This window comes from Clarias gariepinus, chromosome 15, assembly GCF_024256425.1.
Source record: "Clarias gariepinus isolate MV-2021 ecotype Netherlands chromosome 15, CGAR_prim_01v2, whole genome shotgun sequence".
Classification (NCBI taxonomy): Eukaryota; Metazoa; Chordata; class Actinopteri; order Siluriformes; family Clariidae; genus Clarias; species Clarias gariepinus.
Window position 1 is genome coordinate 8,141,512 of NC_071114.1, and position 287,409 is coordinate 8,428,920.

The 287,409-nt window shown below is 38.4% G+C and overlaps 18 protein-coding genes and 1 long non-coding RNA gene across 30 annotated transcripts; 6 read left to right on the forward strand and 13 right to left on the reverse strand.

Moving 5' to 3' along the window:
- Nucleotides 1-15,871: 15,871 nt before the first annotated feature.
- Nucleotides 15,872-21,036, reverse strand: LOC128543283 (keratin, type I cytoskeletal 14-like). Its single transcript, XM_053513660.1, has 9 exons — nt 20,785-21,036; nt 20,434-20,562; nt 20,177-20,259; nt 19,892-20,048; nt 19,614-19,775; nt 17,694-17,819; nt 17,378-17,577; nt 17,118-17,245; nt 15,872-16,350 (listed from the first exon to the last, which is right to left on the reverse strand). The coding sequence occupies exons 1-9, from the start codon at nt 20,974-20,976 to the stop codon at nt 16,244-16,246; spliced, it is 1,284 nt and encodes a 427-aa protein (XP_053369635.1). The 5' UTR covers nt 20,977-21,036; the 3' UTR covers nt 15,872-16,243.
- A 3,229-nt stretch (nt 21,037-24,265) lies between these two features.
- On the forward strand, nt 24,266-24,865 carry LOC128542530 (uncharacterized). The gene is made up of 3 exons (XM_053512417.1): nt 24,266-24,284; nt 24,475-24,705; nt 24,778-24,865. The coding sequence occupies exons 2-3, from the start codon at nt 24,477-24,479 to the stop codon at nt 24,849-24,851; spliced, it is 303 nt and encodes a 100-aa protein (XP_053368392.1). The 5' UTR covers nt 24,266-24,284; nt 24,475-24,476; the 3' UTR covers nt 24,852-24,865.
- Nucleotides 24,866-28,092: 3,227 nt separating this feature from the next.
- Nucleotides 28,093-39,977, reverse strand: hap1 (huntingtin associated protein 1). Of its 2 annotated transcripts, XM_053513745.1 has the most exons (15): nt 39,704-39,977; nt 37,124-37,200; nt 36,072-36,188; nt 35,681-35,778; nt 35,472-35,580; nt 34,372-34,450; nt 34,150-34,280; nt 33,583-33,657; nt 33,261-33,472; nt 32,961-33,176; nt 32,503-32,813; nt 32,194-32,388; nt 31,536-31,638; nt 30,922-30,980; nt 30,441-30,561 (listed from the first exon to the last, which is right to left on the reverse strand). In XM_053513745.1, the coding sequence occupies exons 1-14, from the start codon at nt 39,819-39,821 to the stop codon at nt 30,941-30,943; spliced, it is 1,881 nt and encodes a 626-aa protein (XP_053369720.1). In that variant the 5' UTR covers nt 39,822-39,977; the 3' UTR covers nt 30,441-30,561; nt 30,922-30,940. The 2 variants fall into 2 exon arrangements, with proteins under 2 accessions (XP_053369719.1, XP_053369720.1); XM_053513744.1 differs by lacking the exon at nt 30,922-30,980 and having other exon boundaries at nt 28,093-30,561; nt 39,704-39,976.
- A 4,699-nt stretch (nt 39,978-44,676) lies between these two features.
- Nucleotides 44,677-56,529, reverse strand: LOC128543349 (uncharacterized). The gene is made up of 3 exons (XR_008365713.1): nt 56,417-56,529; nt 51,466-51,658; nt 44,677-44,959 (listed from the first exon to the last, which is right to left on the reverse strand). It is a non-coding gene; the product is annotated as an uncharacterized LOC128543349 (long non-coding RNA).
- Nucleotides 56,530-62,238: 5,709 nt separating this feature from the next.
- Nucleotides 62,239-86,525, forward strand: jupa (junction plakoglobin a). The gene is made up of 16 exons (XM_053512923.1): nt 62,239-62,391; nt 75,401-75,452; nt 76,047-76,214; nt 77,723-77,976; nt 78,577-78,815; nt 79,082-79,283; nt 79,427-79,571; nt 79,985-80,088; nt 80,442-80,780; nt 81,245-81,397; nt 81,603-81,722; nt 81,835-81,985; nt 83,198-83,319; nt 83,413-83,452; nt 83,657-83,790; nt 85,468-86,525. The coding sequence occupies exons 2-15, from the start codon at nt 75,440-75,442 to the stop codon at nt 83,785-83,787; spliced, it is 2,181 nt and encodes a 726-aa protein (XP_053368898.1). The 5' UTR covers nt 62,239-62,391; nt 75,401-75,439; the 3' UTR covers nt 83,788-83,790; nt 85,468-86,525.
- Nucleotides 86,526-86,583: 58 nt separating this feature from the next.
- cdc6 (cell division cycle 6 homolog (S. cerevisiae)) lies at nt 86,584-90,987 on the reverse strand. Its single transcript, XM_053512924.1, has 12 exons — nt 90,892-90,987; nt 90,012-90,369; nt 89,663-89,917; nt 89,352-89,551; nt 89,092-89,246; nt 88,900-89,006; nt 88,673-88,812; nt 88,447-88,547; nt 88,284-88,357; nt 88,019-88,194; nt 87,180-87,320; nt 86,584-86,879 (listed from the first exon to the last, which is right to left on the reverse strand). Exons 2-12 carry the CDS (start codon nt 90,346-90,348, stop codon nt 86,790-86,792), a joined length of 1,776 nt encoding a protein of 591 aa, XP_053368899.1. The 5' UTR covers nt 90,349-90,369; nt 90,892-90,987; the 3' UTR covers nt 86,584-86,789.
- A 331-nt stretch (nt 90,988-91,318) lies between these two features.
- On the reverse strand, nt 91,319-99,942 carry wipf2a (WAS/WASL interacting protein family, member 2a). 2 transcript variants are annotated; one of them, XM_053513614.1, is made up of 8 exons: nt 99,586-99,942; nt 97,600-97,725; nt 97,250-97,382; nt 96,938-97,075; nt 95,493-96,083; nt 95,186-95,401; nt 93,903-94,004; nt 91,319-92,939 (listed from the first exon to the last, which is right to left on the reverse strand). In XM_053513614.1, exons 2-8 carry the CDS (start codon nt 97,654-97,656, stop codon nt 92,896-92,898), a joined length of 1,281 nt encoding a protein of 426 aa, XP_053369589.1. In that variant the 5' UTR covers nt 97,657-97,725; nt 99,586-99,942; the 3' UTR covers nt 91,319-92,895. The 2 variants fall into 2 exon arrangements, with proteins under 2 accessions (XP_053369589.1, XP_053369590.1); XM_053513615.1 differs by lacking the exon at nt 99,586-99,942 and adding an exon at nt 98,553-99,493.
- Nucleotides 99,943-106,184: 6,242 nt separating this feature from the next.
- Nucleotides 106,185-116,947, reverse strand: si:ch211-69b7.6 (neuroblast differentiation-associated protein AHNAK). 2 transcript variants are annotated; one of them, XM_053512795.1, is made up of 6 exons: nt 116,849-116,947; nt 114,468-114,497; nt 114,199-114,301; nt 113,438-113,592; nt 113,135-113,259; nt 106,185-106,257 (listed from the first exon to the last, which is right to left on the reverse strand). In XM_053512795.1, the coding sequence occupies exons 2-6, from the start codon at nt 114,468-114,470 to the stop codon at nt 106,254-106,256; spliced, it is 390 nt and encodes a 129-aa protein (XP_053368770.1). In that variant the 5' UTR covers nt 114,471-114,497; nt 116,849-116,947; the 3' UTR covers nt 106,185-106,253. The 2 variants fall into 2 exon arrangements, with proteins under 2 accessions (XP_053368770.1, XP_053368769.1); XM_053512794.1 differs by lacking the exon at nt 106,185-106,257 and having other exon boundaries at nt 107,324-113,259.
- A 489-nt stretch (nt 116,948-117,436) lies between these two features.
- On the reverse strand, nt 117,437-135,596 carry abcc10 (ATP-binding cassette, sub-family C (CFTR/MRP), member 10). Of its 2 annotated transcripts, XM_053512798.1 has the most exons (23): nt 135,396-135,596; nt 135,162-135,237; nt 134,489-134,781; nt 132,475-133,813; nt 131,671-131,898; nt 130,145-130,301; nt 129,565-129,713; nt 129,365-129,444; nt 128,890-129,061; nt 127,774-127,872; nt 127,495-127,684; nt 127,015-127,092; nt 126,734-126,919; nt 126,501-126,630; nt 126,190-126,376; nt 124,129-124,472; nt 123,828-123,997; nt 122,282-122,442; nt 121,933-122,186; nt 121,100-121,245; nt 120,893-120,990; nt 120,675-120,787; nt 117,437-118,685 (listed from the first exon to the last, which is right to left on the reverse strand). In XM_053512798.1, exons 3-23 carry the CDS (start codon nt 134,674-134,676, stop codon nt 118,547-118,549), a joined length of 4,608 nt encoding a protein of 1,535 aa, XP_053368773.1. In that variant the 5' UTR covers nt 134,677-134,781; nt 135,162-135,237; nt 135,396-135,596; the 3' UTR covers nt 117,437-118,546. The 2 variants fall into 2 exon arrangements, with proteins under 2 accessions (XP_053368773.1, XP_053368772.1); XM_053512797.1 differs by lacking the exon at nt 135,162-135,237.
- A 2,771-nt stretch (nt 135,597-138,367) lies between these two features.
- sp2 (sp2 transcription factor) lies at nt 138,368-148,307 on the reverse strand. Of its 5 annotated transcripts, none has more exons than XM_053513374.1 (8): nt 148,263-148,307; nt 146,885-146,961; nt 145,460-146,203; nt 144,954-145,169; nt 144,389-144,677; nt 143,844-144,024; nt 143,367-143,560; nt 138,368-140,243 (listed from the first exon to the last, which is right to left on the reverse strand). In XM_053513374.1, exons 1-8 carry the CDS (start codon nt 148,267-148,269, stop codon nt 140,143-140,145), a joined length of 1,809 nt encoding a protein of 602 aa, XP_053369349.1. In that variant the 5' UTR covers nt 148,270-148,307; the 3' UTR covers nt 138,368-140,142. The 5 variants fall into 5 exon arrangements, with proteins under 5 accessions (XP_053369349.1, XP_053369353.1, XP_053369352.1 ...); XM_053513378.1 differs by lacking the exon at nt 148,263-148,307 and adding an exon at nt 148,235-148,250; XM_053513377.1 differs by lacking the exon at nt 148,263-148,307 and adding an exon at nt 147,941-148,228.
- Nucleotides 148,308-150,465: 2,158 nt separating this feature from the next.
- On the reverse strand, nt 150,466-161,033 carry socs7 (suppressor of cytokine signaling 7). 2 transcript variants are annotated; one of them, XM_053513696.1, is made up of 10 exons: nt 159,296-161,033; nt 158,601-158,665; nt 158,292-158,396; nt 155,482-155,613; nt 151,994-152,139; nt 151,735-151,903; nt 151,516-151,644; nt 151,267-151,402; nt 151,040-151,179; nt 150,466-150,941 (listed from the first exon to the last, which is right to left on the reverse strand). In XM_053513696.1, exons 1-9 carry the CDS (start codon nt 160,690-160,692, stop codon nt 151,059-151,061), a joined length of 2,400 nt encoding a protein of 799 aa, XP_053369671.1. In that variant the 5' UTR covers nt 160,693-161,033; the 3' UTR covers nt 150,466-150,941; nt 151,040-151,058. The 2 variants fall into 2 exon arrangements, with proteins under 2 accessions (XP_053369671.1, XP_053369672.1); XM_053513697.1 differs by lacking the exon at nt 155,482-155,613.
- A 4,078-nt stretch (nt 161,034-165,111) lies between these two features.
- gpr179 (G protein-coupled receptor 179) lies at nt 165,112-180,352 on the forward strand. The gene is made up of 11 exons (XM_053513578.1): nt 165,112-166,013; nt 166,456-166,564; nt 169,844-169,940; nt 170,061-170,272; nt 171,295-171,363; nt 173,613-173,722; nt 175,888-176,126; nt 176,394-176,532; nt 176,625-176,727; nt 176,821-176,970; nt 177,836-180,352. The coding sequence occupies exons 1-11, from the start codon at nt 165,112-165,114 to the stop codon at nt 180,350-180,352; spliced, it is 4,647 nt and encodes a 1,548-aa protein (XP_053369553.1).
- Nucleotides 180,353-183,244: 2,892 nt separating this feature from the next.
- mrpl45 (mitochondrial ribosomal protein L45) lies at nt 183,245-189,387 on the reverse strand. Its single transcript, XM_053513456.1, has 8 exons — nt 189,282-189,387; nt 188,064-188,259; nt 187,561-187,678; nt 187,241-187,339; nt 185,947-185,995; nt 185,640-185,789; nt 185,379-185,552; nt 183,245-183,427 (listed from the first exon to the last, which is right to left on the reverse strand). Exons 1-8 carry the CDS (start codon nt 189,342-189,344, stop codon nt 183,329-183,331), a joined length of 948 nt encoding a protein of 315 aa, XP_053369431.1. The 5' UTR covers nt 189,345-189,387; the 3' UTR covers nt 183,245-183,328.
- Nucleotides 189,388-193,620: 4,233 nt separating this feature from the next.
- On the reverse strand, nt 193,621-213,840 carry npepps (aminopeptidase puromycin sensitive). Its single transcript, XM_053513730.1, has 23 exons — nt 213,486-213,840; nt 208,500-208,584; nt 203,857-203,934; nt 203,504-203,625; nt 202,997-203,104; nt 201,996-202,196; nt 201,741-201,837; nt 201,612-201,645; nt 201,317-201,431; nt 200,878-201,042; nt 199,475-199,579; nt 199,278-199,338; nt 198,291-198,400; nt 198,149-198,212; nt 197,772-197,911; nt 197,512-197,646; nt 197,132-197,351; nt 196,887-197,029; nt 196,546-196,602; nt 196,241-196,348; nt 195,669-195,824; nt 194,890-194,937; nt 193,621-194,717 (listed from the first exon to the last, which is right to left on the reverse strand). The coding sequence occupies exons 1-23, from the start codon at nt 213,606-213,608 to the stop codon at nt 194,571-194,573; spliced, it is 2,622 nt and encodes an 873-aa protein (XP_053369705.1). The 5' UTR covers nt 213,609-213,840; the 3' UTR covers nt 193,621-194,570.
- A 14,317-nt stretch (nt 213,841-228,157) lies between these two features.
- On the forward strand, nt 228,158-234,214 carry ap1s2 (adaptor related protein complex 1 subunit sigma 2). The gene is made up of 5 exons (XM_053512501.1): nt 228,158-228,417; nt 231,612-231,790; nt 232,002-232,110; nt 232,196-232,333; nt 233,144-234,214. The coding sequence occupies exons 2-5, from the start codon at nt 231,612-231,614 to the stop codon at nt 233,189-233,191; spliced, it is 474 nt and encodes a 157-aa protein (XP_053368476.1). The 5' UTR covers nt 228,158-228,417; the 3' UTR covers nt 233,192-234,214.
- Nucleotides 234,215-236,058: 1,844 nt separating this feature from the next.
- Nucleotides 236,059-246,236, reverse strand: zrsr2 (zinc finger (CCCH type), RNA-binding motif and serine/arginine rich 2). Its single transcript, XM_053513920.1, has 11 exons — nt 246,051-246,236; nt 245,841-245,920; nt 245,677-245,752; nt 244,813-244,927; nt 244,645-244,731; nt 241,907-241,945; nt 241,694-241,809; nt 241,388-241,601; nt 241,241-241,296; nt 240,986-241,095; nt 236,059-237,005 (listed from the first exon to the last, which is right to left on the reverse strand). Exons 1-11 carry the CDS (start codon nt 246,167-246,169, stop codon nt 236,155-236,157), a joined length of 1,863 nt encoding a protein of 620 aa, XP_053369895.1. The 5' UTR covers nt 246,170-246,236; the 3' UTR covers nt 236,059-236,154.
- A 33-nt stretch (nt 246,237-246,269) lies between these two features.
- On the forward strand, nt 246,270-258,597 carry rbb4l (retinoblastoma binding protein 4, like). 3 transcript variants are annotated; one of them, XM_053513924.1, is made up of 14 exons: nt 246,270-246,451; nt 246,813-246,847; nt 246,970-247,023; nt 250,044-250,188; nt 250,408-250,553; nt 251,815-251,988; nt 253,278-253,393; nt 253,507-253,667; nt 255,198-255,324; nt 255,507-255,584; nt 257,523-257,599; nt 257,738-257,795; nt 257,891-258,001; nt 258,106-258,597. In XM_053513924.1, exons 3-14 carry the CDS (start codon nt 246,996-246,998, stop codon nt 258,172-258,174), a joined length of 1,290 nt encoding a protein of 429 aa, XP_053369899.1. In that variant the 5' UTR covers nt 246,270-246,451; nt 246,813-246,847; nt 246,970-246,995; the 3' UTR covers nt 258,175-258,597. The 3 variants fall into 3 exon arrangements, with proteins under 3 accessions (XP_053369899.1, XP_053369897.1, XP_053369898.1); XM_053513922.1 differs by lacking the exon at nt 246,813-246,847; XM_053513923.1 differs by lacking the exons at nt 246,813-246,847; nt 246,970-247,023.
- Nucleotides 258,598-258,866: 269 nt separating this feature from the next.
- On the reverse strand, nt 258,867-268,787 carry txlng (taxilin gamma). Its single transcript, XM_053513921.1, has 9 exons — nt 268,717-268,787; nt 265,001-265,250; nt 264,632-264,723; nt 264,335-264,505; nt 264,054-264,248; nt 263,172-263,291; nt 262,385-262,552; nt 262,136-262,231; nt 258,867-261,771 (listed from the first exon to the last, which is right to left on the reverse strand). The coding sequence occupies exons 1-9, from the start codon at nt 268,765-268,767 to the stop codon at nt 261,451-261,453; spliced, it is 1,464 nt and encodes a 487-aa protein (XP_053369896.1). The 5' UTR covers nt 268,768-268,787; the 3' UTR covers nt 258,867-261,450.
- A 2,789-nt stretch (nt 268,788-271,576) lies between these two features.
- Nucleotides 271,577-275,972, forward strand: LOC128543281 (uncharacterized). Its single transcript, XM_053513657.1, has 3 exons — nt 271,577-271,582; nt 271,704-272,177; nt 274,986-275,972. The coding sequence occupies exons 2-3, from the start codon at nt 271,731-271,733 to the stop codon at nt 275,715-275,717; spliced, it is 1,179 nt and encodes a 392-aa protein (XP_053369632.1). The 5' UTR covers nt 271,577-271,582; nt 271,704-271,730; the 3' UTR covers nt 275,718-275,972.
- The last annotated feature ends 11,437 nt before the right edge of the window (nt 275,973-287,409 follow it).

Below are 287,409 nucleotides of genomic sequence, written 5' to 3' on the forward strand. Positions count from 1 at the left end.
GAAGCTGTAGTGCGAGCATGAAAGAGCATCAAAAAAGATTCCACAAAGTATTCATACATTTATTGCAAGTAAAGGATGCACAACTAAAACTTGTTCCAATACTTTTGCTGATCTAAACTCAGGTAACCTGCCACTATATGCACTATGTTCTAAGTTGTTTTACATATCTAGTTTTACAGGAAAGTCAGAAACAAAAGCTATCATCCCATATTTATCTTTTAAACTCAAATGAAAATGTTTCCAATATCTTAACAGGAAACTATATATATATGTAATATTTGTAAAATTTGTAAAATAAATCTATTTTTTTGACACACATTGGTTTATGGAATTGAATTTCTAAATAAATGTTAAGGTGAGTTATTTGCCACTTCTATTTTTATTTTTTATTTTTTTTAGAAATGTGAAAAGACAAAAAAAAACGAATTTAACACTGCCTGCCCTGCAAAATCTAATGATTTTAAAATACTCATAGGAAAAGGGCACAAGGGCCGAAAATTAGACACTGCCAAAAACCAGCTGTCTCATCTGATTGCAACACACAGTTGTTCACTGAAAAAGCAGCTGTGTAGACTTGTCAAAAAGGAAAGGATTTAATTAAATAAATACGAAATTATAAAATATGTACTTTTATTTAATTAATTTAATAATGTACATAGGTACATGTTATGTTAGGTCCATAAATATTTGGACAGTGACACAAATTTCATATATTTCCGCCACAATGGACTTGAAAAGAAGCAATCAACATTTGATTAAAATGTAGACTTTCACCTTTATGTGTTTAACAAAAAAAAACTGCAGTTGTCCTTTGTAAATGCCCTCCAGGCATTTTGGTGCTCCTGAGCTTGCCAGTGCATTCCTCCTTTTTATGATTGTACTAGCTTTTTAATTTGGCCACACCTAGTTATAGGTAATAGAAACTCAAATTTTTTATTATCTCTCTGAAATGATTGTTTTTTGTTTTGTTTTGTTTTTCATTCTAACCATGGCCTTTACTTGCATCTGTAACTCTTCTGCCTGCATATGCCATGAAATTCAATATAAAAGTTCCCATAAAATTCAAACTTGAATTCAAATTCTACTGAATGCAAATTTAACATTCGCAATCCTCTCCAGAATTTATATAAATCTGGTGACCAATTACTTTTGAATATTATTATTACTTTTCCTAAACAAATAATGAAATTTTACACTTCATACAAATATGTATATTTTTGTATATTCAGATTGTTCACACGGAATATTTTTGTAAACTAATAAAATTATCAGTTGTATAATACTTTAGCATTTGTCTTGTCTGTCTTCTCGATTTGTTTATTTGGATATAAGGATCCATTTTTTAACCATTGCCTGCAAAACAGAAAACAAAATACATAGTGTTGGTCATGCTTTTACATTTTTGTTTTTTCAGTAATTTTTTTCTTTGGAGGCAATCCCTATGCAGCTTCTACGCTCGATTTAATGCCCCTCTTTTGAACTACCAGGTGCTGTTTCTCACCGCCACTGATGTAAGGAAAACTCTACACAGAGTTAACCCAAGTAAAAGTGGCCGGACCTGACAGCATCCCTGGCAGAGCGCTCAAAAAAGGTGCTGAACTGCTGACAGTTGTTCTTACCCACATCTTCAACATTGTCTGAGCAGCATCCTTACTTCTACATGCAAGACCACCACAATTGTCCACATGCCAAAGAAGTGTTCTGTGTCCTGTCTCTATGACCAGTGTCCTGTTGCACTCACACTCATTATCATAAAGTGCTTCGAACTGCTCGTCATGAAACACATCAATATCCTGCTAAAATCCTCACTGAATCCACTGAAGTTTGCGTATTGTCCTAACCATTCCAAGGACGACGCCATCGCCACAACACTCCATCTGGCCCTCACACAAATAGAAAACAGGACACCTACGTTTGAATGCTGTTCATAGATTTCAGCTCAGCATTCAATACCATCATCTCCCAACATCTGATCATGAAGCTGTGCGTGTTGAGCCTGAGCATCTTCCTCTGTTACTGGATAATGGACTTTCTTCCCAAAAGGCCAATCTGGGACAGCACTACCAGCACCTGGGGCCCCCAGGGCTGTGTGCTCAGCCCACTGCTGTTCATAATTGTGTAGCGACACACATCTCCAATAACGTCATCGAGTTTGCTGATGACACAATTGTGGTGGGTCTCATCAGCAAGAACGACAAGTCAGCATACAAAGAGGAACTGCGGAGGAACATAAAATTGTGTTTTATATCTTCGCTGCTAATTAAAATAAATGTTTACTGTTTTCATCTCACTATACCTCAACTTACCACCTCATTATCACAGTATTGGATTGTCATGTTGTTTGTCATGTTGCTGCTCTTGTTTGCACATTTGCACTGGCACTTCATGCTGTCTTTTTTGTATAGTACAGTACTTGGTTTTTGTAAATTTATAGTGTTAATCTGTTTTATCTCAGCTAGTCAGCTAATTAGGTGTCTTAGTTAGCTAGTTAGCTTTTGTTAATTTATGTTGTTTATTTATGTTGTTTGTATGTAGCACCTTGATCCAGGAGGAATGCTGTTTTGTTTCACTGTGCCCCAGTAAAAAAAAAAACACTTTAGGGTATTACAAATATATTGAAATCTTCGATAGTACATTGCAAATATACTAACAAAAAATTGTACCATCAGTTAATATATAAAATTATATATATACTTTCCAAAAATATATTATATGAAAATATATTTTAAGTGAAAAGTTAATCTAATTTCCAAAATACACTTATTTAAACTTTGTTTTTCAATGTATTTTTGGTAAAAAAAAAAAAATACATAAAAAAATTAATATGCTCGAAATAATCGTTGTAGAAATTTACAGAATACTGTACAATACGATGACAGTATAATACTGAGCTATACTGTACAGTACCTGTATATTCTAATACTAATGTCTTTCTTTGTTCAGACAACTGTTTAAATTTTAGTTTGTGTGTTTGTAATGTTTTGTTGAACACAACTAAACTACAGTACTGTTTTTTTTTTGTAACCTGTTAAACTCATGAAAAAAATCTGTCTCATAATACCTGACGTATTGTATTGTAACCTCACAGTGTACTTTTTTAGTATTTGGAATTGGACAGAAGTATAACAACATGCTTCTGCTGCAACAAGAATATACTCATAGTATATTAATCATGTATTTGTAACACAGTAAGATTTGATGTAATGTACTTATAATACATTAAATATATACAAAAATTTCATTAATTACTGTCAGGTATGTACATTAGTACACACACAGCCATTTACTTTAAGTGTACTAAGTATACTTAAAGTTATCCCACTTTAGCACACAAAAGTATACTTAATACTTAAAAATTGTGCTTTTGTACAATTTAATTACTTAAATACACTTAGTACAAAATTAGTTGTTCCAAATGAGCAAACTTCAAGTATATTAGTCATTAGTCTGGAGCAAGTACACTTAAGTATGCTTTGGCATGCTAGGATTTAGTATACTTAGCTTTATTTTATTTTTTTTACTTGGGTGTACTGTACTGGATATGGTTAAAATGACAATAAAAGCCTACTTGACTTGAACAGGAAGTGGGTGAAGGGAACACATCAGTGGAGTGGTGTGGTAGTTTGGAAGGTTGAAAACATTCTGGATCAGCTTTAAGAGTTGGATGGTGTGCAGGTGCCTGTCAAGTATTAACCCAATGTTGAATTCAGCATCTGATCAGCGTAATCAAAGAATTGCCCAGGCAGATCTTAAGATCAGGACATGCAGATACACCTCTAGGGAAGTACACCTTGATACACTTAACAGACAGGGCCCGAACCAGGACAGACAAAACATCTCTGTTTATTCTCAGCAAAGAGAACCACACCCAAGGACTTGAGATAGTGGGACACCAATGGAAAGTCTGCATGGAGTAGATTCTGTGTGAGTAGTGCCCTCTGTGTCACCTGATATGCCCACAAGTTTGGGGTAAAATAAATCACTACAATGTTGTGCCACAAATTTCCAAAACTCCTCAGTATGAAAATGAGTGTCTTGATAGTGTTAAAGGTTGCTGAATACATAGGATTTAGTTTGTGGAGCAGTGTAACACTGATGTTTACAGCTGGGGCTGGCAGGACATAGCAGCAGATGTGTGGCGGTATAAGGTCCACACATTGCATGCCTATGAATCAATTGTTGTGGGGGCATTTCCTTCCTTTCCTTAAATAGAAGTGTGTATTCTTTGTGTTTGGATTTTTTTTCTATAGCAACGTTTGAATAAGCTGTGTTGTCGAAATATTACTTGGAAATTAAGTGTAGCATGAGCATTAGCGTGTAAAACAGTGTGAGACAGTGCTAGTATTTAGGGGATTGGTTTGAAAATGCCAAATTATAAGAGATTTTTTGATTAAAAAAAAGTTTGTTCCACTTTCTTTAAATCTTCCATACTACTATTTCTTATTGCTGTTTTTCCCACTTCTCCCTCTCCTCTTCCCTCAAGCTAACACTTCCTGGTTCGTCTCTGGACGAACATCTGTACAACTTCCTCTCTTTGTTCTTCAGGAGTTCACCAGGATATGTTAAAATGTTTTATCATCTTTGTAGTAACAGATGTCTATGATACCAGGAATTTGGCAAAACATATAAAAACACTGCCAAAACTCTGATGCCTTAAACTTGTGCCAAAAAGTGGCTCATGACGTCCACATTGCATCTTGAATGAGGGGCCTTTTGGAGGTCTTAGCATGCTCAAAAGCCACAAAAAACACACAACATTTCTACCTCAAAAATGATAATTTCCCATTATCATTTCAGATTTTAATAATGTTTTATTCAGCTAAATTTTATTAGTTGATGCAGGCCAATAATTGGACCCTTCTAAAACAATGTACATTTTTGCAATGACCACAGGATGTGTCTTTTGACAATGTTGTTTAAGAAATTACTCACTGCATCAGTTAGGGTTAAATAACTTGAGGCAAGCTGAAACATATTAATCACTGCAGTAATTATCCAAAGGAAGACTCTTAACGATAAGCTTAGTTAAATCCAGGTGGTGACTTTTTTATGGCAAGGCATGTATTTTTTTTATCTTTAATGTAATGGTTCCAGATCTCATCTTCTCTCATTTAGCCAGTGATTATATGCTTGTCATGAGATGCGCCAGTAATCTAAATGTAGTAGAAGGTAAGATCTTACAATGTAGATGGTAAGATTAGGAGAAAGAGACGTTAGAGAGTAGAGGAGAAAGAGTTGTTAAGAAGACCATAATAGGAAGATATTTAGGAATGTGGTAAAGATGTAACAACCAGAGAAAGTAGAGAAGTCCTTAGGTTTGACTTTTCTGGTGGACCTGTAAAAATTTCCTGATTTTTCTAGAGATGAAATAAAGAGTAGAATAAAAAAAATAGGATACAGGTTGTGCCTAAGACCTCCATATATTTTGCCTTTGACTTGCATGTAGATAGCCTCTTTTAATCCTCTCTCAAACTATCTATGCTCTTTTTCCGAGATTTGTACATTATCATGCTCAAATGTGTGGCCTTTGTCCTTCAGGTAAAGATAAACCACTTATTCTGTTCTTGCGATGTTAATCCTTTGTTTAACTGGGATTACACTCTTTAACCACCAAGAGGTTCTGTATACACAGTCAAAACTACTCAACAGAATGTTGTGTACACACAGTTAATAAATGAGATGCCCAGATCACTGTGTGGGTGCATTTGTCACAGTGCAGAAGCAAAATGCAAAAATGTGACACAATCCAAAAGCATTATGATGATATAATACAACTTAAAAGATGTAGGCATAATGACATAATTACTGAGCATGCTCAAAAGTTAAATGTACAATAATACTAAGCTGATATATAATTTAAGCTTATCTTGACATTATCTACAGTAGGCATGTCATGATAAATGTTTGGTATTATGCAATCTCATAGCAATCTCATGTACATGCAGATTTGTGTAGGAGTACAAAATAGCTGTACACTGTATAATACACTAGATAATAGCTAAACTAATTTGGCTTTATACTACGATGATTGAGACAAATTAATATTCTGTAATAACCTGCTTGGTCTTGAAATTTTACTACTAAAGGCTTTAGATAATTGTTCCATGTGAAAGATGAAATTACTCCATGGTGCCACGTAGTCCTCTGTTTCCTACCTTTATAACAAATTTAACCATTAAAATGTAATTAGTTTTTTTATGTTAAACATATTATAGATACATTATAAATATACCTTAATAGCTATTAAGGAATACGTAATATAAATACCCTTTTACAAGTAAAATTTAAGAAGAAAAAAATCAGTATACAGTGCTTTTCTGTACAGTATTGTAAATGCATTTATTTGTTGTGCCATACTTTTTCCATTTTCGGATGATGAAGTGTGGCATACATTTGTATTCAGCCGCCTTTCCTCTAATACCCCCAACTAACATTCAGTGGAACCAATTGCCTTCAGAAGTCACTTAATTAGTAAATAGAGTCCACCGGTGTTTAATTTAATCTCAGTATAAATACAGCTGTTCTGGGAAGCATTCTGGGAATGTTAAAGAATATTAGTGAGCAAACGGCATCATGAAGCCCAAGGAACACACCAGACAGGTCAGGAATAAAGTTGTGGAGAAGTTTAAACCAGGGTTGGGTACATCTCACAGAATACTTTTATCATACGTCATCCTGAAAATGGAAAGAGTGTGGCACAACTGCAGACCTAACAAGACATGGCTGTCCACCTAAACTGACAGGCCAGGCTAGCAGAGCATTAACCAGAGAAGCAGCCAAGAGGCCCATGGTAACTCTGAAGGAGCTGCAGAGATCCACAGCTCAGATAGGACAATCTGTCTACAGGTAAACTATTTGTCATGCACTCCACAATGCACTCATCAAATTTTTATTTGTAAAAAAAAAAAAATCTAAAAACAATTATAATTTTTTCTTCCTATTCACAATTACAGTATGTGCTGCAAAACACAGTTAGGTTTGTGATTGTAACATGACAAAATGTGGAAAGTTTGCAAGGCACTGTATCTAAACTATAAATCACAGTCAGTGTAGTAAAAGGGGGGGGGGTCAATAAAATGCAGCTGGAATATTTTACATAGGCAGTGTTAAAAATTGGGTAACATGGTGGCAGAATCCTAAGCACTGTCGCCTTGCACCTCCAGAACTTGGTTTAAGTCACACCTCAGATCTGTGTGCATGGAGTTTGCATGATCTCCTCGTGCTTGGTGGTTTTCCTTCAGTTTTCTTCCACACTGCAGAGACGTGAAGATAGCGTTTCCAAATTGCTCATAATGTGTGAATAAGTGTGTGAGTGTGTGTACTGTATGTGATGGATGGATTGGCACCCAGTCCAGGGTGTAGCCCGCCTTGTGCCCTAAGTGTTCAGGCTCCCCACGACACTTTATATAGGATAAAGCGGCAGAGAGTTTGTGAAAAGTAAGAGTTTTAAAGATTCCAAATAAAACACAAAAATAAGAAAATGAAATGATGAATGCTGTTATTGTGTGAGAAAACATGCAGAAGTCCTGCAAGGGAAAAATTGAGTGTATCATTCAGACAAACCCTGGCATGCTTGAATGAATCATAGTTTATACAGAATAACAGGGTTTGATGAATAAAAGTGTGCTATGTGCTTAAAATCACTCAAGCATCTTCAGACCTGCCATAATATTAGATCTATGACTTATCGTTTGACTTTTTTTTGCTTGTCTGTCTTTTAGACAGGTTCTTGTTGATTCTTGTAAAAAACAGAATATGAGCCATGCAAGTACCGTCTGTCTAACTTGTGCATTGCTTATGTGTTTTTACATCTCATGTTCAGTAGGTTAAAATATTTTGTTTTGCTTTTTTTTTATTAGACTGCTAAAAAAAAAAAAAATTCTTTCAATAAAGTGTAAGCTTGTTTTAGTTTCTTTTAAAAATTGTGACTTGACTTTGAATAGCAAATGCTGGTAATGAACCAGTATAAAAAGTGTCATTGGTTTTGCATTTATTTAGAATATACAGCAACAATATAATCTGCAGCTAAGTAAACTGAGCATAATAACTTGTCTGCTCAAACACTACAGCAACATTTCGGTTAAATGCTATTGAATTAACCTTATATTTATTTTAGTTACACCCTCCATTAATGCATGGCTACTCAGATTTACACACATATGCACTCAGATAATCACATACAACTAAATCATACTAATCCTAAACATAACTAATACTTATCCAGACATCATGCCTAACTCACCTCATTGTAATCTGTAAGTGGGCAAATAGTAAAACATTGATTGTTGTTGTTGTTGTTGTTGTTGTTGTTGTCATTGGTGTTACTGTATGTTCATAATGTTTTGTCACTAAAAAAGTGAAAACAAAAATATCAGCAGTCATTTAGTGGTATTTTTCTTATGTACCATGCCCATCAAAAGAATCGTAAAATGTTTAAAACCAGACATCTGATATGACCTCAATACACAAATGGGTGGAATAAAAGTACTCAAGGAATTTGGGTTGGTCTGTTTAATTAAGATTCTGAATAATTCAGAAATTATCTTGCAGTCCTGACTGTAATAACAATGTTATTAAAAAAGAAAAGCAGGTTGGTTCACATGCAGTTTTCTTCACTACCAGGAATAAAATGATTATGTATTAGATTATGATATTTATTGACAAGCACATCTTGAGTTTTAGGTAAAAGGTCTTTTTAGGAAACTGTGTGCTTCCTGTTTTTGAGTTAAATGTAATGTAATGGTTTATTTCCACACAAATAAGGGTAACTGTATTTAGCCATAATTAAATTTAATCGTGTATAATTTATACATTTACCACCTCAAACACTTGCACACCCTAATTTATAGCAACCGTATAAATATTGCAAATTTTTCAGATTAAAGTTATTTATAGTTATGTATAATTTTCTTTTCTTTCATATTCTTATTTTTCTATTTGAATATTTAGTTTTTTTAATTAACTGTACTCTAATGCAATTTATTTCTCGATTTACATTTTGTTGTATAATCATTTCACTGGATATCATACTGTGTATGACTGTTTATGTGACAAATAAAATCTGTATTTGTTTTGTGGTAAACCCTTCTAAGTTTGCATATGACATAACTATAACTTGGTCTATAAAAAATATTGTCTTATGATCCATGGCATTGTTATGTTCAGTAACATCCAGTGAGATGACTGGGCTAAAATCTAATTATTGGCCATCGGGCAAACTCCAGGGGCTTGAAATTGCTTGAACTAAGTTAAAAACTAACCTGAAAGAATAGTTCTTAACTGTCAACTTTGGAGTTTGCATGTTCTCCCTGTGCTTGGTGGGTTTTATCCTGGTACTCCGGTTTTCTCCCACAGTCCAAAGACATGTAGATTAGGCTAATTGGTGTTTCCAGATTTTCCCATAGTTTGTGAAAAAGGGGGGTCAGTGTGTGTATGTGTGTGATGGACTGGCACCCTGTCCAGAGTGTACCCCGCCTTGTGCCCTATGCCTCCTGGGTCAGGCTCCTGGTCCCCCGACCCTGAATACAGGTCAACTTTGTGATAAAAATGTGGTCAGAACAAAATCATTTAAACACTTGGTGAAATTGCGTGGGGGAAAAAAAAAAAAAAAAAAATTGCTATGTTTAATTTCACATTTATTCATTACATAATAAATAAATAAATGTATTTATTTATTTATTAAATAAATAAATGTAGTTCGTTAAAATATGGAAGAGTGTAAGTGCTGTGCCCTGGTTGATGTTGTGTCTAAATACCTATATGTCTGGGTTTCCACCCTCTCTTCAGAGGAAATTTGTGAAAAGAAATAAGCAATTAATGTCTTCATGCCAGTGAACGTTCTACCTGTTTTTCAAGTCAGTCTACATTAAAAAAAGAGCACAAAAGTACACCTATTGTACCTAAACATTACAAACTGTAAATGAGCTGAGTTTTGTTTACGTGCTTAATTGTTAATTGGCAAAGACATAATTGAAGTGAGCAAAACCACACAATGCTGCATTTCCAGAAAGGTCGTTCCCAGGCTTTGAGAAGTGCTAACATTTTTTGTAGATTAGCAATGTTTCTGACGTTCGAACTCTTAACATACAATCATTTGTGTTGACAAAGTGCTTATATAGCTAACAAATGAGTTACAGTTAAAATATTAATTGAATTTAATTAAGGTTTTAAGGAAATTATTGATTGTGTAAACTGTTTATGGTGTCCAAGAACTGCTTACGTGTACCCACAGGGGCTAAAGTGAAGGTATGCTAGTCAGTATTGCTCAGTGAAATTTATAGCACATGTACTGTGTGACTGAAGCCCTGAAAACACACTGAAATGTGACTGGACAAGGACAAATTTTCATCTTGTTTAAGGAATGTGAAATAAATAGTGAACTAAAATTAATATAAATCATAGCAGTGTGAGCAAGCTTAAAAGTTGCATGTGTAAAAAAACAGGAAATTCATAGAGAGAAGTCAATGGTTTGTATCTTTATTCTGATGAACTTTTCACTTGGTTTTTAGAGGAAATCTCTTTGTTACCGAGACACGTTTAAGCCGTTTGGTCACATACACACACACACACACACACACATACACATGGTGCTGTGCAGGAGTTTGGGGCAGAGTTAAAAAAAAATGCTGTAAAGTATGAAAGCTTTTAAAAATAAAAGTGTTCATAGTTTTTTTTTTTCAGCAATTGACAAAATGGAAAGTACGCAAACAAAAAGTCAAATCAGTGTTTGCTGTGACCACCCTTTGACTGCAAAACCAGAATTGCCATCAATTCTTCTATGTACACTTGCTGGGGTCAATCATGCACCTAGATAATTGTACTGCATGATGGATAACTATCTGCCTATATTTCTCAGCATCGAGGACGGCATTACAATTGACCAAATCCAGTCCCAAAACCTCACCACTCACCATGCTTCACTGGCACTGCAGGACATCTTTTGATGTCAAAGGGAAGTACACATGGTGTGTCTTTCATTTGCTGCAGTTTTCTTGGCTGGCCACTGTGTCTATGGACCTCAACATTGCAGTTTATTTGTGCTTTTTCAAAATAGCTTGAACAGCACATCTTGATTCCCCAGTCTGCTTTGAAACCATTGCCGGAGACCTTAGTGTTGGAAAATAACTTCCTAATGTTGCTGTGCTCAGTCTTGGCACGGTGTATGACCCGTGACATGAAACTGTTCCTTACCCAGTTTTAAGCCTCTTACACAACTGTTTCTGGTTAAGTTTTATTTCTGTAAGACTGTATTTTAATGTGCATATGGAATTTAAATGAAAATGATCATTAGCACCTGCTTGGTGGCACAATGGCTTAGTGGTTACCACTGTTGCCTAGCACCTCCAGGTCTTAGGCTTAATTCACGCTTCGGGTCTGTGTGCATGAAGTTTGCACATTCTCCCTGTGCTTGGTGAGCTTCCTCCAGGTTCTTCTGTTTTCTTCCACAGTCCAAAGAAATGCAGATTAGGCTAATTGGCATTGCCAAATTGCCCATTGATGGTCCTCTTGAGAAGGAAATGGCAGCCCACTCCAGTATCCTTGTGAAGAAAACCCTTTGAACAGCAGAGAAGTGCTTGTGTTCTATGGTCCATGAAGTGACGAAGAGTTGCATCTGACTTAACGACTAAACAAAGCACCTGCTTGATATATTTATACACCTGACTTAAAATCCCTGACCAAATATTGATTTAATTTAGATTTCTTTTTTCTTTTTCGCTGTTCTGTTCAATCACTTTGCATTTTGTAAATTGTTAAAATAAACAATTGAAAGATATTTTTGAAAGCATTAAAGCATTCTTAGTTTACAGCATTTTTTTCACACTTACCCAGAACTTGTGCAATATAGTGTGTGTGTGTGTGTGGGTGTCACTGCCTAGGTACAAAAAAGACACCATCTGGATTTAACTAAGCAAATAGTTAAGGGCGTTCCACTGGAGAATTATTGCAGTGATTAATATGGTTTAGCTGGGGTTTTTTTAAACCCTAAATGTATTAAGTAGCTTTTTATTTCTTAAACAACTATGTCAAGGCATGATATGCAAAAACATATTCTAAAGTTTATAAAAGATGTTACTCTGTTCGAGAAGGAGATGCTAAAACTACAACAACTGAGTTAAGAACTCAAAAACACATTATTTATATATGTCCGAAAAATATCAGGAGAAATGATGGGAGATTACTTAAACATTTGGTGAAATCAAACTGTAAAATAAACAACAATTTCCACATGCACAATGAAAAAGCGCAAAGGATTAGGACTAAACAGCTCTGTAGCCTTTAAGAAAAACACTTATCAGTGAGGCTAATTTGGGGGAAAAGCTATTAATTTGCTAGCGAGCATATGGAATGCACTGTGGAGCATTGGAAAAAAGTAATGTAGGCTGATAAGTTCAGATTTACCCTGTTCAAGAGTAATGGGTACATCAGGGTAAGAAAACTGGGTAACATGATCCACCTATCATGGGTTGTGCCTACTGTACAACCGGGGTTGCTTCTGTTGCTCAGATCTAGGTTCCGCATTGTGCCCAAAAAATTAGGTTAACTGACTACTTCAATATATTTAATGACTTTTTTTTCCTCAATGTTTTTTTTTTATTATTCCCTGATGGTATGGACATATTTCAAGATGTTGATGCCAGGATTCATCAGGCTCAAATTATGAAAGAGTTGTTTAGGTAGCATGAGACCTCATTTACACACATAGATTGGCCACCACAGGGTCCTGGCTTAACCCTACTGAGAATCTTTAGGATGTGCTGGAGAAGACTTTACACAGGAGTCAGACTCTCTCTTTATAAATACAAGATCTTGGAGAAAAATGAATGCGACTCTTGATGGAAATAAATGTTGTGACATTGCATAACCTATCGAAATAATGCCATAATGAATATATATATATGCTATAATCGGAGAAAAAGGTGGTCCAACAAAATAAAAGTGTACGACTTTTTTTTTCTTTTACACACTTGCCATTAGTGCAATGATTTACTTGTTTTACACAATGTAGTTTACACTACCTGTGTGTACCTAAAGACTGCAGGACTGCAATGTTGACATTACAGTTGTGCTTCCCTGGCCTTACGTTTCATATGTTTCAATATTCTAGAGAAAAAGGATTATATACATTATTGTAGCATTATGTGCCTCTGTTTAATGAACATACATTTTTCTTAACTGCTTATATTTTACTCAGCCTGTGTATATTTTAGTTAAAATGAAGAGTATTAATGAAATTCAGTACAATACAAGAAAAAACTTGAAAAAGGCAAATATAACACAAAAACAAGAAAACTAAATCAAATGATGAATGCCTTATTTTGCAAGAGTTGCATGAGTATGCAATAGATATCTAGACACACCCTGGCATACTTGAAGTTGGCACAGGCATCATATGAATCACAGTGTGAACAGAACGATGTAGCTTGATGAGTAAACTGTGTTTAAGTGCTTAAAACCACTAAAGTCTTGTATTATCATCCATGTTCAGACCTGCAATAAGTTTATAACATTCATGAACTCACTGTTCCCTGTTTCATTAGCACTTTTTTAGGCAGGTTCTCGCAGATTCTTATAAGAAATGGAATATGAGGCTTGCAAGTATTCTGTGTGTAACTAATCCAAAATTTTTTAATAAAACTGCAAAATGTTTTTATTCTTTAGATTTCAGCTTGCTTTTATAAATATGAGCACATCTTTTCCACACTGCATTGGCTCCCAATAAAAGTTTGTGTTGGTTTTAAAATACAACTCTTGACCTGTAAAGCATGAAATTGTGTCGCGACACAGTACCTGAGTGAACTCCTAGTGTCTTACGATTCACCATGCCTACTTCCTTCAAAAGATGCAGGCTGCTTGTCAGTACCGCTTTAAATGCTTTTTTTAAAAATATTATTATAAAAATTACATAGGGGGCAGAACTTTTTCTTACAAAGCCCAATAGTTATGGAATAGCCTTCCAATAAATGTTCGGGACTCAGACACTGTCTCAGTGTTTAAGTTAAGGCTAAAAACCTGTTTATTAAGCCAAGCATTTTGTGAATATATTTGCCTTAGGTAAAAGAGCAGATTTGGGGAACATATAGATGTAGAGTATTATGGTGAACTGGTATGTTTAGATGCTGTCCTCCCCAATCTTATTGATCACTCAGGTTTTTTGATAGTGGAGTGATCAGTTGCTTTACATTCCAGGGAGCCATCATGTCTGTGTTTTCTTCTGGCTTTTAGTTATACTGTCATAGTTAGTCCTGCCGGAGTCCCTGCTTGCACTAAACATATTTACCCTATAGATCATGTGACTGTGACAATACATAACTGTTATAATTTATTTTCTTTTTTTCTCCCTGTCCCTCTGTCGAGTTCTAAATGCCGCTTTTGAGCTGCCAGTGATCCAGACGCCCTCTCCCCTCTGGATCTGTCTGCCTGGTGCCCTGTTTCTGTTTGGAGATCTCGTCACATGGATAGTCTGCTTGGGATGTGGGTGGTGATTGGAGAATCTTCCACTTTACCTTAAAGCTATTCTCTGAGGACTTATCACTGCAATCACTCAATAGTTCAGGTCTGGAGTTTCCTAAATCTCTACACTTAAGGACATCAAATGTTATATTTACCTTCTAGCTGCCTAACATACAGTATGACTGCATCACAATTCCTGCTACCCATTATTACCCAAATTAGGATGGGTTTCCTGTTGTTTCTGGTTTTACTCAAGGTTTCTTCCCAGGGACAATCTGATCATTTTGATTCATAAACATTTTCTCACATTTCCCTAAAAATTTTCTTTAGATTCTCTAAAGCTTCTTTGCAACAATGACCATTGTTAAAAGCGCTATACAAATTAAATTGAATTGAATTGAATTCAATTGCTTTAGCTCAATGATGTCCCTACAAATATTTTGGAATGGAAGAATTGCCAAAACTACCAGTTTAGACATGCTTAACCCAGTGTAAATATGTATCCAATGATGTAAACTTTAAAGCACTTTTTGTAAGTCACTCTGGATAAGAGCGTCTGCCAAATGCCTAAATTTAAATGTAAATTGGAATTATTGTAATGCTCTGCTTGGTAGGATGTTCCATTAGATGCATAAACAGGCTCTGCTTATTCCAAAATGCAGCAACCAGTATCCTAACTAGAAAAAGTATATATGAACACATTAACCCTATCTTATCCACACTCCCTTGACTCCCAGTTAATTTTAAATAGATTTTAAAGTACCATTATTGTCTCTAGAAAAGCTCTGAATGATGTTACACCATAGTAACAGTATGGTAAGTTAACTGCTGGTATTTTTTAATCTACTTTACCTACTTTATCAAACGCTATTTGTTGGTACTTTATAAAATGACAATGATGATGATGAAGTATAGAATTTTTTGGTGAACAGATACGTTTGGATGCTGTCTCCCCTAATTCAGGTTTCTTAAAAGTGTTTAACCCCTACCTATTTACCTAATTATAATAACACTTTATTATTATAATCTTTCACTTTTATCTCTCTCTCTCTCAAGCTACATCTTAGGAAGGTAATGATACAAACAGTTTTTATATGCTGGCTAATGGCTATGATGGTTTTAAGACTTACATTGCCACGACACTTGTTATATAATGGCACTTTCGGCCATGTAAGACACAGTTATAGAAGGGATTTATTTATGGCTGGACTATCCAGTGTTACACAAATACTGTAAGGATGGGTTCCCTTTTGGGTCTGGTTTCTTCCTTATGACTTCTCAGGGATTTATTCTTGCCACTATCATCTCTGGATTACTCATAGGGATACATTCATCATGTGTGAATTTATATATAGTTTTGTTCTGAGTACCTTGGAGTTGAAAAAAAATAAAATAAATAAATAAATAAATCAGCCCCATATTAGCTTTAAATTAGCAATAATTTTTATTGTTCCAGAATCCTTTGAAGCGAACCATATTCCTGTGAATATATAGACAGCACACTCCACTTGGTATGAATCCCTAATGCACTATAAATCCCTAAAGTTTATTAAAAGTGACACCTAGTGGTTAAACCCTGTATTTGAAATAAAAATACAGTATGTTACCTCAAATCCCAAAGCCAAATGTATCACTCTACACCATTTGCACAGTAAGCACCACCACAAAGACGATAGAAAGTGAACCTGTGCTGTATTTCAAATGGCCCAAAACTTTGCATTATTATTTTAATCACTGAAGCATTTTGTTATAATTATATGTAAGGCAACATTGGACTGTTGTATTTGTCTGTTCAGGTAGACACGTCCTGCACTTTCTCCTCTACATCCACAGACACAACTACTCCATCCACCAGCTCCTCTTTGATAACCTTCACTCGTATCTGGCGGTTATGGTGCTCTACATAAAGAAAAGACACACACACATACACACAGAGTGTTACAATTGCAACTTATAGTGGAAAAATCTAAAATGGCAAATTATTATCCACGTATGTCTATTAAGAATGTCTATGTGTTTGGATTAAACAAATATAATAAATATTGATATGAATAGGATTTCTGAGAAAGGATGGCAGAAAGGGTGACAGAGCATCTGGTTAAGATTAGAAGTTTGTATCAGGACTAAGATCCCAGGAAACACAACAAAAAACATTGCATATGCTGGAAGTTTTTACCAACAGTCATCACCTGTCAGATATAAAGCTATATTTCACAGACTATGTTGACAGTACTGGCATGGGTGTCTTCCAGGGTTTCTAAATGTATTGTGGTAGGGTTTGTAGTTGTTTTCAGATTCAGTGAACATACAGTGAAGTATCATCATAAAACCCCTCTTGTTCTTAACATCTCTTATCAGCTGTTTATTTTAAATGTCCTTGTCTCATGTGCAATTTGTTGTTTAATGTGTCTTATTTGTAGTAGGTCATGAGGGATTGTGGTAAATGACTTTTTTTATGATAATATTCTTTTATGTGTAGTCTTTGTATTATTTCATGTTTCATTTTTATGTACGTTTTGATGGAATTTTGTTTATTAGAAATGTACTATGAAAATAAAGTCACTAGATATAATATTCACTAGATACGGATATTTTGAGTACTAAACAGATACATATCCAATGATATACAAATAGAGTTAAATTAAATGTATAAAATTTTTGTTTACCTTCTTCTTCTTTTGTCATTGTCCTTTCTTCCACAACTTCTTTGGTCACTGTCTCTGACACAGTTGTACTGGATGAAATTGTACTGGATGATGTTGTACTGGACTCACTTTTTAGTTTGATGTTAAATCTGTGAACAATTCATAAAAATGTCTGATCAATCTTTTTCTGCATCCATCAGAGTAAGGATAAATACAAGCAAAGCCCTTGTCCTCTTTAGCTAATACTTCACATTGACAAACAAACAATCCCAAAGCCTCACCCATCCAGTTCTCCCTCCAGCAGCCTCCTGTATTCAGCGATCTCCTGCTCCAGGACCTCCGTCTCCATGACTTTTTTTTGCATTTGCATTTTGATCTGCTGCAGCTCTGTTACTAGTCGTTCTATGCGCACATCTAGCAGTGATACCTGATTAGCGTAGCGTGCTCCCACCTCAACCAGTTTATTCTGCAGGATTTGAATCTGTAATGTATAAAGTGTTGTTCTATAAATATAAAAATCCTTAAGATTTCAAGCACAGGAAGTTAAATGGGGTTTTATGATTGTTTTTTGCAGTGCAAGAAATAGATTAAAAGTACCTGTGAATAAAACCCATTTATTTCTATCTCCAGGGACTGGTAGTTTTTCTTCAGCTCACGTGAGACTGTTTGGGAGCTTGTGGCATCAGTTTGCACTTCATGCACTACAGAATTCAGTTCGCTTACCTAGAAAATACCCAATCTCAGTTAGCTTACAGATAACTATGCATCTCTATTTTCATGGCTATTAAACTTCTATTAGCCAATAATCAATAATGAAAATTACTTGTGAGTTTTACTTGTGAGTTTTGTGAAAGCTGTAATACTCTCTCTCTCTCTCTCTCTCTCTCTCTCTATATATATATATATATATATATATATATATATATATAAAGCAACACTCAGTACAAACAATAAAACAATATAAAAGGGCAAGAAGAATATATATTCTCAAATATTGCTACAAAATTTGGAGAAAAACCAAAAGACAATAATAGGACAAGGCATCAAAACAGCTGTTGGAAAATAGTTCAATAGTTGTGAAAATACATAGTTAAAAAAATATACAAGTTGAGGCAAAAGAACAAAGGGAAAATACGCTTAAGCAAGAGATAGAGAAAAGAGATAAAGACACTTGTTAGTATACCTGAAATAGATAGTCATTGCAAGTCAACATATCCAGGCAAGATCAAGTATGTAACATAAAAATTGTATTTAACAGTAATGAAAGTAATTATAATTAATCGACGTGCATTCTATATTTGGTCGTAGCTCTTTGAGCAGGTGGGACGAATAAATAGTGCATTGGGGCCAGGGGTAGCTCAGTGGTTACGGCATTGGACTACGGTTCGGAAAATCCCAGGTTCAAACCCCACAACCACCAAGTTGCCACTGTTGGGCCCTTTAGCAAGGCCTTTAAACCTCAACTGCTCAGATGTGTAATGAGATAAAAATGTAAGTCGCTCTGGATAAGAGCGTCTGCCAAATGCCAAAATGTAAATGCATTGTTTAATCTTTTTTTATTGTGCACCTGCTCTGGCACCACTTACAGTAAGGCTGTGTGTTTATAAAATGGAGCCAAAAATGTATATTTAAAAATTTAGCTGTCAGATTTTTAAAGATTTAACAATTCAGTATTTGGAAAGACTATGATTAAAATAGATCAAGATGTTGTTGTTGTTGATCTTTCGGCTGCTCCCGGCAAGGGATCGCCACAGCGTAATCAGATCAAGATAAAGGATCTAAATTAATAAGGTGCAAATAAATTAAAGCAGACTGGAAATCTTTTTTTTTATTATTGAAATCAAATTCATCAATACTGTCAGTGAAAAAATAGCAGACATGGAAGAAATGAATGAAGCAATGGTTATAGTCATTATACATTCAGCAGAAGAAACAATCTGAAAAAGGAAAAAGAAAGAGGAAAAAAGGCTCCTTGGTGGAACTGTGAATTTAGAAGAAATATAAAAATACGACATTAAGCGTTTACAGATTTTCTCAGTAAGACTAACTGTAAGTGCATTTCCCAAAACAAGTAGTACAAACAGTACATCTTAAGGGATTACCTGCAAAGCCTTTAACTTGCTTAACAACCTTCCTACTGTAAGTCCTATAATGTCATTTATGTGTCTTTCTTCAAGTTTGTGAGCAGCATTAGATCCCTCACAGCGAGACAAGTAGGTGACAACTTGGCAGACAAAACTTACTCAGATTAAAGCTTATGCTGAGGCTTGCCCACTGGAGTGTGTGGGAGTATGTGTGTGTGATGAAATGTCTATTCAATGTCTCTTAATTTTTATTTTATAATTGCCTTCAACCTCTCTTCTATTATGTTCTATGAGTACTGTACCTCTAACTTTCATTTAGATATGACTCATCTATTATAGCAGTTAGTAATTATTAACTAATTACTTCCGAATCATATTTTTCATCCATCCACTCATGCATCCATTCAACTGATCAACCAAACAACCAGATCACCTTGCTCTTGAACCACTGCTCTGCTGTTTTGCGGTTCTTTAGGATGAGTGCCTCATATCGCTCCCGCATCTCATGCAGCTCTTCGTTTAGGTGTCCAGGTTGACCGAGTGCTAATTGCACATCCACTGAGCCACTCTTTTGGTTGCGAACCATGATTAGTTCCTGTGAAAGCAGACAGATAATGTTTTTTGGCATATGCAGGCAAAGTTCATGAATGGCCACCCACACGCATAAAACAACAAATGCTTGAATCTAAGGAAACAAAAACGAGTTTTCACCTCCTCATGGCTCTTCTTTAGATCTTTAAGTTCGTCAGTTAGTCCTTCAAACTGGAATTTTAGGTCTTTGGTTTCGTCTTCAAAGCGCTTAACCTGATTCCGCAGAGCTTGCAAATCTGCTTCAACAATCAAATGCATGTTCCTCTCGACCTCAAACCTGCATCAACAAACAATGAACAGAAATCAATAAAATCATATTAGACCTAAAAAATGATTTTACATTTGTGCAGTGATAGGCGAATGTTGCATGTTTTGGGAACAACACAGAAAACAGCAGGCACTTACTTATTCCTAAAGTCAGAAGCTGCTAGTTGACCATTGTGCAACATTGTGCGAATCTCTTGATTTTCTTTGGTCTTGGCAATAACCTTCCAGGAGAAAAATATATAACACATCATTAGAAAAAATGAGACATGGGGAGAGATAAGAAATACTCAATTTAACATGAACAGGATAACATAGATATGTAAATGCAATTTAAAAAAATTAAGTATGAAATTACAGCCTAACTGGATTCTTATGAAGCTTAACTGCTGCTTTACCTGTTTCTGGAGGTCTTCAATGATGCTGTAGTAATGGCTCAGATCTTTCCTCTCAGTAATGGTCCTACTTTCAAAATATTCCTTTATTTTCTGCTCAATATTTAGATTGGCTTTTTGCAGAGAGAGCACCTGACAGCACAGAACATTTAGAGAAAATGTCAGTAAATAAAGAACAGTTTTTCTCAGGTCAAGGCATGCAGTTGAGAAAGAATTTGGAGCTTTATTGTCCCAGTAAATACTATGTAAATGGCATTTGTTCCTTGCCTTTTGAAAATGATACCATATAAATTTTTAAACAATATTTAATTTTTTTTTATTATAAAATAAGTGAAAATAATATTTTTACTTTACCTTCTCCAGGTACGCTGCCAGGCGACTGTTAAGATTCTGCATAGTCATCTTTTCATTGCCAAATGCAGCAAACTCGTAAGAGGGTAAACTTGAGGATGAAAAATCAAATTTGGCGCCATATTCACCAAAAGTGGAGACACTTGCCCTAGAAACACTGCTGTAGGAAGCACTACGATGGAGTGTAACAGACATGGCTCGATGCTTCAGGTGCTTGATAAATCTGCAAAGTCCTTCAAAAGTAAAACTCTCAGAAACAGTCTGACCAGTTTATCCTTTTATAGGTGCAAAAGTCACGAAAGTCTTTTGTTTAGAAGGGCTGGTCTGAAATTTCATACCATGTTACACCTTTCCAAAGAATTTACTAATCTTCATCAGTTCTTATAAAAGGGATGGTACTGTACATACCTGTGCATAAGTAAACAAAAAATGCTTTGGGGTAATTCAGTTTTTGAATGCTTATTAAGAACACCTCTAATGATAATGATTTTACAGAATGGCTGCAGGACTGAAAAACCAGCAGGGTTTCATTCATCCATGTTTGGTTACATAGCTGATGTACAGTATGTAATGGGAAAGAGTGATCATTAGAAAATACTTCTTATAATTTTTTTCTTCATAGCTTTTGGTCATAGCTTAGGGTCATGGCTTATGATGCATTCCATTGATATACAGAAAATATTAAGCCTACTAAAGGGGAAAGATCACTTTTAATTTTGCGTCATCGATATTTATCTAACATTAATAAAAATTTTATATTTGATTTATTCTTTATCATTCGCTACAGACTAGAACGTACAACAGACTGATTAGGCACGACCAGACAGACAGATAAAGATTGCTCAAGATATTTTTTTCCCCAGTCATGTGATTTTTATCTTTTCCAGATGACATGATTTGAAAAATGTGCGGGCAAAGGTAAATGCATTTTTACAGTATTTAAAAAACAAACAAACAATTAAGTACAACAGTACAGTATTCATTAAGGGAAAATAAATGAATTGTTTAAAACAGTTGCATGCGGATAAATAATAGCATATGCATATATGTCCCCATAATTAAAATGCATGAAACGTTTGTATGAAGTGTCTAAAAAACATCATATATAAATAAACAATGCTTAACTAAAAGTTGTTTTTGAGCTACGCCCATCCCTTGACACCTGGCATTCATGTTTGAATTGGCAGCTATCAGTTTTGTTTTTAAATAGAACCCCAAATAAAGCAGGTGTTGTTAATCTCATGAAATTTTCAGCTCTATGAAAGTCAGGTTTTCATGCCATGTCTTAGATAAAACAAATGGGTTTTTTTGTTTGTTTGTTTAGTTTTTTTATGCTTTGATAGACAAATATTTTTTAAGGGTGTGTGTGTGTGTGTGTGTGCGTGCGTGCGTGCGTGCGTGCGTGTGTGTGTGTGTGAGCAAGCATGTCAGTCTGACTTTGTGAATGTTTGCATAATGTTTTTTTTGCTCATTGATTTTCTGTAGCAAGCATGTCAATAATAAAAGTATTATATGTTTATTTATAGAAGAAAATAGAGCCCATAACTGGCAGATTATGTTAGATTTATGTGTAGCATTTTAGGTTTGTTCATGAATAAATAAAAACATAAAACAAACAAAAATGCAGTAACCTATTAGTAGTGATACAGTATTTCTCTTAACACTTTCACTGGCATCTATGAAATATATTTTCTTGTATTCAGTGTACATGTTATAACTTTCAGCTTTCCATTGCATGCAATACCAAATAACCTTCTCATATTAAACTGATTTAGACTACTACTACTACTACTACAGCTGTCATCGTTTTCAAATGGAAAATGTGCAGCCTGTATTGAGCTGTTTGCTCTGAGTACACAGTAAGGTTGACAGCATTGCAGAGATTGACAACTTCCGCTTCCTAAAATCTTTAGGTACATAAACCACTCTCTGTCTGTAGGACGGGACACCTAGTCCATTTTTGTATTAAATAGAAGTCTTTGCGTCAGTGAAACCACTTAAGCCTTATTTTACCTTAAGTTAATCAATGTTCTTATCAAAATTGATAATACACTATATGTTCATATCTATGATCACTGATATTTGACCGAAATGTTGTCATAAATTAGAATCAGAATCAGGTGCAGATGTTTTTTTCCCTTGGGCAATACCTAAGAAGTTTAAACCGTCGTTGTAACTTTAGATGTAACTTAATAGCAACAAAAAAAATAATATCTTACAATATGCCAGCACCAACAGAAAAAATATAATAAATGTCTTTCCTTTTTGGTAGGGTTGTACCCAAAAGTATGTGGCATCTTAAACATTACAGCTATATGTTCTTGCAGAACATCTTATTCCAAAATTATTGTTATTAAATGCATCTAATAGGCATTTTCCCCTTTGCTGTTATAATATGGATTTGGTTCCCTAGTCATTTGCTTTCTATAACAGTCTTGTTTTTTAAACCTTGTTTTTATTGTGTGCAGGAGCATTGTCAAACTAGAACATGTTTCACCTAAAGAGCTTTAGGAAAAGAAAAAATGATTTGACATATGTTAATCTTTTTTTATTGTTTTTTACATAAAGTAGGCACAGGGATGTGTGTTTGAATTAAGATTCTGGTCTGTCTGAGAAGCATGTTCTCCCCATGCTTGTTGGATTCCAGTACTCTATTTTTGGGTACTCCTCCCACAGTCCTCATTATATAATTTATTATATTATTTTCATTATAATGACAGTAGTAAAATATATTTACCTTAACATTTACAACATTTGTCAGATGCCCTTACAGAGCGACTTACATTTTATCTCATTACATGTTTAAGCAGTTTACTTGCTCAAGGGCTCAACAGTGTGCCAAGTTGTTGAGAGGATCGGATGTTCCACTGTGGCAAACCCTCCAAGGGAGCAGCCGAAAGACTAACAACAACATCAATTTACGTCCGAGCTACAGGGGTAGCTCAGTGATTAAGGTGTTGGACTACTGAGCAACTTGGTGGTGATGGGGTTTCAACCTGGGACCAGTAGTTCAACGCCTAAATTACTGACATGAATTAATGTTGTTGTTGTTGGTCTTTTTGCTGCTTCCGTCAAGCAGTAGCTATAGTGGACCATCCGATCCTCACAACAACTTGGCAAATATCTTTTTTTTTTTACGTCAGATGTCCTTTCTGATGCAACCCTTTCAATCCATCCATCACAAGGGCTGAAACTTGGGCATTGGGTGAAAATCAAACCTGGGCCTTCCGCATGGCTACCATTGGGCCACCAATGCCCCCTTAGATGTAACAAAAAGCCGACCAGGACTAAATGAATGGATGATGGAGGTGATCGACAGTCATCTGATCAATTGACACTAAGGTGCAATAAGGGTTATTGCTTCCTGATTGGCAAATAATGTATTATTTATTGCTGCAATCCTGGCTGTTAGTGATGAGTTGTCCGTATATATAAAGGACATGCAGAACACATCCGTGACATTCAATTTGGAATATTGGGCGAAACGTCTTTGCACTCTGCAGGTAAATTGGCGGCCATTACAGACTAGAGATTAACTGTAGTGTTATTGTATGAGGTTGTTACTGATACTGCTGTTAAACCTGAATTTGATGCTGTAGGGTATATTCGGTGTAAGTGATACACACATGTATAAGCTGACAGTTTTTTTATGTTTAATGTGTCATAATTAAAGAGCCGCGTTTCTTCCCTCAGGCATGACTAGGACAATCACTCTGATCAGCTTTATAATGATTGCGGTGACGGTGCACACATGCACGGGCTCGCCGCTGTTACCGGCACAGGAGGCGTCTGAAGCGCGCGACATGAGCGTGCCGCACGTGCACAGAGGCGCTCAGAGTCGCGGCGCGAGACCCGAGCGTTTTGCACCTTTACCAGACGACCAGCGCCGGTTTACGTCCAAACAGATATTGCAGGCTCTGTCGGGTAAGTGCCCTTGCTTTGGATGGAGACGATGAGCTTCATGTGTTATCGATATTAATTTTGTTGTTTTGACAGAAATTATCCAGCGGGACGACTGCTTTGCGGACTACCAGGGCTGGGTGGACTTCGGGCGCCGCAGTACAGATTAAAGATAAAAGTGAAATGTAACATTGTTACAACGAGCTCTCTTCTGCATTTCATTAAATGTATGCACTTTAAAGCAAAAAAAAACTTTACTTCTTGTATGTCATTTTTTTTGTTTATTTTATACAAAATCATATGTAAGGAATAACACTACAGGCCGTGCTGGTCCCCGAAGAAAAACACACAAGTGGTGTGTGGTGCGATAACGCCGGCTTTGGCGTGTTTTGGCGTCCAGTGCTCGAATCTCATTGGTCAGAAGGTGTGCATCATTTGAATATAACAGCACAACGTTTAACGTAGTTCCGATGGCACCGTAAGTGAACGATATTTTGCTTGTTTTGGTGCAGACTAGAAATGTGTTTGTAGAAGGTTAAAGCTAAAAAATAAGCTGATCAGCCTAAATGTAATCAGTGATATTATTATTTTAGATTGAAGCCCACGTCTGCAACAAGGATGGACCCTTTAATATTTTTTTTACTGAAATTTCACAGAATTGTGTTTGGTGTGACATTATATGGTATTGGTTTCCAGTGAATCGGTGGCTAAATATTAGGAAATTGTTCAAAATTTAACTAGTTTATGGCAAGATTTTTACTGTTATTTCTTATTACTACGATTAATGTGGAAAAGAGATGTAAAAAAGTTAATGTTTACGCCTTGTTTACGCTAAGTTTGCTTCTTTCGTCTTTAGTTACACTCCCTGTTCAGTAATTAGAGAGTGAATCGCAGAAAAGAAATTAAAAAAGTAGGATGGATGAATATAAAATTTTGTCTTAAAACGACTCTGGAGCATTAAAATTTACTTTTTGCTGCAGACAAATATCTTAGTACTTCAAAAGTGTCATTAAATTCTGCGACAAAAATCTGACCCATAACAGCCCATGACTTCATTTCTAAATCAAACCATTTTGATTTAACTTTTAGTTTAGTTTTAACATTATCAGGCAAAAATCTAAATTCTGCAAAAGTTTCATCAAATTCTGTCCAACTAGTTTTGTATGATGTTGTGACAAAATCTGTCTGGATAGACATACAGTACAGACATAAAATTTTCTCAGAATGTTTGATCCTCCAATGTATGAAATGTAAAGATATCACAGTTCTGTCAGAGTTCTGACCAATATACAGAAAAACATTTTTTTCATTTATATACAGTTGTTTACCATTTATGGAGTCTTGGGAAGCACTATTATTTTCAAAGGTCCCCACTTTTACTCAGGCACATGCCAGGCACAGTATTGACCTGTTACGCCCCAGTAAACTTTTTTATTTAAGTTAAATTAACGCCAGCAGTGTGCTGATTACATTCAGTGAAATGCAGCCGCACACACACCTAGCCATGTTACAGTTTTTCTCAATTGCTAAAACACTAAAACCAATTGGCTGAAGAAATTTCTCAGTTGCCTCACCTCATTTAGCTAATTGTGCAGTCTGTTGTCAATACTTTAAACCATTTCACATGGTAAAACACAATATGCAGATCTTACTTAGACTTTTCAGCAAAACTCTAAACACATCCTCATTCTCAAAATACATTCTACACTCTAATGCACACGTCATCCATACTGGTAAACACAAGTAACAACGCTCAAATACAATTAGAGAAAACATGTCATTGATTAAACACAACCACTCAAAATTGATGTCACCTGTTTCAAATGATGTGACATGACCAATATAAGCCAGTTCAGAGAGCAAACAGGTTGTTGAAGGTAGAAAGGAGAAAGTCTGAGCATGGAAACAATGTGAGAGGACGAGTGCGTATGCGAGGTGGGCGACGAGGAGGAGGAGGATGACAAGAAAGAGGACGAGGAAGAGGAGGAGGGCGGTGTGTTGTCTTGTGATCAATTTGCTTCTTCTCGTCTTGGTGGAAACTGACATTGTCCCACACTATCACATAGGTGGAAATGGGATTGATCACAAGACAACACACACTTCCAGAGAATCAACAGTGTTAGCATTTCCACAATTGACCGTGTTCTTCATCGTAACAGGATGCGAAAAAAAACAAGTATACAAAGTACCCTTTGAGCGCAACTCACCAAGGGTGAAAGAACTGCGAGCTCAGTATGTGCAAGTAAGTGTACATTCAGAAACATTTACTGTAATCCAGATTTTCTACAGTACTAACACATGTGAATGACATTACTCTTCAGTAAATTAAAAGTGCATAGGCTTAATTGTACACTACAGTATAGCACTGTCTCTGTACAGTATGTTTTACAAAATTCTAAATTTTGCAAGAGGAGGTTTTGTAAATAGTGCTTGAGGATATATGGTTTTGCATTTAATGGTTTTAGAAAATGGAGCAAGGTTTCAGAAATTGTATTTTAGCAATTGAGAAAAACTGTAATATGAATCAAATATTATTTGAGGGCCCCATTCCCCAGTAGAGCTAGGAGTCTAGCAAATATCCCTGACCAGTGCTGTTGAGCACATTAAAATGTATATAGCGTTATGTAACATGTTAACTACTGAACGCAAAAAGGCCACAAAACATACTCTTATTTTTGGAATAGCTAAACAAGTAAATGTTGGAATTGAAAGCATGCACTGAAGTTGAGTTGTCATATTCTTTTCTATTAGCTGAGCTTCCTGCACAATGACTTTTCCTCAGAATAGAGAAATATAGACAATTAAAATAATTTGGCTTACTGCTGCGAAATATTCTCGGCCATTCATAAAATTAGTCAAACATTTAAGCTTCTTGTCATAGTTAACTAATGAAGGTAACTTGCCACTGTTAACGCAGAAGCTTAACCATGCAAATGCATCATACAAGTAGTTGCGCTCCAACACTTATACTTATGTACTTTGCATGTACGGTTTAAGGCATTCTGTGCACACAGACTTGTGCATGTTCTCCCTGTGCTTGTTGTGTGTCCTTGTAGGTGCAAAAAGTTCGAGGTCCCTTTAGAACGATGACAGATGGTATGACATTGCAGTCAACCATCACTGAACAGATAAATGTGTAGATGGAGTCTTTTGATTGTAATGCCTTTGTAATAGTCATGGTATTTTGCAAAGTTTTCTGTTATCATGAAAGAGGAATTTGGACTTTCTGCTTTCTTTGTAAGATAAAAATTTGTGTTTTAGGGGGAGAGAGAGAACAAAAGTTCTTGGCTATAACTACTGTAGGTTTGAGCAAGGACTAATTGTAATTCAAAAAACATGGACTCAAAATTACTTAAATGCACAATGTTCTGTACATATACATAAAACATATACATATAATGTTATGTATAAAATAAAAATACAAATGTACATGAGGAAAATGCATGACAGAGAAACTATTATACAAAAATAATGCTAGATGGCCTCCCAATTCCCCACAAGCGTCATTTAAGTGTAGCCCTACAGCATGGTCTAACCTATTATTCCTTACTTGGACTACAATGATTGAGCCCATTCCTTATTTATTAACTGCAAATTATTTTCTAATTACTGAATGTAATACATAAATAACTGTAACCTTTAAAATTAAATAAAAAAAAAATTTTTTTTAAAGATCTACTAATTATTATGCCAAATTCTTGTTTTTATTGGAACACTGCAACACTCATTTACATAATGAGCTGTGCACAGCTATTATTTCAATTACATTTTATAACAGTAATCATGGGTGCAAACTAATGGCATTGTACATACATTTACAAAAGAAATAACACAAAGATACAATCTTTAGGTGCGACACATTCGTAATCAAAAAGTCTACAGTACATTCAGTGATTATGTACATTTTTTGTTATTTATTTACCAAAGTTTCCTATGCTACAAATGAAATGCAAAGTGTAATTATAGTGCAATTACTATTTCTACCATTTCTGCAGTAGTGTAGGGCTCAAGCGTCACTCGCAATTCTTCCATATCAAAGTTACAAACCTAAATCAGATTTTTTTTTTTTTTTGGATGATTGGCTGTGCATAATATATACATATGTACACATGGTACTTATTGCCAAAGGAAATGTTTTTAGGAAGATAAATACAGTAGGTTTCTTACAGTATGTATCAACATGATAGCTATAATGGCCAAAGTTTTATTCAAGTTTAAATGTAATAAAGCTGTCCAGGTCCTCAGCTACATTACTTACAGTTACTTCTACAGAAACTTACATTAAAATGTGTATCTTGATATTGCATCTGAACTGTTGAAAACACATGTTAATGCAAAGTGTAAGGCACAAAGAACAAAACACGATCGTGATGTAATTGATGATAGGTTAAACCACCTTAACAAAGGAGCCTTGCTGATATTGTAATAGTATCTTGGGCAAGTTTAAAATGTGTCCAGTGGTTATGATTCAGAAATATTATTAGATAATTCCAAATAATAAAAAATAAAAAAACAAACAGTTCTTACAACACCTGGCTCACTGTCAGTAACAGCTACAGTAAATATTTTCTGTTGTTCTGATGTTTCCTATGAAATTTTCTACAGAAACATGTCAGAAGCTATTTTAAAAGACCTGCTATAACCGGTTTGGTGTTTCCAAGGAATAATACTGAAAGTAAGACATCTATGGGTGAAAGTAATTAAACTCTCCTTCGATCTCTTATTATCACAAATCTGCACTTGAAAATGTTTAAAAGTTCTAAATAGCCAGTGTGTGTTCATGTGTTCAGAAACGGCACAAGTACAAGTCTCTAAAAAATGCTATATAACAGCTTTAACAGTCGGCCTATGACTATTATACAGCATACAGTATACAGCATCATGCTTGTGGATATTCCCAACTAAGCCCCAGTGCATTTTGGGACATTTAAATATATTCCAAAAGAATTAATCTTAGAATATTGCGTCCAACTAGACATGCTGAACAATATGCTCAGGTCATGTAGTATTTCTAATAGTACAAATGTGCGCATTCATAAAAACAACTAATTACTAACCCATGAAGAGTCACAGGTCATCCAGTACTCAGACAAATGAGAGGTCACTGGTCTTTAAATATATAAATAATATATAGTGCTCGCATATGTCAAGACAAAGGGTGAAGCAGAATTATATGCTGACTGCCATATAATAAAATAAAATAAAACATGACTAGTTCTTAAAGCAAACTGAAAGAACAGTTCATCCGATTAAGATACGTGTTCAGAACACATAAGATAGCAAAATAAATACAGAAGCTACAGTACATTATGTACCTCAGACTGTTATAATGTCTACCATCTTGCTAGCAAGGTATCCTATTTATTTACAACCAATATGAGATCTCACTACTACAAGGACCACTCCACATGTATATGGCTTTTAAATGTTCAATTATAAACGTGACACTTGATAAGAAGTTCAATCTGCTGAATACAAAATGGAAGAACAGTAGCTCTGCTGCAAGCCGGTGTTCAGTATTTTGTTGTTGAAGCATTGTGTGGATTTCCTTGTGTCTTCCCTGAGTCTAGGTATCCTCTGGCTACCACTTTATAAAGACCAAGACTCTGAAGCTTTTCAACCAGGTTGAAGCTAAAAATGTTCCTCCTCAGCTGTTTCGCTCCTCTGTGTCCCTGGTTTGTCTCTGCTGTTAAAGTGCTGGTAGAAGGTCTGATCCTGGGAGGCAAGCTGGGTTGTGTTAAAGCAGAGATACCTCGCTCTTTAAGAAGCTGAAGAAGTCCTAAGGTGTGTGACGTATTCATGGCAGGTCTATGGAAGGCACCATGCTGATGACTTACAGGCTCACTGCTCCCAGTGGTGGACAGGTTATGAGACTGAAAGCTGTAAAAACACAATGCACATATTAAATTCAGACTATTGTAAAAAATTTCAGTAAAAAAATTTACATAGGTTAGTATTTGACCAGGCCAAAGTGAAATCTGGGAAAGAGAAGCTGAGAAGGGAAACATAAACAAATTGAGCAAAATTCCAATCAGATTTCAACATTGCTCAATAATAAGCATTAAATAAATGCTTTTAAAAAAGCCATGCAAAATGAAAAGCGTTACTCAATGACACATGCCAATTAGTTAAGCCTGTTAAAATGAGAGAAAATCCTAGCATAAGAGTGGCACTAAATTAGGGAATTAGTGCATTAGGGCAGCTTTGGGTGGCTATTCAGTCTTGACTTTTGGGTCTCACTTTTTAGAGGTGGAAGAAATTATAGCTGGAGAAAGAGGCTTGACGAATGCTTCCTGTGGCTAAAAGAGAACGTATTTAGAAGAAGAAAAAGAAGAATGAAAAGCTGACATGTTTTCCAATCTATCGAATCCCTGCAACGTACCAGCTACAGTCAACAGTATAGAAACTCAGCTTATATATTCAATTATTACAATTTTATTTCTCATAATTCCTCAAAATTTCTAGAAACGCTATCCTCAAATTCAAATTCAAATTTTATTTGTCACATACACAGTACAATATGCCTTAAAATAAAAGACTAAAGAATAGGGAATAAATATAGAAAAATGAAAACAGAAGGGAAATTTAACTAAGAAAGACCAAAATAAAATATAAAATTAAAACAAAATAACATAACATAACTGTACAGTACAAAATATACAATATAAAAAAAATATGGAAAAAGCTGTAAATGCTATATTTGGGGAATATTCATAATTTAACGAAGTAAACTACAAATGGGAAGGAAGGAGAAACAATGCAGAGCTGAATCTCAGGAATGTAGGACAGGATGCTTATTAATTATCTAAAATATAGAGTAACAAACAAGGCAGTGGGGTAAGTTGGTCTCTTACCTAGTGGAAAAGGAGGAGAGCAGGACAGAGGGATGGAGGATCTGAGTGTTGGTGATGGTGTGGGTGGGACAGGTGTTGGGGAAGTTGGATCCAGATGAAGAGACTAAGATAGACACACATGTAAACTTACTAAAACTCATTATTGGTTTGAACTTAATTGACACAACAAAATTAATGTCAATTCAGATGATAACAAAAAGCTGATGTAGGCTAATTTATATTCCATAATTATGCAAAATGTATGTTTTTTTTGTAACAGCTGACACATGTATATTCTCAAACAGTATTCAAGGTATGTCTTTAGTCTAGGAAGCAAGTCTTATAAGTGAGATCTCGAGCACTGCTAGACAGTCAGGAACATTTTATTATTAAAACATTGCGAAGAAGCCAAGAAGGGAGCAACTAAACTAATACATCAAGCACACCTAAGATTTTTCCAATTTACTTATTAAAAATTACTTAATCACTTTAAGCAAGAACTTTCACCAAGATACATATTTCTTTCACTCTAAATAGCTATTTAAAAGTGTGTTTTCAATTCCCACCTACAACACAGTCACCACAATAAACCAGTCCAACAATGCCCCCTGGTGGAGCTTTTAAGTAACTAACGATTTAGTCTTATATACTCTAATCTGTAAGAATAATAAATCCTTACCAATAGGGATGTGAATAGGGTTAGGGAGTTTGGACCAGTTGGGCTCATCCTCCTCAAGGTCATTGAGGCTATAAACATGCTGAACATCCACATCCAGTTCCCTGAAGTCTTTGGTGAGGATGCCTGGCCGTAGATAAAGAATGCCCCCAAGGTTGGGTTTCGCCAGCTGCTGCCAGTGGTGCAGCGTGACTGAACCTTTTTGGTGATTAAAATACAATACAATCAACATGATTACCATTCTTTCCAAAGCATCTGTGTGTACAGTATTTGTAAGCGTGGATGTGAGTGTGTGGTTATGTGTTTACTCACCCTCCAGTGGTTTGACTATCTGCAAGCGTTCAGGCAGGTAGGAGCGGGAGCTGGATGACCCGGATGAATGCTGTGAGCTTCCTGAATAGTTGGTTCCCGTGGATCCCAAGCTGTCATTGGGTGTAAGGAAACCACTGGAGCCTTCTGCACTGCTGCCTCCAAGGGCCCTGAGCTTCCTCTCACGTTCCACATCAAAGAAGGGACGATCAGAAGAATGGCTCTCCTGGCGTGCAGAGAGGGAACGTAGAGCTTTCTCCAGATCTTGACCACCTGGCATGCCCGGCTGACCCAGACGCTTTGATTCTACGAAGCTGTGGAGGCACACCAAAAAATTTTATGTGATTATTACTAGATATTCATATGATGTCAGAATAAGAAATACAACCAGAAAAGTGCTCACTGTTTAGCACTGACAACTTGTCAGAAGAAAAAGGGACAAAAAGACTTCTCAAACTCACCTCTGTTCCTGTAACGGTGTTGAGGAGTGGGGTTTGTCCTCCAGGTTGAGGCTGATGGAGTCAGACCCGTAGTAGCTAGTGCGTGGTGTGCTGTTTCGACTGGACAGCAAGGAGGCAGGACTAGAACCACTGACCTGCGGTGAGAGACACCGAGAGCGCAGTCGTGCAGCTTGATTGGCCACTTTCACTGTCTCGAACACACGCCATGGATGGGTCCTGTTACAAAGTAAGATAACAATTAAACACTAACGAGAAGAGGATGTCTTTAGTCTTAAAGGATTGTTACAATTTTTTACACACTTGTACTCTGATGGAGCAGGACTGTCCAGGCCCTTGCGGAAGGTTCCTTCAATTTCAGCAGCGATTGAGTCCATGGGGAGCACCGCAGCCAGCGAGCTGTACCGCTGCACCGTGCTGTTGGGCAGACTCTTATTGCGCAGGTTCTTGATGTCCTCTCTGGCTTCCTGGAGCATGTCTTTACACTCTGCGTACCTCTCTTGCAGTTCCTTCAGCTACGCAGATAGAACAGAGTCGAACATCACAGGTCATCAGATTTCTTTAAATGCTTTAATCATGACATTTTGCAAAGCAGTTGCAGAACTGAGAAGTGGCCAGGACAAACCTCTGTTTTAAGCTGTGACTGGCTTTCCCGTGAAGTGTTTAGGTGCTGAGTGAGTTCCTCATTCTCTCTGATGAGCTGCAGTCAAAAAAAATGTATTTTAATGATAAATTAGATGTATAATTAATTCTTCTGATAGATGTATTAAGTCCATAGAGTACATCATTTACTCCACTAAACAACCAGAAAGTTGGTCATTGTAAAAGAAATACTGATGCGCCAGTTATTGCACTATTAATACAATGTGGGTTCAAGTCAAACCAGGACTTTTGATTGTGCAGAATAACAAAACACAGTTATGAAAGTTAAAAATAACTTTATTTCTCTATATAATCCCCTGCTACACTAATGCACTTATCCCAGCGTTTCACTAGTGTTGTGATACCATCAATGTGGAAAAATATATTCAGTACACAGATGCTATGATCACATCTGTAATGCATCTTTATGCATTCATTCACCAGAAATTATCAAAAATCCCAGTTTGACTTGAACACCTCTTGTCATATAACCCAAATGTAAACAACAGGTTAGAAATATTTAGCAGATATGCAGCATTGCCTCTCTCACCACTTTACAGCGCTGCTGCAGGTCGACCACTTGACCCAGCAAAGAGCTAATCTCCTCCTGCTGTCGGAAAGAGTCCTCCACTTTACGAGCCAGCTCCTCTGACAGCGCCACCACCTGCTTATTCGCTGATGCTACATATACCACAAAAGACTATATTTATTCTACGAAATATTAGACAGCATGCAGATCATTTTATGGGAAAACCAGGTGTACAGTACTTACAGAGCTCTTCAACACACACCATCATCAGCTGCTGCTCCTGCTCTTCATAGATGCTGGTTTCTGATGTTAAGTCATCAGCCTGCGAGTAGAAAATACGAACAAACCGGTTCATGATCCAAAAAATGTACATAATATTTGTCCCTTCTCGGGACCAGAAACTGCCATCCCAAGCTGCCGTTATCAGCTAAACAAAGGCATGAGTGTGTCACCCAGCATGAGGTTTGCTCAATCCACGATAAAAGAAATTTCTGCAAAGTGGAGTGACGTCCATGCTTTTGCCTTCATCATTTTGCTTTTGCTACAGATTGCTACACCTTATGAAAGATAACACGGTGTCTTACTTTAGGATAATTGTACAGCGCAGAAAAAAACAAATCTCTCTGGATAGATTTTTTTTTGGTGAAAACAGCTGCCACATATGAACTTAGGGTTATTATGTACGTGTAAAAAATAAAGTGTTCGCTCTCTCCTGTACATTTTTTTATATTTAGTGTTGTATAGTTTTTTTTGTTTTTTTTTTACAAAATTATGCATTTTACATACTTATATTTTTATAAAGTAAAAATAAAGTGTTCACTCTCTCCTGTACAGTTTTCCTATATTTAGTGTTGTATTTTTTTATTATGCATTTTACATGCTTATATTTCATAAAGTAAAGTATTTCATGCTTTTATATTTTGTGATATAAACAAAATAAATCAAAACTTTAATAGTTTATAGTGATGGAGAACGGATTAATTCTTTTTAAATGTATTCCTAGGGAAAAAACTAAATCAGTCTTATTTTTTTACCATATTGTCCATAGCTTCTTCAAGACTATGTCCCAGACTTCAAAATCTATGTCCCAGACACCCTAGTACTCCTGATTTCTAATTCCACATTCATATCCTACAAAATATCCCTGTGATTAGTGATTGAGATGGATTCCACCCTATAAGTACAGCACTATATCTGTTTCTTGCTTCTTGATATTGCCAAATTTGCACCATCTGAGACGTCTGGGTGTTGACCTTTCTGGTGTGGGCCTTTTTATTTTCACCAGTTGACAATTTTACTTGTGATGAAGCTCAATTTCAGCTGTATGTAATGCGTAAACTAACCGTGGCACGCAGTTTGAGGTTTTCTTCCTCCAGGCTCTTGAGCTTCTTCTGCAGGAAATCATAGTGGACGTAGTTGCTAAGAGAAGAGTTCGACTCGTTTCGTCTGATCCTAACATGGAGACGATAACAAAAAAACACAAGAAATCTGTAAACATCTGAAAGGAGGCAAGTAATCAAGTCTAAGAATCAGGTCTGTGTGTTGCACTCACGGTGTGCTTGATTGTGCAGCAACTTCTATCTCCTCGGGACCGGCGTACAGCTGCAGGAGATCATCTCGCATGGAGAGCTCATGACGCAGCTGAGCAATCTACAGTGTTACACACATTCATTTCATTCCACTCTGTGTGCACTAGTATCATAAATTTTTTTTTTCCCCTGAAGTGAAGTAGTAAATACTAAATACTAAAGGCACTAATCAGAATATCAGATTGTGTTACATTAATTATAACTGACATTAAATTAATTCATTTGAATATGCAATAGAAATGTAAACAGCATAAACAACATCTTTTTCATCTTTATATTTGGTATTTTTTTACATTATCCAAGGTCGAGTCTATACAAGGATGTCTCCAAGGCCACTGAACAGGACGTACTGACCTCCTCTTTAGCGACCTCCAGCTGTTCGTCCAGCAGCTCATTACGTTCTGTTAGGGCCTTGTTCTGTTTCAGCAGTGACTGGCCAATTCGAGCTGCTAGCTCCAGATCACGTTCTTTCTGTGACAAAGTGCACATAATTGAACAGCATTTTAATAATGTCATTATTTAATTTCCCAGATCGTATTTTGTAATCTTTAAAAGTGCTTCTAGACCTGTAGGAACCGGGACTTGTGATGAAATTCCGGGTAAATGAAGACATAAAACTGAGCGACATTTACAATAGGATTAAAGCACAGTACGATGATGAGACTCTTGGTCATAGTAAGACCCGAATCTGAGAAGAACGATTCCAGAGACAACTGCAGTCGTTCCCGTTAACAGTCATCGAGTGGAACGTCTGATCCTTAAAAATCAAGGGAAGGGACACACCTGTCGGTGGGAGCTGTACACACCCTCATTCACCAACACCACTAGCACATTACAGAAACTCTGCTGAGAGTTATTGCCACTTTGACCTCCTTCCAAACCATTTCCACATGTTTGGGCCATTAAAGGAGTTCCTGGAAGGCCAGTGTTTCAGACACAAAGCGAGCAGTCTGATTATGGCTCCAGTGTACTATGTAAACTTTATACTTGATGTTATCCAAACACTGGTGAAATGCTGAGTTAAGTGCATTAATGTATCAGGAGATCATATAGAAAAGGCAGTTTTTACTGTTTTTTAGTTTTTAACTGTGTTCTGTTATTCTGTGCAGTTAAATGTCCCGGTTTGACTTGAACGCCTGTCTTAACACTAAATTATGGACAAGATACTAACTTGTGCACACAAGATAAAAAAACACACTTTAGGGGGTCCGTATGTAAAAGATCTGACTAGTTTGTTAATTTTAGGCTTCTTTTGACATAAAATTACTTTTAAGTGCCATTTCAGTAGAAGAATTAGTGCAGAAGAAAAGAGAGACTTGACAGTGTTTTTATTGCAATAACATTTCTCCTCGCAGGCAGGAGACGAAATAAAATCATCTTTTCATGAGTCAGTTATTGTTTCTCACCTCTTCTAGAAGATGTGTGACCGCCTCAATATCATGGTATGTCTTTGTAACCTGGCCAACCCGCTCTGAGCACAGCACTGTAGAGACAGACAGAGGGACACACAGAGTCAAAATAAGGCTGTGCATGGCTTCTTTCTCAAAGAGGTGATGCATTCTTTGTTTCCTGCACAAACACACACTTCCTAGCACAGTTTCTTTAGAATATTTATAATCAGGTTCAAATATGCATGTTACCATAATGAAACCACGGTAGTTGTATAGATGCATGGTATACTTAGAGCGGCGCAGACAAGCTTTACCTACTTTAATCCCTGAGCTTCTTAGTGTGATCCTCTTTAGTTAAAGACTCCCATTATGTGTATGTGTGACAAACATACTGAATCGGTGCTACACGTTAAACATGGAGTCGACAAGCAGACTAAGAATAAAGACACAAGAAGAAGCCCCTCTCACAGAAATAGGCATAAACTCAATGGTTACAGTACACAAGCTTGTTCACACAGTGACACTATGGCACAGATCCATGCGGGAGACACAACGTTAAATATATTGATTAATGACCAATTTAAAAATATATATTTCTTTAAAAAATATTCATGCAAAAAATGGCAAAATGCTCTGGGTTTAAGGGATTAAAGATAAAACTTTTAACATGAAAAAGAAAATTAAGAAAATTTGTCCTTTCTCACACACATTTTGCGAGAGCTAGCAATAAAAGTCCTAATGTCTACATAAATCTCATATAAAAGTGTCAAAAATATCTAGACTGATATTGAGATTAAATAATAAATAAATTGTACAATGGTTGTGCTTTGTGTTTGTGTTAGTAAATCGTGCGATTTACTAACCTTACAAACCTTTGCTAACATCTGCAACAGGTTTTTTGTTGTTTAAAAAAAAATAATAAATAGTACTGTACTGTACACAAATTAATAAAAACAATCAATTTAAAAATCTGATTAACAAATCAGCTAAAAAGTACAAGAAACCGTTTATTTCAAGAGAATAATTTGACTTAAAGCAAGAGAAAATGGTAATTAAGGGGATTTCTTTTTCCGTAAGTGATTTTGAGTTTTAGTTCTCTTTGGCTAACTCATTGGTAAATTAATTGTACAGAGTTTGCTACTACAAATAGATTTTTTTTTTTTTTTGTTTGTTTTGTTTTTTTGACAAAATTCAAATTATTCTTCACTTGTTTTAGATGTTTCTCTTCAGTTTAATTTGTCTGTAGTTTTTATTCCTTAATCTTTGTGCATTGGCTTCTGTGTTTGAAATCCAAGATAGCTGACGAAGGCGTCGGTTTATTTAATGAAGCATGAAAAATGTTAATCTTGAATCTTTGCTCAAAATAAATAGTTTTAAATAAGTGCCATGCAAATAAAACTGAATTGAACTGAACTGAATTTGTCCTTTACTAACGAATTAGTAAGACTACACTATAAGCATTTTTCAGTAGAAGACTGAAAAAGTAGAAGAATTAATTTTCAGTAGAAGAATTAATTTTCTCCTTTTAATGCTGGTAGACCACTGAGTATCTGAAACAAAAAAGTCACATAACTTTCTCACATGGTATATACGAGGGAGCACAATTGACCAGACGTTGTTTACAGTACACAAATTAAGGTGAATTATTAACACACAGACACAGAGAGAGAGAGAGAGAGAGAGATGTGATTGAATTACTGATTAGAAGAAGATGAATGCTTAACTATCTTTGGTAGTAAATATAAGTCTTGCAGGATGTACTCTGAATATGTCAAACATCTGTGTTATTGTGCAGCATTGTGAGCTGTGTCTGCGAAGAAGTGTCTTTGGTTTGTATAGCCTTGTGCACTATGTGCATAGAGCATGCATAAGAATGCAAGTCCCATGGACAAACAGTAATTAATAGTAAATGAATTCATCTTCCTATTGTTGGACAGATTCATTGTGCACCAGTGTGACTGTAGTCCAGCCTGTGCTCTTGCATACTTGAGTTTATGTACCGTAAGTCCAGCCACAAGTCTGCCTCGTAATCTATAATTCACCAGCCACACTGTTTAAATTTACACACTGACTAATGAATAAGTTTCCTCAAGGTTAAACAAACTACATTTGTCCATTTAAAAAAAATCCTGTGCTGAGATTCTTTGAACATGCCAAAATTGCCAATCAAATGACACATTAATAAAAGCTGCGTAGAGACCCTCTAAACAAACACTTTGTGTATCAGTCAGTTTGTATGTTTTTATTTCAAGAGCAAAATACCTTCAAAAACGCATATAACTACTTTTTTCAATTAAATCATTTAGAGACTTTGTGCTTGAGGTTTAATTCCCATGAGGCATAGGTCCTGTAAATTCTGATCTCATTGATTAAGTTCCTGAAACAGCATTAACACAAAACACTTCAGGACTCTTTCGGCCAGCTTTTCGTTTCGCTTCGCTTATTATATTCTGCTGTATGCAGGCTCTTTTGTATTGCTGCCAACTTTCATCAACGGCAACATTCCACCCTCCCTGCATTCCGTGAAGCCCTTCATGTCTCCTCTCTCTTAGTTCCCATCAGGTCATCATCAACCCCGAATCCTTTGGTCATTACCTTTCTCCAGCTCGCTTAAAAGATTTTTGTGCTCCTGTTCCTCCTCATCTTCCTCATCCTGACTGATGGTACTCTCTCTCTCGCTCTCCTCTGTGCCCGAGCTGCTCCAAACCTCCATGTTTATCTCGCTAGTCGCTGCCTTGTGCCTTTTTTCTTCTTCTTATTAATCTTTACCAACTGGCTGGACCTCTGCGCTCTCTGTCTCTCAGTAGCACGTGACAGTCCGGTTGAATTCCTATACTATTTCCTTGCACTAGCCAAACACATTGTCTCACACACCTGTAATCTTTCAGACTATGTGCCTAATGACGCGCATGACAAATCCTCTCAGTGTTTCAACTTCAGTGTGTTTACTGACACTTACCTGGCTGCTCTAAGCCATGGGTAGAGATAAGACGAGAAGTAGAGAGGTGAAGGAAAAGTTCAAACGAATGTGACTATTAAAAAAAGGGGCATGAAAAGTATTTATTTTGTCAATGATTTAATCATCGTTTAAGAGAGAAATAATGATCGGGGGAATTTAGTTTGGTGGAATCGTGTTTTTAAAGGTTTAGAGAGACTTCAGATGGTGAACACCCCCGTGCTAGTGGTATGCTCCATTCTGACACATTTATTATCCATCCGGAGACGCAATGCTGTCGCAGAAGAACAGAGTGTCTGTATGTTTGTGAGGGGGAGTTTAATGGGTCATTGCCCTCAATTTAGAAAAAAAAAATAGACAAAATCCTTTGGTGCATGTTCATTTAAAAAGCTTGATGTGCTCTGAACCACAAAACAACCTTGAATGAATGAATACATTCCCTGAAAATAGTGTCCTTTTGTTCATCAGTCACACTACAGATCTGGCTCATACCCTCCTAAAAGTTCTACCTAACATCAAATATTTAACTCTAGACACATCAATTTTTCAGCTCCAGACAGGTTGAGATTAAGACTCCATGCAATGACCAGGGTGCAAACTCTTCAGTGAGCCCTAAATTCTGACTAGGGAAATATAAAACCTGCTGTAGTTCGTCAAATCAGCTCGTCTGAGAACCGTACTTCGTACTTTTCCATATGTGAAACCAATGGCAGCATGCTTTCTAAGAAAATATAACGACACCCCATTATAACCCATTTTATTCTAATAAACACACACCCCTTTGCAGATGTGCACATATTAAGCTAATTCAAAACCAAAACCAGTGATGAACAAAATACCCAATATTATGTTTGTTAACCCACAAACCCATTTTAGACATTTTTGACAAACAAAATAAGATTTTTTAGTAATTTCATCTATTGTGTATCAATGGAAAAGTATTCATTTGTGTTAACATTGTTAATTATAATCTACTCCACAATTTAGAAGTTAAAACATCACTAGGAGTTTAAAAATGATAGATTAGCTCTTATTGGTTAGGTGGAAACTGCTAATACCTATCAACTGTAGACTTTTAAAAGCAGGGTGCAAAGGCTGTTTGCCCCTTTCTGATTATTAAGCTTATTTGTCATATTAAATTATTTAAATTTCTCCACAGCGACGCAAATGCTTAATTGCAGTGTTTTTAGGTTTAGAGGGAAATTACTTTTTCACACAGAGTCAGACAGGTTTGGACAGCTTTTTGCCCTAAATAAATCATTATTCAAAAACTGCATTTTACATTTACTTAGGTTATGTTTACATAATATTAAAATTAGTTTTAGTTTTTTTTATTTTTATTTAAAGCAACTAAATGGTCTGTTTAGGGATCTCAATTAATCAGGAAGGGGCAAATACTTTTTTACACGTTGTATTTAACTCATATCAATTGTGTTTGAACTTTTATATCATTGAACAGGTCAACACCCATGCTATCCCTCCAAACTAACACTCTTACATTAATACACAATTGATTAATAATGAAATCCTTAATTTTGTCCCCCATCCATTTTCTGACTTGTTACTTGTACACTAGCACCCCTGGTGGAAATCATACTGAACTACATCCAACGTGGCCTCTGACGTGATCATGAATTAAATAGTTGTGAAAATTCTTTTCACATTTGGAGTATATATATATATATATATATATATATATATATATATATATATATATATATATACACACAATATAACACACATGCCAACATCATTCACTTGTAAAGAGTAACCAGACTTCACTTGCAGTTTCTATTCAAATTAGATCTAGGATAAAAACACCCATCCTAACTTTAGGGTTATTTACATCATACTCTATGAGTAATCTTCATTGTCTCACTACTATGAATTTAAAATATATTTAAATAAGAGCAACCGCTATAATGAAAGACCCATCACACCCTGGTCAGCATTTGATTGACCCGCTGCCCACTGGTAGGCACAAGTGCACCATTTTACAGACAAACAAAATTAAGATCAGCTGTTTTCAAATTTATATACCAAACTATCTATCTATCTTGGATCCTTATAATATAAGTGCTTACAATGCTCACAAATCTCAAATACCAAACAAAATTTCAGACCCAGATTAAATCCGGCAAGATCATCTCACATACTGCACTACTATAGCACATTAAATACTTCTTCTTAACACAGAAATACTTCTGTTGAACTCAGAATTCTCAAAGACCTAAAGGGCTGTGACTGCATGTACTGTAGGTGATGTGCTGACCTATCAGGACATCAGCCTTGCCAAAACAAGATCTTGGCAGGATACCAGATGGAAGCCAAAGGAACCTAATTATACTGGCAAAGCAGACAGATAATCAGCCTGATGGTATTTGTGGCTTATGCAGAGGGGATGTGTTCAGGATTATAAAAAGGACCAGGTGCAAATCTAGTTTTTAACAGGGGGTAACAACTTCCAGCATGGTTTTAGGGGCAGAAGATGTCCAAGTTATTTTGCATTAAAGGGGGGGTAGGTTAAATTAAAGATAGAAAATGCAAGGTTATTTAGGTAAAATTAAAGACAAAAAATGTCTCTTCGACTGCAAAATATGAAAATATGAGGGGTGGTTTAAGACTTTTACACAGTACTGTATAATACACATAAAAAATATAACATAATTTCGACCGGGAAAAGCATTTAAAACTAAAAGAAAAAAAGTATAAAGAAAACTAGCTCAGTTAAAAAACAATCATTTTACCAACCTAAAATATATGCTTCCTTGGCAAATTGTAAACATACCTTTATATAACTTTGAGGTAAAAGGAAAAGTATTAAAAATTCAGGATATGCAATACTATCTACAGACTGAAGAATGAATATATAATGAAGAAGCTCAAAAGGTAAAAAGATCATGAAAAAAAGCATTAATCAGCTTTAGCATTTTTTCATATACACAGCCTTCATGTGATGACAATTTAATGTAATGAAATAAAATGAGCTTAAAAAATACTATATAATAAAAAAACAGCTAAAATGTAATTTTTTTTTTAATTTACAATTGATTATTCCTTATCATGTATTTAAAATTAATGCAATATCAGTAATGACCAACCCTCGGTCTGAATATAACACTTTGAGGAAGTCACACGGACCATGAGAACTTGAACAATAATGAAGTAGGAAAGTGCAGACTTACAAAAGTATTTAAAGGTTTCATCGATTTGTTCATAGGTAAGTCCCAGAGCGGCCTCAGGTGGTAGCAGTGGAGTGTGCAGCCAGTCGTCGTGCTCATACCCAAACACATGGTCTGCCCGCAGAGTGTATCTGGGTAACTCTTCTGCCAGTAAACTCAATATCTCCACCTCAGGCAAATCCACACCTGAACACACATCTGTGTGCCACAGACAAGGAGAACAACATCATGCTCATGTCTCATATATGCTCATTCTCAACGTCCACCTCATTAGGAAAAATGATTTTCAGTATGCAGTTATCAGCCGATCTTGTAGCAGCATCAAAATGCATAACAGTATACATCAGGTTTAAAAAAGGTGTAATTCCTGTGGTTTTAATCGTGGCATGACAAGGATGGGTGCAGAATGGGCTGGATTGAGTATTTCAAAGACTGATGATCTCAAAACACAACAGTCTCTAGAGTTTACACAAAATAGTGTGGAATCAAAAACCACTACATGGGTGACAGCTCTGTTGGAAAAACAGGTCAAAGGAAAATGGTCAGGAAATCTACAAGAAGTAAAATAATAACAACCTGGTGAACACAAAAGCACTTAAGCATGCACATTACTTTAAACCTTGAGGAGGAACACATGAACAGGAATGTAAGGCTGTCATGGGCACAGACTGTCATGTGGCACTTCAACTGTCCAGTTTGAGTGAATGTGTACCCATCATAGCCTCGGACTCTTGTTCTTGACCAATATCAATGAGAAATTACTTTTATTCTCCACAGCTGGAAAGTCTGCTTAGTTGAGTTACTATAGACTTCCTGCCGGCTCAGACCAGTCTAGTCATTCTCCTTTGATCTCCCTCATCAGTGCGTTTCAGCCTGCAGATCCTACATTCACAGGATGTTTTTTTTTATTTGGATTTCACACTATTTTAAGTGCACTCCAGGAGATCAGCAATTTCTGAAGGACTTAAACTTTTCTGACACAAACAACCTTGATTAAAGAGATCATATTTTTCTTTATTCTGATTTTTGATTGGAAAATAAAATTACGCAATTGGCCCATATTTGCAAGAATGTATGCAACTTACGTGACATTTTTGGATGATTAGACAATTGCGTAATATAAGTATGCAACTGTAGTGTACTGTTAAGTGGATGGTGAGCACACCTTTTTTTTACGTTAAACATACGTTAAAAAAAAAAATATATATATATATATATATATATATATATATATATATATATATATATACTGTATATATAGTAATTATAATTATTATTAATGAGCATGCAAGTGTTGACCGGAGTCTGGGTCTGTCTCCCTCTCTCTCTCTCTCTCTCTCTCTCACAGCTGCACGAGACTCCTACCTGTGAGAGTGGACACGTCTTTGTGTGCTTTAACCGGGAGAGGGCCATGCCTCAGGTTCCCAGGAGAGAGGTGGAGGTCCTGGGTGAGGGGGCAACATCTCTCCTCCTGCTGCCCGTTCAGGGTGAAGGATGCCCGCGGCTCCAGCAGGGCCTGAAGGCGACCGGACAGAGGAGAGGGATCACAGTTTGGGGAGAGAGAGAATGTCTGCACAGGTCACCAGAGTTCAGTCTATTACCTAATGACTGCTAAATCCCTGCTTAATAGCAGTGCTGCCCTCTAGTGGATCAAACACTCCAGAGACTGAGGTGGAGAGGAGATGGTAATTTGAACACACGTTCTCATGTGACCTAAAAAAACACAAAAGATACAAAAGATTTAAAAAGGCATCAAAACTTAAACGCTCATTTAATGAGTGATATAATAATCTGGTACCACATTCATTTTATATGTCTTTATTGATTAATAATCTCTCTCATTAGTAGGAGTAAATAATTTAAATGAAATTTTTAAAGTGCTTAAATACAACAGTAGTGCTTTTGTAAAAACCCCATATCACTTTCCTAAAAAGCAGGCCACCCTTCCCCATGGCTTTGTTCTGTAACGGGATAGGACTCACGGAATAGAAAACAGGCCTGGGCAGTACAGTATTCGTCTCTGTACGTGCATAAATTATGAACGTTTTCAGATCATATTTCAAATCATTATGATGTTAATAATTCAGGTAATATCACATAATGTTACTGCTTGCATATGTTATCATAGGTAATATTTTCTTCCACAATTTAATATAATGTTTATTTGCCAGAACGTTTCTGTAAGTTTTGCCCTGTAGGAACTGAATGCTACATGGGATTATTTAACAACATTTTAATTAAAATGTAATTATAATTGATGTTAAAATAAAAAATATATAAATTCATGCAAAGCATGCATGAATTGTTCATGTTAACCGCATTACCCGATAAGGTTTTAACAAGGAATAAACTTTTTTTGGCTTTAAGTGCCTCTTACAAAGACAGACTTGTAAGCAATTATGATGCTATATTTTTCCCAATACATAACCGCCCTCTGACTGCAGTCACATGAGGAGCAAAGTTGAAGTGTAGGATAGCTCAAGGCCAGCCGGCACCCACGCAGAGGTGCTCAGTGCCAACCATGCTGGAGTGAGAGGCTGCGTACGTGTGTGCTGTCACATCAGCTATAGCCCAACAAGCAGAAGGGAGGGAGGGAGGGAGGGAGGGAGGGTGGAGTAAACAGAGAGAAACAGTGACAGTACAAAAAGAAGAAACGGGTCAAATAAATGCTTGAGATTATATACAACAAGTACTTTCATTATAGAGGAAGGAGTGTTCAAGAGTCTCTCGTTTGTGGTTGGTTGGAAGCCATATGCACTCTGACTGGTCACCTAGGAGACCAGAGGACTCTGGACTGGATTTATGGTCACAGAAACAGACATTAATCTGAGTGAGAACATTTAAACAGTAGGAAAAAAAAGTAGGATAGTGAGATTTTAACAAAAACGTTTTTACCGCAAAGCTGGAGAAAGTGGTACAAGGACAAGACATCCCAGCAGGTCATGCCGTCTTCATTGTCATTCTTATTACCAGCCATAGTTAATGTAAAGAACAAAAAATAGTTTTACTTCCTCATGAGCTGACCTTGTGTACAGCCTAGAAAAAAAACCCTAGCTATTCCTCTACCGCTTATGCTCTATCTCATCCTCATTTGTTGAGGAAGTGGATTAAAGATGTGTTTAGTATTGTTAGGGTTACACGTGTTTCCTCCCATTGTCCAAAAATCCGCAGGTAGGAGGATATGCTAAACCGGACACAAGATTAAGTAAGAGAGTGTTTATGTTTGTGTACAGTCTGGTGTCCTTTCTGGACTAAAGTCTCCTGCCTTGTGCCCAGTGTTCCTAGGATTAGCTTGGGATCCACCACAACCGCAGTCATATGATACTCTGGCAATGAAATCCCATAGAGGCTTTTTTCAAGATCAGGGACCCTGTAGGGAGAATTTGTGCACTAGATGAATGATTTGAATATTAAAAAATTATTATTATTATTATGCTGTTATGCTGTTTTTTTCCTACAAGCTCTGTTGAGTTATACAATAAAGGTTATGAGATAAATCCATTTAAGCAGCTCAGGATTTCCCCTTTTTTTTTCAAAAGAAGTAAGAAGTATTATAAACTTAGAGTATTTCACAAGAGTGTAAATCAATGCAAGTTTTTTTTTTTTTTTTACAATTTTGCAAAACGCTATAAATCCCCAGTGGATTATAGTGAATAAATCAGACTGCAGTTGCATTTGTGAATATTTAAATATGCAGTTTAGTATCAATAATATTCACTATAGTTTAAGAAAACAACACTGCAAACTCATGCTTTGGTTGTGTTTTTTACTGTGAGTCATACGAGCACCAACCTGAAACAAGAATAAATGTTTTGTTCACTACAAAGCTTTTTTAATTACAAAGAATGCTGAAGAGCTTGAGAAACATAATACATAAGGTTACGTTAACAATGCAACAGAGGCACGATCAACATCATCAGTGCATCACCAACACCTCTATCACTGCTGGAGCTGACGAGAGCACATTCCCAGACATCACAGGTAAGACTGCAGTGAGTCCACAGAAATAGGGACCTATTGGGGACGTCTTCAGGACCCATTAAAGCCCTAGACATCTTCAGGACTAATTTCCTAAAGTTCTCATTGTACGGTTGTCTTAAGGAGTCTTGAGTGTTGAAAGTTGACCTCCAGACAACCTAAGGGCTAGTCTGCATGCATGCTCTTGGTTGCTATAGAAAATGTAACGACAGTAACATGGGGCTAAACCTTTTTTTTTCTTGGCTTTAACATTTCAGAAAAATCCATGCAACACATTTAGTTCATTTACAGCAACCGGTATTTTTGCTCAGTAGGTAGTTTTTTTTTACCGATCATATGACAGAAAGAAGCAATTGGTTGTTTTGTTCATGTTGCATTTTGCTAAAAATAAATAAATAAATAATATCTAAGAGAAGGATATGTTTCACATTTTGCAGTCAAACATTCATCTGGTTATTTATATACCATCTGCAAAGCTCAGTATTTCAGAAACATTTTCAACACTTTGAAATCAAGTAGGGTTAAACTCCTCGGTGATCTCGATAACGATTACATTGTGTGGCCTCAATAATAGGATAAACTGTACCAGCACATTTCCTTCAGAAAAAGAAGTGTATAAATGAAAAGAGCTTAATTCTTAATACCAGGAAATCGCCAGTCTCGTGGTCCATATAACAAACATCCGACAAATGTCCTGTAGGTCTTGGGTTTACAGATTTAGTTCACTTGTTCTCCTCTTTTGCTCCGTCTCTCTTCCTCCAAATTTTCACAGCTTTTGTTCCAGTATCTAGGTCTGTTTCATCATTAGTGTAACTGCTTTAAAGCACTTTTAATGATTACCAATAGCCAAGTGATTAGCAACATTAAACGGTCTTATTGTTCCAGGCTCTTAAATAATGATCACCTGATGATAGACAGTGATAAGCACATTCTGTCTTCATACAAAAAACAGGAAACAGGAAATATTATGCTATAATAAGGAAGACAGTATATGTATATTCTTATTCTTTCCAGCTAGGAGCTGTCTGAAAATCCCTGACATCCTGCACAATGCTATAAAGGTGTGGCACAATGTACTGCAGATAAGGAATTACAGTAAATGTAACTCCGTTTTACAGCCATTACCAAATTTGTTTTTTATTTATAGTGCTATGTTGCAAACTAACGTTCTTATCGTCCATTTTGTCAGGTCTTCATTCACTGTATCACAGTTTAGAGATAAGCCTCCACCTATCACTTATCACATATCATTTTAGCGGTGTTGGCAATAAACACTGCCTACATGCACTCCTGCATGCGCCCTACGGCAATTTATGCCAAAGGCTTGCAAGGACGAATAACAGAGCAAAGGGTCTAAACACAAACACAAACAAACACACGCACAAGCGGAATAGAAGTTAACCTATTTTCATTTAATAGGATTATTCGACCCAAACCGGTTAAAAAGGCTTTTGCTGTATCCACATTAACAATGTCTGAAAAGAAGAGATTAATACCAGATTATTTCCCATAGCGACTAACAGGAGAAACATTCAAACACTCACAATCCTGATCTCTCATAAAGGGAATAAAGTTAGGAGAAGTCACTCCCAAAATGACCTGAAGGTGAATTTTAATTACTGTACATAGTTCAAAAGCAAACAAAGTTTGTCCAACATCCCAAGTAGACAAGTCATGTCTTTATTATTACTTTGGTCAAGTCAAACATCACAGGACTTGTGATGAAATTTCTCATGAGTTGAAGCCATTAAACCACTTCAAACTTACAGACAACTTTAAGCACAGTACGGTTATCTTATACAGTTCACTCAGCCGCAGTAAAACATTTAAACAAGGCAGTTCTTCCAAGAATGACCGTTTGATTCCGGCCGAGGTGGTGCGGAGCCCGTTCCACTCGTTCATGGGAAAGTTTAGGGAGTGGAACGCCTGTTCCTTGAAAACTCATGGATAACTTGTTGCCAACTTGCAGGAGTTACTGCCATGTCTCCAATACAGTCCTGACCTTGCGCCATGCCATTTCCCCATTAAAAGAGTTCCTGGGAGGCCAGCGTTTCAGACGTGAAGCAGGCAGGCCGATCATGGCAGCGCTGTACTGAGATAACTTTCTACCTTGATGGGATCCAAGCAGTAGTGAAATTCTGAGACAGTGAGTGTAACAGAAATATACAGAAATAAACCTAGCTTTTTATAACCTAGCTGTTTATAACTGCGCTCTGTCATTCTCCACAATCAAAAGTCCCCGTTATATCTATATATTCAAAAATATATTCAATCAATAAGTATTTAATTTTTTTTTAAAAAGAACCCAGCCTTAATACTTATTAAATCGCTGTGTATAACAAACTACCTTGGAATTAACAAATGACGAACATGAATCAGCTTGCGTTTCCTGACATGTCCAGGCGTTTGTGGATTTGAATGCAATCAAGCTTGGGCACATACAGGTAATTTCTACAATTGAAAACAATCCCTTTATCCTATTTGCATGCAAGTAAAATGAATAACCTCTTTGGGTTTTAGTAAAAAGCGATTTCTGGTTCTCTTTAATTCACCAATTTTAAATTACAGTTAAAAGATATTACTGCATCCCCAGTTCACTGTTTTATCATAATATGAGTTAATGCATAATAAGAGCATTGAAATTTGGGTTTGCAAAGAATTCAATCCATGAGGATTATATAAAAGAAGTAACTCCGTGCTATGCATGTGCCGGCATAGTGCTGAACAAACATCCTGGGCCTTGACAATCCCAGAACATGACATCATCGCCATCTCAAACACATGTGCTATCGAAGCGGTTGTTACACATTAACCCACTGGGCCTCTCCCATAAACCATTTCAGTTTTCCATTTCACCTGTCACTGCTATACAGTTGCACAGGGTGACAAGCTACTAAGAAAGAGTAGCACGATGGCATGAAAAGTCACGTCTGACAAAAACTTCTCAGAAATCAACCTTCTTGGACTTCCCATCCCAGACTTTTTTTTTTCATATGAGGCTGCGAGAGAAAGAGCAGCCCTGGACTTTTTATATGACTTTATACAAACTATAGTAGGAAGTTATTAGTAATAATGGTATCCGTTTCATATCACAGGTTTCAAGTTAAAAGAAAAACATTCATAATATGATAAGCAAACCAGTCAAGCTGAACTGGATCAGTTAGTGCATGGAGTGAGATTAAAGCAGACAAAAGGAAACAAGAACATAGTTGTAATTGTATTGCATTGTTTTTGAGAAAAATAGAGATGCTTTTTATCATGGCTTCTTTTTTTTTAACCAGTAGCATGAACCGAACACATAACCTAATACACTTGCATTACTGCATTGCTCTACTAGCATATTAATGATCCAAACATTCCATCATGCTCTGATCTGATCTTCAAATAACAAAAGGGTAAGGATGATGATTTAATTATGACTCGTCACCCGGTGGATATGTCGAGTGAAATCAACACAGACGCTCAGATCACCTTTATTGTTATGACTGTACCTTTAAGTATCTTGTGCTATAATAACAAAACAAAATGCTCAGGTGACACAAGTTTATATGTCGAAATGCCCAGGGGGCAAATGTTTTAGAAAAATGCTATGAAATAAAAAACATTAACAATGCTACCGTTCAAAGGTAGCACTTGCTCTAAGAGTTTTACAGACTGCGGTTTCTCTTTCACTACAGCTGCTGCCACAGCCTGGGATTATAATTTTAATTTAGGATTTTTTTCCCCAACATTTACTCATACCTGAGCTTGGACCACAGTGAACACTTGTATACATGTATTAACCAGAACTGTATGAGACATGGGAACTTTAACAACACTACTTCTTTCCATAATACACACACAACAAAGGCAATAAAACCCATGTCCACCTGTATGCAATATTTTATTATTTACAATGAGTCAAATCTTGTGTCACGTTGATTGCTTTTAATATTTACTCCAACTCAGGAGCTGATGAATGCACCACCTGTCCCGAACCGAAAATGATATTTACAGTCAAGCTGATTCAAGGACTGTCTACATGACACATTGAAAAGACATCAAAACTAAAATCGAGCTGTAGATACAGAAAGTCGATTCTAGGTGACCTGGAAGAAGTAATCAATCCTTAAATAAGCCTTTGTTTGCAGACCTTTGCTCTATCAATCAACAATTAACTAATGAACAAACTGCAGCTGGAGTGTCACGCACATCCTGTTGCTGCATTAGTCTGAAATAAAAGTGTCAAAGGGTTTACTTACTGAAGTTGCCGAGTGATTCCTGCACTAAGCTAAACAAGAGGCTGGAAGTCACGTTCAAAAGCTTCTTCGTGTCCGGTGTCCTTGGCACATTCGCTGTGCTACATCGTTCAGTGAAAGGACCTCCTGTTTAGTGAAAGAGAAAGAAGGGAGGAGGAGGAGGAGGAGGAGGAGAAATGGACACAGATAAAAGCAACTGGGTGAAATGGGTGGAGCGGACCAAGTGGGGGAGGGAACAAGATGTGGATATAAAAAGTGGAGAGAGAGAGACCAGGAGTAAATGAAAGAAGAGCACAGCAGAGAGAAATAAAGAGAGAGAAAGAGAGAGAGAGAGAGAGAGAGAGAGAGAGAGAGAGCATGTGAGGCAGATGGATATGAATAAACTTGCAATTGAATCTGAGTGAGAGGGATGGGGGCAGGAGTGTGAGTCAGCACTCGGGTGCTTATGTGCAAGTTCAGCCAGCGCATCGAGTTTCCTTCACTACTAAATCACTCCCTTTATTCAGTCAGGCTTCATTCAGCTCGACTTCTAGAATGCGAATAATCAGAAACACTTCATATCCTTAAACATATCAGATCATAGACAATTTTAGGGGCATAGTGTTTTATAGTTTAATCAACCATGATACAACCTAGATTCCTGATGACATTTCATCAAACAATAGAAACACACACATGCAAATACACAGGGCACTGCGATTTGCATTAGCAAACAGAGGCTCAAATTACATGTTGAAAGACTAACTACAGGGCAGATCTAATTAAAATAAAAACACCTTGTCTTGCTAAAGAAAGCTCAAATCATTTTTAGACTTTAAAATGATCATATGTCATCAGTGCAAGGTGTATTCTCCAGAGTCTCACTGTAGGGTTTTAGACCAGTTACACTAGCCAAACTTTCTAGGTTTTATTCGAGAGTTTACAATTTGTCTTTAATCACGGTCTACTAAAAGGTCATTGGATAAGCACTGCCAATGCCCAACTATGTATACAAACACCAAGTCACAAAGTTTTTTAATAACCTTTAAAAAAAAAAAAACAGCATGCTGTGAACTGATTTTTATTTGTGCACTCAAAGTCCTGCTCTGTGCCAAAGTTTCCTTTTATGATGAAAAATAGTGTACATAAATGCAAAAAGCAAGCATCACCCATAGTTTTATGATAAAATGTAGGGGCAAGGGCAATAAGACTCTGGGTCGATGATCAAAGAGTTGAAAGTTTCAAGCTCCGCCCCTGCCAGGTCACCACTGCCGTGTCCTTGGCCAAGACCCTGAACCCTATGCCTTATACAACCCAGCTACTGTATGCAGTGCGGGTCCCAAGCCCATTTAGAAAAAGGGAGCGTCGCAACAGGAAGTGCATCCTGCATAAAACCAGCACCAGATTTCGCGGAAAAAGTGATCTAATGTGGTGACACCTAGGGAGAAACCCTGAGGGAAAAAACAGGCCTGTCTTCAAGTATGCAAAGAAGTGCAAAATGTTAGATTTTTAAAGAGGCCAGACTGCAATCTGAAGGGCGAGTGACACAGAGTAAAACAGCTAAGAACCTTAAATCATCCCTTTCTATTGTTAAGAGAAATTCAGTTCAGTTTAAAGAAAGGGTGTAAAACATTAACAGAGTCATGACCTCTTCAGCCTGGGCCTTCTGAAAGACATCTTTAAGCATCATCTCTTGAGAACACCCATCTCATTCTATGCCCAGGCAAGTTGTTGCTCTTAAAGCAGCTAAAGAAGGTCAACAAAATATTAATAATGTATTAATAACTAAACCTTACGTGCCCTAAATTTCCACAATTTTTACTGGATTTATTTTCTCATATAATTCTGGGTGTCGATTTACTTCTTACATGACTCTGTAAAAGTGCAAAGAACAGACTGCCACGCAAAAAACGTTGGATACAAAATGTTTCAAACTGTGACTTATGTATCTCTATAAATTAGATTCAAATATTGTAATAATAAAAAAATTAAATAAATTGCGCTTTAATGGTTTTTAATAGATCAGTAGACTGAAAACAGACTTAGGGAAGTACATACTAAATATAAACATTGGTTAAAATACAGAACAGTAAATGCCAGTGGTGAACATTAAACTATTGTTCAGAATGGCTGCTAGTATGTAAAATTAAAGTGTTTAAGGGCATGTAAGTCGATATGTGATAAAAGGAACTGAGAATTATCAGTTTTTTTACATTAAGTTAAAAGGTTTATTGTGAAACTGGTCAAAATAGGTTAGATTTCTCTTTCTGTTTGGTCTGGCAAGAAAATACAAAAGCAACATGCTGAGCATGGAGAAGTCTTAGCTATCCTTTTTATCCTGTTGAGAAGCTGCTCCAGCTCATCTTGGAGGAGCCCAGACATTCCCAAGATATCTGTCAAATATTTCTCCAGTAGGTTCAGGGGCTACCCCAGTATCTCTGTTCAGTGGGACGCGCCTGATACAGCTCTAGCAGGAGTCAGCGGGGGGGCTTGTCTGAGGTTCTAAAAGATTATCGAGTTCCTATGCCTGAGTAAATCCAGCTATGTTACTAGGACTGACTACAGGAGATCAGACAATCAGTGAAAAAGACTCCATTTTGCATGTCTGTCAGGCAACATGCATGTCCAGTAAACATGCTACACAGATTGCTGAAAAAAGTCAGTGCTGGCAACAAAAGAAATGCACATGTGCACATGGTTCAGCAGGCAAAGAGCCTAATGCCCCCGACCCAGCCTCTGATCCCAATCCGATCAAGCACCCATGGGATGGGTTGCGGATCCCAATCCGCAAAGGCCCCACCCCTCAACCCACAGTGCAAACATCCCGGTGCCAGACATCACAGCACACAACCAGAGGCCTTGCAGAGCCATGCCCTGAGGGGCCAGAACCAGGCCAGTGACACAAGGGGAACCAAAAAAAATGGTGTTTTTAATGTTTATGTTTTTAATGTTATGTTTTCATGTTTCTATTTTCAACAGTAAACAATAAAAAGTCTTTTATGGGCTTTTTATCAACAGAGGCATTTAGACAACCATATTTTAACCAACTTGGAAATTTCTTGATGTTTTTGGAAAACGAAAAACATCTGACAAGACATATAATGATGTTTAATTAATATATAATTTCACATTTATGTAATCTCGATAGAAATATGTTTATTCTATTTCATTACAGGAGGCCTGGAGTCTATTGCAGAGGACTCAGGATGGATTCACATGGCGCATCAACAGGTACACAGTCACTAACACACTACAGGCAAACTGAAAACACCAATTAACCTAAACTACATGTCTTTGGGCTGTGGCAGGAAACCGAAAAACATGGGGAGAAAATGCAAACTTCATGTACACAGACCAGAGCCAGGAATTGAACCCCCACCCTGGAGGTTTGAGGCCAAAAGTACACTAGTTAAAGATAATGAATTTATCAGTTTAGTACACAATCTGATATATTTACATTCTCACTTACTCACTTATCATCTATACCACTTTTTCCTCTGTACAGGATCAAGGGGGCCTGAAACGTATCCCAGAAGACAGCACGAGGCAGGGCACACACATATAAACACACACGCATGCTCATTCACATACGAACAAATTAGGAACCTGGACCGTGCAGGTGCAAGCAGTGCTAACCACTAAGTCACGGCGTTGCCATATTTACATTCTTAGAAGTAAAAAATCATTTACTAAAATGGACCTCTTAAGGGTACAGAAATGAACCATGTAGACCATTGGTAATGGTGCAACTTTACATACAGTAGCGTTTTTTCAAAAATTTTAAAAATGGCAATAATACAGGACTGATTGGAAGCAATCAGAAAGGGGATTTATCCGAGAAAATTACTTAACCAAGGTCATTACTTAACTCAGCAGTCCAATCCAAAACCTTCTAAAGAATATCAGTCTGTCCCTAATATTTTTCCTGGGGAGAAGGGGCTTCTTTGCTGCCCTTCTTGAAATGTATTAAGGTCAGTGCTACCATCAGTCCTCTGTCATGCCAACAGAGCCAAGAGAGTGGGCTCACTCACAATTATGGCTAAGAACACAGCCATGAATAAAGAATGATACAAAAACATCTTCTGAAAGCAAATTCTCACTACTACCCAAAACAGTTTGGTGACGAACGCAGCCTTTTCCAAGGACCTTGCCATAAAGCAAAAGCGATACCTAAGTAGCTCGGGGAACAAATCGACAAAATGTTGGGTCCATGGCCAGCAAACTCCCCAGACCTTGATCCCATTGAGAACTTGTGGTCAAACTTCAAGAAGCTGGTGGAGAAAGAAAAAGCCACACACTTCAAGCACTGATTTTGCAGGAATGGGCTGCCATCAGTCAGGATGTAACCCAGAAGTTGATTGAAGAAAAAAAAAGGGGTCTACACTGCAAATATGGGCTCTTTGCATAAACTTAGTGTAATTGTAAATGAAAGCCTTTGACACTTATGAAACGCTTGTAATTATACTTCAGTATACCATAGTAACATCTGAGAAAAATATCTAAAAACACTGAAGCAGCAGACTTTGTGAAAATTAATATTTTTGTCTTTCTCAGAGCCGACAAATGCTTTGTCTAAAATTGTAACTGTAGGTTTAGATGTCATTTTTGCTATTAATATGGTGCAACTTTATTAACCTGACTGACAGCAAACACAACATGCTGTAAATAAAGCATAGTAACAACAACAACAACAACATTAGTCAAAAAATAAGAATATAGTAATAATAAGTCAATTCTCAATGACTCGAAATGAAGAGCTAATATGTTTTTGTTGTTGTTGTCTCGAACATATAACCTTCTAATAGTTTTGGCTGAAAGGGCTGTGATCATGTGATGTGTACAGCTGTCCTGATAGACAAAAAAACACAAGTCCCTCCCTCCCAAGCCAAGCAGAAGTAGCTCGCTTTGTTTAAAGATACATAAACAAACACTCAATCATGTTATTATATTTAAAGTATCATTTTTAAAAACCTACTTTTAACCCCGGTTTTTGGTGTCTCCCGAAGCTTCTCCTTCTGTCGGAACTTTTTCGCTGGAGGGAACTTTTTTTCCACCGCGCCTTTGGGCTGTTAAGGATTTGGCTTCATCTTCCGATACTTCCATACTAAGTAGTGTGTTCGAGCAGAGCTGCAGTACGATTCAGAGATACTGTTTAGTACGAAAGTATGAGCAGAATAAGCAGAACCATTTGTGTGATACCCTACTAATCCGACAGAGGGCGTTCTCTCACTGAGACATGATTAGTATACCTGCTACGTGCAGCCCTACTCAATTCTCAAACTATTTTAATAGTTTTTAATTAAATATTTGGTTACTTTTCTCTCAGTAAATGCTTTGTAACACTTCTCTACTGATACACGCACTCACTCATTCATCATTTATACCACTTTATCCTGGATACAGGGTCACAAGGGGACTGGATCCAATCCCAAGTGAATTAGGGCACAAGGCAGGGTACACCCTGGATGGGTGTAAACACACTACAGGTAATTTAGGAACACTAATTAACCTAATCTACATGTCTTCAGACTTTGAGAGGAAACCGGAGCACCTGGAGGAATCCCACCAAGCATGGGGACTCAATGCACACAGACCCCAGACGGGAATCGAACCCAGATCCTGAAGGTGACGCCCCCTACTGATGCATAACTATACAAAAATCGCTAATTGCCACCGGAACAGCCTTAAAAGGTCTCTAAACTGCGCTGAAGAGATGATCACCATTCTTCCAAAATATATATATTCACTCTGTTACTGTTTGGAGAGCACTGACTGGAACATGTTTAGGGAGGCTGCAACTTACGGTGACTTCACTGACTTGGAGGAGTACACGTCATCAGTGACCAGCTACATTAACAAGTGCACCGATGACGTCACTGTCTCCAAGAACATCATCTCACGACCCAACCAGAAACCCTGGATTACTGCGAAGGTGCGTGCACTTCTGAGGACCCGAGACTGTGCCTTCAGAGCGGGAGACAAGGTGGCCCTCAGAACAGCAAGGGCCAAACTATCTCGGGCCATCAGAGAGGCAAAGCGCGCACACGCCCAGAGAATCCACAATCACTTCAGGGACAGCGGCGGCACACGGCGCATGTGGCAGGGCTTACAAGCCATCACTCACTACAGGACGACATCACCTGCCTGTGACGGTGACGGCTCCCTCCCAGATGCGATGAACAACTTCTACGCTCGGTTCGACAGGCAGAACGACGTGGCGGCGAGGAAGTCCACCCCTCCTCCGAACGACCAGGTGCTGTGTCTCAATACAGCTGAGGTGAGGAAAACTCTAAACAAGACAAAAGAGATGGTTGTTGACTTCAGGAGGACACGAGGCGACCATTCTCCGCTGAGCATCAACGGCTCCTCTGTGGAGATTGTCGAAAACACTAAATTCCTGGGTGTCCACCTGGGGAAGGACCTCAACTGGTCCCTCAACACCAGCTCCCTACACAAGAAAGCCCAACAGCGTCTCTTCTTTCTGAGAAGACTGAGAAAGGCCCAGCTTCCACCACCGATCCTGATCACCTTCTATAGAGGGACTATCGAGAGCATCCTGAGCGGCTGCATTACTGTCTGGTTTGGGATTGTGCCATATCGGACCGCAAAACCCTACAGCGGATAGTGAGGACAGCGGAGAAGATCATTGGGGTCTCTCTTCCCTCCATTGAAGACATCTACACCACACGCTGCATCCGCAAAGCCAACAGCATTGTGGCTGATCGGACACACCCCTCTCACACACACTTCACACTCCTGCCATCTGGAGAAAGGTACCGAAGCATTCGGGCACACACATCCAGACTGTGCAACAGCTTTTTTCCACAAGCCATCCGTCTCCTCAACAAAAAGGGACTAAACTGATAAACACACACACACACACACACACACACACACAAACATTATCACTCAGCTTAACTACTACAACTCAACTACATCAATACATCAAAACACTGTGACTGGACTGACAAATCAACACAAGCGCAGACACACTGACCCACACAAACTATCATACACACATCTGTAAATGCCTCACTGTTTATCTCTTCTGCACAATATTCATTATTTTTTGCACAAATACCAATTCTTGCTGCTATGTTTTTACTACCTCAACACCATATTTTATGTTTTATGTTCTGATATGTCGTTGTCGTCGCACTGTCACTTTGTTGTTGCTCGTTTTGCACATTTGCACGTGCACTTTATGTTGTTGTCTGTTGTCTGGGAAAAAAAAAAAAAAACAACCTGTAGATAGTCTTTTAGTTAGTTAGTCTTTTTAGTTAGTTTTTCTTTTTGTTAATTTATGTTGTAATTTATGTTAGGAATATCTGTCTTGTCTCTGCTAGCCAGCTAACTAGGTCTCCTAGCTAGCTAGTTTAGCTTCTCTGTTAATTTATGTTGTAAGTTTATGTTGCATGTAGCACCTTGGTCCTGGAGGAACGTTGTTTCGTTTCACTGTGTACTAACTGTATATGGTTGAAATGACAATAAAGCCTACTTGAACTTGAACTTGGATCATGGTTTTGAAGTGCACTGTCTAACATCTCAGACTCAGATCATCTAAATTGAGATCTGGTGCCTGCGAGGGACACAGCATATAATTTGCATCATTTTCATATTCATATTCATCTAACCATCCAAGTAAGTCTGTGTGTATTGTGGATGGAAACATTGATATTGTGAAAGAGACCTGGACCATCAGTATGGAAATATTTCATTCCAGGATAAAGCTGATCAGGCAGGATAACCTAGTATTAGATAAATGACTATACTTTAGATTTGTAGGAACTTTTCTCTAGGGAGACAAGTTGACCTAAACCATGCCAGGAAAATTCCTCCGCAGCAACCAATGCTTTGTGGTTTTTCCACAATATTTTCATTACATTAAGTCAATACTTTTTACCTAATATGCCATGTGAGGGAACCCACCAAAGGCAAATGAATTACAGATATATTTTCATGGGGAAATTATTAACCCACTATTATAGTCAGAATATCCCTGTGTCTTTGTTTTCATGTCTTTTTTTTTCTTTTTAGAAAAAAAACAAAAACAAGAATGTGGTCTAGTTTACTAATATCAATGACATGAATGTGTGACCAGATTCCTCTGTCAATGTCATTAAGTAGAATGAACCCAGTCCACTTCGGAGAACAATTGGGGTTCTGTGTACTGTTTCCTGTTGTGTTGAATGTCAGGCTGGTAAGTGTCTGTGCAGCTAAATGTAGCCTCACAGATGCTGAAAAATTCCCAGCTGCAGCACATGGTGTGCTATTGTGGCTCCTTTAGACTACCCTGGAAACCTGGTATGACACCTTCAATGTTTAACTCAACATAATTTAAATATAATAAACTATACATTTTGATTATTATTAGTCACATCTTGTTATTTTTTATGTCTAAATCTGCTTTTAATAGTGACAAACAAATTTATTTTACAGTAGTGTTCAGTGCAACCACATAAGCTGATGTCTGCTATGATTTAGACTTTAGATTCAAAGCCCTACCAATGTACTCAGCACTGTCCACCAGCAAGTCAATAAGAGCCTGGAGCTTGTATTGTATATTGATGTAAGAAATTTTAAAAAGATGTTTGCTGACCCTCAGTGATCATACCTCTAAAATTTCTTTGTAGCATATCATGAGGAAACATAGCTGGCTTCTAAGACTTTTCATAAGATTTCTTGCAGATGCACTTTGTATGCACACAGTTACTGTAGCCATCAATTTAAACCAACAAAGAGACAACAAAAAATGACAGCGTCTGATACTCCACTGTTTTGTTGATGGGCTCAGGATGATCCATCACCCAAATATGTTTAAAAATGTTTTAAAAAATGTAATCAAGATAAATCATACCAGATTTTTTTTATAAAATGAAGAGGAAAACAACTAGAAATGAAATCAGTCTACACAATATGGCACTGTGGTATGTGGTTAGCACTGTGGCCTTACACCTCCAGAGTCGGGGGTTCAATTCCTTCCTTAGGTTTGTGAGCATGGAGTTTTTCATTTTCTCCTTATCCTTGGTGGGCTTCCTCTGGGCACTCTGTTTCCCTTCTACAGTCCATAGACATGCAGATTAGGCTAATTGCCCATAGTGTGTAAATGAGTCTGTGTGGGTGTGCCCTGTAATGAATTGGCACCCCAGCCAGAGTGCACCACGCCTTGTGCCCTGAGTCCCCTGGGATAGGTTCCAGGCCTCGTGCAACTCTGTACACAATATGAAGTATAGAGAATGATTGTTAGAGAGTGAATGTAAACAATTAAAATCTACTGAATGAAATGAATTACATTACCAGGATTTTTTTGATCATGTACTTTCAAAGCCCCGAATGAAATCAAACTCCTTGTTCCTGAAATGAGGATCAAACCCAGGTTGCTGATATTCAGCAACATCCACATAACCCTTGCACAAATCTATTACATATGATTTGATTGTGTCAGTGTATTGTATTATAGATAGTTCCCATCAGTACCAACATTGTTGCGAGATTTCATAATGTAATAGCGGTTAACACTGTCGACTCACACTTACAGTGTTGAGGGATCAAATCTCGCTTCCATTTGTGTGCAAGGAGTTAGAATTTACTTCCTGTGCCTGATTGGCACCACATTCAGGATGTATTCTGCCATATGGCATAAGTTCTGTGGCCAGAAAAAGGAATTGGTATGGATCATGGATGGATGGATGATATTACTTGAATTAATTATGCTCACAATGTATAGGGCCAAAACATGGTATTGGTGCTAAAAAGTGTGGTGCTAAAAGTACTAGATGAAAAAGTGAATTTTCAGATATGATCATATAACATCATTTTCATAATAGTTAATGCTTCTTATCTACCGATCCATACACATTTATATTTTTATCAGATAAAAAGAAACACATTTTCTAAATACAATTTCATTATCTTTTATTTAGTGTCTGTCACTTTTTTTTATTAAAAAATTAGATTTCACATATTATTCAGAAATTTATCTTAAAACATGAACATGACATGGTTACACACACAACAGATTCTTTTGGAGAAAAAATCCTTAATTTTGCACGGAATGCTTTAATTTAAGCAACAATTTTTACAGATCATTTGCTTCTAGAAGCTTACACCAATTTTAGTATCAATACTCATAAAGAGAAATATGAATAATTAGCATTTTAAATTATTATTGTTTGCAGTGAGACAGTATAATGCTGAAAAACTCCCATTTTTGGGGCACATATAAAATCAGCAAAGTTAGCAACTTAAGACTTTTGGGGGCGGCAAGATTGGTCATTTCCATGTTGCATAAACTTCAGAAGTAGCTTCTTTGGCAAAAAGTTTCTGTATTATATGTATAACATAAAAAAACTTATCCGCACCAATACTGTCTTTTGGCCGAAAACAAAAAGGTGGTACCAGAAACCTTAAAAAAATTGTCTCTGGTGTACAGGTAGCAACCCTCCAGCTACTTGTACGTCTGGCTTGCCTGTGACTCATGAGTGTGAGCCTGATAAGGTATGACGTTATTACAGGTGTGGCTGCTAGTGGCGACATGTCCTCACATACCAAATAATCCAGTTTTATGTGTAGCCTGTTCGAGGAAGTGAAATGTGATCCAGTGGCAGGCTATGGGTTTTCACTATGATCTGGGAGATTTATTTCATAATAATAATAATAAGGCGATGTATTTTAATAATAAGCACACAGACATTTGTGTGGCTACTGATTGATTTTTATGAGCTGTATATGGGGAAAAAGTGTGTGTGTGTGTCTGAGTGCGTGTGTTTTGGGTGTGGCACGAGAGCTTTCACTCTCGGGGGGTGGAGCTTTGGCTCGAGCCCTGCCTGTATCTCTTGGTGTGTGTGTGCTCGGAATTCAGGGAGAGAGAGCGCGCGAGCTGGACAGACGGTGGTCGGAAGTTTTCGAGCAGAAGTCTGAATTCTGGGGCTTTAAAACGTCTAGAGAGAGGTAAGCTCAATGACAAAAGTGTAAATGAAGGCGAGATTTGTGCGTTTTCGTTTGTCTGACTGAGATCGTGTAGTAACTCCGAGTATACAGTGTGTATAAAGCAAGGTTTGAGTTTCTTCTATCAGTCTAGTGCTCTTTTTTTTTCTTCCTTTGCTTTTAAACACTGCGAATACTGATTAATCTTCAATTAGGCTTCCTCTGTAGGTTTACAAACACACACACACACACCTGCGGCTGATACTCGCCCCCACTTCCGTGTGTCGGGTTTCGGTGGGGGTTTGTTTTTTGTTGCCAACTTTTTTTCCCCTTGGTTTCACTCACACACACACTCCTCCTCATCATCATCATCATCATCGTCACACTGATAGTATTTAGTCGCGCTTTCGGTGCACGCGCGCGTTTCTTGTTGTTCCGAGCTAATCTTAAAAGGAAGCAACTTGTTTTAATCTCTTTGATGAGTAAGCAAAGCGCAACAATAATGCATTGTGTAGTCGAAATGTCAGCCTTTAATGTCGGATCCTGTTTTGTGTTTCAACTTGGAACCTGTGGCATATTTGTGATATTTTAAGAGCTCCAGTGAACTCCAACTTTATTTCACACCACTATGAGTCAGGACAACTTCTGCTTTCTCTAAGCTGATTGGATACAACAGAAGCTGTTTTTTTCCCCTCTTTAAACATAAGGTTAAACCACACCTTGTTAACCACCTTCAATAGGGAATGGAGCGCGCAATGCATTGTGGGGGTTACCATGAGTGAGAAAGGTTGTCATTAGATCCTATAAACGTGGTGAGATTGTTTAGGAGTCAAATTGGGTTACTTCTGACATTTTATTCCCTGTTGTTATAATAATTATTGTGTGGCTGTGTGTTTTTACCTTTCTACAGTCTAAATGGCTTAAAAAGAAAATGAAGGTATAATAGTTTTGGCATTAATCTTGCTTTGTTTATTTATTTAAATTTATTTTTTTTGTCACGTACACAGTACGATATGCAGTGAAATGCTTATACGATCACCAGTGACCTTAAAAAAAAAAAAAAAACTTATACATGTGGAATAAATATGAATAAAAAGAAATATTAAAGAAAAATCAATTTAACTAGTAAAATAAACTGTACAAATAAGGCCATAATAAAAATATCACAAAATATAGAAGAAGAAAAGTATATTATATATATATATATATATATAAAACATTTAAAAGTGACAGCGGTTGTGCAAATATGCATAAAAAGTGACTTATCAAAGTGAAACTTTATATTTATAGATTTATCACCTTAAAGATTCATTGTAGCCTTTATTTAACAAAGAACAAACAAATTCATGTTTCAAAAGGTATCCATGTTCCCCTTTTTGTTACTGGTTTAAGGTTGGGGTTAGATTAAATTCCAATAAAAATTTTGTCAGATGTGACTCAAAACTGAAAGATGGAATAGAATAGACTAAATGGATTCCACAAAAAAGTTGCACTAGAGAATAAAATTAAACTAAAGATGAAATAATTAAAAGAAATAAATATTAAGTTATAATTTATAAAGTTACAGAATAAAATGTAATTAAAGTAGAACTATATAAAATGTATAAACTACACAGGATTTACAAAATGATAAATCCTGGATGGACGAAGGATTAGGCATATCACTAATTACTATATGGCAAAGGCAGGTCTTCAGAATTATGGCGTGTGTATTTTATAAAAGCACCTGGGTGTAGCCCATTTTTTGCAAGTTTAATTCACACAATAATTAATAGTTTTAGACATAACACATGTCGCCGTTCACCAGTAACCCCCTTTTGCCATTAACCTCAAATGAGGTAATGTCGATATTGTTTCAACGTCCAGTGCACTTTTCATTTCTCAAAGTGTCTGGGGAAGTGGTTTTATTAATACCCCCTAAAGGCTGTCCAGCCCATTAACATCTACCCTGGCTGTATGTTTTTTCTGTTCTGGAGTGGTTATAATTTGCCACAAAAAAAATTCCTCCTCTTTGGTCAAATTAGTCTTGCGGAGTGAAATGGTGTAAATGGTGCATAAGAGTTGTGGGGGAGGTTGGTGTTGATGGGGCATTTGGCTTTTGTGCCGTGGTGTTTAGCAGTGCAGTCAGGACAGACTTCCTGTCTAGCTGTACATTTTAAGCTGAGATTTACTGTATCTGGGCACACAGATACACAATTGCTTGTTAAACCCCCCCAAGCTAAATTAAATCTCTGATCCTGCCCTACATTAGTAAAGAAACCGTGATCACTATATTGGTAAATGCACGCCCAGAGAACAGGGATTGGTGATATATTTTTTTTTCTTATTATTATTATTTTTTTTTTTCAGATTTATTTAGATAGCCATGCAGAATGTGCTTACTATGATCTCACAATTGATTTTGTATATTACACATCTAATATTTATATTATTGAACATATTTAATTAAAAGAAAAAAGTCTATGTATTCTACACACTGGATCACGTGTGCCTTCTTGATGGTCCAAAGCTTCTGTAATTATACTTCATATTTCTCATGACATAAGAGTGTACTAGCTTTCTTAAGTGATTTAAAACCTTTCCCTTTTGTTCTGTTTTTTTTCCGTCTTTAGTCACTGAGAGTTAACAGTGAGCCTAAAGAGAGTAGTTTTTTTTATTCTTATAAATTTCAGCTTAAATCCTATAGATTATATAATAAAGAGGTTAATTTAAGCCAATTTTAGCCTGTCGGCATGTTTCATACCATCTTGTAGATATCCGATTGTCTGTTTTTAAGGAATGGCAAAGGACACCGAGATGCCCAAGTCTTCATAAGGAAAGGAACAGCTCAACTTGAATCATTTTGGACTACATCAAGCACTATTTTAAATTTAGTTAAATAATATTTGTAAAATTTAAAGCACTTTGTTGTTTGAATGATAGAGACAGAGAGAGAGAGAGAGAAAGAGAGAGAGAGAGAGAGTCTGACAAAGAAAGGACTGTCCAAACAATTGTGTTCTCCATATTGTTGTCATCTTATTTAGCCAGTGATGGAAAAGCGGTTAAGCGTGTGTCATCCAGGAAGGAGGCGAGGGTGGGGAAACAAATAATGCTGTTCTGTGATTGTTCCCACACCAGAGACTTGTGTCACGCTAGCGATTAAGCAATTTAAGCAAATCCGCCCAGATTTTATCCCAGGATCACGTCCCTATGGATTTTCTTATCTTTTTGTATTTTTTTTAATGCATGAACTGAATCCATCTATTTCTTTGAGGTAACATGACCAGATCGATCTGGTTGCCTGACAGGTTTTTATCCTTGCAGTGTTGATGAACATGTCCTTGTACTGAGAGGACAGTGAGCACTCATGTTGTCTGCACCACATCAATACACACATCCGACCGGCCATTCCATGCTTCCTCCCTAATGAGAACAAAGTCGATTAAATCCCCAGGGACCAGGCAGAAAGGGTACAGATGGGGTCAGACTTGATTCCATCTTGCAGGGCGGCTTGCTTTGCATCTCTTGGGCATTTTGTTGTTTTTCTAAGAACTTCAGGAAACCTTAAAGATCCCATATTTCACTATTTCTTTAATACATCAACAAGTCTCAGAGGTCCATTGAAGTGTGTGTGTGTGCGCGCGCGCGTTATTGTTCCAGCTGAAATACCCCCTCAGATAATGATTTTTTTTCTTCCATACCTTAAACTTCTTTTGTTTCACTCCTCTTCCGAACATGCTGTATCAGTGTCTATGTAAATGAGCTGCTGGTGAGCCACGTTCCTCCAGAGAGCTGCACAGCTGAGCAACAAGCCAGGAAAGGGCATGCTTTTCTTTGAAGTCACATTGGGGGAATCTAGTTGGCTTCCTTAAGTCCAGACCATATCAAAATCTAAAAACAAAAAAAAACGGGAAATGTTTTTGTTTCCTTTTTTTTTCTTTTTTCTTGTAGACATATAAAAGACTTCTTTAAGGCATTGGTGGCTCAGTGGTTGGTTTCTCGTTTGCCATACGGAAGGCTCGGGTTCAGTTCCCAACCAATGCCCAGACCGAAGCCAATGGTGCAGTGTCGGTCTCAAGCCCCGGTAAAATGGGAAGGTTGTGTAAGGGAGGGCACCATGCGTAAAACCTGTGCTGGGTCAGATGGCCTGCTGGGGTGACCCCTCGATGGGGGCAGCTGAAAGACTAACAACAACAAGAACAACCTAGAAACCCATTTAAATATCTAAAAATGACTAAAAAGTGAATATTTATAATGTATTGGGTCTCCTTTAAATACAACCTTAAATACCCCCAGTGTTGGCCTTCATTCTGCATGTCTGTTTTTTATTAGCTTTTATTGATGATTATTGATGACTTTTGAAACATTAAACACATTCTTCTTTTTCTTTTTCTTTTTACCGAGCTGTGAGACTGTCATACTTCTCATTGTCTCGTCAGCTTTGTGCTGTGCCTGAACAGCTTCCTGTGTTCCCCCTGAAGCCAATGAAATATTCACCAACTGTCACTTTGCCTCACCTGTGACGCATACCTATCCCTGCTAACCCCAAATACGCCAGAACAGTAGGCTTAATAAAAGGCTGACAACCTTTTTACTTTTTTTTGGCCATTTGAACAGACATTTTCAAGCCTCGCATTGCTTAATAAAGGAGATGTAATAGTAAATAAAGATCACGACTGCATCTTGTTCTCTATTCATCGTCTCTAAGGAGGCCCCTTTTTTGTCTGAACAATTTTGGAGTTCTGGTTGATATTCATAAAAATATGCAATATCAAGATCCAAATGGGCATCCTGTTGTGTTTTTTTTTTTTTTTTCCTCTCCTCTGTATAGTGGACAGGAGGCAGTAGGGGTGGTGAGTATAATAATCTGCACGGCTGTTCTGCGCCCAGGCCTGGTCTTGGTAAACTGAACTTGGCCTCATTCTCACATCTCTCTTTTGTCATGTTTCTGTGAAGCGAATCCATCATCCATAACAGGCTCTGATTCACTCCTCTGTCCGTCAAGGCACTTTTCTTGCCTGCACCCCTCCCTGTCTCCAGGAATGCAGGGAGAACATGTTTTTATGCTTTCATGTCGCCTGCATAAAAAATGCAATTCCCAAGTCCAGCATTTAAAAAAATAGATTCTCATCTTCTTTTCTTAGTTCTTTAGAAATGTTTTTGCAACACAAATGTGTTCATGAGAATGGCGTGTATTCACAGATAAGGATTTTTACACAATCATATTGTTCATGGATTTCTCAAGCCCATTTTTGTTCTCTGACCGGTACAACTCGTTTAAGAAGGCTGTATTGAAACCGGGACACTGCGACATGCCCTTACAGATCCAGCGCCTTGGTTTTCTTTGGGTATTTATTTTTATGGTTCCGAAGGCTTTTTCTTTTCCGTTTAAATAATTGTCCTTTATAGGAAAGAACGAGGCAGCTTGTCAAAGCATGCAGAAAATGGGAGTCAGGACCATAATGATAGCTCCTTTTGGCATTCCTCAGTAGTATCACTTGCCACCAGACTGCATTGCCTCCTGACTGCTTTTTAAAGCTCCATAAATTATTTCAATTCCCTCTGGGGGGAAAATGCAGTGCCAACCTGATGAGACTCTGCCATGCGATTAGTATTGGTATGTTTCTCAATTTAAGGATCTGACGAAAACCAACTGCATTTTTAAAAATGTATTATATTTTCTAGAAACACAAGACGTTTGATTTGTGTTTCTGAACACACTGTATTGTTTCCTTATTGGATGAGTGGAAGGATAAAGGGAGCAGTGAACATGGTGGTTACAGTATCATCATAATCTGTGGTTACCATTGCAGCAGATATCATGCGCTTAATTTAGCGCTTTTCTCCATGTATTCGTATCGTTTCGATTGCAGCAACACACAATTTTTTTTTTCCCCCTGGGATCTCCTAATACCAGTTGAATAGACTGAGCTGGCTGATGGAGATGCATCTCAAAATCCTACATGTTTTGCCTGGGGTTAAGTTCACCAGCCTAGCGCCTGCCACCTGCTCATTCGCACATCGCTCCTTTTCCAGCGGAAACGAGGCTACGTCTTGGGAGCACTCCCTGACCACAGGCTCTTAGCAGTATGGACTCAGCTGGTTGCTCTGTCTGCTTGCAGAGCCATTAACTCCTAAATGGGGGGGGGGCCTTGGCGTTTGTGCATTTGAGCTGTACAGAAGGAAAAATTTCTGTCTGTTCGTACCACCGGTGAACATGGCTAATTGATGAGCAGACTCATTTTTGTGGCAATTTTGCTAATAGCACCCAACCAATTGTGGGATTTTTATTTATTTATGAATTATTTCTTGAAGTGCAGATAAGAACCGCAGCTGTGTTTTGCATTCAAAATAATTCTTCGTGAATGATAAAATGTTGTTAAAATCAAGACTACTACATATCTGTCAAAATGGTGGCCTAAACCTCACACTGCGCTGTCACGATGAGTCAAAAGCACACGCACACACCCAAGCCACACCTAAATGTGACGGCCCTCGTCTGCCCTGAGGGAAAGGAGGAGCTTTAGAGAAACAACAAGTGTGCATTAGAATCGCAGCTCTGTCAGCCGTCTGATTTACTTGTTTCATTTTTCTTCCCGCCTTTGGGTGTGGCTGTGAGAGAGAGAGAGAGAGATAGAGAGAGATGTTTTAGGGTGATAATAGGAGACTCAGTCAGTGCCAATGTGGGACAAGCACAGCGAGTGAGCAAGGGAAGGGGCGGAGGGAGGGCGAAAGGGCGGGGAGAGCGTGTGAGAGAATGCTCTGGGTGAGGAATGTCACACCAGGATTACAGGGTTGAAGTGTTGGGCTTGGCCGGGCCTGGTATGACTGCACCGTGTTACACTGTGGCCTGAGCTCAAACTGCTGTCTTTAGCTATTCCACAACAACACACTGGAGAGGTGACCATAAGTGTGTAATATGAAGTGACCTGCCAGAAATACGGTGGAAAACTAAAAGTACAGTGTGTGCAAGTTATTCATTAACTCACTCTTGGATTAAAGTCCAAAGTTTGCAGCAATGTCTTATCTCTTTATGAGCCATATATCAGCGCGTACTGTAGAACCGAGCAGTCTCCAATCCTGCTTTTGGTTAGTGTAGATGCATCAGGAAATCCCGTGTTTTTGACTGTTATCACAGTACACAACTCTGAGGGTTTTGTTAGGTTTAAACTTTAAACAGTTTACTGTTGAGAGCTGATCAATGAATAAGATATGATGAGGATTGTGAGTGACTGGTCTGAAAGAGTGGGAGGATCACGTGGGAAAAGGCGAATTCTTCGAGCTAAGCAGAAATCAAGTCGCAGTGCTGCAGCTGCGGACATAATGAACCCCGGTTATCCAACTGGATCAGAACGATTTACTTATAAAGCATAAATGGCAGCATCGTTTAAACAAGAAATGCAAAATTCTCCAAGAAGGCACGAGTTTGTGAAAAAGCATGGTGGTGGAGATTTCTATATATTGAAGGCATCCAAAAAAATCCAGTAATCTCATTTGAACATTTGATATTGAGATGTGTCTGCTACTTCCGCTTTCCATAACGGCTCTAATCTGAGATGCCGTTTGTTAGTTGGTGGTTTTTGGGGCTGGTTACTCTAAATGAACTTCTCCCAGGTTCATCATGGTGCTTGATGGGTTTTGCAAATGCACTTGACAATATTGTTAACAACCGTTCCAGTAAGGCTGACCTTTGTGTCTTTTAAAATAACATAGTAAAGAATAGTAAAATAATGAGTATAATTACCATACCTGACTGCAATTTTGTATACAGGTTATGAACAAGGTACTTGTTTCAGCTAACACACAATTTGTGACTGGAAAGAATGTGGATCACAACAAATCCATAAATATGAGTGGAGGACGGGTTCACGCTGACTTAACTTGATTTGTATTCTTTTACCTTTTAGTTTCATGCCTCTCTGAGTTTTGCCTGTTATTTACACTTCATGGCCCAAAGTATGTGGACACACAACCATCACACCCATACACTGATTAATTCAACCACTAACACCACCAACAGGTGCACTGAACAACATTGATCACTAAATGTATGCCAAAGTTGTAACAGGCTCATGGCGAACCAAGACTCACCCATAAGCCACAAAAGGCCTGCCTGCCTGGTCCAATGCAGCACAAATCACCCAAAAAGAGTCCCAAGGCCGATGACCTCGCCTTCATACTCCGATCTGACACCCATGTGGCAAACAAGTCTGATCCATGGAGGCCACCCTGCAACTCCCAGTACTCAAAGGATCCCCTGCTAATGTCCGTGTGCCAGACACCAGAACCCTGTGAAGCCACGCCCTAATCGGGAACCTAAAGTCTGGTGGTTTTAATCTTAATGGTTTTAATTTTGTTGCTGATTGGTGAATGTGTGTTGTTAAACACCCCTATCCAGATTTTCCCTCCTTTTCGGTTGTTTCTTGGATTCGTGCTCATTCAGCCACAGGAAGAGCATTATATGGTGGTCAGACACCGACTGGCGTTCCAGTTCATTTCAAGGGTGTTCAATGGGGTTGCGTTGTAGTCTCTGTGCAGAGCGCTCGAGTCCTAAAACTCCATGTTCTTCATAGAGGCACACTGTCACGCTGGAACAGGTCTGGGCCTGTTGGTTTCAGTGAAAGGGAATCTTAATGCTACGAAATATAAAGACATACTTTACAAGAGTGTGCGCAAGTTTGGAGAACACTTATGGGCGTGATGGGCAAGTGTCCGTATACTTTTGGACATTTGAGATTTGATGGATATTGTAAAATGAAAGCCAGCCGAACCTCTTGGTAATGTTGTGGAGTAAGATTGTTAGCATTACGCGACATTGTATAGTGAAAATCAGGTCAGTTGAAGCATTTGTTTTTGGTTTGGTGGTTCCTCTAAAAATATTTAAATGCAACCTAACTAAGTGGCCAATTTATACATAAGGATGAACGTTGGGATTAATTTGCAGCAGCCACGGGTAAGCTGCCTCTGTCATTTTCTTCAGGTGGCATACCGACTAAACGGTGGGAAATCCTTCATAAATAAAGTGACGTATGAAAGCAAGAGAAGTGGTAGTCTCTTTACCTGACTTTAATTTTTGCCTGAACAATGTGAGTTATTCATCGAAAGTGAATCAAATCAAGCAGGCATGACCACTACATTAATCATGCTCAAAAGAAAAATGATTTTCAATTTATTTGACTACTTCAGGGAAAGTAGTCGCGCCCCTCCTTTTAACAGGAAACTTAAGACTGTGTGTAATGGGTTGCTTTATGGGAGGAGTATGCAGGTAATACCTGTTATGTGTTTGTACACGTTCTTATCGTCCCCAGGCAACAGTAAACATGTTGTTTTCTTCGCTCAGGTGCAGGCCAGTTCTTTGGTAAACACCTAAGTGCCGTTTAAGCACAGTTATTCGATTTGCTTATTTGCGCCTTGACATGAATTTCAAACACTTTGATTAGTGACGGCTCCCATGGTGCTTTGTGGCACCCTAATAAAAACCTTCAAATAGATCAAGGATACAGAAGAATGTACCGGAGCACAAAGAGTTAACCCCGTAGTGTACACTGTTCAGTCTTGCTCTTTGGGGGATTTTATGCAGGAAGTATTTTTTCCCCTCTAGTATGACCACTATAGTTGTTTAAAAAAAAAAACCACACACACCTTGTTGTAATGTATTTATAGTGTTTGCGTTTGGACATGTTTGGAATACTTTTGTCATATTTCATATATATCTGTGTAAATATATGACTCGGAGCTGGGGATTCACAATATCACATTGCGCTTATGAGAAACCGCGTATTTAACTATTAAAAGTACCGTTTAATATTTAGGCACATTTATCTGGGCAAACATAATCAAATAACGGCATAATGTTTATTTAGCACCTCAATTATTAATTCATTGACGATTAATGAGTTGTTGACTAATAAAACTATAAATTGTTGACAAACCCTACATAAATTCCCTATGCATATATTACCTAGGGTTTTTTTAGTAATAATGATCATATAGATAATTTCACTGATTCATTTATTTATTTTCTCTTTTTTTTTTCTAGAAAAAATTCATTGTGCCGCTCTCTGAGCATCACAGATCGCGTGACAGAGCTTGTTTATCTTGTTAATCGGTTCTAAAGAATTTTTCTACATGTTCATGTCTCGATCCTTTGTTCCATGGTTGCTCTGTATCAACAGGTAGTCACGGAACATCATTATAAACTAATTCGGCACAATTTTTTTCCCTCGCTGGATTATCAATGGCCCTGTTTTATCACTACACAACCAGTCGGTGTTGAAGCCGTATCGAAGTGTGATTTTTATCCGTGTAGACAGAAACCCCCACCACATCCGTCTCCAACGTCCAGCCATGTTATTAACTCTCTCTCTCTCTCTCTCTCTTCTACACTCCTCTTCTCCTTTTACTTGCGCACCACTTATGTCTTTTGCATTGAGGAGTTGCCAAGTGTCAAATTCCTGCTGCTTAGAGGATTGTTTGTTTCTGTGTGGGAGTCCAGCGCCGGATTGCTTTTGAAGGGCTTGTGTGAAGTCAAAGGATTGAACGAGATGATGAAATGTGTGGGCTGATTAAATTTTCATACAACTATAATTGTGTTATGTTTATAATATACAGTGCATACGCCCTGTATAGGATGTTGTAAGTATTACTTAAATAAAACTGCCTTTGAAAGCATTATCTGGGGAGCATAATCAGTAATGTCCAAAGTTGTGCCATTGAATGGTATGATGTAACCTGTTATAAGGACATGTACTGAAGAGCTGGGCGTGTTGGCTTTTTGTCATGAATACTATTAGAATTTCAATCGCATTGGTGGCTCGGTGCTAGGTTTCTCACCTGCCATTCGGAGGGCCTGGGTTCAGTTCAAGTCTCTGCACATGGTGCCGGTCCCAAGCCTGGATAAAATGGGAGGGCTGGGTCAGGAAGGGCAAAAAAAAACCTAACCTGCCAAGTTGTGTGCGGTTCGGATGGTCCGCTGTGCGACCCCTCGACGGGAGCAGCTAAAAGACCAACGACAACCTTTTTAGTCACATTTTAAATGTTATTTGTTAACCAAACAATGTTATTACGTCCAGAGTTTAGTTTAGCGCTTCAGATATCTGTAAATATCATTAACCATTTGGGAGGCAGCAGCATTTCCTTATGTACTTTCGTATGTGCCAAGCAGACTGCTGATTATGATCACTTTAAACGCTGTTCATGGTCAAGTATCAACGCTTTTTATACTGTCCTGTGTTAATTCTATCCAGTGTGGTTTGTATTTAAATAGGGAACACGTGAACGTTATAAATTAAAAAGAAACAGGTTAAATATCGAACACACCCTTTAGTAAATATGGAGCAACTGTAATATGGAGCTGTTCAAGTGAAGGTGGTGATAAATCGATTAACGTTGACACTCAAGCCTTTATTAAATGGTTTTAAAAGGTTTGTTTTTTCCTCAGACAGGGCTAAATGACTTGCGTTAGTGATTATTGTTTTGTGTTTAAAGTGTGGGTTTTTATGGATTTACAGTCATGCCATACTTTATTTTTAAGATTTACTCCTAGGATTACTCACCCTGTTACTCCTTAAACTCCTACTCCTCCGAGTTGGTCTGAGAATGTTCATGTAGTCATTCCGGATGTGGCTAACATGCTGAATGAGAATCGCCATGTGCTTTGTACTGCACTGCCTGGCCAAAAGTGTTGCGCAATCTACGATTTGGCTTGACCGCTTTTATTTTTGGATTGCATCACTCTGTGTGGTGGCCAGTTCATGTGTCAAAATGATTCCTCATGCGGCCAGAACAACTCTCTTTCACAATTTGAGTCCTGGAATATCCCAGTGCCATGAAACTCCATAGATGTGATAATATGATTATACAGTACGTACAGGTCGTCAGCTGACTTTATTTTATTGCGTTGTACCGACCAACTTGAAGCACCTACAGATCATAACACTGCCCTCTTGTACATGATGTGTTTCCCATCTTACCCTGACACGCCCATCATCAGACCACATGACCGCATCTCCGCATCTGTAGTTTTTCCATTGCTTCAAAATGCAAACTTTATGCTGAAGCCTTTGTTCTGATTAGTCTCACTAACAAGTGGTTTTTCTATGGACACACAGCTGTTTAGTCCCAATCCTGTAAATTTATGTAATCCTTCCAGGTTTTAATCATGTTGGACAGATCTCTGCACAATTCCAGTAATGTTTTGCATCGTTCCATGTTAACAATGTTAATAGGTGTTTGGGGGGGAAATACCATCACGATAGTTTGACTAAAATAGCTTGATGGTGAGAATGGCATCTCTGGTAGGCTTAACCTGACCAGTTTTTTTTTTTTTTTTTTTTTTTTTTTTGAGAATGTATTTATAATACATCTGCACGAAATAATGTTATTGTTCGTGTGTATGCATTGTTTTTTTAATTATAATTATTATACAAAATTCCACCCCCATCATATGTGAGATACGTGCACACCAGCTTCGTCATCGCATAATCAGAGCACCCTTATGAGTGGGTAGGATAGACTGTATCTTTAAGAGAAAGAGGAGGATGGTAAAATTGAATAGAAGAGACAGAACACATAGGGGCAAGTAAAGGATAAAAAAAGAGTTTATCTAATAAGGAAATCCACTTTACCTTCACCTCGATTTCATGAACGACCATGTTTGTTCCTAGTTAGGCCGTAGATGTGCGAGTTGGGGGGAAATTACACCATCGAAATAGACTGAAAGGTGAAATCTAGAAGTAATATGATTGTAGAGAAATCTCAGGGCAGCATTAGGTGTGTATGGGGTGTGTAAGAGGTGAGTCATGCCAAGCCGGTTCTGTGAGTTGTTGTGGTTATTATAGCTTGTTTGAATCCCACACAGACTTTAAGGGTGGAGACTTGGGTCAAAGGTTTCTCACGCCCCGTAGAGAGTGAGATAGATAGATAGATAGATACATGCATGCAAACTTGCATACATACATACTTTGTTAATTTCTGGAAGGAAATTCCAGAATTCCATGTGCCCTTATCTGCCAGCCATTTTTTTTTGACTAATGTTTTCTTCTTTTTTCTTCAGGTTTCACAGTTTGGCTTGGATTGAGCCAAAGAAGCGACAATGGCAATGCAAAGTAAGTCTTGTAAATGAACAATTCTGAAAATTGCTAGACATAGTTTATGTTTTTAATCACAACGATCACATGAAATATCACATAAGCACTACAACAAGAAGAATTAATGACTCTTGTAATTACATTATTTTGGCGTTACAGTATAGAGCATTATTCCTTACCATTAAAGAAACCAGGCCTAATTAAAAAAGCAAGTGTTGCGTCTAGATATAACGTCCTCTGAGATTTAAAACATCTGGATTTTTTTCCATTCCAGGTAAAAGCATTAGACAGATCAGTTACTTTGACAGCTGACACGTCGAAACTTTCAGAGGGGAAAGAAAATGTAAGGTTGAATGGAAAACCAAGTCCTGCAGTGTTTAAGGAGAACAGAATCCATTCGCGCGTTAAATCAAATTTTTAAAAATGTCACGTTTTTTTTTTTTCTTACTTGACATAGTTTACCCTCTAGCAAGCTTTGGGTAGGTGTGACAAAGATGTGTAATGCCAAGATGACCTTCTAAAACTAAACATCTCTAGTGTACGTGTGAACAATGTGCAACAAACACCATGCCTGACATTTAAATGTAATTTTGTGTTTGTGTGTATGTATAGTGGGTGAACGTGAAGGAGTGATGAAGGTTGCAGGTTGGCAGAAAACGTATTATACTACAGATTCAGGCATCCAGTCAGGGGCCAATACAGTGCGATCAGATGACGACGGGATGGATTTCCATAATAAATACAGCTACACCACCACTACAGTCACTGAGAACCCTGCAGGTGAGGTGCACAAAAACATTGAACATCTTAAGTGTTCCGTCTTATACTAAACTAAACGAGGGTCACCTCGGCGTGTAGACCCTGACACCTGTGTGCTACCATTGCGTGTGCGGTCGAATCGCTGCCGCTTCTCACACTGCCCCAATATTACATTTAAGTAATATTCAGTAAGGACGCTGCTATTTTCGGTGGGGAACGCCTGTGATGAGAACTTCCTGTGCAAATACCACCAGTTACAAAATAAATAGAATTTCTGTTTATATATATATATATATATATGCTGATTTGAAACATGATTCAAGCTACCCTAACTCAGTTACACGTGTTGTTACGTTCACAAGGCCTCGTTGGGTACCCCCTTGAAAAATCCTAATGTGAAGCAAGTGCAAGCTGAAGTCTCAGCGTTTCCACTAGGGGCGCTGTAGCACAAAACAACACCAAAAAGCTATCCTAAGAAGTCGTCTTGGGTTAATTACACCCTAACTTCGGAAACAGTCTGACGTTCGGGAAATTATATCGCGAGTGAGTTTGATCACCTTTACAAGTACGTAAAGGTGCACTTTAAGTAAATTTACCAAAGATGCACGTTGGTGCCGGCTGGGCCGAGCCATGGTTGTTTCCGTTCGCGTACTTGCATGAAACATGGTTCAGGCTTCAACTTTGAACAGCTTAAACTTTAACCTTATATCCACGCTAACAGTTAGTAGGTATACGGTTATGATCTGTACCTGTTGATCAGTGCAGTTTGAGCCCCTGTCTGCCCCATACACAGACTGAAAGTGTAGAACTGTAACCAGATATTAACTATGTGGAGGATCTTTCCCAGCACAGCAGTAACACTGGCATTAGTGTGTGTTTCGCTATCTCAAGTGGATCTTTTTTTTAATTTTATTTTTTATATGCATTTTATTGTAAATTTTATTATACACCAAGCCTTTCAGTACACTTAGCTCTCCTAAGCACTTAAGTGTAGTGTAGTTATGACTCATAATCACACTATCCGATGTCACCCAGAAGAACATGACTTCCCTGTTAAGTGTGGATCATTTTCAAAGTTTTTTTTTTTTTGGGGTCCTCTTAGAATTTTATTCTCTCTTCCACCCTTGCCTCGGGCTTAATCTAAATCCAAAATACAAAAGTCCACCTCTGTGGTAGGTAGAGTTGATATTAAGACATGAGAGTGTAGATAGAACATACAGCTACATATTTTGTAAATTAAAATAGAAATGCAGAAAAAATAAGGGAATATAAATAAGGGAACCATCCATGGAAACACTGCAAACTTAGTCACACCCATCATGTCTAAAGTTGGCTTTGCCCATAGTTTGCCATAAAAATTTCATCTCGCTTTAGTTTCCATGCCATTTGCATTCATGCACACAGACAATTAGCCCAGATTGTTGTTCCTGTTTTTCAGGCTTTTGTTCCCATTTTCATTTCGCTAGGCTCAGTATAAATAGGCCTCCATCTCAATGTCTGACCATCTGCACACAAACGTTCTCTTTCAGAACTGGAGTCACAGTTGACCATGACCAGAGCCCAGCGTGTGAGGCAGGCCATGTTCCCCGAGACAATGGTGGAGGGGATGACCGTTGTCTCCACCCAGATGGATTCGTCCCAGCAGACCAACGTGCAGAAGCTGGCTGAGCCTTCTCAAATGCTCAAGGCGGCCATCATCCACCTGATTAACTACCAGGACGATGCCGAGCTGGCAACCCGTGCTGTTCCAGAACTCACAAAACTGCTCAATGATGATGACCAGGTACCCAAGAGAGCTTTCTGCTATTCCATGTAGCCGGTGGTGGGCAAAGTACATAAATCCTAGAGATACTCTGGGTACCGTTTTCAATCTCAAGTAAAATTAGAAGTCCTCCATTTCCATTTGTACTTGGGTGCAAAAGTGCTTACCTTTAACTGTGTATCGCAACAATAATAATAATAATAATAATAGCACAACTATAATGGGAAAGTACAGATTTGTTGTAGAAATGTGTAAAAAAAAAAGTTAAATGTAATTTTCTCTAATCAAGCGACTTATTGAAGTGAGATGCTTAATGAGGCAAATAAATATGTAGCTTTTTTTTTATCCCCAAATACAGGATCATTATTAAATTATTAAGCAACATATGAATTACATCTTTTAAGTTTTAAATGCTAAACAGTTTGGTCCAATATGAACCAGTTTGGTTCATTAATATTTAGCAAAAAAAAATAAAAAATCACATTTTAAAAAATAATTTTAGGCTTGTTTTTGCTTTGAGTAAAATAAAATAAGAGATCTAATCAGAACATCATTTTTTAAAATATTAAATCCATGCACGCTGAGAAATCTGTTCACCTCTGACTCCTTGGATTCGTCCAGGTGGTGGTGAACAAGGCAGCGCAGATTGTGAACCAGCTGACGCGAAAGGAGGCGTCCCGGCGTGCTCTGATGCAGTCTCCTCAGATGGTGGCGGCTGTGGTGAGGGCCATGCAGAACACAAGCGACATGGAGACAGCCCGTGCCACCGCCAGCATCCTGCACAACCTGTCACACCAGCGTGAGGGCTTACTGGCCATCTTCAAGTCAGGGGGCATTCCCGCATTGGTGCGCATGCTCAGGTGAGAACACAGCTCGATTTAAAAAAAAAAAAGTGTTGCGTATTCTAAGGAGTATCCTCGGACCTTAATAAAATATCCATATTTATTTGTATACGGTAGTGCGTGAGTTGTTCTGGAAATGGGGTCAGAAAAGTGTAAGATCAAACAAATTAATTCCAAAGTCAAGAAACTTTCAGGATCAATATATTGATTTTAATTTTTTTTATTGTCCTAATTTAAATTACTTTATTATGCTGTATGTCAAGCAGATAATGTGTGTGTTCCAGCTCTCCTTTGGAGCCAGTGCTTTTCTACGCCATCACCACACTCCACAACCTGCTGCTCCACCAGGAGGGGGCCAAGATGGCGGTGCGTCTAGCCGACGGCCTGCAGAGGATGGTGCCACTCCTGAAAAAGAGCAACCCCAAGTTTCTGGCCATTACCACAGATTGCCTTCAACTTCTCTCCTATGGAAACCAGGAGAGCAAGGTGTGTTTGCGAATGTAAACTAGTGTGTATCATTTTCTTGCGATTGTTTTTAACTGGATCTTTATTTCCATATCTTTTAATCCTCACGCCTGCGCCATATGCAAGTCTAAACAGTTGGAATATCTCCGCTCTCTCTCTTGCAGTTGATCATCCTGGCGAACGGAGGACCCGAGGCCCTGGTGCAGATCATGAGGAACTACAACTACGAGAAGTTGCTATGGACCACCAGCCGCGTATTGAAAGTGCTGTCAGTGTGTCCTAGCAACAAACCGACCATCGTAGAGGCTGGTGAGTGTGAGCCGAGGGACCCACTGCTCTTTTAGCGAGACAATCAATCTCCAGGGAGTCGCGGGCTCTGTGAGAACACTGGATCTTTCTCTTTCACTCTGCTGTTTTGTCCACTTTCTTTCCCCCATTCGTTTTGACACATTCAGAAACTGGAAGTGAAATTTTGCCACGTCTGTTTTTCGCAGCACAGTACTGACATGGCGTTCAGCCAACGATTGCAGTCTTTAACCTCGTCTCTGTATTCTCATATTTTTGTAGTATAAAGACGTATGAATTAGACTTCATGACTGAACTGTAATGTGGTGATTTTAATGGTATGTGTACTAAATACCGTGTGTCTGCCTATTCCTGTCTTTCTCTCTCTCTCTCTCTCTCTCTCTCTCTCTCTCTCTCACATACGCACACTCACACAGGTGGAATGCAGTGTCTGGGGAAGCACGTGAATAGCTCTAGCCAGCGGCTTACACAAAACTGTCTGTGGACTCTGAGGAACTTGTCTGATGCTGCCACCAAACAGGTCTGTGTAATCACATACACACACACACACTCACACACACACACTCTGCCCTAGTAATTTAATATATGGTTAATACCATGATTATGCTGCTTAAGTTAGCCCTACATTCTGTCTACTTATGCAATAGTGATTCAAATGTATTTTGTTTTCTTTACAATCAGTAAAACATTTAATTTTCTTTTATTAATGACAAGTTTGTTGCAGAATGTTGAAATTCCGATTTTTTATATAGATATTCCTTAATATGTATATAAGGGAAAAATACCTTAAGTAAATAAATGGCATGTTTTTTTTTTATCAATATATACACCATCCCTGAACTTAAACCCGTCCGTATGTGCCTCTGCTTGCAGGACGGCCTGGAGGGGCTGCTGCAGGTTTTGATCGGCCTCCTCGCCACAGATGACATGAACATGCTCGCCTGCGTCTCTGGCACCCTGTCGAATCTGACCTGCAATAACGCTCGGAACAAGACGTTTGTAAGCCAGAACAACGGCGTGGAGGCTCTGATCCACGCGCTCCTGCGTGCCGGAGATAAAGAGGACGTAGCCGAGCCTGCCACCTGCGCCCTGCGCCACCTCACCAGCCGCCACCAGGACGCCGAGCTCGCGCAGAACGCAGTGCGCGTCCACTACGGCATCCCGCCCATCATCAAGCTGCTCAACAAGCCACACTACTGGCCTGTTGTTAAGGTGAAACCACACAGCCAGTGGAGAGAGATAGAGGGGTTGGGTGACAGATTTATTAGTCAGATTATTAGACAAAATATCCTGTTGGCTAGGTTAGGGTGGTGGATTTTTATTTAGTTTGTTTATTTATTACTTTTTATTCTTGTCTGGAATTCCGGTCCAGCTATCATGGTTTTATAACCGTGTGTGTGTGTGTGTGTGTTTGTGTGTATATACATGTATAGTAGAGAAAAGTGCAGCTAGCAAATTAATTCCACCAAATGAAACAGCTGGAAGAGATTGTCTCATCATAATCAGAAAATGAGTCTTGTGTTGATGAGATTTGCATCAGAGAATAAATCTCTTGTTCCTTTTTTTTTCACACTTTTGAAACTAAAGTTCTGTTTTTTTTTTTTCTTATAATTAAATAGTTACCTTGGTAACGTTGGTAGAATTAACAGCGAACTGCCTTTGTCTTGTGTTTTTAGGCTGTGGTTGGCCTGGTCCGTAACCTAGCGCTGTGCCCAGCCAATCAGGCGCCTCTCAGGGACGCTGATGCAATTCCCAAACTGATCAATCTGCTAAAAAATGCCCACCAGGATGCTCAGAAGCACGGTTCAGCCAGCCAGCAGACTTACCAGGTTGGTGACAACACATTGAGTCATACACACAGCAGGGTTGTAGATAGGGGGTAGTATGCATGTAACCATAAGCACACAAGCAACCCAGTAACATTACTCTTTTTCTTAGGTCACCCAATGATTTATTCATCAGACTCACAAACGGTGCGGTTCGGGTTTCCAGATCTTATTTCACAACGTCTCATTTCTTCTCATCTTCTCTTAGGACGGCGTGAGGATGGAGGAGATTGTGGAAGGTTGCACAGGAGCTCTGCATATCTTGGCCAGAGATCGCACAAATAGAGCCATCATCATCGACTCGAATGTCATCCCGCTGTTTGTGCAGGTTAACATCACAGAAAAACATTTCTGTATCAAAAATATCTGGCAGTGTAGATACTTTTAGTTCTCTCTCTTACACCCACCATCTTACTCGTTCTCTCTCTCTCTCTCTCCAGCTGCTGTACTCCCCAGGGGACAACATAAAGCGGGTGGCCTCCGGAGTGCTCTGCGAGCTGGCGGTGGATAAAAACGCAGCTGCTATAATTGATAACGAGGGAGCTGCAAGCCCACTCATGGAACTCCTGCACTCCAACAACGAGGGCATTGGTACGTGAAAAGGAAATAAATATCACGTGACGGAGTTCCCTGCTTAGTTAGATTTTTTTTTTTTCTTCTAGGAAACCATCACATTTGTGACTTGATCACACAAAACTTGATCTTGATTGACAAATGCAGATTTCAATAGAATGATATTGCAGTGCTCTTGTGTTATTGCATCTGTTTGACTGGAAGGTAGTGATTTATTTTCTTAACGGTATATAGACTTACTGTATATACTGTATCGCCATATACTATATAACTGTACATCTGACGTAGTACATTCAATTCTAATGCACTCATTGTTTCTATATTCAGGGACTTGTATTACAGCTGAGTGATAAAGTCAAAAATACTGTTTACGTTTGCCCATTTCAAACTGTCAATCGTATAAATCAAATTATATGATCAATCAAATTATACGATTTGATTAGTGTTTTGCTGGTTAAATTCAATTGAGTTGATTGGCTTTTAAATCGGAATCAAATCAGCCTTTATTCATTATTTAGGTAAGCTGAGTAAAATTTAAATACAGTCGGCTAAAACTGATTAATTATTTTACAGGAAATATAAACTTCCATCTTTTGCCTAAAATACTCTCATTTTGCAAGACAGTTGTTGCTTCTTCTTTTGAGTTTTTGGGCAGTTGGTGCAACCCTGCCACCTACTGGACTGGAGTGTAGATCGGAATAAAGTCAGGGGATAAAAAAAAAAGATTCACTTGAACTGTAAACAAAGAACACAAGTTACAGTGTATATTAGATAATATCAGTACTTCAGGTTAATTACTTATTATATACGAATTACTTATAATTACTTTCAAACCTGTAAGAAATACAGCTGCTTGAAACAAATCAGACTTTTTTTTTTTAAATATCAAATCTAATTACCTGAGTCTTCCCATAATCTGCAGCTCTTGTATGTCTTTTATGAATGTTTATGCTAAGTGCTGCATACAATCAAAGCATGTAATATACATTATGTAGTGTGTTTAGGCTGTGTAAGACACTTCTCAGGTTGTATGGAATGTATTATACATTATGGTACAGTATTAATCTAATGACGAATAATCTAATGAAAATATATAAAGAAAGTATGTTAGTCTAGCTTTCAGTAAAGCAGAATAAGACCACAGTGGAGCATCATGGAGAGTGTCGGGTTCCCTCTTAGAGTTGATGGTAATAATTAAATGATTTAATTTCCTCTCTCTCTCTCTTATAGCTACATATTCAGCTGCAGTGCTCTTCCGCATCTCCGAGGACAAAAATGCAGACTACAGGAAGCGCATGTCGGTGGAGCTCACACACTCTCTGTTCAAACACGACCCAGCAGCGTGGGAATCGGTAAGTGTGTCCTGTGATATGATGTTATGGGGTCACATTTAAGAGCATGTATTAATGAAAGTAAACTAACTATTTTTCCCCCCTTTCTTGCAGGCACAGAGTGCAATGATGGACGCTGGATTCGTAGGAGATGGTGTGTAGCGATGGACAGAATTTGAAATATGTGCACTTAACATATTAACAAGCTCCTAGTAACCTCACATCATCACTTCACACAATATTGATGCATACCTAACTAACTTTTCATTTGTTTGCGCATCATTGTTCACCACATCCAGCTGCACTAATACTGAATGAGATGCATCAGTACATGAGCCTAAGTGTGTATGTTTTACAGATATTGACCCGCGCTTTGGCAGCAACGGTGGTGGGTTTGCATATGATCACATGCAAACGGAGATTGACTTGGTTGATGATTACCCACATGGCTATGACCAAATGGGTAGAGGCTACCCTGATGCTTGCTAACAGGTTATTACACAAGTTCAAACAGATATCTTTCTCTTTGACACATGCTTCCTGCACAGACTTGCTTAGCACTGCTTAGCACTGCGGTTTCTCCCGTGAACAGGGCAGAGGGTGGGAACGGGTAGTATTCAGTATTTGTGTTGGTGCTTTCGAATCATTGCATCATAACAGGGGTGTCCAAACTATAGGAATTACAGCACAATAGTTCTCTATTTCAGGAACCGAAATCTAATGAACTGAACTGAAATTAACAAAAGTTTTAAAGGACTCGACAAAAGGTTTTTCCATGCTTGGTGGTTTCCAGTTTTTCTTAAATTGACCCTTTCTTACTGTTAACGTTGGGCTTTTGGTCTGTAGACTTGATATCCATCTGTAAATTCATTTACAGGTGTAGTAAAAGGTGAAAATTGCATTTTGGTTGACTGCGATAGCGCCCTCTGCTGAAAAACATGTATATACACAGAAGGGTCAAATAATCAAGTAGTATCACATCTGATTGGAAAAAAACACATTAAATGAAATGACTGGAATTTGGTTAAGTACTGACCAACGCTTTATTAAAACCTTGAGAGATAGCACCGAACCCTTGACTTCAGAGACACAAATGTAATCAGAAAAAAAAAAGATCACGTAGGCGCTCGGTTGACTAGCAGTAGACCATAGTGAAAATAAGAGCTTTTCTATACGCACAATGTGATGGGAACTCATAGGATCAGAACTAAATAGTTGTTCAGACATAAGAAACCCACTTGTTAATAAGACTAATCAGAGAAAAAAAAAGGCTTCAACTAAAAAATGGATTTTGGAGCAGTGGGAAAAGATCATGTGATCTGATGAGTTCAGATCGGCCCTATTCCAGAGTACTGGTGCGTCAGGGTAAAAAGTGAAGTGCGTCCATTAAGTAGTCGCCATTGTACAAGCCGCTGGGGTTTTTTCAGTTGCTTAGATCTAGGCTCAGCAACGTTATTTTAGGCGCAAAAAATTAAGTGAGCTGGTGAGCTTGTTTTTTTTTTTTGTCCCTAATAGTAAGGTAATATTCCAGTACTCATGCTGTAAGAAAGAGGTTCTGGCTAAATGAAAAATCTATTTTTATTTATTTATTTTTTTTTTTTAAACATGAGTTGGCATCATATTGTGCTATAATAAAAAAGAAATTTGAAATGTGCAACTTTTTTCGGCTAGTCAGTGTAAAAGCATCAGGCCGGTTAGCCTGTTTAAAGGCCAGACTTTGGATACCCCTGCGTTATAATAATGTATATAATATAATTTTATATATATATATATATTTTTTTTTTTTGTATTTGTGAATATCCAGTTTGGGGAAGTGAAAAAAATAATCCTATTTAATACTTACTAATATGATTGAAAGTCTTTAAATTGGCTTTCAATGAATTACTGCAAATTTCCATATGGATGATGATGCTTCTGTTGATTTTATATAACTTGTTTTATTTTATCTTCCTTTATATTAATGTTAATGAACAAATGCATGAGGTAGGACAAATAAAACTTGCAATTCCATAAAGACTGATGAAATGTCAGCGTGTAAAAGTCAGGCGTTAGTAGGATGTGCTCAAACGCATCTTTGAGTCATCGTTTTCTTACACTCCTAATAGCCTAATGTTTTCTATTTCCGATGCATTAGTATTATTAATTAATTACTTTTTTTTTTTTTTTTAGAACAATAAAGTTTCAAAAAGAGCACTAACTGAGGAAACGCTTCAAAAGTGAAGAGCCTTCTGGAGCGGACGACTGGCTCTGCACACACGCTACTGTACCATATGCAACGATCACTGTGCTGCGAGGGGTAGAATCGCATATTACTCAACACTGCCTTGTCATGAAAACACATTGTCTTACCTTTTTCTTTTTTTGTAGAAAAATGTATTTTAGGGCTCTTACTAGGGGTTTCTGTAAACTCATGAGGACTGGTAATCTACCAAAGAGATTTTATCGACTTATGATTATTAATTTTTTTTCTTTTTTCTTAAAATTATGTATTTCATGGTAGAAAAAAAAAAAAAGCTGCCAGCACTGGTACAGAACAGTGCAATCGATTGACCCCCATATTCAGCGTTAATGCTTTATCCAGTGAGGCTTTAGTCAGTTAACAAGCTGAATGGGTTTTAATGGCACATAAATTAAGCCTTTTCTCTCTGTGCAGTCTATTTAAGCCCAAAACTGGGCCGAGTGATGGAGCACATCTTATTGTGATATTACCAGAAACTTAATAGTTTGTGCCATAATGATGGAAACGTAACAGACATTTTTATAAAGTTACTAAAATCATTATCGTCCAGACTAAGCGTAGCATTGACTGGTTTTGCCTTTTTTTTTCTTGCACAGCAACCATAAAATTTATAATAAACTCTACTTTTTAAATATCCTTTAAATGTTATTTGTTTAGAATATTGATAGTAACTGACTGCAGAAATGCAAGAAAGGACTGGACACCCGAGCAATGTTTATACTTTAACAAATTATGCTTGTTTCTCCTGCAGCACACACACTTTAAAATAAACTAACTATTGTCTAAATAGCCTTCTGCCATTTGAGCTGTGGACTGGGTTTAAGAATGATGTTTTTTTTTTTTCCTTGCATAGATTTTAGATAAGAGTTACAGTGATAATTAACTCTAAGCGGGAATGTTGGAAGTGCAAGTTGTCTTTATATAGTGTTTCTACAAATCATACTTTATAACAAAAAAAAAATAAAAATAAAATCAGTTACTAACTGAAGTGTGTGTTTTTTTTCTGTGCTAGGAATAGAGATTTAATGAAAATGTCACCACTGAGGTTGAACTTTAAAATCCTGTACATTTATTTACATATAAACGTAAATGTACACTTAATCTCAATAATAATAAAAAAAAAGCAAAGACCTTCTCCATAAAAAAAAAAAAAAGCATTTAAAAAAAAAGCATTAAAATAAATAGTGAAAAGCGAAGGTCTCAAGGTAACATGATGGCGGATGGAGGAGTATTATAGGTGTGTTAAAGGAGATCACGGCAGACCCGCAGCCAGGATGCTTCCCAGAAACGCACGATCCTTCAACGCGTTCTCTACATCCTTCTCTTCAATCTTCAGAGAGATCTATCAACGAAAACAGACAAGTTTTAATATCGGGCCAGGAACACATTTAATAAACATGCACTTCCTTTCAGAAAGTGAGCAGCAAATGTTCAAAGATAATGGTGTGGTACACACTGAGCCAATAAACTAAAAATTATTTTAAAAATGATACAAGTTCAATAGTAAATGTTTAAACCTTGTCGATGATTTAATTCTTACATGTATTAAACATTCTCTGTGGCCCAACTGCCTACTAGTCCATGATCATTCTCAGTCACTTTTGCATGCAAAGCCTCAAAATGTCTGTGAAAGGGCGTTTACCTTGGTGAGTCGTGCTTCCTTGGCCTTCTTGAGAGAGAAGATGCCTCTGCTCTCTAGTAAACTGCAGAGTGAGAGACACTCGCCTTGGCCCACACCACTGACCTGCCTCTGCTGGCACAGCTTACTGTACGTCTCGCACAGCTGCAAACACAAAAGCACAGGATTCCAGCGGTCAGTTTTCTACACCATCTCCTGCATTGGACTACAGTTCAGAAGATCCTAGGTTCAAAACCCACAACCACCAAGTTGCCACTGTTGGGCCCTTAAGCGCGGCCCTTAACCCTCAACTGCCCAGATGTATAATGAGATAAAAAAAAAAACGTAAGTTGCTCTGGATAAGAGCGTCTGCCAAATGCATGAATGTAAACTTTAATTTTTAAAAGAAATAATTTTGACAAAATCTCATTGCTTTCGTATTCCCGCATTTAAAATAAAGTAAATAAAGTTAGGCTCATTAGGCTGCGAGCCACAAATGCACTGATGAGCACTGTTGATTGTTGAACCTTTTTACTGATACTGTTCCCATACTGGCCCTCAAGAACCACAGGAAATTGTACATATTGCTGAATTTTTCAGCTGATGGGTGACCTTTGAACTTTCTCAATCTGTGATTAAGAAGGTTTCTGTTCCATACTACGTCATTTACGCTCAGGCTCGAAGTGATGAATCCATGTCTCATGGATTCAGTAATGCTTCTATTTAAGAAACTTTCACTTTCCATAGAGTATCGCACTAGGCACACCCTCAGACTGGGGAGACAGTAGCCTCGAACAGAAAGCGCTACTAAAATTAACCCAAAAGACCATTTGATTTATTTGATTCCCCCCGCCGAAGCTCACCTTGCCCAGCTGGATCTCTCGGCTCTTGCCGTTGCGTGTAAGCAGGAGCAAGCAGCAGACCAGCAATTTCTGCTGCAGAGGGAAGCTTTCTCCTTCCTCTCCCCCGCTGGAGGCCATGCGGTCTCCATACACCTCCGACAGCACCCGTGCAACCTGAGGAACACTTACACGTGAAGCTGCAACGAGAGGGGGGGGGAAATATAATGCATTTAACTCACTCGCTTCCTCTTGAGTTCACGTTTTAAGATTGTTTACTCATGCTTACCTTTTGTGTTAGTGTTTGCTGATTCAGGAGACGTTCTGGAACGGGCGTTAGACTCCACCATCTCTACAGCTCGCCTGTTTGTGCGAGGGAGGGAAATACAAATTTGAGAAATCTGGCCTAAACAAACGCTGTATAAACCACTTTAACCAGAGCTCTCGGATACCTGCAGATGTCCAATGCTTTTCTAGCGTCTCCCGAGACTGCGGACACCTTTCTGGCACAAAACTGAACAGCAGCAGCGTCGAGGACCCCTTCTCCCGTCACCTGGAAAAGTAAAAAGTTTTTCAAAAAAAAGGAAAAAGAAAGTCAAAATTTCTAGTAAGAAGTGCAAGAATGATCAATTTCAAAATGCATGACTATATATGATGTGCATGTGAGTGATGGATTACCTGTGTGAGCCGGTCCTGGACGATGGCTGCCAGCTCCTGGCGACTGTACGGTGGAAAGTGAAGCAGCTGCGGTCTGCAGTGGGGCTTCGCCTGCAGTCTGGGCAAAATACGGTCCGTCAGGTCGAGTGCGTTTGCAATACCTGAGAATTGAAAGATTAAACAAACAAAAGGGTTAACTCGAGAAACACCCGTATGTTGCGTATAAGACCACATGGCGTAGACCTTACCAATAAGACACAGCCGCGACTTAGGAAGATAAGGCCATTCAAAGATGGTATAGAGGACGTCTTGGGCTTTGCTGTCCAGCTGATCCATCTCATCCAGAACCAACAGACTGCCAGAAACACACAATCACACTTTAATTATATAAAGCCCATTGCAGATAGATAGACAGTGCCATGTATAAGAATCAGACTTACACAGTGGGGCCCGAACTGGTCAGCAGTTTCTCAAGCTTGCCGTTGCTGTAACCTCTGGACGTTCCCAGTTTTTCAGCCAGAAGGGGGAAGATCGAATGTGAGCTACGCAGGGTCATGCAGTTAATCACCACAGTCTGCACTCCTTTTAGCAAATCCTGAAAAACCAGCAACAGAATTTTTTTTATGTACCTCGCCAGTGTAGCTTTGTATAAGCAAGTATAAATTCCGTAGTCTTCCTGAGATCCGTTCTTAAATCCCACCTTGCGTTCTTGAAGCACACAGTTCAAGCAGGCACTCTTCCCCGTTCCAGGAGCTCCAGAGATGTACAAGCTAGACGGCTTACCCGGTACCACATGTTTCTCCAGGAAGGACACGATAACCCCTCGCTCCGTCTCTCGAGAGAGCAGTCGCTCAGGCACGGCTGTGTGAAGAGCCTGTTTCACACACTGGTACTGCGATTCTGAAAAAAAAGTAGCAAAAAACATTGATATTTTAAAATGTACATATATGTGTATATATACACAAACTTTTCAAACAAAAGTAGTCTATAATATGATAAACAGAACCGTACTTTTGGCAACAGGGGTCGGCGCCCTCTCTGGCGCATCAGACTCTGCTTTGGCAGGTTCTTTCAAGCATTTGGGAGAAGGACAAACTGCGGGTGAAATGGGGACTTTAAAGTCCACCGGGGCAGCCCGTGGAGGAGATGTGAAGACGGGGGTGTTCTCGTTAAAGGACAGCTTGCGAGGAGAGCCTAGTGAGGGGCATCTCTGTTTAGGAGGAGAACCAAGTAAAGACTGTGGCAGGTTGCATCTGTTCTCATCACCTATGGGGAAGATAGAAATAAACAGATCGATCAGTATTTAATACATTTTGTGTATGCACAATAAAAATTAAAAAGTGCTCAAAGTTTGTAATACCTGTACGCTTTCTGGGGCTCAGAGGGAGTCTCTCGGATGGACGCATGCTTTGGAGCGTGTGGTGTTGCGGGGACAGGGGAACGGCCCGGATGTCTGTAACGCTTGGTTTTCTGGGAGAAAGCGAAATGTTTTGGACGCCCGAAACCGGCTTCATGGGGGAAAGAGGGACACTTCTGACCCCCACGTTTGTCTTTCTGGGAGATAAAGGGATGGTCCGGGGATCCAGGGCATGCTCCGGGTCGGGCCGAGATAAACTTTTGGGTTGGGAAGTGATTCTGGAGGACTTGCGCTTGGGGAACTGAAGGGTTGGTTGTCTCTGAGAGCGAGTGCTCGGCATTTTCACCAGACCAGGATGTACCTGAGAAGAAGAATGAAATACAATTTTTCTAAAATGAAGCACACATCTGAAGTAATGCTCGTTTGCTCAATACAGTTTCATAAATTAAAAATAATAACGATAACAATGATAAATCGTGCCAGCTCAGGAGGGTATAACAAAGTCACTGTAGTTTTCTGTAGTAGATTAAAGCAGAAAACATGATTAGCTGTGAAACAGCCTGGCCTGCTCAGTGAGCTCCTCTTGGCGCCTAAACCTCATAAAAGCCAAAGTAACAAACTATTTTAAACATCAAAAAGCTTGCAAGAAACGATTAAGTAAAGTGGAAAATTAATTTGAAGTTCTGTAATTAATTCCTGACTTGTATGTAAGTCTTTGGCGAATTAGTCGACACAACTGGCTTATTCTTGTATTTGGCGCCAAGCAGCACGCCACACATCTACCACTTCCGGGTTTAAACCCCTGCACTTTATGCACAGCTCTACACATTACAGACACACGTCTCAATAAATAAATGTAACTCATGCAGTTCTTGTTTCTTACCTAATGTCAGGAAAAAACGTTGCTGCTTTTTTTTAATTGTCCCTTTCCAGTTACGAAAGCGCTCAGGCAAGCTTCTCGTCTCACACACAAGTGGCGCGCTATTCAGCTCTGAGAAACACTTTACACACCAGCTGGCGCGTTTTCGCACACTCAGCTGAGTCCTGATTGGCTAGATTAACCTCAAGGGGTGTAAACATCCAATAGGAACACCGACCCCGCCCCTTGAAGGGTTGGGCCACGTTTTAGTTGGCGGGTATTTGCTTTGTTGATAAAACTTGTGAGGGGGGAAGAATTCCCGGGAAATGTTTAAAGCCAGTGTGAATTCTCTTTATCTGAGGTGATAATATGCGATAAAATACTCGAACTTTTAGTCTTTATTAAACTTAAACGATGTATATAAGCAACAAGAACAAGCAAAAGCAGATAATATTTTCCCCCATAACCGTTTTATTTAAAATTTAACAAGACAAAGTCATACATACAAACACACACACCCTAAACGTCTCAATGTGAACATTTGGCAAGGCCACTGTAACTTACTTAAAATTACAATCAGCCAAGAAAAATGTGAAAAGGACATATATCATAATATGTCCCCTGGTCAATAAACAAAAAAAGGGTCCTGGTATTAAACCAGGCTTTATCCTTTGCTATTAATATTCTTCTGTCATATGCTCAATTATAGGCTGTTGTTTAATTCTCTATCATACATTATACACAATATTCTTTTATACACATTAAAATTCCTACCTACATATAGTGTTTTATACATTACATTTAGATTTTGCATTAAAAAATGGTATCAGTAAATTAGTGAAAGATTGGAAACAGTCAATTCTGCTTGAGCATTCTACGTATTCCAAAGTAATTCGAGATAAAAACCGGAGAAGACTGTGGTATTTTCAGCAGCACAGTTCGCACCACACGTATACAAGCAGGCCCTTTACACAAACATGGCAGAGCCTACTGTAAATACATAGTGGGCTTAGTGGCACTTAGGGTATGCATTTGGTCAGTTTTACAGAAGTGGTTAAAATCTGCTAAATCAATACCTATAAAAAAAAAAAATCCCTTTTCACAGATAGAAATAATGCATTTGCACGTTTGGCAACCCACTTTAGCTGAAAAATAAAACAAATGGTTGCTTAACTATTCATCCACATCAATTTCATAGATGAAGTGTAGAAGTATTTAGGGTTTGTACAATGAAAAATTGTATAGCCCCCCAAAACATTCATGTTGGCCAAATAATCAACATGATTTTTTTTAATAACAGTTATAAACTTTTTATCTAATAATGACACATTTGATCCCTTATGAGAGAAACAGATGATACAGTAATTCTATTTTTTTTTCATTATTATTCTGTGACAAAAAAAGTCACTATTTACGTGTTATAATGCAACGATTGTCTACTGATTACCTTCTACAATCTCTCCTTGCACTCTAATAGTGTTAATGATGATTAACAAGTGCTACAAAAATGGTACTATGGTATCTGTTACACAAAGAATGTGGAATGCATATATAAGCTTGTGTAGTTTGGGTCCTCTTAACACTTAACAGAATGAACATATGAACTGATCAGGACCATGACACTTTACAGTGTTCTCTGGTCTCGAGGTACATCCGGCTGGAGCTTTTCAGACATCATGTAGTGTGCTTAAAACATTCATTATATTTTAGATGTACGAAAAAGTGTCTTTTTTTCACTTGGAATGCATAGTTACTATTTATTTATAAACGCAACTTCTAAATCTTTTAAACATATGTGCAAAAGTTTGGTCACATTATTATTATTATTATTATTGTTATTATTAACTAATGGCCTAAATCCTCCTCACCTGAGAATATTTCAGTTAGTCAGGTAAAGTTTCATTTTGCATTCTGCTAAAAGACAGCTTCTGGTCTCTTTTGCATACAGCGGTGATAGTGTGTGTACATGTATATGTGTATAATTCGATTCCACAATAAGGTTTAGCCATTTTTCTCTTTGAGTGCACATCATCTCCCAACAGGTGGCGCAGGTGGAGCTCCTCGCGTCATGGCTGTAGTGTGACAGAATGCAGAAAGTTTATCAGGCATGGTGGCAAAGCAGCATGAGAGGAAAAAAACACTCAGGTAAAGTATAGATATACAAAACCATTTATCTCACATACTCACGAGTCTTGGGAGAGTCCAGACCCTCTTTAACAACTGATTGTTTACCGACAAGAACTCTTTTGGCTTGTGTATTTATTCATGTAGAGCCCAAAATTAGCCCTTAAAAAGTGTACATTCTCAATGCAATTTAGACAGAGAGAGACGGAACCACCCTTATACCCTTATTTGCTGTGACCAATAACAACCTGACCTCACATTCTCACATTCATCTGACAAAAATAACAGATGAAAACAGAAAATAAAAGATGATTTCTCTAATCCCACCTCTGCGTTTTGATTCTTTACAAGAATTTTTATGACCGGTTGGATCAAAGGTTCTCAACTCTGTCCCAGGAGGACACCCTGCCTCTCTAATGTTTTCGGAGCTCCGAGCACACCTGGTTTAACAAATCAACTAATTAACAGTCTTTTCTGATTTGAAGTGGGTTTGTAAGAGCAGGGGTTTGTGCAAGACAACGGATACTTTACTGTATGTAAAAGTAAGCCAATCAGTGCTCCTTCTTTTACCATCAGGCCACTTAGGGAAAGCCTGAAAAAAAGACTGATGGGATTAAGCTGTTCTCACTGAGCTGTGTGATCCGGAATAGAATCAAGTTAGCTTATCAAAGGTTCACACCCCTCCGCTCATTCGGATTGTTCTGGATATAGCTTGACTGTTCCAACTGACATCGTTACATGATGCCAGTTTTGGTCTTATATTCTAATTATAAGTGGAATATTACGGCTCATGTAAATGCACTTACTGAAATGCTTTTCTCATTTTGTGGATATATTGCAGAAACTGTTAAATGTTTAATATATATAGCTGGGAGGAATGCTTTGAAAAGAAAAAAAAACCTGATGCTCACCTTTATTGGTTTTACTGGGATAGATTTTTGTGAACTGTCTGTACTCTTCTGGAGGTGGCAGATCCTCAACAGGATGGAAGGAGTACTTGGATTCAAAGTCATCTGGGAAACAAGGATACACAAGAACAGTTTTATACTTACCTATTGAAGAAATATACACTTCTATACTACACAAATGGAATGCTTTATTTGCATTTGAAAAGGTTTTTTATGAAGCAGCTGAGGGAGTTTTTCAAACAATAAATGAGTTTTTCATAAAATGAATTGTTTTTAAAACGTGAACTCATTTTCGAGGAGGTGCTTACTTATTCCCGTAAGTAACTTCTACTTATCGCATGTTATCTGTATATCAGCAACAACAGCACATAAAGTACCCTAGATGATCTAGGCCATAGCCATATTATTACTTTATATACCATTAGTTTCTCTTTCATCATAAATAAAAAAAAATTAAAGAAAAAGAAATACAACTAATTCCCTTTTCTACACTTTCCAAAATGTTTAACCATGAACTTCACCTGTGAGTCAAACAATAAGTACTATAGACATGCTTCTTCCCAAACAATTGAAATTCAGATGATGATCTCTGTATTGGTTTACATGAAGAGGAACTGCAGAGGCTCAATTTGAATTCCTAGGAGATCATTTGACTGTAGTGCTATTTCCTGCCCCTGATAACACCCAAAGTTAAAAAACTATGATTAGACACTAATGTTTGAAGGCAAACATCTAAACTTGACCTCTCGTGTACTCTCAGGCTGCTTTCATAATCTTCAATCCAAAAAAATCTTAAATCTTGTTGTCACACAAAGTCATAAAACCTGGTTTTATAATATTCTGCTGAATACTGTGAAAAAAAATCGCAGCAATGGATCTAGTAGCCTGCAGCGGTCTATGAAACGTTTCGGACTGCACATGGTGCTAAGCTTAGATTATATGTGTAAATCATAGCTTGGAAATAAACACTATATGCTTAGTTTACAGGGACAGATGTAATCATATCAGCAGTTGTGCATGTTAACATAAATGACACCTGAACTTTATGGTTCTCCCAATTTTTTCATTTCATGTTTTTACTGATTAACAGGATTTTCCCCAAACTGCACACAAACACACATATATACTGTAGCATTAGAATGTCCCCTTCACTGAGGCCCAAGACATATTCCAGAATAACAATGCCACTGTGCAATTCAAATGGTTTGGCCCTTTTTTAAATTCAAATACGGAAACAAAATGTGATCTTGTTTGGAAATGTTTTCAATAAGGTAATGCAGACTCACCAGTGAAACTCCTAGGGACAGGCGCATGTCCGTTTCGCATAGGTGGAGGTGGGGGAGGATGTGATGTGGGTTGGCGACCAGAAGAGACAGGTGGCGGGTGCCTCGATCGGCTCTCGTAGGAATTTTGCGAGCTACCACTTTGTACGCGGGCCGGGGGAGGAGGAGGGGGTGCGTCACGAGTCCCATTCCGCGATGCAGCAGGGGGACCTTGAGGGCCTTTAATAATAAAAACAATCATGCTAATTTTTTTTTAAAGAAGCATAGGAATTTTTACAAACATTTCTAACAGAAAATAACTCTGAGTTACCATGTTTGCGTCCTGGAGGGTCTCGAGCTGGCGGTGGTGGTCGGTTGTTTTGCTGGGATGGAGGCGGTGGTGGTGGTGGGGCTTGGCTACGAGCGTGGCCACTGCTCCTCCTATGAAGCGAGTTCCGCCTCTGGGGCAACTCAGGTGGTGGATCACCATTAGCCACTGAAGGGGGCTGTCGGTAAGGAGGAGGGGGTGGTAGAGATGATGCAATTACAGGTGAAGAGCGAGAAGTAGCTTTTGCCAGTGCTTCACGTGCAGGTGATGGAGGAGGAGGTGCTCTGTTTGTACTAGGTGGTGGAAGGGGCTTCTCTACCCCATAAGAACGACCAGAGCTCTGACTGGGAGTGGGAGGGGGAGGGGGGTTATTTCCACGGCGATTGAAAGGCGGGGGAGGAGGAGGGGCAGAGCTGCTGGGTTTCGCAGAGCTGCCGCCGCTGCTCGGTTTCAAAATGTCAGGTAGCGATGGGCGAGGATTCCTAGGTTGCTGAGGGGGTGAGGATCTGTCTTCACTTGGTTGCTGACTCGTAGGACGTGGCATAGCGGGACGCGAACCTGGAGGCCGAAGTGCTGCTCTGCCAGCGGTGCCGTCTGTAAATAATACAACGGCATCAACACCATTTGCTATTTAATCCATATTAAATTGCTGAATTGTTTGGTAAAAAAAAAAAAACTTTTTTAGTCCCTCCAAAATAAAGCCGATTATTAATATACTATAACAATAGTTTCGTTTGACACAAAGACCAAAACATAGCATGGGTTTGCTCCTTGTAATTCAGTTTTTCCTAGTTTGGGAATCGTACATTTTATTTTAAGAGGCATGATAAATAGACTGGCTCAAAACCAGGTACCGATTCAAACCCAAAGTGCAAAATAATACTTCTTGACCTTAAACAAAAAAAAACAACTCTTTTCAGCTATAGGAGGATTTTCACATGTTCCCTTCAGGTTCTTCTCATACCTCCCAAAAACAAACCACTTGATGGATTGATTATGCCAAATTGCCAAATAGGTGTGAAGTAATTTGTTAAAGTCTGCATGCAATGTGCGGTTTATCCTCATACACCCTGGATAAGAGGCACACAGTGCTCCCATGATAGGCTCTGGGTCCACCACAATTCTGACCAGGATAACAAGAAAGTGTAGTAATAAATATTTTTACACAAAACAGTTTTGCAATATTTTTAACGCAATATAAAATATTAAAGTTAAATAGTCTATAGCTTAACTAATATGTATGAGATTTTAAGTTTAAAAAATTCCATCAGATTTATTTAAAGCTTAACCAGGCTTTATGAAAGTGTAATTGTTTTAAAGAATGAGTTAAATTTGTGAAACATCTCATCAAATTTGACAAACTCAGGAATTTATTAAGAGAATAACTCAAGTAACTACTCCTAAAGATGACTAGCAGTCATACTTTGTTAAGGACCTTATAAAACTACCTCCCACTGGACGAAGTTTGGGCACTCCTCCACTAAACAAGCCTCCCATTGGCATTGGTCCAGAGCCACCACCAAAGCCCCCTCCACTTCCTCCTCCTCCTCCACTGCTGCCGCCGCCACCTCCACCCCCTCCAGATTCTAAGAAGACACACGCGCGCGCGCACACACACACACACACACACACACACACACACACACACACACACACACACACAAGATGGATGATTAGCCATAATGAAGGTCTAGTCAAACATTAATGTTTCCTCTTTAATAAGTTCTCTTGATTGTGCTGCTCTTATCTCGGCGACCTACTCTCAAGAGCAGGCGCACTTCTGTCATTGGCGTTTGTGACTTTTTTCAGCCTGGCCCCTTTGCATATGTCTGACAACAGGGCTCCTCTTCCTTTAGCTTCATCACGTGACAGCTTGGGAGGGGTAGTGTTGGCCTGTACACCAAAAAAAAGCAAAAAAGGGATTCATTCTTGACAGAGGTTCAAATCAAGCCACATCTAAATCAGTTAACCTTATTGTATCATTATGTCATACAACACCATTGTAATGCTCAGTGCAACACAATGGAATCTGAATAAATAATAAATGAAATGGCATTAGTGAACATAGAAATTCAGAGACTGTATGGTGAATGCTTTGTACTGCAGCTACCTGGCTGAAAGTAGGGGGAGGTGGAGGTCCAGGAGGAGGTGGTGGAGGAATAGGCATTTTGCCGGTTTTCCAAGTTTGGTTACTACCACCTCAGTCTCAGCAGCTGTGTTTCTGCTCACAAAAGCTCTGCAAATCAAAGACATGAAATTGAAATTAAACATGAAATTGTTTTAAATATTTTTTTCATGCTCATGTGTTTGTTCATTTAATTTAGACAAAAAAAAATTGGCATCCTAAAACAAATATAAAACATTTCACTTGTGCTAGTAATTTTTCTAACCCACCCAATCAGAAAAAAAAAATTAACCGTATTTTTCTCATCACTGACTTCCTATTACATGCACACCTTTTTTACCTTGAATTATTTAATCTAAAATCTAATAATGATTCATTTAATTACCTTAAATTACTTTGGAAGTACACTACATTCATAATTCCAGGTGAAAACAAACTGCATATTAAAAGGTTGCAGCTTTTATGATATCACCCAAACATCAAGAAAAAATATAGAGGACGTTCCAACAGTCTTCACACATATCTGGGAGAAATTACCACCCCCTGATCCAGACATGAGAATGATTTCAATACATTCATCTTTGGCCAAAGTCATTCTTAAAAAACATATCTAATATTAACCAAGTATAAAAACCAAATATTTCCTCACACTTTTTAAACTTTTTTTCAAATATATTTTTTATGATTCTGTAAAGTTAGTTTGCAATAATGACCACTGTTAAAAGTACTAAAAATTCTGATTTAAAAAGTTTCTAATTTGTATTGGGCTTTTTGGAATTCCCTATAGTAGCACATTTAATATATTTTTTTATTGTTGAGGGTGTGTAAATATTTGAACAGAGCTTTGACACTGACTGCACTATAAAGTACCCGATTCTATATTTTACATGCAAATAAAACTAAACATATTCAAAGGAGGGGGAAAAAAACTAACAAACTTGTTTTGTCGTTTCCTCCTTCCTGCTTATCACTAAAGCTCCCCAAACCAGTCCGATAGGATGCTGATTAGGCTTTCCATTCCCCTGTACTTTCCAAACTTTTTTGAACACGGTGTAAACGAACACTCTCCCTCTGTCTTCTATACAAGACATAAACTCAGATATGAACGATACGCTGCTTCGTCAAGTTCCAAGTGGAATGTTGCTTAGCAGGATCACCAGCAACCAAACCAGCAATAGAGGTGTGAGGCTGGAAACAAGAAATGCAGCTCGTGTGATTAAACATGCTCTGTGCATAAAAACGAAATGTATGCATTTATATATCTCAGAAATGATAGAAATTTACAATTAAATTAAAGCAAGCCTGTCCTGGACAGTCTGTCAGAACAATCTTGAGGGGTAGAATTGTTGAACTTGTTGAAAAATTTCTGTATAAGATTAATACTGTCTATAATGACTACATCTTAAAGAGGATGTGCATGTCTGTTGTTAGATCTCATAGAGCAGATGACAGATTTGCAGTCTGAGGTTCTCTGTGGTTTCCTGTTCTCAGGTGAGTCTGACCAACATGGCACGCGCCTGCTGATCCTTCTAAATGATCATCAACGTCATACATTAAACAAAAGGTTTTACAAGCATGTAACACACACACACGTACACACATACATACAGACACAGCTAAACAACCTGACTTGAGCACTGTCTGAAATCAATGCTTCTCGAAAGCATATTCATTCCAGTACACGAACGAGGAAATGGCCCGGCAGGTAAATGGCGATGTTTGTGAAGCAGCAAAACAAGTCAAAGTCACATTAACAGTGCGCTCACACTGGCACAACACACTGACGAGAATCGCTGTTAAATATTTTTGTTTGGTTTTTTTGGGGTGGAAAAAGAGCGAGAACTTTAATAACTTAAGAGCTGTCTTCTGTGCAGTAAACTCCTGCTGTATGCTAGAAACCGAAATGCTTGATAAAACATTAAGAAACCCATAAACATGTTTTTCAGGCGTTTCCCTCGTCTGTGTTCTTACCTGGGGCTAGTCAGCCGTTCTTGTCTCCAGCAGCATTGAAAGAAACCGGGTTATTTTTTTTTAAATATATATATACACACACAACACTGACCAGTTCAAGAAAACAAACCTAAGAACTAAATCACTAACGCTAAGGCTAACGAGTCGGAGAACTGGAGCTTCATGGCTCGTTCGCTTCAGCAGCCCTGTGCCAAAGTATAACACGAAACTAATAAAACTATCACTCTCAACTAAACACGAACAACAACAAAAAAGAATAAAATCCTCAAGCGAGTTTAGTGAAGCGGCTGCTTTTAATGCTCCAGCAGCGAACCCAGCCAGCGCCGAGAAACCCGGAAGTGAGTGAGACAAAATGGAGGCAGAGGGCCGAATACCTCCGACTAGCGCCGAAAGCTCTTTCAGCCAGCTACGTGGACATTCTGACTATTCACTACCAAAAGTCCCCCAGCCCCTAAACACATCTCTAAATCAATAAACTTTTAACAAAGCCAGTCTTCAGTAGTGTAAACATCATCATAATATTATTAGCACATACACTTGTTTCTTCGCAACAGCAAGTGCTAGCAAACAAGTAGAGTACTGAATAATTTTTCAGATATTCTGGCTCATACTGTATCAGTTAAGGGATGATATTAACTCTCATAACTCTTAAAATTAAACTTGACTAATTGTAATTATTTCACGCAAACTTGTGTTTAACAATACAAAATACATTCAGGCAGGTGGTATGTTGGCGTAGTGGTTAGTGCTGTGACCTCGCACCTCTAGGGTCGAGGGTCGATTTGTGTGCGCAGAGTTTGTGTGTTTTCCCCATGCTTGTTGGGGTTCCTCTGGGTACTCTGGTTTCCTCCAACGACATGCAGATTAGGCTTACTGGTGTTCCCAAATTGCCAATTTTTTGTGTGTATTTGCGTGTTACCTTGACACAGTCACAGCATACAGTAAAAGTTACGGATGACGCTTTCTACCGTCACAGTCAAAGCAATGTTTGATAACCCACATCTTACTGTTTAAAAAGTTTATAGAATTAAGATTTTTTTTTCTAATTTAATTTGATTTGGCAGAGGCTTTACACCACATGCTTTTCTTGATATAGAACTCTCCACTTTATCCAGACTCAGGACGGATACTGACAAGCCATGGTTCCCTGGCATGGAAGAAAACCTTGGTCTTCCCTGGAAAATACTCCCAGAGATACTCCCACTGTACTAAGGGATTATTAATGTATGTCATAATATCAATAAAATATAACATTTGAAATAATCTAAAAACTAATAGAGAACTTAATTTCCTTCTCTTTCCTATAATCCTCAGGATGATTTTTATGGATGATGTAATGTCCTGGTGAACTTGCGGAATATTCCAAATGTTTCACATGGGTGAATGTGTTCAGGTAAGAGGGTTAACACTAATGAAGCACTAATAAAATGTAATTTTTTTGCACCTGTAAAATATGTCAAACAGATTTATACAGGACTGCAGAATATAATAAACAGCCGTATATTTTACAGATATGTGTGTAAATATATGAGGATAAATAAAAAACGGAGCCTTTAGAACTAATTTATAAAACACAAATACAGTGAAACCTTGAATTACGAGAGCATAATTCGTTAAAGAAGAGAATTCCAAAACACTCGTAAACCAAATCAAAATTCATTATTTCCCCATAAGAAATAATGGAAACTTAAATTATTCATTCCACAGCCTTAGAAAATAAATACATAAAAATAATTAACACAAAATATAAATTAAATATAAAACAAATTAACCTGAACTTTACCTTTAAAATCCCGACAGATAAGTGTTTCCGTTCTCCGCCTTTCTCGTCTTACATACTTACCATTTCTCCACTCTTTTCACACATGCGCACACAACGGAAAGACTGTTTTATCCTAAAAATAAACAGGAAATCTCTCTAATGACACTTGATTGAGAGACATACTAACAGAATTACTGTTGTAAATTAAAACTAAAACAAATTGACCTGCACTTTACCTTTAAAAAGAATAGCGAAAGAGCAGTGTTTCTCTATAGAGCAGAGAGAAAGCGTGTGTGTGTGAGTCTGTGTGTCTGTGAGGGGAAAACTTGAGGGGTCTGTGTGTGTGTGTGGTGGGGGGGCACGGTGTCCAATGACGCACACGCACACAGACACACGGAGCAGGCTGAGCCTTGAGCAGAGAAAGAAAATGGATCTTTAACCTCTTTAATGAGACTTGCTTTTGCTTCACACACGCACTGTACACACACGCACTGTACACACACGCATACAGACACAAAATAAAAAATGTTTTACGCACACACACGTTGTCACAGTGTTATAGTAAACAGTACATTTATATTGATTATACCAGTGAGAGACACGCACTAAGACCGAGCAGGGGAGAAGTTACCCACAATTCCGCAGCGCAAGAGAGAGAAATGGACATGGACACTCATGAACATTACTCATCTGTGCACACACCCCTACGCACTGTAGATTGGACAATCATGGACATAGCACATTTGCACACACAATGCACATTTGCACACACTTGCACACATATTGCACAATTGACATATTGCACAAACAATGCTCAATTGCACACTTCATTCATTCCACATATTATTTGAATTTAAATTCATTTTTGTTTGTACAGATAGGTTTACAATTCTTAAATCTTGAAAACATGTATATTTTGTTAAACTTTCTTATAGTTAAGATATTTATTTATTTATTGACTCTTTTCTATTTTTATATTTCTCGTTATTATTTCTTTAAATTTCGTTAAATAATTTTTTTTTTAGGTCACGGATGGTTGTGTAAGCATTTCACTGCATATCGTACTGTGTATGACTGTGTACTGTATGTGACAAATAAAATTTTAATTTAAAAACGTTGGCTCAGTTATAATCACGTGGCACTCGCTCGTAAACCAAGACTTGTTTGTTTTCCAGGTCAAAATTTATAAAAAAAAATCTTCACTCGTCTTGCGGAACTCGCAATTCGAGGTTTCACTGTACATCATTTTTCAACATCTACTCTCCTTACTTTTTAATACACTTTGTCCATCTCTCAATAAATTTCCATATTGTCTCATTAACCCTTTAAGACCTGCCATAGATGAGCTCCGCCAGACTGTATCTTAGTATTTGTACATAATGTAGTGTCATTGGGAGCATTATATTGCAATCCTTATACCCTCATTTTTGATGCAATATCATTTTGTTCAATATCAATTGCTTAAGTTCAGTTAATTCCAATAAAAAGAACAAGTTCTACCTACATGTTGTTTTAAAAATACTGAGATCTCACAAATGTCAAACTCAAACTTATCAATGCGAGAAAAAAAATTCAGAAAGGGTCAAATGGCCCTATCTTTTTAGAGTTTTAGAAAAATTTGGAGTTAAAGAAAATTTCATAAAATGGGTTAAAGTCATTTATAACAACTCAAAGGCAGAGATTTAGACTAATAGAAGTATCTCCAAACCAATCAAAATTAGCAAAGGATGTCGACGAGGATGTCCGCTCTCTCCTTTGTTATTCACACTAGCAATTGAACCATTAGCAATTGGAATGCATTCACATCAGCAAATTAGTGACATAATAATAGGACCGACAGAACACAGAATATCTTTATATGCTGATGATGTCATTTTTAAGTAAAATCTATTTTGAGTAAAATTTGAGTAACTCTATTTCGGCTGTTTTACAGCTAATTAAAGTATTTGGGGATATTTCGAGATATAGGGTAAATAAAACAAAATATTCTATATTACTGCTAAATTCAAGTGAAAGAAGGGACCCAATTTCAGAGGCAATCCAATTTAAGGTTGTAGATCAGTTCAAGTATTTGGGAATAAAGATTTTGCCAAAATTGGAAAATATCGCTGATGCTAACTATAAACTATTAATTACAGAAATTAATGAGTCAATTGACAGATGGATGTTATTACCAGTATTTACAATAGAGAGAATTAATATTTTAAAAATGAATGTACTACCTAAATTACTATATTTATTTTAAAATATTCCATTAATGCCACCTTCAGACATGTTTTCAAAAATCAAAACTATGTTTGTCAGATTCATATGGAATAATAGGAGGGCAAGGCTTTGTTTGTCTTTGTTGTACCCTCCATATGATAGAGGAGGTTTAAAATGTCCAAACGTAGAGTGGTATTACTGGGCTGCGCAGCAGAGGTCTATCATGTTTTATTTTTCACCGGGTGAGTCTCCGCATTGGATAGAAATGGAATCTTATGATTTGTACTTGCCTATACTTTCATACATATACTCAGATACAGCAAAAAATAAAAAATAAATAAATAAAAATACAGACACAAACTAAAAACCCAAGGGTAAGACAGATGGTCAAGATATGGTATGAAGTACAAAATTACTTAAAAGAAACACATTTATTGTCTCAATACAGTCCAATTTGGGGAAATCAGTTCTTTGTACCAGGGAGAGAGAATGCAACCTTTAAATTGTGGGAATCAAAGGGACTTTAATAATAATAATTCAAGATTTATATCTGACAGATTCTGACACTATGATGTCATTTGAGGAGTTGAGGATCAAATTTAATCTTGAGAGATTTAATACTTACAGATAAGAAATTTCATAAAATCAAATCAGGAAAATAATCTTGATAAACCCTCACATTTGTCATTAGAAAAAATTATGACAAGAGATAACTTGAGAAAGGGCATCATATCGGGCCAGGGGTAGCTCAGTGGTTAAGGCATTGGACTACGGTTCGGAAGATCCCAGGTTCGAATCCCACAACCACCAAGTTGCCACTGTTGGGCCCTTGAGCAAGGCCCTTAACTCTCAACTGCTCAGATGTGTAATGAGATAAAAATGTAAGTCGCTCTGGATAAGAGCGTCTGCCAAATGCCTAAATGTAAATATCTGAATTTTATGAGTTTTTGACAACTAATTCATCAGAAAGTTCAAAGTATAAGTTAAATGCATGGCAAGAAGACTTGCAATTTGAGTTGTCAGATAAAGATTGGGAAGAAGTTTGTATTAAGGCTCAAACTATGTCCATAAATACGTGTCTCAAATTTATTCAGTATAAATGGATAATGCGGAAATATGTAACACTGGTGGAATTAAATAAATATAACAAAAATATACCAGACATATGCAGAAAGTGTATGGAAGATAGAGGAACTTTTTTTCATCGTATTTGGCAATGTAGAAAAATCCAAATGTTTTGGAAAAAAAAAATAAGACATAATTGAAAAGTTAATTTCAAAAGAAATAGTACTGGATCCAAAGCTTTTTCTGTTGGGTTTATATCCAGAGAAACAATATAGTAAAAAAGAAAGAGCATTTATAGACCTCAGCTTTATGCCAAGAAATGTATAGCTCTGTCGTGGATAAAAACAAATAGACCAAGTACAAACCAATTGTTGAGACAGATGTTAGCAAGCCTTCCATTAGAAAAGATAACTTACATTTTGAAGGCTAAATGCAATATGGAGACCATTTGTAAATTACATCAAACATTAGAATATAACGGATGAAGAAGGGAAAGATTAATCTGGGTGGACAATGCAGCTCTGATTTTGTTTGTAAAAAAAGATTTTAAAAGGAGATTTATTCAGCTTTGAAACAAGTAAGATCAAAAGATTATCATGTGTTAGAACAGGAGGAACATTTTTGTTTGTTGTTGTGTTTTATTTTGTTTTTTTGTTTAAATATTTTGTTAAAATTGTTAGATGACAGCCAGACAGATTATCCTGTGATAATCTTTGTATGATTTTTTTTACACTTAATTTGAGATATGCAAATGGAATCACTGGCAAAGAGCCGCCAAATTCACACAAATTCACCGCCATCTTCATTTCTTCAGCAAGAGAGATCAGGACTTTAGGGACGTCATGCAAGATCATTGCATCATCATGCAAGATCACAACGCACTTATGCTTCAGCTCTTCACTAAGCATCTCACTGTAACAAGCAATGTTGATTGTTGAACCTTTTTTATGATAATGTTTCAATACCCTTGAGATGAGTATCACAGAAAATTGTAAGCATCAATTTTCTAGCTGATAGTTGACTTTCTTGGTCACATTCACACATGCACAGCAGTGACTGGTGAGACAGTAGTCTTGAAAGTGAGAAAGGGCTAATAAGACGTCCAACAGAAGTTTTATCATACCTGAGGTGCAGATCATTTTTATACAACAGCAACTTTGAAATCAGCCATCACTTCATATCATTCACATTAGTTCTTTGTTCAAAAGGTATATTTAACTATTGTTTGTGATTGCAACTTTGTTTTTATTAACAACCTTTTTGAAATGATACATTTATTCAAATTATTAGACTTATCTTAATCGTCTTGGCCCAAATGGCACCCTGTGCCCTTCCTCCAAGTCTGTACACTGATGAGGTTTTTGAGGTGTGAAAGTGATCTATTGTGCAAAGGGATAAAAGTGAGCATTTGGAAATGATACCAAGATTAATTACAAAAAAAGCGTGTAAAAGTTAAACATAAACTCTTTCGACACAGACCTTAATAAGTGACTCAAGTGTGTAAGGTAGGGTTTGCAGGGTTGATTGTAATTACCCAGGAGCATGAATTGTGCAATATTACACCTGCCTTCATTCAGAAATTGTTGGTGAGCCATCCTGATTTCTATCCTATTCCACTGTCAAAAGTGAAGTTTGATCACCTTTTTTACACACGCACACACACGCACGCACGCATGCACGCACACACACACACACACACACACACACACACACACACACAAAATAAATATACAAAACATGCAAATTTGAGTCATCACACAAATGCAAGCAGTAAAAGCAATGTCACAAGACCTCATCAGAATGACATAGCCGGATGGACTATGGAGTGAACAACAGATCAGTTTCTAACTAAACTGTACACAGCATAGTTGCCATGTGTGTGATTTCCATACACATTTATTTTAGGGAATCTTAATAATAATTTAATTACAACATAATTTATTTGTTTATATTATTTGAAATAGTATTATGCTTATTTTGTCATAGACTACTATACATATCACCTTATGCATATACATATCATAAATATGTGTAATATATTAATCATGACACTTTTGCAAACATTTGCCAAATACTTGTTATGTAATTTTTTCCATTCAAAATCAACTTTCAATTTGATTTTTACCACAAGCTTATATACTGTATACGGTTGCAATAGACTTGTCTATTCCCAGTGTACTTAAAAGTACGCTTTTTATTTTCCAGAAGTAAAACACAGTTTTGACTAATATTTTTTTAAATAAATGTTTATTTTACATCCATTATAAAATACAAAAACATGTAACAAAGAAGAAAAATTATAATAAGAATAGTTAAAACTGATTTAATGAAATTAATGTAATATAATGCTTGCAACAATGTAAAATTATGCAAACAGTATAAGACAAACACAATAACTATATAATGTCTGTAAGAAAATGAGGCACAATTAAATAATACATTTAAACTTCATTAAACCATGTTAGTAATATATTACAATGTCTAAAATATTAAAATCCTTTGAAAGGATTTATCCATCTTCATTTTTTAGTGTACTAATGCAAAAAATGTATAAGGTTCTGTTTTAAGTGCTGGTAGTACTAAGCTATTATACAAAATATATACACAAGTTGCAACAAAGATACTATACAATAGTTTTTGTGTGTGTATATATATATATATATATATATATATATATATATATATATAATTTTTTTTGTTAAAATATGTACATGTGACTATTCATATAACCCTAATATATTTTTCATAAAGTGCATTAAAGCAATCATTTCTTTTTCTCATTAAACTTGCGTTCGCAGTTTAAACTTTGAGCTTCCCTTTAAGGGTTGTTTTGGTACCTCAAATTCTATGGATGATACTAAAGCTTCAATGTCATTTGCAAAGTTCAAACTTCCATATGATGCATCTTTATCCCTGTGATATTTTATGTCAGATTTGTCACTGCCATCATGCATGTTTATTTTGCCTGATGGCAAGTCAGTGGCTGGATTTGTAAGATCTGTTTTGAGACCTCTAAGATTAGTTGTAGGTCCATAAATGTCATACTCAGGAATCCCTAACTCAGAATCCATTGTAGATACGTTCAAATGAGGCCCAGGCTCATTAAATCCTTGAATGTCAAATTTTGATGTACTGGATGGTTTATAGTCTTTGATAGTAAAGTCTGCTGAATTATCTCTCTTAATTTTAGGAAGTGATACATCCATCTCTGGGGCTGTTAATTTAGGACTAGAGAGTCCTAATTTGGGCATCTTTAGTTCAGGCATTTTAAAATTGTCAACATTTGGAAATGTAAAGTCTGTTTTGGGACCTTCTAAACTACGATTTCTTGAATCAATGTTAATGTCAGGTGCTTCATATACTGAATTAATTTTTTTGGATGCCAAGTTCAAATCTGGTTCTTCCCAGTCTCCTTGTATATCAAGATCGTGTCCCTTAAAGCCTGAAAGGCCAAAGTTTGGAGTGTTTACTTTGGGTAATTTAATTTTTCCTGTGGGACCATCAATGTCAATATTTGGGGATTTCATGTCCAGATTTGGCCCTTTTATATCTGTTTTAGGGAAAGCCAAATTCATGTCTGGTAAACCCATGTCACCCCTTATGCTGGGGCCTTTGATGTGTGGCATTTGAATTTTTCCAGTTGGAGCATCAATCTCGAACTCAGGTGCATGAATATCTGGTCCTTTAATTTTACCTGTTGGGACATCAAGATCTATACCTGAGGCAGTGAGATTTGGTGAATTGATCTCTCCTTTTATTTTAGGCAAAGAGAGATCCATCTGAGGTGCCTTCGCATTTGAGAGTCCAAAATCAGGCCTTTCTAAGTCTCCTGTTACATCAATGTCAGGGCTTTTAAAACCTGGCAGGTTCAAGTTTGGGGTTTTAATTTTTGGCATTTTGATTTTTCCTGTAGGACCATCAATATCAATATCAGACGATTTCATATCTAGTTTAGGCCCTTCCACATTAGCTTCAGGGAGAGCCAAATTCATGTATGGTGAATCCAATTGTCCTTTAATGTTGGGTCCTTTGATATTTGCCATTTTTGCTGAGGGAGAATTAATATTAAATTCAGGTGCCTTGATATCAGCCTTTGGGCCTTTAAGAGTTGGGACATCAATATCTAAACCTGGCACATTAAGGCTTGGTGAGTTTATCTGACCTTTCATCTTAGGTGGTGAGAGATCCACCTCAGGTGCTTTGACTTTAGGTCCTGAGAATCCAGGCAACTTAACCTTAGGTGTTTTTGGTAAGGACACATTTGGAAGTTTTATGCCATTTACATTAGCATTTGGTTCATCAATGTCAACATTAGGACCATTAATATCTGCATTGAATTTGGGAGAGGACATGCTCAAATCCGGGCCTTTCAGGTCTCCCTTGACATCGAGGTTGGGTCCTTTAAAACCAGGAATGCTAAATTTGGGTGTTTTAATTTTAGGCATGTTGAGTTTTCCTGTAGGACCATCAATGTCAAAATCAGGAGATTCCACATCAAGCCTTGGCCCTTTTAAATTTGCTTCAGGGAAAGCCAAATTCATGTCTGGTGAACTCATTTCACCTTTAATATTGGGGCCTTTAATATCTGGCATTTTAATTTTTCCTGAGGGAGCATCAATGTTAAATTCAGGTGCCTTGATGTCAGCCTTTGGGCCTTTAAGAGTTGGTCCTTTAATTTTACCTGTTGGGAAATTACCATCAAACTCTGGGGTTTTAAGACTTGGTCCTTTCACTTTAGGCAGTGAAAGATCTGCCTCAGGTGCTTTGATTTTAGGTCCTGACAGTCCAAGACTTGGCAGCTTAAATTTGGGTGTTTTTGTTTTACCTGATGATAAGGACACATTTGGAAGTTTCATGCCATTAATGTTAGCTTGGGGTCCATTAATGTAAAAGTCAGGAGCATTAATGTCCCCATCAAACTTAGGCGAGGACATGCTTAAATCCGGCCCTTTCAAATCTCCTTTGACACCGAGGTCAGGTCCTTTAATACCAGGAATGCTAAATTTGGGTGTTTTCATTTTGGGCATTTTAAGTTTTCCAGAAGGACCATCAACGTTAAAATCTGGGGATTCCACATCTAGTTTTGGCCCTTTTAAATCTGCTTCAGGGAAGGCCAAATTCATGTCTGGTGAACCCATACCACCTTTAATGTTGGGACCTTTGACATTTGGCATTTTCAATTTTCCAGAGGGAGCATCAATGTTAAATTCAGGTGCCTTGATGTCAGCCTTTGGGCCTTTAAGATTTGGTCCTTTAATTTTACCTGTTGGGACATCTACATCAAAATCTGGACTTTTAAGATTTGGTCCTTTCACTTTAGGCAGTGAAAGATCTGCCTCAGGTGCTTTGACTTTAGGTCCTGAGAGTCCAAAGCTAGGAAAACTAAACTTGGGTGTTTTTGTTTTACCTGATGGCACGTGTACATTTGGAAGGTTTGCTTTGGGTCCATGAATATCAAGGTCAGGACCATTAATGTCCCCATCAAACTTTGGCGAGGACATGCTTAAATCCGGCCCTTTCAAATCTCCTTTGACACCGAGGTCAGGTCCTTTAAAACCAGGAATGCTAAATTTGGGTGTTTTCATTTTAGGCATTTTAAGTTTCCCAGATGGACCATCAATGTTAAAATCTGGGGATTCCACATCTAGTTTTGGCCCTTTTAAATCTGCTTCAGGGAAGGCCAAATTCATGTCTGGTGAACCCATACCACCTTTAATGTTGGGACCTTTGACATTTGGCATTTTCAATTTTCCAGAGGGATCATCAATGTTAAATTCAGGTGCCTTGATGTCAGCCTTTGGGCCTTTAAGAGTTGGTCCTTTAATTTTACCTGTTGGGACATCTACATCAAAATCTGGACTTTTAAGATTTGGTCCTTTCACTTTAGGCAGTGAAAGATCTGCCTCAGGTGCTTTGACTTTAGGTCCTGAGAGTCCAAAACTAGGAAAACTAAACTTGGGTGTTTTTGTTTTACCTGATGGCAAGTGTACATTTGGAAGGTTTGCTTTGGGTCCATGAATATCAAGGTCAGGACCATTAATATCTGCATTAAAATTAGGAGAGGACATGCTCAAATCTGGCCCTTTCAAATCTCCTTTGACACCAAGGTCAGGTCCTTTAATACCAGGAATGCTAAATTTGGGTGTTTTCATTTTAGGCATTTTAAGTTTTCCAGAAGGACCATCAATGCCAATATCTGGGGTTTCCACATCTAGATTTGGCCCTTTTATATCTGCTTGAGGGAAAGCCAAATTCATGTCTGGTGAACCTATGTCTCCTTTTATGCTGGGGCCGTTGATATTCGGCATTTTAATTTTCCCTGAAGGAGCATTAATGTTAAAATCAGGTGCATTGATATCAGTCTTTGGGCCTTTAAGAGTTGGTCCTTTAATTTTACCTGTTGGGACATTTACATCAAAATCTGGGCTTTTTAGATTTGGTCCTTTCACTTTAGGCAGTGAAAGATCAGCATCTGGTGCTTTAACTTTAGGTCCTGAGAGTCCAAAACTAGGCAACCTAAACTTGGGTGTTTTTGTTTTACCTGATGGCAAGTGTACATTTGGAAGGTCCATGCCATTAACATTAGCTTTGGGTCCATGAATATCAAGGTCAGGACCATTAATACCTGCCTTAAAATTAGGAGAGGACATGCTCAAATCCGGCCCTTTCAAATCTCCTTTGACACCGAGGTCAGTTCCTTTAATACCAGGAATGCTAAATTTAGGTGTTTTCATTTGGGGCATTTTAAGCTTTCCGGAAGGACCATCGATGCCAATATCTGGGGTTTCCACATCTAGTTTTGGCCCTTTTATATCTGCTTGAGGAAAAGCCAAATTCATGTCTGGTGAACCTATGTCTCCCTTTATGCTGGGGCCATTGATATTTGGCATTTTAATTTTCCCTGAAGGAGCATTAATGTCAAATTCAGGTGCCTTAATGTCAGCCTTTGGGCCTTTAAGAGTTGGTCCTTTAATTTTACCTGTTGGGACATCTACATCAAAATCTGGGGTTTTAATATTCGGTCCTTTCACTTTAGGGAGTGAAAGATCAGCTTCAGGTGCTTTGACTTTAGGCCCTGAGAGTCCAAAACCAGGAAACCTAAACTTGGGTGATTTTGTTTTACCTGATGGCAAGTGTACATTTGGAAGGTCCATGCCATTAATGTTAGCTTTGGGTTGATCAATGCCAATATCAGAACCATTAATGTCTGCATTAAATTTAGGAGTGGACATGCTCAAATCCGGGCCTTTCAAATCTCCTTTGACACTGAGGTCAGGTCCTTTAATACCAGGCATGCTAAATTTGGGTGTTTTCATTTTAGGCATTTTAAATTTTCCAGAAGGACCATCAATGCCAATATCTGGGGTTTCAACATCTAGTTTTGGCCCTTTTATATCTGCTTGAGGAAAAGCCAAATTCATGTCTGGTGAACCTATGTCTCCCTTTATGCTGGGGCCGTTGATATTTGGCATTTTAATTTTCCCCGAAGGAGCATTAATGTTAAAATCAGGTGCACTGATATCAGCCTTTGGGCCTTTAATTTTACCTGTTGGGACATCAACATCTAAATCTGGGGCTGTGAGATTTGGTGAATTTATTTGTCCTTTCATTTTAGGCAAAGAGAGATCCATTTCAGGTGCCTTTGCGTTTATTTTTGACTGTCCAAAATCAGGCATCTTAAATTTGGGCATTTTTGATTTCCCAGAAGGTAGATCCATATCTGGAAGTGTCACACCTTTAATGTCTGCAGTAGGTCCATCAATGTCAAGGTCAGGGCCATTAATATTTGCATTAAATTTAGGAGAGGACATGCTCAAATCTGGGCCATTCAAGTCTCCTTTGACATCAAGGTCAGGGCCTTTAAAACCTGGAATGTTAAATTTGGGTGTTTTTATTTTGGGTATTTTGAGATTTCCGGAAGGACCTTCAATGTCAACATCAGGGGATTCCACGTCTAGTTTTGGTCCTTTTAAATCTGAGCCAGGGAAAGCCAAATTCATGTTTTGTGAACCTATGTCTCCTTTTATGTTGGGGCCTTTGATAGTTGGCATTTTTAAATTCCCTGAAGGAGCATCAATGTCAAATTCAGGTGATCTGATATCAGCCTTTGGTCCTTTAATTTTACCAGTTGGGACATTAACATCTAAATCTGGGGTTGTAAGATTTGGTGAATTTATCTGTCCTTTCATTTTAGACAAAGAGAGATCCATCTCGGGTGCCTTGAATTTGGGCATTTTTGATGTCCCATATGGTAGGTCCATATCTGGAAGTGATACACCTTTAAGGTTTGCTTTGGGTCCATCAATGTTCATATAAGTAACATCATAATCTGCATCAAATTTACCAGAAGACCAACTCAAGTCTGGCCTTTCTAAGTGTCCTCTCACATCAATGTCAGGTCCTTCGGACCCCATGAAGCCTCCTGTAACATCAGTATCATGGCTGATTTGGAGGTTAGACTTTTCAGATTTCATGTCTAGTCTTGGGCCTTTCAGGTCAATGTCCGCAGCATCATACCTTCCCAGTCTCAGATGACTAGTTAAAGGGTTGCTCATATCCTCTTGACTTTTTCCTTGTGGTTTTTGTTTTAGAAACCTCCTGACTTTAGCATTGTAAAGCCTGTTGTAAGTGTCGTTGTGTAGCTGCAGAAAAATATGTTAACACATTTTTACATACCTTGTTTTATATTGCAATTTTTATGCAAGTCAAATGCATTACCACAAACTTATTTGGTGCTTTGTGTTTAAACTCTGTATGTTCAATATTGTTTTTGTTAGCATCTACTTTATAAGACAAAAATATAAATCCGTTAAAACACACCTCTTCTGGAGCTTTGATACTGTTATCCAAATTTCCCAGACTTTTACTGGGTCTCATGGCTGACTTAGACAGCCCTTGATTCCTGCCATTGTATGGTTCAATTAGTTTCAGTATGTCGATTGCTGATTTTTTTGTGGAACCGACCATTTCATCTCCTGTGTAGGGAAATTTAAACATTTGTATGCATATTTATTAAATAAAAAAATTATTATAGATATTTCTGCATTTAGTTTACTATCACACTTTCCTTATGACTACATGCTTTATCAGATACATTTACCATAAAGTATAAATGCACCATAGATATGAAATTACTAAGTAGATTCAATCCTTTTCTACAAATGATTTGCTTCCATCGAACATGTCTGTGTTCAGTCTCTAACAGTCTCTAACTGTACACCATGAATATAGGTGTGTCTACATGGTCAGAAGTGTACAAAATGTTTACAGTCACTCACGGTGGTGTTGCACCGGTCACACTTGTACCAGCACCATACACCGAACATATGATTATCATATCAGTGTCATCGCTGATGCTCAGAATGGCCAAATATAAAAAATAAACAGTCAGTGTTGATCCTTAATGGTATATTTCCACTGACAGATGGTATAACGTGACTAACAAACTGTTTATAGCAACACATGGAGGACAATGATAACTTGCAAGTACACAGATATGATAGGTGTATCCGATAAATTGACTTCTCGGTTGTAAAAAATCTTAATCTAAAAGGCTAATTTACTTTCATAACTATATTTACCTCGTTGAATTTCATTAGGGTGGTTTCCAGAGAAATGAACATATCCAGGGTCATTATCCTCAAGCATAATGCCCTCAGACAGGCTCCTTCGATAACTAATATCCTTCAATATTACAAATGCAGATTCACAAGATATGAGACACAAAATGTTTATTGGGATATGTACTGAAATAATGAAAGCTACTCTCTACAATATTGTTCTAAGAAGATTGTTTATCATCCAAATGGTTAAGCATGGGTAAAAACAAAAACAAAAAAAACATACATACCATTTTTTTTCAGCAGAATAAAGCCTAAGTCTGTGAAGTAGAAAGAGGGAAATCAATCAGTCAATTTCAACAGTTTAGTTTTTCTTTATAGACATAATAATTTTAAAAGTATTAGTATATACAGTGTATTTCAATTTGATATGGGAACTCAAAACAAGCAATATAAAAAGAAATAAAAAGGGGAAAAAAGAACATTTTATATAAAACAGTTGAGAAGTCGTGAGAAATTTCATCTGTACATTTAAATTCCTAAATCCACTTGTTTAACCTGTTGTAATATGCCGTGTCAATCAAGGTTATCAAGAAGAAAAAAAAAAAAACATAAATACTATTTATGTGTCTTTACTAGTAAATTATAGGTTTCATCCCGTCCCATATTCTATTATAATTTTATTATTCTATTTTATTCTATAATTTTATTTTTACCTTCTGCCTGACACTACAGAGTCGTCTGATGTAAACTCAACAAGTTTAAAAACTCATTCATGCCAGGATCAATTAAACCTTTCAATAGTATCTTGTTCACTAAATCTGTGCATGTGTTGTTTCTTTCTATAACACACGGTCTAATAGGCTCTGTACAGTATGTCCAAATGTCCAAGTCATACAGTTTTTTTCTGAATGTGTCAATTTTGTTTGAGCTCTTCCACATTCATGTATTGCAACCTGGATCTATGTATCTTATTACTTTAATAAAGTCTGTGTTATCATTTTTAGGAAATGATTGTACATACAGGCATATACATCTATTACATCCATTACATCTATTACGCCCAATATTGTGTAGGTTCCACTTGTGCCACCAAAACAGCTCTGACTCATCAGGTCATGATTCCACAGGAGCTTTAAAGGCGTGCTGTGGTATCTATCACCAGGATGTTAGGAGCAGATCATTTAAGTGCTGTAAACTACAAGGTGGGGCTTCCATGGATCTGACTTGTTTGTCCGCCACATTCCACAGATGTTCGATCGGAGTGTGATCTGGGGAATTTGGAGGCTGGCACAACAACCTTGAACTCTTTGGCTGCTAAGCACCATACGTGGCAGGCTGTGATGTACTGCGTGTTCTGATATATTTCTCTTGTAGACAACATTAATTTCAGAAATTTGTGCTACATTGGCTTTTTTGTGGCATCGGACCAGACAGGCTTGCCTTTGCTTCCCACAAGCATATATGATCCTTGTGTGCCTGTTATCCACTGTTGGGGACTTGAGCAAGGCCCTTAACCTTCAGACGTAACTGCTCAGATGGTTAAGATAAAAATGTAAGTTGCTTTAAATAAGGGGGTCTACAAAATGCCTGCATAAATATAAATGTTATACAATTCACCTGGTGATGGTAATGTTATCGCTGATCAGTGTTTAATGTATATATCATAATTGTTTTCTAGTCATTCTCGTTGTTGTCCAGATTTCTTTGGCTTTGCCTCTATAATTAGGTGCATAAACAACTAAGGATATACGCACTAAATATTGAATTATTTTATTTATATACAGTAAAATTCTTATTGTGCAACTAATATTAATTACATATCATTTCAACATCGAAACTAATTCCCTGCCAGGTAGAACACAGTGAGAAACATGAGGAGTGTATGAACTACAATAGCTCCTCATGGACAATAAAAAAAATAAACAAAGGTAAAAGCACACAATAAAAACTTAAATCAGGTCAAACTTTCTTTCAGTACAAAACTTTTGAAGACCGTGTTCCTATCTTTCTAAGTGAATCTTCTTATAAGCTCCACATTCTTTCATGATCATCACACATGAATGATAGCGAGAGCAGGGACTCTGACCCGAAACCTTAAAGTATTTGTGTTGTGGTTTAGAAAACGGGTTTGACCAGAACAAAGAAGATGTGTACTGAACCACACCCTCTGACTTAAACAACTGCGTGCAGTGGCAAAAGGTGCTGCCGGGGCATTTTGCGTATTGCAATTTTGCAAAATGAGACAGAATTTTACAAAATTTAGTTGTTGTTAAATAAAAACGTGTTTAAGGTATTTTACTGTTTATTTTGGGACTAATAGTTAATTTTAGGTTGATAAGAAAATTAATTGTCAATGCATGCATTAAAAACACAAAAACCAAGTACAGGATTTTGCATCCATTTGCCACCTTCCTGGCGGTTTAATATAATTTTCCATTTTAATGTTCAAATGCTTATGAGCGTAGCCTGAGAAAGATTTTCATGGCTATATTTGATCCAGTGTATTTCATTCCAATTTAAAGGCATCTACAGAAACACACTTAGTTATAACAGATTCATTAGCCATACTTGACTCCTAGTAATGAAACAGAAATAAACTAAAAAAAAAATTCTATTTAGAGCACAAATTTCTGTACACGTTATCAATGAAGAAATTAAGTAGTCTTACCAGACTTTTTGTTAAGACTGTGTCGATCTTCGATTCAGAGCTGGATGTGTCAACTTTCCATGTTGATATGCGACTGTAGACGGAGCAGTACGACTATGTTTACCTGCTCATGTCATTGGCTGTTTAAGAGAGGAAATCTTAAAGGCAGCAAACGCCGTACAGTCAACAAACAGGTTTAACCTCAATTGCACGATTATGGACACCCTGCCAAGCCTGTGAATTTCTATCTCATGACATCTTTCCATCTAGGAAAAAAAACCTACCTTCAATGAATACATTTCCAAAAAAAAAAAGAAAAAGAAAAAAAAGTGCCCACGCCTTTAATCCTCCCATATGACTCAGGTGTTTAACTTTCATAGAAGACACCCACTACTGTTCAATTAAGCACTGTAGGTGGGGATGAATATTTAACAGAACACACCTGGTATGCAGATGATGAGCGTTGACAACACAGAGTAAACACAAACAATGGAGTGTTTGGAATACCAAATAATCTATAGTTTATACATACTGTACAAGAAATGTAGGTTTTGAAGGGAAAAAAGACATGACGAAGGAAGTAAAATACTTTATTGAAAAAAAAATCATTAAAATCAAAGTGTTTTTTTATTTTATTTACAGGACAAATGATATTATATAATTATATAACAGTATACAAGTTCAAGTAATACTACAGTAACAGGCACCTCAGCATTTGTCCCTATTATCTGGTGACAATAATAAAAACAGGCCGAGTGCATTATCCTTAAGCACAGGCCAAGAAAGATAAAGGTTTAATATGGAGGCTTGGTTTTTCTTTTTGTTTCCTTGTTAGTTTTTGTGTAATCTATTTTAACCTGTTTAATATAGCTTTTTATAATTTGTAACAAAATACCTCACTTTTGTATATAAACTTTTTTCTAGATAAATCATAGACATGTACTCCGATTAGCCATAACATTAATACCACCTTCAGGTGGACTGAATAACATTGATTATCAATTACATACAAGTGAACCGTGGTAACAGGTAACAGGATCATGGACACCCAAGACTCATTTATGCCTGCAGGGAGCAAAGGCCAGCCTGTCTGGTCCGATCCCACAGGTAAGCTAATGTAGCTAAAGTTGATAAAAAAAAGTGGATGAAAATGTTAGCTATATCAGAAAGGTATCAGAAGACCTAGTGCATCACAGCTTGCTGTTTATTTGGCTTAGCAGACAAACAGTTGTTGAACCAGTCTATAAAATCTCAATCTGATCATGCATCCATGAGATGTTCTGGATAAACAAGTCTGATCCACAGAGGCCCCACCCTGCAACTAATTTCCTGATGCCAGAAACCACAGCACACCTTCAGAGGCTATGTGCAGTCATGCCCTGAGGGGTCAGACCTGTTTTGGTGGCAAAAGGGGAACCTAAAACCTATGTGATTTTACTGTTAATGTAATTTGATTATTAATGTTATGGCTGATCAGTATAATTTAAAATGCGTGACGAGAGTATAAAACAGGAATAAATTATAATCTAAACTATTATACACCCTTGACACAGTTGTCATACACCAAACACTGGTGTCATCATGTAAACATTATGTAAAGTATTTGCAGCCTGTTTGGGTTTTTACCAAACTAATACAAAATCTGTAAAACTACTAAACTGATTAAGACCAGTGCTAATGTTCAGGCTCATTTAGCCTTGCCATTATTTGCCATTATTATCATTTATTTGTCTCTTCCATATAGAAGTTTCTAAAAAACTGAATCTCTTTCTTGCGCAGAGAAGATGGGCTGTCAAACTCCACCACCTTCCCAGCCTGCATCACCAGAACCCTGTCGGAGTCCATGATTGTATTAAGTCTGTTTAATGTCAAAAAGAGAGCGAGAGAGAGAGAGTGATACACAAGGGTGAAGGAACCGTAATTGTCTTTTAAAAATGAACAAAAAGTAATTCAATATATAACTACACAGAAGATCCAAGGTCACCAGTTCCCAGCTCTTGTCAATAAAAAGACTCAGCTTTGTACCTTCTTCAGTTTTGTGATTGTACTAACTATGAGGAATGCCCGCTAAAAGCTGAGTAGATGTGGGTGACCTGTTTTTGAAGAACTCCAGTTATCACTCGAGATAACACTTGTTATGTCATTGAAATTGTCCTGTAATAAATTGTCCTGTAACTTTACAGATTCAAGTTTTCTTTAGTCTTAAAACTTTCAGGTTCACTGAAACTCAGTTTGGGCTTTGACACACTTATCTTGTAATCATAAAGGGTGGTGAGGATGATACAGTATGACACTACGGGATGAGGGGTATCTCCATGGTTAAGGCACTGGACTACTGATTGGAAAGGTCCAGGTTCAAACCCCAGCACCACCAAGTTGCCACTGTTGGGCCTTGTGGAGGCCTTTAACTCTCAGTTGCTCAGACGTAAAAAATTGGATAAAAATACATAAGCAGTCATTTTGGATAAGTGTGTCTACCTAATGCTCAATGTAAATGTAAACAGGCAAATGACTAGAGCCTAGTTTACAATGCAGTGATGCCCAATTCTGATTTGTTGCCTATATCTGTTTTTTTTTGACCGTCTGTTTACACGTTCTTTCAATTATGACCCATATCCGATTCAAGTGTTTACACTTGCCATACTATCTGAAACATTGCGCATACTTAAAGGGAGGTTCTTGCGCTACACACTTGCCAAGATGGACGAAAGCGTAATATGCTTGATGCTAGCTCTGCGATATACGCAAAGTTCGCGAAACGTCACCATGATTTTGAAACGGAGGACCAAAATTGCAGCCAGTGCATATTCTTCATTCACCAAATACTGATTTCTTAATGTTATTTAGCCTAAATAAACATCAAAACAAGGCGGGGGTGGGCTTTTCCCCTTCCATGTCACCTGCCATGTTATACACGCGCTTCCACAGGAGAATAAAATTACGCTATTAAACCACGAAGTAGTCTCAGTTTTAATGACGTACAGAACACAATGCCTGAAATCCGATCTGTCTGTTTACACGACAATCACATTAGCACACATCTGATTTATATCTGATTTATTTCCACGTATGAAGGAGGCCTGAAACCGATCTCATAATATCAGAATGCATGCGTTTCAGGAAATTTTTCCTGTTTACTTGGACATAAAACATATCCGATATGTGTCACATATGAGCAAAAAATCGGAATTGGGTCACATTTAACTGACAGTGTAAACATAGCTTAGGTTCCTGTGTGTCACCAAAGAAAAGCTTTCACTCAGGACCTTGAGGTTCAAGTTTAAATCCCAACCAAGCAACAAGCCCAAATTTTAGCAAGCATCTTTTTAAGCAGCAGTTGGGAAAATAGACAGCACTTGGCTTCATGCGTCCTAAATGAGGTGCTTGTCAGGCCATGACGCAGAAGTATCAAAACAGGCAGTGCCTCGCATGACCACTAGGAGCTGGCTCCAAAAGTAAGTCAATCTTTATAGACCCCGTGTTAAATTGTCCAACAAAAACAGTTTTGGTCTTAATAGCTAAATTTTCCATTTATTACAACTGTATAGATGAATTCTTATGTAACTCATCAATCTAAATTATATGAAGTAATACAATTATAGTTGGGGTAGACAGTTTTAAATGTCAAATTTTTTTTCTACTACTTAATTTTCGGTAAGATTAACCCACAGAGGGTTTATACAGTCTATGGTTTAGTCCTCACCCTACTGTGCTGGTAGCTGTTTAGAAAGTTAATGGGTAGGACCTGACCAAAATATAGAGAAAATGGTATCAATCTGAAAAAAAGGCCACATAAACGAATAACATAGGAGAGACATATTGTAAATAAAAATATTATGGCACTTACCTATGAGCAATAGTAAGCACTGTCTTGTGCTTAAATCTTTCTCGGATAGTTTTCTGTAGAAGCATGTCAGTCTTGTGATCTACGCTGGCTGTAGCTTCATCAATACATAAAACCTACAAAGAAGGCAACAAAACGGTAAAGTATTGCAGTGTGCATTGCTTTTATTTTGGTCTGCTTAATGGAAAAAAATCTAAGCATTGATCTGAACATGTACATACATTAGCTTCAGTCAGAAGCGCCCGAGCAAGACAAAGCAGCTGCCTTTGGCCAACTGAAAGAGACTTTCCTCTCTCTCCGACTGTAGCATCCAACCCCCCTGAAGAACAGGATAAAAACAAAGAACAAAAAAAAACAGACACAATATAAATTTCTCATGCACACTTAACATAGATACTGTATGACTCGCTGATTGGAACATACTGTACCTATTCTTTGAACTACATCTCCTAGGTGACACTGCTGTAAAGCATCTAGTAGCTCATGCTCTGGATGACGCCCACAGGGGTCAAGGTTCTCCCTTACAGAGCTAGAGAATAAGAAGGGATCCTGGGGGATGATAGCCAGCTTAGACCTACAGTGGACATCATGATTGTGAATAAGACGGTGAACAAAAAAACGTGGTGAAATATTTCTTCATCTTGCTATTGTTTTTGAGAAATTGTTCATTCCTGTGATAAGTAACAACATCCTGGCATTAAAGGTCCCACTTAACATAGCTGGTACTCTAAAGCAGAATAAATGGAAATATAAAGTAAAATGTTAAACAGATTTACAGGATTACCCACAATCTCCATTGTTTATTCTCCTTACCATGCTAGCTACATAATACTGATAAGAATTTAAAACTACCGCTTTTTACACTAACTGTTGGTTGCCAAGTCCACCATTCAAGGTTAGTTAATTCCACCAGGAGCAGCATGTCTGTGATATGGTTGTAGGCATGGGGGCGCAGCCACGACTGGCAGAACTGGCAACTGACAGTAAGTGACTGCAATACTCTGTAGCCAATAGGTGAGAAGAATAAACCATGTGGTGGGTGGTGGATAATCCTGTAAATCTCTTAGCGTTTCTCTTTATATTTCCTTCCACTTCAATATATCAGCTAAGTTAACTTCCAGGGTTATCCCATACTGGAGACCCATCCGAAAGTCTGAAATTAACTAAAACTTGAATAATAGGGCTCGTTTAATGAAGAATTTCCTTTTGAACAAGTTTTATTCATGTACTAAAAGTGTCATCATACAGGCTAATTGCTCACCTTAGCTGAGAAAGCCCCACTTGACTGATGTCCTCTCCGTCCAGCAGTATGCACCCCTGGTTCAGTTCCACCATACGAAACAGTGCTAGGAACAGAGTGGACTTCCCTGAGCCTGTGCGTCCAATGATGCCAACTCTCTCACCTGGCTTTACCATAAAGCTGATGCCATCCAGAGCATTGGGTAGCCCAGGTCGATACGCTAGAACGGCTGCGATAAACTCCACTCGACCATGCTCTGGCCAGGAAGCTGGAACCTAGTCAACAAGGTTTGTGCAAATAATTGCATTATGACTGTAACACATAACTCTCCATTATTACATGTGGATTTGAGCATGGCTGTTTCTTTTACCGCTGCTTTGCCATGCTGGGGTTCCAGGGGAATGCAGGTGGAATACTCCTCAGTACGCTCTACACTCACCAGCTGCATCTCAGTCTGGGCGAAGCTGAAGATCAGTCCTGACAGCAGGTTAGTGATGGATAGAGCATAGGACAGAGCCAGACCCACCATACCTAGCCCAAACAAAAATGCAGAAACTTAAGCATTAGATACTATCTTTAACGCCAGCAATGTGGCATCAACTTAAAGTTTAAACGATTACAGACTTGTTTAAGCTTTGTAAAGTACACTAAAGGTCCCATATTTTCGTAGTTAACACAGATCTCAAAGTGCCCCTATAGTTTGTATTTTAAAGCCCCAGCTGAATTATCCCTCTAGGATAATCTATTTTAAATATTTGTAACTCCTAATGTCTCGCTCCTCTTCTGAACGTTCTGTTTCATTGTCTTATGCAAATTAGGTACTGCTGAGTAACACCCTGGGGAAAGGCTTTTCTCATATGAGGTTACATTAGGAAGAAAATTTGATTGGCTTGTTTAAGCTTCAGCCAATATAAAAATGGAAAAAGAACAAAAGACACACCAGAGACCACCTGAATGTATAAAAATGGCTATAAAGTAAACTCTGCACAGTAGGTCCCCTTTGAATGTCTATTATTATTTCAAAAGCTTTCTAACAATGCGTTCTTTACGATTTCCTGATTGTAGTATAAGCTCAATAAATAATGCTTTCCTGGTTAGGGTTTTAGGCTTTCAGGCTACTTTGTCACAGGGATGATTAGCTGCTAATTCATAACATACGGAATTAGCTACAGTCATACCTTATGGAAACCTTAAATGTAAAGGTTACACAACTGATAAGGAATATGATGTTTCACATTGAGTAGAATCTTTAAAGTGCATTCGTTCTGGAGATTACTAATGTAGACTGTTCACCTCTGAAGCTTGTTTAATGACTAAAATCATTTTAATTAAGTAATTCATCATCATTTATCATCATAAACTAAATGTAAATGTTTCCAGTTCATAATGAATTAAGTATTGGGGCATTCACTGGCTTTCTAAACAACACTAAACACCTTTATCGCATGATTTTTTATATTCTTGTTATGGCCAAAATGTATACGAATTCAGGTTTAAAAGAATATGTTTGTTGTGAGGCTGAGTAAATATTGTGGTGCCTTAAGACATAGGAAACACGTGCAGCTGCCCTGGCCAGTTCTCTCACAGCATCGCTGACATGCTATATTTAGCACTAGGTCTATGACAACATTTAACACTATTGTATTAACTGAAGCACTTGGATAACTGCTGTGCATACATGTTTTAATTGCGCTAATGTTTAAAGCAGGATCAGACAAAAGGACATGGAGTCATTTAGGAGTACAGATGGGTGTGGAGTACGTATGGACTAATTAACAGTGATTTTGTGGTTTATGTGTATGACTTCCATTTCCAACGTCTTATAAGGTTGCCTAACTGTCTAACTAGTTAATGACTAGTTGACGTTAATGAATGCTGCGAATACAAAGAAAGAGTAAAGAAAGCTGAGGACCAACCTGGATCAACCGATCTGATATGGTGCTGGATCACAGCTATTATACTAATCCCGGTCACTACACTGACACCAATCATCTGCAGTCGAATATCTAGCCACTGCATGGCAGAGTTACTGACAAACACACAGCGCTGGTTCTGATCCAACCGCCTCTCATTCTCCTCCTCAAACCTGCATATTTATAAATCAACAGTTAGGTTTAGGGTTATGAAATGAAATGGATGACTTTACAGATGACAAGATGACTTTAAGAGGAAACACAGAGTCTGTGTTGAGAACCATCGCTCCGACAGTCTCTATACCTGGCAGTGTGTCCACTGGCCCGGACTGTTGCCAGGCCACAGAGGGTCTCAGAGAAGTGTGAATAGACTGGAGAAAGTGTGAGGCTGCACAAGCGTTTGAGCTCGCGGGAGGAGTGCCGATAAAACCTCTGAGTTTGGTAGTACAGCACCCCTAGTGGAACAAGAGGGAGAAGCACCCAGGGCAGCCCATAGCACATCACCACCAGCATTCCCAACAAGCCAAAAACATTGGCTAGAAGGATGTTGAGGACGAAGGGTAGCGAGTCATCTATGCTATAGATGTCTGAGGAGAAGCGGTTTAGGATTCGGCCCAGAGGAGTGGTGTCAAAGAACGTCACCGTCGCCTGGAATAAAATATGGAAAATTAGCTGAATAAAAGCTGAACAAAGGACTTAATTTCAAGGCTTTATTTAAGACACTGCAATGTATAAAGCCAATTAGATTATTTCATTTTTATTATTTATTTTATTAGTCATAGATTTAAAATCGCACTGCTAGAGATTTTTTGATAAACTCCATCATGTCATTTCTAGCCAGAATTACTTGAAATCCTGTTTTGTTCAGATTATCAGAGCAGCTATGAACATTATGTGACATTGTAAGTATTTATGGAACTATGAAGTTAGCTCATATACAGTAGCTACTGAGACTAAGGGGAAAAAAGCTAGCTAATGTTACCAGAGAATATATGGATAATTTATGAATATGACTGTCAAAAAGTTTTCCAGGTTGGCTCATATAGCTGCCTAGCTAGTATCTGTAGTAAATATTATAATCATGTACAAATCCCTCGTGAGAAATTTGACAGATTGCCTTATAGAGCTAATCAGCTAGTGTCAAGGAATAAAAATTATAAACAGTTACAAATGTGACTGAAATCTTTTCTCAGAAATCCTGTCAGATTAGCCAGTCTTATTAAACTCAGGAAATAACCTAAAATTCCTGTCATAAATTTGTCTGGGTAACTCATATGACTAGTTAGCTACCTAATGTTTAGCTGTGAACATTTAGAAATACGACCTAAAATTCCTGTCAGACATTTTGCTATTAACTTAGCCCAGACTATGAGCTGTTATGTTTACAAACATTTATGAATGTTATTAGAAATTCTGTCAGGGTCAGCATTTGGCTAATTAAATTTTAATGCTAAATAATGTTTTTTGCCTACTTAAATATCTCCATATAATAGCTCCAAGCCCTTAACTTTAATCATTTTAATCTTTGACTAACAACTTTTCTAATATAATCTATAAATAAATGTAAAAAATACCCTTCAATTTGAATTTCAATTTCCTTCCACAGTGAACCCTCGGCACAGAAATATACCCTCCCTTACGAACTTTCACCTTAAGAAATACAATTTTGCAAGAACTTTTCATCTTCGGCACATGAACGAACAAACTGAACAGACCCGAATGCCGCCTAAGTTACAGTACGTGTACGCCCAGGGGCCATTCAAAACTTGTTTGCGTCAATGGAAAAACTAAGCGAAGTATTTCACAGTATTTCACAAGTAGTTCACAGTATTTACATTTTGTGCAAGACATAGCACCATAAGTCCAGAGAAAGTTACCAAGGAAGGTAGCAAGAAAAAAAAGGGAGTGACTTTCAGAAATTAAGAAAGTAATTATTGCTAAAAAGCAGCCGGTGCCAAAAAGGAATCATAAATTAAGGTTAAGTGAGTTTTAATGTCTATTTATTTCATATATTAGTTCATTTTTGTCTTTTTAAATATTTTGATTGTTTTTATATGCAAAAACATGATTAAAGTGAAAATTGGTAATACTGGTAATATTTTTGGAGGGCTGGAACAAATGATCTGCATTTACATAATTTCTTATGCAGCTACTGTAATTAAATTTGTATGCCAAGGTTTCACTGTATTTTTATTGTTTAATTCAAGGACAGTTTATTAATATACTGTATTTTAAAATAAAGCACTGCTTTTACATATTGTATGACACTGATAACACTCCATAACATCTATCATAATAGTTTACTTAGACATGCATTAATGTTTTATTTCTTCTCTATTATTACAAAAAAATATTTACAGTTTACCTTAAGCACACTACCCAGCAGTCGTCTATGGATGACTGTGGCAGCGTGGATTGCTCCGTAAGCAAACAGAAAGGCACGAGCAGCAGTGAAGATGGTATTGGATGCAGCTAAAGAACCATACACGGTCATGTAGAACCTCATCTCTGAGCTCATATTGCCAAATGAGCCTCTTACTTTTAAAGGAAACCTTAAATAAAATGAATATGTTTCAGACAAACAAAAAAAAAATTTTTTAACAATGGCAGAAATCTAACCGTCTGTTTACAAAATACAGAATAATTCTAATTATATTATTTGTAATCCTAACTTACACAACTGTCTCTGCAGAGAGAAGCACTAGGGCAGAGAGAGGACTTGCTGTCAGAGACACCAGTTCAGAACCATTGGGTTTTATGTTGGAGATCCAGTGAGACAGCCACCAATCAGAAACATTTTTAGACCCTGCAGTGAAGGTAACATCTTCAGTGCATAGTTAGTGATTACAGGAGTAATTACAGCACAGCCTATCTAACTAGAAACTAACACTGTTTTCAGTCATTCATACCTTGCATAAGAAGCAGAGACAAAAGAACAGACACAGCCATGCACCCGCCCACAGCTTTCCAATAGGACTTGTAGACTGTCCAGGCAAGGCTGCCCATCTGCTTCTGTTCCTCCCCTATGGTGCGTAGTTCCTCCTCCAAAACTGGCTCAGTAGTGGTCAGCTCTTCTTCTTCTTCATCAGCACCATCTAATGAAGAAGAAAAATAAAAGAAGCAAAATCTCAGCTCTGTCTGGATTAAAACTTTAATATGAGTATCATGTAAAAGAAAATAGAATAATTACCCTTTTTCTTTACTTCAGTCTCTTTTTTGCTACCCTTAGGTACATCTTTCACCAGAGATAAGACCTCCTGGGGTGTTCCTTTACAAAGCAATTCAGAGCAACAAGAAATGTAACCCAATATTTAAAACATGTATGTCTTTTTCTAGGTTCATGCAAAATATTTGTAAATAACTTCCATAACGTGCAAAAAGCCAACCACGGTTTTTTTATATTTTTGCTTCTAAAGAGTCAGACTTTCTTGCTCTCATTTTCAGTTCAGTCCCTGTAACTGACAAGTTTCAGAGTTTTTTTAAGCCACATCATCACAATCATGGTGACAGTGCTTACCATGCCACCTTTTTTAATTTATTTTAATATGAAAAAAATAGGGGTGGCTCAAAACTTTTGCACAGTACAGTACATCCTCAAGAATTACACTCTCAATACTGTATAAACTATATACACACTGGCAAAACAACTAATATTGTTTGTGGATGATACCTGTTTTTAGAATGGTCCCATTGTCCATCAGGATCACCATATCGGCTTTCTCCACAAACTCTATTCTGTGAGTGCAAAGGATTCTGGTCTTGTTCCTAAGCATTCCCAAAATGCATTTCTCCATAAGATGATGAGCCACATCAGCGTCCACTGCTGCTAAAGGATCATCCAGGAGATAGATGTCTTTGTCCTGTCACCAAACACAACAAGGTGTATTAGCATAAAACCGTAAGTTTTTCTGTACAGTAGTTTTTGATTCGTTTTAGTAAAATCTTTTACCATATAAACAGCTCGAGCTAGAGCGAGGCGACTTTTCTGCCCTCCGCTGAGTGTGACACCGTTCTCTCCCACTTCTGTCTGATCTCCATTTGGCAAAATCTGCAGAACATTCAGCATGCAACAGGTAAAGGAAAAGTCTGGTTCATTATGTGGCTCTGGAGTGAGGGAAAATACAAAGTACCGTTCAAATCAAATAAGGACTTTGATGGAATTTCTCTTGAATTAAAGAGTAAAACTACAGAGCCCTCCCAGGGGTCATGTGGTACAAAAATAAAATGTTGATCACAATCCGTGCACATTATTTACTGAACTGATAAATGGATTGATAAACCAAGGACATGGATTCAGTTTTAATCTGTTACTCACAATGCAAGGTTCCACTGCATGTCACGATGTCACAATACAGTTTAGATCTTTTGAATATACTGTATATACTGAATTTGGAAAATATTAATCTGTCCTCTGAGTTCAGTCATCCGCGTGTTCAGTTTGTCAATCCGTATAGATGGATTCTGCCCGAAAAAAAATTATTTTACCACATGATTACTTGGGAGATCCATATAAAACCAACTGACATTTAGAGAAGACCTTAAGCAAGGTACGGTGATGAGACTCTTTACCACACAAAAAAAATGGTGCAAATGTTTTAAAGAAGGCTGTATATGTATCCTGGGGAAATGGCTCAGAGTCCACTGCAGTCGTTCCTATGGACGTTCAGTGAGTAGAACGCCGGATCTTTGAAAATCAACAGATAACTTGTTGCTAATTTGAGCAAGAGACGCACACTCTTAACTATACACACATTCATCTCCCAACAACACTTGCACATTACAGAAACTTGGCTGGGATTTTATGCCACATCTCCCATACAGTCCTGCCCTCACTCCAATTTCCATATTTTTGGACCATTAACGGAATTCCTGGGAGCCCAGTGTTTCAGACATGAAGTAGGCAGTCCGATCATTGGTCTGGCGTACTGAGAAAACTTCCTACCTTGATGGTATCCAAGTACTACTGAAACACTGGGTAAGTGTATTAGTGTAGCAGGGGAATAAAATAGAGAAAATAAAGAGAGTTTTTATTTGTATTTAAGAGGAAATACTGAAACAAGCTTACATTAAGGTCTGCAGTGAGGGCACACGCCTCAAGCACAGCTTGATATAAGCCACTGTCAAAGTCCTTTCCAAAAAGGATGTTGTCACGCACGGTTGCATGCTGGATCCATGGCTCCTGGGCAACAAAGCCGAAGCCCTCCTCTCTGCCCTGGACATGCACAATGCCACCAAGTCTAAAAAGATATTTTAAATAAATTTACTTTTTTTTTGGATAAGCACATGTTACTTTGCTTAGAGCTCAGTAAAGAATTAAGAATAAACTGCTGTATTATAAGCTTGCAAAAATAAACAATTATTTGACATTTGGAATTTGCAGTGCACTAAGCGTAAAAAAAACAGCTTAGTCCTTCATAAATCCTGTTTAAGCCTGGATTTGGACTGAGTTCGGATGTCTTGCAACATTTGTTAAAAAAGTCTAACCTGGCAGTAAAATTATTAAAATATAATTATTTTTAATACATTACATTACATTTTACCTGTTCAGCTCTCCAGTAATGCCAGCTAACAGTGAGCTTTTCCCACAGCCAACTTTGCCAACCACGACAAACAGAGAGCCCTGAAATTTTCACATGGAATAACTTACAATAGGCCAAATGCTGATAACCGAGGAATGTCAGATAATAATTCTTTGCCTTTGAAGTCTTCTGAGTGCTTTGATTTCTATTGTGCGACATACCTTCTTGACACTTAAGTTGAGATTGCGGAGGTACAGACTTCCTGTTGCGGATGCGTCCTCTATGTCAGAGTTAGAATGTCGATCTATCTTCATCCAGGAGAAATTCGCCTCGGTCAGCTGAATGGCAGTTAGAGGATCCTCAGGATATACTGTTTAATGTTAAGTACACATTAATTTCAACAAAGTAAAAAATATTTTAACTGCAATTAGAATTTTATACAGTTATTACTCACTCTTGTTTTAGTTATTGCACAATAGGCATCTAAAGTTACATCCAGGTTTACCTACAGTAAAATTACTTATACTGCTGTTAAATGTGCCATAGAGGAATTAGAGCTTTTAAAGCTTTTAAATAAAAAAAATTGTTGAATACTAATTAATACAATCCTACAGATGGGTCTTTTACAAACTGCTAGAAATATAACTGAGGAGTATTTATCTCATGATCTATGCGACATTATCTGCTGGAAATCATAGCTTAGATAGCAAACTGTGTGCCTGACCGGCTTGCTCCTAGAGGTTGTACTGAGCTACCTTAGAAATTTTACTACCTTGTACTAATTTTACTACATTGTACTACCTTGGCTGTAGTATGCACTGAAGTCTTGATCGTTCAGACTGAGGAAGAGCTGAATGCGGTCCAGAGATACTTTGGCCTCCAGCGTGCCATTAAGAACCCAGGGGAAGGCATTGAGTGGAAGAATGAGCATGCCCACTAGAGCCAGAGTAGTGAAGACCTACAAGCAGAACGAGTAAGCAGTTTAAATGCGGAAGAAACAGTGAGTTTTAACCAGTGGCGTTTAAGTCTGAAGTCACAAACATCCTCACATTGACACTTACATCAAGAAGGTATGCAAACACTGGTTACAATCTAAACATGAGTAAATGTAAAAAACAAAAAAAAAACCACATGGTTTGCATATTGGTAATAAGTGCAATTAGAATGTACAGTACGATTGCTGTTCATATTAAACCAGGACTTTTAATTGTGTAGAATAAATGAACATAGTTATGAGAGCAAAACACTTATTGTATCTTCTATATAATCCCCTACACTACTGCTGCAGCACTTATACCTTGATTATCATTAAGGGAAAAAGTTTTCTCAGTATGGCAGAGCCACAAAAGGACTCATTCATGTGCTTTATGCCTGAAACGCTGGGCCCCCCAGGAACCCCTTTAATGGTGCAAACATGTGAAAATGGCTTGGAGCGAGGTCAGGACTGTATGGGGGATGTGGTAACTTCTAGCTGAGTTGCTGTAACTGCCAGTGGTGTTGGTGATTGATTGTGTGTACAGTTTCAACAGACAGATCCACACTTATTTGCAAGTGGGTGACAATTTATACGCCAATTTTCATGAATAAGCCGTTCCACTTGCTGAATGTCCACAGGAGCGACTGCAGTGGGCTCCGATCCACCCTGGACGGGATCATCACTCACAGACATGGCCTTTAAAATGCTTGCATCATTCAAATGTTTTACTTTAGCTAAGTACTTCACTGTACTTGAGGTCTTCTATAAATGCCAATCTATGTTATGCCCTTCATTTGTGATAATTTCATCAAAGGTCCTAGTTTAACTTGAACGCCCCTCGTATATATTCTAAAGGTGTTCATGCAGGGGTGGGTTCAGTTTGAGTGTACTGCGGTACTTTTTCCATCTGCTTTTTAACCACTTTTACTGACATAAATGCTTACACCTTTGTCATCAAGTCATCCCTTAAAGGATTACAGATAGCAGAGAATAATACAGGGTATAGAATGTTATGAAACATTCATTAAACAATACAAATCCATCAATCCATTTTTTTTTTTTTTAAAGTCCCCTAATCAGCAATAAATTATTGTCTTTTATGTATAAGACTGATACTGTGCTGACTTGGTGCTCTGGTACTGTTTAGGACCAGGAAAACATTACAGATGGACCCTGTGACATTTTTTTGTAATGAACATGTGTTACATTGACTGCTATAGGAAATATATTCCTCATGACCACCAGGACACATCATGTCTTAAGGTACATCAGATGAGTATCGGAACATACTGAGCTGTTTCATATTAAACACAAAAAAGTAAATGGCTTCTCTTCTCTTTATCCTGCTCACCTTGGCCGCAGTAAGACTGTTTCCAAGCAGCACATACGTGATGAAGGTGAGGATTGAGATGACGACAGGAAGAGCTGCCCAGGTGTACACGCACACCGCGTCCAGGTACTTCAATGCCTTCAGGTGACTCAGCTCTTTTTCACGACTCTGAGTTATCTTCTCTGTAATGTGCTGCTCCCAGTTGTAGAACTTGAGAACTCGGATTCCGAAAAGGACTTCGGTCATTAGCTTTAAAAAGAAGGATCATCTGTTTAACGGTTTTAATATTGTTTGGCTGCATAACTGGTAACTATAGAAATATTGAGATATGGAGCTAATACTGTATTTATTGCGCTGATTATTACACATTAGTAATCTGTTTCTGTTACCGTATTTATGACTTCAAGATGTTTCACATTTTTAGTGATTTGTGTATTGTCTTTCTAATGATCAGACAAAATTAAATCTACAAATCTACATCTAAAACTACAACTGTACACTTAAATATGAAGAGTGCTGTGAAAAATATAAGCTTTTTGTATTTCTTTTGCATATTTATCACACTTAAATGACTCAGATCATCAAACAAATTTTAATATTATACAAAGATAATCTGCATAAATACAAAATGCATGAAACAAATGGTGATTTTATTTTTCTTAGGGAACCGCGATTGTAATCTTTGTGTTATATTAAAATTAGCTTGATAATCTCAATCATTTAAGTGTGACAAATATACAACAAAAAAAAAATCAAGAAGGGGCACTGTACTGTATGTCTAAAACAGTATACTATTACCTTTTATACTATTACTATTACTATTACCTTTACTCGGTTGTCCTTATGCGTCAGCATGTGTTTATTGTTCTCCAGGATACGGGCTGCCAGCACCTTATTAAGTGGCACAAGTAGAAAAGCCACAGTCAGCCCTCCCAAGAAGGCCACGCCCACCTGCAGGTAAAGCAGGTAAAGGGCCAGGATGAACTGGAAAGGAAGGCTCCAAACTTCATGGAAGCTGTTAAAAAAATTGACCAGTCGGTCCGTGTCAGTGCTCATGTAGTTGACCACTTCACCCGTAGTGAAACGCGACAGCGCTGAGCTACTGACCCTCAGAGCTTTGGCATAGATAGTGGACACTACGGCGGCCCGAGCCTCCAGGGCCACCTTCGAGACTTCAAAAACAAAGACGTTACGGAGGAACGCTGCTAAAAAAGTGCTCAAGAAAAGGCCCACAGCACACCACACACCTGTGCTCAGCGGTGCCCCCTCAGTTTCCATGAAACCCACTAACCAGCTGAGGAGCAGCGGTCCTGCAAATGCTAGAAGGCTGGCCATTAGCTTCAGAACACCAAGGAGGTAGTAGCGTGCACCGAAAGCCTTGTGTAGCACTGTTAAGAGTCTCACCTCATGGTGGCTCATTTCCTCCTCAGGTTGTATTTCACTGTACAAACCATCCTGCTGGTTCCCTTCAAGTGTCCTCGGCTTTTTGTTATTCAGACACTTTGCCCAACACTGAGAGAAGCGCTGAGTGACAGCTTTCGTCCTTAGCCTTTGGGGCAGTTGTAAAACATCGCTGGGTTTCTTGAGCTCTCCACGTTGACCCTGCCTCAGTTGAACATTCAACCACAAGTAGAGGAGCCTGGACGGGCAGTTGCAGCCATCTTCTGCCACCATTTCTCCTCCGGCAGGTTCTGGAGCAATAAGAGGAGCGCCATCGTCTGTGTTTATAAGCAGGGTCTCCCTTTGTGACGTAGAGCATGGAAAGAAAAAAGCCAGCAAGTACAACAAAATCAGGGCTGCCCTGATAACAATCAAGACAAATCTTCCAAACTGCAAGAGCTCCTCGTTATTGAGATGAATGCCATCATGAATGCCATAAATAAGGGCAAACATTATGTTAGGAACAGAAAGAACGGCCAGGACCAGAAAAAATGGTGGACCCCGAGTTCTTCTGTACACAGATCTTTGCAAGGATAAAACGGCCCCAAAGTGGACCAGCCATGCAACGACGCCACATCCATCGGCCAAGATGTTCAAGTAAAAGTCTTGCTGGTGAAGCACGAGCACCAACCCCAAATCTGCGATAAAAACAAAAACCAGCAGCAGCGCAACAACAGACCTGAAGATCCAGCCAACAGGCAGTGACGGCAGAAGCGTGCCAAGTCTGCAAAACAGTGATAATAAACTTTTAATATACGGAGTAGAGACCTACAAAATAAGAATACATGGATGGATTAACATAGGATAATCTTTAACTATGACTAGGTCATTAGTATGTTTAAAAAAAAAAAAAAAAACATGTTTCTGAAAAAAGTTTATGGACATCTGATCATCAGACTTATATTTATTTGTTTAACATCATACTCCAGATTTAGTCTCCCTTTTTTGCTATAATAATCTCCATTATTGCGACAATGTACAGGATAGGCGGTTTAAAAGATGAATGAATTAATGAATTAAATTAAGGTAGTAAAATGTTTTAGTTCCTCTATAATCCTACAATTGCACTCTAATCTATTCACATATTGGCAAGCAGCACAGCATCCTTTGTGCTATGAGCAAATTATCTGCTAATACTTTGTCTATACTGTAACTGTAATGTAAATTTAATACTGAATTGGGATGTCTAAAAATTTCATATTTACAGAATCGTAACACAAATTAAATCGGCACCAAGGTATTGTAATGATTTCGCATCGGGTGGCCCCTGTTGATTCCCATCCCTACTTTCCACTTTTCCAAAATAATTTATTTGCAATATAATATCTAGACACCGTTTTGCAGTTCTAAATAAAACAATAATTATGGGCTGTATCAATCCCCCAGGTGTATAGCTTACCCCGGCACGCTCAGGTAACACGCGCTGAGCACTGCAGTAACAGCATGCACTAGAGATCCACAGATGATTTGGTTAAAGCAGGGACTGAGGGTGCCATTCTGCCAAATGGGAAATGGCAAGTCCGCTTCAGTGCCACAAAGTTCTGATATGATCCAGGAAGGCTTTAAATTGTCTGACTGTCCCTCCATTGCTCTGGATGTCTGAATCACAGTCAGAGCATGATGTCTGAGAGTCAAGGTCGAGTTTACGATTAGGTCCGACTCTTGTCACAGCTTTCACAGACCCACATGCCACTGAAAAGAAAAAACAAAAATACACTATGGCGAAAAAACAAACAGATTTTATTTAATTAGGCGGTGGTTTTACACCAAGATCAAGCATGTAAATGGTTTCCACAGGTTCATTTTAGTAATAATCATTGAATGAAGTAATCACTGGCACGCTTCTTAGGAATTCTTGCCTATTCTAGGGGCCAAATAATAGCAACCTGGTGGGGACGGGGCTCAAACCCCAGAGCCTCAACTGCTTGAGCTACCACACGTTAAATCATGGTTTGATAAATATGACCGGTGATCAGCTTCATAAATGAACAATTCTGTACGGAGAAAATGTAACGTTGAATCAGGATCTTCATAAAATCGTGATACTTATAGAATTACCTGGGTATAGATACCTGGTTATCAGGATAATATCATAGCAGGAGGTGACCGGTCAGTCCCAACACTACTGTGAACCATTACAAACCTAAACTGGAACCAACAGACACTTTCCATTAGTGTTCTTTCACAGGTTCACTTAATGTATACAGTGTGAATGTAAACACACTACTTCATACAAAGCAATAGCACACCAGTAGCACTGCTGGATCAGTAAATCCGAGTGTTAATGAGTTCAAACTGAAACTTACAGGTTATGATCATTCAGTTATGCAGGGAACAGATACTGTATAACAGCTGCTGTACATTTTATAATACTCCGCTTAATATCGTGAAAAGACAACACACTGAATCAGACAGCTGTGTCGCTGAGTTACTTAAAGAATCACCGGAGAACATTAGCATTATTATCACTTCACTTAGCTGTATAATATAACCGGTGTCCAGCAAGACTGTAAAGCACTGATGCGGAAGTAAGAAATGTACACATCAGAATTTCAAAATAAAAGTCCCGAGTGAATCAGCGTTCCCTGATTTACGATATTAATTATAACCGAATTTGTATAATTTGGGTCTCTGTACTATGTACGATCGATAGATTAAAAAAAAACATTTTATAGTGTCATAGTTTACCAGCATTTGTCCTGATGATTTGGAACCAGTCTGGTTGTTCATTTTATATACACTTTTGTAATCACATGTCACAGGAAATTGACCCTGGATCTGTAGCATATAAGACAATTCACATCTTTACTGAAATCTCATGTGACTCAGTTTAACAGCATGGGTCTGATTTGGAACCAGTCTGGTTGTTCATTTTATATATATTGTTTCATCACATGTCACAAAAAACTGACCTTGGATCAGTAGTTGTTTAGGGTTCCCTTCCTGACACAACCTTAGCATTTTACCCGGGGGTTCGGGACCGCAGCTGGGCTTTGGGCGGGAATTGAACCCGGGTCTCCCTCATAGAGGACAGACCACCACACCCAATGAGTCACCAATGACCACACCCTTAATCTGTAGTAAATAAGCTAATTTACATCTATACTGAGGACTTGTGAGACAGCCGCGGTCACTTCCTAGCTAGTTAGCGGTGCACAGTGTAGCCTATGTAGGCCAAAAATTTATTCATTTATTTTGTATACAGTTTATATACTGTACAGGGTCACTGGAGGCCAGGAGCCAAAAGGCACGAGGCGGGGTAACCCTGGACAGGGTGCCCACCCATAGAAGGAAACACAGGACAAGCAATTGGGAATGCCTTTTAGCCTAATCTGCATGCCTTTGGACTGTGGGAAAACCAATCAAGCATGAGAACATGCAAGCTCCATGCACACAGACCCAAGGTGGGAATGAGACAACTAATCACCACGCCACCAGGCCATCTAGCCTAATAATCATTCCTCAAAAACAAACATTAGAATAAAATAAGCTAATACATCTCTTTTTTTTTTTTTAGCATACAAAATGTTAAATCTAAATTAGGGGTGTTTAAATCCAGTGTCCATAACTGGTTAATGATTTTTCTGCCCAAACATGGCTGATTTAACTATTTTGTTGATTGCCAGGTGGTTTTGTGCATATGTGTGTAAGTGTTGGTGAATTACAAACTGGATTTCCAGAACTGGATTTAAACACTTCTGGTCTAAATGAAAGGCTGAATATGTAAAAGAAAATAATTTATCATTTAGGACAGTTAATTTACCATCGCAAATAGTGAACAGATTAGAGTGCCCTCAGTATCCAACATTACAACAAGTCAGCATTTATGTCTAAAGAAGGAAATACTTATGATTGTACAAAGATTACAGTGTTATGTTTCAGCTAGCAACATTTTTAACCCTAACTGATGCAATGATTAGCTTTTCATTTCAACAACCATGATCATGGAAACATGTTATTTGAGTCTCAAAAGGGACAAAAGAAATCTATCCTTAAATAGGTTAAGAACTGTCCAACGCGTTCTTACAACCTGGAAGGATAATGCTGAACTGTTTCGTGAAAGTAATGTGATCGGAAATAAATAACAAATAACTGCATTTAGAAATCATTTAAATGTTTGAAGTTGCATCATAAAAAACTGACGGTACAAAATGCAGCTATGTTTAATAGTGAAAGTAAAATAATTTCCAGATTCAGGAAGCATGATTAATCATTTTCACACATGAATTCCCCACCATTTAGTGGTTAGCACTGTCGCTTTGCATCTCCAGGGTCCAGGTTCGATTCCCACCTCTGTGTACATGGAGTTTGAAAGGTGTCAACTGAATTTACTGTACCACAGGTGGACTCCAATTAAGCTGCAGAAACATCTAAAAGATGATCAGGGGAAACAGGATGCAGCTAAGCTCAATTTTGCAAAGGCTATGAATACTTATGTACATGTGCTTTCTGAATTTTTTATTTTTTTAAAATTTGCAAAAATCTCAAGTAAACTTTTTTTTATGTTGTCATTATGGGGTGTTGTGTGTAGAATTCTGAGAAAAAATTAATTTAATCTATTTTATAATAAGGCTGTGACATGACATAAAATGTGGAAAAAGTGATGCGCTGTGAATACTTTCCAGGTGCACTGTGTATAGCACACAAGTTTTCCATTTAACAGTATTTGGGATTCAACCCCCAAAAAGATAAGTTTCCCAGGACTGACCACCACCTACAGTATATGGTTTATTCTCCTCACCTTTTCGGTACATAGTAGGAATTTAACATTTTCACCTGTTAATCCCACTAACCTGTTAGTGGGCACTTTAACGGGTTAATGTAATTCACCAGTCATGCAAGAATATAGCCTACCGTTTAAAAGTTTGAAAACACTTTCTTACTCCATCGTTCTCTCATTTTTCTTTCTTTCTACATTGTAAAGCAATGCTGAAGGCATGATCTGAAAACCCTTCATAACGGTTCTAATCTGAGGTGCTGTTTGTTAATTGGTGATTTTTGAGGCATTTGAGCGGTAGGGCATGTTGGTGGAGCAAAATAAATGGATAAATAAACAAACCAATCATAATCTGTTAATAACAAATGGTGTTTTTTGAACTGTTGTATAAGAGCAATAACAGCTGAGGTCATGCTGAATGAAGTTGTACCAAATATCAGCAACTCTATAACCGCACTGCAGCCGTGCTGATATTCACTACAACAGCACAACCTTGAGTGTAATATTGCTCAATTACATAAACGCCAAGGGGTTAAAAAAACACAAAAACAGACATCAACATGCAAAAAAGTCAGTAAGTTTTTTTTTTTTTTAACAGGTATTGCAGTGACACGTGGTGACAGACAAGACATTTGAATGCTTTATTGTCAGTTTGGGGAAGATGAACTGACTGTAGAAAAGGTAGCAAGCTCTCCTGCTTAAGCACCTCCATTATTATAGAAATAGTTAGCCATTTCAGAGACAGGGACTTCAGGTGTAGGATTTATCTATGAAAGATAAAAATAGGGATTTCCTTTTTTAATTCTGACAACCAATAACATTTGATGAAAATAATACTAAATTGAACTAGTAAAGTAAAAACCCTGAATTTGGTCAGTGCACATAAAGTTGGCATTTTATAATACAAGTTAGACAAAAGATAAAGCAAATCTACAAATGCAATTCCATTTAATTAGACAGAAATCTCTTTAAATAGGGAGTGAAGCTTTCTAAGGCAACATTTAAATTGATAAAAAGGGTCATCTAATAGGCTTGTGTCGTACAGGAATGAAACTATACAGTGTCTCTTTTTTGCTCATTTACAATATACACATATAGTCCTTATTCTTCAGGTTTGGCCAGAGAAGCCGATCCACCCGTTTGTGTAACAAATATCCCACATTTTGTGCGCTCTAAGATACATCCGCATGTATTCAGAGACACAACACAAACATACCTATGCACAAACATTTTCTCCTTTTAAAGCAGAATCTGGAAATTAAACTTCGATAAAAGACCTGGGAAGAAATAAATTGCTGAACTCCTGGTTATTTCTCAGGATGATTCCCAAAGGAATTCTTTGAAATGTTGGAAATTGTACTGTATTCTAATTGTACTTGGGTAAGTCATTAAGTTAATTTCCTATTTCTGTGTCCTGCGATCAGAAAGGTAAGTCCATATTTCTACAGTCACAGGTAACAAATCTGTACCTCGTTCACCACTTTGCCATCTGAATATCAGATTCTATAATCAACTCTAAAATGTCCAAAACATATAATCTAAATAATTACACGGCTAGGCTATTTTTGTCTTTTAAATACAGCATTCTTCTGTATACCTTTCTGCAGTTTTTAATCAATTACTTCTTAACTGGCCTCCATTAACTGTTCTTCCACACTCAAGACATGATTGTCCAATCACAGCAAATATATAATTAATTCTAAACAGATGTTAATTAAGGAGGGTTAGAGTATTTCAAACTTTCCAATTCTGAGGAAAAAACAAATGGACAAAAACAAACAAAAAAACAACAACAAAAAACAAACACCTTGGCTGGGGTATAGAGCAAGTCCAAGCATTTTTCATATGTACAAATATATGTCTGAATATAGGCAAACATTTACATAATAAAAGTTGTCCATGAGCTGCTACACACCAGTCAAAAGGCTCGACAAAATAAAACACATAAAACTGCTCTAAAATGTATAACATGAAGAAAAGCAGAGCTTCTTGGCTGGAGTAGTTGTTGGTGCTGCAATTCATGTCTGAGATACACATGTTCTGTTTCCTGCTAAGGAAGAAAAACTCGACCCAAACTACACATCCAGGGTTTCTTCCTGGATCCTTCGACACACGGCCAGCCCTTCTATGACAAACGAGATGGAGTTGCAAATGCGACACATAAGGAGTGTGGGCTCGTCTGAATCGACTACAGCAGAGCCTGGACTAGAACACGCTGTGTCCAAGTTAGATGAGGGGAGAGATTTTCCTCCAATAACACCCTGACTCTATCCCTGCTTCTTCTCAGGGAAAGATGTTCTTTAAGAGTTTTGTTGAAACCTTCAGGCAGTTTATGTTCACAAGTTCTTTGTGTTTAGGTGAGTTTTGTAATGCTTTGTGAGGTGGTCGCTCCGCATGAATCGTTTCTGACACTTGGAGCATTCGAAGCGCTTGTCTCCTATTAAAAAAAAAAAAACCCAGAAAAAAATAAAAAGAGAAATTTAATGATTAAAGCTGGCTGGATTAAGGAAGAATAAACCTACAAGTAAGATATACATATCACACATTAAATTACAGAGAGTACAATTTGTGGGGAAAAAACATGGAAACACGGAAAAGTTTAATGCAGTGCGAATCTCATGAATGACTATGTTCAAAACCATAAAATGTCAATTAACCAAATTTCTTAATATTAAAAATGTCCAATTCAAAATACAGTGAAACCTCGGATTACGAGCAACTCGGTTTACGAGTGTTCTGCAAGACGAGCAAAGATTTTTAATCAATTTTGACTAGGAAAACGAGCATTGTCTTGGTTTACGAGCACCGAGTATCATGTATCATACATGCGCTTCTTGATTTGATGCCGAGTGTCACGTGATCACAACTGAGCCAACGGTTTTTCTCTCTTGCGTGCGGTTAATCATCTCCCCTGCTGGGTCTTAGTGCTCGTCTCTTATTAGTGTTCGCGCACACACACTCTTTCTCGTCGTTAGTGTGTGTCAGTGTTTGAGTGTTGTGTGTGCGCGCGTAATTTGACACCGTGCCGGTTCACTCTCTCTCGCCTTTAATGTATGTATGTGTGTGTGTGTGTGTGTGTGTGTGTGTGTGTGTGTGTGTGTGTGTGTGTGTGTGTGTGTGTGTGTGTGTAACAGAGAGGGGGTGCTTCACTCTCACACAACCGGCACGGTGTCAAATTGTGCTTGCGCACACACAACATACAAACTCAGCAGCGCAGGAGAGAGAAAAACACACAGCGCCTGTGCGCATAAATGGAAACATCTGTTAGGATTTATTTTTATTATTATTATTATTATTTTTATGTATTTATTTTTTTGGGCTGTGGAACAAGTTATTTTAATTTTTATTATTTCTTATGGGGAAATGTGCTTCGATTTAGAGTGTTTTGGAATACGAGCCTGCTTCTGGAACAAATTATGCTCGTAATTCGAGGTTCCACAGTAAATATTTTAAGCCAGGGCTATGAAATTTTAATGAAATTTAAATAAAATGTCCACCGCTATGACGGCCCTAAAGTTCTTTCTTCTGCTGGAAATACATCTAAAGGTTATATAAGAACAACACTCTCCAATCAAGTTTCCCACATCCATTACAACACAAAGATCATTGTTTAACTATAAAGCTAGCACCACAATGGAGACTTCCTCTTTGAGTTAAGATGATCTTAGCTTTGCAATGGTTTGGGGAAAGTCCAAATTTTCCCACTTTCTTTATGGTTTTTCAGCCATTTAAAAAAAATTACACTGCGCCAGACCAGGTTTACTCTACCTCCAGACACCTAGCCATTTTGTATGACAAGAGTTTGTTTGCAAGCAGAGCTAAGATATGTTGATATGTATAAATATTATACAAGTATACTGCGATAAATAATTAAATAAAATAATTGTAAGATAGGCTTTATTTACATTTAGGCATTGGCAGACGCTCTTATCCAGAGCGATTTACTTTTTTTTTTTTTTCTCATTACACATTTGAGCAGTTGAGGGTTAAGGGCCTTGCTCAAGGGCCCAACAGTGGCAACTTGGTGGTTGTGGGGTTTGAACCTGGGATCTTCCGAACCGTAGTCTTTATTTATTCCTTTTAAAATCACAATTTGATGTCTAAATTACATTTGTTACTTTTTAAGTTGTCTTTCTATAAATGACACCAACATAGTAAATATTTTTACTGATAGTATCAACGAACAAAAAACATTATATGGAAAACTAGTTTTCTTCTGGCTTCTTTCATGTAATTTCAACCTCTTTCTGGTATAAGCTGGCAAACCGCACCAAGAAATTTTCAGATTGCACTTAGTTGGTATTATCAGCTTAAATTAAATTAACAAATCATAGGTCATTAATATACACTCTATCTCCAAGTGTATTCGCTCGCCTGGCTTTACATGCACATGAATTTAAACATCCAAATCTTAATCCATAGGGTTTAATATGATATTGGTCCACCCTTTGCAGCGATAACAACTTCAACCCTTCTTAAGGGCTTTTCACAAGGTTTAGGTGTGTGTTTATGGGAATTTTTGACATTCTTTTAGAAGCGAATTTGTGAGGTCAGACACTGATGTTGGGCAAGAAGGCCTGTCTCATAGTCTCCGCTCTAATTCATGCCAAAAAGTGTTCTATCAGGTTAAGGTCAGGACTTCTTGTGCAGGTCAAACTTGCATCCATGTCTTCATGGACTTTGCTTTGTGCACTGGTGAGCAATCATTTTGAAACAGGAAGGGGCCATGACCAAACTGTCCCCACAAAGTTGGGAGCGTGAAATTGTCCAAAATGTCTTGGTATGCTGAAGCATTAAGAGTCCTTTCACTGGAACTAAGGGTCCGAGCCCAACTCCTGAAAAACAACCCCATATCATCTCCACCAAACTTTACACAAGGCACAATGAAGTCAGACAAGTACTGTTCTCTTGGCAACCGCCAAACTCAGACTCGTCCTTCGGGTTGCCAGACACAGTAGAGCGATTCGTCACTCTAGAGAACACTTTTCCACTGCTTTACACCACTGCATCCAATGCACTTGGTAATGAAAGGCTTGGATGCAGCTGCTCGGCCATGGAAACCCATTCCATGAAGCTCTCTACGCACTGTTCCTGAGCTAATCTGAAGGCTACATGAAGTTTGGAGGTCTGGAGCTATTGACTCTGTAGAAAGTTGGTGACCTCTATCTCGCCATCCGCTGACTCCACTATGTGATTTTACGTGGCGTACCACTTTGTGGCTGAGTTGCTGTAGTTCCCAATCGCTTCACCTTTGTTATAACAACACTAACAGTTGACTGTGGAATATTTAGTAGAAAAGAAATTTCACGACTGGTCTTACTCCACAGGTGCCGTCCTATCCACGCTGGAATCCACTGAGCTCCTGAGAGCGACCCATTCTTTTACAAATGTTTGTAGAAGCGGTCCTATATGATTTTATACACCTGTAACCACGGAAGTGATTGGAACTCCTAAATTCAAAGATTTGGAAGGGTGAGTGAATACTGTCTTTGTTAAACTGCTCGTTGCCGTTTGTTAAACTGCATTTTGTACTAAGTGTATCTGTATGAATGTAGTGTACCTGTATGTGTCCTGGCATGTCTCTGCAGTTCGTCACTGCGTGTAAAGCTCTTCCCACAGAAAACCCAGCTGCAGGTAAAAGGCCGCTCTCCCGTATGCAGCCGCACGTGTGCTCGCAGCAGCGACGTCTTCCGGAAGGTCTTCCCACAGCCCGCTATGTGGCAGATATGCTTTCTCTTCCCAACCTCGCCAGGCCTACAGCGGCAAAGATAAAGAAACATTAATTTACTCAGATTAAAGAAGTTAATTAAACGAGTTAGTTCCGTTATGGAGAACAAATTTAATTTGCAGTCGCTAAAAACATGCATACATGCATGCATAATACAACTATAAAAATACAGAGCATGCGTTTTATCTAAGTAGGATAATTAGAGAATCATGCCAAGTGTGTTGCCTGCTTTGATATTTTGCCATGACAGCTGAAATTCAGTGTCCAGTAATTCATCGGAAACTTGAACGTAATCAGGGTCTGCTTTACCTTTTCTCTGCGTCTTTGCAGTTGGGACAGGTACAGGCCATGCGCCTTTTCTTCTCTCCTGGTTGGCTCTGAAGCTCAAGCGTAAGCGTCTGTTCCATCTTCAGCGGCTGCTCCTGTGTCTGAACGCTGCCCAGCTGAAGCCCACCGCCCTGAACCGTCTGTACCGTCAGGTGTTGCTGTCCTGTGAGACAAACACACAGGAGGAGTCTGAGGCTTATTCTGAACATATAGTAAAGATTATTCTAAGGGATCTTCTCACACTAGATACAAGCATCTGAGGTGTACAATACATATTTGTTAAACTGTATTACCAGATTTAGATAGTTAAGGTTTTTTCTTTGCTTTTCTGGTTCTCGAAAAATACACAGCACATGATTTCCACAGAAAGAGAGAGTAAGAAAGAAGAGCTGTGTTAATTTGTTTTTTGTGGTGCAAGAACTTATTCACCCAAATAAAAACACCTAACCGAAAGCATTCCTTGACTACTGACACAAGAATACAATATTCACAGGAAAATCTACTGACTCCTAAGATTTCCTACTCACCCCCTGAATTGGTGATGGTGACAGGAACTCCTTGGACTTGAACCCCGTTGATATTAATGGTCTGCACGGCTTGAGCTGCTGAAGTGAGCTGTGCCGCATTAAGCGTTATCAGACCTCCACCAGCAGGAGCGATCTTGGCAAGGGTCCTCTCTTTCCGTGCCCCCGGGTGGCCTTTCTTACTTATGCCTGCTGGTGGGATGGGAGTAGCAGTGGGTGTAGTTGGAGTGGTTACGATAGTCTCCTGAAGCTGTACTGCCTGCCATTCACCTGAAGCTGTTTTAATCAATACCTTAAAAAAAAAAAAACATTGATTACATAACACAGTTTTGAAATTAAAGCACATTTCAAAACTGTGTTATAAAGCACATTTCAACACTGTCAGTTACAAGTACCAATCACGCTTACCAGCTGTTAGCCACTTGCTTTGTGATGCCAAAGCTGACCCCGCCCCATTGATAAATAACACTATATATTAATCACTTTCGTTTCAGACAGGTCATTGGCATCGACGAAACCCTACGACTTTACTATTACTAAGCAAAAAAACTTTGAGCTGCTAAAGTACCTGTGTGGGTTCTGAGGGAGCAACCTGCACACTGGGGGTGGATGGCACTCGCTGGGGTACAGGGGGGAGTGTCGCTGAAGCAGCTTGTACCACTTTTAGAGCCTGGGGTGGTATCTGCACCACCTGCTGATCTGATTTCTGCTGAACCAACTGCACCTGCTGTACCACAGGCTGGCTCCCTCCTGGACTCTGCACAATCAGGAGATTGTTCCCTGCCTGACAGGAAGGGGGGAAATACAAACTGTCAGTGGTAACTAGTTTCTTCAGTACACAACATATTTAAACAAATTTTACATATTCACACATTTAAAGTTTCATCCTAGTGGCTAACCTTTATTTAGGTCTACCAGCATTCTGGCTGAAATCTGATTTCATATCACCTAACTAAAAGACTTAGAGAACTTAGAGTGTAGTTAGAGAAAGATGGTTTTAGAAATGTTTTATTAATAAAAATGCAAGTCACAGGGTTTCACATGTTACAAAGAGCATAAGTGTGAAAAACCTACCTGAATGATGTTATCAGCTGTTGTTTCTATCAGCACTGTTTCCACCTGTTCAGCAATAGGTGGAGGTGAGGCTGGCGGAGGAGCAGGAGCAACTACAGCAGCCAGTCTCTTCCGCCCCCTCTTTCCCTTCACTGGCCGAGGTGATGGAGCTGCCGACTCTGTGACAATCTGAGTTGCACCCACTTCACCTGTAGCAACATTGAGGGGCAGAGCAAGTCCACTAGGCAGACGCACAATGTTAGTGCTGGGTGCAACGTTACTGCTGTTCTGTCTCCGCTTCTGCGTGGATGGCTTGATGGGTATTGTCTTCTGGGCAGGAGTGGGAGTAGCAGCCTGCATTGTAACAGGTGAGGTGATGATAGCCTGGTTGGTCCCAGGGATAATCTGGATCTGTCCACCCTGGGGTACCATCTGAATGGTCTGAGCTCCCTGGATCTGGGGCACCACTTGGTACTGAATGTTGGCAGCATTTGTACTTGTTGGGCGAGTTGGAGGCTGGATTGTTAAGAGGATGGGACTGGTTCCTGAAGAACCCAAGCCTGCAGGGAGCTGGATGATATTTCCTTTGGCTGACAGAAAGCCCAGGTTTTTGGGTGGCGCCGGAGCGATGGGAGCAGGTTTGATAGGGTGAAGGCGGCGCGTAGTTGGCTGGGCTGGAGGCGTGCTGGCCGGAGCTTGGGCAGCTGGTGGGCCAATCTTACTGCAAGTGGCAGCCAGGAGGGCCAAAGGTGATGGCTGAGAATCCTACAAAACAGATGGAAACAAAGCACATTGACCCGTGTTCTGTTTTTCAACCTACACCTGCTGATAGTTCGCAGAAACAGCTGCAGACCACCCAGTGAGTGTAGAATGACAGTGCTACAGTCAATAGTCAGAGCATTTCAAAATCATCCCACAAAGATGGTTGGGTGACAGAATTTTCTTTTTTTTTTTACTCATCGCAGCTCAACAATCTAGCTAGTCAGCAGCAATTGCTTTCCTCTTATTTTAAAGACCAGAAAAAGGAACTCTATCTTGCGATTGACTGCAAACATTTTTTTTGCTTAATGTGCTTTACATTGCACTACACTACACTATTCCTTCCACCTACTAAACATATTCCAGCTTTTACTAGTTGAATTAATAAGCATGGATGCAAAACACAAGACCTTTGACAAACAGGTGTGAGACAACACTGACAAAGCCAAATAAAATCCATTCCCACCATCCCCAGCAAACCACATGCAGTCAAATTGTTTATGTGTATTCAGGCACAAAACATGCCACACAATCTTAACGTTAAATTAGCTGCCATTTCCCAGACTCTTGCTTTGAGGAAGTATTACAAAAAGTCTCTTTTTAAAAACGGGAAACAAACAGAAACCCTACTCAAGGCCAGTATTGATGAGGACGCACATTGTTGGTGCAATAAAATGTATTTCTTACTTGAGAGGTGGTCGTTGAGGGCTGAAGATATTCACTGGGACTGACAGCGACTGTGGCGGCCATACTGTCCTTTTGATCTTGGGATAAAGATGGGAAAAGATAAAATTTTAGAAAATGCTTAAATTTAAAGTTGAATGTAAGATCTAATCCAAACCTTTTTAATGAGCTTTATGTAATTATTATCTGCACGGCTTTTGCCGTGAATCTATTGTAAACAAACAAGAGCACATTCAGTGTGTTAAAGCTAGCTCATGGTTCACAAGCGACAGATGCGGAGAACTGGAGCTTGGATTAAACCTGGTCAATAACTGGTGAGGTGAATCAAGCATCCTGAGAACTGGAAACTGTGAACATTTTTTAAAGGCATTGTTTTTTTCTCTTTTATTATGATTACGTCGATGCTAGAAACATTCCTACCCATATTCACATTCAGGCTTCATGGTCACCTGTTAAGTATCAATAATAAACTGACTGGACCTGGCACTTTCTTAAAAAAATGTACAGAGCTAAGGGGCGATAAATGTAAATTTCCCAGGATGTACAAAAAAAAATCATTTATTTTCATACAGACTTTTAGGAAGAAGCAGAGATCTTGAAAAAGCACCACTTTGTCCTGAACTCGTGCTGAAAGGTTGTGAGATGTGAAGAACGTACATCACTTACGTTATTAGCGTTAATCCACAATCCTCAGTTTTATTTCCTACCTAACTCATTAAACATGACTGAATCTGACTCTGATATCAAACTCACCCTCTCTTTCTCTCTTGAATGTCTCTAGCCATAATACCTACATAGGAGCATAAAAAAAAACAAACAAAAAAAAAAAAAACACACACACAATTCTGCTTGGACCAGATCATCGCAGTGAGGGAGACACAATTTCCTAACGCACCTTCATAGCGCACCCTGTAAACCTCAGCTAACGGCTAACTAGCTAAAACAGACAAACTGAGCTACTCCGCGTTAGCAACTAAGCTAGTAAACAAGCTAACGAAGCTAGCTCCAGTCTCAAGCTCTGTATATATTTTTTCTTTAGTTTATTAGATCTCTACCAACCTTCCTTACTGTACTTCCACCCTTAACACCTAGCGCTAACAAACTCTAAAATAAAATGCGTTAAAAAGCCGACCGAAATTCAACTCTGAAACGGAAGAACTGCAAAACCTAACTGCGCTTCGCTAGCTAGGATGCTAACTAGCATCCAGATAAACTCTTTGATACCCCGATTCCGGAAGTGTGCAGTATGTTGCAGTGTAATACATAATAATTATTTTATTATCTCTGCTAGTCTGCAAAATGCACTGCTGTAGTCCATAAAAGAAGAGTACGTATTTTAGACTAGATACTAACAAACACCAATGTTATAATTCCTACCCACCGCTCATGACGACATTCGCTCTCCGTTAAACCTTCAAGAGCAAAGCCCAGGTCTAGATACCGCCCGCGCCCTTCGACCAATCAGCCTGTGTGTACAGGAATGATTGATCGCAGTTCTATCCTATCATCGACAACCATCTTCGTGATTGAGATTCAATTTGACCAGTAGTGTGTCCAAACACTACAGAGGCGGTCAATGTACCGAGTCTTGACCAATAGCATGTCGCGGTTGACGAAAAAGAGGCGGACACAATGACAAGCAAAGCGAGATAGACTAAGCCAATTATACACGGGTTGGTATTTCACTGACGTCCAGCTCGACCAGTTAGAACTGGCTTGGAGATTTCAATCAAAAGTAATTGACATCCATTTTGATCCTGCCTTAAAGATGCTACAAGTGATTTAAGCACCGTAATACTTGTACCGACATAGAGATACAGTTTTGTTTGTGAACACAATATTCTACACAGAATAAATCCCATGCATATCTACTGCAACTTAATCACCTCAAACTTCTGTCACTCTACATCTGAATATGGGTAATCATTGCACTATGATAAACAACCATTATAATACTATAATCCAGATCTTTAGATGACAGGACGTTCCTAGTTGAATACAAAATTAGTATTTATGGCCAGAAGTTTGTGCACTGCTCAATAGACATACTACGGGATACGGGCAATCTGCATGTCTTTGGACAAGAAGATTTGGACTGTGGGAGCAAACCCACCAAGCATGAGGAGAACATGCAAACTCCATGCACACAGATGCAAGGTGGGAATCGGACCTCGGACCCTGGAGATGCAAGGCAACAGTGCTAACATCTAAACCACCGTGCCACAGCATCTATATACAGTACATATAAAGACTGTCTTTTAATTTTTTGTATTGGAACATAATAAAAATCATCTTATTGTAAAGGATATTAGTATTAGGCAAATACAACCTCGGATAAGCAACATAACTAACTTAAACATTTTTTTTCACTGTGCCATTATTTATTTAACAAAAATGAAGCCAAAAAGAAAAATATTCAAGGAAGATATGCAACATTGCTTCAGTTCATTGCGATTTTTAGGCTTTTTTTTTTTTTTTTTTTTTTTTTACAGCTCTCTTGTTACACCACAGCATTTCAGTTGAGTTGAGGTCTGGACTTTGACTAAGCCATTCTGAAACCCTAATTCCTTTCTTATTAAGCCATTCTGATATAGATTAACTGGTGAGCTTTGGATCATTGTTGCATGTCCCAATTTCGACTAAGTTTTACCTGTTGGACAGTTGGCCTCACATTTGCCTCTAGAATACTCTGACACACAGAGGTGGTCATGGTCAACTGAATGACTACAACGTGCCCAAATCATCACCTCACCACCATCCTTCTTGACAGTTGGTATGAGGTGATTTTGCTGAAATGCTGTTTGGTTTTCACCGAACATGGTGCTGGGCTTGCTCATCAGGGACAGTCTTATAATTTTGATTTATACACATTCACATTTCATACAGACTTAAATAATTCTTTTAATTGTGTAAAGCTGCTTTGCAACAATTTCCATTGTTAAAAGCGCTATACAAATAAAATTGAATTGAATTGAATTGAGGTCGAACAACTCCACTTTGGGCTTATCTGTCCATTGGACTGATAACTCAAGCATACCTCTGTGCTCTTTTTAAATAGACAATGCTTTCTCCAGGTAACCCTTCCATATGAATCTTGTTCAGTTTTCTTTTAGCCATGGAAATTAACATTTAACATGCTCATTAAGGCCTGTAAGATCTAGGATGTAGCCCCTGAAATTTTTGTATTTCTCTGCGTATTGGGTTGAATGCTCTCTTGAAAAGATTTGTAGCTGTCTTGAATGCTTTCCACTTGTGAATAACTTTTCTCACTGTAGAATGTTTCCAATTGATTCGAAAAAGTTTTTACAACCCTTTCCAGATTGATAAGCAGCAACAATTGTTTATCCAAGACCACTGCTTATGTCTTTCAGAGTAGCAGCTTTTTAAGTGCGAGATAAAAAATATTTTTTTAGGAATGTGTCAATCACGTTGCACTTGCAGCCATCTCCCTCCCCGGCTCTCACAAGTCAATGGTTGTCTGGCTAAGTGCTACCAATGTGAGGTTAAGTAAACAAGGCATCATCATCATCAACAACATCATTAGTATAACTATTCAAGCTGGTAAAGAAAAATTCCAAACCCTCTTTTGATTTTTACTGTGTTTTACTGTAAAGATGGCCTGCAGTCAGGCTGAGGAGGGTACAACTGAGGTAAAGGGCAAATAATAAGGGGTGCAAGATAACAAAGAGGAAAAAGAAAAAAAAACAAAAAAACAAAGGAAAGCGATTCACAAATGTGTCCAGTGTAAAAAGTCCAGTGTTTTCATGAGCTACAGATGGAGGTTATTTCAGAACTCCAGATCACATTTAAAAAGTCCTATCCATTTCATTTCACAGTTCTGTGCCTGTCCAGAAGTCTAAAGCCTGGCAGATCATCGCTGGACAGGTTCATATGGACAGTACTCCAGCATTTCGCTACCCCATCTTGACTTAACACAACAAGCAGCCATTCTGATGACGTCCATTTGGCTTCTGCTGGAAGACTGATGGGGAATTTGGGGCAGAGCTGTGCAACAGAAGCATCTATGCACTATCCCATCTGTTATCCATACACAGAAAACCTGGAGGAAAAAAAAAAGCACTTAATTATCATTCTTACTCATTTATATTTGGGAAATAACCACCAATTTCCATTTTTTTTTTTTTATTGCTTTCTTACAGCAAATGTGGCTTTCTGGTTATGTCTCAGACTCTGGCTCTTGCTCTACACCTGCCATCTGTCGCATGCCTTTGATTGACAGGTACATCTCTTCCTCTGGGTCATAATAGTAGAACTTTTTCAGGTAGGAAATGAGGGGTCTGGGGGAGAAAAGAAGTTTTCAGTACAGTGTATGCAGAACTAGTCATTCAGAACAGAGTGAAACTATACATTAAACTGAGCAGTACTTTGGGAGAGGGAGCTCCTGAATGTGGTCTATGCGGACAAGCTGTCGGATGCAGAAGCGGCAAAGGTGCTGCAGGGATTTGACGTTACAGAAGCGGGATACTGGATACAGAAGTTGCACTGGGGTCGGTGGGAGTCCTGTAAGACCAAACAATGTTTGTAATCACCTTTCACCTGCACACTCAGGTATAGTCAAAATTTTTCAAGACTTATTTCCAAATACCATCAACAGGATGCTAAAGTAAAATTACCAGGTACACGTGACCGCAGAAAGTAAAGGAATTTTCCGTTCTTAGAATGCATGATGGCACGTTCGATGAACTCCACCACAGAATGGCAGCGGTCCTCAAACTTCGGATGGCACCATAAGCTGAAGGTTCCTGAACAAGGAAACAAATAATTCTGCATGTCATTCTGCTTGTGGGGGCTGTTTATGTATGATGTGTATAGTGCTTGTGCGCACTGGTTACCTCTGTAATGCTCCATGCGTGTGTGGTGTGTAACTCCTTGTGAGCGGAAACTGAGACTAAGGATGTATCGGGGGTCTGAACTGTCTCGCACCAGAAAAGAACCATCCGGCTTCCCTTTCAGTTTCAGTTCCGCGTCTTCCCAGTTCATCGGGCCCCAGTACCAGCCACACTGTGAGAGAGAGAGACAGAGTCATACCTATTTAAGTATTACAGTTGAGGTTACAGAGAAACTTTTTTTTTTTTATGTTTACAATCTCACCCTCTCCAATTCTCTCAGACTCGCTGTGAAGCTGCTGGAATCAACTCCCCTTAGAGGACAAACATTTGAAGATGGAGCTACTCTCATTGGAGGTGGAGTCTCAATTGGTGATGGCGAAGAATGAGGGAGAGCTCGGAAGAAAGCATCTAGCACAAAAATATGAGATTTATGATTATTTGAGTATTTGATATTTTGTTTTAGACATGTATTTATTGGCTAAATGTAGCAACTATCTGGAAAGCAATAGGGGAAATTATGTATAGTGCATAGAAGACTGTAGGAAATAGTCATCATGTGTTACTTATCTATTCGCTCTATCAGTGTTTTATTCATCATTGCCCAGCAGGAGAAGGATTTGATGTGTTGATCAAACCAAATCCTGCCTACAGGCATCAATCCAGGACAATTTTTATTAGTAGGATAAACTGCTTTAGCACTACCCAACACTGTCCGGGGGGAGAGAAAGAAGATTTGAGTTAACTGAAATTAGGTTAAGAGACCTGAAAGACATTATTAAAACTAAATAGGATGGTGCTGTACTGTCAACTTCTTTGAAGAACCATTGTCAGAAAAACAAAAATCAAGAATGGCGATTACATAAATGCTTGGTGTAGTTGCATTGTAAAAAATTAAATTAGGAAAATTAACAGTAGAGATCACAGCTAGGGTCGAAGGCGTACATAAAAAGTGTTAAAAGCAAAGGAATGAATACTTAGAGTGTGTGACCTTTCCTTTTGGCCAGGCGGTCCATATACTGTAATCCTGCTTAACAAGTAAATTAGCCATCATTTATGTGGATTAACTACAGCTATCACACGTTGGTTTTTCTTCAAATTAGCAACTGCAAATGCACAATTGTGTTTTTTTTTTTTTTTTAAATATGAACTAGCTATCTGATGCAACACTGACAGTTTCCCTTGTAGGTAAATGTCTTTGCGCTAAAAAGATGAATTTAGGCCACAAACATCTATTTATCTCTATACTAAGTAGGTCAACTGTCATGTTGTGGTATATATATATATATATATATATATATATATATATATATATATATATATATATATATATAAATATATATATGAATGATATCTCTAGGGTTTATAAGTAACCAAACCACTTGCTAAACAAGCAGATTGGAGTTAACCTACTTGTAAGCTAAATTAAATTGTGTTCTCATGTTGTATGTTAAAGTATATTTAAAAATAATATAGTATTACATCTACTATATTATATATTTTTTAAACTACAGACTGATAAAATCGATCACTTCTATACGCTTCTGCGAATTTTTTTTATAAATAAAGTTCAATGCCAGATCACAAACTCTGCTGCCGCTAAACATCATGTATGCGTTTCCTCTAGCTCTGTGGTTGCCGGATACTATGAGCATGTGGGCGAGCTTCTCTGTTTCCAAGGTAGACAGAGAACACAGAGAACTCTCTGGTGGTCCTGTGCTCATGAGTAGGTTTACATTGTCTAACTGATCTGTAGGAGTGTGCTCTCTCTCTCCAAGTCTTTTTAAATGCTTTATACTAATCAACCATCATTTATCATAACTATGAGATATTACATTCTGATTGTGCTGTTGCTAGGATAAAGGCTTTTCTCCAGACTGCAAGCAGACCTTTGTATGTGAGCTGTACTGAAAAGGGGTCATAGTTAACATAGTCTCCATCACAAGCAATGCATTTGCACCATCACTGAACCCGATTCTCGATTGCTCTATGAAAAATCCCCTTTGTCACAGATGATGGACTTCCCATGCATGGTGCACCTTCAATGCTGGGTTCCACTTCTTTAACTTTGTTCTTGTCAATTATGTCAATTCCGGAAACATTCGGTAGCGGAGTGGAAAACCATTAACTGTGACAAAGTGAATTTTCAAAGACGTTTTTTGAGAGTTGGGTTTAACGATGGTGCAAATAAATTGCTTATGATGCAAAGTATGTTGAATAGTACCTTTGTATAGAACAAGAATGGCTCAACCAACAGGTGCTATATCAGTTCATAGAAAAAAAATTTGTCCACTTTTGCATTATTTTTGGTACATCCCTTCTGTTTCCGTAAAGTTTGGTGCAAATTTAATAAGTTCAGAGAGGGCCATTATACAGGTTTATATATTCCACACACAGCGCTAGCACACTGCCTTCAGCAAACAGCAACAAACGTGCCGTCAGCTTGGAACCAATGACTGGTGGCATCAAGAGCTTAAGAATGGGGTCATTCTGTTGCCTTGACAACCTAACCATCCAAATATAATGAGAACAACACATTTAAAGTAAATAAGTGTCACAAGAAATCAATTTACTGCCACACTGTGAAGAAGTGAACGTAAACAGGTTTCTCTGATCTTGCATGTTATGTATTAGTTTGGCTTATAATCTATATGTCGCAATTTCTGTAATTTCTCAGCCAACCTGGCATTCCATATAAAAGCAGCAGGTCATAACTTTTGTTTTTGTAAAATCAAAAAATTTATGAATAAATCAAGAAATAAATAAACAACAACATGACCTGATTTGAATCACAATTGAAGTCTCACTCACTTCTTCACATACACGCAATTTGAGACCACCAATTAGCCTAATCAAGTCACAAGCAAGTCTTTGGACTGTGGGAGGAAACCACCAAGGACGGGGAGAACATGTACACTGCATTGCACACAGAGGCGGAAATCGAACCCACAACCTGGAGGCACAAGGCAAGAGTACTAACCACTACACCACCGCCACGCCTGTGGAACAAACAGAGTAGTAGACTTCTACTTAATGTTTTTTTTACAATGCCGCCTAATTAAAGTGTAAAATATTAAAATGAAAAATAAATCTATAGATTGGATTAGCAGCCTTTTTTTTTTTGGACATGCATGATGTCTTTAATTACAGATTATTGCCACTAACCTTTCATGAATATGTAATGACTTGCTGAAATCAGATTAATCCATAGAGATGGATGTTAAATCATATTACATAATGTTTTCCAGCTAATTGCTTGCTATACCTTTTTTTTTTTTTTTTAACAAAAACTTTTAAAACTTTTTAATTCCCCCCGGCCCCCCAAAATTTACATTATGCAACGTTTAGAATAAGCTATTAAAATGTTTTTTTTTTTTTTACTAAAAGTTGAACAGAAAAAATAATTTAAAAAAAAGAATTTTAAACAAAAATTAAACAAATGTCCTTATTATTTCTTTATTAGTAACTTACCAACACATGAAAGACAAAAAGTATGTAATAGTCAAGCAGATTAAGGCAATGCATGCAACAGGAAGCCAGTGTAGCATTGATATTTTGCAATCTATTTGCACTTGATATTTTGCAATCTAGTCACAGGAAGGGACATAAGATTAGACAGTAGGGGAAGAAGAGAGGAAGGGAGGGTTGGAGTCTGCCCTTAGTAACAAAAAACTCTCATTGAAGCCCCAACATACCTCAGCAGAAATTGGCATGCACGCACACACACACACACAGCCACCATCACACCCTTACCATTGAGGCTGAGGCTATGCTGGATGGTGGCATGGAGGGGGGGAGGAGGAGGAAGAGGCAGGGGGAGAGACTGCAGGGATGCCCCCATGACATTCACTAGGAAAGGCCCTGGCTGTGGCCCGCCTATATCATCTGAAACAGAGTAGCAAGTATTCAGGAACCAGGAGGAGGAATTCAAAACACAGGTGTCAAAGTCAAGACCCGTGGATCACAGAGAGTAGTAAACTTCTACTTAATGTTTTTTACCCTGTCTACAATTCACATCAGACAGGCAGCAGAGTGACCCGCACCCACTTCCTATAAGCACATAATGGCGTGCTGAATCACTGGTTAAAATCAATACCTGCAGTTGACGTACGACAGAGCTGTGTCTAAAAAGGTTCAGAAATACTTTGGATCATAGTCTTCCAAATAGATCACTAGGGACAACCATGTTGAAAATAAAAATGTTGGTGGAACACAAACACAGCGACATGTAGAGATCTTGTGTAACGTTTTGCTTTTTAACCATTTATTACACTCAGAGGTGAAAGTAGTTTTCTTCTGAGTACCATGTAGTTAAAGGACAGGGAAAATAAATCATGGAGGCGGTAGACAGGCCTGTAAATCTAGTAAGTTTCTCTTTATGTCTTTACTTATTATTCTTTAGAACAGCCTCAGCTAAAGAAAAAAGAAAAGAAAAAAAAAACTGTCCAGTGGTTGAATCCCAAATAACGTGAAATCAAAACAATTGTGCTATGTGTGCTGTAACTTTGAAATCCTTGAAAATACAAAAATTTCTACTTTTCACCTAATCTGTTATCAGTAATATGTAATAATTAAAACTCTTGTATAAAAGTAGAAAGGAAAAAGGAGTAAAAAAATTGTATTTTCAATTAAATTAATTAGTTAAATAACCTAATAATGCATTCAGTTAACTTCCATTGTCCCTGCGTCTCCTTCTTGTGCATATCCAGTTTTAGAGCCTAGTTTAACTGTATTAATCAACAGAATCGATAATTATAGTGTTAATAATTTAATAGGCTTAGATTATGGCCCTTCAGTAGCCCAAGAAATATGCTGCTGTGACCTGAAGAGAGTCTGAATTTTGTGCCTGTGCTTTAAGATGAAGAATGTGATGTATTGCAGCAACCAAAGGAAACTTAACCAAGCATCCTCACTCAGTTGGCAGCGATTCAGAGTTTAAGGCTCTGAACTAGCGAGATGGAAGGGTATGAGTTTCAATTCCTGCATGTTACAGCTAAGCACTTTAACAGCTGTAGTAGTAGTTATGATCAAACAAGGGCTTAAATTTGTTTGTTTTTTTGCACAGAGCCGTGTATAGCAGTGACTGTGCTTCCATGCAAAGAGCTGAATTAATTCATTCCAACTGTAGATTCTGAACTTATATGTGTCCAAAGCTGGACACCACGTAGTCGATCCATATTTATATGGACAAAACATGTTTTGGACCACAAAGAATTTACTTTGGATTTCATACATCTTTGCCTGTCTTACAGGTTTAGTGCCTCTGGTTGTAGGCAATAACCTAATATATTACACATTAGTGTACTGCTTTCACTCACATTTGGAAATATTTGGCAATAACACACACACACAAAAGGTGCTGTCAAAGTTTTACCTCTATTTTACTGTATTGTACTGTTTATCTAATTCCTTCTTTAGCAGTAGTATTCACTATCTGCCTCTTGAAGCCAATCCAACCTCATATTTATTTTAAATATGTACAAATCTATAACATGAACTTTCATTTAATAAAATATTAAAAAGACATAAACCCATTTTGTTAGGCAAACAGCAATTTCATTTTAACGGCCTCAATCTGTTTACTCTTTCCCTGATCTAGGTGTATACTGTAAATGGATTTTTTTCTTTTCAAAATCATAATTGTGTAGGTTTAGTTGTATCATCATTGAATTATTGGGTTGCATGTCAACTTAGACATTGTTTCTCCGTCCTAAATGGTTTTTAGCCAATTATGTCACTGTAACATGTTTGTTCACACTTTGTAAACCACAGAATCCCTCCAATTAGGTGACACAAGGAGTCATCCACAGTCTATCATCCCCTCACAGCATGCAAAGTATTACTGACAGGCCCCAGATTATAGACTTCTGCCATGTGATGCAATTTGGAACAGAAAACAAGGATGTATCCGCAAATGTCAGAACACATACGCTTGTGTGTGCATTCAAACTCATGAATGGAAATGATGAAAAGGTGTGCAAAAAGTATGTTTCAGAGGTACTCATCCCAAAACTAGATGGGAAAATATTTTAAATTTGAAAAACAGAAAAGACTGTGTGAATATGAAGTGTAACCGACTGAAAGATGACATCAGGAACAAAATCCTGCCCTTTCAATCGTACCACACACTCAACATATTCCAAATTGTACTAACCTACAAAAATAGTTTTGAAACTTGCCACATGTTTTATTCCTTGTCTACCCTAGAATTGATGTAATAAAGGTTATCCAGCTGGAAAAAAAAATTCTCCTCGCGCAGAGCGGGTTTCAGACAGACTGACGTAAGAGTTAGGAATCTGTGATAACAAGAGTCTGAGGGACACAAGACAGAAGAAAAAAGATCTGAGGAGATTCCTGGAGAGATGGAGGTAAGACAAAACAAACACACAGAGAATGTCAACAAAAATGGCAGACTGTATAAAAGATATACTGTAAGATAAGCTAAGGGACCGAGAGAGAGAAAGAGAGAGAGAGAGAGAGAGTTGGAAGGGAGAAGGATAAAGAAACAAATGTAGGCCAGAAAAGGAATGAGATCACATGAATTGTTGTCTGTGTGTGCGTACCTAGCAGGCTGAGACTTCTGCGTGGAGGTGGAGGAGGGGTTGGGGGATGAGGAGAGTTTCGTCCTCGCTGTGAGATGTCCACATCCACCAGCGACACTGTTTCCCCTGCAAAGAGGACACGACACAGGTTAAAGAACCTTTCTTATTCGCCTTAATTAACACATAAACCTGTTCATTTATTACCAGTAACTTTTTAATCCTGGTCAGGATGGTGTTAGTATATAATAATCTTTATATTTAATTATTTGCCTACATAGAGAGAGATAAATTTAAGCTTATCATTGCTGTTTCCTTCTGTCCTTGGCTTACCTGTGAAAACAGGAGTGAAAGCAGCACCAGAGAAGGCACTTTGGGCCCTTGTTAATCCAGGTTGGCTAGTGAAAGACATGATGTAAAGAGTTTGCATGACAAACATACTGTGTATTAGTTAAGAAATAGACATAGGAACATAAATACAGGTGAATTTAAAATAGAAACAGGTGGCTCTGTTACACTGCTGTGGTTTAAGCCCCATTTGTCCACTTAAATAAAAGATGAATACAAATTAATGCAAAATTATTTTAACTGCTCACGCTCATACTGTTAATGAAGAAATATTTAAATCTTAAAAGAAACGCTCTCTTGCACAATCTCAACCCAGTTGAACATCTATAAGCGCTTCTCATCTCCATCATCAAAAAAAAAACAGTTCTTTATTGGTTCTTAGCTTCTTTAAATGGTCCTGCTTCAAACTTTTCGATTGTATTGTTTTATACAGATTGTTTAAAGGTTCTCCAGAGGGACTGAATAACTGAAGATAATCTTCCAACCCAACACCTTCCCACTGCTCTTATGTCATTTTTTCTTTAAATCCATCTTCACATTCTTGTTTAAAATAGAGTTTTAAAAAAGTAATTCATCAAGCACTTGCATGATGCACTAAAATAAAAAAGTGAACACTGAGTGTGAGCAATGTTTATGACCAAATAAAAAATACACAAAGTTTACACCGAGTAGTCCTGTACCTGGCAGTGTCGTGCTCCACGGTGCTCACGCCTGACATGTCCACCAGACTTCCGGCTGAAGAGATGGAAAACGTCACCGACGGTCTCTTATCCAGGAGATTATTAGAGCCGCTACAGCTTTTAGTTCTGAAAAGTTTGCTCAGACGTATTTTGAGAGACCCTTTTCTGGACTTCGCTGGCACTTTCAGCGCTTTCTCGGAATACGGCACCCGGGACGGACCGGCGCTTTGCATGCTCGGGTTCGAACCGAGGCTCGAGCTCGCGCTGGCAGAACGCACGGGCTCTACTGATGATGATGAGGATGGGAATTGTGTGCAGTCTCTGTCATTCGTGTTGGATTGAGCCTTAATGGATAGGGAGCCTTGCAACAAACAACAAAGCTGTGAGTCGCGACATGCTGGTAAGCAGAGACCACCGGTGACCCCGACCGCCTGGCCCGAGAGGACCGATGGGAAACATTTGAGCGCGAGTTGTGTTTTCACCTGGGCACCGTTTTGGGACTCGGAATTGTTGACCTCCTCCGAGCCGAGGCCCTCGAGCACGAGCAGAGCATCGCTGGTCTCGGATGGATCTTCGCCTTGTCGGATTCCGGGCGTCGTGGAGCACGAGCAGTGCTGCAGATCGCCGTCCTTGAGCAAAAACTCGGGCACCGGGGCGAGTCCCAGCTCCCCGAACTGCCTCGCGAGCTCCAGAGCAGGCCTGTCCGGGAGCCGAAGCTCTTCCTGCGCTCTCACGCTCCATGCCGGGTCTAACACCGCAGTCGGGTTTGATTTGTCAACAAGCTGCGGCCAGTCGCGTTTCTCCGAGATGATGCGATGCCGGTGGCACAGCTCGGCTCTGTCCGTGTGCGCTGTGCTCAGCTTCAGCTCAGGATGCAGCGCCCATGGAGGATGGTATTGATGCTGCTGAGCATCACCAGCGCTCGGTGCATTGTTGTTATTTGCGCTGCCACTCGACTCGGAAGTCTGCTCCTCGAAAGCCATCGAAGCATCCGCATTGTTTTCGGACAATCCATCGGGGTCTCTTGAAACGTTTCGGAACACTAAGAGCTGAGGCCCGATGCCGCGTCTGTGGCTGAGATCGTAAGCGCGGGCCTGAGCGGAGTGTAGCGGAGGAGGAGGAAGAGCCAGCGCGTCTCTGCTCGCCATCACACCCGCGTCAGGTGCCTCGCTTCCGGCACACTGCGGAGCTTTGTTTCCCGCTGAGAGCTGATTCTGCGCGCAGTCCAGTTTACCCTTAACGTTTCCGTGACTCAAGACGTCCTGCGCGTATCCAGGCACCGCTCCTCCGGTGCCCGCAGAGAGATTGCCGTTCTCAGCGTCCAGGCGGTCCTCCTCGGCCGCAGACACCAGGCGCATCAAGACAAAATCGGGAGACATATCCTGCCCGGTGCTCATCTTATTCCTCGGTGCGCGGAAGGAACGAGCGATATCGGCGTTTCACATCGCCCCAGTGTGTCCAGATCGGTGTTATCGCCGCCTGGAGTGATAATGGAAGCCAATTCCGCTTGCTTGACGCGCTCAGCCTTGGAATAAATAATAATGATAAAAAAAAAACAAGCTAGATTATTACCGCCGTATCTTTAACGTCCCTGTTTGACTGAAAAGAAAAAACACGTTCATGAGTCCACTCCGAACAACGGCTTCATGCAGGGTCATACATATATATAAATATATAAAACGCTTCATTTAACGGAATGCGTGCGCGTGCTGGTCACGTTAGCGTCTGTTCGGCCCCACCCGCGCGCGAGCGCACTCACCCACTTCCGCACGTTCAGCGCCGCCGCGCATCCACTCGGCTCCGGGTTTATGGCTCACTCCCAAATGGATCTACGCTTCCTATATACGTGCACTTATTTCATACCCTGTGAAATACTGCCTTCTACATCCTAGTGCACTAAATATATACGCGCGACTTAGCGATTTGGGATCGAGCCTGTATATAAATATATAAATATATATATATATATTTTTTTAATTGCTAAAAATGCTTGATAAATTGAAATTGAAACATGGCTTAACTCATGTGACTCATGTGGCAAACATTATTTAGGAAGTTGCCACTATAACTTAGTTTCTTTTAAATGTCAAATTAGCTCAAATAATTTGTATGTGTTTATGATGCTTTTAAGATGTGTCAAATTACCAACCATGGTTCAGGTTTAATAGGAAAATAGGTGGAAATACAATAAGTTGAGAGATAAGGTATATATTGGACTGTCCATGATTGGATGGATGAAACAGCACTCAGCTGTAGAAAGAAATTTTATGTGCATTAAATTGTGTTTCATAAAAAAAAAATCGTAATTCTCTTCATAAGGGAATAATTAATGTTTAACCCGCCTATTGTGTATCCCGCCTCATATACCCAGGATAAAGGCATATAGACCATAAGTGAGTAAGTGAACTTAGTCTTACTACATTAGATTTTACCTTAGTGTACTGTGTTGATATAATTTTAAAGACTGATGTGAACAAGAAAGGACAGGCCTAAATTATAATTTTTGTTGTTGCTTTCTACTGTGCTTTTCAAGAAATCATGTCGCTGTTAGCACTGTTATCACGCACCTCCAGGGGTAAGGGTTCAATTCCTGCCTCGGGTCTGTGTTTTATGTCTCTGGGTCCTCCTGGGTCCTCCTACAGTTCTCAGATTAGGCTAATTGGTGTTCCCAGGTTGCCCTTTGTGTGTTTGTGTGTGTGTGTGTGTGTGTGTGTGTGTGTGCGTGCCCTGTGATAGATTGGCAGGGTCTACTCCACCTTGTGCCCAAAGTCTCCTGGGTTACACTCCAGTACAGGATAAGAGGTATAGAAGATGCTACAGTCATGGTAGCGCTGAAGCAGCACTTGGCAAAAGTACCGATCAGCCCTTGAAAGTCACATGTTCAAATGCAAATCAAATGTTCATGATTACATTCACCTGTGTGACTTAATGTCACAGAATTATTTAAGTCATGTTTTGCAGTGTGTCCTTGGTTATTATCTGTTATTGTTATCACATTTTAGCAGTGATCATTACATGTTCATTTTATGTTTCTGGTCCATCTTCCTAGCTCAAGTTCAAGTTATTTTTCATCCACGTTTATGAACAGAGGTTTGTTTCTTTTATCTGCTCCACTTCATCTTCCTGACAGACAGCCTGAACAAAAAAAAAATTAAAAATACAGCAGACTTCTTTCAGTTCTTTTGGGCCCAGCAAGAGCAAGCTCGACTGGCTGAGAACAAGAGGTGGCTTGACTGGCTGGGGGGAGTTGGGGGCTTCAGCGAGTGTGTTGGCTGAACAAAGACAGCAGCATGCCAGCACAGTTCATGGCAGAGGTCAATGGGGTAACCTCTGCAGCGCAGCTCAGTCCAGGGGATGAAATGGAGGACTCAAAAGCTGCAGTCAAGGCTTCCTGTATTCAACTTGCTTTGACCCCTGACTTCTACACTCCCCGAAGAGGACACTATTTAAGGTCCCAGTACTGTCATGGACATCTCCCTTCCCCGCCTCAGACATTACTTTGCCTCCCTGCTCAGCAGAGAACAGCCCTTCCCGCTTGATGGTGTGTGTCGCTCTCCCTTTTGCAGTGCAGAGAACTTTGCTTCTTTCTTGTGCTTTGGTGGCTGCCGTTCCATTTTTTCATGATATTCCAAGACCCTGTGTTCTGCTTATAGGAAACTATGTATTAAAGGTGAAGAGATTTGTCAGCTTAGCAACGGAGAAGCACTGGACTACAATGCCCATCAGTCACAGCTAATCACATACCCCTGATCATATTATTTATATATATTATAATAATGATTATTATTTCCTGTTTAAGCACAATTTTTTAAGTTCCTGTTTCCAGTGCATGTTTGTTCAGCTTTTGTTGTGTTTACTGTTATTCTTACAAAATAAATGCCATTTCATTTTCATCTTCATTTCATTTTCATCTTCATCCAGAACCATCTACAGGCAATTTAGAAATGCCAATTAGTCTAACCTGCATGTTTTTGGACTGTGGGATAAAACCGGAGAACCAATAGGAAACCCACCAAGCACATGGAGAACATGCAAACTCCATGCACATCTCACATGTTCTGTAAATAGGAAATATTGACATATTAGTCTGAATCTCTGTGCCACACATTTACAAAGTCTCTCAAAAGAGGCTGTGATGATGTTTTTGTTATATTTAAATGTACAATTAAATAAATAAACAAATTATATTAGTTCTATGTTAGTCAGCATTGACAGCTTCCCATCTCATTTTAAATCATATGCCTCCTGCAATATCCTGGAGCACCAGATGATGTTGCTGTAATCCAACAGTTTTCTCAGAAGGGGAAGTCAAACAAAGAGCGTTTATACATTGCCTGTCCAAAATAAAATAAAAATACTCCCATCTGGATTTAACTAAGCAAATATGTAAAAGCCTTCCACTGGACATTACTGCGGCGATTAAACTGTTTTAGTTGAAAACAAGTTATTTAACTCTAACTGATACAGCGAGTTGCTTCCCATTTTTTAAACAGCCATGTCATATCAAAGACATATCCTGTGGTCATGGCAAAGATTGCTCTGTTTCAGAAAGGTCAAAATATTGGCCAGCATCAGGAAAAGAACACAATTAAGGAGATTGCTGAAACTACTAAAATAGATCACTTAAACATTTGTTGAAATCAAATTCTGAAAAAATATTAGAACTCACAGCTATGTTTAATATTGACAGTAAGAGCATTTCCACATGCACAATGTAAAGAAAATGTAGGGAATGGGACTGAACAACAGTATAGACCTAAGAAAACCAATCATTATAAATTCTAATCTGAAAAAAGTATTAAATTTGCTGGGGATCATAAAGAATGTATGGTGGAGCTGATGCGTGATGAGACCTGGGGGAATGGGTACATCAGAGTAAGGGAGAGGCCAATGAAGTAATGCACCCATCATGCCTAATGCCTACTGTGTTATGATTTGGGGTTCTTTCTGTTGGAGCAACCATATCAGCCCAAAAATGAGATCAGCTGACTACCTGAATATACTAAATAACCAGGTTTTTCCATCAGTGGATTTTTTTTTCTTTCCTGAAGGCCAGCCATATTTCAAGATGAAGATGCCAGGATTCTATGGATACATATTGAAAGTGAAAGAGAGGTTCAGGGGGCATGAGACATCATTTTTAAACATGGATTTGGCCAGAGCTTAACAACACTGAGAATCTTTGGGATGTGCTAGAGAAGGCTTTACACAGCAGTCTGACTCTCCTATCATTAATACAAGATCTTGCAAAAAGATTTATGTGACTCTGGATGGAAATAAATGTTGTGACATTGCGCTTATTGAAACCAATCAACAGCAGAATAGATAGATAGATAGATAGATAGATAGATAGATAGATAGATAGATAGATAGATAGATAGATAGATAGATAGATAGTACATTATTTTGTATAGACATTCACACAGTCATATAGCATGACTATTTTTAATAGACTTTATTTTTAGTTTAGTTTCACTAAAGACAGATATTGGTACAAAACAAACAAATATACTGTACAAACACACAGACCACCATAAAGGACTACTCAATCTGTGGAAAGTGGCAGGGTAATCCAGAACATGAGGAGATTGTGCTCCATGCCATAATAATCAGGATTATGGTCCTATGTACTTGTCCACTCACACACATCCTGCAAGTCTAATATTAACAGATGTATCTGTCTCATCACCCCCACTACCAGGGAGAGATGTAAATGACAGACAGAGTGAGCGAGAAGCAGATGCGTTGCAGAGGAGCTGGAGAGCAAATGAGTATCTTATGGAAGACTTTACACACCTCTCTGCCAGCTACCGTATATGAAGATGAGCCTCCCAGACAAACTGCTGATCCTACTCCTCCTTTCTTCTCTGCTTTCTGCCCAACTCAGCCACAGTTTTAACTTCAGGACTTCTTCTGTCCAGGAACCCACTCCATCAGCCTCCAACATATGCTCTACAGTTGAAGAGGAACTTGCTGCCAGCACACAGCCTCCCAATGTGAGCACAGATCCTCAAGTAGAAGTAGAAGAGGAAGACTGGTTTGTGCCTGAAAATTACCTCTATAGTGGCAATGCCTCTCTCCTAAGTTCCTCACGCTGTCATAATTCTTTCCAGTTGTCTGCTCAGCATGGTGCTATCCCACAAGATATCAAGGACCTTCTCAACCAGCCTACAGTGTCCTTGACTAATGCTGTGAACTTCCTTAACCTTATCTTTCAGGCAAGTGAACTGAGGGAGACTAGTGTAAGGGAGGACATAGACTGGTACCACGCACTGATCCGATCTATGGTTGTTGGTGAAAGGTCTAGACTGGTGAGACGTGCTCTGCTAAGCTTTGATGCTGATCCTTCAGCTCCTCAACCACAGTTGATTCTCTGGGCATCCAAGAGCTCATCTCAAGACATCTACCTCCAGGACCTCACTTTAGCCTGGGAAAAACTTCACTTATTGCCCCATGGCCTTAATCAGAGCTGGTTCAACTTACTGAAATCAAACAGCCTGTCTTCTACCCTGTCCAAACAAATCCTGCTCAATGACCTCAGCACCCTGGATACTCCCAAGTGGGCACATGGGGGCACCTTTGTAACGAATAGCAGTGGACTGCAGTGGGGCGAGGGCCCATTCTTGGAGTGTAAGGAAGGGCATTTCCAGCCTGGGTGGCTACTTACAATTTCTTTGCCATTTTATGGGCTGAAACCAGACCTCAGTCCTGAATTCAGGTCAGTTAAAGTTCTTCATAGTCTTCCAAGACATTACACTCTTAGGAAAATCTTGTTCCCCTAAGCATTCTTTGGCTTGTCAGTCTTTTGTGGAATCCAATAAAAGTTTTATGTAGGACTATACAGCGGGAAAAACACCATTAGACTGCTAAGAACAGTTACCTGTGATTGGTTCTAATATGGTAAATGGACAACTAGACAAAGTCTTGAATTTAAAAATGATCTACAATCAAAACACATCACCATGACTAAAACATACCATGCCTTTCATGAGTCAAATTCTTAATTAATTGATTGATTCATAGACAAACATAATTACCTTTTAATAAACCAACCCAAACCCTAGTTACCAATACAACTAGCAGGTAAAGGCATAATCTATTTTAAGAATTAACAACTATCTTTGTATTTTTTTTTTTGTTTTGTTTTTTTTTGTTGGTAGAGGCGTGATCCGAGTAGATGTGGATATCCAGGATGTTGATGTAAACCAGTGTGCCATTGGGGATTTCTGGTTTGCTGATACACATCAGTGCAACCGTACCAGCATGGAGGTAAATCCTCTGCAATCATTAGTCATAGAAATGAACACTTTTGTTATGAATTTAAGTAGGCTCAGTGGTGTAGGAAAAGGGGCAAACAAGGGTAGCCCACAAAACATATAACCATGCATATCATTAATTATCATGGAGATTTATGGATGCAGTGAGAGACGACATGAAGTTAGTTGGGGTGAGAGAAGAGGATGCAAAGGATGGAGTAAGATGGAAGCAGATGATTCGCTGTGGCCACCCCTAAAAGGGAACAGCCGAAAGACAAAGAAGAACTAATGCTCAGCAAAAACATATAAACGTTCAAAAGACACATCTGCAATTTTTTTTTTTTTTGACCTAGAGAGCAAAATCGGAGAGTGAAATTAAAAAAGACGATGCTTTGTCTCAAAAACGACTTCAGTGATTAGAAAATTTACTTATACCATTTGTGCGCTGTTATTTTAGCAGTTTTTTAAATTAATATTTATTTATTGGGTGTTTTTTTACATTGCAAGCATAACTGTTCATAACATTGCTTTTACTCAACATTTTGATTTAGCAAAGGTTTGCAAAGGTTTTATTAAATTCTGTCTAATTTAATTAAATTAAGTTAAGCTAAGCATGCTAAATTAAGTTTAGCATGATGCTGAGACACAAGCTGGCTGGACAGACATACAGACAAAATCATAAAGATATCATAATTGAAGCAGCAAGCTTTGACCAATGTACAAACAAAACCTTTACACTGCAGATTAAATCTGTACGAACACCTTTTGACCTCCCTCTTTAACATTGACAGTCTGACTTTACTTTTTTATTCTCACAATAGCATTTATCCCTTTGCTCTTTCACTCATTCTCTCTCAAGCTCTCTCCATCTGTCTCTGGCCTCCATGCAGGGCATCTTTTTAAAAAGCTTTGTGCTGGGTGGTACAGGGATTATCTGGGGATTAATCCAGAGTAAAACCAGTGATGTCAATAACAGGAAAAACATAACTTAATAAAATTTTCAACGCAATCATGTCTCACATACTGTATTTTAGATGTTCACTGAGACTTCTGGGAAGAAGACAAACAGAATAATGGTGCTTTTAATTCATTTAAAAAATAATCATGACAAAGATGTTATAATTCAGAATTAAAATCATTATATGATTTACAATGGTTTACCTAGGTAAATTATATAGAAAATGCTTAATATTTTCTTTAATTGTCATTTAGGGAAAAGATTATTGAGTTTGGAGATAATACTTGGCCATTTTCAGTTAAAAAAAAATCTTTCAGATTAGATGCTGATATTCTGACATTAAAAAAAAGTTCCATTAAGATTGCTTTATATGTATAAGTATAAGATAGTGTTGTAGAATTATGATTTATGAGATGCTGTTTTTTTATAACAAATATTCTTAAGCCTTTTAACAATGTCTTATTACCATTTTTTTCTGTGATGGAAACTGCATTAACATCAACAGAATGAAACACACAGTCACTATTCCATACCTCTACCTGTAAATAATATTCCTAGGGTTTTAAGATTTTTATTTTATTTTATGGAAGACAAATTGTACACGAGTTAGGAGGTTAGAGTTTCCTGAAGGGGGGAAAGCCTTTAAAATGGGCATTAGCGGTCCATTTAGATTAATGCGGCTTTTATGATATGAGGGCCTTTCAATGCTGATGAGAGAGTCTGCTTATGTAATTACAACCAAGCACTTCAAATCACTCTATTCTCTCTGAAAAACATTGAACAGTTGTGAGACTTGAGTATATATATATATATATATATATATATATATATATATATATATATATATATATATTGTGACAAAAGTGTGACATTCATTTTTTGAGGAGATCACATTCGGGTAGCAAGGGTTTAGACAGAGAACAACTGCCTTTTTTTAACACATTTCTTAAACTAGCTCCATACTTCTAGACAAGATTAAGTAGTAGCTAAAAACCTTTTTTGTATTCATTTTAGTCGAATATATACTGATCAGCCATAACACTATGACCATCTGGCTTGTATTGAGTAGCACCCCCTCCCCCCCACCCCCTTGCCGCCAAAACAGTAATGTGTGATCTGACACTTATTGGAACCAGCATTGTGATATGTGATCTGACACTTATGAACCAGCATTAATCTTTTCCTCAATTTGACCTAAAGTAGTTCTTCTATTGGATCAGATTACACAGGCCATTGTGACACATCTTGTCACAATGGCGACTGGAAGTGGGTGGGAAATACAAAGTCACACTTCAGGAAAAGAAAAATCTTTATTAATAATTGAATACTAAATTCGTTGCTATATGTTATATATTGATATATATGATAATATTATTATAATAATATGATAATAATATAATAATATTGTTAATATTATATTGATATAACATACAATCATACTATTTTTTTTTCCTGACTCTAGAAGGCAGCAAGTGAATCTTTTTTCCTGAAGTTGATGTGTTGGAAGCAGAAAAAATCGGCAAGCATAAGGATTTCAGTGACTTTGACAAGCCCCAGATTGTAAGGACTAGACTTCAAAACTGCAGCTCTTGTGGGATGTTCCTGGTCTGTAGTGATCAGGACATACCAAAAGTAATCCAAGGAAGGAAAACCCGTAAACTTGCGACAGGGTCATGGGGGCTCAAGGGTCACTGATGCACATGGGGAACGAAGTCTAGCCCATGTAGTCGGATCCTATAGAAGCGCTACTGTGGGTCCAATTGATAACATGGATAGCTGGTTATGATAGAAAGGTGTCAGAACACACAGTGCATCTCTGTTGTGATGGAAATTGAGGGACCTGGTCAATATTAATAATATCAGGCAGATGGTCATAATGTTGTTGTTGATCTGTATTAAAACAAAAGTGAAATTCAATGTTTCAATGCTACACAACAACCAATATTTAATATGAAGTCTTTTATTTTCCAAAACCTGCTGTATCCAGCTGGTCATAGAGTCCGAAAGACATCTGCATTACTCTGGTACTCAGAAGTTTACAATTCACTTGCAAATTTCCTAGTTTTATCCATTTTTATACTGAGGTGGAAACCCCAGCTTTTGGAAGTAAAAGTCCTGCCACACATTTGTTCCATTCATTAACTAAACCATCTGATTCTAATTAGCACAACTTTTCAGCCAGATAGACTCGAAATAATTAGTGACATTGTGTTCTGTGCACAGGGAGAACTATAATATAACACATATGTTGTCGTTTGGCACCACTATAATTATGGGTCTTTAAATTTAGGCAGTTCATCATCTCGCTGTCTCTCTTGTCTCTAACATACCCAGTGTGAGCCCATTCCTAGCCAGGGGTTTCGTCTTGGCCAGTACTGCTGCCGATGTAAAGAGGGATACTACAGCCTGCCAACAGACACAGATGACCAGTGTATGGCCTTTTGTCCAAACTATAAAAAACATTTTAAACAGCAATAAAATAACCAAATGCTTTAATGCTAGTTTACTTCACCAACTGGTCTTATGCTGTGATTCTGTGTTGGTGAAACAGTAGATGAAGTTTCCAGTAGTACCCAGGGGTGTTACCCTGTGATTCCTTTGTGTGTGCCATGCTGGCCGGGCTGTAAGCAGTGTCAAGATGGCTCCCCATGTTGGGTTCAGGAGGACTGGAACCTGAGAGCAGCCCTGCTAACTCTGCACAGCTTCTTCATGGCACTTGTGATTATCATCATGCTGAGAGTGTACCAATGCCGAAGGACAAGGGTGAGTAATCAGAAAAATGATCAGGCTTTCTTTCATAACCCACATGAAAAATAAAATGTATTTATTTGATATAGTTATTACACTGTATGTCCAACGGTATGTGGACACCTGATACACCAATATGTGGTTCTTCCCCAATTCGTGGTCAAACAGCTGGAGGCACAAGTGTTTGTATGCTGTAGCATTGCAATTTACCTTCACTGGAATTAGGGGCCTGAGTAAGTCCCAGAAAGTATGTGGACATTTGATCATCACACTTGTGTACGTTTTTTTATGACCCTTTCTAATTTTTGTTAAAATACCCTCCATTCCTAAATAAAGGCTTTCAAGTAGTTTTGGAGGGTGTTTGTGTTGGTTCAGACACAAGAGCATTAGTAAGATCAGGCATCGATATTGAAAAACGAAGCCTGGAGTTCAAGGTTATGCCGGATGTGTCATGCCAGTAGGGTTGAGGTCAAGGTTTTGTGCAGGAAATTTTCAAGATTTAGCATTACATCCTTGGCAAACCGTGTTTTCATGGAGCTGGCTTTGTCCACAGGGCATCGTCATGCTGGAACTGGTCTGGATCTCAGTTCCAGTGAACAAAAACTGTAATGTTATTCCATGAAAAGACATTCTAGAGATAAATGTGCTTTAGCTTTGTGACAACAGTTCCAATGTAATGTAGGTGTCCACATACTTTTGGGCATATAGTGTATGCACTACACATATTTCTATTTTGCCAGCTAAGGCAGTATAAATGTTATGTATACTAATGTGATAGAAAGATAGACAGACAGACAGACAGACAGACAGACAGGCAGATGGACATATGGCCTTTTTTAAAACGTTTGCACAATTCAAATGTTTTATTGTGGCTAAGGCTCTCGTACCGTACTGTGTTTAAAGTTTCCTGTAAATATCAATCAATTTTATGTCTTTCATTCACAAGTCCGATTTTGACTCGAACACCCCTTGTAATTTTTTTATCCTTACTTTCCTATAAATCATGCACTGTATAAACGTTTTTCTCTCTCTGGCAGCCGATTCGAGCATCTGGCTTCCTGTTGCTGGAGATCATTCTCCTCGGGTCTTTGCTCCTTTACTTTCCTGTAAGTGAACAAATAAAACTTCCTTTTAAGCTCAGAACATGATGGCCATCTTTACAATTAGCAGAATAACTAAAGTATATATAACTATAACTATATACTAAAGTAATATAGTTAACCAAAGTTATTTAACATTTCACATTGAGCTTTCCTTGCCCTGATGATGATGATGCTGATGTTCCATCATCTCAGTTTGTGTAACTATGTCTTGTGTTTATTATTATCGGCCAAAACACAATATAGGTGTTTTTTATGTTATACATACAGAAAATGTGTGTGTCAAAAAAGCTACTTTAGAAGTTTAGGCAACATGGAAGTGATCAATCTTGCTTCCCTAAAAATGTCAAGTTGCTAACTTCAGCCAATTGTCTATGTGCTGCAAAAATTGCAATTTTTCAGCGTTGTACTGTCTCCCTTTAAACAATAATTATTTCATATGCGAATTAATCAAATAGTATTGATGCAAAAAATTATACTAAAAGCATATGGCCTGTAAAAATTGTTGCTTAAATTAAAGCAAAGGTTTTTGGCTAAAGCGTAAAAAGCCAAAAATCTGTAGTGTCCGTAACCATGTCAAATTCTTGTTGAAATATCTTAACAATTTTGCATTTTAGAAGAAATACACTTTTTCAGGATTATATCTTTTTTTTATTTAAATGACAATTAAGATAATTGAAAGATTTTAATTTAAAAAAGTTACAGACACTACATGACAATGCAATACAAGAGCATGAAATTTGTATTTAGGCAATGTGTTTCTTTTTATCTGATAAAAATAAAAATGTGTATGCATATTTACAAAAAAAACTAAAGCATGGATCGTGAGATAAGAAGCATTCAGTATTATGAAAAATTGTGTTATATGATTCTATCTGAAAATTTACCAAAACAATACCATGTTTTGGCCATATGCAAATTCTGAATATGTTTACTGGATAAAATTATGATTAAAGTGGCCAAGAATAAAAAAAATACAATGGATTTTTAAAAAGTATATATTTGGATTTAAATGTCAAAAATAAAATAAAAACAAAACAAAATGACTCGTGTGGAAGCACATCTTTCTAGCTTCTAGTGCACCAGGGGTGAAAGTAGTTTTAAATTCTTGCCGGTACTCCTACAAAAACCTTTACAGTTCTTCAAGTTTTCTAAGAGAGAAAATTATTTGCATTTTAATAATAAGAGACACTTGAGCATGCATGCCTGCATGTGTATGTATGTGTATGTGCTTGTGTTTAACAGTCAGCTGATGTTAAGATTCTGTCTAATAGTTCAGCACAACAGTTAATCTATTTAGTTAGAAGTGTTCTGGTTGTGGTTGTGGTGGATGTGTTGTAGACTTGAGTGTTATTGATGTCTCTGTGCATTCAGTTACTGAGTAACTGTTACTTAGGATGCTAAAAGAAATTATGCATGGATGCTTATAGAAAAACAGCACATGACTCTCCTAAGACTTAGTTTAACCAGAACATTTTCCTGAGAGCAGATAAATCTAAGCCCAGAGTGAGTTTTACAGGTGTCACTTTTACACAGTTTCTTACCAGTAACAGTGCTGATGATGGAGCGGCAATTCGGAATGACTTAGAAGCAGTTCAAAAGGAGACAAAGTGTTGTTTAAGATGACATAACATGATCAGATGTGTTTTTACATCATTTTACAACTTACTCCTTCTGGTAAAGAAAATAGCCATAAAACTGTTAATGGTATGCAGTACCGACCGGACAGTACCGACCAATTTTCACCCCTGCTGTACACATATTAAGACTGGATTTAGACTTTATTGCTCCTTTTTCTCTTTGTGTCAGTTTAAATGAATTCAGCTAGAAAGAGAGCTTCTTGATGAACCATGTGTCATCGACATATGTTACTACAAAGAACATGAACCATTGTAAATGTCCTGGTAAGATACTGAAGAATCAAAGGAGAGGAGGATAGGAAGGTGTCCGTCCAGAGACACATCACAAGATGTTGGCTCGAGTTAGGGGGAAAGGAGGAAGGAGACAGTGGGGGAAGAGTGAGTGAGAGAGAGAGAGAGAGAGAGAGAGAGACATAAAGTGAGTATGGGAAGGTGAGCATGGGAGCGTTCGCACCTTTAAGAACAGATGCAAGAGGAGATAGAAAGATAGCAGCAAAAATGGTTTTAACACGTTAATATCAGATCTATGAGGAAGAGAGCAAGATAGTAGAAATAACTCCTTTATATATAAAATAATTCTAACACCATGTACTGTATCTACATCTCTGTTTATAGGTCTTGATAATATTTTTCAAACCCAGCACGTTTCACTGCATCCTGCTCCGTTGGGTCCGTTTGCTTGGCTTCGTCATTGTTTACGGCACTATGACGCTGAAAATGTACAGGTCTGTATTGCCAACCTGATAAAAACCATTCCATCCAGCCAAACTTTAGTAGTGTAGAGTAGGGAGAGATGGGCACCAGGTTGCTGAATGAGCCTGCTCTAACTGTTAATGCCCACAAGATCTATTCATTTAAGCCTGTTATATAATTTTCTACAGTATCTGTTAAAAACTTGGACAAATCCTGTAAGTGCATGTTTTTTGTTTAGTCATTTATTTTCCACATTCTAGAAAAATACTGGGTATTTCAAAACTATGAAATAAGACATATGCCAACAAGGGCAAAGAACAGTTCTTGCAAGAACAGTATTGTCAGGTGCATTTGTAAAAACCCATCAAGCACCATGATAAAACTGGCTTTTATAAAGACCTTCCCAAGAAAGCAAGACCAAAACTTACATCTGAGACAGAGGAGAAGTTCATTTAGAGTTACCAGCCTCAGAAATCAGCAATTAACAACCAGCACCTCAGATTAGAGCCGTTAAGGACTTACAGAGCGCAAGTAACTGATGCATCTCAATATCAAATGTTCAGAGGAGATTATTGCATATTTTGGACACATTCAGCATTGATTTACAGTGTAAAAAGAAATAAAAATCAGGAAACACCATCAAATTAAAAGGGATGTCCTAACATTTGACTGGTAGTGCATGTTGGACTTCATATTAAGGAAGTAAGAGAAACCACTTTTCATATAAATTCAGAAGTATAATTGAATAATACACAATGTATGACCTAATGATAAACACATATTATCTACTGTGTGAATTAATATGTGTAATGTGCAATTAATGTCTAAATAAAATATTAATTTCACTGCTTTAGAAAACAACATGTCAAACCAAGTGGCCTTTTTCAAACCAAGTGCACTTTTTAAGCAAAACATTTTATAATGATTTATATCTAAATATTAATTTTATATTTTATATATATATCTATATATTAATTTTAATATAATTAAATCTAAAACGTATAGATGCATTGAAACCTCAGATTGTGAGTAACACGGTTTGCAAGTCTTTCTGTTAATGTGTGTGTAAAACTTAAATAAGAGAGGAGGAGGGATTATTTTTACTTTTATTAAAGGTAAAGTGCAGGTTTTATTTTTTACTTTATATTTTGTATTAATTGTTTTTATGTTTTTATTTTTTTGGGGCTGTGGAATGAATAATTTGAGTTTCCATTATTTCCTAAGAGGGAAATTCGCTTTGATTTACGACTGTTTTGAAATATGAGCTCGCCTCCTGGAACAAAATATGCATGTAATTCAAGGTTCCACTGTATGTGGAATATACAATGTGCAGACAGCACCAGTACATGATCATGGAATGTAAAATAAAATGATGAGGTGCAGTGGTGAAATAGTAGTCCTCTTTCGTGTGTAAACATAACCAAAAATGTGCAACATATATGTTTTCTATACATTCACTGTAAGTTATCTTGGGACCAAATAGTTTAAAATAATTGCAAGGAAGGCCATATTGACCAGGTCAGGAAAAGGAACACCAGCAGACCAGACTAGATAATTGTGCGAAATATCAATAACAAAGTGCAAGAAGCAGCAGGAGAGATTGTTTCAGACATTAATAATATTTACCAAATGCAATTAGAGTATAGTCTATTCAAAACAGGATACATGATTATGGGTACAGAGGCAAAGTAAAGCAGTGGAAACAATTTATTAGCCTTGAGAATGAGATAAGGAAGGGTGAAACTGTCTGATTTTCAGATAAATCCAAATTTAACTCGAATGGGTGAGGCTAGAATGTGTGTGGAGAAAGCCAGAAGAAGAATTCAATTGTTAATTGTTAATTGTTGCTTGCTGGAAAAAACATTTATCATAATTTTTACAGAACCTGGTTGGTTACATGTTAAAATGATATAAATTAATTCTGTAAAAAAAAAAAGTACTTCAGAAAAAGTACTTAAAAAAAAGATATTTCAGAAATCCACGATTGAATGCCCAAATGTTTTTCGGTTTAAGTGTAAGCAATATATCTATTATTATATCATTACAATGCAAAGGGTGGGGAATGTGTTGCTTGAAAAGTGTGCTTATGGTATACCTATATCCTTAAAATAAATGCTACTTAGTCTGATACACTGTATGTATGTGCAATGTATGAAGTTTCATATGAAGTAATGACTGCTATCATCTACCTCCTCAGGGTTCTAAATGTATTCCTCTCGTGCACTGCCCAGAGAGTCCCCTACATGTCCAATGCGAGTGTGCTCAGGATGCTGGGAGTGATGGTGCTCACTGTGAAATGGTTTTTGTGTGCCTGGACTATGGGGGTTCTTCAAAACCAGGATCGTAACATCCCTCTGCTGATTACATTAACCACCTCAGATGGGCAGAGCTTTAAAGTGTGTGATTGGGACCGGTGGGATTACATGATGGTCATGGGTTCGTGAAGTGGAGCATTTCATATCATCATTTTTGTTACTGTATAACTACCAGAGCCATTTAGGTGATCATAATTTTAGCAGCCAAGAACAGGTTTTTAATGAGAGCCCTCCAGGTTGATTTGTTCATCCTGAAATGTACTGCAATAGGCTTTTTTTTAATATTTGGATTTATAAATATTTAATTCCTAACTTCAGTGTTTCAATATAAATGAGTGGAACATGCACAGACCTGTCACACTGACCAATGTTGATGTCTGGTTCACAGCGGAGCTGATGTTCTTGTGCTGGGGGATCTCCCTCAGCAGTGCGGTCAAGAACGTGCCCTCTGCCTTTCATGAGCCCCGCTACATGGGCATTGCCATCCACAACGAACTGCTCTTCTCCACCATGTTTCATCTGCTCCGGTAAGTATGCAAAGTCATTCTAATGTTCTCAATTAGTAAAACTGAAACATTATACATTATTTGAATTGTGTCATGTATTTGTTCATTCTCAGGTTCATAAAACAATCTCTACAACCTGACTGGATGCTTTTGCTGTTCTTCATCCACATACATGTCACAATCACTGTAACACTCGGCCTGCTGTTCTTTCCTAAGGTATTTGTCCATTTACGCAGGCCTTTTTGTAATGCGCATGTGTGGTCATGATTTAAGAAAAAAAAGTATCCCATTTAATTAATGTTATTACAGTTCCTTCACATATCTCGACTTATAAAAGAGGATATTGCTTCAGAGATATATGAGGATGAAGTGGACCTGCGACGTTCATGTTTACATCTCAATAATAGTTTTACATCTGGCTGCTGGAGCGACCACAACCTGGACCCCGATGACATACGGGTAAGCGTACCTGACCTTAAACAACACACAGTTCAAGATGAGCAACACTAATCAATTATAGAAGTACAATGTACAAATTATGTACATAATTATAATTGTGAGGGCTGTACTGAAAGTATTAACTGTCATGCAGATCATACACTGCACGAGTTTGACTTTGAGTAGGTTTTGGTGACTGTTCTGTTTTGCAGCATGAGAATTTTCATTTTAGTACATTTATACAGAAGAAGATTTACAAGGGCACTGGTGGCTCATTGGTAGGTTTTTTTCGCCTGCCATGCAGAAGGCCCAAACCCAAGCCACTGGATACAGTGCCAGTCCCAAGTCTGAATAAAATGGGAGGGTTGCGTCAGGAAGGGCATCTGGTGTAAAACTTGTGCCAAGCTTGTATGTGTGGACCGGATGGTCCGCTGTGGCGACCCATTGCTGGGAGCAGCCGAAAGGCCAACAACAACATACGGAGGACCAACAAGTGCAATTTAAACAACATACAGTACTGTATGTCAGTTAATAAAAGTTATTCCCACTTTAGCATTACTTTCAGTACAGCCCTTGTGTCTTATAGTGTAGCAATTTGCCCCATTTTAACATAATATGCATAAAATTAAAATTATTCTTTTAATAAAACAATGTGTGATAAGATTCATTCATCATAAATTATTAATACTATAGGCTTATTTCAGCAACTACATCAGTTCACCTGCATAATAGCTATTATTCATTCTTTTACTTCTCTGTCCTTAATTTCTACCCCTTCCTTTTTTTATTTATTTAGCTTTTTTATTCATTTCTTTACTACAACCATAAAGGCTGTTGCTCTATAATCTTTTCTTAACTGAATCCGTTCTGTCTTTACTGGCATCAGGGTGAGCTGAAGAAACTTTACGCTCAGCTAGAAGTCCACAAGACAAAGAAAATTGGAAACAACAACCCACACCTGCAGAAAAAGCGCAGTTCCCGGCTCATGCTTGGCCGATCCCTTATTAGACGGTTAGCTGAGATCCCAGAGGGCAGGACCCGGCAGGGCAGCCGTAAAGATAAAGATGCATCGGGAGATGGAGGAGGATCTTGCTTGGCAAATTCTGGGAGCACCCGTGTCATTATGAGAAATGAGACCGCAAAGGTGCCATCAGCAGAGACTGAAAAGTGTGTGTCGGTGAAGGATGTCTCATTGAGAAATTCTCCAGTGAAGAACTGTATGAACAAAAGAGCCTCTGAGACTGAATCCATTGACACGGCACCACTTTTCTGCAAATCAGTCAGCGCTCAAAACCTAGCTGTAGACAACAACTTTCTACAACCAGTGTCTACCCGGGTTCAGAAATCGTTCAGTTTTCCAGAAAAGCACAGGGATCATTTCTCTCTTTCTCCTACAAACAGCATGCTGGATACATCACATGTTCTTAAAACAAAATTTGACAAGGCTGAGGTTAAACAGGAAGAATCTAGGGACACAAACCAAAAACACGCTATTTGCACTCGGGTTGAGCAAGAAACCCTAAAACAGAAGTGTAAATCATCGACTGCACTTCTATATGTTTGCCCCTGGGAATTTGCCTCCTCCTTGCCCTCTTCATCCCCTCCCATGGTAAAGGACGTGGATTCAGATGTTGAATCTTCCAGACCAAAACCTCCAATCTCCTCAAGTGCTCCAGGGTCACCATATAGCCTAAACAAGCCCAAGGCCCGCAGTGGGTTCTCTTTCCATTCTGCCACACAGACCCTTATTTTAGCAAAGGGTTTGGTGCCTAAAAAAGTGTGTGCCAAATCTGGCTACAAAAATTATACCAGAGAGGATGAGATTACATCACAACAGACCAGATCAGCAACTCTAAGCAGTGATATGAAGTCAGTGAGAAAGCCACAACAAACACCAATACGATCTAGAACAAAAATAAGAGCGTCCACAGAAAGGACTATGAGTCTCGAGAGCAGCAGGCCATTCTGGCAACAAGACAGAACTTCACTGACCATTTCAAGATCAAGAATGAGTCATTGGGATGCTCCAACCAAGACTTGTCCTAGAAGCAACATAGCTGATATTTGCCCTTGGGAAGTGAATCAGCAAGATGACTTAGGTTTTACTGATGATTATTCAACTTGGAATAGCAAGCAAATGCAAATAACATCAGGGCACAAAGGTGTTTGTCCTCGGGAATCCCTGGGAATGTATAATAAACCTAGGAAAGGAACTGAACAACAGGAGAGCCATACAGAGGCAGAAGTGTTCTCTTTCAATGTAAAAAAAGACCCTGCCAAATTAGTTCCCGAGGCAACAAAACCCACTGAAAGGGTTATTTACGTAAATGCTCACCCAGACACAAGGAAACAGAGTCTGGTGCGACAAGAGACGCTCCGAGCTGAGGTCTGTCCATGGGAAACAAATCAAGAGGTAATGTCTGTTAATGTATATCCCTGGACATTAAATGGCACGATAGGAAAATACTCTGAAACAATAAGGAGCACTGAATCAAAAAGTCTAACTGCAACGCCCAGCCCAAAGAATATCTTAACAAAACAACTTACCAGTGCTGCAAATATGGAGATATGCCCATGGGAGTTTCCAGAGCAATTACCCTGCTCATTGGAATCAGAAACGTTACCTAAAACAGATGCTGAGAAACAAAGAGATGATATGAAAAATAAAGTAATGCCATATCCACAGAAGAAACATCTCACAAGCACAGCAGAAACATGTCCGTGGGATTTCCCAGAGTCCCCATCTATTGTCAAAGACGTCTGTCTTTTAGAGTCAGAGGAAGCTTCACTGAAAAGAAAACATGAAGACATGGGATTGCATTCACTAATGGCAGTAACTAAGAAAGCTGATAACTGTTCACAGGAAGCAGAGGCGACTGAGAGATCAGAAAATATTAACATAACAAAGGAGTCAGATACATCAGTCTTGCAAAAAGATGGTGTGCATGCCAAATGTTGTCTTTGGGAAAACATTACACAAGAAAGTGAACAGCCAGTGAGCCGGTGGGAAACAGAACAGTCGCCAGAACCAACTCAAAGTCAAAATCTTCAACTGTTCATATGCCCTTGGGAACTAGAGGTCTTAGGAAAGTCCAAAACACAATCAAGTGTGTGTGTGGATGTTTGCCCTTGTAAAACTGAACATCCAGCAGGTACGACAGATGGAGTCACTGAAAAGAGAAAAGAAGATACCAGTGCACATACTGCACAGGGGGCGAAGGCTAATCGCCCTCTGATGCGATGTGATGCATTATGTCCGTGGGAAATGAAAGGAGGATCACAAGCATCTGTTACTGAGCCTGACAACAACTCAGATATCTTCTCATGGGAGGAACCAATAGGGGAGGAAGAAAGTGATGCAGAAACAGCAGCGGAGGCCTTCATCTTCCCACCTGACTTATAGTTAAATAGATAGATTCATCTTAACTGCCATTGTATGGTACAGGTATTCAGTAACAAAATTCAGTTTAGCATTTACCAGAAGTGCAAATAGTAGCATATACAGTATACATCAATATTGGCATTGTGCAACTTAACTCAGTGAGACCTGGATCTGCTGGTTCTGGTGTGAACGTTCCTCTACCTTCTCTTGGACGGAACGATGTCAAAATGTTTGTGGCTTGGGTGGGAGGACTCTCTGATGATGCTATGTACTTTATGACGACTTCTACTGTTGGGAAGGTGTTCATTTGCTGGTAGTTGGGTGCCAATGATGTCCTGGGTGGTTTCAACACACTTTGATTACCTTTCTTCAGTCTCCTCAGGATTTAATACACTTTTGTGCTTTTCTAACTAGACACAAAGTGTTATGGTGCCAAGACAGAACCTTGGGGATGTGGACATCTAGGAACTTTAAGTCAGGGTCATGATCCCTTTCAGTTTCATTGATGTAGATGGGAGAGTGTCTGGTAATTTTTTATTTTTCCCCATCCTAATCAATGTGCTTTGTTCTAGTTTTAAAAATGCAAACCCACTCACTCACTCATCATTATCTATACTGCTTTATCCTGTAAACAGGGTCGTGGAGGCCCTGGACAAGGTGGCAATCCATCAAAGGGCAGACACATACACACATTATGGGCAATTTGGGAATGCTAATTACCTGAATCTGCATGTCGCTGGACTGTGGGAGGAAACCAGAGTACCCGGAGGAAACCCAAGAAACATAGGACGAACATGTGAACTCAGACCCGAGATGGGAATTTAACCTGGACTCTCTAGTTTATGCCACTATGGTAATATACCACAATAAAAGTCTAAATGGGAAAAACTCAACCATTACTACACAAATTAATGTCCAGGACACAGGACACAATTCCTACTCATCCAGCAAGATTGTCACAGTACACTATTTTTACTCACAGCTGTAACTAGCCACACTGTATAAAAATTTTTTATTTGTTGTTGGTATAATATACTCCGTTCTCCTGGGAAGCTGTTTGGCTGTAGAGATTTGTGATAATTCAGTGACAAGAGGGTTAGTGATTAAGACACTGATGATGGGTGAAGACGTCTGGATTTAAGTCTAATATTAGAAATACTAGTATACTCGTTTCAGTAAGGCAGCCCAATCAACATTGATAAATTATTCACCCAGATTGCTATTTCTTGTTAAGAGGTATCTATTGCAAATGATCATCATAGAGCAGGGGTCATAAAATTTTTGATGAACAAATTTGCATTCATTTTTCATGACTTTTTCAGTGCTTCAGACAAAAATTTTAATGAAACTCAATTTTAAAAAGTATTTTTTATTTATATTTGTACCCATTCAGGTAAAGTGAACTGTACTATTATGTGATCATCATGCATGACACCATTTTAACCCTGTACCTTGTGTAGAGGAACACTGCTCCCCCCCCACCCCCTCATTAACTAAAGTAAATAGTTAAGGGCCTTCACCTGAATAATTATTGCAGTGATATGCAGTAATATGGTTGAGCTTCAACAAGTTATTTAACCCTAACTCTTGATTGTGTAAAGCTCCTTTGCAAAATGACAACTGTTAAAGGCACTATACAAATAAAATTGAACTGAAATGAACTTACGCAGTGAATTGCTTGGTTGTGGCAAAGATGTTACTCTGTTTCAGAGGGGATCAAATTATTGTCCTGCATCAAGCAAAGAAAACACCTAAAAAAACTGGGTTAGGAACTGAAAAACACATTATTAAAACTTTTTAAGGATATGGCTGAGCCATCATCTTTGAGCAAGAGATGTGGTCAGAAAAAACTTTTGATCGATTGAACGATTATGATCATTATTGCTTTTGTTAGTCTGGTGTAGGTTCAGCAATGTTATGTGATCAAAATAAATGAGGTCAGCTGATCTCAATCTACTACATAACCAGGTTTTTCCAACAATTGATTTTTTCCTTCTCTAATGGCACAGGCATATTCCCGAGCAATGAAAATGCCAGGCCACACAAATTGTGAAGGAGTGGTTCAGGTAGCACGAGAGCTCATTTACACACATGGATTGACCCCCACAGGGTCCATACTTTAACCCCACTGAGACTCTTTGGGATGTGCTGAAGGTTTTTTTACGCTGTGGTCCAACTCCCCATTCTCAATACAAGATCTTGGAAAGAAATTAACGTGACTCTGGGCAGCAATAAATGTAGTGACATTGCATAAGCTTATCAAAATGATGCCAGGGAATAAACATGCCATAATCAAGGCTGTCCAAAGAAATATTAGTCTGTGTGCCTTTTTTGGGCAGGCAGTGTAGTTACAGAGACAGTAACTTTAAATAACAATTTAAAAAAACTTCTAGCGTAAAATTAAAAACCTTAACTGTATGGACGAATTGCAATACGAATCAAATCGAGACCTAGGTATCGTGATATCATCACGAGTGGCCCCTAGTGATTCCCATCCCCAACAAATAATCGCTTATTTGATTCAAGAATTAACAATAACAGAATTAAAGTGCACATGCTTTAAAACTTACATTAATTTCCATTCCTCCATGATATAGCCAGGATACATTCACATTCATGTTAACCATTATAAGTGATTTGCATCCATATATTTTGTGATCAATTTTTCTTACGTGTTTTGACTTTAACCTGCTAAAAGGTTATTATTTTCACTCCAACATATTTAAGAACACTGGATATAACGATTAAACACCTCACCTGTAATAATTTGTACACACCGCAAAGAAGCGAATAAACATCCTGCACAAGCAGTACAGCAAATCTGTATGTTAAAAGTGATGCAGTATACACTATAACAAGAACTTGAATCAAAATATTATTCAGTTATTCAGTAAACACACCCAGGGAGAGCCATACAGTTTCAGGAACATTGGTTTATTTCACAAGTTAAGAATTAAATCTGTACAAAGACAATCAAACATCTCTTCCCCGTGTGGTTTATTTATGCCATTGCACTGCTTTGGGCTTTGGCACCTCGTAATTCAGACTCTCAAACTCCTCTTCTGGTTTAAGCTTGGGACCTGGGATCATAAGAGTCTGTGGAAAAATAAACAAGAATTATTATGGTTGAACCAATGGCATAACCAGTAAATGACACTATAAGAAAGTCTGATACTATTGTGAAACAGAGATATCAGTTAAAGAAAAACGGGGCACTCCCAAACTCTAAGCCCTGCAATCCTAAAGGGAGTGTCACTGCAAGTAGTAGCAACAAAAAGTGTCAAATGTTTTAAATTTACTGTATATGCAGTGAAAAAAGCAAAATTTGTGGCACACCAGGTCCCTGTGGTCCTCGGTTTATAATTCTGATACAGAATTATAAATCACGAATAAATGGACGGGCGAAATAGCTTCTATCCTAGAAAACAATTCTATGTCTGAGTAACTTTGAAAATAATACAATATCCTTTGATGATATTTTATGTGATTTTTTTTTTTATTTAAAGTGCTTTTTTTTCTCTTTGATTAATTTACGTGACTAGTTTTGTAAGTTGATGCTCTTGTTTGGGTTCACGCTGTTTGGTATTGTGTTATACTAGTACAATGACACTAAAGCTAACTTCGAACCTTGGACCCTAAGCACTCATAGGTATTAACACTCTCAGCTAGCAAGCATTAGACCAAATCATTCACACAGCTATTAACCACAGCAAACTGTGACTCTGGTTCTATTACTGGGCTCTCCAACACTTCGTATCCATATAAAAGTTATATACGGCCACTTTAATAATCCTGCTCAGTAAACAATCCAACGCATTTCCTGATTCAGAGATGAAAAAACGAACTTTAGTCAGTACAGACAAAATGCTACAACACCAAACTACTTATACAGTGGAGCCTTGGATTACGAGCATAATTCATTCTGGAAGTGGGCTCGTATTTCAAAACACTCTTAAATCAAGGTGAATTTCCCTATTAGAAATAATGGAAACTCAAATTATTTGTTCTGCAGCCCAAAAAAACATAAAAATTATTAACACAAAATATAAAGTGAAAATAAAACAAATTAACCTGCACTTTACCGTTAAAAGAAAAAGTAAAACTAATTCCCAACAGATAAGTGTTTGCATTTATAGGCGCTGTGTGTGTGTGTTTGTGTAAGAGGAAAGGAGTAATCAGCCCCTCCTGTCTTTTTTTCTTCTTGTCTTACACAGTAACACTTTTTCCTCTCTTATTTGAGTTACACACACACACACAAACGGAAAAAACTATTTTATCAAAAAAATTAGTAAGGAACATTGCTAACAACTCTCGCGTGAATGCACGCTAACAGAATCACTGCTGTCAAGTTAAAAAATAAAGATAAAAAACTAATTAACCTGTACTTTACCTTTGAAAAGAATCGCGACAGAGCAGTGTTTCTGTGTAGAGCAGAGTGTGTGAGTGTGTAAAGGCGGGAGAAGGAGAGGGGGGAGGGGTGTGTGTAAGGACCAGAGGAGAAGGGTGGGTATGTGTGTGTGTGTGTACAGGCGAGGGAAGGGGTGTGTGTGTGAAGGGACACGGTGACAAATTACGTACGTGCACACATAACGGCATGCTGACCCAAGAAGAGAAAGGAATTTTTTTAACCGCTCTAATGAGACTTTCTTTTGCTTTACACGCGCACATACACATGTTATAATAAACAGTACACGTGCGCTGTACATACACGCATAAAAACACAAAATAAAATATGTTTTACACACAAACGTGGCCACAGTGTTATGGTAAACTGTACACGCGTGCACGGATGTTGATTAGACCAGTAAGAGACACGCACTAAGACCCAGCAGGGGAGACGATTACCCACATTTCCGCAGCAACCACTGGCTCAGTTGTGATCATGTGATGCTTGGCTTCAAAACAAGAAGCACACACGTGATACATGATACTCGATAGTAAACCAAGACGTTTTTGTTTTTCCAAGTCAAAATATTTGTTCGTCTTGGAGAAAACTCGCAAACTGCGTTCCTCGCAACCCGAGGATCCACTGTACTAAGAAACAAACCTTATGGATGGGTTCTTTAGGTGGTGCCCATGCCGGGACAATCTTGCCGTGTAGTCTCCAGATGCCATACGGGTTGACCAGGTGTCTCTCCATCACCAGGTACTCCAGGACATCCCTGGGCTCCTCTTCATCTCCCAGCATCAAGCGGCCAAACCGGTCGTAAATCGCCAACATCTGGGGAAAAAACAAAAGCAATGAAGCACAGCCACGCTCAGTTCAGTGACATTACACAAACTCATTTTCAAGATTTGTTTAACTCACCTGTCTGGAGTGCATGCGGATAGTCACTTGCCCGTACAGATTGCCCTTAGTGATCATGTCCGGGCATCTGGCGTGAACCAGGCGTGGCGGCTCCAGAGACTCAACAAAGCGCCAGCGCAGAGTTTTATACCTGTTTCCTCGAACCATCTCCTGTAAACGATAGGAGAAATAAAAAGCAAGCTTGTGATGCAACAACAAATAGTTTAATCAGTCTGGCATTCAATTTGCACAAATATAAGATTTATGTATCATGGAAATAAATGTATCATTTGTGGAACGATAAAGGAAAAATAAGCAGTGTACGTACAGGGTAACACCTTTCTGTGACCAATGAATGGAGTTTCTCTTTGTTGAACCTGGAAGAGTGAAGAAATAAAATGCAATTTGCTAGGAATATACATTTTTTCTAGAAACCTTCACAGGTCTAAGGACACAAATAAAATTTTTAGGAGCATTACGTCATTATGACTGGATAATGACTTTGGTCGATTCTGTCTGTATATTGGCGATTTTTTTTGTTTGGTATTTTAGTTTTTTGTCGATGTCCCTTAAAAAAAGTTAGCTAACTTTGACGAGCAGGCCAGCCAAGCTACAGTATGTCACCGCCGTAGTTAGCACGGTACTAGACAAGTTTCGAAACGTGCCAATATTAAAAAGAAAAAGAATCAAATACGTAACATCATTAATACATTAAAATGAAAAAATAAATGTTAAACACATCTCTTCTGTTGACTGTCTTGATAAAACTAGTTGAATGACACAGAAAAGATGAGTCAAAAATTATCCGCACTCTGTAGAATTTATTTTAATTAACTTTTAGAAGAAGACAAATACATCATAGTTTGACATAATCTTCTTGCTTTTTCGATACATATTGTCCATCTGTCAACAAGCTTGCATATTTCCTCATTAAAAAATGTTTTATGCTGAGCTGCGAGACACGAATGCAAAGCTGTCTTCATTTCTTCATCAGATGGGAATCTTCGTCCTCGTAGGGCTGCTTTCGGGCGACCAAACAGATCAAAGTCTGATAGAGCAAGATCAGGACTACAGGGAGGATGGTTTAACACTTGAAAACGAAGTGTTTGCATAGTGACAGTGTGAGCAGACGTGCGGACGTGCATCGTCATGCAAGATCACAATGTCCTCGGATAGCAGTCCCCTGCGTTTAATCCGGAGTTTAGGCTTCATCTCTTTAATAACTTTCTCGCTGTAACGAGTACTGTTGATTGTTAAATGTTTTTCTGAACTTTTTTTCGGTTGGTTAATTGAGGATGTTTTAGTTCCATCCTCTGCGGTTTAATCACAGGCTTGTAGTGATGAATCCGTGTCTCGTCACCAGTAATGGTCATCTTTACAGAACCTTCTTCCTTAGAGTCAAGTCAAGATTTTGTTGGCATTTTTAATTAAAATAATTAAAATGTTAGCCAGCAAGAAGAACTGAATATCGCCGGGAAAAAAAAAAAACACCCAAGTGTATGTTAATAAATATTAAAAAGCACAAATAATAAACCCCCTTGAATTAATGCAATATAAACCAGTGTAATTATTTAATCAGCATTTAAAAGAGATAATAAATGGAAAATAAAGATGCTCCTTACTGCGTCAGCGCCAAATGAGCCTCGATGAAGATTTCCTGAGCTCGTGAGGCGAACCCTTTCGTAGAGAACTCTGGGTCGTGCTCCTTTATTTTGCGCATCCTTAGCAAAGAAAATTCCCCAAAATATTAGAAACTATTATGATATATAAAAACATAAACAGAGTATAACTTTGTACACAAGATCGAGTATCAAACTGTGGATGTAGTATTGTTCTAATTAAGGAGCCTCAGACTTGTTTCGGGTCTCTTCGGGGACCTCGTCTGCTCCTTCAGATGTTAAGAAGGTTATGAAGTACAATACAGGAGTGTGATGTTTCTTACGCCAGCTGGGAGGCAGCACTTTGTCGCAGCTGCTCTGTGCGCTGTTTCAGCCCCTCTCTGGATAGAGAGGAGAGACGAGCATCACCCTCAGGAGGGATGTACGGATCAAGGATTCCGGCTGACATGGTCATGCAAAGCGAAAAGGTTAAAGACAAAGAAAAGTAACAGGATGATAAACAACACTTTATTAAAGATAAAAGAGTTAAAAAGACCCATCTGCAATGACTTATACACTGCCTGGTCAAAACTAACAATAATAATAATAATAATAATAACCTTTCATAGAGCAGGCATTGTCCTCTTATAGGACATATAAATACATCATCACCAGAAAACAAATCCATTAGACCAGAAATGCTAACCACTCCTAAAATGTTCAATGTGTTTTTAGGTGTTTTTCCTAAATGTTCATTTGATGAGACAAAGCGATACCAAAGAATCTATTTAAAGCTTGCATTTTATCAAGATATTTAGTTTGTCTACGAACTGAAGACGACTGCTACCTGTGCATGAGATGTTGATGGGTCTCTCCATGTACTCCTGCCTGATGACGACTCCTGCAGCACGCGCCCTCGCCTCCTGCTCGGAGTGTGACTTTTCCTTCAGCCCCACAGCCGGAGGGATAAAGTAGCGCTTCTTGGTCCGAACAGGAACCAGTGCAGCCTGGGGCCATTGCACATCCAGAAAAGGCCCAACACACTGCATGCATATGGAAACATCAGAAAACATCAAATCATGGGTCATTACACTGCATCAGCGGAACACCCAGTGCTCCAAACCGTGAAATTATTCACCTGGACTGTTTAGATCTTGTATACTATGCTCACCTTCTACTTCTGTGCATGGTGCTACAGGGAGACCCTAAAGGCATGCACATGACAGTTTATGCCAAAGTCTTGGCATCTTTCTCATCCTGCTGTTTACACAAAGTGTGTCTATTCCACACACTTAGTATTTGGTGGTAATGATTTATAATCCCACCAGAAAAAGGATAAGTTTAATTCCCCTCAAAAAATTTTTCCTCATACTCTCACAAGTAATCTATAAATCTACATCTGATTTGAGGATATTTACAAGAAATGCGACCTGCAAAAGGAGAGAGAGGCATTTTCAAAGACTCCTCTCACCCCAAACAGGGACTATTCACACTTTTTTCATTGGCACGGCACGGCACAACAGGTGGCTCTAAGCCCAAACAAACAGACTGAAAAATAGCTTTATTTCACTGAACAGCTGATCATGATCATGCACTGTTTTCTTGCACCATCGATAGCTTATGCTTTATTAATGCACTAGTGTATCATTTACTCTGTATTTATTTTGTTTATACCGTACCATTCGGAACTCATAAAAGTACATACAGTATGTATATCATGTTGTTATTATACACACACACACACACACACACACACACACACATTTTACATCTTTATTACCTACTGCATCTTCTATTTACAACACATTGATATTCATTGTAAAAAGGCAACTTATGCACTTCTGGTTAGTTGCTTACTGAATTCCATTGGATCTGTACAACTGTAAATCTAATCTAATCTAATCTAATCTGCATCATCATTGCTAAAACTGAACATCAAGTCTAGGCATAACAGCCGTAAATGTTTCTTCTCAGCCTTTTAATGAACAATAAAAACGTTATATTTGTATATTAATATCAGCGCTTTTTTTTAATCCGATATTATAAAACTGATATAATTTCATACCTTTAAACTGTTACATGTGCTCTGATGGAGAAATTGTAATGTCCTACAGATGGACGTCGCCATTTTCCTTTCGTCTTCTTCTTCCTCCTCGTTTTCTATTTGTACGTCTAAGCAGACCGCACCGCCACCTAGTGGCAGGGAGAAACGCCAGCTCCTATCGTTGTAGCCATACACGCCTGGATTATAATATAAAAAAAAAAATACACCATCAGCAATACCTGCCTAAAATTGAGTAGGTCCCAACCTTTTGCCACCATAACAGTAATGCACTGTGTGTTGTTACACCTTTCTATCAAAACCAGCATTAACCTTTTCCTGAATTACTGTATATCTACACTACCACATCTACTGGCGGCGCAGTGGCTAAGTGTTTAGCACTGTCGCCTTGCACCTCCAGGGCCTGGGTTTGATTCCCGCCTCAGGGTCTCTGTGCATGAAGTTCTCATGCATGTGCTTGGTTCCTCTGGGTACTCCGGTTTCCTCACACAATTCATAGACATGGAGGTTAGCCTAATTATCGTTCCCAAGTTGCACTGACCCAGTTATCTATCCATCACCATTTTGCTCTTGTCAAAGTCACTTGAACCTAATGCTTGCTAAAAGCTGCCTAACATATCCCAAACCCTACAGCCGGCACTGTAATGTTTGTTAGAATTAGTTTAGATATATAGGCTATATATAAAGGAGTTATTTCTGCTCTTTCTTCTTCTTCTTTGATTCTTCAGGATCTCACCAGTACATTTACAATGGTTCATGTTCTTTGTAGTAACATATGTCGATGGCACAGGCATTTGGTCAAACATATAAAGAAACCCATCTTTTGCTGTTAATAAACAGACTGAGTCTCTCCTGGCGCCAGAAAAGCTTACCGAAGCACAGCGGACAGACCGAGCAACTCGCTTCTTCTACTACGCAACTTTTAAAACTTTACAAAGATATAAAAAATTTAGCTACTCTGAGCAGGGATAGGTAGTGATGGCTGGACAACTGGATCAGATCAACTCCAAAACTGCAGCTCTTGTAGGATGTTCCTAGGCTGCAATGGTCAGGAATTGTACAAAACATTATACAAGACAGGAAAACCGGTGAACTGGTGACAAGGTCATGGGCGGCCAAAGCTCACTGATGCATATGAAGGGGAGTGAAGGCAGTGTAGTCCAATCCGATAGAAGAGCTACTTGAAGAAAAGGTTAATGCTGGGTACCAATAGAAAGATGTCAGGCCACTCAGATCATTACTGTTGGGGACCTACTCAATATTATATGGGTGGTTATAATGTTAAGACTATTATTGTTGAGCTTGATGAATGTCCCTTTTTAAATGTAGTCCTTAGTTTGCTGTTACAGTAACCTCCACTTTTCGAAAAAGACTTTGCACTAGATCGCGGAGCATGGTTGTGGGGATTTTTGTTTATTCGACTACAAGAGCTTTAGTGAGATTAGACACCGATGTCAGGAGGCGTGGTTCATATCGCAATGGTGTTCAGTGAGGTTGATTGCTCTGTGTAGGACACTTCAATTCTTCCACTCCAACTTTACACTTCATGGACCTTGATTGTGCACAGGGACATTGCCTTAATGAGGCAGGCTTGGCCTAACCAGGAGTTCCAGTGAAGTAATATGCTTTGTAAGTATCCTGAGATCGCCAACCCATACACCGTACAGCAAGTTGTAAAATACACATCACAACAGATAGAGCTGGTTAGGTTTAAATGGTCTAGCGCAGTGGTTCCCAACCGCAGTCATGTAGGACCCCCTGTCATGCACATTTACAGTTTTTTCTGCCCCAACCACCATTTCAATTAAGAAAGGCTAAGTAGTTAAATCAGCTGTGCTGGGAGCAGAGAAAACACTTAAATGTGCAAAAGCAGGGGCTCTTCCAGGTCAGGGGTTGGGAACTGTCCAGCAACGATCTACCTCACTGGACCCATGTATGTTTATGGGCTTGAGCATCACACCAATGCACGATTCCTTAACAATGTTTCTATACAAATGGAAGAACACTTGTCTGCAAATTTCCAGTCTCTGAAACTAAGGGGCCCAAACATTTTCATTGCACAGAGCCCTAATTTCATCCCCAGTGAATACCCTTTGGCAAGAGCTGAAATGCTGACAGGCATCCTCACCCAACATTAGCAAAGCTCGTGTGGTTGAATGAGCACAAATCACAGCCTCGTACCAAAATAAAAGAGGAAATAACTCCATGTTATTGATCATGATTTGTTGTCCAACATAATGTAAAGAAAGTATATGTTTTGTTTTCTGTAAAATACGCACAAAAAGCATTTCTTATCAGGTGGAATGCAGTGGTAACATTTATGCATATCACATACTTCATATACATCTTGCACCTTCAGATGTCTTTTCTGCCATGGTGGGTATGTCAAAACCTTCCCATTTGAATACATTGAGCTTATTTTTTTTGGCATTTTCATTTATATGACTCGGCAGTAAAACATCTAAATGGTACGTTTTAAAGAAGGCTGTACGACTGTGAATGATGATCCTGGCCAAAGTGGCTCTGCGTCCACTGCAGTCGTTCTGACCCTGAACATGACCCTTGAAAATCAACATATTAGTTGTGGAAAAGACATGTCTGTGGGAACTGTACACACATTCATTCACCAACACCACTTGCACATTACAGGAACTTGGCTGGAAATTACCGCTACGTCCCCTGACCTCACTCCATGCTATTTCCATTTTTTTAAAGAGAGGCAATTAAGAGAGTTTCTAGGAGGCCAGTGTTTGAGATTTTATATATATATATATATATATATATATATATATATATATATATATATATATATATATATATATATATATATAGGGATGGTATAGAAAAAACGGGAGCTTTTACACTGTTCTGTTATTCTACACAATCAAAAGTCCTGGTTTGACTTGAACACCCCTTGTGGTGAAGTTAGCATTGGTGGAAGTAGTAATATTAAAGCTCAGGCTTAAAATCAAGGATCCACTGTAAGCTTAAAAACTTATGATTGCTGGATAAGGAATCTTCACATCTGGCCAAGTAATAGAAACAGCAATGTTAAAGCAACAGATCTTTGAAAGTCTGCTTTCACATACACAACGGTTTCCTTTCCAAGAAGAAAACTCCTCACATTTTCTACCTCACATTAATTTATCTATTTATTTTTTAAAAGATTGCAGCCCACTGTTGTACCTTGTAACAGCAGGAATCACCGGAGCAGTGATTCAACCACTCCCTTCTTTACTACTGAACAATAGTGCATTGGGGAAAATAAAGCATGTCTCCGGGTGATTAAATCTGGCGGCCCGTGGAAGTCCAGAGCCGTTTACTGCTAAGATGGAAACAAAGTCAGACAATAGCACGGTCCCTAATTAATCTCCACTCCCTATTTAAGTGCACTATGTAGGGTAGGAAATAATGGATTCTCTGGCCTAGGTGTTCGAACAGGGAGCGATCTGGAATTGAGTCACTTGACGGTGGCGTCAGAGTTTATGGTGGGATGGAACATTTGGCCAGTTAGCTGGAAAGTTGATACAGGGAATACACACTGAATGTGTGCAGTTAAGACTTTCTGCAGTTAGATGTAAAGCATTGCAGGTTCGGATGCGAGTTTTCCTTCTCACAGCATGATTAAAAGTAAAATTAGTGTCAATGTTTACTGTATACCTAGCTGTGCAGGCTCAACTCTATAACCATAAATAATTTCATGTAGACATAGAAAACAAACCTCACCCTTCGACCTTGCAATGGCTTTTAGAGTTACATTTAAAATACAGCTCGTCACAAAATGTCTCCAGATGTCCCTCATGTTTGGTGAGCTACCGAAGAATGAATAAAGATTCTTCAGTAACAGGTTAATTAACAATACAGGTGAATTAGTCCTTAAACAGACACAAACACAGATTCTTCATCAGACTATATTTTTTCCTTTTCATTTCATCTTTAATTAACACCAATTGTATCCTTAAACAAAAGCATGACGAATGTTTTAAGGAGCCAGACATTTTTTTGATCTCCTGTAAAATTAAGAGCCACATCATTCTTAATCAACATATGCGCTCAACATGCCTACTAGTGTCTGACTGACATCTGCATGCCTGTTTTAGTAAAATTACCCCTCTGGTGTTGGTACATAATCTATTCGCAAACATTTTTCACTGATTTAAGGCCTCAGAGCACAATTACAGAGTAAATGATCATTAAACTTTAAAGTGGGCGATGAATTTGAACTAGAGTTAATATAATCCAAAAGCCCAAAGATGGTTGTTCTACTTCAGGTGTGATTTTCACAACGTTAAAAGAGCTGTAGAATATACAATTTATAAAATGTCTTACCCAGATACAGGGGTGTCTAAAATGCCTTTTGTTTATTTTCTTATTCTGTAGTTAACTCGAGAGGGAGTGTATTGTGGAAGAGAAATTCTTACATACAGACGAAGAAGAAAAGATCATGTATGTTACAAATCAGATAAGTTGCAGGTCTCGGCAAGAATGCTTGCATTAAACGATATACATACAGTACCATGCTTATGCTGTTCGATCTGTTCGAACCTTTCCAGCACCGTGGATCAGTGCCGTTGCTGTCAAAACAAAAAGTCCTTTATACGAGCACACCATGACCTTTAACCCCATTCCGCCATGCCAAGGTGATTCTACATAAAACTGTGTACGGCCATCATAACGGATGACACAGCAGAGGAAGTGAAATACTGTTTGCACAGAAAACATACATGGCTAAAGGAAAAAAAAACAAAAAAACACTGAAAACAATTGCTGATATCAATGCGCCGATATCAAATGTTGCAAGCATGCCTAATTTCAAAAGACATAAATGGAAGAGCGAATTAAATTCACAGTTATCATACTACTGTGTAAATGCATGTAGAGGTCCATAGTGAAACGTCTGGCAGAGTGAAGTGCTAATCGTAAAAAGCATATGCATGCGTTACCGTTTTAAAAAGAAAACAAACAAACAAACAAAAAAAATATATATATATATGAAAATCACATCTGGAATTTTCTTACATCTTTGCATGTGCATCGTTTCCAGCAGGCAGAACAGGGTACAACATTTGTCATCACACTTCTGTCTCGATTTTGATTTCTCTGGTTATTCGCAAGATGTAACTACAGCGCTTGAATCGTCGTCACATAATATAGGAAAAAAACAAAGCCTGTTTAATTTCTGGATGCTCTCGCGCTCTGCTGGGGCGGACTGGCGGAGGCAGCGATGATTTGCTGGGAGATCTGAGAGATTAAGTGAGCAGGTCAGGAGAGGCCGGGGTCAGAGTTCAGGGGTCACACTGGCGGCGCTTTGCGCTGCAGCAGGTACTGATGGATGTCGTCGGCGTCCCGCTTGAGCCAGGCGGCGTTCAGGAGAATGTTCTCGCAGCACTGTTGCACGGTGCGCTCAGCTGCCGGCGCGTGGTGAGTCTCGAAGAAACTCTAAGGATGCAACAACAAACATGGAAGCAGAGATCAGAATTATGCAACAAAGCCGTTTTGACAAGTCATCCGTGAACTAAAACAGAACTAAATAAACAGAATTTTACAGCCGTGAAGTAAATAAACAGAACTGTATTAACCTCTCTAGGTTGACTTGAGTGACAGGACTTACCTTGACTTCTGCAGCCATTTTGTCAATTGCAAACCCATCGACGGTGAGCTGGACAGGGAAGATGTACAAAAGAAAATGTTTCTCAGTTTTATTAACTTAAAAAGATATACGTATATACAATGGAACCTTGGATTACGAGCATAATTAGCTTCAGAAGCGGGCTTGTATTCCAAAACACTTGTAAACCAAATTTTATTTTCCCATAATAAATAATGGAAACTCAAATTATTCCACAGAATTCCACAAACTATTATTAATTAATTATTTATTAATTATAAAAATTAACCTGCACTTTACCTTTTTAAAAAAGTAAAAATAAATCCTGATTCACGGTGTGTGTGTGTGTGTGTGTGTGTGTGTGTGTGTGTGAGAGAAGCCCGAGAGAATGTGAGAACCGGCAGTGTCAAATTACGCGCACACACACAGAAACATAAAGGGAGAGAGAAAACGGATTTTTAACCTTCTAATGAGACTTTCTTTTGCTTTACACGAGCGCACACACGTGCTATAAGAAACAGTACACACGCTTACAAACAAAATAAAGTATAAGTGTGTGTTTTACACACACACACACACACACGCGTGGTCACAGTGTTATAGTAAACAGTACACACGTGCACGGATGTTGATTATACCAGTGAGAGATGCGCACTAAGACCCAGCAGGGGAGACGATTTAACCAAAATTCCGCAGCACAAGAAAGAAAAACAGTTGTTAACCAAGACTTGCTCGTTTTCCAAACCAAAATTTATTAAAAATCTTTCACTATATAGGCTCACCTTAATGAGTCGAGATATGAGGAATCCACCCTGGTAGCGGTTATGAAGCTCCTCCCAGTTATCTCGGACAAATTTCCAAGCTGCTTTGCGGCCGTGCTTGCTGCTTCCGGCCACGCCTCCAATCACAGACACAGTGTCCTGGGGACGAACCTCATCCTACACACCCACACACACAGTCAGCACTACGTATGTCAATTCCTCAGAGCAAATTAGTGCTAAACAAAGCATGAGAGAGTAGAGTGCTGACTTCATGAGAAGTGTTTTTACCATCATAAACATGGTAATCTATACATTTATAAAAATGTAACTCAATCCTTAACAACTACTGTGCAGATAACTACTGTTTGTTTTTGATGTTTTCACCAGAGCAAATGCTTTCTCTTAACTGCTAGGTTTCCTTCATTTAATTTTTTTTCTCTATATTTTTTATGTAAAAAACTAAATCAAAACTTAAACACTGATTCTTAAATATATTTTTTTTATATCTTAACGATAACTTTAAATTACTCATTTTTATTTTTTATTTAGGTAAACCTGTGCAGGTCTGTGTGAAATGAAACGTTCCAGCATACCGAAAGAGAGAAGGTCAACACTCTCTGGATGAGGTCTGGAGACGAGATTGCTCCCAGAACTCTCTCTATGCGATTCTTCTCCTCCTGCATGTCAGCCTGTTTATGAAGCTGGACAGAAGAAATTCAATACACAAAGTCTTTACTACATAATCTGTCAAGTTTTAGCTTTTCACTCACTCATTCATTTATTCTCTACACTGCTTGCCACAAGCACTAAAGCCACAGTGCTTACCAATTGTTTATTTTTTTATTATAACCGTGTTAAATATCTCTCAGTACGACTTATACATGAGGTGCAATATTACCTTTAGCATAGTCTCCAGCGTTGAGCTATCCCCATGCTTTAAAACTGTTAGATAAACCTGGGGAAAAAAAAAACCTGCCTGTACAATACTACTTCATGGAAATCAGTACATTATAAACAGATAAAGGAATAAGTTCTACGCATCATCTTCACTACAAGAATAAAACCACACCTCATCCTTTGATGTACCCTTTAAAAAGATGAGTTTAAAAAATATATATAAAATATATATATTTTTTTATATATAAAATATATATATAAATGTATTGAGTGTTCATTTAAAAAAATATATATATAAAAAAAAAAAAGAGAGATGCAGTCTAAATGTGTTGCAGATCTTACTGGACTCCTGAGGTCTGCAGAGAGGATCTGCTTGCCTTCCACATGTTCTTTAAATCTCCTGCGAGCCTCCTCCAGCGTGGCCTTGTGTCCCGCCTTCCCCAGCTTTCCCAGCACAAGCCCTCGCAGCAGAGCGTCCAAGTGGCCTTGATCGTTACATGACAAAAACAGGAAATAAGAATCGACTAGGAAAAAAAAAAAAAGAAACTGGTAGAAAAAGCAGGGGGTTTGTTTTTCCTGACACTCACCCTCGCCAGGTTTGTTGTCCCAGCCCAGCTTTAGGCCGATGGGGGTAAAGAGGTCTCGGATGAACTCCTGGATCTCCTCGTGGTAGTCGGTGTGGGAGAGCAAAGAGGAGAGCACGCCCAGGTTACAGCTCAGGTCACTCCACACTGTGTAGTTCGGCTCGTTCACGAACGCCTCCATCATCTTCAGGACCTCCACCGTGCTGATCATACCTGCACGTGACTAACAAAGACAGAAGACATGTTCCGCAGTCATGAAAATTTTTGCAATAAATATTACATTCTGTAGGACCATGGGTCATGTCAGCTACTCTCAAACTCACAGACAAATAAGTGCTAATGTATATGTTATGGTAATCAGTAACCTGTGTGTGTGGTCTTACCAGAGAGAAAAGGTCATTCTGCAGGCCCAAACGATCTACAGGGAGCAGCGTAAGATCTCGGATTCCTGGCAGCAAACTCTCCAGCATGGCCGAGCTGTACTGGACCCTGTAGAAGCCTACCGTGCCTGGATTAAGCTACAACAAGAAAAAGAAACATTTCTTACACGATTGCTAATCTCAGGATAAAAATAATTCCTTGAAACCACAACAATGGAAATAGTAACATTGACAGCACACATACAGGGAGAAAGAGATCTGACCTTGACCCACTTATCTGGTCCCAGGTTAGGGATGATGACTGGGAGTTCAGGCTGGTCCATCAGAACCTTTATCTTGGAACAGCTGGGGTCCTCACTGGTGCAGATGCTAATTGGGACCATCCAGTTCGGGCAGTCCTCACCTAGCACACATACACAAACAATGAGAATGGAAAGCAAGCACCCATGCCTCAGGTTTGGGAACATATTTTCCTTCCTTTCATTTGAAACAGAAAACAGTAACATCAATTACAACAGAGAGGGTTTTATAGTCCCTGTGAAAATATGTAGGCCAACACTACAAAACCAAATCCAAACATTAAAGGACAACAGATCCTACTAACATTACAGTGCTATTTTAGCTTTTAAAAAAATCTTACCATTATGTGGTCCACTAGCACAGAACTTTTTCTGAGATATCTTCAGCATTCGATCGTCTCCTTGCTAAAAAGATTAAACATGACATTTATCATCACCAAAACATTTCCTCTTGCTTGTTTAGTATTAGGGCAAAGACTTTACCTGCTCCTGGTCCACTACAATAATGGGGAATCCCATCTGTTTGGTCCAGGAGCTCATCACTGCAGCAATGGGCTTCCCACTAGCCTGCTCTAGACAATCCCAGAGGTCCTCTGAAAACCACAAAGTACAAGGGAACAGGCAAAATTAGTTTCTACTTACAGTAAATCACTATTTAAAGGAATACCAGTGTTTTGTAACCTAATATCTTTCCACACTGGGTACACATAAACTCAAAACACCTTCGCAAAGCATTTGTGAAAATTGTATGTTATAAACAAACTTTTTTAAACAAATTATAAACAAACTTTTTTAAACAAATTTAAACAAACTCAAAACAGTTACTTTAATACTTTGACACCTACAATTGAGATAGAAAAGGGCAAAAAGTCGAAAAAATGAATATGACGGTAATGTATAATGACAAAGCTAAGAAATTCCTTTAAAGCATTCAATAGAAATGTGTCTAACTGCTTCAACAGCTGGCCTTGGGTTTCCTTTGTATGTACATTTTTGCTAATTTTTTTTTCAACACAGGGAATAAGTCAATTGTTTTCAGTGATAATCAGTGACCTGTACATTACAGACGACTTTATAAAAACAAAAACAAAAAAAAAGTTGGCCAAAAATTGTTTCGTGGTATTTCCCTTAAAGCAGTGAATAGTTAGGAGATAAGAACACTGTACGAGTACGAGGGGAAAAGCAAAAACGCTGCATTCATGTCTGCAGCTTAAAAAAAAAATCCTAAAGAAACTTTTGTCAATAAATTAAATGCACCATACAGCTACTTCAGTCTTTGCTCACAAACCTCCACATTTCACATTCGTCGTTTTTAAACTCTTAATTATAATATGCATCACAAAAGAAGATATACTGGTCTATACTTGGTTGATAATCTTAGCCAGATCGCTCAACACTAAGGTTAAAAACTTAGAAGACTCAATCTTGCAAATCATCATAAAATATACACTTGCAAAGGGAACAATGTACCTGTGGATGCATTTTTGTGTTGAAACTTTACAAGATACGCGTTCATTCCCTTTCTAAAATCCTAAAAAGAACGAAAAAGAAAAAGCACAAAAAGACATTAAGATGTTTCATAATTAACAGTTAAGCTGTAAATAAGTGTCTCTTATCCAAGATGTGAAAGTGTTAATGGTTCTTATGCTTGTTTTTTGTTTTCTTACCTCATCGCCTATGTAATTGTGCAGCATGCGAATAACAGAAGCACCTTTGCTGTAAGATATGGCATCAAAGATTTCATCCACTTCCGAGGGATGTCCTACATTAACCTGCCAATTTAGAGGACAGAATAAAACAAACTCATATTTCATTCAGCTAGATGCAGGCTTCAGTGCGGTTTTGTGGAAACTGACAGACAGACGTTGGCTACACTGCTACACAGAATAACAAATGAACAATACCTTCAGTACTCATTAAGACTTCCCTCTACAAGAAAATAACATCACTGATTATAGTTTTGTTTTGTAGTTTCTTATACACTTATTTTAATTGTTTTTTTTGTTTACTTTTATGAATGTTGTACATTTGTAAATTGTGCATATTTTTTCATAATGTTTTTTTATATTATTCTTATATTACTTATATCAGAAATGTATGTATTTTTATTGTAATCTGTAGTGCAATTTATTTAATTGTAGAGAAATCATTCTGTCTTCTTACATTACGGAGCAGCCATATAAGCATTTCACTGCATATCATACTGTGTATGTGTATTTGAGAAATGAAATTTTAATTTATTACATATATTTTATTTTATAACAGAATTTATAATGTACTTATTTAGTCTAACAGCAAATGTTTTTCTATGTTGAAATAATATCATCAATAAGAGTATAAATACCAAAAATTTTATCAATCATCTCAAAAGTATTTAAAAACTTAAACTCAAATTATTGGCCCAATTATTGATTATTAAACTCAAAAAGACTTTGACCAGGCAGGTATTATCTGTAATATATTGCAGTCTTTCCCACTTCGATTTAGATTTTTAGGTGATTAATTCGGCAGCACTAGTTCTTTTGCACTTTCCCTGTTCAAGACATTGTCAAACACATGTTGTTTAGATACTTTTTAGATACTGCTTACAGGATCTTTATTAAATCTGAAGCAATTGTTTTTAGAGTTTTATGCATCAGGAATAAGTATTTCTAAATAAAGAACCTCAGCCCTCAATGCACTCTACACTTCTGAAATCGGTCTTTGAACACTAGCCACCATAAAACAGATGCTTTTCAAACTTCATTTTAACACTCATTATACCCAACTGTGATTTGATTAACAGTTACCTTAATTTCAAATGAATATTAAAAGCTAGTAGAAATTGTAAAAATGAATAAATAAATAAATAAATAAATAAATAATAAATTGTGCATTTTAATCATCTACGCCATTGGGATGATATTTTCCTAATAATGTCACACATGAAATTACAATTTAGAGAACAAAGCTAAAGTTATGGTTTGCAATAGTAGAATAACAGGACGTGGAGTGTTGAAACAAAACAAAAAAAATAATAATAAAAAGAAACAAATAAATAAAAAAAAAACACAACCAGACACACACACACCTCAATTGGATGACTGTTATCAAGAGCATCCAGATCAAGAGCCCTGGTGTAGTCAGCAGATACAAACTGGGTCCAGATGTCATACTCGGGGAAACAGTGATCCACACAGAGGTACTCGATCCATGACGCAAAACCCTCATTAAGCCACAGATGGGTCCACCATTCCTGCAGAATACCCCTTTATCAGTAAATGGAAACCAGGCCTATGTACGTCTAACCTCCTTTCATAATAATAAATAAGTTACAATAACTACAATAAACACAAACTAAGAAAAATGGAAACGTTTCTCAAGAGATATATAGGCTTAAAATAAAAACAAGAAAGAAAAATCTTTAAATATCTATACACCACCAACACGACAGCTACTTTAATAAAAATAATGTACTAAGCCTCGCTCTCAGCATGAGTTCATCACGGTTACCGAGTTCACACACTCACCATAGTAACCAAATTCCCGAACCACTGGTGTGCCAGCTCATGCCCTACCACCAGGGCCACCCACTGACGCGAGGACGCACATGAATTCTTTGGGTCAATCAGCAGAGCAGTCTCCCTAAAACACAAAATGCGCACTGCAGTTTTTCCTTCAGGGGGAATGTTATCAAAAGATCAAATCTATAATCAAAGTGGACTTACTGGGAAAAAAAATACAACAGGAAGTCAAGATTCTTGTCATACACATACAAGTGGATACTGTTTACTAACTGGCTATTCAAAAGTGCATTCATAGTACCTGTAAGTAACAAGGCCCCAATTTTCCATGGCACCTAAACGCATGAAATAAAAATAACAGTTATGTACTGCAGAAATTTGGAAAAAAATATATATTATCAGGCAAAAAAAAAAAAATGTAAAAACATACCAGCAGCAAAATCAGCAATTGCTATAAGATCAATTTTAGGCAACGGATAAGGAACATTAAAATATTCTTTGTAGAAAGGTAAGGTCTTAGTAGCCACCTAAAAAAATGGGGAAAAGACAGAAGATTTAAAGTTAATAAAATTGACATATGACATAAAATTACTTTAAATGGGGCAAAAAAAACTAAACAAAAAGCAGCTAAGCAATAAATAGTATTTGGGTCACATTTACACAAGTTTTGGAAGAGATTGTTTACCTCCAGTGCAAACTTGCCCTGCTCGGCTTTCCCTACTGGCGTGTACACACGGACCGTCACGCCGTCAGACGACTGGCTCTCCACGAAATCGTACTCGCCGATGACGAACGCCACCAGGTAGGTGGACATAATGGGTGTAGTGGCGAATTTGACTTCCACAAGACTGTCGTCCTCTGGGTACGGCTTACGATCGATGACGTTCTATAGCGCAGAATATCACAGACGTGAGAATCGGACCGAAAAAAAGTTGAAAATGTAAAGGTAAAAAAAAAAATTATAAGTAAAATGCCCCCCCCCACACACACACACTGTGGAAGCGCGTGTACCAAAATAGCTTAATAGGTTAGAGGAAACGGAAGCTTTTAGCTCGCAGCTATGCCTGCTTCTTCCCTCCATTAACTGCTGTAATCAGCGTGTGCTCTAAAACTCGGGGGTGAAACCAGAGCTGCGTGGCCATTACTCTCCCGTCCTCACACAACACTGAACTGAATTATGATTAACCGATGGATGGAAGCGGTCTTCAAGCTTAACAATTTAAATATCTTTTTTTTTTTACACAACAATAAAGATTACTGCATTATGGTAAGCAGCCCTCAAGACTTGTTGAACTAACTAAGATTATAAGCAACATTATTCCAGCACCTAAGACCAGAATAACACATTTACATTGCGGCATTTGGCAGACGCACTTATCCAGAGCGACTTAAATTTTTTATTCAATTACACATCTGAGCAGTTGAGGGTTAAGGGCCTTGCTCAAGGGCCCAACAGTGGTAACTTGGTGGTTGTGGGGTTTGAAACTTAGACATTCCAAACCATAGTCCATTGCCTTAACCACTGAACTACCCCTCAAACAATTACGCTGATGAGAAATATTGCTTTAAGAGAACTTTTGCTCAGTGCAAAGAGAAAGTACCCAACTGAGCATCTTGTTACACTAAACATGCAGGCAATGACCCCTAGCATGAGTGTGTTTGCTGGGGCTTGGGGGGGAAGCATACCATATTGGACAAGGCTACTCGATCCTTGGGGACTATAAGGGTAATGTCAAAGGTGGCTTTGATAGCTGGCTCGTCCCAGCAAGGGAAAGCTCGGCGGGCATCTGTGGCCTGAGAGAGAGAGAGAGAGAGAGAGAGAGAGAGATTGATTGTCAATGGTATTTTGGCTGGTGAATGGAATTTGACATCCATAAACAAAAGCTGAAATGAAACAAAACCTGATACTACAGACTCTCAGGCAGACACACTTGTATTGAGTGTGAACAGGAGCATTAATGTCTTCCTTCTTCCTTCCTCTCCTTGTGGCCTTTCACTCTAAACCACCCCTCCCTGTTTGCTCAGTTACTTATTACCTCTTTCATACAACACTCATATAATATACAAGTTCTTACTCATATATAACAGACTATGTCGAGCTGTCTGTAGGGAAAAACAATTCCAAGGTATTTATAAACATCGGGATTAAACTCAAAGAAAAACACAAAAGAAACGAATGAGCTGCTGAGTTACCTCGAACTGTGTGACGGCTGCATAGCGGATTTCTCCTGACGAAGTCGAGTATTTACTTCTATAGAAACCTTTCATTTTATCATTCAACTCTCCAACAAAGTCAATCTTCAACACACCAGACCCTAGAAAATTGCAGAACACATAAAATTTTATTTATTTTTTTTGCAGGATCATGAATAAAACCAGAGCAAACCTATGCATAGGGTAAAATTTTAATTGTGAGCTAACACAATGAGGAAACAATCGCTTCTGACAGCAGGCTGATTAGCCATCTTCTCAGCTGCTGAAAGAACAACTGTACATTCTGTCTGTTAGCATAGCAGGAACAGAGAGAAACGAGTGCTGGCGTTTACCTTTCAGAAGAGCGCTGGGGAATGACAGAGTGACTTTCTCATCCTCGTTCTGATAGTTAAATCCTGTAGCGCTTATTTCTGAATAAACATAAGGAAACAGAAAGATAAGTTATCCAGCATCACAATTGTAGCAAATGGCAAGAAAACGTACTGTACATCTGATCTGCATGAACTGGTAAAGCCTGAGGCTGTGGCTGAAAAGTGAGCAATGTAAGTCTAAACACTAACTCTATGCACATCGAGTAATGATAGAAAAGATCTGGAGAAATGAAACAGAATATGTTTAATAACATTATTACATCAACCAAATAAACAAAACCATAAAACAGTTATGTATAATTGTCTATTATTCTAATCATTGCTATTTATTTATTATTTTGCCTGTTGTTGCATTTCTTATTTTCTATCTGTCTTTGCATTTGATTGAGCTCTAATCAGGAAATTGCCCTTATCTTCAGAAAGAAGGATGTCCCAATACCATTCAGGTACTCGCTGATACCAAATACATAAATACAGGGCGAGGTCCTAGGGAAAGACGAATATAATTTTTAAAAATGCTCTGTGTCCGCGTTACCCATCATGTCATGTATTTTTTTTGGCCAAATTGACAATGACCATTGATAAAAGCACTATATAAATTAAATTAAATTAAGCAGTGTGCAGTAGGTGAAATATAAAAGTTTAAAGTATAAAATCTTCAATTTCTGCAAAAATCGGTTGTTAAACATGTTACCTTCATGACTCTTAAACAAGACTGAGAAAGTTTTAATCTTAAACATTGTAAAGCACTTTAATAAACACTATCCAAGCTGGTTACTCCAGTTCTGATAGAGTAATGCTTTTTTTTTCTCTATAAACCCAAACCGTTTTTTTGAGGGGTATGAGTGAATGCCCGGTGTCAAAATAAGTCTGCAAGTTCCTTCTGTTTTACTACATCACAAAATCCTCCTCTAAATCTTATAAAAATAAGATTTTCTTTTCTTTTAAGGCACTCCTCATAAACAAATTCTCACTGGTCACATCGTAGCAATCGGACATGATACAGTCATAAACATCGTAGAGAAATGAAGCTTATTGAAGCAGGAAAATAAAACATGGATAAATCAAAATCACCCAAAATGCACCTTAGTAGGTGATTTGATGTGACAGGCCACATACACTATATTGGCAAAAGTATTTGCTTGCCTGCCTTCACATGCTTATGAACTTGAGTAACATCCAACTCTTAATCCATAGGGTTTAATATGATGTTGGCCCCGCCCGCTTTACAGCTATAAGAGTTTAACACTGTTTAGGAGTGTGGTTATTGGAATATTTGACCATTCTTCCAGAAACGCATTTGTGAGGTCAGACACTGATGTTGGAGCGCACAAAAAAAACAAAAAAAACATTTGAGATTCAAAGACAATTTTTATATATTTTCTATAAATCAACATCATTGTTTTGCCACCATTCTTTTTTCATCGAATCTTTCTTGGTTCCACTTCCTCTCTGACGCTCTTGATCGGATTGTTCTTGCTTTCTTGATAGAACCGATCTCTCTCGCACTTGCTCTCTAATTGGGGCACTTCTTTCTTGAGCAGATCTCTCTCCCTCCCCCCGATTAAATCACACTTTCTTAATCAAATCCCCCTTGCTCCCAAGCCCTCCTTTCCCTGTATCATTTTCTGGACCAATTATCTCTCTTTTATTGGAATACTTTCTTTCTTATTCTGATCTCTCTGAAAAGATCGCTCTCTTGATTGGATCCTTCTCTCTATTCATTTTTTATCAGAGCTGTTTTCAGGACGTATCAGTGTAAATTTTGTATGAACAGTTTTATGAGTACCAGTAATCAAGAGCAGTATCGGTGTGTGCCTATTCAAAACCCTCCTCAGTTATAAAAACCCTCCTTAGCCTAAGAAAAAAAAGAATTTCACATATCAGTTGTAAAATATACATGATATAAATATACACTTAAGGCAGGGCTTGACACTAATTCGATATCAATATATATCGCGATAGAATTTTTTTCAATAACAGTGATACGATTTTTAAACACATTTCCGATATTTCGATATACATTTGAATATATGAGCCAACGGTTTTCTCTCTCTTGCGCTGCGGAATTGCAGGTAATCGTCTCCCCTGCTGGGTCTTAGTGCTCGTCTCTTACTGGTATAATCAATTTCCGTGCACGCGTGTTCCGTTAACTATAACACTGACCACGTGCGTGTGTGTGAAACATATTTAATTTTGTGTTTGTTAGCGTGTTTGTACAGCGCGCGTATAAAACAAAAGCAAGTCTCATAGAAGGTAAAGATCTATTTTTCCTCTCCTCTCGTGTTTTGCGTCAGAGCGGAGTTTGTGTGCAAGGCAGAGAGTATGTGTGTCTATGTGTGTGCGAAGCTGAAGGGAGTTGGGGGTGGGTGTGGGCTGTGTGTGTGCGCGCACGCGTACCTTGCACACACACACTCGCCTTTACTTGAAAGGAGTTGGGGGTGGGTGGGGGCTGTAAAGGCGAGAGTGTGTGTGCGTACTTCTGCTAATTCTACTAATAAGCTGTGTCTGAGAGTTTTATTTAAATGAATAGTTTATTTCACATTTCTTGTTTGTAAAGGCAAAATACAAATAATAAGTGAACCTTATTTTTTTGTACTGTTTTTATAAAAAAAAAATATATATATAATTTTAATAGGAGGAGCCTGGAGGTATTATAGACTTTGCAAATTCAGTTTGCAGACATCCATTGTGTGCGTCCTCGGCAGTTTTTTTTTCCTGAGGCTTTTTAAATAGTCCATATCGATATCGGAATTATATCGTATCGACCAAAGTTAAGAAATACATCGTGATATAAATTTTTGCCATATCGTCCAGCCCTAACTTAAAAAATAAGGCAATCTGAAAAGGTTAATACTTTAGTCAGATTTAAATAAGATTTAGAATAGTGCTCAAAAAGTATTTGAATTATTTTTTATTTTGGCAGCTGGAGTCGATAAATACAGACACGTTAAAGCTATAACGCTGCCATAATATTGTAGCCAAACCCAAATATAATATTCTAGGCAAAAAAGCAAAGTCTAAAATAAAAGTTTTTTATAAATAAACAAATGAGGCAAGTAATCGTATCGCAACTCACTATCCACCCGTAATAATGTTTTTAACTGCAGCACATCGCTCTGATGAACGTTCTTGCCTGTGAGCTGTGGTGCGTCCTAACTAAAAGTGATTACATGAGCGTGGCTAGTATCTTCACCTGAAAATGCGTGTTAATTAACCTGTCTAGTAAAATCTCTCTGCTGTTAAGCAGATCCTCAGGAGAGATGTGTGCTGTGTGGCAGGCATTCTGAAAAAACCTGCTGTAATTACGGAATCGAGGTGCATTGAACCACTACAGGTTTTGTTATGTAGGAAAAAACATACACACGATGCTGTGCATTGTTTCTGTCCACAAACAGTCAGAATTATTTTCCTTCTGTGTCTGTTGAGGCTGCATGTCCATCAGGAAGACTGAATTACAGTCCAGACATGAAATCCACTAGTCCTGGGAAACGACTGACTCACGGCTGCACAGAACTGCCCTGCATACTTGCAGAACAATACGCGGTGCATCTCAATATGTAAGGAGCGACACGTGATCGGCTGTGCGGTTGTAAGCAATTAGCACACACCGTTTACTGTTGGTTGTAATGTTGTAAAACATCTGAGAGACAAGCAAGTTCCTGTTCTCCTTTAAGATACAACCATAATAAGCGGTTACTCCTTCTACATCAAACCTGCGCACACGCGTGCACATTCTTTCTCTCTTTGTCTCTGACTCAATCACTCTTTAGTGATCGAATATCTCTTGCTCCCTCAAGAAACTTGTGTCCTTGCATGAAAGAAAATTAGGCTACCGGAACTGTTTCTTAACTCTCTTGATCGGATTGCTCTTGCTTTCTTGATGGAATCGTTCTCTCGTGCTCGCGCTCTCTCTCTCTCTCTCTGATTGGAACACATTCTTTCTTGATCATATCTCTCAATCTCTCTCTCTCTCAATCAAATCTTTTGCTCCCTCTTTCTTTCAAATTGAGTCACTTTGTCAAATCTTTCTCTCCCTATTTCTTTAGAGCTGTTTCTCCCTCACCGCATAAAAACACAGACTGTCAACTGCCCAAAAGAAAAAAACCTGAAGCATAAACTTTTGTCCTTAAAATTTTACTTTACATGGCACTATGACTGTTAAAGCGCTTAAAGTCACAATCAGTTTTATGTGGCATGTCCAACAGACAAACCTTATCGATTGAGCTGCTACTATGACAACATATTAGAACGATGGTTCTAATATGTTGTCATAGTAGCAGCTTAATCGATGATTACATTAATATACAATATGCATTACTAATATATAATTGTGCGTTGTTTCCGTATACAACATGCTCTTATACCAAAAATCAGCCACTCAGACTGCTCAGATATGAGCTTTAACTGCCCCATGGTACGATATAAAATATTTACAGATAAAGTATACAAAAAAAATAACCTGAGGAAGAGACAATATTTACAGTCATCCTTTTTCTTTTTATCAACTTCCTAAATACTAATCTCTAAATAATAACACACACACACCTGCTGCATTCACAATGTCAAAAAAAAAAAAAAAAAAAAAAACGTTCCATGCTTACCTTCCCCTCCGTCTGGTGCAAAAGATGCAGTGATTATATCAATATCCGCACAGTTCATCACGATTTGATTTGTCCCTTGTGTAACCTGCAAATAAAAAAATAAAAAAATAGATAAGTCAGCTAAACGCATTTACACCACCAAAATATCGCAGGCATATAACCATCGCTGGACGCCAATTCCACAGAAACACACGGCTGTTGTATTCAGTGCTCTCCTAAATAGTTAAAAAAACTCATTAATTTGTCTGGATTTATACAATTCTAATTTGTTTATTCAATCTGCTATTTTATTCGTTTTCCTTACTTCACATTCACATCTCTATTTTTGATCGACCTATAGAGGGCGACGTCCATCACTGGCTTCCTTAAACACGGGTAATGTGCCGTCTTCCTTCCTCTGCATGCATAATGGTTGGCTAATGCCAATGTGATTGACAGGGACAGAGAGAAGCCCATCAAACCCCAGAGCGATCATAGTCAAATTACTTTATTTATTTTTTTATTACAGGAGCACATTTCTGTCATTTTTGTGCTTTCTCAGTCAGCATTGTGATTTTACTGTTACTGTATCCCTGAGCACTTTAAACAAGTAGGTTTATTACAAGTACGCATTACACATCACTTTCACACACAGGATCAGACCAAACCAAAAAACTGTTAAAACTGTCTTTAAAAAAAGGTTTATTCACACAAGTAATGGCTTCTTTCCATTTTAATTAGAGTTACTACAACACAAAAAATCTTTAAAAAAAGAAGGAAAAAAAAAACATCCTAACACAATCTTGTAACATAAAATCTGCTTCTTTTAAAAAAAATCTCCATCTAATCAAGATATTGCTAGCCTAGTTTGCAGCAAACTGGAGCAGACTGCCAGCCAGAGCCTGGACACTGAAGAGCCATTCATCCAGGCCAGCATGCTCAACCAAGGGTCTCAGATCCCCGACCATGTGGGGACTTTCTGCAGCCATTAGAGTCTAAAAGCATTCATCAGCAACTGGTGTTAGAGTGAGGCATGCATGTGCACTCGAGAGTAATTAAATAAACACAGTTAATATTTCTTTGCAAACTATACGCATAAAAAAAAAAAAGAATCAGTTGTGTTGTATAACTAATTATTTTTTGATAAAAAGTAAACAATATCAGGTAAGTTTTACTGAGCATGCTGAAGGACAGGCCAGAGTTTTTCTCTTCACTTTTTCACATTGCTGTCTTTCTAATTTCATGCAAAACCCGAGGAGCCTGCATTAGTAGTTTTTGTTTGTGTGGTTGCTCATTTTCTCCCGTCTGATAAATGTGATGTTGCATTCTTTACATGCATACAAACAAAAGTATTATGCAACTTATGTACAAGTTAAAATACAGGTGGGTCCTGGGTTTATGAGTACCCCCATGGGGGGGAAATGAGGAAGGAAATGAAGGAAATAAGCTAGCCTAAACGATTTCAATAAATCTATTCGGGAGCACAGCCATAGAAAATGTGGGTCCTGTAAAACTGTCCCGATTGTGAATAATCCTAATTTTGGAAAATCCCTAACAAAACATAATTAAAAGTCCAATACAGGGGAAAACAGCTCAGAGACAAAATAGCATCCAGGACTTCCCTCACGAGTGTTGGAAAAGGGGACAGATTTAGTCAAGTGGATTGGTGTGCTTTGCATTGTATATTCGTGTCAAAGGCATACAAGGCTTAATAATGCAGACAAAGACTATAGGGCGGTTATGAATTTTGCCCACTTTATTTATTTTTCAAATAAACTATAAAAATTACTTTTGCACAATATACATGTTTACACAATTACACAATAACTTTTTAGATGCACTGTAGATGCATGTGTACATAGTACATGTGCATTCATATCACACACATAGATAGATGCATGTCCTCTATTCATGTGTGACGTCAGTCTAAGAACCTGACCATAAATCCTAAATTATATAAAGGAGAACAGCAGAACAGAGCCCGCTGACATACCTGGTTAGATAATTGTGATGCCATTTGTAATAAACCCCACACTTAAACTTCGTCACTTTGCAAACATAAGAATTACTCTTCGCAGCTCAGTTCTTCATGAGCTTTGTTAATGCAAAAAAAAAAAAAAAAAACTGGCACGAAATCTGAGATATTTATCCGTTAGGCCTGAAAAAAAAGAAAAAAAAAAAGAAAAGAAAAAAAGACTTTTGTATTCAGAGAGAAGCAGTCAATACATATATGCAAGCGTAGATGACCCATCTAGCTGCAGACTAAACTCTAACAGCAATTTATTACACTAAACAGAGTGATATTTTTACATGCATGAAAATGACTGCAGTGGATTCAGATGAGGTGAGGAAGGAGAGCAAATTGGGAGACTTGGATGCTGTAAGAAACCTGTACATGTGACAGAAGGTTGGCGTACTCAGGGTTTGTGGAGTTAATCTCACGGCACAGATGCCACACTGATCCCAGCAGGGCAAATTTCAAAATGAGGTTGAGACCTACAGCAGCTCAACACACATCAATGTGATGGCCTACAAAAAAAATTATAATTAAAAAAAATAAATAAATAAACAACCATTTATTTATTTTTTTAGCTAAATAAAGACCCTCATCCTCCATCAATCGATGGCCCATGGATGTGTTTTGCCTAGCTGCTCAAACCCTCCCGCGATCACACAATCATGCAGCTGTCGGTGTGGAGTAAAAATAGAAAGCACGACAAAACAGAAAAAGACAGGAGTGTGGAACTAAAACAGAGCTCCTGTTTGTTATATGAGCCACACCTGATTACATTAAACACTCAAATCTGTTTCACTAGCGAGTGCTGCGCAACTTGAGCTTAAATCTGATCTGAACAACTTTCAGATGCTGTGTGACAAAATCCACCAATAAACAAAATCTGTACTTGAATGGTGTCACTGACAGACATTTCAACCTCAATTAACTCCATGAATAGCTGTTTCGGTCTGGCTTTTGACGCTCTTAGATTTTCACATATACATTTTACAAGACACATAAAATGGTTTTTGGAACAGTAGGGAAAAAAATATATACAATAAACATAATGCAAACATATAAAAGCTATATTTGTCTTTTAAAATTGTGCAACACTGCACGAAAGCAGAAGTACTGCTGATTAGAAATGGGGAAAAAAATTTATTCCGTTATGAATTGCAATTCTTTTGTGTGCTGATTCATGCATCGTCACATTGACTCCAAAGTGAAAGATTTTTAAATGGTTTATTACATTTATAACAGAGATGCACCGATCACAATGACTGGATTGGCTGGTTTTTAGCTTGATCAGCCATGTCCGATCAGCCTCAAATTTAATCGAGTGCTCCAACAGAAGCGTATTTTATGAAGGCCCAGGTTCAATTCTCAACCAACACCCAAACTTCAGCCAGGATAAAACCTGTGCAAGTTGTGTGTGGATCGGATTATCCGGTGTGGCGACCCATCGTCGGGAGAAGCCAAAAGACCAACAAAAAAAAAATTATTAAAAGTTGAAACTGATTATTTTTTTCCTCCAAACTCTGCAAGCGAATTAATACATTTCATTGTGTTCAATTCAGTTATGAAGCTATTGTACTATAAAACTTTTGATGACAAATTTTTTTTGGTTTAAGGTCCTAAAATTAAAACAAAGCCAGAAAATTTATTTTAAATGGGGATAAAACCACAATACTTATATGATCACAATGTTAATCGAATTGGCACCTGTGTATGGCACTATCGGATCGTGTGGTCCCTGGTGATTCCTGTCCTTACTGCTGAAGGTTAATTTATCCAAATGTATGTGAAGTACATCAAACTAACCTGATTGTCATCTTTCAAAAAGTTGTCGTATGTGAGCTCTACTTTAATTAAAAAGTTTGTGGCATCACTTTACGTCTCCTCTTTGATAAATCTGTTACTGTGTGATTAGGTCTGTTACGTTTAACTTTGTGTCAGCCATGTTTCTTGTTCAACTATTATAAATGAGCCCTAGTCATGTGAACAAATAAGCCATTTGTAATATAAATATATATATCCCCTTCAATAATGTTTCAGGGGGGAGGTTATTTGCCATACTTGAGACATTGTTTTAACTATAAAAAAAATTATCAAGCTTTTATTATGGTTCCTTGAGCTAAAAAATAAACCCGGGTACATCATTAGATTCTTTAGAATGTTTATGCCTTCGAAATAGGTGTTGTTACAGTACTATTTGACGGTTGAGGCTGTCAAACAACATTTTAGAGGGCGCATTAAAGGTTCCATATAGAACAGACAGGTTTGTCGGTCAGACAGGTTTTCCAAAACATGGCCAGAAAGAGAATTATTTGTGTGTTATTCAGCTTTTAGTAACACTTATTATGAGTGTTGATATAAAACATTCAGAATAACCTGAGGGGTAGAAATGACGATGTAAAGGACTTTTCGCTTTATCCAAACACACTGATCATAATGACTAGTGCAAAACCTAATGCAAGTGTTTAAAGTAACCTGCACATGGCACCTGTTCAGCTTCACTCTCTCAGATTTGCACAGTCACTTACTAGCTAGGACAGGCTCATGAGTTACCAAGCAAACTATAGAGATATCCACAAACAAGTAAAATAACGTTATTAGAAAATGACAGATTTGGTTCAAGTCGGTTTTCCCCTTAAACAAACCAACTTTTGCTGATACTACCTAAATGACTTCCAAAATCCTCCTACTAAAATAACGTTACTAAATTGCTAGCTAGCATGCTAACATGCTTTACTAACTAGCTAACTCATTAACTAGATAGCAAACTTACTCACCTAGCCTCGCCACACACAAACACACACACTCGCTGACGCACTCACGGCTAACAGTAACGTTATTCTGGAGCTAAAGGTAACCTGCTAAATGACTAGCTCTTTTTAGGCCAGTTAGCTTTAGCAGCAGGAGAGTATCGTTACTAAATGTGGACATTCTCACCAGCACTGAACGTTTTTAACACCGCTTACACACTCAGTGCATTGAAAAAGCAAGCTTACCTCCACCTGCGCCTCCAGTTTGCCCTCGAAGGTGAAATCGATCAGGTCAGGCTTCAGACACAGCGCATAGTTAACGGGACAAACGTCAGTAGGCAGCCGCACGAAGGGCCTCCTCTCAGGCATGCTGACTCGAGTTCGGTCGGGAGCGTCAGCACAAAGCGTACAAGAAAACCGAGCAACGGGTCTATTCGGTCCTAAGGGCTGAAAAACAAGCCTTGAGGGAAAATCAGGATTTTTTTAGTACGACCTAGCGAACGACTGAGAGCGAGAAAGAAACCTGACGGCTCAGAAACAGCAACATAAACTAGCTGGGCTTGCTGCTAACTGGCTCCCGTCATCCTCCCATCTCACTTCAAACCGACCGAAATAGTAGGCAGTGTGTACGTGCGCGCTCTGGCAGTATTATGACGTAATGACGTAAAGGGGCCCCCTAGCGCGTGCGAATGCTGCTTCATTTCACGAATCAAGTGTGCAGATAGGTACACGTGGAAAAAAACAGATATGGACCTTACCATGAAATCTTGTTTATTAAAAAGTTTAGGGAAAAAATTATTTTTACTCGATAACATCCAAGTGTGTTGCTTTCAAATTTTTCAATGTTCTCATACCTTATTTCTTTATACTGACTACGAAGATAGATAGATAAAATTATATTGTCTATCACTTCTTGACATATTTAAAGGAAACATAACATACATTAAACACATTGCTGCCTCAACTGAATTTGAGTACTGGTACTGGCTAGTGCAAATATTAATGTACATCAGAGGAAATATATGCGTTGTACAACTTATAATATATACTTGACTATAGTATACAGAGGAGGTGGTATGGTATGGTGGTGTGGTGTGGTGTGGTGGTTTGCACTGTCGCCTTGCACCTTGAGGTTCTAGGTTTGATTCCTGCCTCAGATCTGAGTGCATGGAGTTTGCATGTTCTCTGGGACTTTGTGGGTTTCCTCTGAATATTAAGATTAAGCTAACTGCATTCCCAAATTGCCCATATTTAAGAGTGTGTGTGTACCTCGCCTTGTGCCCTAGGTTTCCTGGGATAGGCATCAGGCCCCCTGTGACCCTGTATACAGGATAAAGTGATATAGATGATGAGTGAGTGAGTGTACACAGAGGGGCCCAAAAATGTATGTCTCTCTTCTGATTGTCATATGATAGCAACAACAATGGTGCAACTATTGACATCTTTAAAAGAAACATGATACAACACATTGCACATTAAACAATATTTCAAATGGAGGTAAAAATAAGGGCATAGATAAAAATTGTTGTAAACATTTTTGGGCCTCTGAATATATATCACCCCTTTTAAAATAATCACATTTTGTTTCTTTGTAGCCTGAAATGAAGACAGACACTGTATTTACTCAGAGAAACTTTTAACATCCAAGTGAAAGATATAACACCAACATGTGAGGGGAAAAAAATAAAAAAGCAGAATCACTGATTAGGAGAAGGATCACCCCTTTCCTAAAATGACTTGTAAACTCAATTAATAAATATGTTATTAAATAAATAAATATGACATAAACATGACACATGTAAAGTAGAATATTAGATCAGATTATATCAGATGAGATACAATTTTATGGTTACAATGCAAATTACATGTATTATTATGAATGTGTAGAGACCGATAAAAGTCTGATCTTATCCAGAAAGAGATGGTGTGAGTGCAGGTCATCATTCCAACCAAGCATAAGCTGCTTATGATTCCACATGTTTATACAGTAAATAATATTGGCTTTTTAATAGACATTATACAAGAGTTAGTTAGTTATGTTATTTCTTGATTTTATTTACTCTCTTCTTCAAAAAGTATTCCATGAGCTGTAATCATGGCTTCCGCTTGGTTGGAATAAAGGCCTGAACCCACATTGGGTCTTGAATGTGATGAATCTGGAATGTGTAGCCTGTGATGTAGGGTACATGAAATAACATATACAACAATATGAAAATGTAGATAATTTCATAATAACCTTTAAATAATTATAAATAGAATAGTATTCCCTTTAACTATGTTGTATAATTTAGTTTTCTGTCCAACACACTTTATTACTGGTACTTCGGTAACGCCAAAGCAGATGTGGTAGTAGCAGTTATAGAAAGCTTTATGATTTGAGCCCCTTTAAGCCCACTCACGACCAACAGTTCTTTCTTTGTTTGCTCAAGATCACAAATGGCTCTAGTTTATATGTTACAGTTTTTCTCTGTCGCTTTGGTTAATTTCTTATATGGGAAATTCTCAAAACAGCTTGTACAAACTTCACATTCAGCATACTGCTTCTCTATTGAACAGTCTAACCCACAAAACATTAAAGCATTAGTTCATGTATATGTCATTACATGCCAAGATTTTAGTCTGTAAATGTGTCCTGAACTGATGAACTGCTCTCAGGTGAATCTTGATTTTAAACAATGGAGTGGAATGTTTAAAGGGTTTGATCAACAAATGGTGAACCAGTTCTCTGAACACCTTTTGTAAGGGTGTCATGGCAGTCCTCTAAAGAGGGTGTATAAGACATTCTTAAAGATTATTTTATTGTTGCATTGTGATGTGAATGATAATCTGTGGCCTGACAGACAGGAAAGTCTGGAAATATAGAATAACTGTGTTGCATGCATTGGTGTTCCCTATGTTTAGATTTTAACATTTTAACTTGTATTTTTCAGTGCTATAAAACACTTCTTCTCTTTTTATTTCTTGTATCGTATTGATATGGTCAGTAAAAAGCATAGAAGTGAAAATATATACATTGCCTTCTTTAAAAAAAAGTTGCAGAGTCTAATATATTGCTGGACCGCCTTTTGCTTTGATTATGGCTGTGGCAACATTTCTATAAGCTTATGCAATGTCATACTATTTATTTTCATCAACAGTCAATTACTTTTCAAGATCTCGTATTGATGATCAGGGAGTCTGAGCGCTGCGTAAAGTCTTCTCCAGCACATCCAAAAGATTCACAGTGGGGTTAAGGTCTGGACCCTGTAGTAAACCAGTGTGTTTTCACAGGAGTGATCAGGAAGGCATTTTACATTGGGGATGCTGAAATTTTTTAAGCAGTATACATGTTTACCATTTATATTCTTATTCTTGTTTGTTTGTAATGTTAGCAGTTGGAGCTGTAGTTACAGGTAAAGGAATCCTAAAATCCTGGGTGCTGTAGCGTCCATGCCCACTAATGACCAGAACTGGAGAAATCATAGCTGGAGAGAAAACATCAAACATTATGAAGCATTAAGGTTAATTAACATTATAAATAAATTATTTTCTCCAAAAACTTTGCATCTCCATAAAACCTGCAAAAAGCTTCGGTTGCTCACTGCACTGGTCAGGACTCATGATCTACAAAAGGTGAGCTCACCAATTCTCTCTATTGTCCTCTAATGTTTTGAGTCATATAAAAATTGACATAAACAACTTATAAGACATAAACAACTTATACGTCTAAAGACATATGATTAATAATGAAGCATAAACAATTAATAAACAATAAATAAATAAACATATATCATATCATATGTATTTGGTTTCACAAGCAAGTGCAAGTAAATACTGCCTCCTACTGACCATGACTTAAATCTCATTAATTTAAGGTTGTGATTTTTACTTTTGTCCGATAGGAGGCAGTGTAGTGCTGCTGGTCAGATCCATTGAGTTTCAACGCTGCTGCTATAATATACAGAAAAGAAATTAAAGACGAATTTTTTTATTGCTTAAAATGATCACTGATGATTCTCACATGTATGTTATATTTCTGTAAGTGAACACAAATATCTAAAAACTCAGTTTTAGTTATAGGACCTTTAAGGTGTAGTCTATAAAATTTATGCATGTAGGAGCCGTTAAGGAAATGTATAGTTGTGAGAGGACAGTGTGTTGTAGCACTGTCTGGTTTGTTTGGAGTTTTTTTTTTTTTTTTTTTTTTAAGTGAGTGTAAAAGACTGAGTCCCGCTGTATTACACAGGCTGCACTGCAGTGTCTATTCACAGGCGCGATCCCACTACTGATCGGCACGGGGGCTTTGACCTGCTCCGTTCCCGACCTGGGCCGGTGCACCCCTCCTTAGGCGACCTGGTGGTCCCGAGCTCCCTCAGGAGCACCATATCGATACCGAACTTAGTGCGGACACCCGATCGGCATAGTCCACTGCAGCACAGAACCCCTGAGCTCAAACGATCCGCCAGCCTCAGCCTCCCAGTAGCTTGGATTACAGGCACGCGCCAACGCGCCCGGCGAGAACAGCGTTCAAATAAACAGTATTTGAACCTAAAACCTGCTCTATCGCCATCTACTGTCAGATGTGCAAATTGCAGCCACTCCAAAACGGGGATTTGTAAAACGGTAGCGGTTTAACATTTCCGTTAGCATTAGCATTAAGTGCTACGTGTTCACCGACTGGCTTTCCATATGACACTGAAAACTTGGTAAAAGCTTGGTGATGAAAAACTTATAAAAACATGATCCTGATCTTATTAAGACCATATTAGGTTTTCAAAAGTGTTTATTTAATCCACAAAAGCATTTAAACCTATAACCTGCTCATCTGAGCCGCTCTCAATCGCCATCTCGTGTCAAATGTGCAAGTCGCAGCGACTACGAAATGGGAATCTGTAAAAAGGAAGCGGTTTAATATTTAGACAGCACAAGTTTTTAGCTTTTCTCCTTTTATTTAAACATGTTTTTTTACTTACGACTGAAATTGTTCTAAAAACCGAACCTTGTAGGATGGAGTGTTAGCATTGTGTGCTACGTGTTCACAGACTGGCTCTCTATAGAACAGGGAAAAAGGCTGAGGGATGAAAAACTGAGTAGAAACATGATGTGTCTCTGGTCTTATAAAGACCATGTGAAGTTTTTAAAGTGTTTATTTAATCCAGAAATATTGTTTTTTTTATTATTATTATTATTATTATAGGGTGGTTCAGAAAAGCAGTTTTCTTTCATATACACTTATGATAAATATCTGCCCTTAAAATGACAATGTAGAACACTAAGGTCTTTAAACTATCATGGGCTTTAAAATGTGTGTGTGTGTGTGTGTGTGTGTTGTGCAGGCGTATATTGAACTTCATAAATTAACATAAATCTTATGTATTAGAAAATAAGATAAGCTTAACTCGTTATTATATGTGACCAGTAAAGACATGTTACTTGGAAAGCTTAGTGTTTTCTAAGCATTCCAGTAAATTCATAAAGTTCCTCTACCTTATCTTTCAAAATACCAGTTTATAGGTGCTATATGCTGCAAATGATCACAATGCAGCAAATTTGCAGACTACTTTTAAAAGTTAGATTTTTCAGGATTTGTTGTGTTAGAGACAATGTAGTGTAGTCCATGTTTGAGTGATGTTCTAAGGTGAAATAAAATTTAGGATAAGATTATGAACTACTTAGTGCATAAAATAAAGGGCATCTGTAGGCTGGGTAAGGCAGTATGTATTCACTGCAAATCAGTTTTCCATTTAGCCAAACAGCACGTAGTCAGAAGAGCAAACATGCACTAGTGATATTCAAAGCATGTTGTTTAAGGTCATTGAGATCATTAAGGTCCACAAGAGGTCATTAAGGTTCAAGTTTCTTGATGCAGAACCACCTTGAACTCTTCTGTCATACCTACAGCATCTCACCACTGTTTTACATCTCTCATACATGTCCTGCACAACTCTAATATACTTCTCTGCCACTCCAGACCTCCTCATACAATACCACAGCTCCTCTCTTGGCACCCTGTCATAAGCTTTGTCTAAATCTACAAAGACACAATGGAACTCCCTACTGCCTTCTCTGTAATTCTTCATCAGAATCCTCAAAGCAAATACTGCTCTTCTGCTCTTAACCTAGTTTTCACTAGCCTTTCCCACAACTTCATTGTCTGGCTCATCAACTTTAGTCCTCTAAGGTTGACAGTCAGCTTTGCACATCTCCCTCGTTCTTAAAGATCGGCACCAATACACTTTTCCTCCATTCCTCTGGGATCCTCTCACTCTCTATCTTGTTAAAAAAAAACTAGTTAGTAACTCAATTGCCACTTTTTCTAAGCACTTCCATACCTCCACACGTATGTCATCAGAACCAACTGCCATTCCAGTCTTCATTAGACTTTAACGGTTTGCTGATTTTTGCTACTTCCTGCTCCATAACAGTCACCTCTTCTACTGTTCATTCTCCTTCATTTTCCTCATTCATAAACTCTTTGAAGTAATCCTTTCAACTTCCTATCACCCACCTGGCACCTGTCAGTATATTTCCATCCCTATGTTTAATCACTCTAACCTGATGCACATAATTTCCTTCTCTATCTATTTGCCCTCCCAACCTGTACAGATCCATCTCTCCCTCCTTACTGTCCAACCTAGCATACAAGTCCTCATATGCTCGTTGTTTGGCCTCTGCCACCTCTACCTTCACCTTACACTGCATCTCCCTGTACTCTACTCTGTCCCGTCCTCTCAGTGTCCCACTTCTTTTTAGCTAATATCTTTCTCTGTATACACTCCTGGACTTCATCGTTGCTCTTCAAAGTCTCCTTGTCCACTTTTCGCTTTCCTAATGATATAACGAGAACCCTCCTACCTGTCTCCCTGATCATCCTAACTGTAGTTGTCCAGTCAACTGGAAGCACCTCCTGACCACCCAGAGCCTGTCTTAACTCCTCTCAGAAAACTGCACAACATTCTTCCTTTTTCAACTTCCACCACTTTGTCTTCTGCTCTACCTTTGTCCTTGTCACCCTTCTTACTACCAGGTTTATTTTACACACCACCATTATGTGTTGTCTGGGTACACTCTACCCTATCATTACTTTGCAATCACTGATCTCTTTCAAATTACATCGTCGACACAATATGTAGTCCACCTGAGTGCTTCTGTCTCCACTCTTATATGTCATCCTATGTTCCTACCTCTTCTGGAAAAAGGTATTCACTACTGCCATTTCCATCCTCTTTGCAAAGTCCACCACCGTCTGTCCTTCTGCGTTGCTGTCCTAAAGACCAAACCTGCCCATCACATTCTCATGACCTCTGTTCCCTTCCCCAACATGTTTATTAAAACCCGCACCAAACACCACTCTCACCTCTAATGCTTTGCATTACTTCATCTAACTCACTCCAGAATTCCTCCTTCTCCTCTAACCCACACCCTACCTGCGGGGCATAACCACTAATAACATTGCACATCACACCTTAAATTTCCAGCTTCAGACTCATCAACCTATCTGATACTCTTTTCACCTCGGGAACATTCCTTACAAACTGCTTTTTCTGGATAACTCCTACTTTGTTTCTTTTCTTATTTACACCATGGTAAAACAACTTGAACCCTGCTCCTAAGCTTCTAGGCTTGCCACTTTTCCACCTGGTCTCCTGGACACACAGTATATCCACCGTCCTTCTCTGCATCATGTCAACCAACTCTCTTCCCTTCCCTGTCATAGTCTCAAGATTCAAAGTCCGTACTGTCACTCCTAAACTCTTGCCTTTCCTCTTCTCTCTCTCCCTACAAACACACCTTTCTCCTCTCATTCTTTGACCAACAGTAGCCCAATTTCCACTAGCACCCTGTAGGTCAACAGCACTGTTGGTGGTTGTTGTTAACCCGGGCCACGATTCGGTATAGAGGTCCTGTTATTCAAGGTCATGATTCGCATGATTGATTTGGCAAATGTTTTATGTTGGCTGCCCTTCCTGCCACAACCCTCTGCATTTATCCAGACTTGGGACTGGCACAAGAAGACACTAGATAGTCATAATTATATAGTCATTGCATTCTGTTGGTTTTGTACTTGTTATCTACACAATAACTTTAAATTAAATCTTAACCAGTTTAATAAATCATTAGGTAATGACAAATAACAAGACAAACAGAAAAGTGTCTTCTTTCCCTTAGCAAATATTAGTCTATATCCAGGAATGGTCAGTATTTACTAGCTTTTTTTTCTTATTAAATAATAATAATAATAATAATAATATCTTAAAAATAGAATTTAATAATAAATTGTTAAAACGAAAGAAAAACCAGCTTTTAATGAATGATGGGTAAAATTGTAAAGAAAGAGTCACTGCTGTAAAATCTCCAATCACAGAACGAGATTAATGCTTTATAATAGAAAAGCCTTCAATCAAATATTACATATTTTATAAATTACTGTATAAGCATACACATGATTATACAGTAAAGCCAGTGTGACAAGCAGCTTTTGATTGTTTTTTTAAAAAAAGGTTTTATTTAGCGCCTCTTACTGGCCGTTACTTGTGCTTCAGGAATATAAATTTGTAATTTTCAACTTTCTCCAATAGGAGGCAGTGTAGTGCTGATGGTCAGATACCTTTTAATATTCTGCCATAAGATATAGAAAATTGATAAAAGACAGAAAAATAGAGTGAGTTTATGATTTAAAATATCTCTGGTGGTTTTTACCATTTTAGGTTATGTTTATAATTTTAAATTTTTTTTACACAATGCTATGAGATTACAGCGGAGAAGCTTTATGTGTAGATGTAATTTAAACGGTAAGATTTACGCATTTATGAGCCGTGAATGAAATGTATAGTTGTGAGAGGACAGTGTGTTGTAGTGCTGTATGGTGTGTTTGGAGTTGTTGTTTTAAAAAAGTGTGTGTAAAAGACTGAGTCCCGCTGTATTACACAGGCTGCACTGCAGTGTCTATTCACAGGCGCGATCCCACTACTGATCGGCACGGGGGCTTTGACCTGCTCCGTTCCCGACCTGGGCCGGTGCACCCCTCCTTAGGCGACCTGGTGGTCCCGAGCTCCCTCAGGAGCACCATATCGATACCGAACTTAGTGCGGACACCCGATCGGCATAGTCCACTGCAGCCCAGAACCCCTGAGCTCAAACGATCCGCCAGCCTCAGCCTCCCAGTAGCTTGGATTACAGGCACGCGCCACCGCGCCCGGCGAGAGCAGAGCTCAACTGAACGGCTTTTAAACCTGAAACCTGCTCTGTCCTCTAGTGGTCAGTGCAGGAATTACACAGATCTCATTTCCCCCTCTCTTCTGTTGTGTTTGATGAAGCATTTAAAATCTCTCATATTGGAGATTTCTTATGTTTTTAATATATATGCTACCATATAATGTCTACAAAAGGTCTGCTTGTTGTTACTTTCAGTTTACATCCACCTATTCCACATACAAGGCAGAAATCACTGTCACTTTGTTGTTGTTGCTCTTGTTTGCACATTTGCACGTGCACTTTATGTTGTCTATAAAACCTTTAGTTATACTTAGCTAGTTAGTTTTTGTTAATTTATGTTGTAATTTATGTTAGGTCTTTCTGTCCTGTCTCTGCTAGCCAGCTAACTAGGCCTCTTGTTTAGCTAGTTTAGTGTTTCTGTTAATTTATGTTGTAAATTTATGTTGCATGTAGCACCTTGGTCCTGGAGAACCGTTGTTTCGTTTCACTGTGTACTAACTGTATATGGTTGTAATGACAATAAAGCCTTGAAATGTTCTTGTTAAACTTTGTAATTGCGTTGTGGGTTTGTTACAATTTGTTTACTGTGTTTTGCAAAATAGCATGTTTTATCTTTTTTGTTCAAATAAATAGCATTCACAATCTGCTGATTTTTGCTGGTTAAAGATGGCATAACCCGATTTTTTGAGATTTTAAATGCAACGTCAAACACCACAGAAACGAGGAGGACAGTGAGATCTCTGTAATTCCTGAACTGACCACTAGAGGACAGAGCAGGTTTTAGGTTTAAATGCTGTTGATTTGAGCGCTGCTCTCGCCGGGCGCGGTGGCGCGTGCCTGTAGTCCCAGCTACTCGGGAGGCTGAGGTGGGAGGATCGCTTGAGCCCAGGAGTTCTGGGCTGTAGTGCGCTATGCCGATCGGGTGTCCGCACTAAGTTCGGCATCAATATGGTGACCTCCCGGGAGCGGGGGACCACCAGGTTGCCTAAGGAGGGGTGAACCGGCCCAGGTCGGAAACGGAGCAGGTCAAAACTCCCGTGCTGATCAGTAGTGGGATCGCGCCTGTGAATAGACACTGCAGTGCAGCCTGTGTAATACAGCGGGACTCAGTCTTTTACACACAAAATGGGTAGAATACCAACACAACAAATTATTTGAAATTAACCCAGTGGTAAGGAAAATATGCTTTCACCCCTTCAGATACAGAAAGGACCAGATCACAAAGTGCCGTATAGGCCATACAAGTTTAACCCATGCATATTTATTGAAGGGCGAGGAAGCTTCAAAATGTCAGCACTTCAGCACTCTGACTATAAAACATATACTTTTGACCTGCCAAGTTTTAATACCAAAGAAAAACAATTTCTACCAGATCAAAATTTAATGAACTTATTCTGCAAGAAAAAACCTGATCATAAATATATTATTATTATTATTATTTATATTTTCCTCTTAGTCACAATGATGTTTGCAAATGACATTGTGCTTTGTAGCGAGAGCAGGAAACAGGTGGAGGAAAATCTAGAGAGGTAGAGGCACGCTCTGTAAAGGAGAGGAATGAAGGTTAGCCGTAGCAAGACAGAATACATGTGTGTGAATGAGAGTAACCCAAGTGGAACAGTAAGGCTACAGCCGGCAGAGGTAAAGAGGGTACAGGACTTTAAGTACTTAGGGTCAACAGTTCAGAGCGATGGATATTGTGGAAAGGAGGTGAAGAGGCGGGTACAGGCAGGTTGAAATAGGTGGAGAAAAGTATCAGGTGTGTTGTGCGATAAAAGGGTAACATGAAATGAAAAGTGTTCAAGACAGTGGTGAGACCAGCAATTCTCTACTGCTTAGAGACAGTGGCACTGATGAAAAGACAGGAGGCAGAGTTGGAGATAGCACAGATGAAGATGTTGAGGTTTTCTTTGGGAGTGACAAGGACAGATAGGATCAAGAATGAGTTCATCAGAGGGACAACCCATGTTAGATGTTTTGGAGATAAAGTCAGAGAGGCCAGATTGAGGTGGTTTGGATGTGTTCAGAGGAGATATTGTGAGCATATTGGTGGAAGGATGCTGAGGTTGGAACTGCAAGACAGGAGGTCTAGAGGAAGACCAAAGAGGAGATTTATGGACGCAGTGAGAGAGGACATGAAGTTAGTTGGGGTGAGAGAAAAGGAAGCAGAGGATAGGGTTAGGTGGAGGCAGATGATAACTAGACTACTCTGATCTACATGGGTCATGAAGCATCAAGCCTGAAATTATTCATACCCCAGCAAATTCTGACTTAAAGTTACTTTTATTTAACCAGCAACGTTTTTTTTGACTGGAAATGACACAGGCTTCTCCCAGAAGATAATAAGACGATGTACAATAGGCATCATCGTGAAAAAAAAAAGTATTTCTCAGCTTTTATTTACATTTAAACAAAGTGTCATGCTCAAAATTATTCATAACCTTGGCAAACTGTCACAGTCAATGGGAAAATCCAAAGGTCTATACAATTTCGAATAGTCCAAGCTGTTCTAAAGCATTCTAATTACCCTAATTTATTGGGAACTGCTGTTTTAATCAACTTAACTGGTGAAAAACAGAAGCTTTTTGCTGTTGGTTTGTGGACAGTCACAAAAACACAGCAAAAGTGGTGAAGAAATGGTTAGCAGGTACAGAAACATTAATGTTTTGTAGTGGCCCAGCCAGAGTCCTGACTTAAATCCAATTGACAATCTGTGGAGGGAGCTAAAGATCAGGGTGATGGCATATAGACTCTCTAACTTGAAATGGTTGGAGCTTATCGCTAAAGCGATCTGAAGATGAACGGGCAGAAATAGTAGTAAAGACATGCAAAGAGCTGGTCAGCAATTATAGGAAGCATTTGATCGCTGTAATAGCCAATAAAGGCTTTTCTATTGATTATTGAGAAGGGTAGGAAAATTTTGGACATGCCAATTTTTGTTCAAATATAAATAAAAGACGAGTAATAATTTTTTCCCACAATGATGCCTCTTGTACATCATCTTATTGTCTTCTGGGAGATGCCTGTGTCATTTCTAATCAAAAACTTGGCTGGTTAAATTAGAGTAACTTTAAGTCAGAATTTGCCAGGGGTATGAATAATTTTGGGCTTGACTGTAACTAAATAAGACTACTCTGACCTACATGGGCCATGAAGCATACAAGTGCACAGTAAAGTGCACATGTGCACATAATGATGCAATGATTCCCAAAGAAGAAGCAAACTTTCTAGTTGGCCAATTGCCAAAGTTTGTGTGTTTGCACAGGTAGTTCCATCACAGGATGTTACAGGAGTTTCTCAAGATGTTACAAAAGCCAGCGTCATCATCAGCCTTTATGTCATACTGTGATTGTGTCACAGGCATTTATTGCTGAAGGTAACAGGAGGCATCGTCATCAGTTTTTTTAAACCAAAAGTCACACCTCACTCAGCAACAAGTAAGCACATTTGAGGCAGAAGTAAGGGCTGTGAAACATTGGAACAGCGTGAGGAGCAGCAGCAAGTTGACTGCACACTCCATTCGCAGGTTATGGTAGCATGCAGTCATCGGGATCTGCACATGGACATAGCCATGGGTAAACATCTATCACAGGATAAAACAGGATCACAGGCGCATTATGAAACAGTATAGTGCTAACCAATATACAATTCTAGTGTGGAACACGGTGAAAACAAATATTACAATATAATAACAAATGCTTCAATGTAACATAGGTAGCAGAAACAATTTAGGTGGTCAGAAAATTTTTTATTTTTATTTAAGTATATATGTGCAAAAACATTAAGAGAGTGAAATGGTGTTCCAACTATCGGAACTAGACCACTTTGTAGTTGTGGTCAGCATAAAATCATTTCAGAATACACAACATGCATTTAACTCATCGAACCTTGTGGATTATGTGCTACAAAATCACTCTGGCAACCAAGAACAGAAAGGTGATGCTGCAATGGGCACACCACGACCGAACAATTAATGACTGGTTTGAGGTATCTTGATTTCTGCTAAGGCATACAGGTGAACCCATCCTGCCTTGAATGGATCACTTGAATGTACTTCATGTCCACAGATTACCCATCTTCTAATGGCTACCTCCAGCATGATAATGAACCATATCACAAAGCAAAAGTCTAGTTTCATAAACATCACAACAAATGCAGTGTTCTTCAGAGGCATTTTCAGTCTCTCAAATCTAAAAGCATTTGGAATGTTGCAGAACATAGAAAAAATGTCCAGGAACATCTTGTGGAATCCGTATCATGAATAATTAAGACTGTTTTAAGACTAAATGATGACACTTAGTCATGATGACTCCCAGTATTAGTACAGTATTTCTAAAACGTGTTCGGGAGTTTTATGTCTGGTTCGGCTCGGCTACGAAAACAGACATCAGAAGACTACAAAGGACGGTTCGGACTGCTGAAAGAATTATTGGCACTGCCCTGCCCACACCGCAAGAACTGTATACATTCCAGAGCGAGAAAAAAGGGCTCGGAATATCACTTTGGACCCCTCACACCCAGGCCACCTTTTATTTGAACGTTTGCCGTCGGGTCGACGCTACAAAGTACAAGTTTTTTTCCCCAGGCGATCTCCCTCATGAACAGTTAAACATCATTCTAAGTGTCAATAAATATATGTGCAATATTGTGTACAGTACCACAGTGCAATATACTGTATAATACCACAGATTTTAGATATTTATATAACTTATTTAAAAGTATCTCACACCCTACTCCATTTAATGTCAACCCTTTTTTTGTGTCGTGCTGTTTTGTCTTGTCATTTGTTTTTTGTTCTGGAAGCTCTGTCACTAAAACAAATTCCTTGTACGTGCAAGCGTACTTGGCAATAAAACTCTTTCTGATTCTGATTAAATGTTTGAAAAGCTGGTAGTAACGTTTTAAGAGGTAAATTGCGCCTCCTGCTGACCGTGACCTGTATTTGAGAGATATAAAGTTGTAATATCTGTCGTTTTCCAATAGGAGGCAGTGTAGTGCTGATGGTCAGATACAGTTTAAAACTCTGGCATAAAATATAAAATAGACAAAAGAAGAGAAAAGGGAGTGAATATATGATTTTTTTTAAAAAATATTCTGGTGGTTTTTAACATTTTGGGTTATGTTTATGAATCCAAAAAAGGCATGCTATTCATGAGATTAAAGTGTAAGTGTTTTAGGTGTAGTCTATAAGATTTGTACATGTAGGAGCCGTTAAGGAAATGTATAGTTGTGAGAGGGCAGTGTGTTGTAGCTGTATGTTTTTTTTTTTTTTAAGTGTGTGTAAAAGACTGAGTCCCGCTGTATTACACAGGCTGCACTGCAGTGTCTATTCACAGGCGCGATCCCACTACTGATCGGCACGGGGGCTTTGACCTGCTCCGTTCCCGACCTGGGCCGGTGCACCCCTCCTTAGGCGACCTGGTGGTCCCGAGCTCCCTCAGGAGCACCATATCGATACCGAACTTAGTGCGGACACCCGATCGGCATAGTCCACTGCAGCCCAGAACCCCTGAGCTCAAACGATCCGCCAGCCTCAGCCTCCCAGTAGCTTGGATTACAGGCACGCGCCACCGCGCCCGGCGAGAGCAGCGCTCAAATCAACAGCATTTAAACCTAAAACCTGCTCTGCCCTCTAGCGCCAGAAACGTGAATTGCAGCGAATCTGAATTATTATTTTTCTGGAATAAGTTCCCCCTCCCCCCTTACCAGTATTGGTTTCTACCAACACTGGTGAAATGGTTCAGACGCCAACAAAGACTCAGTTGGTGAGTTTAACGGTACGCTGACCGCTGTTTAAAGCCTGCTCAGTATAAACCAATGACGTGTTACAGCGATGAGCCTCTCAGCCAATGAGCAGCTTGATCGCTGAGAGTGAAAAGTAACACGAGAAACATTGTAACGGGACGCGGCGCCGCTGAAGCCTAGCAGGGTTTGCTAACGGACGCTGCGTGTTCACACACTCGCCGACGATATAACAGTGAAGGTAAGGATGCTAACCAGAGTTTACTCGGTTAAACCAGCTAACTAGCAGAAGTTCTTAATAAGCAGGCTGTTTTAGCTACCCGGCGTCACAGTTATTTGTAGCTGTTGTCCTGTAGTAAATGTTAGCCAGCTACAAGCTGAGTGATGGGAAGCTGAGTAGACCCATGATGTGGATAAAGCTCGTATAAAGATCATATTAAAGTCGTAATTTAATACAGAAGACAGTCAGAAAAGGTACATAGAGTACAGGCAGGATAATATACACAGCCTGTCCATGTGTTTGTGTAAGAGTGAATAGAAAAGCTCTGATAGACAACAAGGGAGTGGCTGTGTCTAAGGTGAAGAAAACATTATTTAGTTTTCATAGAGTAATTTACAAACACGTTTAATCTTCAGATACACTACATGTGACTTTCAAATGACTATGGGGTTTAATTTATTGTATTCATTTTCTCAATAAGGTACAAACTGTTATAGTTGACATTAAATTAGTGCTTATTCCTTATTTTTTTCTTGCCTTGTTATTATGCTCACTTTAAAGCACTACATTATTAAAATTGATTTGCTGACATTCCTTGACATCCTTTTTATTTTTCTGATATTAGTATTGTGGTCCGTCCACAAGCCATCTGATTCCACACCCTGAGGATATATCCGTCATTTCTATGGCAGTTACTTAGGGGGTTGGGTTGCAAGCTCGTTGCCTGATTGCCCTGTGTTGTGTGAATGACAGTTTTAAAACACTTTTAGCCTAATCTGCATGTCTTTAGAATCTCACCAAGCACAGGGAGAACATGTAAACTCCAGACACACAGTCTTCCACCGCGTGGGCGGGAATTGAACCCCGACCCTGGAGGCGCAAAGTGACAGTTCTAACCACTATGCCACTGTGCTGATTTTCCTATATTAATTTTTCTTTTAACTTTAAAACACCATTTGCTGAAAATTGCTTCACAAATAACAGTTTAAATATAAGATTAAAATCACTGAAAATGATACATTATATGAAATAATTAACATTGATTATCACAGTCATACCTGTTAGAGGGTGGGAAGAGAAGTGAAGAGTCAGGTCTCGAAGGTGATGTCTTGAAAGCAGAAAAAAAGTGCAAGCATACAGATCTAAATGTCAAATTGTGATTATTAGACGACTGGGTCAGAGCCCCTGAGCGAAGGTCCGAACCCCAAGAAGAGCTACTGTAGCACAAATCTACACACATTGCCACATAAAGGTAGTGGCCTGTTTCAGCAGTAGTCTGATGTGCCCTTACAGAATACAAATAATTGCTCAGGTATGATTTGAGGAACATGACAAAGTGTTCAAGGTGTTGCCTCCAAATTCTCGAGATCTCAGGTAGATTGAGCATCTCTGGGATGTGCTGCAAAAATGACATCAACCCACAGAGACCACACCTTGCAACTTACAGGATGTGTGACTAACAACTTGGTGGTGTATACCAGAGCACGAGATTCAAACATGGTTTAGTGACACACCACAGTATTAGGCAGGTGGTTTTAATGTAATGCTGTTTTACTTTTAAATGTATATAATTTTGTTTTTCAAAACCAATTTGCAAGTGAGCCCAAACATTTGATTAATGTAGTGTACATCGACCAGCCATTACATTAAAACTACCTGCTTAATATTGTGGTGGACCCCAAGTCTGCACCTTATCAGCCTATTGTTCTAAGAAAGGAAGACTATGCCATATGACAAATAGCCAAGAATTGGAGAATTTCATACAACAATGCATATTATTGTTGTCAAACAACAGCACAAACTGGCTCGTACCAGGATAGAAAGACAAGTGGGAAGCTGTGGTGCAACTGAGTAATAGAATTTCCCTTTAAAAAAATGCCTCACAGGCCCTTAACCGGTAGGTTTATTGAACGGTGCCTGCAATACCAGTCTTAACATCAAAACTTAAAAGTCGACTCCTGGGTGTTGGAGTTGCAAAGAAAAAGTTAAATCTAAGCCAATAAAAATAACAGATTAAGATGAGCCAAAGAACACAGACATTGTGTGAAAAAGAGTGAAAGTGTTACGGACAGACGAATCTAAGTTTGAGGTGTTTGGAACATGAAGAACATTTGGAGGATGTAGAAAAAAATGAAAAGATGCTGGAGAAGGGTTTGATGCCATCTGTCAAGTATTGTAGAGGAAAGGTGATGGGCTAGACTGCTTTGGTGGTGCTGGAGTTCGAGAAATATACAGGATATAAAAGGAATGTGATAAGTTTGTTTTGCAAATCCATGTCACCCACAGCTTCAAACTTTGCAATAATCATTGGAGAAGAACGATTTACCTGGTATTCTCTCCATAATGGTCTGGCCTGTGCATCACTAGATCTCCAACTTGTTGAAGTGTTGTTAGAGCAGCTTGAGGGACGTTCAAGTCAAACCAGGTTTTTTGTTTGTGCAGAATAAAAGAAAACCTTGCTACATTAACGCATTTATCACTGCTGCTTGGATACCATCACGTTAGAACGTTCCCTTAGTACACTGAAGCCATAATCGGACTGGCTTTATGTCTAAAACGCTGGCCTTACAGGAACCCCTTTAATGGCCCCAACATGTAGAAATTGCTTGGCGTTAAGTCAGGACTGTACGGGGGATGTGGCAATAACTCGCAGTCGGGTTTCTGTAATGTGCAAGTGTTGTGTGGGCAGTATGAGGTCATGCATTGTCCTGCAAAAACAGAATGCCTTTGGTGATTAAACCAGGCTGTTTTTTTCCCTTAAGAGCGTTCTACTCGCTGAATATTAACAGGAGCGACTGCAATGGGCTCTAAAAAACCTTGGCTGGGATCGTCATTCATGCCCATATGGCCTTCTTTAAAAGGTTCGCACTATTTAAATGTTTTATTGCGTCGAAAAGTCTCATTAACATACTGTGATTGAAGTCATCTACGGGTCTACACCTTCATTCATGAGACATTTCATCACTAGTCCAGGTTTGACATGAACACCCCTCGTAGAAAGTGTCCATTAAGCCGAAGCAACTTGTAGGAGGTGCTTCAAAAAGCATGGGGTGAGATTTCCTTAGATTACCTTAACAAACTGACAGCTACTGTAGAATGTCAAAGGTCTGCAAAGCTGTAATTGCTGAAAATGAAGGATTATTTAAAAGACGATTTCGAGCAAAAATCACAATTTCTAACCTTATCGATGTCTTGACTACATTTTCTTTCTTCAGATGCAGTTCATGTTGCTGTTTAGCCGCCAGGGCAAGCTGCGCTTGCAGAAGTGGTACTTGCCACTGTCTGACACACAAAAGAAGAAAATCTCCCGCGAGGTCATCCAGATGGTGTTGGCCCGAAAACCCAAAATGTGCAGCTTTCTGGAGTGGAGAGATTTAAAAATTGTCTACAAAAGGTAAACATTATATATTTTTTTCTATTGTCACACAAAAAAACACAGGATGTGTATTTGGTGAAATCTGTTAAAGGGATCGAAATGGCGGTTGAACCTACTCATAAGATACACTGGATTATGGCGTGTAGTCCTTGTCAGAACATGATGTTTATAATACAGAGGTCATCAAAAACTTTAAGTTAAAGCATACTTTACTTTGTTTCATTTACAGATATGCCAGTCTGTATTTTTGCTGTGCTGTAGAAGACCAAGAGAACGAACTGATAACCCTCGAGATCATCCACAGATACGTTGAACTGCTGGACAAGTATTTTGGCAGTGTGAGTCTCTTTCACAGTGTAGCCTTCAACTTGTGCTTTCTGTTTCTCATGTGTCTGTGTATCTCTGTCTACCACCTTCTACCAGGTATGCGAGCTGGACATCATCTTCAACTTTGAGAAAGCGTACTACATCCTGGACGAGTTTATACTGGGTGGGGAAGCTCAGGAGACATCTAAAAAGATTGTACTGAAGGCTATTGAACAGGCAGATATGTTGCAAGAGGTGAGGAAAACCTTCATACATTATAGGATCAAAAGTATATGGACCCTTAATCAGGAGTTGTTATAATAACGTTCACTCTTTAAGGAAGGCTTTTCACTAAATTTTTGAGTTTGAATGTTAGATTAAGATCATTCCCTGGGGTCAAACAAGTTCCATCCATCCATCCATATCTTAAAATTGAATTAAATTCAAAAAACATTTTTGGGCACACAACCCAGACGTCTAGCTCCATGTTTTTGTTTCTTTCTTTTCCTTCCTCAAATAAGCCCGGTTTCTACACTTTCTTAGACATGTACGGCTGGCTCGGAGTCCGGAATGAGGGGGTGTGGAGGGTATAGGGGTTTATAAGGGGGTTAATCACCAGATTGTAAAAAGTTGGCAATGAAACGTGTACTTTATATCTTTGTTTAAAATTAAATAACATTTAAATATCGTTAATTATTTTAAAAAATGTAATTTTGAATTGGGATATTTATAAAGTTGTAATACTAGGAGAATCACAATATTAATCAAATCAGCGCCTAAGTACATAATATTTATGGGCCTTTTAGTTCTAGTAAAGGGAAAACTTAATGCTACTGTTAGGGACCTGTTTAGGGAAGAACCACATGTGAATGCAATGGATAGGTGTGCACATACTTTTGATTGTTTACTTCATATCAGCTACATGCTGTTTTATTTTAACATTATAAAATGGCAGTGTTTGCTATCGTATGTCTTGTGAGTATTTAGACTGCAGCATCGATATGCTAAATATTTCAACAAAGTGTTAACGATTGTGCGTGATATTTTTTTCGTTCTCTTTTCCAGGAAGCCGAAGCACCACGCAGCGTACTGGAAGAGATTGGACTCACATAAAACCTTTTAAAAGCCTGCAAAATAAGAAGTACCAATTCCTCATTTTCTGCCTTTTCAGTTTATGTGTGTCACACAAACACCACAGTATTTAGTGAAATATGCAACTAGTTTTTCCCCCTTGCCTTCAGTTCTACTTTTCTACTGAACAACAAACCAGCCAGTACACCAAATCGGCTTTGTTATATTATAACGTTTCTTTTCATTACCTCCTTTTGTGTCCTTCACTGCCTTACAGACACATTCACAATCTGGGGTTGCTTTAAAAAAAAAAAAAATTCAGCTTTAATTCTACTGCTTACGAAGTAAATGTGCCTGTGTAGGTCACATTAGTATTTAACACTATTACATGGAAAGTATATTATAAATATACATTTATAAACACCTCTAAATTGGCGGACTGTATTCTGTGAAATAAAAGCCAGTATTAGATAAGGGTCTACAAGACCCTTTACCACTGTAAATCTCTTCCACCTATCATCAGGATTATGGATAAGTAGATGTTTTGTATTGTCATGGTTATTCATGAATATTTCCTCAGTTTAATGGGTATCCTCTCACCTGTGAACAAACATGTAATTGATGGTGCCCATTGCTATTCTTTCCCCCTGTTAAATGTAGCACCATTATTAAAATAGAACACTAATCTATAAGACAATATACTTCAGTAATACATAAAAAGATATCATTGATATTCCTACTGGACTGTGTTGTGTCCTGTATCACCTGGCTGACTGATGCTTCATAAAACTCTTAGATTTCAGTTTATTTTCAATACCAAAGAATTTACCTTTCTCATGTGTGTTTGTATTAGTACATTCTAGATAACAGTGGTTCACTGCCTAGCATCTCTCTTTAAAGGAAAAAACATTTTATGTTGTTAAGAATTGAGTTTTTCCCTTATTTTACTTCATGTATGGTTATCTTTTTTAAGTACAGGCTGTATTAAACGGTGATTGATAATCCTGTTTTGGCACTCACTGTGAACACTGTGGATTTGAAATAAAATATGTTTTTCAGGCTGTTCATGTGTCTGGTTTTACTGAACCTGTGCCCAGTGTATTCTTAGACCTTGGATAAAAAAAGTAGAACCTAATAAGGAATGTTACTTGATTTTCTAGCTCCTTAAGATCCATAAGAGTTTTGTTGAGATGCTTTTCTGCTCACCAGGGTTGTAAAAAGTGACTAAGTTTTTTTTTTTTTGCACCATTCTCTGTAAACTCTTAAGACTGAAGTGTGAAAATACCAGGATGGTTAAAATCTTTTTACACAACAGTTAGTTTCCGCTTAGTAATGATTGGGCAAACAGAATTGCCTGATTTCCGATAATAGACTGCAACAGCACAAGTGATAAAGTATGATTTGGGATTTTTTTATTTCTAAATCAAAATATAGTTGCAAGCTACAATAAAAGCACCAGATTGCGACCCCCTGCCCCCGGTCGCAACAGAAACCCGGTGAGCACATGCATTTAAAGGGGACATGCCAATGTACATATCATCAATGATGTCAATGTGATGTAACTAAAAATGACTTCAAAGTTATAACCCACTTTTCAGCATAATTCATGGCCATTATGTCATCATTTGCACAGTTGCCTTGCACCTTCAGGGTTCGGGGTTCGATTCCCACCTCTGGGTGCATGGTGTTTGCATGGTCTCCCTATGTTTGGTTCCACAGTTCACGACATGCAGATTAGGCTTATTGGTGTTCCCAAATTGCCCAGTCTGAACAAGCATGTGAGTCTGTGTGTGTATGTGTGTGTACCCTGCCTCGTGCCCTAAGTCTCCTGGGATAGGCTTTAGGTCCTCCTTGACCCTGTATACAGTATAAAGTGGTACAGACATGAGTGATTGGTTTTATAATGAAACACAATAATACAGATATTATTTAAATAATGTAAATATTATGTAGTTTAATAATATATATAAATGTAATATGAGAACTCAATGATAAATAAAATAATGCTGATAAAGTTGAGTGAGTGAGTTGTTCTTTCTGCCACTGTGACAAAAATTTTAATACTCTTACAAACCAGAGCTATTGACCTGCTCAGCTGCTTCTGTGCCATCTGTGAGTTCCTGCATTATTAATCCCTGACAAAGAGAACTAACAAAAGCTACATAGCTGTTTCCAGACAGGGAGTTTCTACCTATAAGTCATCAGGATGAAGACCAGACAAGTGCCTATGTGCTGAAAAACAATGTTAAAATGATGACGCCAAAAATAATTACTTGTTTTTTGCAAAGCTCACCATCAGACAATATTAACAAATTTGTCTGATGGTGAAAGCATATTTCAATTACATAATGTAACCAATCATGTATATTGTTGGCTGCACCAACTATGACAGAAGTAAGATTACACAGTTTTTTGTTTTTTTTTACATTTTACATTTATAATGTAATAATAATAAATACCACTGAACTATTTCTGTCTGACTTTGAAACATTTCTTTCTTCCTAAAATGGAATTTAAAAATGTGTATTGGCATAAATTATGACTTGAGTGTGTACATGATGAAACACATCTGCTGTCTTATTAAGATCCAACTAAAGGTTTAAAAAAAGGTTCAGAGCTACGCATAGTTTTTTTCATCCATTTTATGTTGCATACCGTCTGATCATTTCACATACACCACTTAATACAACTCTGACTACAACCTTGACCTTTCTAAGCAAATTCACTGAACCTGCTAAAAAAAAAAAAATCTTGGTAAGGCATTACCAATCCTGTTTTTATTTATTTTTTCCCGAAAATGTTAATCTGCTTATGATGTAGTGGCAGGACTCTGCTCTAAAAATATAACCTGGTTCGTGCAAAAATCTAAACAAAAAACGAAACATCATTTAAACCAGATTGAAGATGAATCTCTGTTGGAAGCCATAACCATATTTATTTACATAATCAAAACAGATGAGACCATTTTGCTAAAAAAAACAAAAGCAATGTCTTTTCCTATACACTCATGAATCAGAGCCAGTTTCAGGAGCAATACCGGTAGAAGGGGAAGGATTGACTTTAGGTGTGCTCGATTTTATTTCCTTGTCCTCGTGAAGCAGGACAAGGTTTTCCTCAATCCGGGCATCCTCTCCAGCCTTTACACTGTTTTGTTGCTCTTCATTTTTTGGTGCATCTTCATCTTTGTCTTCCTCTGACTCGGAAGCTGCAGAAGAGCTGGCGCTGCTGGATTTACTCCTCTTTTGCTTGAGTTTTTTTTTGCTCTTTTTTTTTTTCTTGCTCTTTTTCGAGCGTTTGTGCCGGCGTACGGATGTGTTTGCATCAGCTGGGGAAGCGTCTCCGTTTTTGGGGCTTTTGCTCTTACTCTTTTTCCTTTTCTTCTTGATGGTGCCATTTTCAAATTCTTCTTCAGGGGCGTTTGATTGTGATCTCCTACTGGTTCTCGATTCTGAACACCAATGGTGACTTCCACCCTCAGAATTAGATTCTCTGCCTCTGCTACGTGATCTGCGTCTCTCACGGCTTCTGCTTCTCCTGTCTCGGTCATTTAAAGAGCCTTTCTCCCTTCTCAGGGAATGATGAGCCCTCCGACTGTCTCTGCTTCTGCTCCGACTCCGCCTCTCTCTACTCCGGCTCCGCCTCCATCTTTGGCTGTGGCTCCTCCTGGCACTCCTGGATTGTTCGGGGGTACGGCCACGTTGTGATGGCGCTCTGTGCCTTCCGCTGAAGCTTCCACCACGTTCAGAGGACGAAAGGAGGTCACGGTCTGCTTCCCAGAATTCATTATCCGGGTTTTGAAACACGTGGAGGAAGTTACAGTGCTTCCCCTTCGGACACTTACGCCTGTCAAAAAGTCCTAAAAAAAAAACAAACAGAAAAGGCAATTTAAGTAAAATACAGCAAAGTGATACTCGTGTCTGATCCTGTTTCTTTTTTTTTTTTTTTTTTTTAAGATGATCTTCCAGAAGATTTTAGTGGTGCTAGCCAATGACCAAGCCTGTCGACTTAATTTAATTTTTGAGTATATCACACATATATTACAATTTTTTGGGGAATTTTTCCACGATTTTCTTCCTAATTTAGTCCTATCCAATTCCCACCCGTCACCAGGGGACTCCCTCTAGCGATCTTTCTTTACCACTGCGCCACTCGGAAGCCGCCTATTACACTTATTCTGCAGGCCTCTATCTATGGAAATGTTAGAGTAACCCTGACATAGGCAGTTAAGAGTCAACCGTCATCTGGCATACACTCCTGCAGCGTGTTTTGAAACACTAGGTGCATTCCTCTTGGTCATTAACCAGGTTGCCAGGTTTCAACTCAACAACCACACAATAGACCTGAAACTAGCCCAAAAAATGTAGGGACTGTATTCACAAAGTGTCTTAACCCTAAAAGTTGCTCCTAGTGATGAAATTCCTAGGAAATTCTTAGAATTATGACATTTTCTTAATTTTAGGATGAAATTTTAGTAAATTCAGATGTTCAGATTCACAAAACATCTTAGCCCTAAAAACAGCTCCTAAAGTGAATATTGTTAAGAGTAGAGAGTAGGACTTTTAAAAGGCTTAAGAGTTTCTATATCAGAGGACAAAATGGCAGAAAGAAGAAATATTCTTCAAACACTGAACATAAACCTAAAAGTAAACACCGCTTTACTGTCGAATTTGGTTTTCTTGTTCTTTTACTTCCTTCCATCTCTTTTGGATTGTTGGCTACATACCATCCAAAAGTGCAACTTAAATAGACTGTCTTGCAATCATGTAAAGTGGTGAAAGCTGAGCCATTTTACTTTCATCAATCTGAAATGGATTACAAGTAATAAAATTAGTATGGTAAATAAATGTAAGAACTTAAATATAGTAACAACTGTATGGAAATGGGTTGCTTTAAACGTAGACACATTTTCAACATTTGGCTGTTTTAGTTAACTTTAAGATATCGAGCCTATAACAGACACTTTGCATAAAGTAGCCTGTATTGATGATTATACAGTTTCTTTATATACAGTGAGGTCAATAAGTATTTGATCACCCTGTGATTTTGCAAGTTCTCTTACTTAGAAATCATGGAGAGGTCTACAATTTTCAGCATAGGTGCATTTCCACTGTGAGAGAGAGAATCTAAAAAGAAAAATCCGGAAATCACATTGTATGATTTTTAAATCAGTTTATTTGTGAATTACTGTGTTAAATCTGTAAAACTCATCAAACTGATCACTTGCTTATCAGCCAGATTTCTGACCCTCAAAGACCAGTTATTTTGCTTTTAAATAGTCCATATGCTTCTTACGGAGCCACTCCTTGGTTTTCCTGGCTGTGAGCTTTGGGTCATTGTCATATTGGAAGACCCAGCCACGACCCATCTTTAATGCTCTGACTGAGGAAAGGAGGTTTTTGCCCAATATGTCACAATACATAGCCCCGTTCATCCTCTCCTTAATACAGTGCAGTCGTCCTGTCCCCTGTGCAGAAAAACACCCCCAGAGCATGATGCTTCCAGCCCCATGCTTCACTGTAGGTATGGTATTATTGAGATGATGCTCATCATTCTTCTTCCTCCAAACACGGCGAATGGAGTTAAGACCAAAAAGTTCTACTTTGGTCTCATCTGACCAAAGGACTTTTTCCCATGACTTCTCTGGATCATCCAGATGGTCCCTGGCAAACTTCAGGCGGGCCTGGACATGGGCTGACTTAGGCAGGGAAACCTTCCGTGCGATGCAAGATTTTAAACCATGACGTCTTTGTGTATTACTGATGGTAGCCTTGGAAACGATGGCCCCAGCTCTCTTCACAGCATTGATCAGCTCCTCCCGTGTAGTTCTGGGCTGATTCTTCACCATTCTTAGCATCATTGATACCCCATGTATCTACTTAGACTTTGGCTGATTGTGGGGTGCACAGGTGTCTTTAAGACAGCTAACGACCTCAAACAGGTGCTACTAATTTAGAATCATGAGCAGAGTGTAGATGGACTATTTAAAAGCAAAATAACAGCCCTTTGAGGGTCAGAAATCTGGCTGAAAAGCAAGTGATCAAATACTTATTTGATACAGTAATTCACAAATAAATTGTAGGGATGCACCGAAATGAAAATTCTGGGCCGAAAACGAAACCGAAATTTTTGGATGCACTTGGCCGAAAACCGATACCGAAACCGAAAATGGCTTCATTGAAAAACATGTTTAAAATATTTTTTTTTTTTGTTTGTATTAAAAAAATGTTGCATATTGCAACTTTGCTGTCCTCATCTGAAACTTTGAAGTGCTTCCAAACCGCCGACATACTCCGCGTTTGATGCGTAATGACAGCGCGAACGAGACGGGAGCATGGGAGAGGCGTGGCGACAATTTCGGCTTTTATTTTCGGCGCTTTATTACGTTTCGGCCGAAACCGATAACGCTATTTCGGCCGAAAATTTTCGGCGGCCGAAATTTCGGTGCATCCCTAATAAATTGTTAAAAAATCATAATGTGATTTCCTGATTTTTGTTTTTAAATTCTGTCTCGCACAGTGGAAAAGCACTTATGCTGAAAATTGTAGACCACTCCATGATTTCTAAGTAAGAGAACTTGCTAAATCACAGGGTGATCAAATATTTATTGACCTCACTGTACAAACATTATGTATATATACTGTATATTCTATTATCATATATTCTATTTTCACTATTCTATAAGAGCACATTTCAAGACATTTACGGAGGTCAGAAGTTTTTTTTTTTTTTATCAACCAATCACAGTCCTTGAATTGCTGCATCATCCCTAGCAATGAGGTCAACCACACTTTCTCACTAAAATAGAGGTTTTTGTACTTTTCTAAGTTTTCTAAATCACTTTTAGTTTAAGACTGCCAGCTAGGACTTTTTTAGGCTAAGATAGGAGCTCTCTGAGAGAATTCTAAGAAGCTTTGTGAATACGGGCCCAGGAATTTTTAATTTTTTTTTTTACTTCTGTCTGCTTTTCTTTTATTTATGATGTCATTTACTACAATCTTCCTTTTTAAAAAATCGATTCAGTGATGTATCGTAAATCTCTTGTGGGCAATTGAGGTAACGCCACATGGACTCATTGATATTACAATCCTGCAGGTGGCGTACTTTAAACTATTCACATAGCACATATTCCTGTATGATAGCAGCAATTTAGAATTGTAACACAATCTGGAAAAAAGTATCATATCAAATTTGGATATTTATAAAATCATGATTTAGTAAAACCTTGGATTGTGAGTTACTGTGTGTGTGTTTGAGAAAGATGTCCCACACAGTAGCCCCCACTCCCTCCTCCTCTCCTCTCACACAAGCCGTGATTCTTTTCAACAGTAAAGTGCAGGTTAATTAGTTTTATTTTTACTTTATATTTTGTATGAATTATTTTTATATGAATATTTTTGGGTTGTGGATCAAATCATCTGAGTTTCCATTATTTCTTATTTAATATAATATATACGATTGATATAAGCGTGCTTTGATATACAAGCATGCTCCTGGAACAAATTATGCTCTCAATCCAACTGCAATATAAATAGGAACATCATATGATATTGTATAGAGAGGACTCTGGTGATCCTATTCATTGCCTCCCAAAATGTTCATAGAGCTAAGGTGGGGCACCAGGATTACTGCCTCAGTGGGCCTCTAGGTACAATAATAAGTCTATGGAGCTACTGTAAATAGAGAACATAAATATAGTAACTATAAAATCAGATTTTTTTACCAAGTCTTCAATTTCACTGTTCTGGAATAATCTTCTGCTGTTGCTGTAAATAAAAAAAACTATGCAAGCCATCCACCAACAGTTTTTTGCTTAAAAAAACAAAACAAAATGCTTACCACATATGGCTGTTTTCCATTTGGTCACAGGAGAGAACTCACATTGCATCTGCCTCCCTGCATACCACCGTCCATTAAACATCATGAAAGCCTCTTTGCACTGATCCTCACTGGACAAAAAATAAGGCATCAAAACACATTTGTTTATCTGTATTTTAAAAACAGTGATGTAACTATCTGAATCAAACACACTACACACCATAAGTACCCACAAAACCAAAGCAAATCTATGCAGGATTCATTATTTGTACTTACGTTTCATACTGGACATAAACATTGCCTCTTAAATGCGGTTCAAAGTTGCAGCTCACCTGAAAGCATGCAAGGATGAGTTTAATGCCAGCACCGCAACCCATAAGTATAGTTTTGATTTCCAGAGACAATGCATTTATTTTTGATTACCTTGAACTGGACAACTTTCCCTGCGTTCCTGAATTCCGGGAGAACGTCGTCGTAGAACTCCAAAAACTGTTGCCGCATCTCGTCCTCGCTGTACTCGAGACTTGCGTCTGTATCGTAATCATCGCGTCTACTCTGCTCCATGGCGAATGTCACAAACATACCCCGGACCATCAGAGTGCTGCTTGATGATGGGTGTTCATGCTTCCGGGAGCATCTGTTTAAAATAGAAAAAGGAAAGAAATTCAGAGTAAATATAATGAACATCATCATTGAAAACAAAACAATATCTGAAACTGTAAGACCAACCTGTCTCCAAATCTGCAGGCCCCGGTTTTGATGAAAAAGGGGCAGTTCGCTTTGTCCTTTTCTGTCCCGTAATCCAAAGGGGCATCAGGGTTTTTCCAAGAACGTCCATTTTCCAGCTGGAATTCACACATTCAAAAGTACAGCTATGACCCAAACCAGACCTTTGAGTATGTATTCCTGTAAATATTTCCACACAAAGATGTTTATGGATACCTGGCTTTCTGCTTGATCCAACAGTTTCTGTACAGCTTCCTATAAATGGTGCAAAGACACAGGGTGACTCGTAAAAACCTGCAGTCAGCTACAGATATCTGTCAGTACTCGTTAAGACCTCTGAGTAAACATGAACCAATTCTGCAAAAGCACATTTTCACATATTTGGTGGCTGAAAATTAAAAAAAAAAGGAAACGTAGGTGGAAAAATAGGATTGTTCAACTGTTAATCAAAAGATACGTTGTCTTCAGAGGAAGAAGATGCCCACAGGCCTGTCACTCTCTCTTTTGTGTGTATCTTAGTCAAGGAAGTAGACAGTGTTCGTCACAAGCAAGATAACGAAAATGACTCTGGATGGTTACAGTAATGCAAAGACAATCATAAACGTAGCTTTAATTCTTCTTATTTTGGTGCATATGGAGATCTTATTCATGTGACCTAAACCTATGTTTATGATACTTCTGAATATTTTCTTTTCTTTCCTCTAGTCCATTCAAATTCCAAAACAGATCAAGGCAAATTGTGAGAATGGTTGGGATTCACCAAAGCGTTGATTTACTGACAAAAATGACAAAATGAATCATTCATATCGCATTGACACAGGGATAGAGTATGAGGTGACTAAGCATTCATTGACTTTCTTTTAAATTAATCGTGTTAGAGGAACTGGATTCTTAAAATAAATAAAAAGTGAGGATTTATAATGTAATACAGTATCATCTTTGCTTTTTTGTTCCAACATAAATAGAAGTTGATTCCAACGTCTGTCTTTAGCTAGCAACAGATTCTGACTTATCTACAGCAGATTGATACTAACTAGCCTTCCAGCTTGTGCTGTTAATGTCTTGCAGAAGATCTAAATCAAGATGTCCGCAGACACACAAGCACAATGCTGTCCTTGATTCCTGCCACTAGGGAAATCAATGGAATTTCATCCATATACAGTACTGTAAAAAATGCCTTAAGCCACCCCTTAGTTTTATAAATTAAATTAAACGATATAGCATAAAATAAGTAAAGTATTGTGAACCAGTAATGTTTTACTGTGACAGGCTGCAAAAAAACATTGGTTGTTTACAGTATGTCACAACCTCAGCAGCAACCTCATTTCCCCTATTATCTGATCCAACCACTCAGCATTCAGCATTACCATTGTACTAATCACCAGCCTGATTATCTGTCCTCATCTGCACCTGTTTTTCACTGGTTCATGCCATTTGTTAGATTAAGCTTAAACAAAAAACATTCTTCTGAAACTGGTCAGATACAGATACTAGACTAAAATTAAGAAACAAAATGACCTTCAAGAAGGCTGGTGAACTATTTCTCAAGAATACATAAAAAAAATGCAAGATAATCTGGCTTTTTGGATCAAAATGAAGGCTGGCTCAAGACTTCTGACAGTACTACATGGAGCACCTTCCTGATCACTACAGTCTATGAGCATCTACTGTAGTGATGCCACAACTATGTGGTACCGAGTGGTTTCCAAAACAACCCATTCTTAAAAGGTGTAATGAAGTACTATAACTTGCTTAAAGCAAGTATGAAAACATTCTTAAACTCTTGCAAATGTGTACTTCGCTCTTACAGAGGATATCTACTACAGTCAATCTGTTGTAAGTACAATCCTTCCTGAAATGCAAACATGTTCTTTGTATTATTAGTAATGAGAAGCACATTTGTCTATTTCAGTCATGACCAACTGATTCAAACAAGAAATAAAATACAATAATGTCGTGGTCAGTTTAATATGAAAACCAACTGAACATGTCTAAACAAATGGCAACGTGTACTGTAGACCACAGAGATAGCAAAGCAATTCTGTCAAAAATGTTAACTGGAGTTCGGACAAACCATGAACCATCATAAAATTAAAGGGTAAAAAATTTTATAATGTTCCAACCAATCAAATGGTAAAAAAAGTGCTCTGTGATATTATTAAAGGTAGATTTATACTCTACCAGTCAAAAGTTTAGACACACCTTCTAATTCCATGCTCTTTCCTGATTTTTATTTTTTTTCTACACTGTTAAACAATGCTGAAAGTATCCAACTTATGAAGGTATGTTACTTATGCTCTGTAAAGCCATCATAATGGCTCTAATCTGAGGTGCTGGTTGTTAATTGGTGATTTCTGAGGCTTACTCTAAATTACTCTAAATTGGTGATTTCTGAGGTTACTCTAAATTAATTTCTCCTTTGCCGCAAGTTTTGGTCTCGTTTTCCTGGGAAGGTCTTCATGAGAGCCAGTTTCATCATGGTGCTAGGTGGATTTTGCAAATGCGTTTGTCACAATACTGTTCTTGCAAGAAATATTCCATATATATTCATGTCTTAAAATAACAACTGACTCTTCTTGTTGTTGCTACTTAATTACCTAATGCCATATGTGTTTTGAAAAAAAATGTGTATTGTTCTAGAATGTATAAAATGAATCACTTTAAAAAAAAACAACCTTTGAATTAGAAGGTGTGTTCAAACTTTTGACTGGTTTCAGTTCCAGGGTTTAACACTACAAAATGTGAAAAAGTTTAAAGCAGGAAAAAAAAAAAAAGGAAAAAAAAAGTTTTATCTCATATCTAATTTAAAAAAATGTAAATAACTTGCCCACTAAGTGGATATGGCTATTTAGTTCATATTCTATTGTAAAACCATGTGCATACGAATGATAAGAATGAGAGGATATATATAGACATCAGCCTCTTTGACTTTATCCTCCGAATGCACGGATCACCTCTCTGTCTCTCTTCTCTTGCTGTTTCTTTTCCTGCAGTTCTCTTTCCTTTCTCTGCTGTTCCTCCCATTCCTCCCTGATCATCCTCTGTAGTAAAAAAAAAGAAAAATTTTTTAAATGCATGATTAGCAAATAAATCTACCTCTTTAAAAAAAAATCCTGTATTACCTCTTCATCCTCCTTTTTCCTTTGAGCCGCCTCTTCTTTTTCTTTCCTCAGCTGAAATTCATCTTGAGCGAGTCGCTCCCTCTCCAGCCATTCCTGGTGTAAATGCTCTCGCTCTCTAAACAGAATACCAAACCCAGGAGTGATTTTCGATGACACAGTACTTATAAAGTAGTGGAGAGAAGGATGTAATGGAGAAAAGAATGTTACACAAACTCAAGTAGTGGAGAGATGGCACACAAACTGTTACCTATCATGGAGAATACCTCAAATCCCCCCAAAAAACTGCTAGCTAAACTAAAACAGAGGAGCACTTTCAGTAAGAGAATGTTTCAGCTCTGCTGTGACAGAGAATGCTTTTCTGCCAACTGCAATAAGACTTTACAATAACTTTGCTCTGTGTCAGGTATGGGATCTCCTTTACTGATATCACTATAAATAGACTCATATACATTCTGTCTTCATTAAACTGTGGTCAGGTCTTTCATTCATTTCATCTTTTTTTGTATTCATATTTCAACTTGCTGGTTCTTATTCACTATTTTGTTTTTAACTTGCTGGTGAACCTTATGTACTGTTTACTTCAGCATTTATTTACTTCATTATTTGACACCATTTTTACTTCATTAATCCACCTTAAATTGTAAACAACTTAACTTTTTTTTTTTTTTTACCTTTCTCACTGAAATTCTTGTTGTAAAGTGAAGTGAAGTGGCTGTGATGTGGCTGCTATAACAATATAATTTCCTTTTGGGATTAATAAAGTTTTCTATCTATCTATCCATTTATCTATCCATCTATCTATCCATCTATCTAGCTATCAGCAGAGTGACAAATAATGATTGCATGCATGGAAAAACAGCCTACCTCTGTTCTTCATCCTCATTTTCATTTCCATCAACACCATCATTGTGATCTTGTTCATTTTCAGTCTGATAAGCACCTGCACATGATGAGGAACATTACACTTTCACTTTTTTTAAGGCTCTGGGCTTTTTGATATTAAAAACATTATTATATTTACAACCTACCACATTCTCTGAGTTTAGCAAGAGCTTGACGTTTTCTTTTTCTTCTTTCCCGTTTCAGAAAAGCTCGTCGTTGTTTACCACTAAACACACACACACACACACACAAAATGGAATTTAAAACATCTTCAGATAATAAGATAATAATACTAGATTTAGGTCTAGGCTAGGACTAAAAGAGATGTAGTGTTCAGTACTACGCCTTTCTCAGACCTTAGTGAAGCAGTTTGCTGGATTTTTGCAACTTCATGCTGATTCTCGGTGGAATTAACCGAAATCTTAACCAGGACCTGGTCACTTGTCGAACACTTACACGGATCTGCTGATAACATTTTAGTTTAGCTCATCGTGCTAATCCCAGAACAACACATTCAGAGAGAAAAATGGTAGACGCGCACAATGATGACGTTTCCTTCGGCGCGCTCGAATGTCGTGTATGCCGCGCGTGCGCGTTCGTTCTTGAGCGCATCGGATGAAAGAATCCGGGAAAGTTTAGTCACGTTAGAGGGATATATTTCATTTAATGAGTGGTTTAACGTCAGCCATTGTTTAAAGACTGTGTTTCTCTGAATTTCGGTTTTGCTGGATGCTCTCAGAAATGGCGGACAAAGAAGGTAAGGTTTGCGCGCGCGCTTTGTTTCCGTCCTGCGTTAATGGCTAACTAGCTAGGTCGCTAACTTACATTTTGGCGGCGAGATTTTAATTTTAGGTTTTCTTTATGTTGTATTTTAGGATTCACTGTATCAACCTAACTCCGTAGTGTATTGAATCAGTTATGAAATACGGGTGAATATGATATGAGTGTATATACAGTTTTTTTTGTATGTTTTTGTTAGTGGCGCCTAAACCAGCTCATAGCCCGTTAGCATGAAGCATGAATAGTGAGAGACACTTAATGTTCGCGTTACCGTGGAGACTGGCGTTAAGGAATTATTATACATAATAAATATAACATATTTCCTGTGGTGTATTTAGGGTGACCAAGTGTCCCACTTTGCGTTGTTTGGACTGTAAGTTTGACTTTTTAACTGGTTGACTAAATTGTTGTATTTTTTTTTAGTTGGAAATAAATAAACGGTTTGTTTTAAAAGCAATATGAACATATAAATGCGTTATTTTACCCGCCCGGCAGAGAGCAGAGGAGAAAAGAAAGAAGATATGAAGAGGAGAGGAGAAAAGAAAGAAGGTATGAAGAGGAAAAGTGGTAAAGAGGATAGGAGGGGAAAAGACTGAGGAGGAGAAAGAGCAGATGAGAGGAAAAAAAAATTCAAGAGCTTCATAAAGAGAGAGAGAGAGATCGAATGAGTGAGGGGGAGAAGGAGAGTAAAGAGGTGAGGATAAAAGGGGGATTGAAGAGGTGAGGAGGAGAGAGCGCGCAGAGGTGAGGAGGAGAGAGCGCGCGCAGAGGTGAGGCGGAGAGAGAGCGAGGAGAGAGAGCGCGGAGAGAGAGCGAGGAGAGAGAGCGCGGAGAGAGAGCGCGGAGAGGTGAGGGGAGGAGAGAGAGCGCGGAGAGGTGAGGGGAGGAGAGAGAGCGCGGAGAGGTGAGGGGAGGAGAGAGAGCGCGGAGAGGTGAGGGGAGGAGAGAGAGCGCGGAGAGGTGAGGGGAGGAGAGAGAGCGCGGAGAGGTGAGGGGAGGAGAGAGAGCGCGGAGAGGTGAGGGGAGGAGAGAGAGCGCGGAGAGGTGAGGGGAGGAGAGAGAGCGCGGAGAGGTGAGGGGAGGAGAGAGAGCGCGGAGAGGTGAGGGGAAGAGGAGAGAGAGCGCGGAGAGGTGAGGGGAAGAGGAGAGAGCGCGGAGAGGTGAGGGGAAGAGGAGAGAGCGCGGAGAGGTGAGGGGAAGAGGAGAGAGCGCGGAGAGGTGAGGGGAAGAGGGGAGAGCGCGGAGAGGTGAGGGGAAGAGGGGAGAGCGCGGAGAGGTGAGGGAAAGAGGAGAGAGCGCGGAGAGGTGAGGGGAAGAGGAGAGAGCGCGGAGAGGTGAGGGAAAGAGGGGAGAGCGCGGAGAGGTGAGGGGAAGAGGGGAGAGCGCGGAGAGGTGAGGGGAAGAGGGGAGAGCGCGGAGAGGTGAGGGGAAGAGGGGAGAGCGCGGAGAGGTGAGGGGAAGAGGAGAGAGCGCGGAGAGGTGAGAGTGGAAGAGGAGAGAGCGCGGAGAGGTGAGAGTGGAAGAGGAGAGAATGGAAGAGGAGAGAGTGGAAGAAGAGAGAGAGGGGAGAGCGCGGAGAGAGGGGAAGAGGAGAGAGGGGAGAGTGCGGAGAGAGGGGAAGGGGAGAGCGCGGAGAGAGGGGAAGAGGAGAGAGAGGGGAAGAGGAGAGAGAGAGGGGAGAGCGCGGAGAGAGGGGAAGAGGAGAGAGCGCGGAGAGGTGAGGGGAAGAGGAGAGAGCGCGGAGAGGAGAGAGCGCGGAGAGGAGAGAGCGCGGAGAGGTGAGAGTGGAAGAGGAGAGAGTGGAAGAGGAGAGAGTGGAAGAGGAGAGAGTGGAAGAGGAGAGAGTGGAAGAGGAGAGAGTGGAAGAGGAGAGAGTGGAAGAAGAGAGAGAGGGGAGAGTGGAAGAGGAGAGAGAGGGGAGAGTGGAAGAAGAGAGAGAGGGGAGAGCGCGGAGAGAGGGGAAGAGGAGAGAGAGGGGAGAGCGCGGAGAGAGGGGAAGAGGAGAGAGAGGGGAAGAGGAGAGAGAGGGGAGAGCGCGGAGAGAGTGGAAGAGGAGAGAGTGGAAGAGGGGAGAGTGGAAGAAGAGAGAGAGGGGAGAGCGCGGAGAGAGAGGGGAAGAGGAGAGAGGGGAAGAGGAGAGAGAGGGGAAGAGGAGAGAGAGGGGAAGAGGAGAGAGAGGGGAAGAGGAGAGAGAGGGGAAGAGGAGAGAGAGGGAAGAGGAGAGAGAGGGAAGAGTGGAAGAAGAGAGAGAGGGGAGAGCGCGGAGAGAGGGGAGAGCGCGGAGAGAGGGGAAGAGGGGAGAGAGGGGAAGAGGGGAGAGCGCGGAGAGAGGGGAAGAGGAGAGAGAGGGGAGAGCGCGGAGAGAGGGGAAGAGGAGAGAGAGGGGAGAGCGCGGAGAGAGGGGAAGAGGAGAGAGAGGGGAGAGGGCGGAGAGGAGAGAGGGCGGAGAGGAGAGAGGGCGGAGAGGAGAGGGGAGAGCGCGGAGAGGCGAGGGGAAGAGGAGAGAGAGCGCAAGAGGAGAGAGAGCGCAAGAGGAGAGAGCGGGAAGAGGCGAGGGGAAGAGGCGAGAGCGGGAAGAGGCGAGGGGAAGAGGCGAGAGCGGGAAGAGGAGAGAGCGGGAAGAGGAGAGAGCGCGAAAAGGCGAGGGGAAGAGGAGAGAGCGCGAAGAGGCGAGGGGAAGAGGAGAGAGCGCGAAGAGGTGAGGGGAAGAGGAGAGAGCGCGAAGAGGGGAAGAAGGGAGAGCAGTGGTGAGGGGGGAAGGAGAGAGGAGTGGTGAGGAGCAGTAATGGCAAAAAATAAGAGAAAAGGGGAAGATCTGAGGAGGATGAAGAAAATCTGAGGAGAGAGTGAATGAAAGAGCAGAGGTCAGGTGGAGAGATCAGAAAAGGCAATCATCAAAAGGTGGGGACAGCCATCAAGTAAACTGCATCATCCCGAGAAACTGTAAACCAGATTTACACTGTACAATATTCAGGCTGATTTAGTTGCCATAGACACACTAACACATTAGTGGACAAGGACAGTCTTTGGTCATGAGTTGAGAGCAGTCGTCTTCATTGTCACATAATGAAACATGCTTTCCAACAACTGATTTAATGCCAACTTTACCAAAGAGACCTGATGACAAATAAAAAAAAGTAACTTAAATATTGCACTGACACAAAAACTGATGCTGTGAATTAATTATCTAGTTAATGTAGCTTGGATCTCTAATTTAATTAGATCAAATAATGTGGTCTAGCCAGATTTAATTATTAAACGGATGTTTTACCATTAGCCTTATTAGGCTCTGTGAAAGTTTTATTAAATATGGAGAAATATGGACAAATATCTTTAATAATGGTAGATCTACACTTTTTTGATGAAAAGGAATAAAACCATCTATGAAGTGTGTTTTACATTCAGGGCTGGTAATTCATAATAATGGAAATCATAGCGATGAGCATTTATGCACATCATTATAGTGCAGTGTATACTTGGTATATGTTTGATAGATGATAGAAATTTCAATATAGTCTGGATGTGGCTACAGTGCTCTGCGTTGATGTGGTTTTCTTTTCCCCTTCTAGTATATGATGATGCTGTAGAAGAGCGGGTAATAAATGAAGAATACAAAATATGGAAGAAAAACACTCCTTTTCTGTACGACCTTGTCATGACACACGCTCTCGAATGGCCAAGTCTAACAGTGCAGTGGCTGCCTGATGTAAACAGGTAAAAGGCACACTTTTAACCAGTGTAGCGGTTATGACCAGTTCTGTTTTACATGTGCATAGTTTTATTCTAGATATTTGCAATAACATTTTAACATTGTGGAAGGGTGCATTGAAGTAGCAAAGGCGTGCATAGACGTGCGGGTTAGAATTCTCACACTCGATTCTTCTTGAGTTTCCAAAGACTATGAACGTTATTCATGCTTAATCTCTCGATTAGACCGGAGGGAAAGGATTATGCAGTTCACAGACTGGTGTTGGGAACACACACTTCAGATGAGCAAAACCACCTGGTCATTGCCAGTGTTCAGATTCCGAACGACGACGCTCAGTTTGACGCTTCTCACTACGACAGCGAAAAAGGAGGTTTGTCTTAGACAAGTCATAATTTTTGTCATTTATCATTACATCATGACATAATGACAGTTTTTACTGTGAATTAAACAACCAAAAAGCTCCTAAATACATGTTTGGTTGTGTTAGGCAATATTCTAATTTATAATTTTTTCATAATGAAATTATTGCTTGATTAAATATTGATTTTTGTCTTGTCTTTGTGTTTTTTCAGCAGGTACGTTCACTCCTAAATATTGGGCGTAAATTGGAGGTTCGGTAACTGAAGGATCTAAAACAAACTGGAAAATAAATCGCCTCTGGTGGTATCATTGATGAATGTCTTGATGTAAAAATGGAACAAATGCCCTTGTTTAATATTTTTTCTTAAACAATGTACATAATTTGTTTTTGTTTGTTTGGTAAATATATTTTATATACATATACGTGTGTGAGTCTAAAATCCACACTCCAGTTATATTAAAACTCACGTTGGCCGCACTGTCTTATCAATGCTTTTTGATTTGTGCAAAAGAAGAGCAGTGATTAGGTTTTTTTTTAAAAATGTGATCTGGGTACCTCATGTTGAAACAACTCACAGAAGAGCATAAAAAAGAAGCGTTTCAATATCTGCAAACAAAATTTGGACCAATATTTTAAGGAAGTTAAATGTTTCTTTTAAAAAGATTAATCACAACGAGTCTGAGAGTAAATGGCCGAGTACGGAATGAAAACATTCTCAATTACTGAGATGCTTATTGAAGAGCTAAAGCCTAAACTTAACAGGTTAAATTTGGTTTGCTACAGAGGATTGCTATCTGAGTGATCTTGCACTACAACGCACCTCTGCACACTTCTGCCCACACTGTCGACACTCTGCAAAAACATTTTGAGGCGTGAAAGCATCCTCCCTATAGTCCTGATCTCTCTCCATCAGACTTTCACTTGTTTGGTCCCCTAAAAACAGCCCTACGAGCACGAAGATTCCCATCTGAAGTAAAGACAGCGGTGCATTCATGGTTCGAAGCTCAGCCTAAAAGATTTTTTTTATGATGGAATATGAATGCTTGTTGACAGATGGACAAAGTGTATTGAAAAATTTATTAATTATATAATTATAATATAATCTAATCATATATATTTGTCTTTTCCTAAAGGTTTAAAAAAAAATCTGCACCCATAGTACGAATATTTTTTCATTCACTGTTGTATATTTGATGACTTCTGGTTAGGATGAAACATTTACCACTTACCATATTTCTCTTTCTTTTTCTCTCTCTCTTTTTATTTCTAGAGTTTGGAGGCTTTGGTTCTGTGAGTGGAAAGATTGAGATCGAGATAAAGATTAATCACGAGGGTGAGGTGAACCGGGCGAGGTACATGCCGCAGAACCCCTGCATAATCGCCACAAAGACACCCACATCTGATGTGCTGGTCTTTGACTACACTAAACACCCAACCAAACCAGGTGGATGAATGTTTTGTACCGTTTACCCCACCATAGTTTTCTTTTTCTTCCAGTTGAAGTACGTGCCTTTTGTTTAAAAAAGAATATATATTAAAAAATCAATCTGCAAATTGCCAGAAAAAAAATATTATAATATGAAGAATTGTGTAATTAAAGAGGCTCAAATATTTGAACAAGTGGTGTTTAAAATAAGTAAATTATACTTCTTTCTTCTGACTAGCTACTAGGAATGTAACGGTATTGTAAATACCGCCGTACCGCAAAAAAATAAATTTTCCCGATAATACCATGGTCACATGGCCCATGTGCTGAATGAGTATTTGAGAACACTCACCTCATTCACTCACTTATTCAGACAGAGACCGGATTTTTTTCCTAGTAAGTGGGTTTTAAATCGGATGTGCGCATTACTGGATCTGTAGCGACAACAGACCGCAAAGGATAATGGATTTATGACCAGGTTATTAGGTAGCGGGAACTACAATTCTCATCAGCCCAGACGTGGCCATTATCCTTTGCGGTCTGTTGTCGCTACAGATCCAGTAATGCACACATCCGATTTAAAACCCGCTTACTCCGTAATGCTTAATTACTCTTTCCATCTCTTTTCCTTCGCCGCTAATAGCAGCACCCGCCATTTCCGCATTACTGGATCTGTAGCGACAACAGACCACAAAGGATGATGGCCACGCCTGGGCTGATGGGATTTGTAGTTCCCGCTACCTTCCGTTCACTCCATTCGCCTAAGCAAACTTTTCTTAGAAGACCTATCGTTTTATTAAGTCATTTCGGTTTCTCTCTGAAAAGAAACGAGATAAGGAAAAAAAATCCGGTCTCTGTCTGAATAAGTGAGTGAATGAGGTGAGTGTTCTTACATACTCATTCAGCACATGGGCCAGCTGTAAAAAGTAGGCTGCTATTTTTATTTTTTCTGAGTTTTCAAGAATACTAAATTTAAACTTTATTTTTTTTACAAGGTTTAATAATTTTTTTCTATTAAAATTGAAAAGTTGAAGTTCCTGTTCAAAGTTTACAGATAGATGGCTAATTTGAATGCCATTGGTATGTTTAGTGTTCATGTATACTGTTTAATAAACAATTCTGGCACTTTTTTCAAGTATCTTTATTAGTTTGGTTTTTTTCTTTTAAATGATTCAATAAATACCGTATCGTACCATTCATACCGAGGTATTACCGTACCGTGAAGTTTTGACACCGTTACATCCCTACTAGCTACTGTTGGGTCATTTTTAATTTTAAATATTATTTTTTTTGCTCATCATCTGTAGACCCCAGCGGTGAGTGCAGTCCAGACCTAAGACTCAGAGGTCATCAGAAGGAGGGCTATGGTCTTTCCTGGAATCCCAACTTGAGTGGAAACTTACTCAGCGCATCAGATGATCATGTGAGTTCTGAATCTTTTGAGAACACCTTTTGGTAAAGCTCAGCTTAGCTCAGTTAAATGGAACGAGCATCTTTTTTTTTTTTTTTTTTTTTTTTCCTTTCTCCCCCTTATAGACGATCTGTCTGTGGGACATCAGTGGGGCTCCAAAGGAAGGGAAGATTTTAGATGCCAAGACCATCTTCACAGGCCACACAGCCGTAGTGGAGGACGTGTCCTGGCACCTTCTGCACGAGTCGCTTTTCGGCTCTGTGGCCGACGACCAGAAACTTATGATGTGAGTACAGCTTATCAGATTTCACTTAAACATTTACTGTAAATACTGTATTATGTCATGTGACTTACCTTAAACTTTACAGAAAGGTAAGCTGGTCAGCTTTAACTTGTCTAATCTTCAATCTTCTAAAATGCTTTGGCTTTACTGCTTTATTTTGACATCCCCGTATCAAAAATTAGTTTGAACAGATTTTTAATTTATAATTTCTACGTGGAAACAGTCATAGCATTTTAAATAGCAGTTCTGTAACATCACTTTAGCATTAAAAGTAAGATCATGAGAGCATTATATTTGCACATGTTGAATGAAGGTTTTCAGTAGTTTGCAATGCAGACTGATGTCCTTCTCACATTTCATTAGCAACAAATCATGTTGACAAACTGGAATAAAAGCATTTTACAAGAAGAATAAAAACATCTTCTCTAAGGACTATGGTTCTTTGGCACACCCTGAAATATGAATCTGCATCTTTCTGGTCAGCAACACAATACCTGAATAGTGCTACATATAAAGTGTGCTGTGCCTGAATAAAAACACACCTTCATTGCAATAGTTAGTGGTGATCACTATTATCATCTCACAGGCTCATTATTCTTTTCTCCTTTTTTTCCCTGTACAAAACGTTGGTGTGTAACTAGTCCCATACTTTTTGTCATAAAGGTATCAAATTGTGCGGTTTATTCATGAATGAGCTGCTGTCACTTTCCTAAGAGGTGGGTGGTAAATTGCCTCGGCCCCAAAAAGTCCCATAGACTTAACATGAAGACAAATTTTAACAGGTTCTAGCGCAGAGCAACACCTTCTTAGCAATCTTAAATTTACCTTATTTGAAGAGGTTTGCAAGCTGTGTCAGAACATACCCTGCAGGAGGGTATATGATGTATCCCTGGAGAACAAGGCGTGCCCAGATTTGCCCCATTGACACATAATGGTAGTATCTGTAGGAACTGTGGATACCACTGTTGTAGAGACAGGTGGGAGGACTCATTTAAGTCAGACAACCAACCAGTCTTTCGCGTTCATTGTGATAGTCATTAGCCACACCCCTTAGCAACATCATTAGCATGTTGCTAGCATGATGTTAACAATATTGGCAAGTTGCTAGCATGACGTCAAGATAATTAGCATGTTGCTAATATGATGCCAACAATAGAAGCATGTTGCTAGCATGACTTCAAGATGATAAGCATGTTGCTAGCATGATGATTAGCATGATGCCAACAATATTAGCATGTTGCTAGCATCACCGTTAGCATGTCACTAGCATGACTCCAATGTTTTTTTATGGCAAGCACCACTCACATATACTTCTGAAAATTTAGTTATTTTAGCAACACTGATTTCAATGAAGTTGAAGTTTTTCTAAGAATACCAACATAGATAAGAGGAAGCATTGCAAAATCGATTACCCACATTTTATTGGACCTGAATGTCAAATTGATGGTGTAAAGAAAACTAATTCATTAATACAGTTATTGAACGTCTATATTTAGGATGATCTAATGAGATATCGCTTCTTATTTTAAACAGCTGGGACACAAGATCCAACAACACGTCTAAGCCTAGTCATTCAGTGGACGCTCACACTGCTGAAGTCAACTGCTTGTCCTTCAATCCCTATAGCGAGTTCATCCTAGCCACTGGCTCTGCAGATAAGGTTTCTACAACACACACACACACAAGCTTTGTCATATTTTACTCTAGATTATATACATAGTTCTCTTTTCAATCAAACGTTTAAAACATTTTGTGTTCTTCCCCCTCCCGGGGGGAAAACACCTGATTCATATGCAAATGCTTGTAGTCCTTAAATATAGACATTGGTGTTTATTTTTACAGACTGTGGCTCTGTGGGATCTGCGCAACCTGAAGCTGAAGCTTCACTCTTTTGAATCACACAAGGATGAAATATTCCAGGTAATGTTTCTTTCTCTGTCACCCACAGACAGACACCCCATCTTGTACGAAATAGAGGTATACATTTTGGCCTTTTCATAGATTCAAATACTTGGAAGACAGAATAAAAAGGTTATTTTTTTAACACCAGAATTGACTGAAAGCAAAGAAGAAGAAAAAAAGGCAAATCAGGTCCTGCCCAGAAAACACAAATTCGTCAGTTATGTTGCTGAACAGTTATAAATGCATGCAGTTATTTGGATTTGGATTAATATGGATATTTGTCCATATTTTCCCCATCCGGTAAACATAATGATGTACCATATACAGTGCATCCAGCACATTACTTTTTCCACATTTTATGTTACAGCCTTATGCTACAATGGATTAAATTCATTTTTTCCCCTCAGAATTCTACACACAACACCCCATAATGACAACATGAAAAAAGTTTACTTAAGATTTTTGCGCATTTAAAAAAAAAAAAATTGAGAAAGCACATGTACATAAGTGTTCACAGCGTTTGCAAAATTGAGCTCAGGCGCATCCTGTTTCCCCTAATCATCCTTTAGATGTTTCTGCAGGTTAATTCGAGTCCACTTGTGGTAAATTTAGTTGATTTAGACATGATTTGGAAAGGCACACACCTGTCTATATAAGGTCCCACAGTTGACAGTTCATGTCAGAGCACAAACCAAGCATGAACTCAAAGGAATCGTCTGTAGACCTCCGAGGCAGGGTTGTCTCGAGGTTCAAATTTGGGAAAGGTTACAAAAAAATTCGTATTTCGTAAGTAGAAGTTCGAAACCACCAGGACTCTTCCTAGAGTGGCCAGCCATCTAAACTGAGCGATTGGGGGAAAGAGTCTAAGTCAGGGTGGTGACTGAGGGAGGTAAATGAAGGCATAATGCAGATTGAGATTTATAGAAGACTTCAAGCACAGTAAGGCTGAGATTCTTAGCTGCAGTAAAAAATCTGAATGGTGCAAACGTATTAAAGAGGGCTGTTAATAATGATCCTGGCCAAGGCGTCTTGAAGCCCACTGCAGCCGTTCACACGAATATTTAGCATCTAATTAATTTAAAAATTGACGAATAACTTTAACTGTAAACTGTAAACATGCATTCATTTACCAACACCACTTGCACATTACAGAAACTCGTCTAAAAATTATTGCAACAGTCCTGACCTCGCTCCAAGCCATTCCCATATGTTTGGTACATTAAAGGAGTTCCATAAGGGGTTTACTCTGGTGTACTGAGAAAACTCTACCTTGATGGTATCAAGCATTAGTGAAACTGATATTAGTGTAGCAGGGAATTACATAGAGAACTAAAGGAGGGTTTTACTCCCATAACTCTTGAGAGTTCTGTTATTTTGCACAATCAAAAGTCCTGACTTGAACGCCCCTTGTATATACAGTATGAATTTTGCCTTCTTGAGCCATATTTATCCATATGCCGTATGAATTTCTTTATATTTTAAACAAGCCAGAGGTAATGGGTTCAAAGTAAAACTCGGAGAGCATATGAAGTAGCACTGTTAATGAGTGTGACTTCCCACTTTCCTTAAAAAGTGTTACTTGAACACATACCTGCAAGGAAAATCTAATCGACTTGTGTAACAAAAGATAGCAGTGCTAGTACTAGCTCTACTTAGACCCATATAACTATAAATATGACCAGGTAAGACAGACACGCAGAAACGCAACACATTCAACAAATGTTGAACAGCCTTGCAAAAGAGGAAAAAAGGGCCCTTTTTTCTGTGCGTATAGCTTGCTTTGCTTGCATCAGTTTCTCTTTAAATAATTCACTCAGATGAACAGAGAACTGTGTGCCCTTTGAAGCTAGTTCACCTGGTAATCAACTATAAACAGCACTCATGGGTGGATATGTATGACTGACAGGAGTCTAGGTGTGTGTATGTCATGGCACTGTGAAAAATTTCTTGCTGCAGGTTCAGTGGTCTCCTCATAACGAGACTATCCTGGCATCCAGTGGAACAGACCGGCGACTCAATGTCTGGGACCTGAGGTGAGGCAAACACTCTTCTGTGTGGTTTTGAATGGAGATATTTGTTATGCCAGATGTTCAGTCTTTCCAACATCCCTTACCGCCATCCTGAGACTATGATCACAGTCCTTAATGTAATTTGGTTTGACATGCCTGCAGTAAAATTGGAGAGGAGCAGTCTGCTGAGGATGCTGAAGATGGACCTCCAGAACTTCTGGTAAATCAATAGCACAAGCTGATTTATTTAAACTTCTCATGCAGGTTTTTTTTGTGTTGTGTGTGTGAGCTTTAAACTTGTGTATTGTGTGACAGTTTATTCATGGTGGCCACACAGCAAAGATCTCAGATTTCTCATGGAATCCCAACGAGCCCTGGGTGATCTGCTCTGTATCTGAAGATAACATCATGCAAGTCTGGCAAATGGTCAGTTCTGATTTTTATTGTGAAATCCTCCTCTGAACGTTTTTTTAATTAATTTTTTTACGAGGTCTACTTTAAGAAATTTTACCACTTGTTCCTCTTTTCAGGCTGAAAACATCTACAATGACGAGGAGCCGGACACCCCTGCCTCAGAGCTGGAGAGTCAGGCCTCATAACAGCTTCTACCATATAATAGCAAGGGTGTTTTTTTTTGTTTTGTTTTTTCCATTATTACTCTGGTTGTCTTTCATTACTAAGACTCATCTGTTCACAATCACTTGTAATGGGTCAGGTTTAAGGAGCTCATCCAGTGGCCAAAATCCTATTAAACCAGTCTCTCGACTCCTCTTTACCCTTTCCTTGAATATGACTTGTTAATTTTTGTCCGCTCTTTAAACAATTGATGTGTCAAATGTTTCTTAAAAGGCAGAAGTCATGTTTGATGGATCACCATGAGGCGTAATGCGGGAGAATGTTCTGACAGATGGCTCTGAAAAAAGGCCAATGCACGATCGAAAGCAAGGAGTTTATAATCCTTTGTACTTTTTGTGCATAAACCTGATGTCACTTGCAATAAAACTTTTGTAATGCCTTTTAAATGGTTGATCATTTTGTATTCCTAAACCAGGTACTTGTACTAGTGATTCATTTACAGAATATTACACAACATAAGAGCGATCCTAAACACGGCGGTATCTTTTTGGAAACACGTTCTACATTTAACGTTAGTGTTTTCTATTCTGTATTCTAGTCTCTCATTTGGTAAATGTCAGTCTTTTGGCATGCATTTTTCATTCTGCCCACATGTGGAGTACATTAGATCAGCTGAAATAAAAGTAGAAAAATTAATCCATGAGGAGAAACAGAAAAATCTACAAAACATTTTATTGAAAAAAAGCAAGACATGGCTACAATAGCATTAGGTCAGAGGGACATAGATTTGGTTAAGGGAGAGGGGAAAAAAATGTTCATAGCAATTGCTGCCTTTAGCCTCTTTCACAGTTAGTTTTGCCTGTGGAGGTAGATTTCTTGCATAACCTGAGAATCAAACTGGGGCAACAGCAAAGAATACAGACAAGAGTAGTACCAAAACAGCGATTACAACCCAAACCTTACTGCATACTGGGTTCATTAGAACACAGGAGAGAAGACAAAGTCACATGTCGATAACACGTGATAAATTATCTTGATAATAAAAAACATTTAAAATGTAAGACAGCTTCAAGCGAGGAGATCAGTCAGTGGTGCAATGAAGCCGTTTCTAAACTGACAGATGTACAGGTTCAGCAGATTTTTATTTATTTTAGCAGAACATCACTTATTTTTGTCATAGATTAAGTAACCCACATTTTTCCTTTTTCCCAGTTCACTAATGTAAATAAAATGTTAAAATAACACTTTTTCAGTTAACATGATGTTTGCTGACAAAAATGACTAATACACGAATGTCTCTGCACATATCAAATAATTGTGGAATGTTACTTCTGGTGGCTCGACACGGACCTGAGGGGATGTCCTACACCACCCTGTTTTCCCGTTTAGCAATTGTGAAATTAGACAGAGCAAAGCCTTATGTGCCACATTAAGTTTGCATAATTTTAACATCCATGGGACTTTGAGATAGTTAACAACAGCCACATGGGTCACAGCTACTTAAAGATTAGTTTTATTTTTTTCGGTTACACATTCATTAGTTCCTGTGAAGTAGAAAAATTGTCAAGGCCTCTTTCAAACTTCTTAAGACGTAAATAAACTTCCCGGTTCGAATGGAAAGCTGCTGTAGAGCAAGTGCACTGCATGACTAAAGACAGCAATTTGCACATGGGGAATGTCGTAAAGTTTAAAAACAAATAAAAATTATTAACAAATCTAACATGTTTTTTTGAGAACAAATTTGAGAGACATTAAACAAACATTAAATGTCATTCAAGTCACAATAACATGGTCTATTAAATTCAAACGATGTAGGTCTTATGCCACTGTATGAAAGCTTTAGTAGACTGGTTGGGTGTTTAAAGTGTTCGCAAACTAATCAAGCTTAAAAGTTGTCAGGATTAGTTTCTCAATTTGAGTAATTATTTATAATAATTTTTAGTACTATATCTGCCTCACTTGTAGGGCATATGACATCATAGGTTTCCAAAGTAATAAGATTTGTCATGAATAAAAAGCCTCCCATGTTTGGTTCACTTTCACTTTTCATCATCAATGTCAAGTTTGAAAAAGAAAAGCTTTTTATTGTACCTTGGTGCACACATGATGCTAGATGTTAAAGTAAATAGTCTCTGTGTGATTTTCAATGTACAAGGGGCTTTCAAGTCAAACCAGGACCTGATAAAAACCTTTCATCACTGAGATTTACACAAGACTTAAAAGCACAGTACGGTGAGACAATGAGGCAAATGTTTTAAAGAAGTCCTGTGATGTCTGTGGATGATGATCACGGGCACGAGAGCCGCATCGGTCTGTGGGAACTGTACACACATTCATTCAACATCACTAATAGGTACTGACGTGATGTGAAGCAGGCAGTCCGATTGTGGCTTCGGTTTACTGAGAAACTCTGGGATAAGTGCATTTAGTGTAGAAGGGGATTATAGAGGAAATAAAGGGAGTTTTACTTTCCAAAATTTATGTTACTCTGCAAAAAAGTAAAAGTTCCAGTTTGACTTGATCATCCCTTGTATACCAACCGGTCACATTTTAACTGTATTAGGAGAACTCAACCTGCAGACAAATTTGTGAATGGGTGTGCAGACGCGGACTAAACTGTGTCTCCCGACATTTCACCTACTGTATTTAAAGCAGCCTTGTTAGGTCAAGCTAGCCCTTAATTTCAAGTCTACCATGTTTAAAAGAAAAGATATAGGCAGTAAAGTCTGAGAGATGAATAAGAACTGTAGTATTAAGATCTGTGAGATCGGTCAGTTTATGTTTAAATGGAAGAACGAAAAACCTGTTTTTTCACTAGAAGTAAACTGTCTAGTTTGAAGAAACCTGATGATCATTCCGTTCATGAATGCCCTGCAACTGCACTGTTAATTCGATACAGTTGATTAGTTAACTAATTGATATTTTGAAATAACTCCGATCTTTATATGCATCTGAAGCCATTTATTTCAGTCCTAAAAAGCCAGATCTGAAAGCTACATTTTATCATAAAAAAAAAAAAAAAAAAAAAGATCAGAGCACAGACTAGCAAAAAATGAGTAAACTAAAGAAAGAATTAAGCATGAAACGCTAAAGCTGTAGTCACTGTCGGACCACATAACTGTTTCCTAGGAAAAAACACGTGGTAGAAAAGCGAGTAAAAAGTGCTCGTCACAAAGCCAACCACCGATGTACAGAGCTGTATTAATATACTAATAATGTTTTTAGTTTTATTTATTAACTATTACACAAAAATATATACCTCCACAAAAAAAAAAAAAAAAAAAAAAAAGGTCCCTGGCTCAGTCGTCATTAATATGCTCTCTGCTTCTTGATTCCTCCATTTGCGGTTGCAGTGCCAACCTCTCTGTCTCCGGGGCCAAACACTCCATTTCTCCTTCTACCTCTCCATCCATGCCTACATTCGAAGGTGGGCTAAACACATTCCCTGGCTGGGGGTCTGGAGGCCCCGTCCCCTCCTCTTCAGGATCCTTTGCTGGGCCCTGGAGGGCTCCTAGTTTTTGGCTCAGATCGTTGCGTTCCCTCTGCAGGGCTCTGCACAGCTTCTCCAGACGTTCCAGTTTCCCTTGGAGAGCCTTGTACTGCTTGTCACGCACAGTTTTCTTAAAAAATGGAAGAAAGTAGAAATCATAATCAGATTACTTAAACATTACACTATTCTATTCACTGACTCAACTTTAAACTAGTGATCATGATGTAGGGTGTGCTTCAACTCTGCACAGGTAAAAAACAGAGCTGGAATTTTTTTTTACAAAAACGTCATCGTTCTGTCGTGTTTACTAAAACAAAAGGTAATCCATCCATGTCAAATTTGACAACCCGATGTACAGTATGCACGTCTCACTGTTTACATTTTATACATCACATGCTGCTTTGGGATTTCCAGACAGCGCCTACATAAAACCCTGGTGGTGCTCTACAGGCGTAACGTACTTGACCTAACTACAACGTCCAGCATGTTCTTACCTCCTCAGCCATCTGCAGTAAGGTCTGGTTGTTTGTCTCCCATTTGGTCCTCCAAAGAGTGGTCTCCTTCTCAAGCTTCTTGATTTTCTTTGTCATCTGTGGATAATAAAGAATCGCACAGAAGGAAGACGAGTCAGTAATGAACCGCTGTTCGATTTGTGTGAAATAAAATGCATTAAGAAAAAAAAAATATATATATATATATATATATATATATATATATATATATATATAAATACAACAACGCACCTTCTCCATCTCCTGTCTAAACGAGGTGAACACTTCGTTGCTCTTAGCAAGAGTCGTCTGAAACTCTTCGAATTTGTCCATGTAAAGTGTGAGCTGCTGCTTCAGCTGAAGCTCCTGCTCCTTCATCAACTCACATTTATGCCTGGATTCTGTTGCATCTTTCAGAAGCTAAAGAATGAACAGACATGAGGTATTTCCGTTATTACACAAGCTCAGCTTTCTTGCAGTTCCACAAATTTGCAAACCCTAGATACAGTCAGGACAATAATTGTTGGCACAAAAGCAAAGGGTTAAAGGCTCCAGTGTATGATGAACATCACTGCATTTACAATGGTTGAGTCACAAATGATTAATCTCTCCAGTCCCTCCAGGATCCTAGACTATTTTCTTTATGTTCAGGTTTTTGACAGGGTTTGGCCCAGGGAAATACCAAAACACATGATTCCAGTTTAAGCACCCTGGCAGAAGCAACCAAGTTTCACGCAAAAACTCCTTCTCTGAGTTTTAGCGTGAAACTTGGAAGAAGAAAAAAGTGGAGTAAAAACGGCTCTACAAAAAAATTAATTTTATTGTAAATTATTTACTGACAATGTGGTGGAAGATTTGGAGCCTGGGTGACCTAAAATGAGTTGGAGATTTAGAGAAGTTGTTTCCTCGCTAATCATTCTTTTTCTGGGGCGGGTATGGGGCAAAATGTACTTTTAAAGTACATGTAAAGAAAAAATATATACTTGTCTCTTTCTCAGTTCATACTTAAAAACCACTGGCTCTTGATTGAGTTACTCACAAGTTCTCGCTCTCTCTGCTGCTTCTCCTCCACCTCTCTCATCAGCTCGGCCGTCCTCTGAAGATTTGCATCGACCAGCTGCTGTTGAAGCTCCTTGTGCTTGAACACCTTGTCAATGTGCTGAAAAGAAACGTTACATACAGATCTGCATAAAAAAAAAACCAAAAAAAACGCTGATAAGTACAATATGTAAAATCTTATGGTGTCACAGAAAGTGGATTTGGTTTTGAAAGATTCCTCCTAAATACTGATAAAAACTGTTCAGACTTAAGTGACTACTAAAATATGTTTCTAAACTCTCCAGACATGATCTTTCAGTCGAAATGAGACAGAATGTCTATGTATATTCACTTGCTTTGTGTGCCTTTCAGATGTGTATAATCCTGTGAGCAAGACAACAATGTAGTTCTTACAAGGGGGGTTCAGTTTAACAACAGAACAAAATTATGAGAGTAAAAGAACTAACTTTATTTCTCTATATAATCTGCTACTACACTAATGCACTTAGAAAAGGTTTAATGCCATAATCACAGCCATGATGGAACTGCCTGCTTTACGTCTGAAATGCTGGCCTTTCAGGAACTCCTTTACTGATCCAAACATGTGGAAATGACTAGAAGCGATGTCAGGACTGTACGGAGGATGTGGAAATGCTTGGAGTCTTCATCTATGAGAAATTTCATCACAAGTCCTGGTTTGACCTGAACTCTAAAGAAAAAAAAAAAAGTACGCCCCGCATACTATAAATTCCTGACATTCCTAATGATTAATCTCCTCAATAAGCTCCTCATATTTCTCTCTATGTCCTAGAATGGACTGCTAATTAATCAATCATTTTTTGAAGACATAGGAGGCTGACTGTTTGTTTAGGACGTCCCTCACCTCCTCCCGCAGCTCGTACTGCTCGATGAGCTTCTTGAGCTTCTCAGCCAGCTCCATGTTCTCCTGCCTCAGCTTGGTGTTGTGGGCGTTGTGCTGCTCCATCTGCGTTTCGATCTCATTGAGAGTCATCTGGAAATGAAGCATGGCCTCCTTACGCCTCTCTTCGTATTCCCTGAACCGCTGTGCGTTCTCCTCCTAACAAATAAAAACAGGGAAGGTGTAGACCACTAATTTCACAAGTGCTTGCCATTAATGAGCCAGTACGAGGAATGATCTATAACCTTCAGGGTCTTATTGTGCCGTTGTAGTTCCCTGCAGAGGCTTTCCAGCTTGCTGCGAGCCAGAACAGCCTTGCTGTGTTCACTCTGGAGATGGATCTTCTCTTTGAGGACCTGCGTCTGCTTCTTCTGCAACACCTTCACTTGTTTCTGCATGTTGCGGCTCTCTTCTAGCTGTCAATCAAAAAAAGAAAAAAAGATTATGTTTCTAATAGATCTTATGCAAAACTTTGTCTATTGCAGTATGTCACATACAGTAGGTAGACCGCATGACTAGCTCTAAAAGCTACAGGTACTTACCAGGTCAGCATACTTTTTGCAAAGAGCTGCAAGTTTCTCCTCTGGAGTGGCTAAAGTGTGAAGGGCTTGCATCAGTAACAGCACCTCTTTCCCTGCATGCATGTAAAAAAATAAAATTAAATAAAATTAATTAATAAAAAAAAAAGTAAGTGAGGTATTTAATGGCCATCATCATGATTAATGTTCACTTCAGTTTGAAATCTGAAATGTTCACAGCAGTCACCTGCTTACTAGGCTGTCAGACGTCTAATCAGGAAACAAGCAAATCTAGCCACTTCCTTTTGATCTAGAATTAACTCTACTGTCTTGTCGAGGCTCAGAAACTGATCAACCTAAACAGTGGTACTGCTTTCTGATGACGGCACTCACCAAACATATTTTGGTCCTTGTTCTGATCTCCAGTTGAGTCCAGCTCTCCTTCAAGTGCGTCGATCCGGCAATCTTCTCTCCCAGGTGTCTCTCCCCTGACCTCTTCGTTGCGGCAGGCGTTGAGGAGTCCTCCAAACTCCTCTTGAGACGGGGTGACGCTACCTGGAGGGGAACTGCTTCCCTCCACAAGACCACGTGTGGCTGCCTCCAGTCCACATACACTAGCAGTTTCCATCATGCTTGCTCCGTACTGTCAGAAAAAGAAGAAGAAAAAAAAAAAAAAAAAACCCACACACAAGCTTGTAAGAATGATTTGGTTCACTGCCTAGGATTATGCTGAACTGTTTGATTTGCAAATGACATTTTTTTAAACATGTAAATCATGCCTGCACTGACCGTGAAAAAGTCTACTACTGTGCACTGTAATAACACATTTATTTATCCACTGTCTAGACTCGACTGTCCCATTTGTAAAGGATGTATAGGCTATTGTTTAGTGTTATGTATAGTCTATACTGTCTGCTGCTGTTTCATGTTAAATATAGCACAGCATCCTGGAGGAACTAGATTTCATTCCCCATTCTGCGTAACTGTGATGAGAAGTAATCGTTTTTTTCCGTTTTTGTGGCTGGGTACCTGAGTTTTGCCTAATCCTATACATCCTCTTAGCATAGTTTGAAATAAGCGTTCACATTGAGATTTTATTTTTTTAATTTTAAGATTTTGACAATAGAAGAACTCTACATGCCTTGCTTTAAGGTATTTTAAAGATACACTACATTCACTTTATTGAAGACGGTAAAAGATACTTAAGGTACAATGGTGCAGTTCATTATATTTTCCTATAAGGTTGCACAGTGGTTTGGTTTTAAAGGTTCCATTTAAAATTGCACTAATATGACCATGACACAAAACCATGAGATTGGTTTGTGGTTCTTCCACAAACTTCCACAAAAACAAATCACAGCGCACACTTGTAAACAATGTCACTGCACGCTGCATTATTACAAGGGGCGTTCAAGTCAAACTGGGACTTGTGCTGTAATTTATTGTATTGCAGAGTTCTGTGCTTGAAGTGTCCTGTAAATGTCAATCAGTTTTATTCTTTCATTTAAAATAAATTTCAGCACAAGTCCTGAAATCCGTCGATTTGCAAGAATCAGGTGTTCCATTCACTGTAGTTCCTTGAAGGCGAGCATATCAGACATGAAGCAGGGCAAGCAGTCTGATCATGGCTCCAAAAGAAAACACTTTATTTAAGCACTAGTGAAACACTGGAATAAGTGCATCAGTGTAGCAGGGGATTTATATAGAGAAATAAAGGTAGTTTTTGGCCTCATAACTGTGTTCTCTTATTCTTCCAAAATAAACAAGTCCCAGTTTGACTCGAACACCCCTTTACTGGAACAAAGTGCCTCAAAACTGTTCTAAATAACAATAAACCCATGCCCACAAAGAGCGCTCCAGGAACACACAATGTACCAAGTTTTGAGGAACTCTAATGTCCTGCACAAAGCCCTGACCTTAATCACATGTCCCAGAGGAGCGGAGGAGGTTATAACAACAGTAAAGAGAAAACTAAATCAGGAACATTTGTGTGTGATGGTCTGGTATCTACAAACTTTTAAGAATATAAATGTACTACAGGACAAATCAATCAACACACTAATTTTTATCCCAAACTTAGTTTTTAGGAAGAGGACATTAATACAAGTTTTCATTGTTGAATAAAGCAGTATTTACTTAAGAGTCGTAATTATTTAAAAAACATTTCTTTTTACATTTATATTGAAATTAAATGTAACAAACCGATCTATCGGTCAGCGACCAAAATTGATTGAATTTCAGTTCGATTGGCCACTATAAGCCCATCAGCCACAGATATAAACGATTCAGTATCGAGCGCAGAAGCTTCAGTGTGGCGCAACAAAAACACATATCTATGGCATTTCATTATCAAAAATCGCACACGCTAAAAGCCTCGGATCTGTCTTTTTTTTTTGTTTATCTCTGTGAGCAAATTAGTCTTAAACCCAACCATTAAGCAAGCTTACACAAGTCTCAAAACACTGTGAGTGCTAATTTGTTGAAAATCGCATGTTAGAAGCTGCATGCACCCACTCAACCTGCACACTCACTCTCGAGTTGACTTCTGAGACTTTGGAGGCACAAGGAGATAAAATGTCACCGATCCTTTAAAATCCTACAGGTGGTGCACTCTGAACTCTTTACACATTTTCATCCAGTTTAGTAAAAATTTATGATATGCTACATTTGTTTAAAAGTAATAATTATGTCGAAGGACAGAAATTCATGGTGCTCAGTAAGAGAAAGCTTTTTTATTAATTTTGTTTAAAGTTAACGTAAAACTCTTGTATTTGAAGTTTGTTTGTATTGTTCAACTGCTGCCCTTTATTTAGTCTTTTTTTTTTCATTTAAAGTTTAAAATTGCAAGAAAAATCAAGGTAAAATGTAATATCGAATTAAAATATTTATAAAAAATAGCAATTTTAATCAAATGGGCATCTGGGTATCGTAATAACATCGTATCTGTAGGTGACTGGTAATTCCCATATCTAGTATACATGTTTTCATTTTTAAGGAAGAAGTGTATGCCATTTTTCGTACAGGTGCAGAAAAAAACTCTGAAACAGATTTCCTTTAACAATGGATACAGTTACACTACAAGTTATTAGATTTTATTACTGGAGTGTGTAACATATGTAACATATACACAGTATGTAACAATGTGAGGCCTTTGAACGACATGCTGGACTGGAGAAGAACCACGTGCTGTACAGTAACACCAAGAGCCGCCACATGGGAACACGTGCAACAAAACAAACAAAAAACAGTCATGACAAAAAGTTATAATAAACAGAAGATAAAAACGACACCTTTATCAAGAGCTCGTTGTGTTTTACTCACACTAACACGACATGACTATTACTACTGTACTACTTTACTGTACGCACGTGCGCCTTGTTACTCTTTACTCACACTACTGACATCTACATCAGTGAGCACAAAGGGACAAACTGAAAGCTTTAAATAAAACACTTTCACCAACAGCTTCCAACTATACAGATATTATTTATTAGTGTCTACATTATTATTATTGTTGTTGCTTGAACGCTGGAAGGTTCACAAACTTTTGCCTTGTGATTAAACCCACACTTATGCTGTAAAACATTACCTATGAAATAAATGATTAGTCTTTTAAAACCATCCCGAGTCAGCATGCGAGTTAACACAAGTTAAAACACTTTCAGAGCTCGGAAACTTTGCGACAAACAAATCAGGACCTCGGCTAGTTATTAGCTAGCATGTTAAAACAGATGCGTAGCTATCGAATATAACCACTCAAGTTTAATTAAAAGAAAAAAGAAAAACCAACGTATTGTTTCCCACAATATATAAATAATACGCAGCCGTCACATAAAGTACAGGTTCATTAAAAAAAACAATAAATAAATAAACTCGAACCCATTCATGTTTGGTTCTGCTAGCCCAGTTAGCTTAGCTACTTCCTCCGTAAACACTGTGTGTAACACCCGTGGTGTGATGAACCACTGGACACATCCATACACCTAGTCTCTTCAGCCTGGGCTTTCCCGAAAACAACAGGGAATTACTATATTAACAGAAGCCAAGATCACACATTTATGACTGTATTCATCGCCCAGAAGGTTATAATACCACAGCGCCGGTGTTACCTGAAGGCTTTCGGTGTTTAAATCGACCCTGGCGCCTGAACAAGTCGCCATGTTGTGACGAAACACCGAGCAGGAAAATAAAAGCGCCAAGAGCTTCACTGCAACAGGTTCAACTTTATTCAGTGCACACACACACACACACACACACAAGCGCTCCTGCTCTCTTTGTCTGTCTTTCCTAAACACACACTCGCGGTTTTGTTAGTTATATGTACTGTATGGTCAAACAGTAAAATAACAAAACGACAAAGTTGTGTCAGTCATACAGCTTGTTTGAATGAAATACAAACGCTTTTTTGCCACAAAAGTGCTGTTTGAAGCAAAGCATAAAAAAGTAGTATCTGATGCACATTAAGTTTTTTATCTTTTATCATTTATGAGATATGTTATATCTAATATATTAGGAATGAAAATCATCAGTCACATCTCGATACGATATTACTACGATACTTCATTGCCGATTCTAATAATATTGCAGTTCTATAAGTAACACGATTTTATAAATTCCCGATTCGATATTACATTTCTCCCCGAATTTGTTACAATTTTAAACCTTAAGTTTAAAAGTTTAATGATTAATTAAATACCGCCAGTCCCTTATAATATTAGTTTTCTCACATAAAAACCAATTGCAGCATTTAATCGATACAAAACTACTGCAATTCAAATACAAGTTTAATATTTAACTGAGCAGCATTGTATCTGTCATCCAGCATAATTATTATTTCTAAACAAACGTAGAAAATATCACACCTACTACAGGGAATGAAAATGTTTAAATAGTTAAGAATCCACCATCTGTAGGATTATAAAGAAACCACAGTGTTTTACCGCCTCAAATGCCTCCAAAGTCTCAAAACTCAACTCGACAGTGAGTATGCGGGTCGAGTGGCCGCGAGCATGTGCGGCTACTAACTCGATTTTCAACTCATGGTGTTTTGAGATTGATGTAAGTGTGTGTAATGAGTGGCTTTGAGACTAGTTCGTCAGTTTGTAGAAAAAGGTAGATCGAAGGCTTTTAACATGCACAAGACTTAATAATGTAACTCCATAAAAACACATTTCTGTTGCACCACTCAGAAGTTTCTGCACTCAGTACAGAATAATTTGCATCTGATGCTGATTGGCTGATTATCAATCATGGCCAATCAAACTGAAAACTAGGCAATTCTGGTCACTGGCTGATTGATTGGTTTATCTTTATTATAAATGTAAAAATTATTTTTTTAATCGATTTTGGAGTCAGTGTAGACTCACGATTCTTTTCTGAATCGATTTTGCCCTATCTCTACTGTATTTTATCACTGTTTCACTGTTCCAGGTTTTCTCCATTTGCGAATAATGGCTTTCACTGTGGTTCGCTTGAGTCCCAAAACCTAAAATGGCTCTGTAAAACATTCCAGAATGATACATGTCAATTACTGTGTTTCTCATCTGTTTTTGAATTTTTTTTAGATAGTTTCTTCTTTGTTAGATCTTTTAGTGTGCTTCACTTTGTCAAAAATGTTCTAGTTCAGTTATTTCTTGATTCAACAGGTCTGGCAGTAATCCTGTAATCCAGTAAGCCTGTGTCCCACAAGTAAAATTTAACTCAGCTTTTTAAAAATCACACTTCATTCAAGTAACAGAATTAAAATTAAAATAATAACTTTTTCTGTTGGACAGCCTTTTTCCTTTAAAAAAATGACATCATTTGAAAGTTGCATTTTGTATTTCTCCTCGATTATCTTTGTGTAATGTGAAAATTCTTTGATGATCTCAATCATTTAAGTGAAAAAAATACAAATTCAGGTAGGGGGCAAATACTTTTTTATGCCACCATATGTCCTTACACTTTTCAAACTCCTTTTCCAAATTTCTTTAAAATTTTTATATTCTGCTTGCGACAAAGACCATTATAAAATGTGCTATACAGTATGAATAAAAACGAGGTCTAAGGAGAAGCCCTGCTGTCATTTTAATTTTTTGCTCTTTAAGGTCATGTTGTAATATAATCTACAGCAAGATTACTCCTACTGGGAAAGATTAGTCATATTCTAACAGAGACAGTTACTAGAAGCCTGTTTTACACTCACAGGTTTTAATGTGAATCTGGCATTAAGTGCACCAATTATTATCTTAAACCATGGCAAAGGCAAATTTTCCTGTGTACACTGTCTTATCATTGCTGTGCCAAAGGTGTCATTTAAAAAAGCGTCAGTTAACACATTATTTTTTCACTTATCTTAAGTTTATTCGACCAGTATAGACAAGTTTAGTGTTATTTAGATTGTGCTTTCTTCAGGTTTTAAAAACCTGAATCTTCCTAAATACATTCTTAAATCTTCACATGGTTGCCTCAGTCTTTGTCAAGTTGCCAGATAATGTTCTTTTTAGCAGGTGTGAGTAGACTTTACCATGCAATTACTGACCATTAAACTCCATCATTCATTAACTATGTCAGTTTCATGCAGAACAGAATTTCAACAATAACATTTCCAAAACCCGCCCGACTTGCCTGACATAAATGGACTATTTGTGTAAATTTGATTTTTCCCTAAATCCTTCCATTAACAGGGTGGAGTCTAGGCAAAACAGAGACGGAAAAGCTCAGACAGGCAAATACTAACACAATGCTTTGGTTCTTTGTGGAGGTGTTCACCAACAATCTGCAAACTATGTACAGTTTACATGTTAAGTCACATAATCTTCCTTGCAACTAATTCACATAGTCTCCCAGGCACCAGCGTTGTTTAAAATGTAAATGTTATTTGAAGGGCAGCTAAAGAATGAAAACGTTATCAAGTCCTTGTTTGTACTAGTGAGGAACTATAAATTCAAGAGCCAAAGTGAAGGTTATTTCACACCTCACTTCATCTGTATATTGGTGAGTCTCCCTTTTTTAATAAATATGTATTTTTTTTATTAATTCTAAAAACATATAAATAACAAGGAAAAATGATTTGATCAATGAAAATATCATAATTAATTTTTTCTCCTCAAATCAGTTTATCCATATTCTTCTCATCAAAACCATGGCACTGTTTGGGAAAGTTTTGGAACCTGTTGGGTTCATGCAGACCATGCGCGTGCTTGTCGAGGGAATCTGCTCCTATCTGAGTGGCAGTGCTACCACTGATGATTTGGATCTGGTGAAGAAGAATTTAGACTACATTGATCATGAATTCAGCTCCTTTGGACCAGGTCTGCTGACCGATGAGGAAGTCCATTGTCTTGAATATGACTTGGCTGTAGTATACAATCAGCTAGGAGCATCCGTGAGAGCCCAGGCAGAGTTCACAAAACGTGAAAAAGAAATATTTCTAAGTTTTGTTCAGGAGTACAGACTGGAGCGGCAGCTGACAGCGCTGTACAGTCGAATGATGGGCATCTCTGTGCTGACCGATCAGCCCACTCTGTTGGAGAAGCTTGTGCTTAATCGCAAGCCCAGGCGCTGGGAGATTAAAGAATTTTGTGTCAAGGTCAGTATATGTGAAGTCTTTATGTGCAGGTGTAAATCAGTTATTAATTTGATTGTCTAGCTTCAGTAATTACTTTTATTCTAGTGAGTGTATTAAGAACACAGGGAAGAAACGAAGAATACACCCTAGATGGGACGCCAGCTTTTCAAAAGGCACCACAACCACACTCACACACACGCACACAATGGTTAAGGCTACCGATTGGAAGGTCCCAGGTTCAGTCCCCAGCCCCACCAGGTTGCTGCTGTTGGGCCCTTGAGCAAGGACCCTAACCCTCCACTGCTCAAATGTATAATGAGATAAAAATTTGCGTGGCTTTTGATAAGGGTGTCTGTCAAATCCCATATATGTAACGAATACACTCATTCACACCTAGGCGCATTTAAACTCAACCAGTCTACCTACTAAGAGGCTTTTGGGGGTTGGGAGTTGACTGGAAAAACTTTAAGGAAACCCAAGCTAAGTAATGTTGCAATGCTAATTACTGCAACACGACACTTTATGGATTTTCTCTCAACGATCTGGTTTTTACGGTGGCCCTGAAGTGCAAAACAAATTAACAAAACTGAAAACAAAATAACAAAACCCAAAACAAAATAACAAATTCAAAACCAAATTAACAAAACGGAAAACAAAATAACTAATATCTGACTGGCCGAGAAGTGCAATACAAATTAACAAAACAGAAAACAAATGAACAAATTCAAAACCAAATTAATAAATCCGAAAACAAAATAACAAAACCAAAAACAAAACAACAACCAAAAAAAAATAAAAAATTGGTGGGGGAAGGGGTTGTTATTTGGTTTTGAATTTGTTAATTTTTTTTCTGTTTGATTAATTTTTATTGCACTTCTCGGCCAGTCAGATATTAGTTATTTTGTTTTCCGTTTTGTTAATTTGGTTTTGAATTTGTTATTTAGTTTTCAGTTTTCTTAATTTGTTTTGCACTTCACGGCCACCGTAGGTTTTTCACACAGACTAAAATGTAATGTTTTGGCTGTTTGGCATTAAATTGTCCATACTGTATGATTGAGTGTGTGAGTGTGTGTTCTTGTGCCCTATGATGTGTTGGCACCACATCCAGAGTGTATCACACCTTGTGCCTTGTGCTTTAAGGGTACTGGAATGTGCCCCAGGCTTGCTGACATCCTGTGCAGGATAAATGGATGGTTGGATGGATGGATAATTCAATTCTTGTTACGGGGCGGTCGTGGCTCAAATAGTTGGAGCTCTGGGATACTAATCAGTAGGTTGGCAGTTTAACTTCCAGCACCACTAAGGTGCCACCCTTAAGCCCTTTACCCTGTCCACTCCAGGAATCCTGTAGCCTGGCTGACTCCAACTTCCCAACTGGGATTTGTGAAAAAGATCATTATTCTGTGCTGTAAAGTACATGTGACAAATAAGTAAACCCTAATTTAGGCACAATGAATTTAAAAAGAACTTGTGATAAATAACAAAACAATGATTCTTTGATGTCATGATTGTACTGGTGATTACGTACATTTCATAGGCAATATCTTTGCAAACAAGATAACCTTGATAGTAATTTACATAGTTTTAAATTACAAAGTAAATAGCAGTCATGAAAGACAAAGAACAAAGCAAAGACATCTGATAACACCAGCTGATTATTTACTCAGGAGCTGCTTTGATTTATATACCTGAAATTCCCACACGAAAGTAGTGATACAGAGATACAGTGAACAACATGAAACAGTGAGATCCTCTGGCGTTTTGTTTGGCAGCACCGTGGCAGACTGGAGCAACAAATGGGTTTTAAATTTTGGATGAAAAATGTTTGTTAATAAAAACATTACACCCCACTTTACATGGAATAACACGGCTGTATCTCTCTCTCTTCTTCTTCTTCTTTTTTTAATAAAAGTTTAGAGGTTAGAGACATTTTTGACCAGGCAGACTGTTTTGTTTTTCATTAAGTCTGTGCGTCTGAATAAAAAAATGGAATAAAAATGATCGTAGTAGCTGTAGAATTCATGACGTCTCCAAAGAGCCACAAAGTATTGATGATCCACCAATTAATTTTACATTGGTGGATCATCAATACAAATAAATTATTATTTGTTGTTTTGTGAGAATGAATTTCATTTAGGGACAAAGATTTCTTTTTTTTACTCGATTAAGTGGCAGGTTTGATTTTTGTATAATGTTAATTTTATACATTTATTTTGCCTTTAAGAATTAAGAATACACAATCACTGAATTGTGTAACAGTACATTGTACCTGCGCTGACAGTAATGTACTCAAAAATGTCCAGTAAAAAAAAAATTATATTATATTATTTGATTATGAAATAAAACTTGAGGGATATAATTGAGGATTTAAACACATTGCCTTTTAAAGTGTAACTGAAAACCTCAACCACTGAGACACCACAGCTGGCACAATTCGTTTGCATTGACTTAAAGTGATTATTTAGTGGAGGTAATTCAGTGATAGAAATGGTTGAAACAATCTACAGTACTAATGATGGGTGTGGTGGATTAGTGGATAAGGCTTTACAGATGCAAATGAAAGAATGGATTTGAATCCCAGCACCACTAAACTGCCATGCTGGGTCCTACAGCAAGACCCTTCGCCTCAGTTGTATCCTGCACTGAGGAAGGATTTTTCCTTTTTTTTTTAAAAAAAAAAAAAAAGAAAGAAAGAAAAATGTAGGTATTACTGTTGCATTTATCTGGTAATAAAAGCTTTACCAGTAATGCACTCTAAATTTGGCAACATTTATATCTGCATTTGGTCTTTGTATAAACCCACAGTTTGCTTATTTTTTTGCATTGCAGGTGAATTTTGTGCTTGGGACAGGCCTGTTATGCCTTTTTGTACAAGCTTCATTAACAGGAAGAGATCAGGCTCTGCTTATGAAGACCTGGTCAGACAGGATGGCGGGCTTGTACAGGAAAATGAAGTCCACGGGAGGGCTGTGTTCTGGCTATTTTAGAGAACAGGCTGAAGATGATGTAAAAAAGCAGATCCTGGAGGTTCGGTGGAGCACGAACAGCCCAGAGCAGCAAGCGGCAGAAATTCTAAAATGTTTAGAGAAAAACTATGATTGGCTGCACTGGGCTGTAATGGTACACCCCCCTGTGGCATGTTGGAAAGAGGCTGCTGTTGATGACAAGGAGGAAACTGAGGAGAAAAGCAGCTGTCCCAGCCTGGGGCACTTCATCTCAGTTTTTTCAGAGGCTTCCAATTCCAATGTAGTGGCCTGTCACCGGGACACCCCGTCCTCCCTAGATAAAGCCCGCATCCATCAGCTGATAGTGGATCTGGAATGGAAGATTCCAAACCCGCCACCTGAAGTCTATGCGGCTATAGAGGAAGATCCGGGTAAAGCTAGACTGTATCTAGCCAATCGAATGTTAAAGAAGCTGCAAGAAGGACTTGGCACAAATGTTGCCATCTATGTGGTACCCGGGAAAATGGAGATGAAGTGCACCTTTCCTCAGGCTTCATATTACCAATATGAATATAAGCACAGGCTAGCATCTGGAACAGTTTGTATATTTGGGTAGCACACCAGATGTGATTTATGTTTAACCTAAACAGGAATTTATTAATATGTACAACAAATCAAACAATCAGTTCTCTGACAAAAAGTCGTTATCTGAGTATGATTAGCTGTTAGAAGTCTGATTAGCTGTTGGCATCTAAACATTGTATTAATTTTTTTTTATGTTGATACAGTTTATATACATTCAAAGTGTATACATGTATGTGTGTGTGTGCATTTTACACTTTTAAAAATCAATAAACGTGATCTTTGCCGAGCACACCTAAAAATTGCTGTTCTTTACCACAAAGCAAGGACTACAAAACTTTCATTTCCTTTAGACAAAAATAGAGCAAATTGTACAGAAACTTTCCGGTGCACTAAATAATTTTTTTAAGTTTAGAATTTTAAATTCAAATCAAATAATTCAAAATTTAAAATAAACCAGATGAATCCAAATGTCTTCTTGGCATCTCAGTTATTAGACACTCAGCTTCATGTGCTGGTCCGTGATGTGCTGCGGGGAACCTCTAGTCCAAACCCTTGACATCTTTATGCACATCAAATAAAATTTATGGCCACCTTATTTGATCTCTTCATGTTCTTCAAAACTTCTGGAAAGTCTTCAAGCACTTTGTAAAAACTGTCCACAGACAGAGAAAAAACTTGGCATATAGTCAGAGCTCGAACTGTAGCCACATGTTTTCCTCTGGTCATGAGACATGTCTCTAAAGAGGGCAAGAACATCACTTAGGATGAACAAGTTTTAAGCATCAAGAAGCAATTGTCTGTCCATATACTTATTTAGATAATTATTAAGATTAAATTTGTATAAGTTTGGGTCAAAAACATGATTGATGTTAATAATCAAAATCTAGAAACAATGTATAAGACAACACTACTTCATAGCTTTTCTGCTGAATTATTGAAAACAATACATATATATATTTATACACACCAACACACTCTCACAGACTCACCTAAAAAAAACTAGCAACTCACTGAATATTTTCTGTTTTTTTAGACCGTTCTCTGTAAACCCTAGAGATTATTAAAAAAAATCCCAGAAGATCAGCAGTTTCATACTTGGGCTCGTCTGCCACCAACAATCGTGTCATATTCAAAGTCCCTTAATTTACCTTTCTTCCCCATTCTGATGCTCAGTTTGAACTTCAGCCAATCATCTGCACCATGTCTACATTCCTAAATGCATTGAGTTACCACCATGTGATTGACTAATTAGATAACTGCTTTAAAGCGCATGTGTACCTAATGAAGTGGCCAGTGGGTCTGTGTCAGTGTGCAAGTAACTTAGGCTAAAGAGGAGAGTCCCACAAGAGATAACTTAAGACCTGAAGGATCTAGAGAGATTCTCTCTTTAGGATATTCTATATTCTGTATTACTGGTCTAGGTTTCCAGATCAGTACGGGTTAAAGACAAAGGCACATTGATATTATGCTATGCTGAAGTTAGTTGTACAGTACTTGAATTAGTGCTGGCTATAACCTTATTGAAACATCAATAACAAGCGTGCCAATAATTATGCATCTGACTGTAGCTAAAAATTGTAACATGCAAAAATTATAATACGCATAGTAGTTATAATTATAATATGCATAGTAGTTATTAAGCAGTTGCATTTCATACTGACCTCCAAAGTATCCTCCATCACACAGCTCTGTCTGAGAAGTCTCCGTCTCTACGACGACCTGCCCATGCTCGATGAAGAACATGCGATCGCCAGGGTTGTTCGGATCCGCAATGACGTCACCCTCTTGAAAAACCTCATATTGCAGATGGAAAAGGATGGTGTTGATGAAGTTCGTTTCACAGTTGCGAAAGATGGGGACTCTTCTCACAAGGCCCGAGCACATGATCATCAAAATCTCCTTCATTAAATAAACAAAAACAGTTCAAAAAGCTGAAAAATATGGATTCAATGACAGTTGCAACCTGGTTAATAAGAAGGTAAATGACTTAATGCTACCTCTTTAATGGATGAAGACACCCAGTTCAGGACATCCTTTTCATCGTACCACTTTCCTCCATAGCGAGCTTGAAAGTAATTGCTGATGCGAATACGCAGCTCTTTGGGAAGCTTCATGAAGGTCATATAGTCTTCCAGATGATTCAACTAAAACAGCAATGAATACATGATAATGTCATTTCCTTAAAAACGTCTCATTAATTATTTAAAGTCATTAATCTCTCGGAATAAAAATGGGAGTTTGATCTTGTACCCTGATCTTGTAGGCTTTTGCTGTGAGGTCTGCGTCAGTCATCAGAGCGACCGTGTTGGCAACCAGAACCGTGTACATTAGAGCTCCTGACATAATGCTGGTCATGACAATCCACAGCTCTACCTCATCTTAAGTGACAAGAATAAAATAAAAACACAGAATATACTCATTCAATGATCAAAAACAATCTAATACATTGATTAATTGTCTGGTTGCAAGTAAACGATTTACTTGTCGGTGCGTCCGAGGAACCGTATGATATTGCTGTCATATGTGAGAGCGCTCGGAAAATACCAAAGGAATATTTCTCTCCCACAGAAGCGTTCTGAAAAATATCAATTTTGGTTATTAATACAAGCAAAACAATAGCAAATTGAACTGCATTATTTTCTGAACTGAAATAGTAAAAACTAAGTAAAAAATAGGAAGTATCTTGAAGCAAGTAACGACACCAAGCATCCCAACGATTGTATCAAATAAATAACTTCAATATGGTGTCGGTCCCCTTTTTGCAGCTAAAACAGCTTTCACTTTTCTTGAAAGGCTTTCCACAAGATTTTGTATTGTTTCTGTGGGAATTCAAGCTCATTCATTTTCTAGAGCGTTTATAAGGTCAGGCACTGATGTTGGACGAGAAGGCCTGGCTCGCAATCTCCGTTCCAAGACGTCTTGGTATGCTGAAGCATTAAGATTGGCCTTCACTAGGGATAAGACGCCTGATTGAAACAGCTGAATTCAATAAATGACAGGTTTCGCCAAATACTTTTGCCCATATAGTGTACTAAACACTGAACACTGAGCTTAGAGCAGCTCATGCTGCACACAAGAGAGCTTTGATCACAGGCCCTTTCTCTATTAAACCATTTCTCTAAAAATGAATAAAACATTTGTGCTTTTTATAGTTTTCCTCAACTTTAATTGCCATGCACTGCTATTTTAACCCTGTCAACACCTGAAAGGTAGTCAACTGCTTGGAAATCTGGAGTTAAACGCAGACCATATTAATTTAACAAGAACACCAACCACAATATGATGCATAAAATTATACAGATAGAATACAGGTTAAAAAAAGTTTTATTAATTGTTTAAATCTAACACAGAATTGCTGAAAAATGTGACTTTGACTGGGATATGGTTGCTGGTGCCAAAAAAAATTGGGAAATGCCTGGTCAGTAAGTGAAATCAGAGCAGAACGACGAGACTGGTTTAAGCAGGCAGAACAGTTTCTGTAACTCGGAAAAAAAAAATTCTCAGAATGCACAACATTGAACCTTAAGGTGGAGCGTATTAGACTTCCCTTTAGTCCACCAAGAACAGGAAATTGAGGCTACAGTGGCTGCAGAACTAGACAGCTAAAGATAAATATTTATTATAATTTGATTTTATTCTGTTACTTTGTTTATTTATTTTTCTCTCATCATCTATACCACTTTATTCTGTATACAGGGTCGCGGGAGGTCTTAAGGCCTAACCCCGGAAGAGTTCGGACACGAGGCAGGGTACACAATCCAGGGTGACGATCCATTGCAGGGCACACACACACACACACACACACACACAGGCTCACACACTCATTTATACACTATGTGCAATTTTGGAAATGTTAATTAGCCTAATCTGCATGTCTTTGGACTGTGGAAGGAAACCAGAATACCTGGAGGAAACCTACCAAGCATGGGGAGAACATGCAAACTCCATGCACACAGATCCCAAAGCGGGAATCGAACCCGGATCCTTGAGGTGCAAGGCGACAGGGCTAACCAATAAGCCACCGTGCTGCCATTTATTTATTTATTTATTTATTATTTTATTTTTTATTTAATTTTCCTTTTTATTTTTTATTTCATTTTTTTTGCTTTACTTCCATGGGTGTTGGATGCGGCTACAGCATTTAAATTTCTCACTTGGGATGAATAAATAAATCGTTTAGTAGTGTTGTTTTCTCTCTTATCTTGAATGACTCTATAACTGAATATCAAATTACCATGAGATTCTCTCGTCGGACCCAGCAGTCAGATGGAAACTCTTCCAGCATTGGAACGAAATACTGCACACAACCGTTCCAGTGGCACAGCAAAAAAATCATCATGAACAGAGAAAGGATTCGGAACAAAACTCGAACCACCTCCAGGTTGGCATTCGAGACCTAGCGAGCAGAAAAGTCCAATATTAGGTGTAAACAATTAGATATGCAATAATGATGTTGGCATGGAATATGAATATGCAGCTTTAAAATGAAGACAGCTTTCCATGGAGAAAAGTGGAAAAGTAGAGGTTTAAATCGTGAAGTAGCTCACTTTCTCCACTTCATTAAAGAATCGGACCAGACGAGAGACACGCAGCAGACGCACCAGGCTAAGGATCCGCACAAACATCAGGATCCGCACCATTTTATTGGCTTTAGAAGAATCGCCATGATACTGCAGATCCTGGGGAACAGCAGTACCTGAATATCAGTACCTGAATATCAGTACATAAGGATTTCTATGGATCATTCAGTGTGAGGATGCGTTTAAACTAATAAAATCCTACCGCAATCAGAATGATGTAACCCACTGGAAATGCCGCGATCATATCTGGAATAAACCAACTCTTTAAATAGTTTTGTCGAATGGATTTCAGATCGAGAATGGCCCCCTGTGTGAGAGAAGGCAGGGTGAGGACAATTTTATCTTTAATTTTATTTTTTTATGCTGTTGAGTATGTACGTGCAAAGGAAAATGTCATATTCTAAAGTAGTGTGGCTTCCCCTTTTGTCAAGCCTGACTGAATAAAGGTTTTACTGACATGATTGCTAGTTAGGGATGCATAGTTTCAAGAGTGTAGGCCTTTGCTGTATATACTTTAATTGTCAGTGAAATATCTATCACAGAAAAGAACATTTTCAATAACGAGTTAAAAATCTCTAAATACCTGACCACCATAATTCAAGATCATACAAACACTATAAGTAAGCAAAAATGCACAATATTTCCAATACAACTACAAAAGACTACATTAAGATGTTGGCCTAAGTAACATTCTAGGCACTCATTTCTAACAGAATTAAAACCTCAAACAGTGATTATAAAATTGCTTTTATGTCTTAATTCTTTCAATGAGAGGTTTTCAAGTCAACCTGAGACTTTTGATTTTGCAGAATAACAGAACACTTCATTTAAAAAAGTGGACCAGATGAGAGAGTAAAAAACACCCTTTTTTCTTAATATAATCCCTAGTTTCACTAATGCATTATCCCACTTCACTAGTGCTTGGATACCACCAAGGTAGAAAGTTTTCTTAGTACTGCCTGTTTCACATCCTAAACACTAGCCTCCCAGGAACTCCTTTAATGACCCAAAAATATGGAAATGTCTTAGAGTGAGGTAAGGACTGTACAGGGGATGTGTAAAAAAAATTCCCAGCTCAGTTCCTGTGAAAGTGTGTTGGCGAATGATAGTGTGTACAGTTCCCACAGACAGATGCGTCAAGTTTCCAACAAATTATCCATCAATTTCGATCATCATTCATGGACATACCATGTACCGTGTACCAAGAGTCTCATCAAAAGTCCCGGATTGGCTTGAACAGCCATTGTGTAAAGAGATTAAAATCATATTTTAAAACGTCAACATGAATGCAAAAAAACATTTTATAATTTATTCTTGTAGTAGCAGCAAATCAGAGGGTTAAAAATTTACAGACATTATATATTAACACATTAAAAAAAAGTTAGGTCTACACTCAAAAAAAATATTCTGCTTTGTGTAGCTTTTGCATATTGATATTATGTCTATTCTACCAAAATAAATGACATTTTTCATGTACCTAATTATATATTACATAAACATAACAATTTTATTATCTTTTACCGTTATTCATTTTTGGTGAAATTTTAATACTGTAATTTGAATGGAAATTCGGCTCTTAATTTGAATATTGTGGATATCTGGGTAATGTGTTCGATTTAAGTAATGTTATACAGTATATTCCTACTCACTTAACACCCTGGTAATTTACTTGCTTCATTAAAACATCATTTAAACTGCATATAAAATTCATCAGTGTAACCATAGCTTTGTTGTGCTTCACGCTTATCACTTTCATTTTCTACTCACTAATTGTTAATGTGGATGTTAATGTGTGCTCCTAATTAAGCTGATCAATGCTGTGCCAAATGACCAAACATCTTAAAAAGGATGAAATTAGAAACATCTGTCCATGACTTCAATTACTTTGTGTTACAACGTTACATATACACGTTATGTATATTTGTGTAATATGTTAGTAATGACAATATTATAACATCATGACTAAAAACAGGTCAATATGCCATATTTGCACATGCCAAGTTTTTGCAGTTAACTCATATTGCAAGGGCTTAGTTACCTCGTTGTCCTCAGAAATGATCCCCATGCGAAAGTTGAGTCCCACGTCTATAAGGAACAGAGTGTCTGAGAAGACGTTAAATCCCTCCCAGCCTACTCCACCTTGACCGTCTAAAAAAGCAATCTCTATCGGGATCCCAATGAGGTTGAGAAACGTTATGGCAACCATGCACATTATGTAGTAACTCCTGAACAAGAACAACAACAAAAATGTGCAGCCATATTTAGTTCATACAATTACAAAAACAAAGATGTAAATAAACCATTATTACAGTTAAGAATGAGGATACTTGTAGTTGACTTTACTGCTTCTCAAAATGTATGTAAGAAGGGTCATTCAGGTCATTTAGAACAGTTTTCTTGTATCATCTTGGACATTTTAAACCTTCTGAGCTATGAACTGGAGAATCTCTTCAAGGTTATACTACAAGCCTAGTAGACTAAACTTACCATGACTAAATGTAAAAATTCTATAATTTTTTTTAAGTGTTGTGCCTCAGTATGTGAATGCAAAATAACAACAACATTAAAACACTATTTTGACCAAGCAGACAGTACCTGAAAAGACTGAACGGATGAATGACAAAAACTCCATTCTCTCTTTGTCTGATGCACTCCTTCTCCACAGCCACTTCGCTGCCGTACACATACAGAGACTGCCTGTTTAACTGGGGCAGCAGCAGATTTCTGCACGCGTCCCAGCTGAAGCATCCGCGGGTCCCAGGTGCTTGCTTTTCCATCTCTGTTTCCTGACTAAGCACGCTGATCACGAAACCACTTTTGACATCACTGCTCGCCTCTGGCAATTTTTATTTCTGGACTTCTTTTATGCTGATCTTGCCTTTCTTCACGATTACTTGCTCACACAAACAGTTATTCTTCCAGCACTCTCATTTGTCCAAGTAGGGTAGCAAAGAGGATCGCAAACACAAGACTTTCCGTTCTCTCCTTCCCGTCATCACTGCCAGTCTCGACTCTCTCATCAACTATTCAGCATCTCCGCATCATGTGCACCTGAATGAGGAACACCTGAAATGCAGCCTGGCTTGCCAACACAATGGGGGGTTTTAAATATCATGGTTATATGTCATCTGCACCAAACAGATGGTTGTGACAGAATGAAACACCTGGCTGGACATGAAGATTTTGCTACACAAGTAATGCTTATAATGACCAGGAGCTTGTAATAGAGAATATTCATATAGAGAATACTTCCAAAGCTATAAAAGAGTATTTTGATCTTGTCTGTTTTTCATGTTTTATTTTTTTAAGGATATACTGTACTTACTGATGCAGGCCTAGCTTTTTTTTTAAGGCAGACTGTACAGTGTTAAATTACAGACCTGATGTTACCTCTCTGATTTCCCAGTAAATGGTCAGAGTTTCAAGACACAGGCTTACATTTCAGTGTGGTAATGTAACGTAACAACTATATGACCTTGAACCTAATTGAGTGTCCTTTAAGATGCCTTTTAAATCCACACAATCAGCCAAGTTAATGAAGTGAAATGCCTCAGATTGTAATTAGTGAGAAACATATGGCTTACAAGATGCGAGCCTCCTTCCCTGTCTTCCTCAGTTGCATCAGATGGCAGGCTAAATACAGAAAAGTGGTGGGCTAGTCTACGGGAATAGACTTTCTGGTGGCAGAGATGTTTGGAAATCAGGGGTAAGGACAAGGTCATTCAGCTCACGTATAAACGTAAACATGTGTGAAAGTGGTATTCCTTAAATCGAGACATTGAGAATGTACTGCCATAACAAGCTGGAGCTGTTACCACCCACAGGCCAAATACACACTTGAATACCCACACTCACTGCCTTGTTTTCTGGTCTAAGCGCTTTCCAGTGTGTCGTTCAACCTATCAACCATCAGTTTTTTTTACTAGTCAGAAGAATCTGGTGAAAAAGTAAACAAGTGAGGCAGCACATGTCCAAGCCATCTGGTGACAGAAGCAACATCAAGCAGTCTTACATCATCAACCATGACCTTAATTATGTCCAGGGCAGATGGTCTGGCACTTCACACTGGACCTGAGACTCAAACTTACTTTTTGCAGCAAAGTTAAGTCCTACGCGTATTGGCCACTTTAGAGTTTACACACAACCCAGATTGCTTTACAGAGGACACCATATTTCTTACAATTTTAGCATTCAATCAATTATACCACCATAACTCATAACGAAGCTGAGCCTGATGGGTTTGAACACTTCCCTCTGCAAACGGATCCTAGACTTTTTTACTGAGAGACCCGGCAAACACACCTGCCACACCACCACACTGAACACCGGTGCTCCCCAGGGCTGTGTGCTTAGTCCACTGCTGTTTTCCCTGCTGACTCATGAGTTGAAATCACATCATCAAGTTTTCTGATGACGCTACAGTTGTGGCCCTCATCAGCAACAATGATGAGTCAGCTTACAGGGAAGAACTAAAAAAGGTTGCAAAATGATGCAGATGCAACAATCTCTCTCACAATGCTTATAAGACTAAAGAGATGTTAAGGGGACCTGATGAGATCTCCCACCACTTAACAGAACAACTGTGGAGAGATTCAAGATTCTTAATGTGCACATGACTGAAAACCTGTCTTGGACCACCTGTTAGCACAGAAGAGCCTCCACTTCCTATGTATTCAACAACAATACCTCTACCCCTTACATCCTTACAATCTTCTTTAAATGAACAATAGAGAGCATCTAGATCAGCTGTTTCACTTTGTTGTATGGGAATGGCATAGTATTCAACCATAAGATTCTCAATTGTTTTGTAAGAACAGCTTAAAACACCATCAGTGTCTCTATACCCATCATCAACACCTCATAAATCAATCATTGCATCCAAGGGGCCAACATCATTGTCATAATTCCCTAACCCTTCTCATGGATTCTTCACCCTTCTGCCACCTGACAGAAGGTACAAAAGTACAACCAGACTCTGCAACCAACTCTAAATACCACTGAATACCTGAATACCTGCACTTTGCAATCTGCATTTGACACTTTATGAAACATAAAGTACTGCTTCCCTACGAATGGTTTACAATTTTCAGTCAATGTTCATCACACATTGTTGTTAATTTGCAATTAATGTAGTCTTGCAAACTGTTTTGAACAATAATCCTGGAAAAACAAATTTTTCATCCCAATGGATTCAAGCTATACAGAGCAATGGCAACAAAAAAATTTACCTTGATTTGACTTGACTTTTTCATTCTCTTCGAACCACTCCAGGAGATAGAGGGAGCACCAATCCACAGTGTTCATACAGTACCCAACCCCAGACATCCTGTGCCCCAGAAAAGAACAATCTAGACGATGCACATAGTAGGGTGAACCCTGTTGGAGGTTGCTTCAGAAACAGGAACTGACTTTTTAGATGTTTAGGTGAGAGCTGTCTCATCACGTCCAGAGGTCAACTACACTACTGTGTAAGGTTTTTGTGGTTCCACTCACTTCCTGATTGGTCTTTATATAAAGCACATGGCCACGACCACTTGATGTGTTGCTTTACTGATTGCACCCATTTGTGTAAGTTCTGTAAGGTCTTGATAATCTGCCTAGCTGTTCTGTGTATGACCTTGCATCATTCCTGGTTACTTGCTTGCTTCTACACTTTAGATTTGTCTGTCTGCTTGTACCTACTTTTGTGCCTTTGCATCTCAGTCTGCTTTGGTACAAAATCGATCTATGTGGGAAACAGATTTTAGGAAATACTGTATGGTAAAGTTTAATTTCGAAACAGAATTTGCTTTTCTCTGGCTAATATAACATTTGTCGTAAATGTAGCAGCAATAGGAATTAACACTTTATAATGCATCTAAAAGCTTTAAGAAGGGTAGCTTTATAAGGGTAACTAATGTTCCCAAATTGCCCAAAGTGTGTGAATGAACGTGTCAGTGTGTGTGTCTGTGTGTTCCCTGTGAAGGATTGGCACCCTGTCCAGGGTGTACCCTGTCTCGAGCCTTAAGTTTCCTGGGACAGGCTCCAGGTGCCCTGTGACCCTATATACAGGATAAAATGGTATAGACCAGTGAATGATTGAGTGAAAATCATGTTGACTTTCAATTGACCTTCAGAACACTTTGGTTGTTTTTGTTTTTTTCTGCATTATCCCTTTAAATAACCAGAATCCCAACATTTTTGCTGTGGAAAATTACACATTCCTTTTTTTTATATACACACAAGAAGACTTTAAAGTTTTTTCTAGGTTGAAAATGATATTAGGATTGCTCATCCCTATTCCCATCACACCTACGTAGTCTAGCTCATGAGCTAATTATCCAGCTCTCCATAATTTGGATCAGGTTTGTCGGGATGAAATTATGAAATCATGCAGAGCACTGCTTTAATATAACTGTATTTGAGAAACCCTACATTCGAGTACTGAGATTGTGTAACACAGCTCCACTTAGAGTTTTAAACACCTGGCATAACATGTGTGACGATTTTCTCCATTTAATCGTTGTTAGACACACAATATTCGTTGTTCCTAATCTGAAACATGGAAAGAGCATAAAGGCAAATGAATCAGCTTTTAAATAGCTCTTGCAGTCTTTGCAGGGAATGGGTAAAGTGGGCTAATTGATCAGTTAATGATGATATTCAGAGGGCTCTGTTTTTATAGCAGGTGTGCTGTGAGCTGTGAAAACAGTAAAATGTGCAAGGCAGTGGTCCTCCAGGAGCCGAGCTAAGAACCACTGTTACGCACAACATTTGCAACACTTGCAACCCGATCTCAGGACCCAATCCCAGACTCTGCAGCTGTGAAGTGGTGATGCCAAAAAAGCTAAAACAGTAACCTGTCCTCCTTTACAAAAGCTTCAAAATTAAACTCTAGATCTACAAGCATTCTTGTGCTTATTGGGTATAATATAATGAATGTTATGATTGCATCACTGTGTCTCATAGATGCCAGCCACAGCCATGTATATGGATACTAAAAATAGATCTTTCATAATGAGTACAGTCAGGAAAATAAACAGCATGCACACTGCTGTCTAAAAATAGCCTGGGTATTATAGTTGGTGAGAAGGGACAAAGTTATATATACAAAAGGAATTTTTAAAATATAAAATAAATAGATAGGTTTAGCAGGAAGCAGAG

Excerpts from the sequence above, each read along its gene's own strand:
- npepps (XM_053513730.1), bottom strand. The coding sequence starts at position 213,608 with ATGCCTGAGAGGAGGCCCTTCGTGCGGCTGCCTACTGACGTTTGTCCC. Across the intron at positions 201,838-201,995 it reads AGGGCAAGTTTGCACTGGAG|GTGGCTACTAAGACCTTACC; the intron begins GTAAACAATCTC and ends CCATTTTTTTAG. Across the intron at positions 197,030-197,131 it reads GGACAACAAACCTGGCGAGG|GCCACTTGGACGCTCTGCTG; the intron begins GTGAGTGTCAGG and ends GTAACGATCAAG.
- ap1s2 (XM_053512501.1), top strand. The coding sequence starts at position 231,612 with ATGCAGTTCATGTTGCTGTTTAGCCGCCAGGGCAAGCTGCGCTTGCAG. Across the intron at positions 232,111-232,195 it reads TGGACAAGTATTTTGGCAGT|GTATGCGAGCTGGACATCAT; the intron begins GTGAGTCTCTTT and ends ACCTTCTACCAG. Across the intron at positions 232,334-233,143 it reads AGGCAGATATGTTGCAAGAG|GAAGCCGAAGCACCACGCAG; the intron begins GTGAGGAAAACC and ends TCTCTTTTCCAG.
- abcc10 (XM_053512797.1), bottom strand. The coding sequence starts at position 134,676 with ATGGAGGGACAGTCAGACAATTTAAAGCCTTCCTGGATCATATCAGAA. Across the intron at positions 126,377-126,500 it reads CTCTCTGCAGAGACAGTTGT|GTTTCCTTTAAAAGTAAGAG; the intron begins GTAAGTTAGGAT and ends ATTTTATTTAAG. Across the intron at positions 124,473-126,189 it reads TGCTGGGTAGTGTGCTTAAG|GCGACGGTGACGTTCTTTGA; the intron begins GTAAACTGTAAA and ends ATTTTATTCCAG.
- wipf2a (XM_053513614.1), bottom strand. The coding sequence starts at position 97,656 with ATGCCTATTCCTCCACCACCTCCTCCTGGACCTCCACCTCCCCCTACT. Across the intron at positions 96,084-96,937 it reads CAAACTTCGTCCAGTGGGAG|ACGGCACCGCTGGCAGAGCA; the intron begins GTAGTTTTATAA and ends TATTATTTACAG. Across the intron at positions 95,402-95,492 it reads CCCTCCAGGACGCAAACATG|GCCCTCAAGGTCCCCCTGCT; the intron begins GTAACTCAGAGT and ends TTATTATTAAAG.
- hap1 (XM_053513744.1), bottom strand. The coding sequence starts at position 39,821 with ATGGAGGTTTGGAGCAGCTCGGGCACAGAGGAGAGCGAGAGAGAGAGT. Across the intron at positions 36,189-37,123 it reads TCACACATCTTCTAGAAGAG|AAAGAACGTGATCTGGAGCT; the intron begins GTGAGAAACAAT and ends ACTTTGTCACAG. Across the intron at positions 31,639-32,193 it reads CCCTATTCACATCCCTATTG|TCTCTTCATCTGGATCCAAC; the intron begins GTAAGGATTTAT and ends TGTCTATCTTAG.
- cdc6 (XM_053512924.1), bottom strand. The coding sequence starts at position 90,348 with ATGCCGAGCACTCGCTCTCAGAGACAACCAACCCTTCAGTTCCCCAAG. Across the intron at positions 89,552-89,662 it reads GCCGACCCCTGTTGCCAAAA|AATCGCAGTACCAGTGTGTG; the intron begins GTACGGTTCTGT and ends CTTTTTTTTCAG. Across the intron at positions 86,880-87,179 it reads AGGAAGCACGACTCACCAAG|ATCTCTCTGAAGATTGAAGA; the intron begins GTAAACGCCCTT and ends TTTCGTTGATAG.
- rbb4l (XM_053513922.1), top strand. The coding sequence starts at position 246,424 with ATGCTCTCAGAAATGGCGGACAAAGAAG. Across the intron at positions 250,189-250,407 it reads TGGCTGCCTGATGTAAACAG|ACCGGAGGGAAAGGATTATG; the intron begins GTAAAAGGCACA and ends TCTCTCGATTAG. Across the intron at positions 255,585-257,522 it reads ACAAGGATGAAATATTCCAG|GTTCAGTGGTCTCCTCATAA; the intron begins GTAATGTTTCTT and ends TTCTTGCTGCAG.
- LOC128543283 (XM_053513660.1), bottom strand. The coding sequence starts at position 20,976 with ATGTCTGTTACACTCCATCGTAGTGCTTCCTACAGCAGTGTTTCTAGG. Across the intron at positions 20,260-20,433 it reads TTGAAGACCTCCAGAAACAG|GTTATTGCCAAGACCAAAGA; the intron begins GTAAAGCAGCAG and ends TTCTCCTGGAAG. Across the intron at positions 17,246-17,377 it reads CTGGAGGGAGAACTGGATGG|ATTTAACATCAAACTAAAAA; the intron begins GTGAGGCTTTGG and ends AATTGTTCACAG.
- mrpl45 (XM_053513456.1), bottom strand. The coding sequence starts at position 189,344 with ATGGCGACGTCCATCTGTAGGACATTACAATTTCTCCATCAGAGCACA. Across the intron at positions 187,679-188,063 it reads CATCAACATCTCATGCACAG|CCGGAATCCTTGATCCGTAC; the intron begins GTAGCAGTCGTC and ends TGACCATGTCAG. Across the intron at positions 187,340-187,560 it reads AGTGCTGCCTCCCAGCTGGC|GATGCGCAAAATAAAGGAGC; the intron begins GTAAGAAACATC and ends TTCTTTGCTAAG.
- zrsr2 (XM_053513920.1), bottom strand. The coding sequence starts at position 246,169 with ATGTTATCAGCAGATCCGTGTAAGTGTTCGACAAGTGACCAGGTCCTG. Across the intron at positions 245,921-246,050 it reads CAGCAAACTGCTTCACTAAG|TGGTAAACAACGACGAGCTT; the intron begins GTCTGAGAAAGG and ends GTGTGTGTTTAG. Across the intron at positions 245,753-245,840 it reads TGCTAAACTCAGAGAATGTG|GTGCTTATCAGACTGAAAAT; the intron begins GTAGGTTGTAAA and ends CATCATGTGCAG.
- sp2 (XM_053513374.1), bottom strand. Across the intron at positions 146,204-146,884 it reads CCTCAACGACCACCTCTCAA|GATTCTCAGCCATCACCTTT; the intron begins GTAAGAAATACA and ends TCTGTTTTGTAG. Across the intron at positions 140,244-143,366 it reads ACATGCCAGGACACATACAG|GAGACAAGCGCTTCGAATGC; the intron begins GTACACTACATT and ends TTTTTTTAATAG.
- LOC128543281 (XM_053513657.1), top strand. The coding sequence starts at position 271,731 with ATGGCACTGTTTGGGAAAGTTTTGGAACCTGTTGGGTTCATGCAGACC. Across the intron at positions 272,178-274,985 it reads TTAAAGAATTTTGTGTCAAG|GTGAATTTTGTGCTTGGGAC; the intron begins GTCAGTATATGT and ends TTTGCATTGCAG.
- gpr179 (XM_053513578.1), top strand. The coding sequence starts at position 165,112 with ATGAAGATGAGCCTCCCAGACAAACTGCTGATCCTACTCCTCCTTTCT. Across the intron at positions 166,014-166,455 it reads GACCTCAGTCCTGAATTCAG|AGGCGTGATCCGAGTAGATG; the intron begins GTCAGTTAAAGT and ends TTTTGTTGGTAG. Across the intron at positions 176,127-176,393 it reads GGATTACATGATGGTCATGG|CGGAGCTGATGTTCTTGTGC; the intron begins GTTCGTGAAGTG and ends TCTGGTTCACAG.
- txlng (XM_053513921.1), bottom strand. The coding sequence starts at position 268,767 with ATGGCGACTTGTTCAGGCGCCAGGGTCGATTTAAACACCGAAAGCCTT. Across the intron at positions 263,292-264,053 it reads AGTACGAGCTGCGGGAGGAG|CACATTGACAAGGTGTTCAA; the intron begins GTGAGGGACGTC and ends GTTTCTTTTCAG. Across the intron at positions 261,772-262,135 it reads TACTGCAGATGGCTGAGGAG|AAAACTGTGCGTGACAAGCA; the intron begins GTAAGAACATGC and ends CCATTTTTTAAG.
- si:ch211-69b7.6 (XM_053512794.1), bottom strand. Across the intron at positions 113,593-114,198 it reads CCCTAATGAAATTCAACGAG|GAGATGAAATGGTCGGTTCC; the intron begins GTAAATATAGTT and ends TTCCCTACACAG. Across the intron at positions 113,260-113,437 it reads GTATCAAAGCTCCAGAAGAG|CTACACAACGACACTTACAA; the intron begins GTGTGTTTTAAC and ends ATTTTTCTGCAG.
- LOC128542530 (XM_053512417.1), top strand. The coding sequence starts at position 24,477 with ATGACTAGGACAATCACTCTGATCAGCTTTATAATGATTGCGGTGACG. Across the intron at positions 24,706-24,777 it reads GATATTGCAGGCTCTGTCGG|AAATTATCCAGCGGGACGAC; the intron begins GTAAGTGCCCTT and ends TTGTTTTGACAG.
- socs7 (XM_053513696.1), bottom strand. The coding sequence starts at position 160,692 with ATGAGCACCGGGCAGGATATGTCTCCCGATTTTGTCTTGATGCGCCTG. Across the intron at positions 155,614-158,291 it reads CAGAAGTCTCAGCCTGCTAG|ATGATATAGGCGGGCCACAG; the intron begins GTACGCACACAC and ends ACTCTGTTTCAG. Across the intron at positions 152,140-155,481 it reads GCATAGCCTCAGCCTCAATG|ATGCTTTCTTCCGAGCTCTC; the intron begins GTAAGGGTGTGA and ends TTTTTGTGCTAG.
- jupa (XM_053512923.1), top strand. Across the intron at positions 76,215-77,722 it reads AGTCACTGAGAACCCTGCAG|AACTGGAGTCACAGTTGACC; the intron begins GTGAGGTGCACA and ends GTTCTCTTTCAG. Across the intron at positions 78,816-79,081 it reads GCATTGGTGCGCATGCTCAG|CTCTCCTTTGGAGCCAGTGC; the intron begins GTGAGAACACAG and ends TGTGTGTTCCAG.